The 243,070-nt window shown below is 32.3% G+C and overlaps 18 protein-coding genes across 23 annotated transcripts; 8 read left to right on the top strand and 10 right to left on the bottom strand.

Moving 5' to 3' along the window:
- Positions 1 to 14,020: 14,020 nt before the first annotated feature.
- nAChRalpha4 (nicotinic acetylcholine receptor alpha4) lies at positions 14,021 to 110,905 on the top strand. The gene is made up of 20 exons (XM_070635049.1): positions 14,021 to 14,491; positions 36,935 to 37,417; positions 38,844 to 38,876; positions 40,704 to 40,825; positions 47,726 to 47,840; positions 48,920 to 48,955; positions 49,052 to 49,081; positions 96,336 to 96,451; positions 96,539 to 96,566; positions 96,674 to 96,685; positions 97,336 to 97,342; positions 99,225 to 99,266; positions 100,618 to 100,697; positions 101,705 to 101,781; positions 101,925 to 101,984; positions 102,066 to 102,212; positions 105,296 to 105,403; positions 108,929 to 109,286; positions 109,366 to 109,439; positions 110,328 to 110,905. The coding sequence occupies exons 2-20, from the start codon at positions 37,205 to 37,207 to the stop codon at positions 110,338 to 110,340; spliced, it is 1,671 nt and encodes a 556-aa protein (XP_070491150.1). The 5' UTR covers positions 14,021 to 14,491; positions 36,935 to 37,204; the 3' UTR covers positions 110,341 to 110,905.
- Positions 110,906 to 116,908: 6,003 nt separating this feature from the next.
- Vha14-1 (V-type proton ATPase subunit Vha14-1) lies at positions 116,909 to 117,826 on the bottom strand. The gene is made up of 4 exons (XM_070634403.1): positions 117,667 to 117,826; positions 117,490 to 117,571; positions 117,271 to 117,429; positions 116,909 to 117,209 (listed from the first exon to the last, which is right to left on the bottom strand). The coding sequence occupies exons 1-4, from the start codon at positions 117,718 to 117,720 to the stop codon at positions 117,115 to 117,117; spliced, it is 390 nt and encodes a 129-aa protein (XP_070490504.1). The 5' UTR covers positions 117,721 to 117,826; the 3' UTR covers positions 116,909 to 117,114.
- Positions 117,827 to 118,111: 285 nt separating this feature from the next.
- pll (serine/threonine-protein kinase pelle) lies at positions 118,112 to 120,792 on the top strand. Its single transcript, XM_070634853.1, has 4 exons — positions 118,112 to 118,382; positions 118,446 to 119,182; positions 119,823 to 119,947; positions 120,002 to 120,792. The coding sequence occupies exons 1-4, from the start codon at positions 118,242 to 118,244 to the stop codon at positions 120,412 to 120,414; spliced, it is 1,416 nt and encodes a 471-aa protein (XP_070490954.1). The 5' UTR covers positions 118,112 to 118,241; the 3' UTR covers positions 120,415 to 120,792.
- LOC139086405 (uncharacterized) lies at positions 119,186 to 120,423 on the bottom strand. The gene is made up of 2 exons (XM_070634854.1): positions 119,622 to 120,423; positions 119,186 to 119,540 (listed from the first exon to the last, which is right to left on the bottom strand). Exons 1-2 carry the CDS (start codon positions 119,719 to 119,721, stop codon positions 119,203 to 119,205), a joined length of 438 nt encoding a protein of 145 aa, XP_070490955.1. The 5' UTR covers positions 119,722 to 120,423; the 3' UTR covers positions 119,186 to 119,202.
- Positions 120,793 to 121,727: 935 nt separating the features above from the next.
- On the bottom strand, positions 121,728 to 180,165 carry gukh (NHS actin remodeling regulator GUK-holder). The gene is made up of 6 exons (XM_070634852.1): positions 179,575 to 180,165; positions 148,014 to 148,288; positions 142,267 to 142,547; positions 141,960 to 142,196; positions 136,788 to 139,408; positions 121,728 to 125,309 (listed from the first exon to the last, which is right to left on the bottom strand). The coding sequence occupies exons 1-6, from the start codon at positions 179,879 to 179,881 to the stop codon at positions 123,898 to 123,900; spliced, it is 5,133 nt and encodes a 1,710-aa protein (XP_070490953.1). The 5' UTR covers positions 179,882 to 180,165; the 3' UTR covers positions 121,728 to 123,897.
- A 507-nt stretch (positions 180,166 to 180,672) lies between these two features.
- On the top strand, positions 180,673 to 183,249 carry LOC139085935 (thiamine pyrophosphokinase 1-like). Of its 2 annotated transcripts, none has more exons than XM_070634155.1 (2): positions 180,673 to 180,742; positions 181,713 to 183,249. In XM_070634155.1, the coding sequence occupies exons 1-2, from the start codon at positions 180,736 to 180,738 to the stop codon at positions 182,351 to 182,353; spliced, it is 648 nt and encodes a 215-aa protein (XP_070490256.1). In that variant the 5' UTR covers positions 180,673 to 180,735; the 3' UTR covers positions 182,354 to 183,249. The 2 variants fall into 2 exon arrangements, with proteins under 2 accessions (XP_070490256.1, XP_070490255.1); XM_070634154.1 differs by having other exon boundaries at positions 180,679 to 181,205.
- Positions 183,097 to 187,132, bottom strand: LOC139085931 (dipeptidyl peptidase 9). The gene is made up of 10 exons (XM_070634151.1): positions 187,029 to 187,132; positions 186,402 to 186,971; positions 185,962 to 186,163; positions 184,722 to 185,876; positions 184,212 to 184,616; positions 184,028 to 184,145; positions 183,876 to 183,970; positions 183,690 to 183,799; positions 183,519 to 183,615; positions 183,097 to 183,461 (listed from the first exon to the last, which is right to left on the bottom strand). Coding segments are annotated over exons 1-10 (2,862 nt in total). The 5' UTR covers positions 187,031 to 187,132; the 3' UTR covers positions 183,097 to 183,353.
- Positions 187,133 to 187,758: 626 nt separating this feature from the next.
- LOC139085933 (required for meiotic nuclear division protein 1 homolog) lies at positions 187,759 to 190,460 on the bottom strand. Its single transcript, XM_070634153.1, has 2 exons — positions 188,603 to 190,460; positions 187,759 to 188,547 (listed from the first exon to the last, which is right to left on the bottom strand). Exons 1-2 carry the CDS (start codon positions 189,203 to 189,205, stop codon positions 187,951 to 187,953), a joined length of 1,200 nt encoding a protein of 399 aa, XP_070490254.1. The 5' UTR covers positions 189,206 to 190,460; the 3' UTR covers positions 187,759 to 187,950.
- Positions 190,422 to 192,440, top strand: Ccz1 (vacuolar fusion protein CCZ1). Its single transcript, XM_070634152.1, has 3 exons — positions 190,422 to 190,785; positions 190,846 to 191,710; positions 191,910 to 192,440. The coding sequence occupies exons 1-3, from the start codon at positions 190,714 to 190,716 to the stop codon at positions 192,407 to 192,409; spliced, it is 1,437 nt and encodes a 478-aa protein (XP_070490253.1). The 5' UTR covers positions 190,422 to 190,713; the 3' UTR covers positions 192,410 to 192,440.
- A 58-nt stretch (positions 192,441 to 192,498) lies between these two features.
- On the top strand, positions 192,499 to 195,534 carry LOC139085941 (ATP-binding cassette sub-family F member 2). Of its 2 annotated transcripts, none has more exons than XM_070634164.1 (8): positions 192,499 to 192,621; positions 192,683 to 193,290; positions 193,348 to 193,549; positions 193,607 to 193,714; positions 193,773 to 194,075; positions 194,140 to 194,340; positions 194,398 to 194,740; positions 194,904 to 195,534. In XM_070634164.1, exons 2-8 carry the CDS (start codon positions 192,744 to 192,746, stop codon positions 195,012 to 195,014), a joined length of 1,815 nt encoding a protein of 604 aa, XP_070490265.1. In that variant the 5' UTR covers positions 192,499 to 192,621; positions 192,683 to 192,743; the 3' UTR covers positions 195,015 to 195,534. The 2 variants fall into 2 exon arrangements, with proteins under 2 accessions (XP_070490265.1, XP_070490266.1); XM_070634165.1 differs by having other exon boundaries at positions 192,534 to 192,551.
- A 591-nt stretch (positions 195,535 to 196,125) lies between these two features.
- LOC139085942 (lysosomal proton-coupled steroid conjugate and bile acid symporter SLC46A3-like) lies at positions 196,126 to 207,670 on the top strand. Of its 2 annotated transcripts, none has more exons than XM_070634167.1 (10): positions 196,126 to 196,263; positions 203,281 to 203,626; positions 203,686 to 203,718; positions 204,487 to 204,521; positions 204,592 to 204,684; positions 205,012 to 205,159; positions 205,315 to 205,688; positions 205,747 to 205,967; positions 206,425 to 206,582; positions 207,109 to 207,670. In XM_070634167.1, the coding sequence occupies exons 2-10, from the start codon at positions 203,286 to 203,288 to the stop codon at positions 207,389 to 207,391; spliced, it is 1,686 nt and encodes a 561-aa protein (XP_070490268.1). In that variant the 5' UTR covers positions 196,126 to 196,263; positions 203,281 to 203,285; the 3' UTR covers positions 207,392 to 207,670. The 2 variants fall into 2 exon arrangements, with proteins under 2 accessions (XP_070490268.1, XP_070490269.1); XM_070634168.1 differs by lacking the exon at positions 196,126 to 196,263 and adding an exon at positions 196,361 to 196,473.
- Positions 207,671 to 208,270: 600 nt separating this feature from the next.
- LOC139085943 (phenoloxidase-activating factor 3-like) lies at positions 208,271 to 211,244 on the bottom strand. Of its 2 annotated transcripts, XM_070634169.1 has the most exons (10): positions 211,101 to 211,244; positions 210,820 to 210,974; positions 209,905 to 210,115; positions 209,666 to 209,778; positions 209,499 to 209,518; positions 209,165 to 209,442; positions 209,095 to 209,109; positions 208,791 to 208,940; positions 208,612 to 208,620; positions 208,271 to 208,556 (listed from the first exon to the last, which is right to left on the bottom strand). In XM_070634169.1, exons 1-10 carry the CDS (start codon positions 211,180 to 211,182, stop codon positions 208,393 to 208,395), a joined length of 1,197 nt encoding a protein of 398 aa, XP_070490270.1. In that variant the 5' UTR covers positions 211,183 to 211,244; the 3' UTR covers positions 208,271 to 208,392. The 2 variants fall into 2 exon arrangements, with proteins under 2 accessions (XP_070490270.1, XP_070490271.1); XM_070634170.1 differs by lacking the exons at positions 208,271 to 208,556; positions 208,612 to 208,620 and adding an exon at positions 208,629 to 208,681.
- A 1,940-nt stretch (positions 211,245 to 213,184) lies between these two features.
- LOC139086534 (serine protease 7-like) lies at positions 213,185 to 220,988 on the bottom strand. The gene is made up of 12 exons (XM_070634999.1): positions 220,901 to 220,988; positions 220,707 to 220,823; positions 220,547 to 220,653; positions 220,467 to 220,486; positions 220,122 to 220,411; positions 219,868 to 220,032; positions 214,267 to 214,418; positions 214,042 to 214,204; positions 213,875 to 213,987; positions 213,791 to 213,810; positions 213,445 to 213,734; positions 213,185 to 213,357 (listed from the first exon to the last, which is right to left on the bottom strand). Exons 1-12 carry the CDS (start codon positions 220,986 to 220,988, stop codon positions 213,185 to 213,187), a joined length of 1,698 nt encoding a protein of 565 aa, XP_070491100.1.
- LOC139086346 (venom protease-like) lies at positions 216,082 to 218,594 on the bottom strand. 2 transcript variants are annotated; one of them, XM_070634770.1, is made up of 9 exons: positions 218,440 to 218,594; positions 217,785 to 217,936; positions 217,548 to 217,716; positions 217,380 to 217,492; positions 217,295 to 217,314; positions 216,950 to 217,239; positions 216,708 to 216,872; positions 216,619 to 216,627; positions 216,082 to 216,556 (listed from the first exon to the last, which is right to left on the bottom strand). In XM_070634770.1, the coding sequence occupies exons 2-9, from the start codon at positions 217,893 to 217,895 to the stop codon at positions 216,390 to 216,392; spliced, it is 1,044 nt and encodes a 347-aa protein (XP_070490871.1). In that variant the 5' UTR covers positions 217,896 to 217,936; positions 218,440 to 218,594; the 3' UTR covers positions 216,082 to 216,389. The 2 variants fall into 2 exon arrangements, with proteins under 2 accessions (XP_070490871.1, XP_070490870.1); XM_070634769.1 differs by lacking the exon at positions 218,440 to 218,594 and adding an exon at positions 218,275 to 218,370.
- Positions 220,989 to 222,214: 1,226 nt separating the features above from the next.
- Positions 222,215 to 224,725, bottom strand: su(Hw) (suppressor of Hairy wing). The gene is made up of 5 exons (XM_070634400.1): positions 223,937 to 224,725; positions 223,711 to 223,875; positions 223,404 to 223,482; positions 223,013 to 223,342; positions 222,215 to 222,954 (listed from the first exon to the last, which is right to left on the bottom strand). Exons 1-5 carry the CDS (start codon positions 224,544 to 224,546, stop codon positions 222,288 to 222,290), a joined length of 1,851 nt encoding a protein of 616 aa, XP_070490501.1. The 5' UTR covers positions 224,547 to 224,725; the 3' UTR covers positions 222,215 to 222,287.
- Positions 224,726 to 225,953: 1,228 nt separating this feature from the next.
- IFT54 (intraflagellar transport 54) lies at positions 225,954 to 229,952 on the top strand. The gene is made up of 5 exons (XM_070635000.1): positions 225,954 to 226,163; positions 227,363 to 227,474; positions 227,554 to 228,902; positions 229,535 to 229,737; positions 229,805 to 229,952. The coding sequence occupies exons 1-5, from the start codon at positions 226,029 to 226,031 to the stop codon at positions 229,950 to 229,952; spliced, it is 1,947 nt and encodes a 648-aa protein (XP_070491101.1). The 5' UTR covers positions 225,954 to 226,028.
- A 178-nt stretch (positions 229,953 to 230,130) lies between these two features.
- On the top strand, positions 230,131 to 235,495 carry red (LysM peptidoglycan-binding domain-containing protein red). The gene is made up of 2 exons (XM_070634296.1): positions 230,131 to 230,445; positions 230,591 to 235,495. The coding sequence occupies exons 1-2, from the start codon at positions 230,272 to 230,274 to the stop codon at positions 231,188 to 231,190; spliced, it is 774 nt and encodes a 257-aa protein (XP_070490397.1). The 5' UTR covers positions 230,131 to 230,271; the 3' UTR covers positions 231,191 to 235,495.
- A 1,393-nt stretch (positions 235,496 to 236,888) lies between these two features.
- LOC139086023 (atlastin-1-like) lies at positions 236,889 to 239,103 on the bottom strand. The gene is made up of 2 exons (XM_070634295.1): positions 238,842 to 239,103; positions 236,889 to 238,546 (listed from the first exon to the last, which is right to left on the bottom strand). The coding sequence occupies exons 1-2, from the start codon at positions 239,049 to 239,051 to the stop codon at positions 237,065 to 237,067; spliced, it is 1,692 nt and encodes a 563-aa protein (XP_070490396.1). The 5' UTR covers positions 239,052 to 239,103; the 3' UTR covers positions 236,889 to 237,064.
- Between the last annotated feature and the right edge of the window lie 3,967 nt (positions 239,104 to 243,070).

Here is a 243,070-nt window from a genome sequence, read left to right on the forward strand (position 1 = left end):
CACCATTCATGTGTGCGAGATAACGTAAAGAAACCTTCGAGGAGATATCCTGCAATTCCCCCATTTAAAAATCAATGATCCCATTAAAAATCAACAATCAACACACAAGTGACCTCATTATAATATAAAGCACATCAAAAGAATATTCATCATCAACCATAACCTCAATCCCTTTAGTAATAGTTCCACATGAACTAAATTCTCGATGTTGATGAATAAAATGATGAATTTGCAATTACATCTTTTGAATTGAATATCCTTACATGCATCATGTATGCTGAATAGTAACAATTTTGAACTTGAACGCATATCAAGCATGTATATCATACTTCGTTATTCGAATTGCAGTGACATTTTCTCTTCCTTATAGCATTTTTTGAATTTTAAAAGATTTTTTCTAAATTCTGCATTTAAATTGCAACAATGTAGGGGAAAAAAGTTGTAAGAATGCTGTTGCCATTCTTATATTAAAGGATTTTCTTATTTTTTGATGATTTTCCTGATGTTACTAGATTGAAGAATCTGCTTGATGGAGTATGAATGGAAAGAGATGATTTGTGGCGATATTTTATTAAAAAGGATGTGGATTTCGGGAAGCAAAAAGGATACTCATTGAGTGGGAACCCGGATTTTTATAATTACATTTTAAAACGGTGAGATTCGAACTCATGATTTGAGAATATCAAATCAAATTTTTGGAATTTCTTAACTATCTTGAATTTTATGTTGGCAATTTGACTTACAATAACCAAATCAGAATATTTAAAAGCTAGTGTTATCAATACGGTGCCCTTATGGACCGCTACAGCTAGACATTGCTGTGGATCAAGTAGTATTCTCACTTTTGTTGATCAACATTCTTCAATTCAGAGTTGGCAGGACTTCCAATAAAGTAGGATACAGTTACAGCTAGACATGACTCTGGATCACATAGTTTTTTTTTCACTTTTGTTGAAAAATATTCTTCAATTTTTGTGACAATTATTCCTAAATTATGTACATTTTTGTGTCTTATTCAGTCCTTAATATACTTGAATGTAATTGGAGTTAGCTGTGATTAGTTGACCAAATGGCTAGTTCTCGGAAGCGTAGAAGGAGGAGGAGGATGAGCTTTACACGACTACTTCAGGCCAACCACAGAAGTCGAATGATCGTAGACTGTTCCACTTCTGGTAGTAATTCCATAGAACATAAAAGCTTTGCTCTATTCTAGGACTTAGATGAGGGAGGAGAAGTTTTCTTGATCATAGAATTTAGTGTGTACTGCCCATTTAACTGCTATGCCTTCAAGGTGACAGAGTAGCAGAACACTTATAAACAAGTGGCAGTCTCTTGGCAACTTGACTATCGTCGACATGGCGGCAACATTTCAACACGTGCAACATTTCGAGGATGTAGAACAACATTTCAACATGCCTTAATCACCTTCAGCACAACAAAACCTTTCCCACCTTTCCATCTCATCACCACCTCAGATAAACCCTGTTGCATAGGAGTGAAATTTATATACACAGCATAAAGAGAGCAACAATGAAGAAAAATTTCATTCGAAGCGCAACAAAGTCCCATAAATAATTCAAGACATCCAAAAGGAGAAAAAAAAAATTCATTTAAGCATGAAAAAATAATTATAATGAATGAATATAAACTCATTATGCTGTGCCACAGTGGAAGTCAATGTATGTAAAAATCCCAGCAAGCAAGGCATCAAGCGAGGAATAAAGTTTAAATTGTGTAATTTCCAATAAAATTTCTGTATGAATAATAAAAAGGTATAAAAGAGGTGCTTTCTGAAATCACTGCATTAATAATTCAATAATTTATTGTGTATTTAACATGTAAGCTGATCGGAAGTGGATTCCTTTTTTTTGCTGTATATTCATTTCAACTCCTATTGAGTACACACAGTCGATAGAAAATTTTTCAATACCTACACGCTTTTATTGTTATCTCACATTCCATTGCATGTAGTTGGGTATCATGTATGGATGTAGTTGGCATTATTAAAAACAATGTGTTCATTTTATTTCCTCTTTATTGTCAGAGGTATGGCTTCATGCTATACCCTTTATTCAGCTTTACATTCCGTGAAACCTTTTAACATTCTTTTTTACATTTTCCGGGCAGCACAATGTTGTTGCTAGGGCGCTGTGTTATCGTGTCAATGGCAAGATGAAAGTTTATCTCAGTGTCGGTCAGAGCCACTCAATGTCGTCCTATCAGAGTCTATAAGTTTCCGTCAAGGTCTCTCAAAGTTTATCATGGTCTCTTAGTGTTCGTCAGAGTCCCTCAGAGTCAATCAGTGTCCGTCCGGGTCTCTCAGTACCCGTCAGGCTCATTTAGTGTCTGTCAGGGTCTCTCAGTGCCCGTCAGAGTCCCTCAATGTCTGTCATTGTCCATCAGAGTTTCTCAATGCCCGTCAGACTCTTTTAGTGTCCGTCAGGGTCTCTTACTGTTTGTCAGGGTCTCTCAGTGTCTGCCAAGGTCCTTCAGAGTCTTTTAATGTCCTTCAGAGTCTTTAAGTGTCCGTCAGAGTCTATCAGTGCTCGTCAGGGTCCCTCAGAGTCCGTCAGAGTCCATCAGAATTTCGGCATATTGAAAGCTGATTAAGACCCATTTATCCGGAGAACAGAGCTATTACCTAACAGCCACAGAGAGTGCTTTTAGGCTCCGCAGTTGTTTTTCTGTACCTCGAAAGCATGGTTAGGGTATCGTGCTGCTCGGGCACATTTATGATTCAAATATTGAAAACTGAACTGAATTGTAGATAAATTGAGTGAACAATTGATAGATATGTAAATGTGTCGGATGGAGCGCTTGTTGCCTGGCAGCTAATTTTTAACATGCAGTAGTTTTTATTAAAAATTTATTAATTTTCTGTTCTGATTTTACAATAAAGAGAAGGGTTGCTAAGTGAATGTTGGATGTTTTTATTGAATTATAAAGTGTTTGTTTAACTAGGTTTGATTATTTAAAGCAATTTTGAATGGAAATGATGCTGTTTGAGGTTCAGTTTGGCTGGGTTTGGTTTAATTGTCGGTGTTAGTTAGTAGTAAGGCCTATTTTTGGCATAGCCCTATATTAACGAATGAGAGTTTACTAGACCACTGCACTTGGTTGACCTATAGTTTATAGTGGAATCAGAACCACTCTTTTGTTGTCGCTTACTTATTTACTCATCACAAAGCTTTTACAAGTTCTCTGTTTTGATATCTGTCTAATTGACATACCTGGTCTATGTTGCTGTTGAAGCACCAGGGCGCTTTGATGACGCTATTAACAGCTTATTGTCTTTAGCCTACAAAGTAAGGCTGCAAAGCCGAATTTCAACTGCTTATAATTCTAAAAAGGACAAGAATTTCGAACCTGTCTAGTCTCGAACCCATGACCACTTGGTCGATATCCCAATAATTAGGTGCCAAACTACGATACCATTCCACCCTAGAGCCACATCAACTCATCGACTTAAAATTGACAACATTTTGATAACTTTTAAAGTTTCGCAAGCAAATCCTTAGGTAATTGGAACATAACAAACTATTTTGGCTATTTGCTAACTAATTGAGATTTTTTGGAAACTTTTTAGTATAAAATGGACAGCAATTATCATCAAAGTAACATTATTCATTCAATTGTGAACAAGAACTGTTAAGCATCAAAGTTAATTCAATTATTTAATCAATTTCAACATAAAATTATTTAAAATTGAGATATTTTCAAATAAGAAGTTATCAGTTATTGGAAAATTGACTACAGGATCATATAAATCAGCAATATCATCAGTAATAACCATCAATATCATCATCAACAATAATCATCGAAAATGGGCGACGTCGAATGTCAAATTTGCAATAGAAATAACTCGTACTGCCTTAGGATTCGTAATATAGACACTACAAATCAAAGAATTACATCATTCACGACTCTTGATGCCTTAGACGATCCAAGAAAATTCAGTAAAGTTAGTCAAGTGATGATATACCGTTCAGAAGTGCCAACATTTCCACGTGAATTGGCTAACTTTTTTCCTAATTTGGAGTCTGTAAAAATGTATTACTGCAACCTGAAGTCAATTTCCAGCGAGGATTTAAGAGGTTTTCCTAAATTGAAAACTTTAGAACTTAATAACAATCACATTGAACACCTGAGTAAAGATTTATTCAAATTTACACCAAAAATCTCAAGCATCAGTTTCGGCGAAAACAACATTTCAAGAATTGATCCTGAACTCTTCGAAAGGCTTCCAAGAATAAAATATTTTGATTTACATCAAAATCAGGGAATCAGTTTTACGTTTAATATTTATGAACCACTCTTTAATAACGTGACAGGTGTTTTGGAACAGAAATATGATAAAGACATAAGTTTACATTATCTGACAAAAATATATGCAAATCATACCAGGAATCCTAAAAGTTATGATAAAATTTGGGAACGCGTGCAATTAGTTAAGAGTGCCTTTTATAGTCGTAAATCAAATTATCATCATCAACAGTGATGAATGAACTGTTTTGGATATGGATATGAATATGAATATGGATAAGGACATGGATAAGGACATGGATAAGGACATGGATAATGATAAGGATAAGGATAATGATAAGGATAAGGATATAGATATGTATAAGCATAAGGATATGGCCAGAGATATGAATCTGGATTTCTTTTGAACTGGATTGTGGATATCAACACTGGATTATGCAAAAGTTTAAGATTGAAAAATAAAGAAAAAACAAAAACAAATTTTATTATTTTTTATTTTTTTAAATTTTCTTACAGAATACTAGGCAGAGTTGCAAATCAGGTGCCTGTTACAGGCGAAAACCGTACAAATTCTTGATAATTTATATGGTTTGTTCCTACAAAACCATCAAATTATCCCGAATTGTGTTATCCTGTCACAGGCACCTGTTTTGCAATTCTCAAGTCGACTTCGATCTTTTGCTGGTCGTGTACATCATGCAACACACAATTTGCACAACACTGCTATCAAGCATGGAAAAATTCTTAAATCTCATAAATCTCTTCTGTTTCCCCATCATTGTCACATTTTTTCCTCTAATATTAATCCTTACAAAATATTTTTCACAGCACAAGAATCCTTACACAAGAGAGAAAAAATTTCATTAAAGTCATCTGCAACAGCACGAAAAAATTCATCATCAACATCGCAGCTATTCAGCATCTGGTGCAGGCATTTCTATGTCAAACGAATAAAAAAAAAGAAATTCAAAGCATGGCAATAAGAACCTTGTATGAAAAGCTTTAAAAAAGGGTTTACAACAGGGATTCTCGGAGTCTCGGTTTCCGGGACTAAGACCGAGACTGAGACCAAAGACTTGGATATAGAAACTGAAGACTAGAGATGACTAAATACGACTAAAGACGACCAGAGCCGGCTAGAGACGACCAGAGCCGACTAGAGACGACTAGAGACGACTAGAGACGACTAGAGACGATTAGAGACGATTAGAGACGATTAAAGATGATTAAAGACGACTACAGACGATTAGGGACGACTAAGGACGATTAGAGACGACTAGAGACTTGATACCGAGACTGCAATTCTTAATTCTCAATTGTAAGCTTATATCCACTGAATTTTTTCATTTTATTCTCACATTTCCTGTTAATTTTTCTTCTCAATAGCTTTTCAGGATGAACAGCAATTTTTCTTCAGCTTTTCGCATTTCTCTCTGTTCATGCCATGCACAAAATGTGAGAACAAAAATTAAAGCAATATGCAAAAAAAATAAAAATTAAAGCCTTTTATGCTGCCTTAAAGGTTCATGAGAAAAAAATTTTTTATGTTCATGCCATAAACAGACATGCAAATGAGCAATTTTTATAGTTTTTTTTTTTCTCATCCATTTTATTACACTTTTTTTTACACATAAAATGAACATTTTTACTTTGAAGGAAGTTTGTGCTGTGAACATAAATGGAATGTAAAATTGTAAAGCGAATTTATGTCACATTGATGCAATTTCTCAATTGAAAATCGTCATTAACTCTTGAGAAAACTTTTTTTTCTCCTTTTTCATTTTAAAAAGGAAGTTTTCATCTTCAAAGTTGCATGAATTTTTTTGTGGGGAGAATTTGGAAGTGACATCTATAGACGAAATGAGAAATTTTTGAGCTCTAGATCATGATAGATTCGTTCATAAATTGTGTTCAACTAAGTCATTCCTGACTAGAAACTGCAAAAAACACTCGAATCAGACTAGACTTTACCTAGTATCGTGCTCAGGTTGCTAAAGTCGGTTGTCCGACACTCTAAAAACGGCTGCTTTTTCGCTGCCTCCATTCACATAAAAACCAACATCCGAACTTAGTAATTACTCTATACCCGAAAAATCAGCTCAATATTGAAATTCCCTTTAAGATCGTTCATCAATCCATTGACATCACAGCTGCACAACTCCCTTCCCTTTGCTCCTTCTCAATAAGTTTGTTTTGTAACAATGAATAATCACTTCTGATCAACGATATAGCAAATGTTCTACAATAAAAATAAAAATGAATCTTTGATACAATTTATTTTACTTGGAGCGCTTTTTGAACAATAATAAGCACAAAGAACGAGGTTTTCATTGAGTAGCAAAAAATATATACAGTCGATAGAAGTAGAAGAATTGAAGAAAGTGAGAGAAGACGAAACTTTACATCATAAAATTTCATCATTATAAAATTTGCTGTAGATATCTTATTGCTATATATTTTTTTGTGTATTCTGGTTGGAAAATTGTGGTCTGTTTTTGTGGAATGTGTGGGAAATGTAGGTCGGTTTTTCCGAAGCTTTTCTTGGCTGAAAATGACAAAATAATTGCTTATGAAGAAGAACTTAGTCGGAATCAGAGTTGCAAAACAGGCACCTGTGACAAGCAACAACCATACACATTTTTGATAATTTGTATGGTTTTTTTACAAAACCTTATTAATTATCACCAAATTGTACGGTTTTTGCCTGTCATAGATGCCTGTATTGCAAGTCTGGTCGGAATTGGTAAGAATCTCATAATAAAAGAATGATGGGAACCTCATTGGAACGCTTGTCTACTTCGGTGACTGCACAGATCAATTGTGATCCATTAGGTATTTTAGGTAATGCTTCAAGCTGGCTGTTAGACTTTCTCCTGCTTGTCGATTGCCGAAACAAATGACAATACTAGAGTTAGTATCAACAGTGGATCTACAGCTTGTTTTCATGAGTTATTCGGCCACCAAAGTCAATCCTTACCTCTGAGGCAATTAAGCAGGAGAACGGAGTTGGGGCTTGGAGTTCAAACCCCTCTTTCTCAAAAAATGACCAGCTACACCCCTGTTCATGTTCCTTACACTCTGTATGTTTATCTGTAGCCGTCTTAGGACTTAAAATGACTCAGAATCACTAGTGTGTCGCGGCTTACAGATTGCCCATCATTATACTAGAGTATCATACACCATAGTGTGCGAACTACTGCTTCAAACCCCTTTACTTGCGTATCATACACCATCAATCCAAAAATTATTCCAATACCCAAAAAAGAAAAAAATACATCAATCTATTGCCCTAATATTCTCAATTCCATGACTAAATTAAACCCATCATTCAACAAAAGAAATAACAATTCACAATAAAAGAATGCCTAGCAGTTTAAATCCTATGTAAACAAAATTCAATTCCAATACAGTCCCATATCAAAACAATGAAAATTGGAAATCCTTAGATGAATTCACAACGGGTGGGATGCATGAGAAAATTTCTTCAATTCCTACACAAATGTCAATCAAATTTTTTTTCATCCATTTTGCATTCACTTCAGGCAGAATCGATCAAGTAAAATTGAAATTTGTTGAACCCAAAAAGTGACTTTCTTACTATTTTCAAGGAACATTCAGCATCGATGCAAAAAAAGTTTCGTATTTCTCTTACAGCGATACACAACACAACAGCAGTAATAGATCGTTTTTTCGAGAGAATGGTATGATTTTGTGTATGTTGAACTTCTTAAAAGCTTTCAATGTTGAAGTCAAATAAATTTCAAGTATTTAACTTTTTAAATAAACAATTCAAGTCCTTTTTTCCATTCTTTTTTATCTTACAACAAATTTCTCTTTCAATGAACATTCTTTTTTGTTGTTGTGTGAATGTCATGACGACAAGGTTGTTGTGGTGTGGTGTGTTGTCTAAACAGAGTGGACTTTGGGGTATCGGACTATATGTAGGCGAATATGTCAAAGCGAGGGATAGGCTACTGTAGTCAAATGTTTAGTGAACAGTCCGGAACTCTGAATCACTCTCTTTGGGAGTATGTGGATTCGATTCCAACCATGAATCGACCTATTTCTCAATCATTCTTTATGAGTGCTGTTGATATGCCAAAGATTCCCTCAGTTGCTTTAAACATACTGTGACGGCTGGTTTTGACCCGAATAAAGCTCCGGGATTCTTGTACTCAAGTCAGCCAAGACCTCTAATAATGCTCTAACATCTAGACTCCCAGAATCAGGTTTCAATAAAGTCTCTGGATTAATTTTGCTCCTAAAACGATCGTATTCTCAAAATAATATATAGAACAAGTGTGTAAAATTGATGAAAATACGATTGAACTGATACGTATACTTGGTCTTAAGTGGCTTAAGCCTACAACCTCTGCCCAAGCAAGATTTAATTAAACCACAAAATTATTCGAAAAGCATAAAATCTGAGAAAATGCATCTTAATTTCAATAACTCCACTCTGGCCTAGTAATTTGGATTAACAACACTGTGTTAGGATGTTAGTATGTACATACATGAGTAAATAAGCCCCTCACATTGATGAAATGATGAAAAAAGTTTTTCTTACTCTCTTTTCTGCCTCCTCTTTCTTCATATTCTTTAATTCATTCTTCATATCAAGTTGTTCTTAAATGATGTATGTCTATGTAAAATTGTAGGGAGTTTTGAGTATCCTGGTGCTGTTTTGTCGGTGTATACCTCCTAATGCATACATCTACGCTTACTCTATGCCAACCCTACACATCCTTTAAGCCTACTATATTCCTATTCTATGCCTACCCTACGCCCACCTTACGCCTACCCTTCGCCCACCTTACGCCTACCCTACACTTACCCTATACCTAACCTACGACTAACTTACGCATATCTTATGCTTACACTGTGCCTAACCTGGCCTCAACTGAAAGTAGGAGTAGGAATTCACAAAATTCTAATGTAAAACTGATAAGCAGCTCTAAAACCCAACATGAGACATCACTTACGAACAACTCCCTCATGTAATACAAGGATTATGAGTAAAATTCTTTCATACGTAACTGAAATTTGATGATAAATTTTTATTTTTATTTATTTCTTATGAAGAGAATACCAATCGAGGCTGGAATGTTTTATTGATTTTTTATTTTTGCTACAAACTCGTGAGACTGTGCTCTTAATGTAGTCAGATTTCTTCACACAACACAAAACACAAAAAAAAAATAAAACTAGAAGCACACACGTACCGACTATATTCATATGAACAATCTCATACGAAATGTAAGTAAAGGAAATGGAAAATAAAAGGAAAATTCTTTTGTAAATCAATGGAAAAAGAAGTAAAAAATTCAAATCTCAATTTTTCATGAAATTTTCTTCTTGTACATCTTGATAGATAACAACAAATAAGATGGAAATAAATCATCTTAAGTGAGAAGAAAGTTCAACATTGGATGGGGGTTCTTGAGGAAGCTTTGTGGCTTTTTTAATGGATAGAAATGTTTTTTGGGTGGGCTGCGATTCATGTGTTTTGTTGAAATATTGATTTAATGGCTATTTGGAGAGAAATTCAAGAGTTAAGATTAAGGTTTGAGTCTGTACTTTGAATAATTGCAATATTTTGATTTTTTTGCTATTTTGCATCCATTTTTGCTTATTTTAACAATTTTGTTTAATATTTTGCATCATTTTTAAAGAGTTTTTCATCAATTCAAAAAATTTTGCATCATTTTTGATAGTTTTGCATCAATTCAAAGACCTTTGCATCATTTTTGACAATTTTGCTTCAATTTTAGAAATTTTGCATCATTTTTGAGAATTTTGCATCAATTTTAAGAACCTTGCATCATTTTTGACAATTTTGCATCAATTCTAAGAACTTTGCATCTTTTTTTTGAGTTTTGCATCAATACAAAGAACTTTGCATCATTTTTGATAATTTTGCATCAACTCAAAGAATTCTGCATCATTTTTACAATTTTTTGCATCTTTATTTAGATAATAACTTATTTATTTGCCTAATTTTACACAAAATCATCAATATGATCAGAATCTAAGCATGCAGGCTTCTCATCAAGCCTAATTCTATCCCATTCCAAAACACAACAATCTCTTAACTTCTCTCATCTCATCTCACATACAACATCAATGATTTATTCGATAATAACAATTTCACTTTAATCTTGAACCCCTATCCATTTTACCCATTTTGCAGACGAAAAGGGGATAAAAGAAGGAAACAAAAAAAGAAGAAAAAAGCACACAAAAAATAAATAAAAAAATAGGAGGAAAAAGTAGGACAGTGAATGAATCTCAGCAAGGACGTTCATGAAAGTTGAACGACGAAAGAGGAACAGCAAAGATGACAATGAATAAACAGATGAAAATAAGGAGAAATAACGCAATTTCATGTTATTCATCAACATGTTTGCAGAAATATTTGCCCCAAAACATTTTTTTATATGTAATTAATCTTTATGATAAATGAGTACGAGAATGATTGATACACATACATATTCACATTCATACTAGAACTTCTGATCGTATGCTATAAGATGATTTGTGCATGTGACACGTCTTTTGAAAAGCTTGATGTTTCTCTTTACTAATCTTATTTCTCTCATCATTGCAATCATCAGAAACGTTTTATGAAAAGGACAACAGTCTGTGTATTTACTTCGATAAATGCAAATGCTGAAGATATCAATGAATGTGGAATGGATGATTGCTGGAAAGTTCAATTTGAGGTTGATTATTGAGGTTAGGAACGCATTTGATCCTTAATTTTGTTTCACTTTTGATTTTAGGGCTTTTTAAAATTCAACGGATTTTTGAAATTCAAATTTTTAAAATGGCTGAAAATCTCCACTTCGAAAAGTAATTTAATAATAAGACTAGCTTAGAATTAACAAATTTACTATCTGATGATGCCAATCTACTCAAAAAAGTGGCAAAAACAAACAAGCCACACTTCAAACCTCGAATTTTTCGATTTTCTCTTCTTTTTAGAACTATTCAAATTTTAACGGTTTTTCAAAATTCAAATTTTTGAATTTACAGTTAACCTTCACTTCGAAAAGTAATTCATCAATTTGAATAGCTTAGAATCAGCAAATTTACTATCTAATAATGCCAATCTACCCAAAAAAGTGGCAAAAATGATCCAACAACACTCCAATCCTCAACTTTCTCGAAATTCCATCAAAACTCATACAACAATCAAACCAGTCATCTGGTCAAAAATGAATCAATCAACCCCAATGTCCACAACAATCACAATTGTATGGGTTAAAGAAGAGCAAAAACATTTGTATGACATGAATAGAGGATGAAATCAATCGCTTTGAAAATGTGCTTATGACATCACAAATTCAAATCGTTTCCAATTTTCTATAACAAACAACAGTCTCCTTACAATCTAAAATGTGCTATAGTGTGTGTAGACTGTAAACAGTTGCCCTGCAGTTTTGTGTATTCACAACACAAGGAAAAGTGCTGTATGAATGATGGGTTATTGAGCTTAACAAGAATGTAGAATTCTTATTATCGACCGATAAGGATTGTTTGTTGGGTTTATAAGGAAGAATTATTTGTTAATAAAATATTAAAGCATTCATTAAAGCAATAAGATGCTTGTGGAAGCATATGTCGGTCATTAAATCATCGAAACTAATTGCATCGTAATTTTGTTTCTTTCAGCTTTAAGTGTTCGTCTATAATTGGTCTGAGTAGGACAGTATTGTAGTCTGGATGAAGATACAATGTTGTTCTTAGAGCAAGGCATGAGTTGAGCCTCTTAGTAAGCATCATGAAGATAGTATACCCGATTTAGTCAACAAAGCATACTGGCGAGGATACTTCTTGGATTGACTGTACTTAATGCATAAATTGGTCAGTCTTGCGGAGGCAGAAGCATAACATGGATGAGGAAATGATATCATTACCCCGGGGCGCTTTGAGTTACCCCGATTTAACTAATAAATACTCGATTTAGCTAATAAATCTTTGATTAAGCTAATTAATCTATGATTTTTGGTACATGTGTACCCAAAATTTATTATAGGAGCAACAAAGAAGACAGCTTTTCAAATATTTACCCCGGGGCGCCCAGAGGGGTCCTCACATCTCTCATGCTTCACTGAGGTCTTAGAAGCAATTCAATATAAAGCTCAACAATGATTGACAATACCTTAATGATGCAGTTATGGACAGCAAATAACCAAAATCAACCCCAAAATGCTTCCCATAACCTCAATTTCCATTAGAAATTGACTCAAAGTCACACAAATATTTACATATAAACACTATAAAATTATTCAAATGAATGGCGACATAATTTTTGCACAACTGTATGTTTTCAGCATTAAACGATTAATACCAAAAGGTGAGTGTGATAACCTCGAAGGCATAAAAAAGAAAATTTGTAAACAACATGAGCAGCTGGAAAAGTGAGACAGAGTGAGAGACATTCAGACCGAGAGAAAACATAAGGCACCAATATATAGCTTCAATACATTTAACTATTTATAGTGCAAATTAACAGCAGCAGTAGCAGGAACAAAAAAAAAATGTTTTCATTAAAGCTACACTGAAGGAATTTTTTTTTGGGAGAGACATGAGGAAATTGTGAGAAATTGAGAGAAATGCAGAAAGTTGTGGGGGAGTTTTTTGGGAGAGGGTGAACGCATGCTTAGTGCTATCAATACCATGTGTTTTATCACGCTATGTACTCTCAAATGTCGTGCAGGGGTGGACTTTTGTGGAAATTCATTGATGAAATATTGAGTGAGAATTTTGAATGGAAATTTGTATTTGCATTGATTAGAGTGAGCATTGAGATTGAAAATTGGCTTCGTTTTGATTAGAGTTTGCATTAAACTTGGCAATTTGCTGTAATTTAATCAAAATTAAGCATCAAATTTGACAATATTTGCTTCATTTTGACCAGAATTTGCATTTAATTTGATATAATTTGCTTTATTTTGATCAAAACAATGCTTTGAATTTGAAAATATTTGTTCATTTTGACTAAAGTAAGCTTTGAACTTGACAATTTACCCAAAACAGTTGGTTAAAAATTCGATTTAAGTGCCTAACTCAGTAAAAGATTCTATTTAAATCAACAAATGATACAAAACAGTTGATTTTCAAATCTAACGTACTTTGTAAATTTGAAAATGTTCTAAAATCTATTGCAAAGTTTTAAAAAGACAAAATTTGACAATTGTGAGGTTTTGTGAATAAATAAACATTGAAAAGTGAAGTTTTAAGTGAAAATTAGTGAAAAATCAAGTTAAACTGCAGAATAGACTTGAAAATCGTAAGTAAAACACTAAAATAAGTGATATTTTATAAATTTACTGTGAATTTGAGAGGATTTAATTCCTTATCGTCCAAGAATTCCCATAAATACCAAATTTGCAATCACAAATTTCCAAATTCCAAAATTCAATCCCACCACAACTCCCATTCGTCAACCAAACAATACAGCATTGAGAGAGAGCTTTTATTCCTTCATTTTCCTCTCTGTTTATGTCTCTCATGCAGCATCTCATTGGAGCCATCGAACATCGTTGGTATGAGTAGATGTTGGAATTTTCCATTTATGAGTTTGGGGTGTCGGGTGGACTGTGCTGAGAGAAAAACAGCACACCATGTGAGGCATCGACACAAAAAAATTCTCACAGCCTGCATTATTCCTTATAACATTTAGTGAGCATCTTTAGTCGCAGCCGTTAAGACACGAAAGATTTAGTGCTCTAAAAAAAATCCGTGAGAAAAAAAGAAAAGGAAAAAATTTTATTTTTTTATGTGTGTGCTTAAAAAGAAGGAACACATCAGACAGAATAAGTTTCATTATATTTTTTGTGTGAGAATTGTTCTCCTTTTTGGATATACATAAAAGGAATTTTTTCATTCTTAATAAATGTTATGTGAGCATCAACGCGAAGTTAAGTGATGTGGAAAGAAATAAAATAATAAAAAATAATCAAGTTATTGTATGCAGAACAAGTAGGAAATATTTTGGTGTGTCTCTCACAATTTTTTTGTCTGTTCCTACTTATATCTTGTATATTTACACACAAAAATATAGGAAAGAAAAAAGTCAGTGAACATATATTTCGATTGAGATAATAATGAAAAATCGTTACGTAATGAAACTTTTCATACATTCTGTGTTGTGATGGTGTTGTTTGTGTTGTGTAAATGTGGAACGGAAAAACTAGAATTCACAGAGAGAAATAAACTTTAGGTATCAATGAAATTTTTTTTTTCTTTTTTTTATGTCGCACAGAGTAAAAAAAAATATAAGGAAAATTATCAAATCGTGGAGGATTATGTAATCGCATCGCATTCTCTTCTCGTACTTTCCTTCCTCTTTTTTATTATATTTTCATCCTTAAATGTTGTGTGTCTCTTTTATACAGTATATTGATGCTCCTACAGTTACTGTGTGATTCAGAGTTGTGAAACAGGCAATTATGAAATTATTAAGAAATTGTACGGTTTTTGTCTATAACAGGTGCCTTATTAAACCATACAAATTATCAAGAAATTGTATAGTTTTTATAAATAACAGGTGTCTAACTAAACCATACAAATTATCAAAAAAAAAAAATTGTACGGTTATGGTCTATGACCGGTGTCTTACAAAACCATACAAGTTATCAAGAAATTGTACAGTTTTTGTCTACGACAAGTGCCTTACAAAACCATACAATTTATCAAGAAATTGTACGGTTTTTACCTATGACAGGTGCCTTCCAAATTATCAACTGTACGGTTTTTGTCTATAACATGTGGCTTACAAAACCATATAAATTATTAAGAATTTGTATGTTTTTTGCCTATGTCTGATGCTTGTTTGGCAACTCTGGTGTGATTTTATATATATAATTTTTTACTTTATATACATTCTGATAGTGTGCTTTTTTTCCTTTCCTGTGAGCGCTATGATAATGGAAAGAAATGAGGTGAAGTGTGAAATGTGAAATGCTAGAAGAAAAAAATATATATATATTTTCATTGTTGGATATAAAAATTAAAGGGAAGTCTTTTTTTTTTCCTCTTCATTGTTCTTCACGGTGTTTTTTTTTGTCGATTTTTTTTTTTACATTTTATTTTTCACTTCTTTATGTAATCCTTTAGGGGGAATATTGTCAGGATTCTGTTGTGAATGGGATTATTATTATTAATATTTTATTTTGAGGAATATTCTTTTATTATTATTATTAAATTATGATGAAATTTTGTGATTTTTGTGAATGTTTGTGATGGTTTGAAGGAGTTGTGATGTTTTGGAATCAAAGAATTGTTATTCGAACTACTTTACAGCACTTGAACATTGAGAATTTAGTAAATTTTATTATAAGAATCATTAAGTTATTTGAAGATTGCATTTAGAGCTTAAAGTCGATTCAGATTTTGTATGGAAAAGTCGACTCAAGTCGGTTCGACTCCATCTGATCTCATTAAAGTATCAATTTTTGGGATGATTCTTAGGATGGTGTCTTATAGTGAATAATAGAGATAACAAATGGATCTAAATTGCTGCACAAGTTGAATTTATTAAGATCTAACAACCCAGAAGGCACTTGACGTAGGTATGCCCATAAACCAGGCCCCAGATCAACGAGACTCTGGTTTAAGATTAGATTCAATGATTTCTGGCCTCAAACCAGAGTCAAGTCAACCTGTGACTGAATTTTCCTCAATTCTACACTGTGTGCTTTCCGGATAACAGTCATATCTATGAATAAGGCTTCTAATGGTAACTTTCTTTCTCAGTAGCTCGACTTATGTATAAATTGCTATAATTTTAATATATTTTGCACTCATTCTTCACAATTCAATGATTCAATATTAAGAATCATCCAGAAACAACTCAACTATCAGCTATTGACCTTAATTTGTTTAACATTTCACAATATATACTTTTATTTAAAATCTGCCATAAATTTCTTAAGAGAAGCTCCATCTCATCTTATGAGAAATAAAAAAATCCTCTTTGAGATTCACTTAAACCTTTCAATTTAATTTCTTCATTCTCTTATCTTTGCATTTTCTTTTTCAATGGAAATTCACAAAAAAGAAGAAAAATTTACATCCACATAATTATAAATAAATTTAATTTTAAATTAAGACATAAAGAGGAAAATCCCGCACATGTATAAGAATAAGAATAGAGTAATAAGTGACAAAAAGGGAAAATTTTGAGATTTTGTGTTTGTTTTTATTCATAGAAAAGTTCAACGAAAGTTTCACGTGTACTGAATATCTTGAACAGAATATTAAGATATTTTTTGAGGATGTTGGAAGGAATTTTGATTACAAGAACGTTTGCGACATTATGTGTTAGTTGACAGTTATATTGAGATTCATTAATTTAATGAGTGGGGAATTTCGGGTTGATTTTAACGAGCAATTGCCTTAAAAGAAACAAGTTGGGTAATCGATCCAAAATCCGGGATCAGGCTGGTATGACTAACAGGATGCCGGATTTAAGCATAATCCGGCTCGTTAGGTCACCACTTTGGCGTAAGGTTCTAGAGAAATTGTTCACTTACCCATGACATAACCCAATTAAGACTCGAACCCATTGTCTTCTTTATTACATGCAAAATGTTCTTAGTTGAGCTACTGGGTCAGTGCTGTTCTTGTTGATTTCGGTAATGATCAGTTGTTTACCCTACTATCCCTAGCCTGATTGTGAAATTGTCATCCTTCAGACAAGGTGATTTGTAGACGCTTTTACAGACATATAGCTCACTCGCCAGTGGTATTCTTGACATTTGGTCTACTTTGGAATCAAACTTCGGCATTCCCAATCCTCCATTACATCGATGTACTGAAGGCAAAGCTTTAAAATGACGTAAAATATTCTGACAGCATCTTGACGTCTGGTTTTGGTCCTTTTTATTAGAATTTTACATTTAAAAAAAATGAAATTTACTGCATCGTGCCCATTTTGTCTTTTTGCTTTCCATTCTAGATTTCTTCAACTTCCATTCCCCAATTGTCAACCCTTATTACTAGATAAAAATAGAGCAATATAAAAAGAATCCATTAAAAATTATGTCTAAAAAAATGTTAACCTAATTCTTGAAAGTATCCATCAATTTTTTATGTCCACCCATCATGATGAAAAAAGAAAAAAATCACACAAAAAAGTCTCTCTTTCCAGCTGCTGCAGCCTCAAAAAAAAAAGTCTATGAATGAATTTTCCACTCTTACTCAAATCAATTATTCGCTAATAAAAGCATCCATTTCAAACAAAAGAAGACGAAATATTTACAAATACTAGAGCCAATTTCGATGAGGGGAAATTAAGAAGCAGAAAACGGAAATTAAGAATCATTGTGTGCTTCAACATTGACTGAAATAGAATTTTTTTTTTGTGTTACTTTTTTTTGATTATTTATCTCGGGGAAAAAAATCTATGTACATTCAATTTATCGATCATGCTGATGATTATTCTTCCTCTTTTTTTATCAATCAATAATCGTTATTGCCCTGATAAATGTACGCAAAATACATTTCAGCATATATTATGAGTATTTTGTAGGTTATTGAGATGAATGTGTTGGGAATTGAAAAAGTTTGGGAGTTTGGGCAGAATAGACGCATTTTTGATGTAAATTTGAAGGGAATTGAAGGGAGATGTGCTTAGAATAGATACTTAGAATAGGTATTAAATGTGGACATATTAGTCGAAATGCTACACTGGCAAAACATATCAATTGAGATCAATAACCTACTTTAAATGTCACTTGAGGATGGTTCTTTCTCTGGGTAATCTAATAAATAAGAGGAATTTTTAATTATTTACTGGATACACAGTTTCTAACCCTAGTAACCAAAATCTTCCTTATGTATTTCATGGGATGGTAACGCTTCGTTGACACAATGAGGACAAGACATAAAAGTTCCCTGATGGCTACATGTCGGCTGATTTATTTTGCATGAACAGTGAAAGTTCTAGTATCGTTTAGTTCGGGTAAACTTGAGTTCAAAGGACAGGTGTGCATGTTTCTATTTAATGTGACTCGAACTTTAATGTTCGATTAAAGTTGAGATTCCGTCCAAGACGATAAGGCTCTTTGTTCTTCGATCTGAGGCTGGTTTCTTAATATACCAAGAATATTATATCTTATTCTACTCGAGTTGGCTGGGGTATCCTAGGTTATTCCACACTACACTATTCTAGGTACTCGTGAGCTGAAGATGAAGTACTGTACGCTTAAATAGCTCTACTCATCCATGAAGAGTAGGATATTCCGGGTTCATTCCGTTCTTCCAATAGAATTTTATGTTAATCCACAAAAATCAATCAGAACCGAACTTAAAATTGCAATTAACATTTCACATACGCCGAAAAAAATCCAAAATCCCAAAGAAAACGAAAAACATCCGAAATCTCATTTATCAATCCCAACCACAACCGCCGAAACCAGTCAGTCAAACTAATTTTTACCCATCCACCACTTTTCTCCAATAAGTCAACGTAAATGTGCTTTAAGGAACGCCTTACACATTCGCGTTATTGCGGATTGTAAATTTTTTTTCATGCTTTTCTTTCTTCTTTATCAAAAAAGAATCCAGCAAAAGGAAAGAATAATAAGAAGGGATGTGAAAGAATAAAATTCATGAAATGGAAACAAGATTTATATTTTTAAGACGCATTCATGCCACCCATGCTCGATTCCATTTTAACTCACTCTCATCCATTCAGTCTCATAACTGTCGTCTCAACTTTCCTTTTATCTTTCACGCCAGCACGTTTCAAATTGAAATAATAAAAAAGTATAAAATATATTAGATATGGTGTTGGGGTCGAAGACTGTAAAGGAGTAAAATGAAAGCTTGATTGTAGATTTTCGGTTCCACTTTATGTCTCTATGATGAAAAAATATTGTCAGTGATTTATGAAATATTTAACTGACTGGACAATTTTCATCTTCAATTTTATCACATATGACTTGATTCCCCTAAAAATTATATATAAGTTTGTGTGATGTGCTGTGCTGCCAACAACAATAAAATGAGGAATAAGATTTGTGAACATGACAATATTCTCACGTAATCTTTATGAATCCGTCTGCTATTTTATGTTATGCAAAAAGATTTACAAAATAAAACTTCGTGACTAGGTGCTGCCGTCTGTGAATTTTTTGTGTCTTCTTCTTCTTATTGCTTGTTTCCAACTTAATAAAAAACTTTGTTTTGTAATTATTCTTTTCTGAAGATTTTATGGCCAAGGAACTTACTTTTGAAGTGTGCTTTTGGCTAATTTTCAAAAAAAAATTATTTTGTGGACTAAAAGGTTAATGCTGGGTTATAAATAGACCATCACGTAATTATAGCTTGTATAACTCATAAAATGAAAATTGTGGAACTTAATTAAATGTGGTTAAGTCAATTATGTTATCTAAATGGTGTCTACCTTGGTATTTATGCATAAATCATGCGGAAATGGGATGGGAAATGAGTTGGAAGGTCGATTAGAAGTGAGTTGTAAGGTTGATATGAAATAAGTTGTAAAATTGAAAGCTCAACGTGTTCTCTTGGACATCACTATGACGCTGTTTTAATATAAAGACGTGTGGTTGCCCTTTCTTGATTTCGATCCATAATTATAGCAAAAAGCGCGGTTTGCTGAAATATACCGCTCGGGTTTGGTGGTCTCGAGTAAGACAAAGGCTTTCATACATTTCTATTACACTTGTTTGTGTGAAAGGTACGAAAGAAGCTTCTCGGTGAATACTTAGCTGCTTCAAGGAGAGAAGTGAGTCAGGGATTCAATTTGGCTATGAAGAACTTATGAATTTTGATAAAAAGCCTTTCGATTGGGTACAAGAGACATAAATACACTATATTTAGCATTACTTTGTTTCCGAGCGTAATTCTAGCATTAGCGTAACAAATGAAAGCATAGTTGATCGTTTACCCCGAGGCGCCACAACTTCAAAGGGTTGCAATAAATTCAAAAGAAATTATTTGGGAAGAAAATTTACTGTGTGACGAATAATTAAGTATTTAATCTTGCAAAGCTAGAGAGGAGAGAAGGAGGTGAATTTTAAAATTTACCCTGGAACGCCAATTGGTCTATCTACACTCTTTTTGACAGGAAGGAGGAAGTAGGGGAAATTTTAAAAATTCCCTCGGGGCGCTAAGAGGCCTAGCTACACCCTTTTTTGCCAAAAAGGTAGGAATTAAGAGCACTTTTAAAATGTTCTTGGACGGGCCAAGAGGCCTAGCTTCAACCTTAGGCCCAGTTATGAGTACATTGCTATTACCTTTGTGCCTATCAAGAATGCTGATAGCAATTCTTCTATCAAGAAATAAAGCTCAACCAAAAGCTACTCCAGAAGCATTTCATCAACGTTTAAAAATGAGATAAAAATATTTTGTTGACAACTTCTTTTTCATATTTTTCACTCTCATCCACTTCTCTCCGGAAATTATCCCTAACGATATTATTACCAGACTAAAAGTTGCCTAACAACACACAACACGAAAATATTTTTTAAATAATTTTTTATCCTTAACTACAGCACAAAAAAAATGCTTTTGAATAATTTATTCGATAAATTTTCTTAATTTGCATACCTTTGAGAAAATTTTTATTTTTTTTTGTGCTGTATACATAAAGTTGTATTTTTATTTTGAAGTACTTATCCATGAGATTTTTATATTTTTTTTATCTTCATCTTTTCGTTTCGTTACATTTTCATGTTTTTCGCTCTGTTGTGTTTTTTAACTGATATATTTTCATGAAAAAGTGTCTTTTGGAAAAATATTTTTAAGAACGCCTGAAACAACCACAAATAAATCACGTAAAGAGATAAGAACGATATGGAAATTAGCAATAAAGAAAACTTTGTTGTCTTATTCATAAAAAATAAAAACACGAGTTATGGTAAAGAAATGAGGAATGGGAGGAAAATCGATGGAAAATTGAGAAATTTTGGGGAAATTTGGGAATTTTTATTGAATAAAATGTTCATTTTGTGAGGCAACTGGAAGCGTTCAGTCAATTTTTAAGGATGCGAAGGGATGGAGGTCTTTGTTGACTCTTAAACCCCTCTAATTGCACTCTTCACGCTTCTGATTGTAGCCAGGTTCAAGCTACCTTTTCAACGGATCCTAAACTTCCTTTAAAACACTCCATACCTTTCCATATCCAATAGAATTAACTAACTTAATCAAAAGATTAAACAGTCCACAAAAATCTCATTCAACATTTAAAGCAGAGTGTGGCCGTCCAAATTCGAATTCTTCGACATTTGATTGTCGAAGAAATCCGAATTTTCGAACTAAACTTATTTTGAAATAAAAATTTACGTTACGAAGAAAAGTATAAGTAACGGTCAAAAAGAAATTGAATTTTAGTGAAAAAAATATTTTTTTTGAAAAAAAAAAACTGTCGTTTTTGAGAAAGCTACACTTTGATTTAAAGCTTTCCATTTTTCATGATTTCCAAATCAAAAAAATTAGATGACATTTAAAAGGTCACGTTATTTACTCTAAAAGCTAAAGCATGTTGATGATGTTGTCATAAAATATTTTTGCTTTTGGCTATTTTCTTATTTGACTTTCGATCAGGTAAATTCTCCTCGTTTGCTGGAGATTTTTATCTTCAGCTTATAAAACTAATATCTTTTTGATCTTGGAGCTAAATTTAAGGTTGATTTTGGATGAGAGAAAAAATAGTCATTAAAATAAATGGATGGGCTTTATGGGACAAAGATTCAACAAGATATTTTGGCAAAAAATGAGATTTTGGACTTGAAATGATGTTTAATTAGGGATTAGACGCTTGATATTTGTGGAAGCTTTAGAATGTCATGCAAAAAAGGTATGAATTATTTCAGATATATCGAATAAATTAAGAATAGGAATTGAGATTCGAACTCAAGTTGTATGATGTATTTTAAGAATCATACCAAATTTAGTAATTTTCCATGATTTGTAAGTCAGTAGAATGACAAACTTTAATAACTAATACTCTAAAACTCTATAGCTTAAATGTAAGCTTTCAACAGTAAAAATGTGTTCTAATATCTCAAAACATTCCCATATCGTCCTTCATTCTAAATTCAATTTCAATTTATTTTGTCAATTTTTTTATCATTTTTATTACGAAACGTGGAGACTACAGTATGATGAATAGTGTATACAGAGGCGTAGTTAGAGCTTTTTACTAGGGGGAGGTGGTGGCATCAAGTTCCCTCCTCCTCCTGAAGGAGTCCAAATACTCCTAATACTCCTCCTTATCCTCTTTATACTGTCCCTACCCCAGGCAAAGTGGCTCCTAACAAGCTCTTGAGAGTTTGTCCACCTTAAAAATACTAGCTTAGCAAGCGTTGCTCTCAGATTACTCTGCTCTTGCTCTACTCCATTCCGCCTCTGCATCACTATCTTCCAACAGACAATCAAACGTACGGAACCATATCAAACGAAACCATATCCATATTTTATCCGATAAAAGTTTTCTTTTTTTGGTTGGTCTAAGCACTGAATACTTAAAATAAACAGAAGTCCCATAAACATAACAACACAACGATAACAATAATGATAGTAATTTCAAAATCATAAAAGAAGGAAGCTGAAAGCCACTACATTCGTAAAAATTTCGATTGTAAGTTGTAAAAAATAAGTCTCTGATTCTGGGTATTTTTTGCAAAATAATAGTAAAAACTATCGAGTTTCTGTCTGTCATAAGTGGCTTCCTAATGCTGAGTATTGACAATGGTTGTAGACAGAAGTGTATTGAGGAGGATTTGATGGTCAGATTCGGTTTGGCTTATTGTTGAACTTTAAGTACTCCTTAGTTGATCTATTCCAGTGGTGCGCAACCTTTTCTTACTGCAGCACAGGTTAGTCGTAAGCCTAGATCAAAACGGTACAAGGTGTACGGTTCAAAGAATCTTGTCGACACACTGGTGTGCCACAGCACACAGGTTGCCCACCCCTGATCCATTATATCGGATTTCTTACATCTATTTCAATATATAAAATACAAAGTAAGCTCAAATCCAAAATTAGACGAAGATAAACTTTCAATTCTGCTCCGAGTATCAACAACTCCCACTAAACCCCCATAACCACACCCACAAACCATCCACTCCTTACTCGAGTATAAAAATAAAGTTAATTGTTATGCTGCATGAGTTTCCACTTTAAAATCATTTAATTCAATTCAATAGAAGCCAATTTGAGAATACTGATAAGATGGAATGAGAGAGAAAATTCAGTTTCTATTGTCATGCCTTGACTTTAATTTTCAGTCTATAGAATTTCTTTTTATTTTCTTCTCTTGCTGAGCTCACTCAATGAGCTATTCCGTTTTATTATTGATAATTTTGATCCTCATTTATTGACGCTGTTGTTTTTGGATGCTTTTGTTTAAGCTTTTTTTTTGGAGAATTAAGAAGAATTTTAATTTAATTTAATTACGGATTTTTTTTGTTTAGTTTGTAAAGTGAGAATGGTTGGGGTAGGTGTGGAGTTGGGCTAGTGTATGATGGAGGATTGGGGTTGAACGTTGGTGTTAGATCAGTGGAGGACAACCAGTGTGCTGCGGTATACTAGAGAGTCGCCAAAAATGATTGGAATTACCATGAACCGTATAGCGTGTAGGGTTTTGGTCGACGCATACCCTCAAGGTGTGATGAGACTGTGGTTATCCATCAGTGAATTAGATTCAGAGATGCGAAACAGGAACCTGTGACAGGCAAAAATCCTTACGAATTCCTAATAATTTAGATGGTTTTCCTTACAAATCCATACAAATTATCAAGAATTTGTACGGTTTTTGCCTGTCTTAATTGCCTGCTTTGCAATTCTGATTATATTGTCCAATATTTAGTCAAAAGTTCAATTCTCAATTTTCTTAATTCACTCCAAAAATAGAATTTATCGATTTTCTCTTAAAAAACTAATTTCGCATCATCAAAAACTTCATTTTTCCTCATTAAAAAAAATCTCGTCGATTTAATTATTGTACTCGACTTTTTTGAACAATTCAATTCAATTCCACTCCAACACAAGCCTTTTGATTCTGATTTCAATTCAATTCATCCCTCAAAAAGCTCTCGAATTTTTTTAATTTTAAAACTTTTTTATCCAGCAGCACTGAAAATTAATTATTACGTTAATTAATGAAAAAAATAAAAATAAAAACTTAATTCATTAAGGAAATAATTCCAGAATTTTCAGAAACTTTACGCGTTCATTTACTTAATTGTGTGTTTTTGTGTTTTTTAGTGCTGGTAAAATTAAGATTAAATTGGAAAAAGTTACTATTTTTTTTTTAATTTAATAACTTGTTCCTCGTGAAAATAATTTGTTGAGTCTGTGGATGAATTTCTGTTGGAAATTGCTTTTTGAGATGAATAAATAGAACTGAAGATTTGTAATTTAGGTTTGTGACACTTGGTGTAATTTGCTAATTAAAGGAACAGACAATTTATTGATGTAGCGGAATTTGTAATGTACACGATTTGGTTGACTGGAGGTTTAGGGAGTGAAATTATAGGGTTTTTTGGTATTTTTGTCTTAAAATGATCTAAATCGAGCGTTTTATGTTCGAACAGCACAAGTCTCTTAATTGGCACCAGGCTTGCTTGACTTTGGAATGTTCCCGATTTTAAAGTGAATCCAGCACCAAAACATAACCAGACTTGAACCAAATTTTAATCGATTAAATCGACTTGTGCTATTAGGGATGCATGGGTTAGTGACTAATGTCAGTTTAACGAGTAAGGCTTCATCAAACTAATGCATTTAAGCCATGACCTATAGTTTAAAGTAGGATTCGAACCACACCTATATTGACATTGCTGCCTGTGGCTTACAAAACGAGGCTGTAAGAAATGACCAAAAATCCGTTCAAAGACAGACTTGTCTCTTGTTTGTGACCGGATTTCATATAATTTTGTCTGAGTCTAGAGTCAAGATGGGCTGATGCTATATTTTCGACCATACATGTGCTTTCTAGTTATATCACTAAATAACTAGATTGCATCCGATTAAGCAGTTTTTAGAGGAATTAAAGCCCCAATCCCTTAAAATTAAGAACAACAAAATTTCACAATTTGACAAAAAAATGCTTATAGTTCTTCATACTACTTCCTGAGCTTAACAATGAATATTCAGAAATAAAAGATCTATTGCAGCAAGTAAACTTTATATTATATACTTCATAATTTCCATCATAATATTATAATTTAAATATTTTCTACCATCTACTACTGTAATATTAATGAAAATAATAATCATCATCACTGAAGTAAGCATGACATTGTTTGAGTTCATTTAAATTTTCACCATTTGTTCCTCAGTCTTTCTTTCAATTCCATTAATATCCTCCGTCTCTTGAACAAATTCATTCGTTTTTTTTCCTACTCGATGAATTTCATTTCAGTTCCATTTTTTTGCTGCTCAACATTTTAATGGTTCTAGCATTTGTTTGTGTAATCATTTTGTACGGATGAATAGTTTGTTGGATAGAAATGTGAGCTAGGATTTTGAAAGAATTGAGCTTAAAATAGATATGGGGGACACTTTTTGTGCTATGTGCTATTTTTTGTGGATAGTTTCTTTTTTGCTAGAAGAATAATCAATAATGTCCTTGTAAGTTGTGAATTTATTCATGGAAATGATTTTTAAAGTTTTTTCGTTTGGACGATTAATCAATTGGAAGTAATATGGCGGATGTTTCACAACGATTCGCCGATAATGATTGTTTAACGAGTGAGGGTGTGACAGACAGTGGTATTAATAGACCTACAGTTTATAGTGAAATCCGAACCATTTCTTTGTAGTCGCAATTGAACTTATTGTCTCTAGCCTGCTGAGTCTCGAACCCATGACTGCTTGGTCGGTGGTGCAATAGACCAAAACCTGACTCACAAAAATTTTAACCAGTTTAACCAGTTTGACTTCATGTTCTGCTTTATGGAAGCTCAACAACTAACAAATTTGAGTTTAGTAGAGTCAGCAATCTGGTTCATTGAATGCCGGGTTGAATCCCACTCCTGGTTCCTTCAATTTGACTCGGTTTGGTGCTTAAGGTCAATATCTAAGGATCAAATAACTGCAAAACTGAACTTTGCCTCATTTCTTAGTCAAAAAAGGCTAAAATGGAAAAATCTCCAAAAAAAATCTAAAAATTCTGTTAAATTCTCCCAACGATACCACACCATGCGCTCAATGCCCACAAACCACCCATTCCAATCCCCTAACTATCCATTTCCTTCTTCATCAAGACGAGATAGTAAATTTGATGAAATTTTTCTTTTATTTTATTTTTTTATTTTTTATTTTATTTTATTTCATTTCTTCTTTCTCGTCCATGAAGAGCAACATTTATTCATCATATCCTATCCATTCTATAGATGAGAGATGTCATCGTGATGATGTTCTTTAAATGACAATAGAAAATGAGGAAAATTTCTTATTTTTTTTATCCTGATTGCTGAACAGAACGACACTCAAATTAAATTTGACCTTAATTTTAAGTAGTTCAGAAATGATGAAAAATTAAAGGAAATGAGAAGAGATATATTTTGTTGAGATGGTTGGGTGGGGGTGGGAGAAACTGAGGAGGAACTTTAATGAGATTTGATAATTCTGAGTGTTTATACAGGGGTGGAGGCAGAGATAGAGGTTCAGCCTGGCTTAGGGGTGTAGATAGAAGTGAAAATGATAGACTAGCGGTAGTGGTGGGTAACCTGTGTACTGCAGCAAACTACTAGCTTCTTAACAGCACCTCCTCCAACCCTAAACACCCCCCTGAGTAGCCTACGTCTCTTTAAGTATCATAACCCCCCAAAAAACTCTCTTTTCACCCCCAAAAACTACAAAAAAATTTCCATAATTTTCACATTCTTTGCTCTAGTTTTTTCTAGATTCTAACGCCACATTTTTTATCCCCCAAAATGAGTTTTATTTCACATTTATAAATATTCAACATGCTTGAAAATTCCTGTTTTTAAATTCCAAAAAAATAAAAATTCCGCGCTTCCTTAATTATCACCTAAATAATTAAACATTTGACAATGTAATGTGGCACTGACATTAACATTTTCACCATAATTTTTTTTGCTTAAAAATGAAATGAAAAAAGAAATCTTGCAGCTTCGGTGTAATTATGTGAATTGTTTCTACTGCTGTTGTATCTTCATTCATTATTCATTAATTAATTATTATTCCAAAAAGAGAATAAATGCGTAAAAGAATGTTTAGGGAGAGGTCGTTTGGTGAGCGATGTTTGAATATTGAGTGACGGTGTTGGTCCATTTATGGTCCAAATCAGTCAATTTGTAAGGTCAATATGGATGGAGTAATGTGAAGCTTCATATTTTAGGCAAGGACCGAGATTTTGTTGATCTTGACAAATTCTAGAGACTGGATCTGATGGGAGACAATCTATAACGGTGCATCGGGCAATCCTGGGATATACTGGCAGTCCTGGTCCTCATGGAGCCCTGCAAACTCTAATTTAGGGTATTAGAAGCACTTTAGTATTATCACGAAGTGTCTGCACTCAATACTCTGAGTAACTAGCTTATATTTGAGTAGCGTAATGACGAGAAGCTCGAGATGTGTATACGCTTGAGTAAACGCTGTTTGCCACACTCTTAGTTCCAATTACCCGATATATAACAGGATGAACCCTAAACTCCACCAATATGTCGACCTTAAGACACTTTATACTACAACCATGTAACAATCAAGCAATCAACCTTAATGAACTGCAATAAATCCCAATTTATTTTTACATCACTTCCTAATAACCCCCATAAAACACCATTTTTTTAGGGATGAAAACTTTTTCGCCAGAAAACGGAAATTAAAGATAAACGAAAAAGGAAACATGACCCAAAATAATTAAGAATTAGACGATTTACGTGTTTATTAAAGCGTGAATATGTGAGCTTTTTCACTTCCTAACATTGCACACACAAAAAAATAGGATGTTAATTACTTTTGTAATGCCTTTCATCGTTAACTTTACGTATAAAAGTCATCAACATAAGCACTAGTGTCTGAGTGAGAAAGAAAAAGTTTATTTATGATATAAGATCAAGTGGAATGGGAAGACAGTCACAGATAAAGGCTTTTAAATTAACCTCACTCATGTAGTCTATACACCGACAAGTTTTAAAATTTATACTACATACTTTTTGTCATATAAAGTTTTTTGTCTGCAGGCAAAAATATTTTTTGTCCCGGGACGTGCATTCAATGATTTAGGGATTTCTATGGGTTAGCGGCATGGCTCAGTTTTGTGAGCTCGAGACACTGCAATTAATTATCTATTGCATCACACCATTTAGATGTACAGTTTGCAATGGGATCCGAAACAATTGCAAGCTCTAGACATTCCAAGGGCACGAGTACGTTATTAGACCTGATGTACCCTTCAATGTACCTAGTTGAAATTCATGTGAGCAAGAGTTCGCAAATAAAATCATCCAGATACTAGTATATTCTTGTAAACCTAGCAATGGAAACACATTATGTCCTAAATACTTCAAAATTGCATCTAACACATGAATTGAGCTTCGTAATTTGAACAATGAAATGAAAAAGGAGCTTCGAAAATTAGACATGATCTGGGATTAAACCCAGGACTTTTGGCACGTAAGGCCAACGCTCTACCATTTAGACCACTGATGCTATTTCAGTGCAATCTTACTATTAGCCTGTTCACTGTTTACACAAAGCAGAGAATCAACTTTTAGTCTCTGTTATGAATGGATACTGAAACCATGCTCCGACTTAGAGCCTAGGTTATTACAAATGACTTTCCATCTGACTATATTGCCGAACATATCCCAAAGCTTGTACAAATTCTCTATTTTCCCATCTAATTGACATGCTTGCCTTACTGTTCTACGTCATGTTGGTGCTTGAGCTACTGCTGTCCACTAAGCAATTGTACTATAGCATGCCTTTTTGCTCGGTCATGTCCTGATTATTATTTTGAAAATATAAATCAAATATTTAGTTTTATTTTTGTTGAACTAGAAATAAAAAAAAAAAACTTCTCATTAAACTTTGATAGCAACTTTAAAAAGCAGAAACAAAACAAAAACAAACCGATAAACTTTTACTTGAACTCTCAAATAAACATACATTCATAAATATGTAAAAGTTGAATGTATGAATATGTAAAAGAGGAGGCAAAAAAATTGTTAAGGGTGAAAAGGTGAAAGCAGACGAGAAGAAAAAGGCAATAAAAAGAACAGAAAATAATCTAAAAGGAACAATCGATGGGAATCTAGCTTATAAACTTTCTCAAGCTCCAACTGCAATGAATTTTATGTTTTTATTTCGTCTGCTCGACTGAATAATTTGTTATTTCATGCTTGCTATATAAAGCAATCATTAAATCCATAAAGTCCAAAGGATAAAAGTTCCCAATGACATTGGATGTCGCGATAATCAATGACGTTATGCAGCTCACATAATCTCTCTCTTTTCGACATGTTCCATTAATTTTAAACGATTGTCTGTCGTTGGAGACGTTAAGATGTATTGACTTTATGTGACAGTTATTCATATGGCCGTGATTTGACCTTTTTGTTAATGAAATAAATGCAAAGGACGATAGTTGAGATTGATGGAAAGTGATGGGAGGGAAAGGAGTGTTTTGGGGATCTTCTTAGAGTGTGAGGAGGCAGGGGTTACCACCCTCGACTTACAGTTGTTTTCAATGAGAAAGGGTCAAGATACTTCACGGGAGTATTTAATGATCAGGGGAGATGTAGGCCATACCCTGCTCTTCCTACCGACCACACACCCACACTACCCCAACCCCTCCCTCCAGTCTTACAGCTGGAAGTTTCTGAAGAAAGCTAAAACACAGTACTTAATATACAAATTGTAGCTTTACTCCACTATGCAGATGCACAAAATTCAATTCCATCTCATCCTTCACTCCCAACCTCTTCCACCATCCTCCTGCAATAAATCAACATCTCCTCAAAAAATCCTTTTAATCTTGAAAAATGACTATTCTTATAACGTTCTCAAAACTTTCTCAGTCTCTCAGTGAATAAATTCATCTAAAGCCATTCCTGAGACAGAAAATGACTTTAATGCTTAAAATAATATTTAATCTCTAATCTTCAACCATGCGCCATCACTTCCATCCATATTACAAATGACTTTTATCACTTGCACTCCATCCCCTCCTCTAATGCGTTCAACTATAAAAGGCGAAAAAAGAATAAAACTTTCTCTTCGTCTCATTTTAACCTTTTCACAAACGCCTGATATTTCTAATTCGATAAAAAAAAGTGATTTTATTGCTTCGAACTAGAAGAATGTCGAAAAGTTGTTAAAGCTGATTGCCATCGGAGAAGAATTCTTTAAGAATAAAGAAAAGGGGATGATAAGAATTATTTGTAAATACTTTATGAGGCAAAATGAGAGGAAATTTTTTAGTTTTTTTTTAGGGGGAATGTTTGTAAATGATGGGTGGTGAAAACTGCTGACAGTTGCTTGATGTTCCACTAGGGATGCTTGATTTACTTAATAAGGATTTACCCCAGGTTTTCTTTAGATTTACCCCAGGGCTAACTCAAGATTTACCCCAGGGCTAACTCATGATTCACCCCAGGGCTAACTCAAGATTTACCCCAGGGCTAACTCAAGATTTACCCCAGGGCTAACTCAAGATTTACCCCAGGGCTAACTCATGATTTACCCCAGGGCTACCTCTTGATTTACCCCAGGACTAACTCAAGATTTACCCCAGGGCTAATTCAAGATTTACCACAGGCTGACTTTAGATTTACCCCAGGGCTAACTCAAGATTTACCCCAGGGCTTACTCATGATTTACCCCAGGGCTAACTCAAAATTTACCCCAGGGCTAACTCATGATTTACCCCAGAGATAACTCATGATTTACCCCAGGCTAAATTTAGAATTACCACAGGCAAGCTTAAGTTATACCACATGCTAATTTTGGATTCACCCCAGGTTAGCTTTAGGTTTACCCAATGCAAACTTTAAATATTACCCCAAAAAAAACCTGAACATCATTTTCAAAACACCATTATTTCTATTTCCACTTTCACTTTTTTTTTCTTTATCTGACACGCAACGATGGCAAAAAGGTGAAAAACGTCTGTTAAGATCATGTTATATTATGTTCATGTCATGTAGCTCGGGAAAAAATTTAGATAAAATTTAATATATTTAAGCTGAAGAAAAGGAAGAAAATTTAACAATTTCGGTAATTGAAAGAGTTGTTACTGTTGAAACTTTTGCCTAAAGCAAAGATGTAACATCTTCATACGTAAATACCGTTAAAATGTCATAAGTATGAAGAAATTATCTTGAGAGCTTTTTTCTTCGTTAAAATGAACTTTTTAAAGAGTAAGTCGTAATTTTTAACGGTGTAAGTGACTTTATCTCTCAATTGTATGGATGAAATTCTTCAATTTTCATTGTCAAATGTTGATTAAAAATCGTTGAAGTTGAAAATTTTTTTTTTATTTTATTATGCTTTTTTTGGTATATGTGAGCTTTTAGAGAGTGAATGGGATGATATTGGATGTAATGCGAGATTTTTAGATAGATTTGAGTGTATTGAACTTATTGAAATGAGATGTAGAGAGTTATGAAGTCAAATCTGGATTAATTGCTATAATTTTTCTATAAAATTTAAAATTCTAACGAACGTTATAATTTTGAATTTTCAAAAGATTAACCGTCTCATTTTTTATAATTTCGCTATTGAATTTAAAATAAAAATGAACGTTACAGCTTTGAACATAAAAAAGCTGTTAATATTAATTATTTTTCCACTTGCTATAGTTTTGTTATAAAATATCATGGACGTTACAATTTTGAATTTTTGAAAGTTATTAATATAGATTGTTCCTTCCAAATACTATAATTTTGCTATAAAAATTTAAATTTCAATGAACGTTATGAGTCTGAATTTTAAAAAGTTTTTAGTATAGTCCGTCTTATTTGCTATAATTTTTCTATAAAATTTGAAATGCAAATAAAAGTTACGATTTTGAATTTTTAACAGATGTTAATATGGATTAATCTTCTCACTTGCTATAATTTTGCAATAATAATTTGAAATATCATTGAATTTAGCAATTTTAAATTCTTTAAAGCTGTTTATGAAGATTAGTCCTCTTACTTGTCATAATTTTGCCATTAAATTCAAAATTCTGTCGACTGTCAACATTTCAAATTGCAGATAACCTTCAATTATTGCAATTATTCATGATTATATGATGAATTTCAGCATTATATTGAATAAAACTGAATCAAATCTAAGAAATCCTAATTTTTCTTTTGAATTCATTCAAAGTCTACATTCACAGCTCCAAAACAACCTCAAATAAACAGATCTAATTGACTTTAATTCATCAAAAGTAACAAAAAACAACAAGAAGTTCCAAACGAAAAATGTAGCAAAAAAAAGTTCGTTTAATTACCTCCCATTCATGACTTAATTATTTGCTATTGTTCAACTACATGTGTAGAGAATTAATTTGAACTTGTATAAAAGCAGAAAAGAAAGAAAAGAAGCTCGATAAGAATTTCACTTCTTTCCACATTCGTCTCAAGTTCTGCAAAACTTTTCATCTTGAATCTGACAAATTTTACTTCTTTTTTTGCTACTTCTTGTCGTTATTATTTTCAGTCTTCTTTTCTTAACAGTTTGAAATGCGAAATTGGACAACTTTGTGTTCATTTTGAGTTTTTTTGTGTTGAGACAGTCTAAAACATTTCACATTTCATTTATTTTTCCTTCATCCAATTTCACCAATCATTTGAGTTTTCAATTTTAATCTACAATGTCCTTTTTCAACATTGGAAACTTTTCTTTTCGACTGTTTCACATTGGGGCCAAAAGTGGAAAAGATGGCAATAATTCATCTGATATGCCTATATTATAGACACTAGTGAGTACTATATAGGAAAAATAAAATTTCTTCCTATGAGTGCACTATGCGCGAAATATGGTGTAAAATGTTTTTTGGGTAGAGGGGACTTTCAAATCGCTCTAACTCCTCACTGCCTTAGCAGAATTTTTTAAAAGTTTTTTTATTTAGTAGGTATTAGTAAGGCCTTTCAGAAAAATATTCATATGTTACACTATAGGTCAATTTGGGTGTAGAAATTTCAATGAAAGTTCGAAAAAATGCATTTTTTAGTATTTTTCACTTCCTGTGGCTGCATACTGAGCTATAACTGTTGACAAGTTACTGCATATGAAAGATCTTATTTATATCTACAATACCTACATACATCATAAAACAAAAAAATTCTGTACAGATAGTCAAAATTAACTTTGAAGTTAAAAACACGTGGTTCTTCTGCCTTCTAGGGTCAATATGACCCCCCAAACATGACCAGCGGTTTTTTGAACCTAGTTATATTTTTACCTAACACACTTATCTATCTAATAAAAACAAAAAAATATCAATTTTTCTGCCAGCGCGATATCGAAAAATTGACTTGAAGGGGGTCTAGGGGGGGTACCTCAAATTTCAAAAATTTCTAGTAATTACCAAACTTGATGAAAAATTTTGAAACTTACAGATCTTATTCAAATACTACTATTCTTTATATTCATATCAATAAAAATTGTTACGCAGTGTAATTTTGCCAAAAATATTGAAAAAACTGGTTTTTGTGTTTTTGAATCCACTAAATGACCTTTGAACGTAGTATAACCAAATAATTTTCATATATCTCATTATGTTATGCAACGTGCATTAAAATACCTTTCCAATGATATATAATATGTTACATAATCTGCTTCTTGTATCGAAAAAACTAAAAAGTTGTCAAAATTTTTCAAATCTGAAAATCTATAAGTTGCTATTTTGCTCATAATTATTGTAAATTTCAACAATATTTGACAAATTTGGTATTGTTGGAAAGCTAAAAGCAGTATCTATGAGATCATAAAAAAATTATAGCTTGAGAAGTACCCAGTGCACAGATAGGCTAAGTCCAAAATGTCGTATTTTGGCGATCCATCCTAGGTGCAACGACTATCCAAATTTTATTTTTGAAAATGATTTTCATATTTTTACTCTAAAACTGTCTAAAAACAGGAAATAATCCCATTTTACACCATCAAAAGTTGTAAATAAGTAAACGGAAAAATCTTGAAATTCGAAAATTTTCGAAAAATTTGATTGAATCATTTTCTGTCATTTACAGTTTTTGATGATGAAAAATAGGATTATTTCCTGTTTTTAGACAGTTTTAGAGTAAAAATATGAAAATCATTTTCAAAAATAAAATTTGGATAGTCGTTGCACCTAGGATGTATCGCCAAAATACGACATTTTGGACTTAGCCTATCTGTGCACTGGATACTTCTCAAGCTATAATTTTTTTATGATCTCATAGATACTGCTTTTAGCTTTCCAACAATACCAAATTTGTCAAATATTGTTGAAATTTACAATAATTATGAGCAAAATAGCAACTTATAGATTTTCAGATTTGAAAAATTTTGACAACTTTTTAGTTTTTTCGATACAAGAAGCAGATTATGTAACATATTATATATCATTGGAAAGGTATTTTAATGCACGTTGCATAACATAATGAGATATATGAAAATTATTTGGTTATACTACGTTCAAAGGTCATTTAGTGGATTCAAAAACACAAAAACCAGTTTTTTCAATATTTTTGGCAAAATTACACTGCGTAACAATTTTTATTGATATGAATATAAAGAATATTAGTATTTAAATAAGATCTGTAAGTTTCAAAAATTTTCATCAAGTTTGGTAATTACTAGAAATTTTTGAATTTTGGGGTACCCCCCCTAGACCCCCTTCAAGTCAATTTTTCGATATCGCGCTGGCAGAAAAATTGATATTTTTTTATTTTTATTAGATAGATAAGTGTGTTAGGTAAAAATATAACTAGGTTCAAAAAACCGCTGGTCATGTTTGGGGGGTCATATTGACCCTAGAAGGCAGAAGAACCACGTGTTTTTAACTTCAAAGTTAATTTTGACTATCTGTACAGAATTTTTTTGTTTTATGATGTATGTAGGTATTGTAGATATAAATAAGATCTTTCATATGCAGTAACTTGTCAACAGTTATAGCTCAGTATGCAGCCACAGGAAGTGAAAAATACTAAAAAAATGCATTTTTTGGAACTTTTTTTGAAATTTCTACACCCAAATTGACCCATAGTGTAACATAGGAATATTTTCCTAAAAGGCCTTACTAATACCTACTAAATAAAAAAAACTTCAAAAAATTCTGCTAAGGCAGTGAGAAGTTAGAGCGATTTGAAAGTCCCCTCTACCCAAAAAACATTTTACACCATATTTCGCGCATAGTGCACTCATAGGAAGAAATTTTATTTTTCCTATATAGTACTCACTAGTGTCTATAATATAGGCATATCAGATGAATTATTGCCATCTTTTCCACTTTTGGCCCCAATGTGTGTTTCTTTAGTTCTGCTTCTTTTATTTTGGTCGTTCTGTTTTTTGGTCCATTTTCTCGATTAAATTCTATTACATTTGAAGAATAATAGAGTAATAGTGAATGAGATTGCTGAATTTTTACTGTTTATGGGATGATGAACATTGTAAGAGCATTTTAGGAATGAATTGGGGGAGTAACCATGGTGTATGGTCTTCTGCTGATAATTTGTAGGTTTAGTTCCCTAGTTTGAAACTAGTGACTTTGGAAATCAAAGGAAGAAGTCGATATTTTGCATTTTAAGGGGATTGCAACTACGTAAAATTCATATTAGCTCCAAATTTTATAAATTTTGACCAAATCAATTGAAAATATGTATGCGGGCTCTGTAATTGCTTCCTAGTTGCTTCTGTATATAGAACTAATGTCATCATGTATTTTGAGGGGCATGGAACTAAACTAAATTCATATTAGCCCTAACTCTTTGATAAATTTTAACCAGATCAAGTCATATTTTGTATGTATATTGTAGGGATGTTTCTGATTATGGAATCAATATCATGATGTATTTCGAGGGGCATGCAACTACCCCAAAATAATATTAGCTCTAACTTGGAATAAGTAGGATATTATTTGATCATATCGAGTGAAATTTTGTATGTGGGCTCAGGAGTGATTGCTCCAAAATATGGAACTAATGCCATGATATGTTTCGGGGGGTATGCAACTACGTAAAATTCTTATTAGCTTTAAGTTTGTTATATTTTGACCAAATCAATTATAATCTTGCATTTAAATTGGGTCTGAATATGGAATCCATGTTATAATATAATTCGAGGGGCATGCAACTATTTTTCAATATCATTATTGGAAAAATCCTTAAATTCCTCTACATAAACTTGACGTGAATTTCACCTCATCCTCATTTATAGCGCTCCAGAGAAGAAAACTGTAATTCATCAATTCTGACCCTTCTAAATCCTCCCATAACTAAAAGATAAAAAAGCAAAACTTTTTTTCCTCCTTTTTTTCTCAAGGCACAAAGGCCGTAAATTAATCAATTCAATTAAAAGGGTTTAAAAAGTTATTTCAACTAATTACGACTGTATTGCTTCCAATCGATTTCATCCTCATTGCGTCAAAATAATTTTCCTTTTTTCCAAAATAAGAAATAAATTTTTTGTTTCATTAAATTTGTATTTTAATGTTCAATTCTCGATGTCTTTTTTCTCATTCTAGGGCAATATCGTCAGCCATTCATGACGGCAAAAACACAATAAAGAGCAATAAAAAGTTAAGAAAAAGAGGAAATTTGTGGTGAAAAAAAAAATTATGAGCAATAAAGTGCTATTGATAAACATGCTTCATCTTCGATTTGCTGTGAATAAAAGCATAAATCCATGGCAATAAATTAAAGCAGAAAAAAAAAATTAATAATTTTGTAGAGGAAATTTAAAGTTTTTTAAATAGTAAAAAAGTTCAGGCTAGATTAAAGCCTGTTTAGTTCAAATGTGCATCATAGTCAAAAAATGGAACCACCATTGGCTCTTATGGTTCTTATCAGCACTCGTTGTAAATTCAGCCGTTGCCGGAAATCCCGACGCAAAACGTCTATACGATGATTTATTAAGCAATTACAACAAACTTGTACGTCCAGTAGTAAATACATCAGATGTTCTTCGCGTTTGTATTAAATTGAAATTATCACAGCTCATCGATGTGGTAAGTTGATTTAATTAAGATTTATATATTTTCCCGCCAAAAAAAATCTTCTCGGATTGGAGATAATTTAACTAATTGGTCTCATCAGCACGACAACGACGAGTAAAATTGTCTGCTTATGAATAATTTAATATATCATGAAAAATTAATTTACAGCAAGAAAAATCGACGTCTATTTGAGTATATTAGGCAATATTCATTTTCAGATTGTACAAATACGTGTAAATATTCATAATTTTGTTGGGTATTAGTTGTTAATTAAGTGATTAAATCGGTGAATGATCTGCTTAGGAATTGTGTTTTTTGAGAGGATTTCGAAGGAGTTTTTCAAGGAAATCAACTCTTTGGGGTGTTTGTAGGATTTTGAGATTTTATTGGGTGGGAAATGAAAGGGGAGAGCTTAGCATTGATGTGGTGTTGTAAGAAATGCGGTAGTTTGTACTACATCGACAACAGTTTATGGATAATTGAGATGTAAGCCTTGTTTGTAATTCACATCATGTTTTCAAAACAATTTTATTGATTTTTGATCCATTTTGATCAGTTTTGAACATTTTTGACTAATTTTGAACAATTTGTTCAATTTTGAACAATTTTTGAACAGTTTTGATCAAATTTGAACATTTTTGATCAATTTTGAACAATTTTGAATAATTTTGAACAACTTTTGAACATTTTTGATCAAATTTGAACAATTTTGATTAAATTTTAACAATTTTGTACAATTTTGAACATCTTTTGAATAGTTTTGATTAAGTTTGAACATTTTGTGATCAAATTTGAGCAATTTTAATTAATTTTGATCAAATTTTGAACAGTTTTGATTAAATTTGATCATATTTGAATAATTTTGATCAAATTTGATAAATTTTTGAACAATTTTGAACATTTTTGATCAAAATTGAACAGTTTTGATCAAATTTGACCAATTTTGACCATTAACAAATTCAAATTTTGCATCAATTTCCTTCTAGATGCTTATTTCAGTCAATTCTTCAAACCATATTCTCCCTAAAGACTCTCAATTGTTATCCTAACTCAAATCCCGACAACTTGTCTTTATTCTCAATTCCCACAATTCCAAATCAGCTTCCAGACTTTAAAAACAAAATTATAAAATGGAAGCAATTCCCCCACTGAGAATAACAACCAAAACTGTCAAATCAACACCAAATTATACTTACATCAACATGCTCTCTCCATACACAACGTTTTTAAAAATCCTTCTATCCTCAAAAACATATTTTCATGACGGTTTTACAGTGTCAAAAACACCGATCACGAAGGCATTAAGCCAAAACGACCAGCTTTTTTTTTTTGTTCTCATTACGAGATGATATATATATTTTTATGAATTATACAGAAGAATGGAAAGGAATCCAATGTTTTTTTTTCTTCTTCTTTTCTCTCTTTTTTCTCTTTACAGAATCTCAAAAACCAGATTATGACCACAAATCTGGTAATCTCAATTTTCTTCATTTTTTTGAATTATTTTTTTCATTCTTATTGTTTTTATTATATTTTTTTTTTTGAGCTTCTTCTTATTACTTTTTATACTTTTCTGACTTTATTTTTATTTTTTTCGGGTGACGATGAGGTTTCCATTTCACTGAGGCCATAAATTTCAGTTTGCTGCTCACCAAAGGAGAAATAAATAAAGATGAGAGAAGAAAAAGGCACTTCATTGAGATGGATTGCCTCATTGCGACGTCATCCGTTTTGTTCATCTCTATATTAGTCTATGAGGGGGCCAGCTTTACAGGATGATTTTCGTTTGATGGATTTTTTATTGTGTTTTAATACTAGGATTGTGGGTTGGTTGATTGTGACGGTCATTTGTAATGGTTTAAATGTGCATTTTGGAGTTATTTTATTTTCTCAAAAGCATTGTCTTGACGTCAGCTAATCCTAGAAATCGAGATGATCCCAGAAGCGTCCTGAACTCGATTCTACTCGAAATACCTTACTCGACATAAGAATTAGTATGAAAAATTATAGAGAAATGCATAAAAGTCAACAATAGTTTGACTTTTCCTTCATTTCTCTTCAAGGTTGCGTAATACCGAAGCTCATTCCGTACAATGCAATGTGGCTGCTATCTTGAAATAGCTGACTGTCTAGTTGCTAGGACGAGGGATGACTAATTGCATTCGAATGCGAATGCCAAGTCAAATCATAGTAGAATGTCTTATCAAATTGCAATTAGATACCATTAATCATCCCTATTATGAAGCATTAACTAGACCAAACATGTGAGATTCCATTCGAATCTGAATATCCCCATGTATTCCCTAAATAACTACTAAACATCCAAATAACAACAAAATGCATAAAAAAGACTAAAATCGAAAGTATCAAAACACATTTAACCCCCCCAAAATATTAAAAAACTTTATCAATTAATTTTCATGTTATTCTTAAAATAACACGTGTTTATTCATTATTTGAGGTTATACTTGATGAAGTTTTTAAATACCCAACCATGTGTGCTTTAAAAAAGTTATTGAAAATTGATTAAATTTGAAAAGTTTGAAGAAGAAATCTTTTTTGATATTTTGAGGTTATGTTGAAGTTTAAGAAGATTTCTTGGTTTTTGGAGTGAAATTTTAATTAAGTAATTAAGAAAATTTGTGGAAAATTGTTTAGCTAAGGGAAATTATATGTAAATTAAGTGGATTTAAGAGCTTTCTTAAGGTTAATATGAAGAATTTTTAGGTTATTCAATTTTGGATAACCACGTGAGAATTAGATGAAATTTTGATTAAGCAACTTAGTTCCTTCATATTTAATCTAAAATTTGGTTTAAAACAGAAGTAGAAAGCTTAAATCTCATTTTTCAAGCAAAAACACGTGTTTTTATCATTTTTACGGTTATGTTCCTAAAAAGTCAACCCTAGCAGCTCATTTTAGTTGCTAAGGCTTCGCTACGTTGTTAACTCGGGAAAATCTTTTAAGAGTGTCCTTACAGCAACATAATGGCTGATTTAACAAGCAATCAACCTAAAACCTTCGATTTTATGCATTATAACCTCAAATAGTCACAATAAAATCCATCAAACAAGCCATCAAACTCATCATGTAGACTTTTCCCATCATAAAATTAACTAAATAACATAACTTTCTTATTTATTTATATCTTAACAATTCTCATTGTCCTTAAATGACAATTAATTCTGACTAAACTTTTTCCTTCGTTCACATCATCACCCTGAATAAATTAACGGGGTTGAATTAAACCGCAAATCACATAATCTACACATGTGTATTTGCTCTAAAAACTCTAAAGTGGGTAGAACAAAGTTGGTACGACTACAAGCTTAGATGGAATCCAACAGAATATGGTAATGTGCAAATGTTGCATGTGCCAAGCGATCACATATGGCGTCCCGATATTGTATTATATAATAAGTGAGTATATCCATTCAACTACACAAAACTACTCTTTTTATTCTCTCACCATGACAGTATAAAATTCTGAATTTTTCGATGATCCAATAAATGACGCATTTCACAACATCCATCATGTCAGTAAAAATAAGAAATGTGCGAAATAAATTCGTGAATTACATAAGAAAGTGAAAAAAGAAAATGTCGAAAATTTTTAGGTTATGTGAAGTCGTCAAACCTAAACAGATAACATTGACAGTGATGGAAATAATGTTAAGACTATATAAAGGAACAATGAAATTCATTAAATAAATGAAAATCTTAATTCACGATACTAAGATATTGTTCTTACATGTCTAATACGTTTTGTAGTTTCATACAATGAATGGCGATGGGTTGGTGGAAATGATTTATGGATGCTTTTGCGATTAGGGTGAAGATGTTATTGATTATATTGAATGTTGGATTTGAATTTTATGGAATTTATCAAAGTCATTTTAGTTGGGGGAAGGCATATCCAATAGCACAAGTTGGTTAATCGATCGAAAATTCGGTCCTTAACTGGCTTGACTTTGGCATGGTGCTGGATCTGAATCATATCTGGCATTAAACCTGGCTCCAGGATGGTGTTGGGTTTTCGATCGATGAATTATCTTGAGCTATTTGGGTATGCAATTGTTTATTTTTGAGAAATTTCAGTTGAATTCTAGAAATTTATTACTCAGAAGACACATAACTTAGAAATGAAGCATGATTCAACTCTAGACTATGACTTTCCTTGAGCTTGATCATGAATTTTGTGAAATCTTGGTCCTTGGTCCTTGTTTTCTAGTCAAATCCAATGATAAGAAGTGTACAATGGACACTTTATAGAGAATAAAGGTTTAAATATGCATTTAGTCATATTTCCAATCAACCCTTGGTAGCTCAGTAGGTAAAGCGCTTGAGCTCTTGACATTTAACACAAAGGACATGAGTTCGAATCCTTAATCAGACTATGCTGTAGGAAAACGCATTTTTCTAACAGAAGATTATTAGCAGAGCTTGATGAGTTGAACTCTAATGTTGTATGAAAAGTTCAACTCAATTCCATAGTCGACTTCGAGCTTTGAATAATAGAGTTGTAACTTATCGAACAAAAAAGTTGAACAATATCAAATTTAGCTATTAATAGAGTTTAATAGAGAAGGACTGTTAGCTATACTTCTGTATAAATTGACTTTTTCTCGATAAATAGTAAAGATATATTCAAATTTTCACTGAATAAAGAATGACCTGCTTAGAGTAACATCAAATTCAAGAATAAAAGCAATGAAACCTTGAATATTCCGACTTTATTGATCCATTCTACTTTCAAATCGATACTAAGTTTCCTCCGAGAACTTACTAAGCACTTTTAAAACACAAAAATCCACCTCCTGCATCTTCAAAAATTCAAATTAAATTCTACTTCACATGACATCTTAAATCTTCCAAAAAACTTTTGCAAAAGTGTCTACAAATCTTATTTCCCACCCACTCCATCCATCCCAACCACACACACACGTATCAAACGTATTATGACTGTATGTATGATGAACATCTTAGCATCCATGACTTAACTATAAATCAATTAATTGCGGCACATAGAGATGATTACAAAAGTAATTTAAAAAATATTTTTTATATCTAGATCAACATGCTGCATAACTATGAATGATAGTAAAAAAAAGAATATTTTAATGTATATTTTGTAATATAATCTAATGAGATTTTATGAGAGGAAATTACATAAGACTCAAAAAATAAGAAAAAGCAGCGATATTGAGTGAAATAGGAAGACGTCGACGACGAGACGATTTATAGAGATTTAATAGAATCGAATCGTAGTGAAATTAAATTGAAATTTATTTTTTTATTTTCTCTGTTTTTCATTTTGTGCGCTTGAAAAAAGCTTTCAGAGACATCCATTTGTACATTTTTATATTATTTCATAGACTTTATGCCTTTCTTACATGATGCAAGAGAGAAAAAAAATATCGAGTTTACTTTTCTTATGCTGATAAAAATGAGATGACAACTTTATAAGGATTTATTATGTTTTTCCCTTCTTATTTAAGGGGGGGACATTCAGGGTGTGGCGTTGAAATATGTGTAATGCAAGATATTTTCTTTCTTTTTTTTGCAACATTTGCAGACAGAAATTTTCCATTTAATAAAGAGTTTTATGGCAATCTTATGGCTTTTATTTGGTTTAAAAGCAATATTTCTTTGTCATGTGAATTGTGAAAATTTTGTCAGACTTAAAAAGGTTGAATGTCGTGTTGAACTACAATCTAATGTGGTTCTAAAAGTTCCTATGATAGATACTTTAATGAATGCATGATGTAATCATTCTGATACTAATCCACTTTAGCTACCTTCCTTGAAAGAACAAGCCGTAGAAACGGCAGAAGATCCGGCCCTAATCCAACTTGACTCTAGTCTGAGACCGAATTTAATCGAATCAGGGCTGAGAGTAGAATCACGATTATTTAGAGTCAGAATTACGCTGTGTCTTGATCAGAATCACGCTAGCCTGAGCTGGATTTTTGATTTTTTTTGGTCTTATGCCTCCTGTTCTTACTGAATATGACAAACAAACCACTTGACGAAAACTAAATTTAACTAAATATTTTGGTGCGGTCATTTAGATACTAGGACTCAAGTCAGATTAATACTTAGACAGTGGTGAGCAACCTTTTTTTTTGCCACGGCACACCTCAGCCCTAGAATGGATTTAGTGGTACACCTTATTAAAAAATATGTTTAATATGGGAAGCCAATATAGTTACCCACAAATGCTTTAAAGTTTGGAAATAATTTGGTCAAAATGATTAAAATCGGGCAATTTTTGGTCTCAATTTTAGTTGACAAAAGCCGGATTTGGTAGTATATCAGTCAACCTAGTGGAAGTTATCATCTCTCGTCGATAGCTCCTTCTGCGGGCTTTCGTCTTCTGCTAATAACCGTTGAGAGGCTTTCGCCGATATTTGCAAATTTTTAAATAATCAGACCTATTTTACTGGATCTTATAGAATGAAAAAACAAGTTAGCACCAAATTTTCAACTATAATATTCTTAAAAATTCAATTTAAAAATATCAAATCATTTTATATTCAACCAAAAAACCAAAAAAAAAAACTTTCATCTTTTATGTTAATCTGACAAAATATTTCCAACACATTAACAATAACAAAAGAAATTTTTCCATCTGACAACCAAAAATTTTCCCCCCTTTTTCTTAACATTTCAAGAAAATTTTTGACATTTTAAGTAAAAACATCCAAAAAAAAAGTCAAATAAAAAACTTTTTCATAATTATCGTGCACGATAAGAAAACTTACATGCTTGATTTCAGTGTGTGCATATGAATGAAGCATAAAGGAGAAAGGAAAAAAATAAAACCATAAAGATGTCAAAAGACGATTGCGTGAAAGCTTTGCTGACAATTCATTTTTTGACTCATTTTAATGACGCCGAGTGTGGAATGTTTTAAGAATGGCTTGAAAAATTATTTCAAATAGCAGATGCGGTTGAAATGACAAAGTTTGCAAAAAGCATCATTTTTAAAGACCGCAGAGAATTTAAAGCATTTAAAGATTGTTCTGCTTAATTAAAATATTTGCAAGAAAATTGAAGAAAATTTCACTTTTTCCCGCCACATCTCTGAATTGATGATAGTCTTAATTGCTTGGGGATATTTGCATATTGAAGTTGAATCATCGTAAATCTTGAGATTCCCACCGCTAATAACTCGATAATTATTTAATGACTTTTAGATTTTCTTCAATTTTTTATGAATTTTTATCATTTTTTTATATTTTATTCACAATTAATTTTTATCGACGAATATAAAGGAATCGAAAACATTTTAAGGATCAATTGTGTTTCAGCAGTGTCCAAATTGTTGGCTATTAAGTTCATTTTATGAGCAATTAGGAACTTTTATAATGAAAGGAAAATGGAAATTGCAGATGGCGATAAAAAAGTTTTATTTTTAATGGAAAATTGTTAATGGAAGTTCAATTTGTCGATTAAATTGACAATTATAGGAAATTGTGAATGTAAATTTTTAATCCCATTTTAAACTGAGTAATTTAAAGTGGAATTTTATGAATTTTGAGTGAATTGTCGATTACAAAGTTGGAGGTTAAATTGGTATTTTGTAAATTGGCCATGCAAGTCAATTATGATCCATAATCATCCATACATGTCGTCTGGTGCAAGCTGTATCACTAAGAGCTGTTTGTTAGCTCCAAATTAAAATTGTTTTTAACTGTTTTTTACACCATTTTAATTATATGAGCTCTGATATAGCTTAAAGTTGATTGAAATCTATTTGAATGAATATAAAACCAGAGTTTAAAGTTAACTCAAATTTCATATCGAGTCGAGTCAATTTAAGTCGACTTTAACATGCAAAATCCGAGTCGACTTCGAGCTCTGCTCAATATTTTTGAGTCTACTGTTCTAAATCACAAGTTCTGAAACTTCGATTCGACTGAAAGTTGGTTCGAGTCTCTTTGTCAAACAAACAATTGAAATTATTTGAGAAAATTGAACTGACTCAATTTTATACTCAATTTTAATGTTTAATTTAGTTGAATTTGAATTCGGCTTTATTTCGTATTAAGTCGAGTAGATTTAACTAATTAACTAGAATTCATGTTGGTCGATAGACTTGCTATAAGAAGATCAACAAAGCTAATTCAAATCCTTCTGTTTGGTCTGAATTTTAAGGTTTCTGTCATTAAGGATATTTAATCTATTTAATTTCAAATATATATTTCCATTCCTTCCAAAAGTCCTATTTTCCCACCATAATCTCAGTCTTCTTAAAACTAATCTACTCAAATAAGTTTATTTTCCCAATAATCTTGAGAAAGAAATCTTCCAAAACAATTTTATTTGATGAATTTGATACTCAACAATGCTCAACATTAATGATAATAAAAGAACTTTTTGGACACTGCTGTAATTGCCTAAGGGGTCGTTCATTTATTGTGTAACGTGAAATAAATTGGTTTTTTTTTCTTTTGAAGAATTGTTTCCAAAATTTGAAGGGAGTTGACCTTCTAATCCTGACGGAGACCTGTATATGTTCCTAACTTGAGCCTTGACTGGTTTTTCCTCTACTCTTAAGGACATTACGTAATAAGCGAACGACCCCCCTCAAAAAACAACAAAATAGTAAATTTGATCCACAAACATCTTTGAATCAGCTTAAGAAAACAAATAACAACGACATCAATAGCCATACTCTTATAGAGGCATAAATTTTCCAATGAAAAAAGGAAGAAAAATAAAGAAATTTTCTCAAATTACATAAAAGATTTTCACATAATTTTTCCTCCTTTTTCAATCACAACATTAATCTCAATCCATTCATAATAATTTGTCTTCTTATTTTTCATGTGAAAAACTTTCTTATTTTTATCATTTTTGTTATTTTGCCTCGTATCAACGACTTATGTGTGTGCATATGAAATATATCATAAAATTCTTATTATGAATAAATGAACGGAGAGAAAATAATAAATGAAAATAGAAAATCCTCATTAAGTAATGTGTTGTAAGCACTTTTTTTTTGTGTCGGTTAATATGCTGCTGTCATAAAAATGAAAATTTTTCATGTTTTGTACATACATCTATGATGAATCATCAATCTATGTAAACCACAAACACATTTATCTGTGCAGGTTCTCTGGATGGGGGTTATTGTTTGAAAATTTGTTAAAATTAATTGGCTGAAGTCGGATTTAATGATGTTAAAAAAGATTAGAGGAATTTTCTTCTACATTTCTGAAATGGAAATTTCAAATTTAAAAAAAAATAAATTTCAAGTTTTTAAAAAAAATTATTTCCGATTTAAAAAGTTTAAAATTTGAATCTTATTTAAATTTTAATCTTTTGAATTTTAAATTGAAAATTAAAGAATTTCTAAATTTAAATTTAAGTTTTAAAATTTAAATTCAAAGTGAAATTTAAGATTAAAAATTTAAATTTAAATTGAAATTTAAGTTTGTAGATTGAAATTTGAAATTATGTCCAAAATTTAAATTTAAATTTTAAATTAAAATTGAAATTGAAATTAAGTTTAAAATTGAAATTTAAAACTAAATTTTAAATTTACTTAATTTAAAAATAAATTAAGATTTTTGAAATTCTTTAATTTTGAATAAAAGAAATCTTAAATTTATGGTTTTTTAAATTGAAAACTTAAAACTAAGTAATTAATTAAACTCAAATTTTAGTTTCTTTTTAATTTGAAATTAAAAATTTGAGATTTGCTATTCAAAAATGTAGAAAATAATTTTACTTTAACAAAATCTTTTTTAATTCATTAAAACAAATTTAAAGAATTAATAAATTAGAAATTTAAAACTTCTAAAATAAAGTAACATTTAAAAAAAAATTTAAATTCTTCATCAACTCGGAAAATTTGTAAATAATTTAAAAATTTATTTAAAGTGAAAAATTGAATTAATTCTAGTAGAAAATATTAAATTTATTACTTATTTAATTAAAAATATCAAAAAACCCATAAAAATTTAATATCAAAAAATTTTAAACCTTTATCCGCAAAATCAATATTCCCTCAAAAAATGCTAATTATCCCTTCACATCCAGAAAGCCTGCTTTACACATTAAATATATTAAAGTAACATAAGTAAAAAAAAAGTGTTATTATTAGTATATATACCACATGTAAAAAACATTTTTATATAACCCATAAAATTGTAAATAATTTTTTACTTTCATCAATATTCAAATATTGAATTTTATCTTCCTTACATCCTTCCCCCAAAATTTTTTTTTTTTATTAAACAACCTCATCACATTCTTTGTCACTGTTGTTGTCATCGTTCTTATATAAATATAAAATATATATATCTACAGTGCTGATGGAAATTTTGAAGTAACACTCGCAACAAAAGCCACAATATACTCGGGTGGGCTTGTTGAATGGAAGCCACCCGCAATTTATAAAAGCTCATGTGAAATTGACGTAGAAGTAAGTTTTTTCATATAAAGATGAAATGTCTATACTATGACAAAATAAAGGAATAAACCAAGGGTGAAAATTCCTTGCGGCATTCTTTTGGGAGCAGAGTTGGGAAGAGATTTTTGAAAATTAAAGTTTTTTTGAGTTTTACAAATTTAAGTTTTATTTTTTTTTAAATTTTTTCATTTAAGTTTGGTTGTTTTAAAATTTATAAGTTTCAATTTGATTTTTTTTGAAATTTAAAAAACTTAAATTTGATGTTTTTAAAATTTAAGAATTTTAAATTTTTCTTTTTAATTTACAAATTTGAAAAATTTTATTATTTTGAAAAGCAAAAATCTTCTTTTTTGAAAATTAAACACTTTAATTTAGTTTATTTTTTAAATTAAAAAGAATATAAAATTTAAATTTCAATTTTGAAATTTTTAAAATCTTTATTTGCTTTTTTTTGTAATAGCATATTAGGAATTTAAAATTTAACTTTTTGTTTTTTTAAATTTTAATTTTACTTTTTTTAGACTTTTTTAATCTAGAATATTGAAATTTTAATTTCATGAAACTTATATGTTGAAATTCTAATTTTTAAAAATTTAAAAATTCAAATATATTTTAAAAAATTAATATTTCAAATTTATTTTAAAAATTCAATTTTTATTAAATGTAAAAACTCAAATTTTTTTAAATTTTGATTTAAATTTTTTTTTGAAAAACAAAAGTTTTTAATTTTTAAATTGAAAAATTAATTTTTTGAAATTTAAATTGAAAAATTAATTTTTTGAAATTTAAACTTCAATTTTTAAAAAAGTTTCTCAACTCTGCAATTTAGCCTCTCATGCGAAAAATATTCCCCAACAAAAATATTTTTCTCTCGAGTCTGATGCCTGTAATCCGCAAGTGTCTTTACTCCTTGGATGAAATATGTCAGAAATATAATCAAAAAATACTCAAAAGAAGGAATTTAATTTACCAACTTTTTTTACTTCACTTAATATTTATCTTCTATTTTTTCTCACTCAAATTGAATGAATTGAAAATTGACAAAAAAAAAAAAATTCTTTCATGACGCACACGAAATAAAAAAAAAAAAGTATTTTCCGTTCGATGAGCAAACGTGCGTGTTAAAGGTGCGTGTAATGTTTCCAATATTTTATCTGATTTTTTGATAAAAAAAAAACTATGACAAACAGATGTTAATAATATTATTTCAATCGTTATATCAGTTCGGATCGTGGACGTATGATGGCTTTAAGGTGAGGTGACTTCCAAGATGTCACAAAAATATGAGACTTTATATTAATTATGGGACGACTACATTTTATAAATATATATGTTGGGATGGTGGCTTTATGGTTGTGGTTTGGGTGGGTTGGGGATGGTCAGGAACATTGGATGCATTCAGTTACAAAGTCTGTAATAATGAGAATATGAGGATTAAAATTGAAAATTTTAAATAATTTAATTTATGAAAATTAATTTAAAAAAATTTTATTTTTAAAATTTAATATTAAATTTGTACCTTTATTTGACTTTTTTAGTGAAAAAGTTAAGAATTCAAATTTAAATTAAATTAAAAAATTAAAAAAACATAAAATTTTAAAAAATTTGATTTGAAAAATTAAAGAATTTAATAAATTTTAACAAAATAATTTTGCTATTTTGAGCAAATTTTTAAAAAAAATGTGAAAACAATTTAAATTTCATATTAATAGAAAACATAATTTTTAAGTTTTAAAGTTTGAAAAACATACCTTATAAATTTTAAATTTTTAAAAAACAAAATTTTAAATTTTTTATAATTTAAAACTAAAATTTAAAATTTTTGAAACACAAAATTTTAAATTTTTGACAAACACAATTTGAAATCTTAAATTTTTAATTTCAAAATTTAAAATACTAAATTTTTAATTTTGAAATTTTAAATTCCAAATTTTTAACTTCGAAATTTTAGATTCTAAATTTTTGAAAACAAAATTTTAAATTAAAAATTTTGAATTTAACTTTAAACTTTTTAAAACCTATTTTAGTTTAAAATTGCAAATTAAAAAAAATGATTCAAAAATTCTAAAAAGTTAAATTAAAATTTAAAAAAGTTCTCGACCACTTTACAACTCATCCAAACCACAGCCAAAACGTCCCTCATCTCAACAACTATTTTCTTGCAAATGTTAACAATTCATTTATATTTATTTTAATTCGATAAATTTCGAAGTGAATAGAAGCATTGCATCGATAGAAATTGGAATGAAATTTAAATAAAATAAAACAAAATTTAAAAATAAAAAATTAGTTCACTTAAAAATTTAAAATTTAAAAATTCTATTAAACCCTAAGTAGATGTAGTTTTAAAATAAAACCTTTAATAATAGAAACAAATTGATTGCCAATTTCAAATCGCATGGAATGATTCGCATTCACTTCAATGTCATTCCTTTTGTAAATAGTTTCACCAGTTAATGAGCAATATGTTAACCAAATATATAATCAATATTATTCAATATATACCTATATATTATATATAACCCTCAATGTTTGCAAATAAATTTCATATTTTTGATATATAACATATATTTATTAATCGTCTAAAACAATATCTAATCCATTTTTTTTAAAGTTATTGACTTTGTTGATTTTTGTTAAAAAATTTTTGATTTTCAATATTTTGAAAAATCGAGAGAATTAAAAATGCTTTGAAGCGGTTTGGTAGACTTTTATAATTTATGTTATTCTTGATTTTTTAAAAATTAATTCAAAAAAATTGACTGGAAAAGTTCATTTGAATTTTAAACTTTTTTTTTGAATTCTCTTAATACTTACAAAATTAGATTTATTCTTTAAATTCAATTTTTTTTTAATTTGATAAAAAATTGTTTTAATATTTTTTAATTTTAGAAAACTTTTTTAAATTCTAGTTTATTCATATAATTTTAAAATTTTAGTTTTAAAGCTTTTTAATTTTTAATTTGAGCAATTATAATTTAACATTTTTATTTAAATTTTAAAGTTTTTTTTTAATTCAAAATAATTTAATTTTATTTGATTTTTAAATTTTCTTGAATTTAAAAATTTAAATTTTTGTTAGATTTTCTTATTAGGTTTTAAATTTAAATTTTGTTAGTGAAATTTCAAAATATTCAAGTTTTAAATTCCTTTACGTTTAAAAAATTAAATTTTTATGAAAATTTCAAAATTTTTCTTTTCATTATTAAATTAAATTTGAATTATTGTTTGCTGTCCTTTCAAACTTCCAACTTATCAATTCCAATTCAAAGCCTTAAAACATCTGCAAATTCAGAATCTTAAAAAGCTCTACCAAACCACCTTCAAAAGGACGTTCCACTCCATTACTTATTCCTTTTTCTTCTTCATTTACTTTATTTATTATCCAAGGCATATTACGTAATGGTCAAGATTATTATACACAATAAAAGATTCTTACAACGTCATTATGAACAGACATAATGAAATTACTTATTTATGGCTTATCAGTAGTACGGTCACATTGTGGCTTTATACCGAAGATGACATGAGAAATTCAATTAGAATTATTGCGGACATCTTGATGACAATTTTTGATTATTTCGAGAATATTTGATGATGATGATATGTGTGGAGATGGTTTATTAAGTTTGAGCTGTAGATATGAGAATTTTATGGGATCTGGGGAGTATTCCTTGTAATATTTTAGATATTTTGGTAATTAAAAATCAATTATGGATGGGGATGACAAGTTTTAGTTTTGAGAAATTTAATGAATATTTTAGGGGTGTCCAGTTTTGAATGTTATGGAATTTTAAGGTAGAATTCTAATGAATTGACTCAAATTACTTCCAGAGGTTGAACTAGACTAGTCAACTCGACTATAATAAGGACTGTAGCAATCTCGACTAGTGTCAATTCGACTATAATCAGCTCGACTCCAGTCAATTCCCCTTCAAATCAATTTCGACCCCAATTCCCCAATCAAATCTGTCATCTTTTATCATCTTCATTATGCATCAACATCTCCAAACCTCAACACATACCAAATTACATCCGTTTTTAAATTATTTTCAACAAAAATTCCCTCTAAGAAATAGAACAAGATTCAAACATCAAAAACTGACAAGAAGAAGAAAATTGCCATAAAAGTTTCATCGCTTAAAGCCAAAATAAATTTATATATCATATAATTGCGAAATAACGAGATTTGTTTATCATGTTGAGTCTTATTCATGAAAAATTCACAAAAGAAGTATTTTTTTCTTCCGTAAATCATGTTGGAAACTTCCGTTTGCATAATAAAGTTTATTATTCTATTTTACAATAGACATGGAACATTCAAGTGTCATATTTTCTGATTTTGTAATTTGTATTTAACCTGATACAATTTTGTGAAGATGCTTCATAAACAGGATGATAGGCATGGTAATGGAATTGTTAAGGTTTAGTGTATCATTTTGAGGGTGGCTTTTGTGAAAATTTTGGGTCAATTTTTGTGGTAGATGTGGGAAGAATTGAAGGATTTTGGCATTTGAACGGTGTCTATTGATTTATTGAATTTAAGGAAGTATTGTTAGGTGTTGGCAGAGGTTGAATTACATTTTAAGGATGTTATAGCTTGAAGATGAGGGATTGTGACTGAGATTCTCGACATAAAGAGACCGACACAGTTGAAAATTGGTACTTATTGCATCTTATGCACCGGATAAGGCTGCAATCGTAAATTCAATATCTTAACTCCATTAGGATTCGAACCTATGAACTCATTGAAGAGTTTATGGTGTCTTAAATGATAATCACCAATCAGCTAATTCCATGATCGTCTAAATTTAGCAGAAAAGCTTATAAATGAACAGCAATACCTACTTCCACGTGGAAGTTAGAAACTTAATCCAAAAATTGAGAATTTCTAAGAATTTTGCTTTAAGTTTTCATAATTTCTGACTTAAATTTATTAAGATCCAATCTTTGCATCCCTATTGACCCTCTAAATTTGCAGCCACAAAAACTTTCCAATTCCCATACTCAGAACCAAACCAAAGTCAAAATCAAAAAGTCATTACCACAACAATCTCTTCCTAAACAAGCATAAGTGATGCCAAAGAAAACCACAACAAAATTTTCCTAGAAATTTTCCATTGTGAATTCATAAAGACTTAATGATAATCTAATGTATGTACTAATCTTGCTCCATTAAATGCCTGAATAACTTTACAGCATATTAATATTACTTTTGTTCCTTCAATTTCATTTTCGAATGAGAAAATTCTTTATTATTTAAAGAAAAATTAAAGTTTATTTAATTTTTATATTGAAGATCATCAGATATGTATATTTAACCCTTCATGCTCAAACCCTTTTTCTTGCTTATATGCTACATTCACCCACCCAACTAATCCAACCTATCTCTATCTTTATCTATCTCCTATCACCTCTCATTCCAAAATAATATTTATTTATAAATAAAAAATTGCAGACAGACATAGAAAAAAATAAACAATAAGAATAAGAAGAAGTAAAAAAAAATGATAATCTGATGTAATTTTTCTTATTTTTATGCAATATTGATAACTTAAGGATCAATTCCATTGTGTCTGTCTTATTTAATCCTCCCTTCATTTTATGACCCGAGTGGCACATGATGAAAATGGGGTTTTCAATGGCTGTTATATTTGAAACTTTATATATGTGATACGTCACTCAATTGACACACGCAACATGTCGCTTGACTGCAGAATGGCAGTCACTTGCGTCATGATACTTGAATGTTGCATGACATTCAAACAAAGCAGATCACTTGAAATTATTGTACAATAATCGTATGTGACAATTCACTTGAATGTCACATTAGACATGTCTCTTAAATGTCACTAGAATGTTATATAAGATTTTGATGTCACATGAGACACGTCTACTTGCATTTCACAAAATAACTTGATATGACGTGTTTTTCAACTGTGACATGTGAATAATTTGCAATATAATGTGAATGTCAAATTTTATACATCACTTGAATTTTACAGATCAATCAAGTGTGATACAACATTTACAAGAATACTGTGATTATTGAGTTTTTAGATTGTCGCTACGACATGACACTTTACTTTAGTTTTAATTTTTGACGTAAAGCTGAATTTAACATGACAGTAAATATGATGCTTGAATGTTGTAGATAGTTACAAGAGACACGTCATTTGTATGTCACGCCACAGTTATATGAGACACGTTACTTGATGGTCGAGTGACAGTCTCATGGAATACGTCAGTTGAATGTCACGCAACAATTACGTGAAATACGTCAGTTTAATGTCACGCAACAATGACTTGAAACACGTCAGTTTAATGTTACGCAACTGTTGAATGTCACGCAACAGTCACATGGGACACAATTGAATTTAATTTCAATTTTGTAGTTCATATATAATTATAAATCCACTTGACAGTCACATGAGACAGATTAGAATAAATCAGGCATAAGACAGCCATTACCATCATGCACCGCTCGGGTTTCTTTAGCAAAATAAACTCCCCCCATATCTATGTTATATATTATATTATATATTTTTACTTAATTCCAATTTCACATATTTGTATATATATAAAATGCCACAACATAGCCAAAATGAAAGCTTGTGTTCCATTCACCATATTCACCCTTACCCCTCCACCCAGTTAATAGTTTTGTAATTGTGAAGTTTATATAACATATATATAAGAACATTTTGTTTCTAAACAACTGTTTTTCTTTTTTTAAAAAATAATAATAATAATACATAGAGCCAAAATAACATATTATTGTGTGCTTTGTATCCCATCATCATATTGTGAATGTTTTCTTTCGCCTTGAAGCACAACAGTAAGATGAACAGAACAAATAAAAAAAATATTTGAAAAGAAAACCCAAAAAAAACAAAGAAAAAAAGTAATAAGCAAAATGAGAGAACATATCTATTTGAAGTAAAAAGGAATAAAGATTATAATAAGACAGTTTAGTATTAAAAGCGCTTAAATAGGCTATAAAAAATGTTGTACAATAGTTCGCAGGGTTGGGGATGTGATGTGTCAAGAGGCATGCTTCTGTTGTCAATTCAGACTGATTTAAATTTTTCACAATGTTAAATGTATCAAAATAAGGTGAAGAATTTTATCGACTACAGCATGTAATCCCATGGTAAATTGACTCGACGCACGTAAATTTTTGATGTTAAATTTTTTTTTTTTTTATGGAAGCTTTTTGTCACTTTTGTGTTTTTAAGAGATTCAGAATATGAAATGAAATGAATTTTTACACGTTTGGATTTACATAAAGGGACAATGGATTTAGTCATGCAGATTTATTTTACTTTAGTGTTTTTATAGATCTTGTTGAAGGTTGGGGGGTTGTTGACTTGTTATGTAGCACAAATCGATTTTATGACCTCCCTTCGGCTTATTTCTCAATTTCATTTCTCTTTCCTCTCACCCCTCCCTCTCTTTCCCATTCCTTTACTCTCTCTCCTCCCTCTCTCTCCTCTCTTTCCTCTCTTCTCTTTCCTCTCTCCCGTCTCTCCTCTCTTCTCTCTTCTCTCTCCTCTCTTCCCTTCCCTCTCTCTCTCTCCTCTCTTCCCTTCCCTTCCCTCTCTCTCTCTCCTCTCTCCCCTACCTCCCATCTTTTCTCTCGTTCTCCTCTCACCCCTTCCTCCCATCTGTTCTCTCTTCTCTCTCCCACTCTCTCCCCTCTCTCCTAGTCCTCCCTTCTCTTAATTCTCTCACCTCCCCCTTTTCTCTCACCCCTTCCTTCCTTCTCTTCCCTCTCTTCCCAATCTCCCGTTCCTCCACTCTCTCTTCTCTCCGAGGATTCCAATGAAAGCCACCTTTTTGGAGTCCGAACTCCATTGAAAACACCTCCATAATGGAGTCCTACCAACTTTTCATTGATCCCCCCTAACTCCATGTCTGAGGTCAAGATCCATGACAACTGACATCCTCAACAACATCAAAAATCCCCAACCCTGCGACATAAATTGTGCAATAAATATTTTAACAACAATAAAGTCTTTTGTGTTCACATATATAGTTATGGAAATCCATATTTACACATCATTAAATCATTATTATGCTTAGTATTGTACAATAATTGTAGACATAATTTTATCATCATCAATATTTGTAGACACATTTACCCAATATAATATATTTTAAAAAAAGAGATAAACACTAACAAATTATTGTGAATTATTATGTAAAAGAATCATCATTGCTTGTATATTTGTGCCAAAAAACAGCAACAACAACAACAACGATATATTCATACACATTTCCTAATATTGTTTGATAATTATGATAAATGTGTATTTAAGAGATGAGTAAATTTCATTAAGATTAATTAATGTTATTTGAGACTAAACATTTAAAAATAAAAGATCACAAAAAAATAGGAATTTTTTTAATAAAGTGCTTTGAAGCATAGTAATTATTAAATGGATAAAAAAGTCATGAATGATTAACAAAAGAAGATAATGAGAAATTAGGTTATCCCGAGCAGCACAATGTAAAAGATTGAGGATAATTGGTTAGGTAGATTCTAGAGTGGGTTATGTTTATACTCTCTGGTAGTAATGTACTAGAATTAGTAAACTAGAGATTATTATGCTTGAATTAGTATACTAGGAAGAGTATACTAGAGTTAGTATACTAAGATGAGTATACTTGAATTAGTATACTAGAATAAGTATACTAGAATTAGTATACCAGAATGAGTATACTAGAATGAGTATACTAGAATGAGTATACTAGATTGAGTATACTAAAATTAGTATATTAAAATTAGTATACTAGAATTAGTATACTAAAATTAGTATACTGAAACGAGTATACTTGCAATAGTGTTCTATTAGTATACTAGTTACCATACTCTTTAACAAAGCTAGTATGAGACCACTGGAGAGTATAGCTAGAGTATAATCAAGAATATACCCAGATAACCAGCTTCACAAGCATCAAACTACGACATACTATCCTCAAATTCACACAAAATCGTCAGAGTACCTTAACGACTCTCTGACAAACACTACAACGATATTTACCGAAATGTGCTGCTCGGTCACGATAAATATGAAAGCAAAAATACACAATAATTAAGTTAACATTAAAGGAAATTCCTTTTTTAATAAGGAAATATATAATGAATACGAAAAAAAGTTTAATAATCACATTGGAATCATCAAGATGAAAAAAAAGAGTTAAAAGGTTTCTTTTTCTACTTCAATGCTTTAACGACGATGGTATTGAAAAATTATGAATATTTCATTTTTTTGGAACAAGTTCCGTACTTTTTAATCTCTTCAATCTCCTACCCTAAAGCAATTAATGCTTTTTGGTTTATTTTGAGGGTGGATACTATGGAATTTTGGAGTTGTAGATAGTAAGTCATACAATTAGATAGACTTTGAGGTTAGGTTGCCATACTAAAATAACTCGACATTGACAATCCAACCCTTAAAGGCTTTTAGACATTTAACTAGCAAAATTCTCGAAATTTCTATGTCAATTCCAACTCAAAATGATGATAATTTACCAAGAACTCAGTCATACCTATCTGCTTCGTTGATTTCATACTCTGTCAGTTCTGCCAAATTTTTCTCATATTTTCATCACATTTCCAAGTAAAATTTACAAAACATTTATTCATTTTTGAACATCAAGCAACAAGATTAACTTCAAAACAAAAAAAAATCAATGAAATTTAATAAAATTTAAATTTAAATTCAGCTTGATTGTATTTTGCTTATCAAATTTCACAGATACGGCACAACAATAACAAGATTTAGTGTAAAACTCGCGCGGATGAAATAAGAACTAATTCGCGATTTAGAGGATTTGCTATGGATAGAAAAATAGTCGAATGGCGCGGAAATAAATTGAAAAATCTGGAAGAAAGTTTGAGAAATATGGGAATAGATTTTAGCGACTGGAATTGGGTCTTTAGGTAGTAAGAGCTGAAAAATTGTCAATATTAAGTGTCAAGAATATAGGCAGATTGGGAAGAGGGATATGGACTGGGTTTGATTAAAAGGAGTCAATCCTATTCCCCTATCTCCTCCTGTTTTCTATGATTATGCCCTTGACACTTGATATTGGAGGATTAAGTCGCTAGATTCCTCCTCTGAACTCTGATCTGAAAACTCCCTCTATCAATAGAGAACATCGCACTTCTCCTAATTTTTCCTAATTTTATGAGCTTGACAATTGATATTGGACACCCCACTGCATATGCTCCTGTCAAGTGTAATACTACTTCTATCAACAATATCCTTTCATGAGTTCAATTTTAAATTATTCTCAAATGACACAAGTAAGGTTCCTACAAATTCTCGAGACCAAGCTAAATTGGGATGTCTCGTTCTCGGTCTCGACATCGGGAACTCTTGGACACAAGTCGATTAATCGATCCAAAATCCGAAACTAAGTCGGCGTGACTTTGACATGATACCAGATTTGAACCAAATCCAGTATCAAGTCAGTGTCTCTTCCACCTGGAGATGGGTTTTGGATCAATTAACCACCTTGTGTCATCCGAGTTAGTTCCAGCCAAGCTCTCGGTGTTTTTCGGAAGTGTCAATAACAATTCAACTCCCCCAAATTTCAAGAAACTCTAATAAAGACCATCGACAATTTTACGCAAATTTGCTTCTCGTCTCGATTCTACAACTTTCTATTTCAATAGAAAACAAAAATTGAAACTTTTTCTTCATCTTCATTCATGCAACAACAAGTAAAGCTTTTCTTATTCCGTCCATAGAGCAAGCATCAATAGCTCTAAAGCTTTTAAATATTATGTAAATTATTTCTCACTTTCTTCTTGTTGTTGCCTCCTTGATAAAAAAATATTATCATAACAAATTGCGATATTAGATAACGATAATTTATTGATGCTACACAAATTAACATTATCTAGTCATGAAGGAGTTATTTTTAAGGTGGAAGAAACCCTTTTCGCATCTTCAGCGAAATATTGCATTAAAATAAACACAATAATGATAGAAATTGCTTGATTATGTTCGTTAGCTTCACTCCAATGAGGAAACTTGAGTGTGGAAAAATATGACGAAGATGATGTGGAAGAAGAATGAAGGAACTTAATTGGCAAAGTTTTTTTTTGCTCTCTTTTCTTTATCATCTCAAGTTTCCTTTAAGAATTTTGCTTTTTTCGCTTCTTCTTCATCAAATGTTGTTCTTTCATCCATTAAGCGTTCAATGTACATATTTAGGCTATTCATTGGGGGTCATGCGGTTATTTCGTGACTATTTTACTAAGATTTGTCTCTTCTTGCTTTCGAAAAGCTATAAAATTGAGATAGTGATGCTGATGGCTTTAGCACTCATGACTGCATTTTCAAAATTTTTGGGTAATGTCGTTGATATGCTATGAAGCTTTTGAAGCTGAATGTGTTGCATATGTAGTTTGGTTGCACAGTGAGATAGCAAAATTATTTGTCAAATTAAAGCATCGACTTAATGATTCTGGGTTCAAAACTCAGTAGCATAAGATATTTTTGCAACAATGTTTCGAAGAACGTGTGACCATGTGACCATGTGACATGTGTCACTTGTCCATGTGATCTTGTGACATAATCCAAGTGTTATGCATCACGATTTATGTGAAGCTTTTTATGTGACACGGTTCATGTGCCATAATATTTATGTGATCTTAAGACACGATATATTTAATCGTGTGACAAATTTCACGTGAGCGTGACAATGTGACATGTTCTTTACGACTTTTTAACACGGTCAACATGATTTATGTGATCTTACAAAACGATTCACGTGCTGATGTGACACAATTCAAATGACAATTTGACATGATTCACGTGCAACCATACGACACAATTCATATGACATAATTGATGTCACCATCTAACAATTCATGTCACCATTTGACTCAATTCTAATGTCTTTATGACACAATTGATATTCCGTGACCAACGTAACCATATGACATAGCTTAAATGACCATGCGACATTTTCAAAATGGCAATGCAACTAATTTCAAAGTCTTGAGCTTAATAACATTGAAATCCTACTGCTGCACTCGACAGAACAACTTTTTCATCATCATTGCTAATCGTTAATCACATAACACCTGTCGTTACTTAATCACCAAATAAATCCCTTCAAAAAACTGCTAAATATTTCTATATATCTTCTATTTACTCACTTTTGCTGCGTGGGTCGATAATTTTTCTTCTCTTCCATTCTTTTCTGCTGCATGCTCCGGCTTCTTTCCGGTAAATGAAGCACTTTAGATGAAAAGTATTTATTCTTGTTATAAAAGATGGATATCTTTAGTGGGAAAAATATATATTTTTTTGGAATAAAGGACTTCTCCTATCGAATTGCCTTGTTCCTTTTGTATTTGAATATGTTTATTGCCCCGAAAGCATTTAACATCTTTTACTTTAATCTAACATTTCCATCATTTACTTTTTTTGAAATTTTTCCTTTGTTCGGGATTGTACTGGATTTTTATGAGGAAATGCTGAAGCGCTGAAAGTTTTTTGTCAGTCTGTATCTGATTAATTGCTCTTTTGGGAACTTTTTTATTCAATTTTATTTAATTTTTATTTTTTCGAGGGGATTTTATGTATGTTAAATATTTAAGTGATTGTCTGTATTTTATCATGAATTGTTGTTAAAGTTTTATGATGCGAAATGAGTCATTTTGTGGATAAGGCTGAGTTCTCTGGAAATATGGTTGAGTTCTCTGTAATTTTGTTTAAGTTTCTTAGTTTTTCTAGAATTTTAATTGAGTTCGCTGTAAATAAGGTTAGGTTCTCTGTAAATTGTGTTGAGTTCGCTGTAAGTAAGGTTGGGTTCTCTGTAAATAAGGTCAAGTTCTCTGAAAGTTGAGTTGGGTTCGCTGTAAATAAGGTTGGGTTCTCTGTAAATAGGATTGAGTTCGCTGTAAGTAAGGTTTGGTTCTCTGTAAATAAGGTCAAGTTCTCTGAAAGTTGAGTTGGGTTCTCGGTAAGTTGAGTTGAGTTCAATGTAAACTAGATAGCGTTCTCTGTAAATTAGGTTAAGTTCTGTGTAATTAAGATTGAGTTCCCTGTAAATTAGGTTGGGTTCCTTGTAAATTAAATTGCGTTTTTGTACAATTGATTGAATTATTAGTAAATTGTGTTGAATTATCTGAAAGTTAAGCCGAGTTCTATGTAAATAAGGTTAGATTCAGTGTAAATAAGGTTAGATTCAGTGTAAATAAGTTTGAGTTATCAGTAAGCGGGTTGAGTTCTTTGTAAGTGGGTTTAATTCTCTGTAAATTAGGTAGGATTCCCTTTAAGTGAGTAGAGTTCACTGTAAGTGGGTTGAATTCTGTGTAAATTAGGTTAGGTTCTCTGGGAATAAGGTTGAGTTCTCTGTAAATAAGGTTGATTCCTGCAGACCTGTTTTCTTAAAATTCCGACACAATTTCAAGATAAATGTTATGTATGTCAGCCTCTGTTAGTCATCCAACCATAAAATATTCGTCATAAGCCTCTCTACATCAAATATCCACTTCCTCATGCCTGGATAAACTTTTTCATAACAATCCATAGAAATTTTATTCAAAAAAATTGTTCTTTACATTGTAAAGTCCTTTGCCAAAATACTGCCAAATCTCTTTTATAAATGACGACTTTATGATACTTTACATTTCTTACTGTAAAACGTGTAAGTAAAATAAAAGAGAAAAAATCTTTATTTCAAAGTACTTGCCAATCTTACCGAATATTTCGTAAAATAAGAAAGCAAAAAAAAAAAATCATTCATGAATACAAATGAATAAAAAAAAGCTGTAAAGAAGAAAAGGTTCAAGGCAGCTCGCAAAAGGCCTCGAGGTTTTACAACGAATAAATAGAATAAACTCTCCTTATATCCATAAAACATTTCTTTCTTCTTTTTTTGAAGATTTATGGGAATTTTTACTCTTCATGGAGCAACTCAGAAAGCTAAATTAAAGAAGAAAACTAAAGTTAATGGTTTGGGAGGGTGGGGGTGAATTGGATGTTAAGGAGGAGTAGGGAGGGGTTGGGATGAGGTCTGACCGTTGTCTAAAGGTAGTTTAGACTACTTTGGACGAGATCGAGTCAGTTTCAGACAAGATTTCGATATAAACAGCATCATACTCACTAATCCAACCGACACTACCCCTTAAAGCCCCCTAGTTCACTCTTTGTCAGTCAAATGCATGACTATACATCACAAAACATCCAAACAACCCCCCAACATACAATAAATAAACAACTTTAAGGGTAGAATACGAGAAGAATAAGAAAAAGTAATACAAGTTTTCTTCATTGCTATTTGCTGTTTGGATAAAAGTTCTTCTTTTAATCTCAGCTTTTACTGTTTATCCAAGTCGTCAGATGAGTAGAAAAGAAGATGATAGAAGAAGTTTCAAATGCACTTTTTTGTAAGAATGTCTCACTCTTTATATCTTCACTTGAGATGACTAAAATCCTTTCAAGAATATTGTCAAATGTAAAGGATTAAGACACGACGTGTAATGTAGTAAAATCCTTAAAGCAAACGAAATAAGGAGTAAATGCTTAAATGAAATTTAGTGCTACTCGAACGCTAAAATGAAAAATAGCTACATGAAGTTAATGCGATGTTGCTCATCCCTACTTTATCCATGTTGTGCTATATTTCCTTCATTCAATCTACAAACTCTTCAAATGTCAATTTACTTCTGTATCCATCCTTCAGTCTTTCGCAAAAAAAAACTTTCCTTATTCTGATGTGTACATAGACATAGATCCTCTTCGCAACCCGGAGAAGAAAATTAAATTGTCAAGGAGTTTTTACTGTTGGGAGCTGGTGGGTATAAGGCGCATATTTAGTGAATATTGGAGAATTTATCAAGATTTAAAGTTTGATTAAGCTGTATCTGTGAAATTGTGTAAAAAATCAAATTTAACGACGTTTTAAAATTTAAAAACAAAATGGCGGATTTTTTTCTCACTTCGAGTTTTATTTTTGAGATTTCTCGCCTATACTTCCAATTTAGAATCCGTAAAATGTCTCAATTTATCAAAAAAGATGGCAGTAACCTAATAAAATCAATCTCAAATTAAATAACATCTTCCTAATCAATATATCGACAAAATTTCCTAAAACCACGTGGCAACAGAATAAACAACTCACAATATCAGACAGATTGACTGACAAATCCTAATACCTTCCAAGAAATCTCGTTCATAACGAGAGAAAAAGTACGAAAATAATCCTAAGTAACTTGTTATAAACAAGAGATATAAAAAAAAAGTATGGAACTTGATGATGAAAAATGGAATATTTATTAAGATGATAGGAAGAATATGAAAATAAAATTGCTTGGAAAATATTCAAGCAGCAAAAAGTTTATAATAAGAAAAAATAAATTGTGAAAAGTCCGGTGTTGATATAAATATCTACTTAATGCTCATCAATTTTATTGCAGCGCTGATGGAAATTACGAAGTAACACTTATTACAAAAGCCAACGTTTATCATAATGGTCTTGTTAATTGGGTACCACCCGCCGTGTATAAATCAAGTTGTTCAATAGATGTCGAGGTACAGAAATTGATTTTATCATTCAAAAATCATAAAATATTTATTTTTTTACTTGTATAATATGTAACTTTGAGATTTATTTCGTAAATCATGTTGATTGGAACTTTTAACGATGCAAACACGATCAAACCACAGCCCCAGAGTCGAATTTCATTAAAAAAGTTTTGTTTCTACACGAACGAAATCAATTAAAGCCTTGCAAATTAAGTTTCTGAACATCTACAGTTTCTGTTTAATTAGTGCAAATCAAGAAAGAGTGTATCGAGGGAATAAGAGGAATTCGGAGCTCTAATTACTTTATGGTGTGTTAAAATTTATGTGGATTATTGAGAGGTATGTGCTTGAAAATTATTGAAGAAAAAGATGAATTTTATAGAAATAAAGCAAGGAGTCGTGGAGCGGCAAGTTTTGAGGCTCGTAAATACTTGCTGAGACTAACTAAGGCTAGTAAACACTAACTAGAACTAGTTAGGATTAGATAAGACCAGCTAGGACTAACCAGAACTAGATAAGACTAGCTAGGACTAGATAAGACTAGCTAGGACTAGATAAGGCTAGCTAGGACTAGATATGACTAGCTAGGACTAGATAAGACTATCTAGGACTAGATTAGACTAGCTAAAGACTAACTCTACCATCAGATAACATCAATTCGCTACTCGGTTTCCAATAACTCGTCAACCCACAACATCAAATTCCACAATCATTCATGACATTCTTGCATAAATAAATTTTCCGAGAACTTCCGCAACAATTCCCCATACAGATTTTTGAAAATCATTCAATAAATTCATCAATACATCCACATAAATATCTATACCTCCAGTTTATTATCATCGCTCCAATTATTTTCGATTATTTATGTGCATAGTGATGATAACTGTCATTTGACAAATTAATGAGGTTATTGATTTAGCAAATTTGATGCTGATAAAAAAAATGAGTTGTATTTTAATCACAACACATATTTTGAATATCTCATTAAAATACTTTAAACAATATTGTTAGTAAGCTGTCTTGATGATGGAAGGGGGTTGATTATAAATGGCGGGGGGATTGAGATGCTGAATATTGAAGTTAAGTTACGGTTCTTCTGACTAGAAATCTTGATAATTTGCTATGAATTTCAATTATTCTTGACTCAGGTGGCATAAAATCCAAGATGAGACGCCCAGGGGAGTTTAGGGTTACCCCGTCCCCACTCTCATTCTCTGTTTCGGAATACCCCGCCCCCAACCTAACCTTCAGTTCAGGTATTCTCACTTCCACTCGCATTTTGGAGTTAACCCGCCCTCACTCCCACCTCAAATTTGTGGTTAAGTCGCCCCGACTCTTACCCTCAGTATGGGATTATACCGCCCCGACTCTCACCTCAAGTTGGTAATTAAGCCGCCCTGACTCCCACTCATCAGTTTGGAGCTACACCGTCCCCAATCTCACTCTCAGTTTGGGGTAGTTTAGGGTTCCCAGGAGTGGAGTCTCCTCATTCTCCCTCATTCAACAAAACATTGAAAACTTGACAAACCTCCGTCTAGAATAATCTCCAGACCCGCCCGGGGTAAATAAAATCATAAACATCATATTTGAACCAACCCCTCGCTATTATTGTTTTAAATCATTTCAAGTGAACGCGTCGATAGATTAAATTATTATAAAATCATTGAATAATAATTAATTTGAATAACTTTAATGATAATTTTCATATTCATGAGTTAATGATGCTCTAATCAATTCAATTATGTTCTAAAAAAATAAAATTTAATAATTGATTCATTGCCGTTCCTAATTTTTGCATCGACTAAAGTCCAATTAACATGCTAGAAATAAGTTAATCATTGAATACTAATAGAATAATGAGAAATAATGATGAAAAAAAATTTTTGGTTGTAATTAAATGTTATGTCCTATTGACTATTTCAACAGTTTTTCCCATACGATATTCAAACATGTGTGCTAAAATTGGGAAGCTGGACCTACGATGGCTTTAAAGTGGGTTTTCTTATAATACTTAATTTTATACCAAAGACAATTCATTGTATATCTATTTCTATATATTTTTACCCTTCTCTATACTCTCTCATACATAAAATTCTTTATTATTTTTTAAAAAATAATTCATTTTTAGTGAAAAAAATAACTTTTTGAGTTTAATTGGAAATTTAACGGTTTTTGTGAATTTGAAATGACTTTTTTTCAAGGATGAGATTTCAGAGGGGTGAGTAACTTTCAAAATTTGAACATTTTATTATAAATCTGATTGTAAATTTGAATAATAATTTGATGTTTTCTCTCATATTTGCGAATTTAAATTGAATTTATTAAAAAATCAAGGATGAAAGAAAATTTAACAATTTTTAACAATCCCATCTTTTAGTTCATAACCCCTCTGAGTCAGTTCAAATTTTTTAAAAAAAAACCGTTAAACTTCCAAAAATATCTGAAAAATTCTTTATAATTTGTCGACTTTATATGTTGAACAATCGGTATGAAAGGAATATTTCCTATGATTTTACTTCCGTTAACACCCAAAAAATCAGATATTCAATATCAAAAAAAAACCTTTTTTTGTTGCTCAATGTTTTATCATAAAATCAAAAAGAATTACAAAATTGTGAATTAGAATAGGTCAAATTTATGCATTAGTTTTGTCCCATCTCAGTCCTTTATCCTTTATAGTTTTTCAGTCCTTCTTGTCACTTCCTTTTCTTTGACTTTTTTTGATTTTTTTGTTCCTTTTTGGGTTCCTCATGACATCTTCAGCCTCAATTCTTTGGGTGACTTCGTAAATGACTCTATGGGGAAATTACTTTACAATTCACGAACGTGTCTTTGTGTCTTATTGTATGTGAGTGTGTGAAGGGTATTATCATGCATATATTAGATTTTATACATTTCCATGGGTCAGGGACGATTTGTCGACTGATAAGATGCCTCTTAAACAATTATTTTTTATGTGTATCTTTTGTATTTATCTTGTGTGCCTTTTGATGGGGATGTTTGGAGATGATGTTGGGTATTAATTGGATTTTTAGGTTGCTATGTGACACTATGAGAGTGAAATATGCGAGAGCAACGCAACGTGGTTGCTAAGGTACTACTGAAGTATCGCAAAGGCCCCTGGCTTATGACTTGACAGGATGATGAGCTCAAGGCACTGTGAAGTGGCGTTAACTTATTGCATAGCCCCAAACATTCACTTTTTAAACCACCCAACCCCTTCTTTGCAACAAAATCTACCTGCACCCTCCTAATAGCACTGTGACGGCTCATCACGACACCAAGACACATCGAAACGTTGCTCAAATTTAAGCTTCTGATTGAGCTTTTCCAATTTCTCGGTTTAGACAATTCTAAGCCACTGTTTAACATTCCTACCATCTAAATAAATGGTGGGCAAACTGTGTGTCGTGCAACAGTGTCTTTCATTTTTTTTTTGGAAATGTCATGAAACAAATGCCTTGTACGGTTTTGGTGGAGACTTAGAACGTACGTGAGCTACAGCCAAGCTTCAGCACATAGCATGTCCACCACTGCCCTAAATCCTGACCATCATTCTTAACCGACCCTTAAAAAATCCTCCCAAGCATTCCTTTTTTGTGTATTTAACTTCTTCTTTTTTTTTGAAAATTTCATTTACCTAAGAAAATATCATAAAATTTGATTTAATTTACCTACCGTACCTTCAGACGATGCAAATTCATCCTACCGTGAAATATTTCTTCTCATTCTCGTTTATTTGACGAAGCAAATTTTTGAGACAGACGAAAAAAGGCACAAAAAAGAAGAAAAAAAAAGTATTTTGGAATAGAAAATTAAATTTAAAAAGTTTTTGAAGGATGGGAATTTACTTTCAATTGGAAACTTTTTTTTATATGTTTTGTTTAAAATGAATTCCTTTTCAACCTTAAAGAATTTAACCTTTCGGCCTGAATTCGAGTACCTTTTGAAGTATGTATTCATGTATTTTTTCCCTTTGTTCAATAGTTGAGGAGGTTGGAAAAGGTATGAAGTCATACTTTAAAATGATTTTTAAGTGGATTTTAGTAGATATGATGGGAAATTTTAAAGGGAATTGAAGTTTGGGAGGATTTGGATGATGCGTATGGATTGTGGATTTAAATGTGAATTTTACTGGCAAATTCAAGCAATTTTAAAATGGAAATTCTCAAAGAATTTTGTAGCTTAAATGGAAATATAGGTTCAGACTTGGAGGCTTGCAGAACAGATCAATTGTGATCCTTGACTTTCCCCAGATGGCACTTAAAGCTCGTTCTATCATGGATAGTAGTTGCCAATACCAAACTCTACACTGTCTTCACCAACAGTCTACTTCCAAGAATTCCTTAGCCGCCCTCGCGCTCTTTTCCCATCTACAAATTCCCCATAAAATCATATAATCCAAAAATTCCAGCTCAGAAGCCTCACAAAAAAATATCCATTAATCAAAATTCATACCTCAATCGTTACACCCACGAGCAAAATCGTCAATATTTTTTCATTATAATACCTTTTCAAGCGAAAAATTCATTGAATAAAATAAATTTAAAGAGAATTTCCATTCAGAATATTTTACCAAAGGGACTAATCACCAATAAAATAACAAGATGAAAACGACCGTAAAACATTCCACATTTTGTGCTGTACACATTTTTTTACGATGAAATCTGAAACAATTCGAATGGTAAATTTTTGTGAATAAGGAAAAAGAATCCTAATCAAATTTACTGGTATGGATACTTGGTTAGGGATGGATTTAGGGGGAAGGTCTCATTAGAGCTTCTGGAGCCTCTTTTGGGCTTCTAGAGTCTCTTTAGGGCTTATGGAGTCTCTTTAGGGCTTCTGGAGTCTCTTTAAGGCTTCTGGAGTCTCTTCAGAGCTTCTGGAGTCTCTTTAGGGCTTCTGGAGTCTCTTTAAGGCTTCTGGAGTCTCTTTAGGGCTTCTGGAGTCTCTTTAGGGCTTCTGGAGTCTCTTTAGGGCTTCTGGAGTCTCTTTAGGGCTTCTGAAGTCTCTTTAGGGCTTCTGAAGTCTCTTTAGGGCTTCTGAAGTCTCTTTAGGGCTTCTGGAGTCTTTTTAGAGCTTCTAGAGTCTCTTTAAGGCTTCTGAATTCTCTTTAGGTGCTCTGGAGTCTCTTTCGTGCTTCTGGAGTCTCTTTATGGCTTCTGGAGTCTCTTTAGAGCTTCTGAAGTCTTTTTAGAGCCACCAATGCGTCACAGTGCTATCTCTAACACCAAGTAACCCTTACTATACCCCCGTCAACACCTCTCTAACTTCTCAAAGCAAGTGTTCATCGACTGTGCATCAATAATTCATCTCAAACGCGCGATACACAAAGAAAATTGTATAAAAGGCATCAAGTTCGTCGATAAATCTCTCACATTGATCCTTATTGTCTTTCACTTACAACCCTTTTACACATTTATCATAAACTGTAAGACGAGAAGGAAAAAAGCTCACTTCTTATTCTATACCAAAGACTGTTATCGACTGTGTTTGTTTTCTTATCCTCTTATCATCATGAATGGAAGGGGATTCATATACTATTTCTGAACCTTATTCAACCTCGCGTTTCATATTACTATTACTTTACGTTTCTAATACCCACGTCTAATGTAACGAATGTTGTTTCTGTTCCTAGTTGATGTATTTCAGTGTCATTGATCGACGATTTAACGCTCAAAAAAAAAAGTAAAGTAAAATTTATTACAAAACATAAAAAATGGAAACATGTTGGGATAAATTATTGTGTAACTTACTATCATAGACTTCTTCACGTCTTGTAGACATGAGAAGCTAGCAATATTTGCTAAAAAAAGAGCCAACTTGGAAAGGTATAAAATAGAAATGCTCACATTTTTTATCTAACATACACGAATGTGGAATGCGTGCCGTTGGGAAATTTTATAAATGCACTTCTTATTTGAGGGACTTTTTTTTTTCATTACTTTTCATTTGTTTTACGGATAGAAAATTCTAAGTGCCATGAACACGTGTGTGAAGCTTATGAACATATATGTATGAATATGCGAGAATCTTGACATTAAAATTATGCTCATAAATTATTATTTTTTCTATTTATTCTGTCGTCTTGAAGACAGTCAGCTTCTTTTGTTTTGGGTTTGTGTGGGGATGGGAGAAAGTTTGAGTTACAGCGCATTTTTAATGGGATGCTGGTGGAATTTGTGGTGATTTTTTGGTACTTTTTGATGGATTTGAAGTTTTTTTAACTGGTTTTGCTGCAGGTTCACTTAATTACTTATTTCGCCTGCTTTACAGCTCAATTGTGATCCATGGCATCCCTCAGATGCCGACTAATCGCTGGCTTCTGCCTGATTATCTTCAATGGGCCATATGAGGCCATAAGGACGTCAAACGGACTCGGCTTCAATTTGGTACTAATAAAAGTGGTTTGGTGGAGCCTAAAAAGCTCCGTGGTGAAGCCTTTTCCATTTGTGTCACTCTGGAGAGTCAGTAAGAAGTCAAATTTGATGCATTTGACTCAATAAACCTAATTCTACAATTTAAAGCTTAATAAAGACCTTTTTGAATTAAAAGGTTCTTCAATATGTTTGATTCTCCTCTTAAAATGGCTGTAATTTTAGAATTTGGCATCTTCAAGCCTTCAAAACAAGCCTACTTACTTACTTCGCTGGTAGGATTGATCAGTAAGGATCCATGGCTTTCCATAATTCGCGGATAAAGCTGATTCTATCTCTAGAAACCGCCAGCCAATTACTGATGCCAATTGCATCACTATCTCTTTCGACAGCATCTATCCATGAATTCAAAACACGCAATTCCTTACAAAACCTACACCTCCCACCTCAATTTTAAAATTGCTTTTCCAGAAAATAAGCTCAAATCTCTTCAGCTTAACTCAAAAATCCACCCATCCACACAATGAAATTCCATCCCCTCCTTACTTCCGTCATATTAGGCAAATGCCATCGTCTTTACAACGTAAATCCCTTACAGTCTGATTCTCTCATTTCACATTGTTACAATTTTTTGAGGTTTCTCGTCAAAAAAAATTCCAAAAAATGCGCACCCACATTGTGAAATTTTTTAAATTTTTTCTTATCCCCGACTTTATGTCTGTATTTATTTAGAATATAAATATGCATAAAGTACGGAGGAAAATATCACATCAACTTTGCCTCAAGCAAAATTTCCCAACGGATCATGAAATAGAAAAAAAAAAAAATTTAACTTTCTACAAAATAAGATTTAAATATTCATTTCTACTTGCTTTAATGTGAATGGATGCTGATGTTCAGCACATATACATGCATACATATTTATGCAAGTTTTATCTTCTTTAATTTAATTAAAATTTTAAACACAAAAATGAGTAAAATGAAATAAATAATTAAGAAAATACATAATAAATTGAATTAAATTAAATTGAATTTTACAAATTTGAAATTCAAACCAAACCCGAGTGACACAAATTAAGAAGGCTCTATGTCACCTCCTTTATTAACATCAAACGGTGTCCGTCTATGGTTAAATTGAGTCTCCTATAACTGCATTGGGTCGACTATGGCAGCAATGGGTCGTCTATGGCCGAATTAGATCCTCAATGGTCGCATTGGGTCACTTATGGCCACATTGGGTCGACTTTAACCAAATATGGCCGCATTGGGTCGTCTATGGCTGTATTGGATCTTCTATGGCTGCATTGGATCGCTTTTGGCTGTATTGTGTCATTTAGGACCGCATTGGGTCGCTTGTGACCTTATCAAGTCGCTTTTGGCCGCATTGGTTCGCTTATGGCAACTTTGGGTCGACTATGGCCGCATTGTGTCGCCTATGCCCGCATTGGGTCGCCTTTGACAGCCATAAGGACGCCAAACGGATGCAGCTACCATTTGGTGTTAAGAAAGAAAGTTTACGGATCCTCCTTACTTTATGTCGTTCGGGCAATAAAATATGTCATTTAAAAAGACTTTAAAGGCAAAGACTTTCCCAAGATAAACAATGATGAATGCTTAAAAATACATTTTAAAAGTTAGGATTGGCAGTCGATGGAGTTTGATGACATTTTCCATGTGGTTGGTAGACCGGAGGCGAAAGAATCGATTTACAGAACGTTGACCAGAATAGAATATGCTTGACCATTCAATGTAATGATGGTCTGCTGACCACAAAATGACAATTTGACGTCAATAAATGACTGAATTTAAATTTCAACTTTTGCATTCCTTTTTTTGGGGAATGAAATGAGACAGAATTTTCTTTTTTTGGGTTGCATCAATTCTTTTGTTGTTGATTCTGGCTGGATATTGATCTTTAAATTGATGGTGAAAGCTGGTGGGATTTATATTGAAAAATATGGAGATTATTAGCATTTTCGTCAATTTGACTGGATATTTTAATGAAATTTCTGCATTGGGTGGAGATGAATTTCTTTAATAATATAGATTTTGTGGCTGCTTGCTGACAAAACTACGTCTACTTTAAGATGGACAAGGGTAAAATGACATCAGCGGCTTAAATGGTTGGCTTTCCTTCTTAACTTGTAAGTACTGGTTCTGTTCGGGGTGTTTTGAGATTTATGGCACATAATGTGTCTTGTAATTGGGTGCATTGCGGCTGAGGTTGGGCTAGGGCGCCGCTTTGTCAATGTGTTAACGACATGACGTAAGGCTGTCCTGACGGTTGATGTTCCCGCATATTCACAATGAAAAATTAAATTTGCCACATCGTGCTATTTCGGATGTCTTCGGTCCTCACTAGATCTGCCAATCCTAATATAAATACTAACTAACTTTTCACAAACCAATAAACATCAATTTTGACTACAAAATTGACTACAAAGTTGCTTAAAATACTAAAAAAACCAATTTAAAAGCAGTAAAACTAAATAAAAATCAACCAATTTAAATATTAAAGAACGCGTGTCAATAACGACAACATCCAATACAATAATCGATTACAATTCAATTGGTTTTGAATTTAAATTACATTTTTTTTTATCTTTTTCTCTATTCAGTTGATTAATTTTTATTCATAAGACATTGTTCTATTCTTTATATATTTTTTCCATCATTCTTTTGCTTTTACTTTGATAACTTATGCAGAAATAAGCCCTCATTTTACGATAGACATTGCAATGAACAGAAGAAAGAAAAAATATTAAATAAGAGAATTTATTCACTGATAAGGAGAAAGTCTTGCAGACCTTTTTTTAACTTAATATTTTCTCGACTCTCTCTTTTTTGTGTTTTCTTTTCCTTTAAGACGGAGAATTTAACATTTTTTTTTTTTTTCAAAAAGAGATTTTCATCTTAATTAAAAGTGGAATTATTTTTTTTTATGAAAACCCACGTTGAAAAAATGATTTAGCGTATTTTTGTGTGTGCTGATGTAAGCTTTGTTGTGGTAAGGGTTGTTGTGCTTTTGGATATAATTTGTCTGGATGGCTACTTTTAAGGATGTTTGAGATGAAGACAACGTGAATTTGAAAAAAAGTTGATTTAAATACTAAAAAAGCTCAATGCAACGAAATAGCAGCGGTGGTGTAGTAGTTAGAGTATCTGCCTATCGACCTTCACGACTTGAGTTCGATCCCAGAAAAGTCTAGTTAGATTCGGATGTTTTTTCGTTGTTTCTAGTCACATTAACTTGATTTGTGTATTTGCGACGAACAAAACTCTCAAGTAGAACTAGTCGAACTTCCCAGCAGCACAATGTACTTGCCGAATCAACAACGAAACATTAGAACGTCCTGGCGGCTACTTGACGACTCTAGTTCTTTCGAGAATTCTTCAATTCTAGAATGAGCAACCCGAACAGCATAACATGTTCGCCAAGATACTGTCAAGTAGCCGCATTAACGGTAAAACATGAAGTTGGCTCAGACGGTATCACGACAGATGATATCGAACCAGCTTTATGGCGTACAATGCTATTTACCGCATTGAGCTACTCGGGGGAATTTAATATCAAGATTCACGGATGTAAAATTGATAATTACTCACTTTATCCCAGAGTTGCCAATCAGGCAGCTGTGAAAGACAAAAACCGTACAAATTCTTGATAATTTTTATGGTTTTTCTTACAAATTCATAAAAAATCAAGAATTTGTACGATTTTTGCCTGTCACAGGTGCCTGATTCGCAACTTTATCCAGCATTTTTACAATCAATTATCTACTCAAATCCTCATTTAACTCCCATTCTTCTATCCAAACAGTCAAATTTTTCTCAAAATAATCCCATTTCTAGGTCAATCATGTCCCCCATCACAAACAATAAACCAAATAAATAATTCTGATTGACAAGTGCAATTTACAATTGGACAATCATGTGGACATCCATTAGGTATATTTACACAACAACTTTATTGCGTATTGATGGAAGTTAATTTGTAATGAATTATTCAAAATCAATTGTTGTTTGATTTAGTTATATCCGACAGTTTAGATGGAAATCCATGTGATTTATCTACTTGAGTTAAAATGCTTGTTATGGTCAGCAAAAGCTCCACAGATCTTCATCCTTAAGTTGTTTACAGATGCTTAATAGGAACGTAAACATTCTCACAATATAATTCAATATCTCCTTTTATGATCAATTAACCTGTCAATTGACCTGAAATATTAAGAAGACTTTCAATGAATAAGATTATAATATGTTTCATCATACATGCAAACACGCTTGAGGTCATTTGATGCCTCTCGAAGAAATAATATTTTGATTTTGAATAGAAAAGAACAGACTTTTATTCATAGTTAGATGAAGCATTTGTGAAAGCTCAATGAATTGATTTTATTTTATGTGTCAACAGATGATTGAGTTTATTGATACCATTCATGTTTTGAAAGTAAATTGTTAGAGCTATAAATCCGATTAAGGGAAATTGTAATTAATATTTTGATATAAATTTTGTAAATGGAAATTTGAATTTTTGTGAGAATGGATTGAATGGGAGTTATGGGAATATTTAATTTCGGAATTTTTAAGGAATTTTGAATTTCAATTTAAATCTATTTTGAGTCCGAGAATCATTCTGGTGCTCCAGATTGGGGTTCAGCACTCTGTCTTCTCTGTTAGCTTATGGATCTTATCTGGGATCATCAGCTAAGCTTCATAGCTTGGATCTTTTACTGAATTTAGGGGTCCATATTCCATCGGAATGTCCTAGTCTTGGGATATGTCAGGTCGTAGCATCTGAAATCCATAAATGTGAGGAAGATTTTTGAAATTTCATCAGATATTTCCCCAAAAAAGGGGCGTAGCCTCCTAAATTAACCCTCGTTTCCATTAAATATGCTTCAGCGTAAAATCCGGAATATTTTATATCGATTTGGAGTTTTCCAGGCATTGCTTCAGGTTTTACTGTTGAGCATTTCCTTAAGGTTTAGTTTGCACGCAACTAAGGATGACCCAGAGCATTATAACCTGGCAAATAAGATGTGAGCATCTTGATTTTGAGGCAAATTGAACAATTTGGCCCTAGACTGTAAATAGCGACGGTACTTTTGATGACCATAACCATTCCTCTGTCTTTGCCTCTACACTCTTCAATATAGACAGCTTCCTCCTGTACCATTTGGTCCAAATTCATAACTCTCCCAAACTTTAATATCCATCCAATTATAAATAGCCATATCCATCATCAGCTTAGCTAATAAGCAATTTTTAAGATTAATATTCCCTCAACAAATCTAGACAATTTATACAACCGCCTCTCTACTATCCAAAAATGGAATTATGTTCACCAATCAAATTCTATGCTGCAACACCCATCCAAACAAAGCTTAACATTCATACCAAAAGCGCCACAACAACTCACTGACAGCTAAACATTTGTTTACTTCTTTTTTGCTCCTTTTTTTTCGCATTTATTAAATTTTTGTTCCTCATTGTTTTCTGCTCAACTCATTGTTCTCACAGCCAGCATTAATACCGTCCTTTCAACAAAATTTCTTGTTCGGTTTTTCCCCGTCGACTTAACATGAAGACAACAACAGCGAAAATGGCATAAAATAATGAAAAGACGGAATTTAATTTCAGTTCCGATTTTCTCATGCTGTGCGTGAAGCTAATAGCCATAGCTATAAAGTCCATAAGTCAAAAAATTTGTTCCGCTTACATCATTTCAGCTTATTGTCATATCCAGGTCACGATTAGTTTTTATTCACAAAGGACTGTAAACTGGAAGTGCAAACTTCACATACTTGACAAGCGTAAACAAAATCCTCGGGGGCTACTTGTAGATGAGTGGGAAAGGACTGTAGTAAATATAAACACAATGAAATATGAAAAAAAGCCTTTTTCTTGAGATATGGATGTGGCATCTTTAGACACACAACTTGCTTTTATTTTTAAATGGAATGAAAACAAGTCAAAAGGAAGAAGAAATGTTCTCATCGTTATTTATTTCCCTAGACAATTTACATCATTCGTATTTTGTCACTTGATGGGAGTTGGCAATAAGTTTGTGTTGGATATTGTGTCTTTTATTGGTTTTGTTGATTTGTGGATATTTGGAGATAATTTAAGTTTTGATAGTTCAAATTAAACTTTTTTGATTGAGGAACTGGATGCTGTGGAGATATTCTTGATGATTAACACACAAGAGATCTTCAACTTCTGAAATAGGCAGTTCTATACTTTAAGGAGTCTCCCTGGACCAGAGTAGAGCAACCTAAGTTAAATATGCCTGATGCGCGACACTCAAGTTGCCCATCCTTACTCTATGCTAGGAATGTGGGTCTTTAGGGGACAGTGCCTGTGGTTACTATTTGGACTGAAGCCTGTTCAATTCAACAAATTCCATAATTCATCCAGTTTTCAAGTTCTAACTCAATCTAGAATCATGGATCATAGAAACTAGTTCAAAGAACTGTAAATCCCGTAACATACAATATTTCGGCACAAAGATGCCTTCCACAAGCTCCATGAACTTTGCTACAATGTTTAATATTATGCATATCCACAAAAATCCACTTCCTCCTTACCAAATCAACATTGAACTTGGAAATTTTCAGCACACACACACACACACCGAATATTCTTAATTAACATTCATCCTTTAATCTTCATATATCTAATCTTCACAGCAAATAGTTCCTTAACTTCAATCATTCTCAGGAGTTTGTTCGGTTAGTACGTAACGTGGAATCAACTCCATGTTCCCTTATGTATTGAATTTTTCATTTCATTGATCGAGGCGCTACAAAATTCTTGACCTTAAGGGTTTCTGAGGCCGAAAACGAGACTTCCTATGTATTCTCGATTCCGGCCTCGTTCTCGGTTCCGGTTTTGTTCTCGGTCTCGATCTCAATCTCGGTCCTGGTCTCGTTTTCGGTCCCGGTCTCGTTTTCGTTCCAGATCTCGTTTTTGGTCCCGATCCCGGAATTGTTCTCGGTCCAGGTCTCGGGAATTTTAGGAGACCAAAACTTTGGAAAACCTTACTCAACCTCAGCAGCTCCTTTTCCCTTAATAACGCTCCGTATTATGTAAACGACCCCCAAATTACTTCCTTCATACTTGCTGAATTTTCTGCAACCAACAGCATTTCTGTGCTAACTCATATTGAGACTGTTTTTTTTTCTATTTATTTAATACTTACAGAGGCTTTTGATGCCTTTTTTTTCCGTAGAAACGCGCATTAAGCTTCCAATTTATTTTTTTATACATGTTTACATATACACAAGCAAAAAAATAAATAAGATGAGAAGAACGAGAACATCCTCTTAATGAACCGCAAATTCCTTTATGCTACTGCTGCTCCTAAAACATATTCTTGATGCTCCTCATTCCATAAATTTTGGATGCCTATAGTAATACACCACTGTAATATTTACATCACTTGTCGTTATCCAAAACACATCTGCTCGCATGTATAAAAAAAAGGCAGAAAAAGACAGAAAAAATCTAATTTATTATATTCATCAAGGCGGGGGAGTGGGTATAAGAGGAAAATGTCATGTGACAAACTTAAATGGTTATATCGTCTGACTCTCGTTTAATGTTTAAGGAGCATAGACACGCACATAGTATTCACTAGTAAATTCATAAAAAAAAAGTTTCGTTTCTATAATTCTTTTATTATTGCAATAAGTGGAGCCATAAATGTCATCACAAATTTCGTTTTCTTTTCTTCTTATTTTTTCGTGACTCTATAAATGTCAATTTATGTGGTGGATATGCACTTGAGTATAAATAGAATAAAATGTCTTATGTCAGCAGATAAAAAATATTTCGATGATTATGTCCAGTTGAAATATTATGTCATTTATTATAGAAATGTTGAAAGGGAAGCATTTCATTGATTTTGAGGTGGATGTGCATTGAATTTTGGGATGTGCATTGAATTTTGTGGATGTTCATTGATTTTTGTGGATGAGATTGGGTGTTTTGAAGAAAATGAAGGTTATATTTATTGAGGGAAAACTTAGAAAGCATTTGAAAAGTTCTTACGGATTTTCAAGATTTGAACTTTTTGTCCGCTATTTTTTCCTCACTTCGAAAAGTTTTTTGAAGATTTTGCTTAATTTACGATGTTTTTTGATGCAACAAGGATGTCAATCCATTAAAAAAGATGGCAAAAGTCAACTAAAAAAGATTTGAAAGTGCTAAGTCCAAAATTCATCAAAATATTCACAAAACAATTTTTTACTCTAACCTATAAGCACATTTTCTTGATTAACAATAAAAAATATAGAAAAATTCACAATTTCCCACTAAAAAGTCACATCAAAAGTCAACGAACCACTCAAATTAACCCAAATTCCCGAGCATATCCACAAAAATGTTACAAAAAATATTTTCATAGTATCCACATGTTCACCCTCATTTATGCAAAGGAATTTAATCTATTTTGTTACCTTTTCTTTCAACAAATTCAAACACCAAAAAATTCCACCCCCAAACCTGCTTCTCATTTACTAAACCTCTCATCATGTCCACAATTTGACGTTATATTGAGCGAGAAGTAATCAACAAAATCCTAAACAAACATTCATTGCTGAACAGCGAATCGAGTGTAGGTGAAGAAAAAAAATCGAAATTTCATGACACATCCATTTCATGTTTCCCTCGAGCTTCATCTTACTTATACTCTATTCTCCTATCAATTCAGGAAGAGGAGCAAAAAACAGATAGGAAAAAATTCATTTTTTTGTTGCTGACTTGATGTTCATCGTCTTCATATTATCTTCATCTCATCTTATTTCACTTACTTAAGGTTATGTGGCTACAGAGAATTCTCAAACAAGTCCAAGGAAGTAATTTTTTTGTGCGAGATTATTGAGGAACATTGGGAGTTATGAGGATATGCGGTTTGGGCTGAGTAAATGGGGGCTTTTTGAGGATTGAGGATGATTAAGGATGCTGGAGATAATGAAAAATATTTTGAGGTTATGTTAAGGAAATTTTGATTAAAATGAGTAAGCTTTAACATTGAGGTTAAAAGTCGATTTTGTTTACTGGCTCTTATGTGACTTGCGTTTGACCTAAATATGCTTCATCCGAACAGCTAGAAGCTTCAATGTTGTTTTATTAAGGACAAGTATATGTATGGAATTGCAGGGTTTTATAAAAAGAAATTGAAGACTAACGTGAAGATGCACATGTCTCTCATGTTATTTTGATATGCGCATTCAGGTGCGCAGTCTTGCGCCAATTTTATATTTTTACTAAGCGCATATCTGCGCATTCAACTATTATTCGATTCTTTCAAATTTGACAGTTTTTTGATATTTTAGAATCTAGGACTGAAAAATTACACATCTTAAGCTACAATCTAACTCATCTCAAAATATCCCAATATCTCTTCAACTACATCAACATCAAACACCCTAACTACATCAAATCAATCAAAAACTGCGCTCACAAGCTCAATCAATTCACGTACAACTTACGTCATTCACTTCCACCTTCGTGATGTTGTCAAAATTCACATGGGAATATGTGGAACTGGACTAGAAAAACAGAAGTGTTTGTGTACATTTCTAGACATTTCCGTCCCTTTATATTATACACAAGAACTGAACATTTTTTCAAGAGCCTGTTTTCATTACTGCTGTGAGAATACTTGAGATACATCCTTGACTTTCTTCTTCTGTTTCTATATTCCCTCAATAGGACTAATGCCTGCATAAAATAATAGAAAAAATATTCCAAATCTAATCAAATCGACTGATGACAATCGTGTTTGTCATATTCAAGCATTTTATTTATTGATTCATTGTTTTGCTTTCATTTACTTTATCATTCACATGTCATATGGCAGTTCCATCACTTGAGTTTTTTTCATCATTATGATTTTATTGGCATCATATGTTTTCCTTTATTGTAATATTATATTCTATTATGATTTTATGAAGATGATAACAAACAATTAAGCTCAATGAGGGAGTGCCCTAAAAGCCTCTCGTTGTGTCTATGTCTATACATGCTTGTATCTCTCTGGAGAGAAACTTATGGATAATGGGGAATCTATGGAAGCATCGTGAGAATTTTATACCTTTCCAAAAATACTTTTTTTACTTCCAAAACTTACCGAAAATGGGAAAATTTTGTCAGAATAGGTTTGAAGTTCTTGAAAATTTAATCAGATCTGATAGAGATTTTGTGTAAAGTTTTAATGAAAGCGAGTAAATTGCTTCATGTAAAATTTAATTAGGAATATAAGAGATATTGTGAAGTTCATGAATATGATATTCGTATGTAGAATTTTCAATCAGTTTTATATTGATTTGATAAATTGAATGGATGTGACAGGAACTAATGGTGCATACACATTTAAATGATGTAAATTTAGAACATTGTAATAACAAAATTTGATCATTTTTTGCAACTGTCAGTTAATTATAGCACATTCAATGATGTTAAGCATTAAATGTATACGCAATTGGTCATTATAAAGCTCTAAATGCATCATTTAAATATTTTAAGCCTGAATTGGTTTTCAATTGAGAGTTTGGTTCAATTTACATCAACTTCCGGAGGCATACGATATAGAAAAGGGATAATTTCCGGCTTCAAGCCAGCTTGACTCTAGACTGAAGCAATATTTGATGAAATCCGGTCTTAGACAAGACTTACGTTGGCTTGAGTTGGATTTTTTGCTTTTTCTACTCCATGTGCTATCCGTATGCTGCGTATCCTGCATTTGCTATTCAAATGGTAAACAATTGATTAATTTTTGACAAATCTTCAAGATTTACACCAGTAATTTTCATAAAAAATTTACTGTACATTATCGTTTTATCAGTTCTACGTAAAGTCACACTGATGGCATCGTGACGGCTGATTTCGACCCATGGTTCGTCACATTGTGCTGCTCAGAAAGCTTATGAAACTGCTTAATTCATAAATATGAGCTTAAAACCAGCATTAATGCAGCTAATAACATTTTCGCTTTAAAAATTGATTGAAATTAGTTATCTTGTTGACAGCAGTCCAACTTTGTGATTAACCGTTATTACCGTTATTACGGCAATGTGTCGGTAGCCTAACGTTGTGCTGCTCAGGAAAGCTCATGAATGGCAGATATGTGAGGAGATGTCACACAGAGGCGACGTCGTCCAGTTGAAAAAAGAGCCTAAACGGAGCCTTAAAAGCTTCATATCAGTACCATCTTCATTTGTATCGGTAGGGATTGAATCCTCAAAACATTTTAAACCTTAAAAAATTCTGACAAAATTCCCCATAAGGTCTTCACACCTTATTTTTAAACGCAATATATTTAAATATTAACTTTAATCGAAGTCCAAAAGAATTTTTTGTTTCCGAAAACTCTACGAAATGGAAAAACAAAAAGAAAATTGAAATTTTTTTGTCTATGGGAGGAACTTTTACACATTTTTCCTTATTTTTGTCATTATAATTTCCATTGTCCTGTACCACCTCTCAGCCGTTGTGTTCATTTCAGTTAAATAATTTATTGACGGGGACAATGGCATTAAGCACAAGAGCGTATAGCCATTGTCGAGTCAGAGGAAAATTTTGTGTAATTTGATTTGCAATTTTTACGTTTACTGCCCCATAAATTTGATTATCCTGTCTACATTGTCCTACCTTACTTCCTCCCCATCCATATTTTTGCATTGATTCTTTCATATTGATTGTCAAATTGTGTATATATAAAGTTAGGATAGATTAAAATTAGAGAATATCTCAATCAATTAAGTTAATTGAAATGAAAATAAAAAGAAAATATTCAAAAAAAAAAAAAAAATTAAAATAATTTTCAAACATTTTTCTTCTTTTTTTCATGCCGTCCATTTTTGCATGACCTATATATAATATATATATATATACATATAAATATATTTCTAGATGGTTGTGAGATGTGATACATTTCTGGTCAATTAGAGACATTTGATTTAGAGACGCAGATGCAGATTGCATGGACTGTGAGAATTTTTATTAAAAAATAAACAAAAAAACTTAAAACAAAATGAAAAAAACAAAAAAAATTAAAAGAAACCAAAAATTAAAAAAAGAAAAATGAATTAAAAAAAATATTTTAAAATAAACAAAATTTAAACAAAAAAAATTTAAAAAAATCAAATTAAAATAAAAAATCACTTAAAAAATCCATTATTTTTATATATTTAGTTATAAATCATCTGACTCCGAGAAGCACACGAATGTAAATTGTCAATCTTCTAATTTTATGGCCATATAACTTAAAAAGGTAGAAATTAACACTAAAATAAAAGTTTAGTGTCCTGGAAAATTGTAATTATCTAACTTTCCATTAACCATGGCAACAAATGGCAACTTCATGTTAATTTTTGTCGTTCCTTCGTCAAATGAATGACATTGGCAACAGGATTCGTTCAATGATTTTTTGCTTGCTGAGCTTTGCTTTTATTTAAAAAAGGTTTTTTTGAAGGGAATTTTTCTGCCTTTTTGCTACTCATCAAGTGTTTTCAATTAGCTTTAGGTTGATACTAAGTTTGGGGAAAGTTAGGAAATTATCAAGAAATTATTGCTTTTTTTCATTAAGATCCGTGAAGTTATGAATGGGGTTTGCTTGTTACTAGGCATAAATTAGACTTAGCCCGACTAGGCAAGTTAATTGGCACATGCAAGAGATGTTTGTGATGCTGTAGATTAGGGATTCTTGTTACTAATGGATATTTAGTACTGATTTAAGTTTTGTGAATTTGCAGTTCATGAATATGCTCACAAAATTGAGCATTCTCAATTATATTGATTGAGTATAATTTAGGGTCTGTTAGGAATTAAATCAGTCGTAGGGGTTAGTAACCCCCACTGAGAAGTTTCTTCATAAATCGACAAGTTCCACTAGGTCTACCAGCCAAAGTCAACAGAGACCTACGATCGACTAATGACATATTCTCTGGAATGCTCCATAATTTACTGAAAATCATGCAAAGCTTAACCTAGCATTGTTGTGTCAAAGATCAAGGCATGAAAATCTGCGTTGTAGAGAAGGGATTCTTGATACTGACGAATATTTAATACCGATACCGGTAATCGACCAAAATACAAACCATTAATCTGGTTTTCATTCAAAACTGCAGGCTTCAGCCTGTGATGAACCAACCTGTTAAATTTTGACTAGATTCTAGGAAAAATTCTATTTGATCAGAGCTTAAAGTCGACTCAAATTTTGTATAAATTAGAATTGAAAATCAAATTTACAATTTACAATTTTAGTCTACTTAAAGCTTTGAAGTCTAGGCTATGCACGCAAGCAAATGCATCTTCATATCCATTGCAATTTCATCAGATCAGCTTCTTATATTGATTTTTAATACAGACCGTGTGTGTCAGATCATCTGATTTCATCCATCTGTTCAGTGTTATTTCAAATTTCATGTTTTAATCATATTCTAAATTATTCAATTGCTAGAGTTAGGAATTTTTAAAAGGAATCAGAAATCCGTGAGTTTTACTTTACTGATTACAAGTTCTTCTTGTTAAGATTCGAACCTAAAGCATTTAATTGAAGTCTAATCATTTAAATATCATGCATCAATCTGCAAAGTGCAAGATTTTTTCAGTCTACGAACATTAAGTTAACATCCAGCCAAATTTAAATATCAATATAAATAAATTGCTCCTACTTAAAGTCAGTTCCAAATACATAAGCAATGAAGAGCTATGAAAAAACAATATCAATAGCAATAATGCCCAAAAAAAAGTTAAATATATCTCCTTTAAATGTCCCAATAAAAGTCCCCAAAAATACCAACATCCTGTCACTAGGGATGGCAATTCCATTCATTTTTTATCAATAAATTCAAAACCTTTTATTACATTCACGTCTAAAATAAGAAAAAGAAATCCATTTGAACGAGGCCATACTTCACCTGCTATTTTTGAAACAATTTATCACGCCGCCTACAATCGACATCCATTTTACATTCTCGTGCTGCTCGGATAAGGCACATTTATTCATCATTTTTTTTTTATTCCTTAATTTTCGTCTCACATAAAAGTGCTTTTCACTTTAAATTATTGTTTATGTAGCGTTTCTTATTGCCTTATTTATGTTTTACCCACACCCACTTCATTTGTCTTGTTGATTTACTGCTATTTGCAATACATCCTGTCCTCTTTCCAATCTTCACAAAAAATTTTGTTTTTTTTTATCCTAGCTATTTCATCGTCAAGGGGTTTGAAACTTTATTGTTAAGAATTACTTACTCTTCGGTTCCTTTCAGCGCAAAGTTTCACTTAAGAGATTTATGTAGCGTCTCACATTATATCCAGTGGTGGGCAACCTATGTGATGCGGCACTCTTTAAATTTTGTGAAAATGTCTTGAACCGTATGTCGTGTACAACTTTGGTCAAAGCTCACCATCAAGCTGTACCCCGAAAAAATAAAGGTTGTCCGCCCCTGCTTTATATGCTGCAAAAACCAAGTCTTATTGAAAGAAATTATTGCTGTTATTTAATGGCTCGTTTATATGGTCTTGTGCATTAACACACATAATTTAGTAAATTCAAAATATATTTATTGAGCTTTTAAATTTTCACACGCAGTCGAATGAAAAAGTTGTTAAATCATCAATTGCCGCGGGGCTTATTTTGTGTTGGGTTTGGGAATTTTCGGATAAAGTAATAAATGAAGCTGTAGCTATGTCTTGGGGGAATGTGAGAACTTTAACTTTTTTTTGTCTTACATTGATGTAGCTACATGAAGTATTTGAAAAGTTTGGAAAATAAGCTTGATAGATGAAGTTTAAGCTTTTCAAATTTGAATTTTTAGGAATTATTTTAAAATTTTCTGATGTAAGTTAGTAAGTCGAGTCAGTGAAGAAAGGGGAGCTGATAATGAATTAAGAGGGCTTTATAGATACGTTTAGTTGTCTTTACTGGCAATTGCATCTCTAGATTAGGCTACGAGGCGACAAGGGAGTAGCCAGAAAGAGAAGGCTTTTGGATGCACTGGACTTGAAGCCGATTCAAAATTATTTATTTTCGTGCTTGCCAGAGTACTAACAAGGCTACAAGCTTGTAGTTTGCATTGGGTCTTTGTTGTTACTCCAGCACTGCTCACCTTATGCTGCTTTCTTCATACAAGTTGACTTCGGAAATTGTCGGTTGTGAAGCTTACCATCTTAGGTGTCAAACTTTGGCCTCATTAATCCCCCAAAGATTGCAAGCTTAAACTCATTTTAATATTGCAATGCTAGAAAGAGACAATGAGTTGAGAGTCCTTAGAATGCCTAAAACGAGCTACGACCCAATAACATCTAGTTTTTTGATAACTTCAGCTTTATCTTGCCTGTCTTGTACAGAATATAATCGAAATTCTCTAAAAATTTCTACATAATCGTTCAAAAAATCCAAACATTAATTAAGGCACAGCTTAACCACTAAAACAAAGCCTATATGAGCAATAATTATGCAATCTCCCAAATATTTAGTGGAATTAACAATTTTAAATTCCCATTTTCATAATTAAAAGTATCAAATTAATAATTCTGACTTCAAATATTCCCCGAAATAAATAATTTTTAACGCTTGATAGTGTTTCACATAATCGCAGCCCACAAATTAATTAATCACAGCTACAGTGTAAATAAATTTTTGTAATTTACTAAACTCTATAATTATGACTGATAATCATATTATTATGAAATTTACGTTATTAACTATAATTAAATATCAGCTCAGTTACAAGAACTATGAGAAATTTCTCCTTAAAGTCATTAATTATGCATCAAAACTTTCTAGCAATTTTTCATCAGCACACTAATTATGACTATGGAAAGAACTGCTAAGTTGTGTCTAAAACAGTCTTGGGCAACTTGTGTGCTGCGACACACAAGTGTTTGACATAGGGAAATGCCATGAGACGTGTGCCCTGTGTTGCTTCAACTGAGGCTAGACCATGGCATGCCGTGAAAAATCAAAGGTTTGCCCATCACTGCCTAGAACTAAATCATTAAAATTTACACAGAAAACATAAATTTACGCTTCCCCGTAGTCGCCATGACTGTAAATGTGATGAAAGCTGTTAAACTTTTTTTTCATTCATTCAAGTCTGAATTTATTCATAAAAAAATGAATTTTTTTCATCCTGTACGTGGATGAAATGTACAATAATGTTAGGGGTATGGATATATGCGCATATATTAGAAAAGTTCTTAACAATTCTTAACGCTTATTACCCTTTATGATCATATATCATCTGCATTTGATGATTTAATGCCTCGGATGTGTGAAAATTTATTTGTGTCAACTTTATGGTTGTTTTTTATGCAGGGCTTCGTGGGAAAAGTCAGGGGTGTAGTGAGGTGGATGATTTTCGGAGTTTTGGAGATAATGCACCATCACCCTAGCGCTTATAGCTTAGCTGACCAGGCTAAAGCTTAGGCCATATTTTAAAAATTTTAAGCCATGCTTAAGGAGCATTGTGTATATTGAGGATTTTACTAATGACTTGATTCGACTTAAACCAGGTCGACTTAAAGCTCTGCTAGTGAGGAAGTTCTTCGTTACAGTTTTTGTGACTTTAAGATACAAAGTTGCGTATTATACGTGTCACACGACCTTGTCACATGGCTAGAGACAGTTTGATGAGTGAAAATTCCTCAATCCACTACTTTCAAAGCTGAATTAGAGTTTGAAAATGATCAAATCCGAGTCTCGAACCTTTTAACATATCCAACGAGTTGGTGTGTAATAGATAAGTCCAGATCAAAGCCACCATGCAACCAAGCCACTTAGATTCACTTCAAGCAACTGTTGCTTTGACAAATATTCAACATGGAGGGTTACTGGACATTCTTAGCCATAATTCAAAATGCATCTTTCGTGCAGCCTGAGTTGTCATTAGAAAATCCTTAAAATTTAACCCAAAACCATTGATCGAAGTGTTAATTTTGCCATAAACAAGCCCTAAATTATATTCTGTTCTATTTTGGCTAAAACTCCAAATCCCTGACTACGCACCTTACCACCAGCTCTACACTGTTGACAACAATAAGCCCAAACATTTCAAACCTTTACACACCCCGCTAATGTGCTCATATAATTCATAATATTAAGTACTTAAGCTGTATTCTCATAAATATGAGACCATGTGTGAATAATTTTATTTAATTTAAAGGTGAATCTCATGTCATTATTAATGTGATTAAGTATAATGACAAACACACAAAAAAAAGGAGCAACATTGAGTGTTGAAAATTATTTATACAGCGACTAATTATGTAGATTTATTCTTATTCTGGCTGATTTTGGTTCCTTTTTTATTTCGCTTTCCTTTTCATCTTGTATCTAATTATTGCCAACATCATCCACAGAATTTCTAAATGAAATTGTAAGAAAATTTATGTAGGCAAGGTCTATTGAATGATATTTTGGAAAAGTTGTTAACAATCTTCATATTATATAATTTTTATGGCCTTAGCAATAATTTCTCGATGGGTATTGAGGAGGTTGGCTATGTGTGTTGATTTTTGGAGGACTGTACAGTTGTGTTTAAGTGGTTAAGACTGTCTGGAGGTAATTTAAGTACTGTAATACCTGAAATCGTGTCTTCAAACAGTTGTTTGTCACGCACAACAGTTGCATATCGCACATCCCAGGTGTATGTCGTGTACAAGTCGTGCATCATAGTTGTATGTTGTGCAACACAGTTGTCTGTTATGCAACACAGTTGTAAGTCAAGTAACAAGGTTTTCAGTCACGCAACATGGTTGCCAGTCACGCAACATGGTTGTCAGTCACGCAACATGGTTGTCAGTCACGCAACACAGTTGCAGTAACTTAGCATAAGTCAGATAATCGACAATAACCATCAAGCTCGGCATTTGCTTGCCACTTGATCCTTGATGCTTCCGTCTCGACAACATGGTAGCAACATTTGAATGCTACATAGCTGATCAGGCTTGTAAGAACAGCTATCCATTTACAGTCCTCTACATAACTAAACAACATAGCCACCCAAAACCCATGAAATAAGAAGCTTTCATCGTCTATAATTAACAGCGTTCAAGGAACTGAATGTGTAATGTGAGGAAAAAGAATTTATTAATCATGAAACCAAGAGAGGCTTTCTATGGAGAATGGGAGAAAAATCTTTATAAAAAATATTGAGTGATTTTTATTGCCGCTCTGACCGAGATGAACTTATAATATGTATGGCTATTAAGATTGGCTATTTTGGGATTATTGGTATGTGATGAGCTTTAAGAATGTTTTGCGGTTGTTTGAGGATGATTTTGATATTTAAATATGTCAAAATTCAAAATTTTAAGAATAACGACTTTCAGAAATTTGAAAATTTTGAAAAGTTTGATAAAATTTGAATTTTAAGGAACAATGGCTTTCAAAAATTTGAATATTTTGAGAAATTCAATGCAAAATTCAAAATTTCAAACCGTTAGATTTCTAAATGTTCAATTTCAAATATTCAAAGTCCGTTAAACTCCATAAAATTTCAAATATTGAATCTGAAACTGAATTTTGACCTAAATTGATCAATAAAATTCATATTCTTACAATAAAAGTCATATTTTAAGACTTTATGACCAAAAGCTCTCATAGTTCAATGAAGCTCTTCACACAGCCCCCCATAAACTACACTCAAGTGTCATCATACTCGGTTCATAAAGGCAAAAGTCTTAACTCAAAATATATAGCTTAACTCTCTGCATAATTTTTATCTTATTCTGACTTCTTACATGCTTGTTCCTTCTTTTATCATCTTAATTTATCCTTTAGTTCTCTTACTTTTATGCTATGTCACCCATTTCGTTTCTCAAAATTTAACATTTCAAGTCATTAAACATTTAAAATTAAGAAACTTTATTTTTTTTGTTTCTTTCTACTCCTTCCTCTCCCTTGTCTTTTGTAATTCCATTCATTATGAGCTTCATTTTTTATTTCTTAATTTTTTTTAGGAGGGAGTTATTGTATATGGAGGCAGTCTGGCATTCTTTAAAGAAAATTATGTCAGACATTTAAATTGCTGGAAAAAATCAAGTTTAGGCGGAAATGAAATGTCAATTTTAGGGGATGGAATATATTTAAGGTTGCTATGGCAATGATTGATAATTGGGGAACTCCTGAATATTTAATTTTAATTCAATAAATTTTGAAGTTCAAAGTTAAAAAAAAAGTTTGAAATTTAACTTTTTTTAGAGAATTTAATTTGAAAAGGTAAATATAAAAATTGACAAAATTGAGTTATTGAATGACAATTTTGTAACAAATTTCCGGACCGCTTAAGGCTCTTTATGACAGCTTTTTGTAAGGCACATGAATCTCAAAGTGATTTTTGTATGAATTCTAAATTGTTACATTTGTTCCCAAGTAGAACAAACGAAGAAGGCTCTGCCACAGAGCATTGAAGAATATAAGGCTTCAAGACTTGCTTGGGGATGTATTTATGTCGTTGGGGATTTTATATCGAAGTTTTGATTGAATCAGAACGAATTTCAAATAAATTTGTAAAGTTTTAGAACTTTTCAGTCCATGAGAACGCGAAAGCTAGGGTTTTATGGATCAAACACAGTATTAACATAATGTAGAGTCGTTGGTTGTCAAAATTAAAGAAAAACTTATTCCAAACATTACTATTTACTTCACCAAACCCTTGAACCCCTGAAGAGGTATACACCTCTTGAAACCTAACTGCAGCTATGCAATCAGGGGTGCATTAAAGGCAAGAGGAGTATTTTGGTAGTTTGATAAACATATTCATCGCCTCTTCATCTTAAATACGCCAATGATAAGCAGTTAATATAGGGAGTCATGATGATAAGGGAGTCAATCACCCCACCTCTTTTTTTGAAGATAATGTTAATGTTTCACTTTACTGGGGTATTTTGAGGCTAATATTCAAACGTTCATCCATAAATTTTGCGTTCGATTTAAAAAATAGTTCATTCAAACTAACCCCTTCCCTCCCCTTTTTTGTAAAGAATTTTGAATTAAATAAATGTTTTCCCTTAAACTTGATTATTTTCATAAATTTATATTACAACCTCTATTCCTCAATTCCTTTATATTTCAAAAAAAATCATTTATTTTTTCTTTATTTTTTTTAAATTCAAAATTTTTTCAATCATATTTTTAAAAATTCAAAATTTTTGTTCATCATTTTTTAAAAACTTTTTTTGATTCACAAAATTAAACAAAAAAATCAAAAATCTTAAAAAGAAAAAAGTTAAAATGACAAACCAATTAAAAATGACAAAAACTTAAAATAAGAAAAATTAAAAAAACCCAAAAAGTAAGTCATAAAAAAATTAAACAAAAAAACCAAAAAAAAAGAGAATTTATTTTTCTTAAAATTAAAATTGTAAAAAAAAACCAAAATCAAAATAAAAAAATATTAAAAATGCTTAATAGTTGATATGTAAAATATGAAATGATAAAAGAAATATTTTGTTAAGGTTTTACTGCTTGAAATTAATAATAATAAATAACTTATATTGTTAACAAAAAAAAATAATATAAAGTTGGAATATTGTACATTGTATTATATAATTTTTATATCTATACTTAATATCATTAATAACAATGAAAATAATTTGCTGGAACAAGAAACAGAAAAGAAGCTTTTTTATGGCTGTGGAAGATGAAAAAAAAATGGAAAGAACTTAAATAAAAATTGGTATAATTTTTTTTCGGTGAATGTTGCTGCTATTGCTGCATGCTTCTGTTGTTGAACAAAAAAAATTCTTCTTCTTGAGAACCCCTCAAAGCATCATATTTCCTTCACAAATGAAATGAAAACGAGGAAAAATATTGAGGAAAATTTATGAAGGAAAATGCAGCAATGAAAAATATTTTTTCGCTTAATTTATTAACGACCTTCTGTGTTTTATCCAGGGGTAGGAATTTGTCTGATTTTTATGGGGACTGCTGGTAGTTATTTTCAAGAATTCTTCAACTTCTATGCTAGTAAACTGTTGCAAAAGCTTCTCTAAACGTACTTATTTCTATAATTTCACAATTCTTAATATTTAGTATTTTTAACGATGCATTTTCAAGACATCCAACAATTATTATTCAATATTTAAGAGTGCATTCCGAGGCATTTGGTTTTAGATCCTTTGAATTTCTTCTTTTGCAAAAAAAAAACAGCGTTCTATCCAAAATATTTTTCATTGACTGACCAAAACTGGTTGCATTGAATAGCCTCCTTAATCTTTACAATTGTTTTAGAAAGGCTTATCGCAATAATACGTCAGAATATAGCGTCTCCAGGTTAACATGACTTTAACTTTGAGTCGCATTCGATAAAATCTGGTTCCACGCTAGATTTACGCTGACATGACCATTTTCATATTTGTTTACGCTCTTTCTGGATATTTATTGGCATGACAGCCTTCAAAAATACATAAGTAAATTTGTAAATGATCATTTAATTATAACAAGGATCAGATACTTCATGAACATTGTAAAACATGTAACTTGTTTTTACAATTTTTCCAGTTTTCACGATTTTCATGACAGTATCTTAATAACTTACTTATTTCGCTGGTCATACAGATCAATTGTGAATCTTGGCCTAAATTAATTTGCGTCTAAAACTGGCTCTGTCGCTGGCAACTGGTTGTCAATTGTCAACGCCAAGTGCATTGCCTTCTGATAGTGTCTTATCCTTATACTCTACTAAATCAAAATATTATTTCATTGCAAGATGTGTCTTTCAACTCTTAATTGGTAGTTAACTGGTAGTAAAGTCTGCATACTACAAATGCAAGCTTGGTCATTCAATTAGAGTTGAGTTGATTAGATGAATTTTCAGAAAATAGTCATCTTTTAGCTGTAGCTTTTGCAACAAACTAGCTGGAAAGTTATGAATTATTTACAACATTATGCTATCGTCTAGCTCCAAAGTTTTACTAGTTCTAAGAACTATTAATGTTGATTTTTTGACTCTTTGAACCCTCTTCTTACTAACTTACTTACTTTGCTGGTCGTACAGATCAAGCCTTTCTTCAACATGATTAATTAGTCCTCTACCTAAACGTCCTTTCAGTTCTAAATGAGGGTTTTAGCACTTCTCAATACTACACATGCTTTCTGTCAATCTACAGAAAAATCAATTATACCACAATCAAGATTCAACCGACTTCTTCAAGTAGAAAGTTGAGAAAATTTCTTGAACTTATTTTCATTGTTTTTGAAATTTTTTAGAAACTTTTTCGTAGATTTAAAAATCTAGAACAATTTTTATTAATTCTATTGCTAAACTTTTTTAAATTCTCGCTTTTAGACAATTTTTCATTATGGCAAATGCTGTAGACTTTGTGAATCCGCTAACGAAAATATAATAAGTTCCTACCCCTGGCTCAATGACTTTTTCTCATTTCCATAATTTTGTTCCTTCATACTTATAAATTTATTGGTCCATTAATCGCAACGAGAATCTGAATATAAAAAAAGCATAAATTGCATACGAAAGCTTCTCAAATATTTTTTTTAATTTCCATTCCTTTAATTGCTTATTTTTGTATCGAAAATGTTGAAAATAAACCTAAAACTAATACTTAAGATTATCAAGAACGAGATTAAAGAAAGTACGGAAAAATCTCAAAGATTTTATATGAAAATAATTTAAATTACTTTAATTACACTATTAAAGGACATAAAAAGCTTTCCATTTCAAATTCTCTTCATTTCACCAAACAGAACAAATATTTTTCATGAGCAAATTCACAAATTTTTTTATTTAACTTTTACATAATGTCACAATTTTCAGAAAATTTTTTGTCACATTTACACTTCCTTCATGTTCGTCTCTCACCCTACCCCCAACCCCTAACTCAATCTTACAAAACTTTTTCTGTGTATGTCAAAAACCTTTTTTTTTTGCTCAACAAACAATCGAGAGAAAACGAAGAAATTTTTCTTGTTCAGTATCATTATAACATCCATCCGGCAAATACAAATTTACACACCAAAAAAATGTATATATAACGACATTAGGAGGCACATTGAAAGGCTTGTTCTTTCGCTTTTGTTGTTGTGTAACACTCAGGGGAAGAATTTTGAAATTGGAAATACTTTTTTTAAACGGTTTTCTTTTATTTATGAAAATTTGAATTTAGGAATTTTTATTGAACAGCTTGACTTCTTGTTTGAAATTGTCTGATTTACAATAAGTATGATATTTTCTTAAATTGTAACATTTTAGACAAAATTATCAAGTTTCTTTCAAAAAAGTTTTCAAGTTTTCGTCAAAAAGTTCGAAAATTATGACTGAAACTAAATAGACTTTTCTCAAAAAGCTCAAGTTTCTGTCAAAAAGCTCACAATTTGTTAAAAAATTCAAGTTTTTGTCAAAAAGCTCACGTTTCTGTCAAAAAGCTCACATTTGAGAAAAAAATGTTTCTATCAAAAAGCTTAGATTTCTGTCAAAAAGCTTAGACTTCTGTCAAGAAGCTTAAGGTTTTGGCAAAAAATTTTTCGTCAAAAAACTCACATTTCTGCCAGAAAGCTCAAAAACAAGCTTTGTGAATAACTTTTCTGTCAAAAACTTGAAATTTGTACAAAATGCCTTCATTACTGTCAAAAAGCTTAACTTTTTGGTCAAAAGGTTCAAATTTCCATCAAGAAACTCAACTTTTTTGATTAAAAAGCACAAAATTCAGTCAAAAAATTACATTTTTGTTAAGAAGTTCTAGTTTTCTGTCAAACAATGCTAAGTTTCACTCAATAAGCTCAAATTTTTGTAAATCACTGTCATTTTTTGGACAAATAGTGTAAAGTTTTTCCAAAAAACACAAGTTTTGGTAATAATACTCAAATTTAAATTTAAAAGCTCAACTTTTGATCAAGAAGCTTAAGGTTTGGACAGAAAAAGCTAAAAATTTGTCAAAAAACTCACATTTCTGACAAAAGATTCAAGCTTTTTGTCAAAAAGCTCACCTTTTAGCAAAAAAGCTTCAATATCTGAACTAAAGCTCATATTTTTGTCAAAAAGTTCAATAAAATTGCAAATTCTTCAAATTCCTTTTAAATCTTCAAACACTTCTTCTTGACCTTGAAAAAAATCCTTCCAACATCAAAAAAGCTTTTCCTTTTGAGTGTCAACAACACAAAGGAAGACTCGCTCCATTCAAAAACTTTAGCAATTTATCGAGTGCCTCTTTTTTTTCCTCATCGACACTTCTTTGTTCACATGTTGTTTTCTGTTCCTTAAAAAAAGTATATTTTCCCATGCCTTACACAAAAAAAATATTTCCTCTTTTTTTGCAATCATGCATAATTAAATATCGCTTAAATGTCATTATTCCTGCTTAATTTCGCTTGCCACAGCTGATATTAAAAAAAAAATTATTACATCCTCCATCATCCATGGTAATCTTTATGTTAACAGCATAACAGTAAGAGAGACAAGAATATTGAATATAATAAATCAGTGCTCTCACATGACACATACGGTATGTGTGTGGTATGGTTGTACATTTCACAAGATAAAGCTCTTAATCGACAAATCTAATGTACCCCACAGCACATCCCATGTATACAGTCATTTACATTTGATTCATAATACATTCAGCTATCACTATCATCTTGTACTTTTTTTGTTTGTAATAACCAGATATAAAGAAATATAAAGAATCCCTGTCACAGACTTTGAGAAGCGCTTGACACTGCTTTCTCTGCCACTTGTTCTCTGCATTCGATTTTTATTGTTGATTGGCTTTTTTTTTTCTTTTTGGAATGAATAAATGATGAATGTGAATGCTTTTGAATTTTTATTATAATGCTTCAGCACCTGCTTACTACTTATGCATCTATATATAATTTAGTTACTGCATGTTAGAATTAAGTCTATATATTTATAATCATGTTTCATTTAAATAGGATAGACTGTAAACATGAGAAACATAAATAATTTAATTGTTCAATATCCGAAAATCGGGGAAGCATAGACAGTTGTGTATATAAACTTGTATTAAGGTCACGGATTGACTGTATATTCTATTATATTAAAATGGAAATAATGGCAATAAATGACCAAAGTTTGCATAATTTTTGGGTGTTATATTGTGTTGTCTCATTGAAAATCAGTGGCTGTGATGTGTTTTGAACAGATTGATATTGACAAATATGGATGTATTGAGTGGTTTGAAGTGAGGTTTTTCGACTGGATGACTGGGTCATTTGGCTGGAAAATTTAATTTTTTAATATAATTTTCAATATTTATTGGAGATTTTTGGGATGAATTTGGCTTTGTCTTTCTAGTTATTCAGACAATGCAAAGTGGCTTTTGAACTTGCTTTGAACAGCACTGAAATCACTCAGATTGTTTAGATCATTTGTGATTCATGACTTTCTATGATCAAATCCCAAAGGCAAATGACATGAAAATGACAAAAAAATAGTGTCCTTAGCCCAATATGACTTCAGATCAAACCGAATGATGGCAATTCCGACTTGAAATTAGAGTCATACTGGCCTTGAGACATCATTTTCCGATTTGTTCAAGTCATGTGCCTATTGTGATATATTATTATTATTATTATTATTTATTTTATTATATATTTAATCAAAAATTAGTACTTACAGTCAAGTTAAGACTATTTCATTCGGATCTGAGTACAGTGGAATCTAGCCCAAATAACACAAATCAGTTAGTCATACAAAAATAGAACTTCAGACCGCCGTGACTGTTAATTGATGGCGAATTCGGTTGGTGTAGGCATGCCAGTCTGATGTCGGTTATCCGATCGACAACCTTGACTTGATTCCAAATTCAGTTAGTGCAGAATCACGCTAGCGTGGTGCCGGATCTCGGATCGATTTACTGACTTGTGTTTTTCGAGGTAGGGTATCCAACTGCATATGTGTAGACAAATCTACCAAATTGAGAGTAACTTTCCTGTGGTCGATTTGTTAGCCATCAAACCGATTATTTACAGATACTCATACTTTTTGTGAATATGTGGGTTCGGTTCCCACCAGAATCCATTCGTCTCAATGATTATATAGAGTAATGTGGATATGACAAGGATCCGCTCAATATTCAGACATACATTTTACTTAAAATCCCAAAATGTCAATTATTAAGAAACAAAAAAAGGTCAACCCAAGATCAAAGAAAAAGTTCATCAAACCACCACACACATTACCCAAAGCCAAATTTATCGTAAAAATGTAAAGCCACTTACCTAATACTAAATTCCATATACATATTTGTCATCATCAACATAATCCATTTTTATGGATGCGGTCACATCAAAGCCCCTAAATATTCATGATATTTCCATGAATGAGAATCTATTGGACAACATAAATGCACAATAAATAGAACTTCCATTGACAAATACGAGCAATTTAATTATTTATTTTCCTCAAATTTCCATAAAAATCCATTAAAATTAAAGCCCATAAATTTCTATTTGTCGAATAATTTTTTTTTTTATATTTTTCTACGCTATAAAATATATTTCTCGCATGAAACTTATATCTTGTCTATTTTATCGTCATGGACCATCATCATTATCGTCAATACGCCGCACACTAAAGGTCGACCTAAGGCATATGGATGAGAAATTTGGCAGTAATGTTGTCGATGTTGGTGTTGATCTCTCGGAATTCTACATGAGCGTTGAATGGGATATTTTGGAAGTACCTGCAGTGCGGTAATTAAGCGAATGCTTTTATTTCTATATATTTCACGTTCCTATTGATCTGTCTATCTCATCATCCATTGTATCTATTTTTTATAGGAATGAGAAGTTCTATACGTGCTGTGATGTAAATATTATATTCTTTTTTTTAACATTTTGATGTTTCACACTAATGAATTTTCTTTCTCTTTTCTTTCTTTGTACCATCATCCTCAATCATCGTCATTACTACAGGAACCATATCTCGTGAGTTGAAAATGAAAATGTTGGATGAATGATGAATTTTTGTAGATGGGAAGGGGAAAAAATCAAGTTTGGAGTGAAAATTTGTAATCTAATATTGATTATTGTGTATGATTTTGGAATTGTTTGCTGTTATATTGTGAAATTGTAAAGTAATGGCGAGTTTGCATCACTTTATAGCAATTTATGGCAAATTTGCAACTTTGTTGACAATTTTGCGTCATCTTATGGCAAATTTGCGTCTTTTATGGCAACTTTGTGTCATTTTATGGCAAATTTGCAACACTTATGGCAAATATGAGTCATTTTATGGCAAATTTGCATCATTTATGGCAAATATGAGTCAATTTATGGCAAATTTGCATCTTTTATGGCAAATTTGTGTCATTTAATGGCAAATTTGTGTCATTTTTAGCAATTCTTGTATCTTTTGATTGCAATTTTGCATCTTTTATAGCAAATTCTGTAACTTTTCGGTAACTTAATGATTTCAAATTTATAGAACAATTCAAAACAACCAAATCATTAAATTTCACTCCAAACTATTTCCCCTTGAAAATTTAAACAACAAAAAATCTTTAAACAAAATTTTCTTTCTTCAATTTTATCTCGTTTTTCATTCACAACATGAACATTGTTCAAACATTCATCAGGATATAAGTGAGTATTGCTTTTTTTCATTTATTGGAAAAATTGTTTTTTCATTTCTTCGTAGAATATTTTTGTGTGTTTCATTATTGTCTGTAAGAATTGACAGACATTTTGATTAATGACTTCCAAGTTTCTGTTGTTTTTTTTCTCTCATTATTTATTTACTTGAACAATATAAAAGTCACAACAGTACATGGTCTATATACAAAGTCAGCGATGACTACTCAGCTACAAAATCATCGTTATAAATAATTTTAATTAGTTTTATGGCTAATTGAGATGCTAATTGGAAACATATTGGTTATTAGCCTGATGACTGATTCGCATTTGGTTGAGGATAGATGGATGGAGCCATATTAATAATGAATTGACCTAATATTTCTAATTTTAGATGAATTTCTCATTACAAAATCAATTCTAGTGAGAAATATTGTTTTTATAGCCCAAAAAACCTCAAAATCACAATCAAGCACAATTTAATAGTGGTTATAACACAAATCCTTCAACTCTTAAGAGCAACAACCCACATAAATTAAAATAAATAGCAAACAAAACCTTAAAAGCAATTAAGAAAATATCGAAATCAATTTACTAACAATATTACTAATTCGAAGAAGTTTTGGAGCGTTTGAGCGGGAATTTGTAAATATTTACAAACAATTTACATCAATTAATTTAATTATTTTAGAAAATGTAAATTGAGATTGTTTTGGAAAAGGAATTTCTGATTATTGAGTTAAAAAAAATGCGCTAAAAAAGATTTAGCTTGAAAAAAAAGTCCGTCCATACTTTGAAAAAATTTTGAGAATTGTTTTCGGGAGTTGAACCCTTTAACCTTCTTAATGGCTACTCTAAATGATTTTACCAAAAGGCTTTTACCATTTGGGCAGCAAAACATTGCTTAAGGCTTGGCTATTTGTACTGTATAAATAATAAATTTGATTTTCAATCCTCAATCTTGGATTAAGATTTATTGATAATAATTTGATTGATAAGGCTTTCAGTACCGAAACATAAACCTCTAGTGACAAGCGTAAGAATGTGAATCTCAAAGAATTCCTCTTTCAGTAACCTTCTCCCGAATGATAAGAATAAGGAAGGCTCTGTCACGAAACTTCGCATACCCTCTTATATTAACACCAAATTGAAGCCGTTTAAATTTTGCAGCCTTACGGACGAAGGCGACTTCTAATCCGTTTGGCGTTCATATGGCTGCCAAATTTAGGAGGGTTCTATTTGATATTAATAAAAGAGGTTTAATCGAGCCTTAAAAGCTCCGTGGAAGAGCATTCTTCACTTGTGCCTGAGAATATGACTCTATCCTCAACCACATCATTACAACTTATATCTAAATCAATAAAATGCCAAACTGTGTCAAACATCAAACTCCTTCTTTAAAAATTTCAAAACTTTCCAACCATCTGCAATAATATCCACCGTATCCAATAATTGTCAAGTACATAAGCTTTGATTCGTTGTACGCTTTGATTAGGGTTGTAAGCAGATGTTGTAGATTTATGTCTTTAACATACGGAAATCTGCCATTAAAATTCACATATGTTAGTGGATGTGAATGTAAAAAGGAACTGTAAATTCCCATAGAATGTAAACTAGTTCTATTACACGAACTAACATGTGCTTGATAGAATTGAAACTCGTGGAAAGACTAAAGCTGAGCTCTTTAAAGTAGAATTCTTCAAGAAGCTTTTCTAATTAAGCAAGAAAGCTTCTTTAAACTTTGACGAATCCATTTTTCATGCATAGCGACAAAAAAGAAGTTTTTAGGGCTTTTGTAAAGTACTTTTGTGACTCTTTTGTGTTAAAAGCAGACTGTCATCATCTAATTTTCTTCTTTTTTTCCTTTTTATCTTCCACTTACAAATTAATACAGCTTTCAACATTACTATGCGAAGAAAAACTTTGTTCTACACGGGTGAGTTAATTTATTTTTTATGTATCGACTTCTTCTTTTTGTGTCTCTTATATTTTGGTGCTATTCCAATCGCATCGCTTTGTATGTTATGGAATTTAACCATATCAGACCAATCAACCATTTCATACCCAACTCAATCGTCGTTTGATGTTCATTCAATTTTCGCTTAAGATCATATGTGTATGGGTGATGATGAGGTGCAGATTGAATGGATTAGATCAGTATAGTTTAAACTGTTTTGTGCCATTTGACATCTAGGTGGTATGTCACGACCGAAACTGGACATACAGGTCATGACCATGACATTTACAAAAAGGTTTGGTTGCACTCTAAGAGCACAGAGTATGGACGCGGCTTGGATTATACTGGATTAGATTCAACATCTTTGGGTCTGAAATCGATAGAGACAAAATTGCTTTTGGTATTGATAATTGGCAGACAGAACCCAGCTATAGAGTCAGCTCCAGATGCAAACCAGGGGAGATCATGACAGTACAAATCAATTTTGATCTATGACTTTCCCTGGTTTACGTCTGAGGCTAACTCTATTGGTGGCAACAGCTTGCCAATTGCCGATGTCAATTAAATTTTCATCTCTATCGACAGCGCCTTGGCAAGACGTATACTAATATTGGAACGTATACGTAAATCTCTATCAGCAGCGTCTTTACATGAGTTCTTAGGACGCCTGCTATAAAATCAGACTTTAAGACTTAATTCCTCGTTAAACTCCCAATAGCCATGAAACGCATATAAACGCGCAGCTATGGACCTTAAGGTCTGCAAAGCTAATGTTTATTTTTTTTTTTTTTAATTAATTGGAATTTCAAGAAGGCTCCTAACAACATGTCCAGCCTGACGGAGCCGGTTGACCTTGATTTTCATACAATATCCACTTCTCTGTAAAGCTCATGTAACTCTGCCTAGCTCCTGCTTTTGAATGAATCACCATCCTTCCTTAGGCTACATTTGAGCATTTAAGTGCTGTGCATCATCAACGCTTATTAAAAAATTCCCAATAATAAATTTCCAATCCTTAATTCAATATTAAAGCACAGACAAGAAAAACTTTCAATCCAATCCGTTCAATCTGTCACCACTGCCAATTTGCTAAATGCAAAGTTTTTCGCTAAAAGAGAAATAGAAAAAAAAAACTTTTTTTTTTGCAAAGTGTCGACGATTGTGGATGTAATGAAATGGAATTCATGTATGTGTACGGAATAACTATATGTATATCTTGAACTAAAGTGTCTAAAAATGGATTATTAATATTTACTTCTTTTTTTTCCTTTTCATTTAATTTTCGTTCTCGCTTTTAATCCTGTTTCTGTTCTACGCTTTACGTCGACAGTCAACATTATAATCCCATGCATGGGAATTTCATTTCTAACAGTATTAACATTCTATTTGCCCTCGGATAGTGGAGAGAAAGTAAGTTGGAGGACTGATTAATATTCTAGCGTTCGTTTAGGTGTTTGTGAGCTGGAAATGAGTAAGGTGGATGTGAGTTTGGAGGCACTTTGGGATGATTTGTGTGATATTGCAGGATACACGGATGATACTGGATGATGTTAGCTAAAATAGAGATTTTAAGACTTCAAAATCATGTTTTTCAGTCTTAAGGTTCAACTAGGTATCCCTAGCAAGCATAAAGCATGCTCCAAAGAGCAGAGTAAGCTGTAACCAACGCTCACGAGTATGCTTATCTAGTATATTTAGGGCAGTGTCGTCCAATATAGTGCATCTGTTCAGTAAGCTTCGATTGAATCCGCTCACCATGATTCATGGCACTTCCGACACTGTTGTGACGTGCAACACTGTTTGGACAGCATTGATTTAAAGTGAGTTATTTCGAGAGAGCATGATTAGCCTGTTGAGGGTTTTTTCGGAAGAATTGACATGTTAGCAGATGCAGTCACCAAAAACCCAACAAATGTCACCTATATGCTGAGGGCAACACAAGATTTGACTGAAATATGGTCGACAGAACCATTTATGTTACGGTCTTCGTCTGCAAAGCATCAAAATCAACCAAATTTAAATCAAATCCTTCAAAAAATCTTTGTGTTTCTTAGCGTTTGGTTTAATGATGGCGACTTGTTAAGCCAACGCACCCTGTATTAACCAGAGCCTCTCTTGACTCCGCCCTACTATGAAGCTTTGATTGACGGGCTAAGTGCAGTACGTGACTGCATATGTTCCGCATTCGCACACCTTACGGAGACCTTCAAAATATCACCAAAAAATCCAAAATTTTCATCAATCCTCTCCAATATGCGCTTCAAACTCCATCCAATCACAACCACCAACTTAACTCATTCCATTCCACTTACGCTCCGAGATTATTAATTTAATTAAACGTCCACACTCGTGAGCATTCAAACAAAATCTTAATTCATCAATTTTTTTTCTTCTCTTTTTACTCTACATCCATTCAGGTAACGTTATCAATTTCAATTTTAATTAGTCTTCACGTTTTCTTTTTGCTAGTTGTTGAGATTATTCCACCGACGAGGTGAGCTGTTAATTTTTTTGAATATATCCAAAATTATTTATGACTGATTGGTTTTTTCTTTCGCTTCCATATCCATTGCTATTTTGTGCATATCGCAATTGGGACTTTTTTTATGTATATTTATTTTAATGGATGTATGGCAGTTTGGTTGTGCCATTGCTAGGCAAATATCTTATATTTGCTATGATACTTGTGTCTATAAGGTAATATAAATAACATTTTATGAGCCATATTGTGTCATGTAATAAATATTATTTTTTTTCTATCCTCTATCCTCCATTTAGTATATGCGTTACCGTTATGGTGCTGAACGTTCACTTCCGATCACCTCAAACACATACAATGAATCCATGGATAAAGTCATTCTTTATAGAATTTCTACCAAAGTTTCTGTTCATGAAACGACCAAAATATGTATTACAAACCAACAGGTAATTGAGCGTTACGTCGCTTTGTCATCATCGATTATGATATTTTATGCTGAAAAAATAGATAAGAAAAATATGATAAATAAAGTTTTTTTTTATACGAATAATATATTTTTTTTGAAGGGGAACTGTTGTTAAATGTCGAATGTATTTATGCGAAATGAAAATTTTCTGTCATCTCGTTGATGGATAATAATGATGATGCCGAGCTGTGCAATGGAAATGGAGGAGTATTGTTATGTCAACGTGATGGCTGTAATTAAATTGAAGGGAACACGACAAAATTTCATGGAAAAGTGTGTTGATGGCACGTAAGGGTTCTTTAAATTGATTCAAATGCTGATTCCGTTTCTGATTCAGATTCCAATTCAAAAGCAGGTTCAGGTTCCAATTGAAATTCCGATTCAAATTCAGATTTGAGTTCTGATTCCTATTCCGATTCTAATTCAGATTCAGACTCCGATTATGGTTCTGATTCAGGTTCTGATTCAGGTTCCGATTCAGGTTTCGATTCAGGTTCCGATTCAGGTTCTGACTCAAGTTCCAATTGAAATTCCGATTCAGGTTCCAATTCAAGTTCCGATTCAGCTTCCGATTCAAATTTAGATTCAGGTTCGGATTCCGGCTCTGATTCCGGTTCCGATTCATGTTCCGATTCAAATTCAGATTTAGGTTCTGATTCAGGTTCAGATTCCGGTTCAGATTCAGGTTCCGATTCATGTTCCGATTCAAATTCAGATTTAGGTTCTGATTCTGGTTCTGATTCAGGTTCCGATTCAAATTCAGATTCAGATTCTGCTTCATGTTCTGATTTAAATTCTTATTCAAGTTCTGATTCAGGTTCCGATCCAAATTCAGATTCAGATTCCGATTCGATTTTCGATTCAGCTCCTTAAAATTGTTGGAAGTTAAGACATCAAGAATTTGATACCGAAAATCAAAATTCACTTCAATGTGCCACTCGGAACCACTGCTGACGATTATAGCACAAGCACAAAAAAAAGTTGTATGAAATGAAAATTTCACATTCTGCTGTACTGTAAAAATGATTAATTACTGGATGAATTTTATATAAATTTTGTTCACATGAAAAAATATTTTAATTTTTTGTCATTTTGAATGATAAATATTTGATCCTAATTGTGGGCTGTGTCGCTGAATTTCACATAAATTTTAAGCGAATATCGAGGATAATTTAAAGCATGTCGTCGTGATAAATTGTCTAGCAATTTGTGAGAATATTAATGTACTAGCTGATAACTTTTGATCTGCTAGGAATAATTTGGTTCTTTGTGGGTAGATTAAGAGCTGAATGGTGTTAGGCAGTAATAGACATTAATAAAACGTTGCAGTTTGGGATGACTTGTCCCCGCAAAAATGCCATTAAAAAGTTTTTTAACCACAGTAATATTAAAAATTCATCCTTTTTATATCCGAAAAGTTCAGCCGAGGCATATCCGCAACAAAAAAATTTAATAATGGTCATTGTCCTTCTTCTGTCCAACAAATATAAAGTTCGACGGCAGTCAACATCTATGCATATGCTATGTGTGAGCTAATGGCTTATACATAAATATTTCATGCCGTTAATGGCACCTGTTTAGAAAAGAAACGAGAGGGTCGACTCGGCCATTGCGGATAGAACTGATCTAATCTGATATAAAAGGCATAATTTGTATCTAAATTGTTTAAATCCAAATGTACATTTGTTGAAAATGTATTTTAGGCAATGCTTATTGATTGGAGTTTATGGGATGTGCGGACTTTACTAGAAAATCCGATTTTATAGTGAATGCGTTTGGAATTGGAAGAATTTTGAAAAGCTTTTAAATTCTTGTCTCGTTTGCCAGAGCAATAAATTATTCTCGTTGATGACCTCAAGGTTGAGTGCTCAGTTTAGTGTTATGTAATGTAAAGGAGAGGGTATGAAGAGGGCAAGCAGGAGGTTTAGTGTATTAGAGACAGGATTTTTGAGGTTAATTCAGAGAAAATTGAGAGAATTAAAAATAATGCGGCTTTTTATTACGTTTGGTATTTGTTAATTTATAGTTTTTAATGGCAAGTCTAAGTTTAGGGTGCAATTGCTTGATGAAAGCCCACTGGTCAAGCTGCTAGTAGTCTTGGGACACATATAGCCTGCAGCTATGGATCTGTCTAGAATCTGCTCATTTTGAGCGTTGCTTAATAAGTGCAGTTACTTGTTTTGACAGTCGTAGGACAGGTCAACTGTAATTCATTAATTTCCATAGCGGAGACGAAGCCTGTCAATAGGGAGGGACTGGGGTATTGAAACTTTTTGAATGAATCGCTAAAATTTAGTGACTTTTTGGGATTTTTATCTTATCCTTAGGACTCGCCTGCTTCTTAGAAGAAACCTATTGCTGGCTACTGATTGCCATTAAATGCAATACAGTGCATCACATTCAATAGCCTCTCTAATTCTCCTTCAGTCTTAAGTTCTGAAGTCATTTACCTACGTGATTATATAAAGCATTACATAACCCTCAAGTACCCCTCCCCCATCCACAATATCCACAAGAAAATGGCTTTCATCATCAATAATTCATCCACCTACATCAGACAGATTTAACCATTAAGCGAATTACTTTTGAAATTCCAACGAAGGCATCCGCACAACTCCCGCCTTACTAAACTTTCCATGTCATTGAAAAAAAAGCGGAAAATATTACAGCTAATCTGGACATTAAGACACGCTCATTTCCTTTCCATTTTCGCATCATCAACATCAATTGCGATGAGTTTTTACTTTTTTTCTTCCATCTTCTGGTGCTGTCCGCATTTTTACACTCGACATTTTACAGCATTTCCTGTCATTTCACGAAAAAAAAAGAAAAAAAACACTGAAATTAATTTTTTTTCTCTACCTTTTTTTTCTTCTTTCACCACTTTTTTGTATGACGGGGCACGTACTAAAAAAATTTGTTTTTGAAATATCAATTTTTATTCTATTTTTGAAACTAAATTAAATGAAAAAAATAAATTAAAATGAAAAAATCTTAAACAAAAAAAAAATGAAAAAAAATCATCAAAAAAATTTCGCATCATCATTAAATAAATCCTCCCAGAAAACTGCTATCAAGTTTCTATCCATTCTATACGAACTCGTCATCAAATCTTAATCATGTATCACACTATAGTAGAACACCATCGAAAGAAGATATGTCACCGATCAGGTATTGCATTAAAAAATCCTTTTCCTAATTGACGTAAATGTGTGTGTAATAATAATTATTAAGATATAATGAACATAATTGCCATGATGAGCATTGTGCATATGATGTGATGCAAGATTTTCTGTTGTTTACAAATTCCCTCAGTTATTCCCCCATGACCCATCTTTGTTCATATTCTCATTTTTTTTATAACTTTGATGTTTAAAAAAAAGTTTTTTTGTCGTCGTGTGTTCATTGGGAATCTTTTTTTAATGCTTTGGATGTTTGTATTATGCTTTATGTTGCATATTTGATGTTAAATATTAGCTAAAATTTAGCAGCTAAAGATGTTCAGTTTTACAGTGATTAATTACTGAATTAGTCCAATTTAGAGTCTGTTATCATCATAAGCAAATGGATATAATAACTGGAACTAAGCTGTATTAGTTGCTATCAAGTAGCTGTCACATGAGTATCACAGACAAACGATTGCTGCTAGGCTAGTTGACTATTCAGTTATTAGACCCTGGTTTGAGTGTTATTGTCAGTAACCCCTGCTGATGTTAACCTAATTCTACTTGATTTAGTTCAAACTGAATCAATAGAATTCATTCATATTGATTTCGGGGAGGATTTTGATTCCCACTTTCCTCTCCTGAATTCACTTTTGGTTCTTGATCCTATATCACACTGATAATGTTAGATTATCTAGACTTCATCACAAATAGAACAAATCCAGCTTGAGATCATTGTATTGGCAGTAAATGGCAATACGCTGGTTCTTGCGTCTTGGGTCCTTAATGTTTTCAATACTAAATGACAGGTTACACTGGTTTTCTTGGTATTGCAGATCATGAGCATTTTATTGGCCGTTCATAAAAATTATGAACAATAAACACCATTAGATGGTGCCTGAAACTAGCTTTTACGCTTGTTACCGCTTGTCAATTCCCAAATCTCAGAATTTATGTAAGTCTAGACCAGAGTTGTCAGGATGTTGACATTCCGGTTTCTAAAAGTCCAAAAATATGCTTCCATTAGGTCCTGATAACTCTGATTAGGATTTATAGCTCTTTAAGTATTTGAAACCGTCTATTTCTCATTTCCTTGTAGCTTCAATTCTTTGAGATTTGAACAACTAAAGCATTTGTTCCTATATATTAGATGTTTTATTCAGCATAATTCAACATCCAAACAACAAAATTTAAGAAATTTTTCCCAAACGAACCAACATTTCTAATTCCAATTCCAATCTCAATGTCTCTTTGCATAAATGTTCGTTCCCAAATACAAACATAAAATATACAATCTGTGTAGTTCATAAGTCACATAAACTCATACATAATGAATAAATGTCAAATTAAAAATATTAACAAAAAAAACCAATTAGAAATATTTTTGTCGTTGTTTTGCTGTTTGTTGTGTTTAGTTCCATTAAACATATTATTTTGAATTAGGATTTGGATTTGATTTTATTTTGGTTCCTTTTTTTATGATTTCGATTTGGTTCTTGTGATAAAAAAAAATCTTTTGTTTTGGTTTCTTCAGTAATAAAAAGAAGGAATTACTTTTTTTTTTATATTCAACATCCCCACCATAGTGCTTTTGTGTAGATAAGAAGAACTGGAATTTTGTGAAAGAATTTTGAGATAATTCATTGTCTTGAAGATGAGATGAAAAGGAATTTAGCTTTTGGATGATGATGGAATTTTGAAGTTGATTGAAATTTATTTAAATGTGAATTGCAATTGTTGGCGTCGTGCTGGAAATGGCGATGATTTTGTGATGATTGGAGAGGTTTTTGAGCTTTTGGAATTAGTTTGTGGCCTGATTTTGTAGCTGAAGACTGTAATTTCATGTGTAACCTCTTTGAACAGTACAGCTTGTTCATAAGGGCATCTGTAGCCGTAATGTTGCTCTAGTGTCACTGTATTAACTATTATACGTGAAGTTGACTTGACGGCTATCGTGTCAGCTGATGTCGACTCATTTTTATGAGGTAAAATATGGTTTGGCTCATTATCTGAGTATAAAGTCTCACTTTTTTGAAGTCAAATTGGTGAAATACACCTTTAAGGTGCAACCTTGTGCTTATGATATTTTAGCACCAACAGGACGAGTTGTGGATGACTTAATGACCACATTATGATGCAATTCCTGACTTTCTTATGTCCTTGGTCAATCCTTAGATTAAATCAGGACTGGAGAGTGCAAGTAGACCAATACTATTGATCTACAAATTAAACTAAATGCAAGAACATTGCTAATACAAAATATGAAGGTCCAGTCAACATCAAATCTCTCCTTTAGTTACTTCTTTCTTCATTAAAACCATCAACAGCACACTAAAAGCCAGCCATATCCAAAAATCAATCACAAAATGTTCAATACTCAACAATTTTCCATATTAATCAAGTTATGCAGCACCAAACAGCTTCAACACTTTTCGAAAATTCATAAAGCTATTTCAATATTTTTGCCAATACAGCACACAGCACAAAAAAATATTTAAAGCAACATGCCAAAAAACAGCTTTAAATTTCATGTCTAAATCTGTGTCACAGCACTTTGCAAATATTTCAATCAACTTTAAAGCCCATAGGAAATTAATATGATATAAGTCACGTGGTGTATCATTAGTCATTATCATGATTTATGTGCTACCCTAAAAAATGGAAATCACACAAAAAAAATATGAAAACTGATAATGAGGAATTTATTCCCTTGAATAAGCGTTATTAAGGGGTGTAGTCAGTGATGTAGAAAAATAATTAGGGGAAGCGATGAAATTGCAATAATTGGTTCATGTTGAATGAGATTTGAGGCTGTTTAGATGATTTGGTAATGGATTTACGTGATGCAGGCAACCCTGGATGAAGCTTCATGAATGACAAGGCGCGAAGTTTATGCCTGACAAAGCCATTATGGCTGAATTTGATCCTTTTTATGGCGAAAGATGCAGATCTTCACCTTATGTCACTCTTGTAGGATCCTTGAATGCCGAGTCGTCCAATTTACTAAATTCTCGGACTGTACAGATCAATTAAGGTCCATGAACTTCTATAGAAGTCGCATCAAACTGGGTATACCCTTCGCAATCGCTTCCTAATCCCCGACTATTGATACCAAGTTCAGTATTTGCTCTAGCTGCACTTAACCCCTGACTACCACCCTCTGCGTTTCATGTAATATAAATTGTGCGTATACAGTATGTGTGATATATTATTTGTATTATACAAAAACGTGACGATGTCATGTTAAATTCCATCACATTCGTATAAATTCGTATGCAAATATCGTCATGATAATGCCTTAATATTAAAACAATAAAATAATGCAATGAATTATCTCACATAAATCATTTTGGTTTCTTGATAATGTTCTATGTTCCTTATGCATATCAATGTTATATCAATGTTGACGTTCTGCATCGTTTTTTTGTGATTTGACTCTTTTTCCTTTTTTTGTCACTTTGTATCCCCAATGTCACTTAATGAGTCACCCAAAAAACAACCATAATTCATAATTCAATAATTCCTATTGCAGTCTAACGACATCGGGACCATTTGGAGGTAGTTGTCAAATTCACGGGCCAATTTCAATGGAATCCGAGGAAGTGACGATGTCAATGTCAACATTAGATGTTGATCCACCACCCGTAACACAGCAGGATCGAGTGAAGAGTCCAATTATGAAAAATCCAGGTTATTCACATCTTCACTGTCCGACTGAGTTGCATCGTTCATGTTTTTGTGTTCGTTTTATTGCTGAACATACGAGAATGCTCGAGGACTCAGTGAAGGTTAAAGAGGATTGGAAGTATGTTGCAATGGTATTGGATCGATTATTCTTATGGATATTTACACTTGCCGTATTGGCAGGCACAGCTGGAATTATTTTACAAGTTTGTATTCTCAATTGCACAAATTTTTATGAATCCCGTCGGTGAACTTTTTTCATTTCAAACTTTTTCTTGTTTACAGGCTCCAACCCTTTATGACGATCGTATTCCAATAGACAAAAAGTTTGCTGATTATGCAACATCGACTGTAGTAAGGTATGATACCAGTGGATTAAAATTATGCCAGAGATGCAGGAAAATATAAAGCACAACTGAGAAAAATAAGAATAAATAAAATTAAAATGAATGCTTTTACAAATTTCATTATGAAAGCTTTCCACCTAAAAACTCCCAATGCTCGGATGAGTGTAGCACACAAAATAAGGGAGTGAGATGGAAATAATTGATTTTTAGCGTGGTTTTCATGGAAATTTTTTGATTTTGATTTGGAAATATACTTACAAATGCTTAAAAATAGCAGAAACTGGGCTGAAGATGAAAGCTAATTGTTAATTTTATAGCTGAACAGCTTATAATTGATTGTACAAGCTTCAAATCACTCAAATTAATTAATCTACTCTTAAATAACATTTTTTCACTTCTATTTTGATTGAAATGTTTACACTTTTATGAAGTTCAAATTTTGAACTTGAGTATGAACCTAAATTTTTTCGAGAAATTTTCAAAATTTAGCGGGTTTTTGAAGATTTTCTTAGCGTTTTCTATAATATCTACGTGTAGTTTTTCCTTTTTTTAGATTTTTTATGTTGTTTGTGTTATTTCTAATGATCTGTTACTGTGTATGAGCTACACAAAGCAGGAATTGAAGTCTATATGGATTCAAAATGGACTCCAAACTCCTTGTGATTTCCAAATTCATTCCAACTCGAGCTTTGTGTCTCTCGGAATGACAAAACATAAATTCTTGTAGATTTGGTTCAATTCCCATTCAATCTACAAGAATCCTTCCTTTCAATTCTAACCTCAAAATCACTAAATTTCCCAATCCATGAAAAACGCGCTTCGCAACATCGCAAATATTCCCTAACAAATAACTTTAGACTGTTTAATAACATATCATTTCCATTTATGTACTACGTTTAGGTGTCCACAATAACAATTTGAGTTAACAGGAACAACAAGAAGCAACAACAGCATCATGAACATTTTATTATTAACGGTTTTATGTGCAATTTTATTGATGAGTGCCTCTTGCGTTATAATAACAAAAATACACAGTATCATTTAAGTAAATAAAAAAAAAAAATGTTGAAAAAAATTAATAATTTTTTGTGCTCCTCATCTGTCTCGGTCTAAGCCAGTGCAAAAGGTTCGAAAGTTCATTTTTTTGTGGAATAAGATTTTTTTTCTTCCTGTATCATTGAAAAAATGTTTAAATTTATTTCAATTTCATTTCCCATAAGACACATCCTCTCATGCTTTTTGTCAAATGACTTTTTCTCGTATACTGTGAATTTAATACATTACATATGAATGTAGAAGTTTGTTAATATAAAATAAAATTTTATACAACTAATTAAGGCAATGGCACACCATCGTTGTTCGCAATTCTCTCTTTATACTTTGTTATTATTGTTATGGTATTTGTGATCATTCTAGTGATTATTATATATCTTTTAGTGGATCTAATGTGGTGGAATTGACAGTTGATGGACATAAAATGTTAGGATTTTAAATTGTTACTTTTTTGAAGATTAAGTGAATTTCAAAATTTTTAAAAATATTATTATAACTTAATTTAAATTAAGTTTTGAATTTAAGTTTAAAAATTAAATTTAAAATTTTGAAAATTAAATTTTAGTTTGAAATTGAAACTTTAATTTGAAAAATGAAATTTCGAATTTAAATCTTAAAACTTTAATTTAAAATGACAAATTTCAACTTAAATTTAAAATTTGAAAATTAAAACTTTAATATAAAATGTCAAATTTGAACTTTAATTTGAAATTTAAAGATCAAAACTTAAATTCATATTTTTAAATTTTAAACTTCAATTTAGATTTCAAATTTGAAACTAATTTAAAATTTTAAATTTTAACTTTTAATTTAATATTTTAAATTTTAACTTTTAATTCAAAATTTTGAATTTAAAACTTTAATTTCAAATTCAAAGTTTTAATTTTAAATTTGAAATTTTGCTTCAAAATTTGAAATCAGAAATTTAATTTTGAAATTTCAAATTTGTCTATTTTATAACAATTTATGAAATTTGTATTCCAAAATCAATTTAATAAAAGTTAATTCCCCACCATTAGATCCACACAAAACACTTCCAAAGATTAAATTTGAAAAAAAAGAGTCAATAAATTACGTTCAAAAATGAGAAAAATTTAATGTAAAATGTTCAATTTTATTATCATTACCTTTTGTATATCTCTGTAAAATTTTCCAATATCCTTATAAAAAGAAGACATAATAAAAATAAAAAAATTCGCGACAGAAACTGCCATAAATGAAATTTTTAAAAAGATTTTCAAGTGATGACGATGAATTTTAAAAAGAAGAAATTTTCTACGCATTATCCTCTCTGTTTTTTTGTACCATTAAATTAAAGGATATGTTATGTTATCATTAATTCATATAAAGCAGTCGAGAATGATCTCAATTTATGGTCATCATTCTCTTTTAGAGATAACATTAAGGGAAAAGTGAGAGGAAAATTGATAAAAATTTATATGGGATGTTGCTCGTGAGGAAATGAGGATGATGGCTGAAGAGTTGGCTGGTCTGTTTGGTATATTGCGCATTTTTTGAGACTAGATTGTTGAATAAATACAAAAATTTCAAAGAATTTAGACAAAAATTGTTTCGAATTCGAAAAGATTTGGAATTTAAAATTAACGGACATTTTAAATTCAAAAATATTGGCAAAATCAGTCACAATGAACTCATTTGAATTTTATAAATCCGTTAAATTTTCAAAATTTACAAAAAAGTTCAAAACTCTTAACTTAAAGATTGCTGAAGTTCAAAATTGAGTCAGTTGAAATTCAAAATACAAAAATTCATTAAAATTCAATATCTAATGATAAAATAAAATTCAAAATTTAGAAGTTCATTGAATTTTAAACTATTAAAGTTCGTTAAAGTTCAAAATTTAAATTTTAAATTTTAAAAATCGATTAAAATCTGAAAATCTTTTGAAATTCAAAATTTTTAAATCAGTTCAAATTCAAAATAGAAAAATCCATTAAATTTCAAAATTTAAAATTCCGTTGAAAATCAAAATTCAAAAGTTCGTTAAATGTCAAAGTTCAAAATCTAAAAATCAGTTTAATTTCAAAATGCAAAAGTCTGTTAAATTTCAAATTCAAAAAGTTCGTTAATAATTTACAAAATCACTAAAAACTCAAATTTTCTCAACTGATTCACATCAGAAAGTGTCAAAAGTAATTAAATTACCAATTCCTCCTCCAAAACATCTTCTTCCATCAGTCAAACGTTCAAAAGAATCAATTTTTCCCACCATTCAATCTCAAAATTTCGTCACAAACATCAATTCATTATGACACTAAAACAAACTCAATTTAATTTTCAGCATGACTTATGCGAAACTTTTATCAACACAAAAATTGTTCAAAGATTTACTATAAAAACAGAAAAAGACAAATACGAAGCAAAGGACCTTCCCTAAATTGAATTGAATTTTATTTAACTTTCAATTTAATTTTATTGACATTCTCGCAAAATTTCAATATTGTCACTAGAAGAAGGCACGACAGAAGAACTTTTGTATTTATTTAACGATTAAACAGTGCAAATAGAAAACTTTAAAGTTTACAGCCCAAACCCAAACCCACGCAAAATTCTAAAAATAAAACGACGCAAAATGCTGTAAATAAATTGCAAGGTGTCATGAAGAAATTTGCTCGCTGTGCTCAACAAGACTAGAAAGGAAAGGATGAAATCATGATTAATTATCGTTGAGATTTCTCATCGTGATATCGTGTCCGCTCTTCTGCTGTTGTCATTGCCTCACGAGCTGCAAAGAAGAAATGAGAAATTGTAGAAAAAAATTTTTATCCTCGGTTTAAGATTAAAAGCTCATGCTGCAGAAAAAAATGAAGAATATATAAAAATATAAAACCCTGAGCGAAGCTTTATGTCTGTGAAAATGGTGTGAGGTGCTTTAAGAGACCTGAAAAGTGTTAAAGTTTTGAAAAACTGTGTGATTCAATCAAATTGAGCTATTTTAACTAAATTGTTGGCATTAAATTGCCATTAAAGTTTTAACTGATTTAAAATATTCAAATTCTATCAAAATTTTCCCGCTTTTTGAATTTTTCTCCACTAAACGTTTTATTTTTGCTATATTGAGCTCAATTTGAATGTAAACTGTAATTTAACAACTCAAATCGATAGAAAAAAGCGGCAAGCATCAATAAAAACAATGGAAAGCTCAAAATTCAAAGCTTTTATTCATTTTTTAACAAAAAATCTCAATTCCACGTGTTTTTGTTTACGTTTTTTGATTCAAAGCTAAATTTTTTCTCTAAATTGAATCTTTTTCCGGTTATTTAAGTCAAATTAAGAGCTCAACCTTGCATATTTCAACCTTCAAGTCAGTTTTGCATACAGATCCCAAGTCAAATCCTCAAAAGCTTACTAAATCACATCCTCAATTAATTTAATCAGATTTCACATGTAAAAGTTATCTTCAAAAGCACCACACACCGTCCACATCAAACGGATGTAATCTAGTTCGGACATCTAAAAAAAATTGTTATAAAAGAAAAAAATATGAAAAGTTAACATTTATAACGATGAGCATAAAGCTCATTGGTGTAAAAATGATAATTATGGTATAATGTTATTAAAAGAGAGATAATTTGATGCGCAAAAGGAGGAGATCTAGCTGATGAAATATTTATACACATAGAGAGAAACAAACCGAAAAAAAAACCAATTAAAATGTATGTATGTGAGTTGAGATGAAGAATGGAATGCAATTAATTTACCAAAAATGTTGAAGAAATGTCGTAAGAGGAAAGGAATGGAGATTTAGAGCTTTTTAGCAGATTTTTAAGGAAATCAAGGAGGCTTTGCAATACATTTTGGGTAAATTTAACCTAAAATTAGGTTTAAGTTCAAAAAACTATCAAATTTTGAACTTAATATGAATCAAAATTTGAAAAAGTTCAAATTTAAATTCCAAAAAGTCGTTTAAATTTGAATTTTAAAAAGTCGTTAAAATTGAAATTTTTAAAAGTCGTTAAAATTTGAATTCCAAAAAGACGTTGAAATTTTGAATTTTGAAAATTCGTTAAAATTTGAATCGCTAAAATTCAATTAAATTTGAAAACCAAAAAGTTCAAAATTTGAATTTCAAAAAGTCGTTAAAATTTGAATTCCAAAAGGACGGTAAAATTTTTATTCAAATTTTCAAACCTCTAAAACTGCGCTCAAGTTCCCTACAGAACCAACATGACGTGGACTTTATTAAATTCTTCAACATATATGCATACATAAAGCTGCATGAGCTCGTTTTAATTTATCATCACATTTGTAAAAGCTCAAAACCTCATTCCTGCATTTCCTCCTCAACGTCATCCCTTCCACTTTTTTTGGTACGAGACGGAATATGATTTATTTTCAAAAAACATTAGAAAAAAGGTTTTTTAATTAAAAAATTTTCAAACTCAAAGCAAATTTTTTAATTTTTTTTGCCCTCACTTCTGTTACTACGTTTATTACTTCCATAAATTATGATTGAGGATGCAAATAAAGATATTGAGAAAGTTTTTTTGTGCAGATAAAATTTGCATTTTGATTGAAATCGGAAACTTCCTGTGGATGAACTTTTTCATCTTATCATCTTTTTTTTTTTTTTGATGATTTGAGATGAAGGCTTCTGTTGCTAATGGCAAAAATGAGTTACATAAATCATTCAAATTGAATTTATTTAAAAAATGCAGTTTGTTGGTGAATAAATTTCAATTTTTTTTGCTATTTTCGTTCATTAAAAGTTGTGCTGATGCTCATTTTTATTGATTTAATGAGAGCTTTTTCGTCATAGTTGACGATTGAGTAAAAATAAATTGGTTTTATAATTAAAGAAATATTTTTAAAAATTAACGGAATTTTCAGATTTGAATTTTTAAGTTGATCAAAATTTGAATTCAAAATCTGACAAACAGGCTCAAATTTTGAACTTGAAATTTTGAAGTCAACTTCAGGATTCGAAAAAATTGTAAATTTGAATTTTAAAAGCCCGTTAAATTTTTAAAATTCTTTTTTGTTCAATTTTCTCATTTTCTTTTAATTTTGTTAACAAAATAAAATTATTCTTAATAAGAAGCTATCTCAGCAACAGAACATGAAGTGCTGTTGAGTGCAAAATGTTAGAAAATAAATTAAACTCACTCAAAGTGCAAATTTAACTGCAACTTTTTCCTTATCATTTTCCAATTTTCCAAAACAAAATTCAGCACAAAATAAAACTTTTCCCACATCCATTCAAAATTCATGAATCATGAGCAAATCAAACATTTTAATTTAGTAAATTCACAACGAAGTTTTAATCTCGAAATGAACTCTGAAAATCATTTTAGAAAAAAAGAAAAAGATTTTATTTCCTTAAAATGAAGGATTTTAGTAAGTTTTCTATTGAAATAGAATTAAATTAAATTAAATGAAGACGTTAACATGATGAAAATAAAACTAAAAATGGATAAAAAAAACGATTTATAAAGAAAAAAAAATTAATTAAATTATAATCCATTGTTGATGAAAATAAATAATAAAAAATGATGTAGTTAAAGCACAAGAAAAGTAATAATCTTATAATGAAAATATACAATAAGAAATGATGAATAAAAAAAGGAAATGTTCTTTGTCTAACAAATAAATAAATAAATTATCGACATAAATTGAGTATAAAAATGAAAGAAAACCGAATGAAAAAAAAAAAAAAAAATAAAGTTCATGTAAATAGCATTAAGTTACTCAGCATCCAAAAGTAGATTGTGAAGAATTTTACATGGAAAAATAGCAAAACAGAATTTATCAAATGAAATAAAAAAAAGAATGTTGATTAAAATGAAATTAAAGCTTCTTTTCTTTTTTAGGTAGTTCTAAACATTCCATTTTCAGGAGATTTCAATTGAATTTACAGCAATTTTCAATTTAATTTATATTAAACTTACAGTACTTTACATTAACTTGGTTATAAATGAATTAAATTAAAGGAATAACGCCTTTTTAAAATTCAAATCCGAACAGAAGATACTGAAGTTCAAAATTTGATAGATAACGGCTTTTGGAGTTCAAAATTTAAAAGTTAGCGGTTGTTGAAGTTCAAATTTTGAATAACGGTTTTTGAGAATCAAATTGTGAAAGTTGTTGATTATTGAAGTTCAAAATTTGATTTTAAAACATTTGTATGGTTTTGTTTTCAGAACTGAATGTTGTGAGGTTTTGAAGATAACAGCTGTTGAATGGTTTTGAAATTTGAATTCAAAACAACCGTTAGAATTGACCTTGATATTGAGTTTAGCTCTTTAAAACCTAATTGAAAGTTCTTGCATGATCCAATCTAATCTTAATTTTTCTTGCTCCAGCTTACAATAATTTCATCCATAACATGCCCTAAATCCTGAATTATCTGCAATTAACCAAATTTTCTTATCCACTTCCAGCAATTATTATCCACAAAAACATTTTTTTAATACTTTTTTATATTTTCTTCATTTCAACATGTTATCGTTTACACACACACTTCACATTTAAGATAAATTTGAAATAAGACTTTTAACTAATCCAAAAGACATCTAATGTAGGTTTTATACAATCGGAATGAAGACAGTTATAGATGATTTCGAACAATAATAATATAATAGCACAATATATTTATAAGTAAGCACCAAATGCCTTAACCGCGATTAGCTCCAACCATCATGTCTTCAGCTGAGAACATTCCCTTGGCTCTTCGCAAAATTGAGTCCTTGGATGGATCATATGGATGATCTAAAAATGAACAACATTATTAAATATCTCTGAAAGTTATAGCTATGACAAGAATGTCTACCTTTCGATGGAATTTCAAGAATTGCAGGAACTGGTGATGTATGAGCATCAATGACATGACGAATCAATTCAGCACAGTTTTGATTGATGAGAATAATGTCAATATCATCACGCTTAACGAATCTCTTGAAGCAGTCTTCGATTTCACTTACAGCTGTATCTGTGGATTAAGAAAATATTTTATTGATCCAGTAGATAAAGAAATTATTAATTAATTTACTTTTATCAACAACCATGAAATTTGGATGACGATTTTTGTTTATTTCACCAACTCCACCGAGTAAGAAACCGACGCAAGTGTCCTGAAATGCAACAAATCATTGAGGATTAATAATTTTAAAATTTTCTTTTGCAAATTTCATGATTTTGCAATTTTTTACATCTTCTACATCCTTACCTCATCACCAATGACTGACAAGAGTTTTCCCTTGATTGCTGAGTGTAATGCCATGTTGAATCAATTAAATTACTTTGGATTTAGTTAAATAATTTAATTTTTCTTCTATCAAGTCAATTTGTTGTTGATCCCGTGACTTGAATAGCTGCGTGACCCCCGAAGTTCAGGGGTATGAAAGTTTGGAAAATTATTTGAATTTTGAACGTGGATAACGGTTTTTTGGGATTTTGTTATTTCCGTTTTAATATTAATTACAGGATGTTTAGGGCTTGAATCAGCAGATATGAATGGTATGTGGTATTTTTCAACTTCCTGGATATTTAGAATTTCTTTAAAACTTTAAAAATCATAAAATAATGAATTCAAGTTCCAACGGTCAAGAATTCAAATTTTACGTACGTATTTTTGGATCTGTTCAGTAATTTGTTTACAAGTTTTTATCAGTTTTGTTAGATTTTTTGTTGTTTTAATGTTCTTTTAATAAATTTAGTGCTTTAAACCAGTTATTAACAAGTTTTATGTGATTCATAAGTTTTTATACCATTCTATCAACAACATACATTCCGAATAATACGATGACTTCCAGTACAATAGATCATTTAGACCTTACAAAGTTACCAGTAAATGAAAAGACAAAATTATGTGCAATTCTCGATCAGAATGACTCATGGATGGAACTTGCAAAGCTTATGATGTTTCCGGAGTTTGAAATATTTGTAAGCATGACTTCATAATATTCTATAAATAGCTTAATTGATAAAATTCTCAAAAACTTCCAGGACATGAAAACAGAAGCAGACAGAAAAAGAAAATCCACATCAGAAGTCTTACTGGCTAAATGGTCACGTCATGGACATAATGTGACAGAGTTATTCAAACTATTAGCACTCATGCAAGATTATCAAGCAATGGAAACAATTAAGAAATGCGTGGATGTTCGCTATCATGTTTGGATTAAGCCGATTCCACCTCATTTGTCTAGATTGATAAATAAGGAAGCATCAATTAAAATCAACAACGCAAATGAAAACGCACAGCAAAGTCAAATATTCGCAACGCAAAAGAATAATAATGAACAAAACAATCAAGTTCAAAATTCTGATTTTAGAGACAATTTAAGAGACTTGAATATACCAGAAATTCCAGTTGAAGAACTTGCACAAGCCACAGACAATTGGTCAGATAAGAATATATTAGGAAAAGGTGGATTTGGTACAGTCTATAAAGGCGACTGGCTATCAACAAAAGTTGCAGTCAAAAAGCTTGAATATCGTGAAAGTAGATCAGGAACGTCCCGTGACTACTTAATGCAAAGTTTGAATGAATTAAGACATTTGAATCACTGCAGACATGACAACATATTACCAATTTATGGATATGCTATTAAGGATGATACATGTCTAGTTGTGTATCAATATTTAGCAGGTGGAAGTTTGGAAGAAAGATTATCAAGGAAGAACTACAGAGAACCACTGACATGGCTTCAACGATGGAACATCTCAAAAGGAACTGCGAGGTATGTACTTCAAAATAATTTTATTTATTAGCTGGACGTGACACAATGGCAATGTAAGCAAATGCACCGCACTTTGGAATTGGCTGCGATACCAAAAATGCACCATGATCAGGAGAATTTTGCATGACCAAAGGGAGCTTCAAGTCGTCCGGGAATATGTCCTCTTTGCTCATGTCTGGTATTGGACCGACTTTGTCTAGTGACGAGAAATTTGGTGGAACATTGAATGGTGCTGTTAGTTTGCCTGTTGTACTTTGAAAGACTAGATACATGATGATGTTGTTCCTTGATTCCAAATCTGACATTTTTGTTGAGAAACTGCTGAGCTTGTCGACCCATTTGATTGCTAGGATTTTGTCTGGAAGATGGGAAAATGAGATAAAGTCATTGTTTACTGGATCTTTTAATCACTGGATCTTCTAAAAATCCCAAAACTCACCATTTTCCGCCAAATTTGACAAGTTCTCTTGCATTTTACTTCGAAACATCTGAAAGCGTGCATTTAGCGACTGTGCTGAAACTTTTGCTGCTGTTGCCATAATTTTAAGTCAATATTGATGTACTTTCACGAAACAAATGAAATTTAATTAAAATTTTCAATATTTCAATGGTTACTGAGATCAATTTTTGTCATATTTAGGGGTCTTCAGTATCTTCATCGATTCAGTGTGAAGCCATTGATCCACGGAGACATTAAACCTGCAAATTTGTTGCTCGACACATGCTGTGAGGTGAAAATTGGAGATTTTGGATTGACTCGAGAAGGTAAGTGATTAATTGACCTTGAAAATCCAGTAATTCAATTAAAAATCCACTCAGGTCACAAACAAGATGACTACCAAGAATTATCCCGAGTCTTTGGCACACGTCCGTACTTACCACACGAATTCCTCAACTCCCATCTATTCTCAACAAAAATTGACGTCTTTAGCTTCGGTGTTGTGCTGTTTGAACTAGCAACAGGTCTTAAAGCACATGATAAAACCAGAAAAAGTCCATTCCTTTATGATCATATGTCAAAAATTGATGAATCATCTATTGACAATATAAAAAGGATAATTGACATGTCAACACCTAATGATGATGCATGCTTAAATTTGTGTCAATTGATGGTTTATTTGGGAAAGAAGTGCTGTGACTTTAACCCCAATTTTAGGCCTGATATGTTTAGTGTTCTTAAGGCATTGGAAGCATTTAACCCTGTCATTAATGTACCTGAAAGGGAAGCTTAGGATTGGAATGTGAGACTTATTTGATGGTGCTGATATTAAGTTAAGCTCAAGTATCGAATAATCATGATTGATGGATATTTCCATAGAAGCAATGCATATTTTACAGAGGTTGAAGACAAATTGAATTCGCCAAAATCGATTGAAATTTGTATGAAATGTTATACTTCACAAGTGAAAGCAGAAAAAAAATACATTCAAATTTTAATCGGTTTTTGTTAACCGGAGTGAATTCAAGTCGACTTCGACATCTGATATTTGAAATTTTTATTCATATTCAATATGAAATCTATGTTACAATTATTGTTATGTATCGAAGATTGTTTTATAGAATTTTTACCCAGTTTTACAATATATATTAAAGAGATTTTATTACAAGAATTAGATCTATTTTATTCATTTTGGCGTACAGTTCCGACGTTTTTTGGTATTTAGGGTTGCATGACTTCAATATCAACAAATCAGGAGTTGAGATAAATTCATAGTCAGGTGTCATCGATTTAACCAATTTTGTAGAATTTGTTATGAGGATATCTAGGAAATATTGAGGTTTTGTAGCTTACCAGTCCACCTTCTAGATGTAGTTTCTTCTGCAGATTCCTGTCTTCCGTGGATGACCCCTTCCGCAGGTTAGCACCGTTCGTCAATTGCCCTTGGAAACCCATTTACTACTAAACTTAGTCGAGAATCTAAATTTAGTCATAAAATCTCATTCGACTCAGATCAAGGATGTCTGTCAAGGTGTGCCGCGGAAAATATAGGGTTGCCCACCTCTGGTTTGAAGTTTATTATTAATACATAGCACAAGCTGCAAAATAGAAAGTTGTAAATCAAGAACTCTTGGCCTTTCCAAGATCGCAATGACAACAACTGATGCGTCATAACTTTATTGCGTCGCTCTCAATTCAAAATTCCTTGTTATAACCTCATCTTCAGTAAAATTCATACCAAAAAACCCCAGAAAGCAACATCAAAACCTGAAAAATAAATCAACAGCATATCGAATTCGATTGATTTTCACCAAAAATACCTCAAGGCAGCCTGAAAGAAAAGCGGAAATGTTTACACACAAAAAAACGTTCATTTTTTTTTAATAATTTTCATTTTTTATTGTTATTTTCATTTCTTCTTTTCATCATCGTTCATTTAACATATATTTCATATCTCTTCTTCCTGATTCCTTCAATCGATTAAACTTTCTTTTACGCTAGAAACAAGAAAAAAATTTTCCTTATGAAATGTGTAAAAACTTTCCTTTTCAAGACACTCTCAATATTTATTTATTCTTTGCTTATTGGTCATGAAACGAATGTGGCTTGATTCACAACTTTTATTCCTTTCAAATTCAACGGTTCCTATAATTTACAGCTTTTACTTCTCTTACCATTAAATTGACGATATTTTGAATAATTTATACAAGGAAGTATGCGAAAAAAGGATGAGTTGATTGGTTGTGATGTCTTTTGGGTAATTGGGAGGTTCTTGGACTTAAATGCTTCTTATGTCGTCTTTAGATTGTCAAGAAGCTTCGGAACTCATGTAGATTGCTGCTAGAGTTAACTAACTAGAACTCGATATAAATTAAATTCTGGTCACTAACTATAAACATACCATAACATAAATTAGCTATCCGGCTATTTCTGACATCCAATTTCTAAAAATACAAATTGATCGTCCCTGACTATCCACGACAAAGTAGGAAACTGACTCCTAAAAACCTATCAATTTCCCAATAGACATCACTTACATCCAACCCCTAAACAGGACATGATTATTTTTTGTACGAATAAATATGACACAAATCATAATAAAAACAAACAAGAATTCTTCCACATTTGGAAGCTTAAAAAAATATTTAAATTAAAAAAAAAACAAACAACCAAAATAATAAATTAGGTGAAAAATAAAATAAAGTTTTGAACATTATTGTCCTAAAACTATGTCTAAGTGACTATACATTAAATAAAAATTGACTAAAAATCAGTTTTTTGATATAAAAAGAAGCCTAAAATTTTTGTTTTTTTATTCGTTTAGCACTTAATAGTATGTATTATAATAAAATGTTGTAAAAGCCTTCATATGCAATAGTTCTGTATGTAAAAATGTCAATTCTTATGCATGATAACATTTTTAGCGCTTTTTATTTTGCCTCATAAAATTGTATGGTTATTTAGCTGTCGATAGTTATTGTTTTTTTATAGCTGACTATATAATGTAATAGAGGTCATATTAAAGTACCTTTTTAGTCGACTTTAAATGGCTATTAAGAGCTTTTTGGGAGTACGTTAAATCTTATTTCAATTTCTTGGGGAATTTCTTCATTAAAAACTCATTTTATGGACATTTGGAAAGTCTTGCCTTTATTTAATGATGACAGACATTCGTGGAATTTAAGGATGAATTATTCAGTTTCGTTGAGTTTAATAAGAATTCTTAAAATTCATTAAGGCGGAAGCAATTATCAAATTCTTATTTGTAGCTTCGTTTAATCAAGAAATTGCTCGACTTTTATAATTTTTCATTAACTGAATGTGATTAGTAACCATAGAAAGACTAGATTCCCGATGCGACGTAAAATAGAATGTGGTTCAAATAATACAATTCGGCTAATCAATCCAAAATCCCGACTTCAGAGTGAGGTGATTCTTCCTTGTTGACTTAATCGGAATCACCAATATGACACCATGTCAGAGTCACGTCGGTCTGGTGTCGAACTTTGGATCTAATAACCAACTTGTGGTATTTGGAGGAGTCCATGCTTTGAACTTCACGTGACTGTCTAATATTGGCAGCGCATAGGCTGCCCACTGTCCTAGAGTAGCTTCATATTTCAAGCTCATCTCATTACTAGAATCCTTCTATGATCATCATTTGTATACCCCTTGATGGGCTTTTTAGGCTTCGAAATGACAATTTTCACCCTAATTTGACCATTTAGTCGATTACAAAATCAAAATCTCAATACACAAACTGACACAGACATCCATTCTATTAGGCCGTCCAAAAATTAATTCTTCTGATGAAGGAATGTCTGCATCCTCTGTCAAATCCTAATAAAACTCCCTTAATAAATGCGCTATAGTCATCAAATATTTCAATTCGTATATTTAATAATTCTTTCTCATAAAAAGTGTATCCCTATAAATTGCCAAATTGCCTATAGCGTAGGCCATAACAACACCAAAATTAATTTCTCAAAAAAACAAGAATATTGAAAAATTGTTGCCCCTAAAGTGTATGCAATATGTAGTATAAATACCTTTAAATTTTTGGGTTGAAAATTCCGTTATTAATAATTATCACGATATATAGAGAAAGAATGTATATATATGGATATAATGGATGTATATTGAGCACAAAATTGTTGGTATTATCAATATTGATCGTTGGGCTATTGTTGCTGATGTACAGTATTCAATTTAGTACTTCTGTTCCATTATTTGTATATTGCGCTTGTAAATAATCTATAAAATTATTATACTCATATCAAAGTGCTGTTTCCAATGAGGCTGCAATGTTGTTGCTATTTGGCTTCAATGTTGAATCCTTGCTATTGATATTATTTTGTGTAACAATTCCTGTATAATGACCGCCATTCTTAAAAACTGCTGTCTTATTGTTATTATTATTGATATTGTTTGGTATTGCAACAGATGACGTTGTACTTGTATTTATGCCAAATAAAAATTGTGCACGTTGTTGTTGGATATTATAATGTGGCGCCGATTTTTTATGTTCACGAATTTCATTCTCAGTGAAATTATTTTCTTCTTGTTTAATGAATAAATTCTCTTTTAGACTTCCAACTTTTTCTTCATCAACATCACGTTCCACTTCCGGTGCGTTGTCTATAACAATTTCAGGTGACTTAATAATCTCAATTGGCTTACGTTGTTGACTAGTATTCGGTGAACTTTCTTGCTCCTCATCGTTTGCTGCTTCTGGTATTGCCGTTGATATTACATCGGTTCTTGTGATGTTTTGTATTCTCCATCCGTGCTTCTGTTTACCGCCAGGTTTCGTGGGTGAATTTGAGATGCCTGAACCAAATTGACCTTGTCGTATCATGCGACGTGTTGCAAATGTTTTAGGTGAACCGCTCAAATCGAGAATGTTCATGCTACTGTTCATGTTATTACCGGGAGCTGTTGGCGTTGGCGATGTTGACTTTTGTACATTACTTTTTGATAATTTAAGCTGCTCGACGGCTGAGATTTTTCCAGCACGAGCTGTCGTCTTATTTAGTAGTAATTTCTTGAAATCCATTAAGCTTGTCTTTGGTGTTCCTAATCGATCAGAGCATGTTGATGACGGAACTTCGACATTATTTGATGACCAACTATGTCTCGATCTTCCTGTCTGTTGTGGCTCAAATATCGTTTTTGGTGTCGAACGACCGGAATTAATTGGCGAATTTCCATGTGACCTTATTCCCGAACTAATTCTAAGTCGTGTACGTAAATCTTCAGTCAGTGACGTTTTCATTGGCGACATTTGTATGGCAGACATTGGCTTTTGTGGTGTGGATGTAGAAAATTTACCCGAATTTCTTGGATCAATTGGTGACATAATTTTAATATCATCATCGTCATATTCTTCCTCAACAATTCGTTCGTTTAGTTTCGTTACCGGTACAGGCGAGAAAAATTCAAAGCCCAACGGTGTTGTCTTTAAATTATTCCTATTCTTATTTGGTGTCGAGTATAGACTCTCAATATTTTGCATATTGTCATCTCTCGTTTGATATGCATTATCAGGTTGATAACGTTGTGATGCAGCTTTTTGTCTTGGCTGCAATGTCCAATACATATTTGAATTCCTTTGGAATGGAATCTCTTCATATCCATCGTAATTTAATGATGTTGTCATGTGGTTGTCATGGTATAAATGTTGATAGTCTAAAATACGGAAATGGGAATCATTTCAGTGCTATTTTTTTGGGGGTATTTATTGTGCTTTTTTGAATTGAACTATGTGCATGTTTTTGAGACAATGTTTGATGAATTTTGTGGGGTTGCTCAGCTGTGATGTGTGATTTTGATGAGGGGAGGGATTGGGAGAGGTCTGAAGTTGGGCATGATGCTGGGTGGCATGAAATACTCTTCTAATGGTATGACTCTTGAGGATTTAGGGAAAGGATACATAGGTTTGCAATTAAGCAGGGCCAAGTCACTATAGAAGCGATCCATGGGGAAATTGGACTAGGAATAAGACAATAGAGAATATTAACACATTTAAATAGGAATTAGGATGTGTCTGGTTGCATTTAAGCAGGATCAAGTTACTTTGGATGCAATCAATGGTGAATTAAAACCAGGAATAGGGAAAATAGGGGATATGGATGCATTTAAGTAGGAACTAGGATGTTCCGGGTTGCATTTAGGTAGGATTAAGTCAATATGGATACAATCCATGATAAATTAAGACCAAGAATAAGGATATAGAGGATAAGGAGACATTCAAATAGGTGGTAAAGGTTCAATATCTATAGATACATCCTTAAAAACTCAGAAACTCTGACTACAAGCTTCAAATAAGGACATCACACGCGAACAACCCCAAATGGATTTACAATCAATTTTTCATCTCAAAAATCTCCTTTCACAACAACCAATTTTGGTCCAAAAAATAAAAACGTCAATCCATAGCAACTGTCATTAAAAACAATAATCAAATCATGACAAATTAAACACACTCATTCCGCAAGCAAATATTAAACAACTGAAACCACTTGAATAATTAGCAAACATGAACAATAATAATAAAAACACCATAAAACGAGTATAATTAAGTGAATTATTTTAATCGTAAGTGAGAAGCTCTTTGCAAAGCATCCAAATCCAAAAAATGTGTAATGTGATTTTAAACGGCTTGTGTGTTGTGCAAAAAGAAAAAGTAATAATAATGATCAGGTTTTACAATCCTGCAAGGCATATTTCGCTGTCGAGGAATTCCTACATAACTTCTTATTCGTTGCTCTTTTTTTCATGAGAATGAACTTGGAATAAGCATTAGAAAAAAGACTGACTCGTGGCTTCTTGAAATTTAAGAATTTTTAACAAGAAAAAAATTCATGAATTTAAATTTTCTGACGTGGGTGAGGTTACATCTCCGCCTGTGTATTCGTTGCTTATGCGTCCTATAATGCGATTCACAAGACTTATTGTTTATTGATTTTCTAAGAATTATTTAATATTTAGAAGGCGGAGGTGTTATTGATAGAAATGACCATCGAATTGTGAATGGAAAATGGAGATGATTAATTAATGAGGCTTTGGGGTATTGAAAATGATAGCTGTTATGAATGAGAATGGTCAATTGAAAATGCATTGAAGCTTAGCATTAAGTCTGAGAGGTATTTTGATTAATTGCAGACACTCCCGAGTGGATTTTATATTAATAGACAAGTTGTGTGTCTAGTTTTGAAGATGACAAGTTGTGTCCAGAGTTGGGAGGACTTAAGGAGTCTGGACTCCAAAAAGCCATCTCCAGTCGAGTCTGAAGGTGTTTCTACTGAAATAATGCGACTGATGAAGACAGCGTCGAATAGAACAGACTGAAACTAGTCGACCGTATATTAAAGTACAAACTTGACATTTCATGGCAAGTAGCACAATTATTAAGTCTACAACTAATCATACGGTCAATAAATCGTAATTTGTTACACTCTGGAATACTGCACTGAGCATTAATAAATGGCAATTGATAGCCATCCCACAACAGGCATCAAATACTAAAGTCTATGAAAAATTTCAAATTCTCTCATCATAAACAGCCTTTTGCCAACCTCAAAACGCGTTTAAGACATAAACATCATTTGTCACGGCACAACACGTCAGAATCATAAATCTGTCACTAATTAACCCCATACTCTCCTCATTAGAGCTGTTCAAGACACAGCATCGTTTTGCTTTTATACCTCAAAACTTCTTTATCACATTCGTCATTAACTCACATGACATCAGCGTATATGCCTTGCATAAGTGCAAATAATTGTGCAATGCTTATTATTTCCCATTTATTTTTCATTTAACGTTTATTTCTTTTTTGCAAGCATGTTTATTATTAGTTATAAAAGAGTAGGAATCATAAAACCAACATATAAATGCATGAAACAAAAAAACAGCAGCAAACAAGTTAATTAAAAATCAGTGGAAGAAGAAAAAAAAAATAATTAAAACACTCAAAGTTCTCCTTTTTTTTGTTTTTGTTTTATGTACAGCACAGAAAATAATTATAAATATTATTTATGTATTATTTACAAGAATATAATTATGATGCTTTATTAAGTATGTGTATATTTTGTGTTATATTGAATTCAGTTCATAAAAAAAAATTAATAATATTAATAATTAAAATAAAATAAATAAGTTACATGGGTGATGTGGGGTGTGTAGGTGAGGTAGATAGTCAGAAATATGTATGAAAGTGATAGATTTCTTAACAGACATTGAGCACACTCACGTGACCACGTGATACGACCATGAGACACTCAAATATCCATGTGATACGACCATGTCACATGAGACAGTCACATATGACCATTAGACAATCACATAAAAATGTGATATGACCATGTCACATGTGGCAGTCACATATGACCATTAAACAGTCACATAACAATGTTATTTGTCCAACATGTGATATGACCATGTCACATGAGATAGTCACCAATGTGATCTGTCCAACGTATTCACGTGTCATGTGATACGGCTACGATACAATCACATACCTATGTGATATGGTCACGAAACAATCACATAACCATGTGATGTGACCATACCACCATCATGTCCACATGCATTCACGTGAGTCTGCTCATTGTCCGTTACAGAATTGCAAGAATTCAACATTAAAAATCGATTGCGGTATTTAAATGATGAAGGACTAAAATTAACTTTAATTTTCCACGAAATAGCTTCGAGAGAAAATCTCTTCTTATGTGCCCTTAATTGGCAAAATAGCTGACAAGAGTCTGTGGTTGATGAACAAAATTAAAAGTTGTGTATATATATAAATTTTTTTTTGCGAATTTCAATTATTCACGTTACGATGGATATGACGGGAAAAATAAAAGTTAAAATTAATGGAATTTTTTTTTTATTCGTCGACTGGGTGATCATGACGTTCATAATCAGCTTCGCTAGCTTTTGCCCTTTTCATTAAAGAAGTTTTTTATGAATAATTTTTACATTTCAATGCAAATTGAGATCAACAAGTTATTTGACTGAACCTTTTTGACTGATGATTGAGATGTTTTTGTTGAGTTTTTGGGGATTTATTTGAAGTTTTTTTAGGTTGTCTTCTTGATGTATGGAGTTGATGCAATGAAGAGTAAAATGTCGAATGGATGCAGTTTGTGAAGAAGTTTTGAAATTGTTGATGAATTTTTAAGGGAGTTCCAACAATATATGATATTTGCTATTAATTAACAAATGGCATCTTGATGACATTAGTCAGTCTTAGAGTTAGACATGGAACTAGTCAAATAAAAGACTTTCAAGATTATTCCAAAGCTCAGAGTTGACTTGAAAATTAAGACGAATCTGAGCAGCAAAAGGTGTTTGCTAATGCATCGCTATGTCACCATATCAATGTCAAGGTTCTGACCACCCCATGACTGCTGATTTCGACCCATTTCTACAGCGAAACATGCGATTCTCAACATGATACACAACTCAGTTGAATTGAGAGCTTCCTTATAGATTACTGAATGATTCTCGGCGGCAGAAGCATTTCACCGAATTCAGCCTTAACCTATCATTACTCCGAATTATTTATCATCATGTCGCAATCTGCACAGCATGCCAATTTCGATTCCCTTGACCCAGAAAATCTGACCTATTTATATAAACTCATTCTTTTTCTATCAATCACAAGTCTTAACTTCATGAAACTCTACCCAAAACCCAACTTCACATCCATTATATCAATATCAACCAGCTACTACAAAAATTTTGTCATTCCATTCAATTTAATAAAATATCTATCATTTAAATATTCGAAACATTCTCCTTTAACTACAGCAATTGCTACATAAAAACTCAATATGCTAACAAGAAAATCTTCATCGTTTTCTGTGTAACAGAAGCAAAAAGTCAACTCTAATTGAATATTCAATTACGTAGTCGTCAATTTCAATTCAATTTGAATATAATTAAACTCCGATGCCGAATGAGGAAATTTTCTTAGAAAATGTTTAATTTATGATATTAATATGTATCTGTTTGCTCATCATGATGAGGCTAATGAAATTTATAAATAACCCTCGGCAACTGCTCTAAAAATATATAAAAATTTTCAGATCTATTATCAATTATTAAATTTTCTTGAATGATAGGAAGGATGAATGCTTCTATGAGTTTGCATAGAAAATGACAATGATATCGAATTGCCTTCTGGCTGTTGATGTTGTTGGTATATTTAGATCAAAAAGAAAGGTAGAGTTAATATGAAGGTAGTTGAGGAATTTTTCACATGAAATTAAGCTTCGGAGAAGATATCCTTATCAGTCAATTGATCTCTGATTGTGGAGCCTTGAGGTATTACTAGATACACATGTGTATATGAATGTTGGTTGTGAAATTTGGATTGTTGGTTGGATGATGTTCTATAAAAGTGTGTTGGGATAAGGATTGACTTTGTTGTCATGTGAATGGATATGTTGCAGGGTCGCATTCAGGAGAAGGGCTTGGAGGCCATCAAGGCCAGTCATCCAGGTCAGCGTTACTCTAATTTGGTACTGAGTTCGGTTTAAAATTTAACACCAAGCTGGCATGACTCTTGCATAGTGCCAGATCAATTAACCGACTTGAGCTTTTTGGATAAGGTTTCTGAAACATGATGACTGAATTTAAAGTCCCGGAAAACTCAAATGGAAAAAATTTAGCAAAAAATCTGTTTTACGTCGGTAAAAAGCTAGACAGGGCATAGAATTGACACTTAGTCAGCATGACTCTGTCCCCTATGATTCTTGATATCTCTAATCTAATAAAGAATCTTTAGATCGAGACTTAGAATTCTTGGAAGGAAGCTGTTGACAGAGACAGTATGGCATTTGTATTGGTAATTGGCAGACGCAAACTAGCAATAGAATCAGGATTAGAAGCCATCTGAGGTATGTCATGAATCTCAATTGATCTGTGCAGTCAGCGAAGTAAGCAAGCAAGATCCGGACAATCTCATAGAATCTCAATCCCGTCTCGCCATCCGAATACAACAGTCCTAATCAGAATTACAGTCAATAAGACCTGCTATCTATTTCACTCCGTAACGCTTCATAATTCCATGCAAACAAGTTGATTGTCATAAATGCTTTCAATAATTTATTCAAAAAATCAAAGACGGAACCTAAAAGTAACAGCTATTACCGGCTATTACCATAAGCTGATAATCAAAACTTCCGACATTTCCCATTACAATGCGACACAAATAAAAAAACTTTTTTTTTTATTCAATCATCCATTCTCATTTATATATTTATAGAACAAAAGACACAGAACATCATTAATGGCATTCAAAATAAACTAAAACTTGATTTGGAAATGGATAGAAAGCAAAAAGAATTTAAATAACAAATTGAAAGCACCTCATCAACAACAATGACATGTGACCGCTCCCCTTTTCACAGCTATTTCTATCATTGTTGCATACAAATACAGTCACGAATGTGGAATTAAATTTCATTTATAATTGAATATTTTTTTTGTTCATTTCTCAGCTTCCATCAAGTGTCTTTCATCATTCAAAATACAATCGATCAACAATAGCTGAATATAATCTCGAGATGTGACCCGTTCTACATACTTTCATACATATTTATGTGTGTGTATATCATAAATTTTATAAATTAATTGATTCCATTACATATTAAGTATTATGTTGTATAATGAAGAATCAAGTGTGATGATTATTCGTGATTAAGAGTGCCATATTTTAATGTGTGATGATGATAATGTTCATATAATATTTAATATATATGTGCGGTGATAATTTATGTCGATGATAATGAATGAATTTAATGAGATCTTGTGAACTCTTTTGTAGTTAATACCTCATTTATACTTGTACTTGTTTGATACTTCAGGGGTTGATTGCTCGGAATGGTGTGACTAACTCTATTGTTTAGCTGAGTACAGTCTAGGATGTAGTCTAGAATGTGATTTAGTGCTTGAGAATGCTTAAGAATTGTTGCCAAGTTCATGGCTGATGAGGAATTGTATAGAATGTGCATTCTAAGTCTTATATAGAGATTGATACTTTATTCACACTTGATACTCGAGTTACTTAACAACAGAGCTTTAAGATGACTGAAATAATCCATAGAAAGATTGATTCTAGTCGATTTGAGATCATGTGAAACTTTAGTCAACTTCCCTAACAAGCAAAGAGACAGATTTTTGGTATCTTAGTTATCTTTCTGTCTCACAAAAGCATGCTTTTTACCTTTTAGAACTTAAAGCTCTAATATCAAGTTTTCACAAAATATACTCAATGATCCAGAACGTGAATATCGAACAAATATCAATCTCTGAGTATCACACATCTTGCACAAGTTCATAAGATATGTCTAGGTCATATTCAATCATATTGAGTCTAGAGCTCCTTGTCGACTTGAATTTCATAGGAAATTGAATCAAATTTTCCAAACAAAATCCGAATCGACTTCAAGCTCGAATGTGCACTAGCTCACAATTATAGACTTCAAACTCTATGTAAATCATATCCTAGAAACAATCCATTCTAGATTGCATTTAAAGTATTTCAAAGTAATTCATCAAGAGCAATCCGAGCAGCCAACCCTCAGACTTAATACTTTTCAATTACTTCAATCATTGTACTGACCAAACTTTTTTCTGACTTTTTCTGTATCCTAGGCATAAAAATTATTGTTTATTGTTGCTACACAAATTAAATTAATTGGATTTGTTTCATAGTCAGTCATTTGTAATGATAGCTAGCATTAAGTACTTATCCTTAATATAAATTCACGTAAATCAATCAGTGTTGCAATGGAAGATGTCTGCCGAAGACAAAGACAGCAGATTCTTCCGCAGAATTTGTCTTTCAAAAGATTTTATCTGCGGAAGAAAGTTGTCTTTTTGCAGATAAATAAAATTGTCTTTTGGAAGATTGTGTCTTCCGGTAGATTTAATCTTCCGCAGAAAACTGTCTTCCAGTAGACAAAAAAAAAGTGTCTACAGGAAGACAGAATCTGCATGTAGATTTATTCTGCCGCAGAAAAATCTACCAAAAATTTCATTTTTTTACAAAATCCCTAATTTAACAGTATATTACCTATTAATTATGTACTATCTATGTTGATAAACATCAATATTAATGTATCAATGCTTTTAAAATATTGTAGATCATTTAAAACACATGTAAATCGAGAAAAACAACTTTTGAAATTCAAACTGTCGTTATTTATTGTTTACATTTGTTTTCGCAAAATTTTGCATGAAAATTCCATGTAAATTGATTTTAAAAGCTTTGAAACATAATTATTAATGTTTTGGAACATAAATACTACATAATTAATAGGTAACATATTGTTAAATTAGGGATTTTGCAAAAAAATGAAATTTTTGGTAGATTTTTCTGCGGCAGAATAAATCTACATGCAGATTCTGTCTTCCTGTAGACACTTTTTTTTGTCTACTGGAAGACAGTTTTCTGCGGAAGATTAAATCTACCGGAAGACACAATCTTCCGAAAGACAATCTTATTTATCTGCAAAAAGACAACTTTCTTCCGCAGATAAAATCTTTATAAAGAAAGTGTCTTTTGCAGAAAAACTGGCAGATTGCAACACTGAAATCAATTTACCAAATAACATGGTGACAATATTGATGGTTCAATGGACAATTTTTGGATTAATTTGTCAAAGGGAAATTAAGTAACACGCCACAGAGTTTGTTACTCTCACTTTTATGACTTTTTGGGGTTGAATGAATTTTTAAAGGAGATGAGTATGAAATTCTTATGATTTATTGATGTGGGTTTTTGGTAAATTTGAGGATGACCTAGTTTTGAGCTATTTATGTAATATTAACCCAAATTCAAAGAATAAACCACACATCTTTAAGATAAACTAGATCTAACAAATCATAAGATGCTCCTCATAGCACTAAAATTTATGATCCCCAAGTTCACCGAAAAAGATGCTAAAATTAATTGCTCCTGAAGCTCAAAATTAAATTAATTTAATTGTTCATTTCAATAAACTCATCATCAATTAGGTCAAATTATTTATCGTCTATGCCAACAAAAAAATATTTTTGTTCTAAAAAAAAGCCTGGACACCACAATGTCAATGAAGATGAAATTTAATTTATTAGTTGAGATTTGCCCGAGGTTGTAGATGATTGGGAATGGATTTGAGGTGGTTGTTGTGTTGAAAAGTATTCTGAAATATTCTACACTCTACAAGTAATCGGAGGAGCCATTCCTGCTCGACCAGATCAACGCAAATACCACAAATCGGTTAATTAGACAAATATCTGGACTCAAGTCGGCGCAACTCAGACTTGATGACAAATTCGGTTTGAATCCGACATTATGTAAGATTTACGCCTTTTGGTGCATGATTATGGATTTATAAACCGGCTTGTGCTATTTGAGCTTGACTTGTTTGGTATTGCAAGCTGGATCGTAATTTTTCAGTTAACCCAAAGCTAAATGAGCATGTTCCTGAGCATACTCAATCAATATAATTGGATATGCTCAATTTTGTGATCATACTCATGGTTATCCTTCTTGTCTGTTAGGGTTACATGTCTAACTTGAGCATCTTTCACTGCAAATTAGTTGACAGCGACACACAGATTGCTCATCACTGATCTTAGGTATATTAACGGCAATCAGATCTCGAAATTGACTAAAATTATATATGGATTCATGTCAACTTTTTTACACAAAATCCTAGTCAACCTCGAGTCTTAATGGCAACCAAATCACATCCATTCCCATACACATACCCCCCGGGCATTGTCATTGAAAACGACATTCATAAATGAGATCTCTTAAGTTATTTAATAATTAAAAAAATCCACATAAAACACAGCATTGACCTTCAAGTGAGACAAATAAAAATAGGAGGGAATTCATGACTTAGTCTATATTACAATAAAAATTTTGTCTATCAATAATAATAATATAATAATTTTTTTTCTATCAATAACAATCGTCTCACTCGATGGTATTTAATATTAATGTTAGTAAATTAAACATAAAGCCACAAAAAAAAATCATAAATAAATAATAAACTAATGGACATTCACAAAAACATTGTTTTTTAGGTAGTTCCAACAACTACGACATATAAATGCTGAAAAATTATTCCTAATTGTCCATAAAGAGGGCATATCACGCTATTGTTGGAACTATTAAATAAACTTATACGTCTCCATTTCTTTTGTTGTGTATGTATGCACATAATATAAATCCATGAACAGGAAAATTGTCGATTTTTATTCCCTCCGAAAATGAGAAAGGAAAAACTTTTTAGTGCTGAATGATGGTTTTTTTGAAGTTTCCAAAAATGGAAACGTTTGGAATGTTTATGAGTATGGAGGAGGATAGAGTGCATTAATACTGTGTAGGATATTATGATGAGGTATAATGAGCATTTTAGGAGACCTTAGCAGACAAAGAGCATGTTCTTAAGAGCAGAGTAAGCTAAGAGCGACGCGCACAAACATGCTCTTGGTCTTTTAGGGAACGTAAAGGATCTTAAGAGCTTTGTCAACTGGTATTTACATTCTGTACTATCCTAGCGACGGAATGCTTCATTTGGAATGCATTGGCAAGCCACACAGATTTCAAAATCCTTATGGACTCAATATAGGCTCATGCATCTAATTTATGTCGCTCGAACTAGCATTTAGGGCCTATTTGGAGAGTTTGAAGGAGTGGCGTTCATGAAAAGTTGTTTTTAATGATCTAAGCCCTACCTTCCATGACTTCAACCCTTTAAAGAGTCATTAAAATAGCTAAAATCCCAAAAATCGCATCCTTCCAAATGACATCACTTAAAATCAATCTTCCAACTTCAAACAATATTAAATCACATTTATCTACAATTTAGTCACTTGAAATACTCAAAATAAATTAATATATCGATCAGAACTGACAAATTCTTTCATATTTTTGCAAGCTTGTGCTATATCCACTCATATTAATAAGAACAATTTTTTTTCCATGAGATTGCATAAATCAATCATAAATTGAGATGTGCTTATGCTGTATGCGACAATAAAATTTTATTAGTCAGACAAAATGCTGACATCCATATGAAGGAACACCGGTAACATAAAAAAAAATTCTATTTTCATCCTTTTTACGATTTTGAACAAAGTATGCGAAGACGGTGGAAAAAAAATGAATGTTGAAGGCATTGAACCCTAAGAAGAAGTAAGAAAAATATTAGTTGGAGGGTGGCAGTCTCTATTCCTATATTCCTGTCTCACTCTCACTCCCCTTCAACAAAATGTAAATATGTGTAAAGTCACAAGAGATGTAAGTGTGTAATACGTAGTAGAAGATAGGGACGAGAGGTAGGCTATAAAAGAACTGAGACTTTACGTTCTTATAATCATCATCAAAAAAAAAAAAATTGTCAGTTCGCTCGTGCTCAACAAACAGTTTCTCATACACATTTTTGTTCAGCACTTAGAAATGATGACAAGTACGAAATAAACAACGTCGGAAGACATGCACTTGACATGTGTTATTATTATATATATTTTTATCCTACTTCCTTTACCAAATTTCAGTATCAAAATTTGTCAAGACTCTTGCCTTATGACATTGACTATCCGATGGTAATGTGACCTTACTCGGTGATGGAATGTGTAATGGCATTGTTGAGGGTGGTAAATTATCGATGATATCATCAAATGATGAGTCAGTCATATAGTCGTTTAAGTCTATAGGCTTTGGTGGATCAAGTGAATAACGATTTAAGTATTTAATGTCATTTGATTTTAGTGACTCATTAAGCATCAAATCGGTGGAAATGATTGCGGATGTTGATTTTGAAAATTCTTCAATTAATTTTTCAAATGAACGCGTGACTGTCTTACTGATATTAAGGTACGGCTCATCATCACTATCAGCATAACTTTTTCTAACATTACTATTCAAATTTATGTCTAATGATTCTTTAGATTTACTCAAGTCATTTGGATCAGCATAGATTGCTGCCATACGATAACTATTGCTACGCTTTACGTGAGCTCTCATCATATTTGGGTCAATGTTTTCACTTGACTTTTTCTCATCATCCTCGACTGCCTTTATATTAATAGTTTTCGCGCTCATTTTCGGTGTAAAATCGACAATTTTTGGTGCAAATTTTTTGTTATTATTCTTACCTTCATCCAGTGCTGGTGGTTGTGGCTGTGGAGCAAAAATTGTTGCAGCACGTGATGGCGATGGTGGCGAATAAACTGGCGGACCATTACGCAATGGTGCAGCATCTTGGATATTTACGTAGGCACCACGTATTGTACCCGATGCAAGGATTTTCGATGATACGGAATTTAAATTTAATTGTAGTGCGCCATTTGGACGCATCAGGTTGTTTGAACCGTTCGATGTGGTCATTTGCACTGGTTCAGTCTTTTCGTTCTCTTCCGTTCTATTATCTGACACAGATTTCGTCACCAATTTTTGTGTATTATTATTATTATTATTATTATTCTCAATCACAATATCACTATTTTCAATTTTAGGACGATGTGATACAATTGGTCTTATCGTATTGACCGTTCTACGATATACTGATGCACTAGATGTTGTTAATTGTGTTTCTGTTGAGGTTGTAGGCTGTTTTCTGTTATGATTTTCAAGATTCAATGATGATGAACTGTTTGCATTTGACGTTGTTGTTATTGTAATGGCATCGGTTGTATCTTTCACACATGGTCCAGGGGAAAAAGTTGTAACTGCGCCTTTCTTTCGTTTCAAACTGTTACTATCATAAATTGGATTGCCTTGCGCATCCATTCTAACAATTTCACCCCTATTCACATCCCCACTTTTTTTCATATCGATTTTTTCGTCACTGTTGTTTTCGCTAATGGCCAATAGATTACTCTCGGATCGCACATTGCATGGTAGTTCATTTAACGAAACATATTCAGTCTCTTCGTTTATATTGCCGGAAAGAACTGTCGCTAAATTTCTTTTAAGAACATCACTCGAATAATATATTCCATTTGGCATACGTTTTGGTGTTTGAATTTCAGATATTGTGACATATTCATCGTTATTGGAATCAGCTTTTGTGGATGTCAATTCTTTGTTTGGTGATTTTTTTAATGGATGTAAAACGCCACGAATTTTATCGAGCATATTATTTAATGGCAATAATGGTGATGTTTTGCGACTTATTTTAATTTCATTCTGATTATTGTCATTTCCGACAATAAATGCATAGCCAGTATCCTTATTTACATTCAGTAGATTGTCTTTAATTTTTATCTCTTGCTCATTCTTATTTGTTGTCTTTTTAATGACAGACTCGTCGTCACTTGGTGTTGGAGTGATTGCAACAATTGATGGAATTCGGCTTGTGTTGATTGTCGTCTTTACTCGAATTCTTTCAGTTCTCTCGACACATTCTAAATCTGATGACTCAGAGCATTCAAATTCAGAATAAAGGCGTGCATTTTGATTTGTTGGTGATGAATTTGAGTCGACGGGCGATGAACTTGTGTTATTGCCACTATCAGGAGATTCAATGCGAGCTATTGTCGTTTCTTGTTGATGTTGATGAACGAGAGCAGCAACTTCTTTTTGTAAAAGAACTCCATTACGTTTTATCGTTCCACTCTTCTCTAAAGTACTTCCAACTGTACTTGTTGAGTAGCTACGTTCGAGTGTTCCAGAACTAGTTGAACTTCCACTGCGATTAAGCTTACATAGTGAGCTCTTTCGTTCGGGAACCATTGGACCATTTCTATCATTATCATACATTGATAGAACTGCTGTACATACGGTACCAGCTGAGCTGCTCGTCGTTGTCGATCCTTTACCAAACAATTCATATTCATTTTCGGGTGATATGACGGTTTGGTTGCCTGAACTTTCAAATGAGTTTGTACTCGACAAAGCCATTGAAGATTGCATTGGAGTTAGTGATTCTTCCTCTTTGAGTGTCTTTAGACCAGAATCAACATGGAAAGATGTATAATATCCTTCAGTATCGCATGAATAAACGGAACTAGTTTCGCCTTCGTCGACATGAAATGCATCAAACATTTGCAATTCTGGTGTTGCAGTTCCCTCACTTGTGATGCTGCTTGAAGCAGATGTGTTGAGGAAACGACGTCGACTAATAATAGAACTCGGTGGACCAGACGATGAGTGATGTGTATGGTGACTGAGAGATGTGCTTGATGCACTGGATTTTGGATGTGTTGTTGTCGTTGTAATTTCACTTCCTATTGATGTCCTGCCAGATTCAGAACTTGCACTCCAATTTCCGCTTGACGAATGCGGTTCATCCTTATTTGATACTGCACCATTGCGTCGTTGTCGTCGTATGACGGCTGTCTGCTCCCTCATTTTAACTGCGACATTTGTGGACGGAATTGGAACTTGTACTGTCGTTGTTCCAGTCGTTGTATTATTTAAACTTCTTTCGGACGATGAATATGATGGCTTTCGTTCGTGCGAAAGTCGTCTATCCTTTTCATTAATCTTCTTCTGTCTCTTATTTATTGCTTCCAAGACATTGAAATCATCAATGTCATTGGAATTTTGCTTTGCTCTAAAACTATTACGACTTGTGTCGTCGCTCGTTCCACTCAATCTATTTATCATTCGTAAGCGGTTCTTTCCCCATTGCTTCAATGAATTAAAATGAGATGATGATCGTTTAACTTCTGTCGATAATAAATCTCTTTTTAGAACATCACTCGATTTGCTGCGTGGAACAATCGTTGTTTCATTGTCACGGAATGTTGACATTTCATGTTCGCTTGCATCGCTGAAAGACAATTTATTTCTGGTTAGTTGCATGGCATTAACTCCAGTATTAAAATTTTCTTTTTTTATAAATATATATAAGCATGGGGGGCGTGTGATTGTTGTGTCTTAAGCAAGTCTTAAGTTTCAAAGGGGAGACATGTGGGTTGTGTCTAGTGTAATGTCTCGGGTAAGAGGTTTGCTTAGAGCTGGTTGCTTGGTGTACCTTGAGGTATATGGTAGTATTCTAAGTTTCTTTCTTGGACCTGCTAGCAAGTCTGTTAATACTGATTGCAGAAGCTATCTTAGGATATTAATTATAGTATACTGAAGAGTAGTAGAAGGGTAAAAATTGAAGAATACTGTCCAAAGTAGGAGCTCTGTGGTTATATGCCTGCTATAGAGTATTCTACGTACTGAGCTAAGCTCAGCTAAATGCTTCTCAAACTATGATCCACGACACACTAGTGAACCTTCAGGTATGTCCCTTAAAATATGGGGAAACATCAAGTTTATACTAAACATTTGGTTTACTGAGTAAAAATTGAAAAATCTTGAGAAACACTGGCATAGTCATATCAATTCATGTGACTAGAATTACCTGAGGCTATGACCTATAATTGAATGTTCCCTGGGGTATGACCCAATGTTGGTAAACAGAGATACATTCAAGAATTCGAAGAACAAGAACAATTTGCAACATTGGTGTATGGTCTATGATACAGACTAGTTTATACCAAGCAGCTGAAGGAGCTGATAAGCAGCCATAAGGCTGGACTAAAACTACACTTTAGTTTGGAAACTGACAATTCAACTGTGAATTCAACATGAAGAAGGTCCAGACATGACTAAATATCCCAGACACACATCATTCTTGAATGATCCCTACAGTGGAATGCATACATCTCTCACTGTGAATGTGAATATGTGAATAAGAATGCAGTAATTTTTATATTTTTCTATATAAAAACAAAAAATGAAATTCAACAAATCAACGAAGAATAAAATAAGTTTAAATGTATGCATATTTTATGTGTCGATGGAAATGCAAAATGGGTAAGAAAGAACAGTATAAACAAAATAATGACTATAAAAATCTATACTTAATGAAAATGACTTAAATCCCCCTTTCACGAGACATAGATGTGATATCTATGTAATAAAAACTTTTTTTGAGACATGGATATAAGAAAAAAAGAAACAAACATTAATTTTAATACACATTTGTGACATTTCTGTTAATTAATACTGGAGTTTGTTGTTGTTGTGTTTTAAATGAATATTCAAATTTCATTTGCAAGATGCATGTTAACAGTTGTTATTAGGATATCAATACAACATATCAATGGTAAAAAAAAGCGATGAGAAATGAAGCAAAATGAATAATGAGATATAAAAATAAATATCCGCTACTTTCATTCAAGTCGGACAAAAGCCGGCAATTAAAAACACATCAGTGCAAGCCTTTACATGCAATGCAGAATATACATACACAAAATGTGTTCGCTTAATTTAAGTTTCAGACGCATTTTTGCTCGGTTAAACGTGATCAGTTTGGATTTGTTTTGATAACGGTCGGCTTGGAGAGCATGACTCTTGCATGTTTTAGAAATTATGGGGCATGAACATTGCTCATGTACTGTTAAATGCTTTGATTTTATTTAAATTTGAAGAAACTGGGACAAAACCGTTAAAAATTTAAATTTGAATTTTGAATTTTTAAAAGTCGTTAAGATTTGAATTTTAAAAAGCCGTTAATTTTCATTTCAAAATTTACAATATTAATGCTAATTCAATCTATTTGTCATTGCATGACATTCATCAAAAATGCGCCTGATTGCTTCATGCACCAATGGCTCTACAGCTAGCCTCTTTAATTCCTACTATCTCGTATGATATATGAGACTGCTGCATTAAATTCTTTATAGTAATTGATACAATTGCTTTTAATTGCGAATTCATTGAATTAAATAGCAATTTATTCTGATTTAATGTCTCGTAAAACAAATTAACGGTAATTTACATTTTAAAATGATTGAATTTTTAATGTGTAACGGAAACACAAGTTGCCAATTTTAATCCATCAAATTAGCACAGAAAATTCATTTTCATTAATTTAGCCACAATAAAGAAGAGCTGGTAACTTAATATAGACAGTAAGAAAATTAATTCTGATTAAATTTCCATAGAAAACCTATCAAATTTCTTACTAATTAATCTATTGTGTGTATTTCAATAATCTTTGTTCCTTTTTTCCACTTCCTTCTAATGACTTTTGAGTCTCATTTCAAAGTCTATTACATACTAAAGACACAACTCGACACGCCATGCTCAAATTAAATCGATATAATGCAAAGGAATGCAAACAGGAGACTTAGTCAGGGTGTGGAGAGGGTCAGTGACTTGAAAAGTCGTCCAAAAGTTAGGAATCAGAAGAATCTGGTTCAAAACCTAAAACAACATGTCCCAGACATCTTCAAACCCACTCCACATCCAAAATTGATGTTCTTGACTATTCCCCTGATTGTAAGCATGAAAAAATGCAAATAATAATAAAAAAAGTAAAAACGAACCCATTCACAGCAATCTCTTCAATTTCCGTCTGATCAATTCCAGCTATAGTATTTCGTCTATTGCCTCTCGGCTTCCTCGAGCGTGAACGTCTCTTTACCGAGTCCGTATTGCTACTGTCATTTGCATCTTCGATTGCATGCAATCCAGTTTGTACATGCAGTAGTGACTTTCGTGCTGCCGATTGACGATCGAAACGCTTTCCACTAGTGTCGACTCGTATAAGCTGTGCGGGATATCTGTGGACGCAAAATCATATTTTATGAAAAAAATACTAATAAATATATTAATGTCATGAGATGCACATACTTTGATGCTAATATCAAGCACTGTTCCTCAGGCGACGGTAATCGGTGATCAATCGGGGCGTCTTTATCATCCACTGATCTCCTGCTGCTATTATTATGTGTACTTATCATTATTATACTATCCGTACAGTCATGTGATGTTGATGTTTGTTGCATTGATAAAATTGTTTGATCAGCAACGGATGTATTGTGTGCAACACGAACAAGACAATTAGGTGCAACTGTTTCATCCCCAATAGCTTCCTTTGATGTCCATTTTCTTAGTTCATCTAAACCAGCCGGCTAATGGGAAAATCAATGTGAAAATAAAAGGCATAAAGTCATTAAATCAAATTCAACATTAGGTTAAATAAAAATATAAACTGAAGGCAGTGGTGGGCAACTTGTGTGACGCAGCACAGCTTTGTGGTAAACAGCATGACACATGACACACGGTTCATGGCATTTTCAAACATTTTTGGCGTCACACTAATGTGTCGCGCAAGTGTCGCGTCACACTAATGTGTCGTGCAAGTGTCGCGTTACACTATAGTATCGCGTTACAATAGTGTACCGCGCAACACATGTTGCTCACCACTGATTCTGATCTAAAGGCATTCATCATCGTCTCACTCTTTACTGTATTTTCACTGTTAAGGCGTGACAACGACGAAAACAAAAAAGGTCAATAAAAGTTTTAGACACTATGCTATAGTGCGATAATCCCAAACGACACATTAAATAGTAAAAAAAATCTCTTTTTTTATTTCATTTTCAATTGCTATGAAAAATGTTTTATTTTAATTTGAACTGCCGCATATAAAAAAATAAAACGAATAAAGTCAGTAGAAATGTTTATGTGGCTTATGGTTTTGGTTAGAGGAATGTAACGCTTTTCTTGGTTGATATTGAAATGGGAATTTTATGTAAAGGAATGGAATGTATTTTTGTGAGATAAATTCTTGGTATTTTATGTGATGTCTTTTTAATGGAATATTGTTAAATTTTTAACGATCTTTTAAAATTTGAATTGACATATATTTAGGAGGCTGGAAAGTCGTTCATAAATGATGTCACAGAAGGATGTTTGAATGAAATCGCATATGACATTCGTTTCATGTGGCAAACAAGTGTGACAAGGCACACAGTTTGGACAACACTGCAACAGTGACCTTATGATCATCTCTAGACAGTGTAATTACGTCCAATTCCATGAACTGAGCTGCAAATCTCTTTCTACCTTAATTTCTCCTTCCAACCTTACTCATAAACAATCCCTAACCTGATTATCTCAAAAATTAATGGCTTATTTATGTCTACAAATTATATACCTGTTAAATATACATGGCTATGTCTCTATGCATAAAGATGCATAATAACATAAGCCGAATGAGAAGCTCAAATTCCCAATAATCTTATCAAAGTCAAACTGTCTATAATTTACATACTTAATAGAAAATCATGCATCGAAGTAAAAAAAAGTCATCAACATTGAAACACTGGACAATATCAATGACCGCATAAACAAACATCATGAAAGTGTTAAAGTCAAAAAAGCTAATAAAAACCGACCGGTCGGTCTGTTCGCGTCTCTGTATCATAAATCTGTTAGATATATATAAAAAATATATAAATAATCACAGAGGAAAGATAATTAATGTGGGAGTAAACTGTTATGCTGTTAACTACAAACATTTGTTACATGCTGTTACTGCTGTTGATTGTTAGACTCTGTAGAGACATTATTACACCAACAAGTAACGTGTAGAGAAAGTTTTAGATCTCAAACTACTGAAAAAATGTGTATTATTGGAGACGAAAGGTCTAATTGAATAAATGGTCAGTCAAAAATTGAACAGTAATTTTTCCCACAATAAGTCAGGGTTGGTCAAACTGTTTTGTGGCAGATGATATCTTGGTGGTGCACATTGTGGATGGTAAGAGGAAAATTCAAAGAATTGCTGGAATGGATGTGAAGAAAATGACTGTAAAGTCCTTAAAACTCCAAACTGGCATAAGTTCTCGAAGGATAGCCGGCTTTAGACGTCGGCCATGGACTCAAGTGCGTCACAGTCAAGGAAGTAAATAGTAAATACATCTTGATGGAAAGCCACCAACAAAAACCCACAAGACATGCATTTCATGTCATTTTCAAATCAATTCCAACAACACATCAATGTGCCACGTCACACAACTTGTCCAACACTGCAACATGTCATCAAGTTCAAAAGCCTTTGATTTTTTGGAACTAAGTGTTGATCAATGGGAAAATAATTGATAGACTTTTTTGGGTTAATTGGCTTTTTTTTATATTCAATTTTCAATGTATGTTTGTTACATGATACGATTTTTTTTTTATGATTTACTGAAGCATGCAAGCTTACTCATACTCATGGCAGTTATCAAGAAAATATTGAAATAAAGATGATTGAATTTCAAACTATTTTAAGTGTTTCCGAATGAAATTACATTTACTTATATGTAGGCTCTATTTACGTATTCTTTGGAAATGTGGAGTATGTTGCGGCTGTTTGAGTTTTTAAGGAGAATTTTTGGAGCTGAGTTGGAAGGTGATGAATATGACACGTTTGTGTGTTACATGGTAATTGATATTGTTGGTGATTTTTGACATGATTTTGGGCTATGGGGAGCAGTGAGTATGGGTATTTTGGAGCCCTGATGATAAGCAAATTTCCCAAGAATTCCAAGTTCAAATCCCAACATCCAGAAGGTACATAACGTGTTCGCTAGGGCCGTTAAGTCACCATCATAGCAAAGTTGCCTTGTCAGCCTCTTGACTGCTGATTTCGACCCATTTTAACTGCCAAAATGGAGTTTACCACATTATGTCGTTCGGGACGTTGACCATAAATGTCGCTGTAACGCACATCCAGAGACATCACTAACGAATGACTCCCCACGACAATATCCCCATCCATTTAAGACATTCTGACAAAAGCCTCCATTAAAAACCATAATACCAAGTTTCAATCCCACAAATGTACATATCAGTCCATTAAATAATTACCCAAAATTACTATTAAACCACAAGATTCACCGGTACATCGAGCGTGCCTATAAACTCACGCAACATTTCGGGTAAACAATCAAAATAAATGTTTGCCGACCTATTTATTGTCTACATAATAGCTTTTACATTAGATTCATACAGGAAAAACGAAGAGTAGTATTAGACATAAGATTGGATTAATGTCAAATTGATGCCATTTGTGAAAATACGCAGAAAATATGCGATTTGTCTCGTCACGGACTTGAAGAAGAAATGTCAAAATTGTCTAGAATTAAATTTTGATTTGGGTGGGAACAGAACTGACTGCAGACCTTAATTTAATTTAAAATATTGTGTAATATTTTCAGATTTTATTAATTAACAAAATTCTAGATTTTAAAGCCAATTAACGTCATATCAAATAGAGCACATCATGTAAATCGTTCTGTCGACACTATTTTCATGTAGCTACAAGTAATTAAAATATTATATCCAATACTAACGTGTTAATTATTCAGTAGAATTTAAAACAGATGAAGTGAAAATTACATGCGAATTTGCATGCATTTACATGCGAATGACTTAGAGCATGCAACGCATATGAATGTTTACTATAACTTTTAAGTGTCGCTATGAAAAATGATTATGCATTTTGCTGTTTATACATACGTATTGAATTTATGTCTCTATTAATTGTAATTTATTAGTATCTAGTTGCATCTTTTCATGAAGGCTATCCGCGACAAATGACTTGAATGGCCGGTTTTACTTCAAAAAGTAACCGGTAAGCGAAGTAAAGATAATGTGTGCTTAATCTGTTTTTGTTGTATAGGCGGATTTCGACATGGGCTTGGTCATAAAGTCGTAAATACAGTCAATGATCATTTAAGTTAGCAGGGATGGAGATTTGGATAATGATTGGAAATGTAAGCACGGGTATGCACTTATAGACAATGACTGATCAATATATACTACCTGAGCAGCAATAATCAAGTCATCAATGCTGTAGAATAATGCTAAATCAATGACTTAACATTACTGAAGAGTATGGATCGCATTTGAGTACTTAAGCGATTCTGTGACGACAGTAACTGATGTTTAGCGTAGTATACTAATTCTAGCACTTCCAAAATCCATAAATCAAGATCAATGGACATTTAGAGCTTGTATTTATCAATATGCAACAGCTAGCAAATGGAACTAAACCAATATCAACTTAAATTGACAATTTGGTCAATTGGCAAGTGAACTGAAGCTCATTTATGTATCTACATGCAACTCTGTCTATAATCACTTCCATATTCAATTGAGACAAATCACAAAGACCCTTAATTACCCAACAAATACCTTAATATTCACGCAATCATACCTTAACACAATATCTATGCCTTGATATGCTTAGATACTTATCAAATCGACATTTCATGCCCCTAAAAATTTTATTCATTAATTTTCAATTTATTTGTAAATTTTCGGCAACATAAAGGCATCCGACATCAAACAAATGCTCCCAATTCCTATGCATATTCATAAGGCATTATGAAACCTTACTGAACATTTTCTAATTCCACATAAATGAGGTAATCTATACACATTTAATAATATTCATTCTTAAATAGCTAATTCCAATCAAATTTGGCAAACAGATTGAACATTATAATTTTTTATAGCTTCTATGTATACCCTTGAACAAGCTAATAATTTTCAGCTTTTAAGTCTATTTTTATGGAATTTCGAAAGTTTCAATTTCACAAAAATATGCGTGCATTTTCGTATTTTTAATAGATCTTTATCATCATCGTGGAAAAGATGTTAAATAATTATGTTAAAGTATGTATGGTTCAGTAAATATCCAGCATATCTTTTCGGGTCATCGAAAATAAGTACATCATACAATATGCCTCATAATTGCTCTTAAAAATGTCAAAAAAAGTACGCATTCAAGCTTTCAAGATACATTCAATTTTCAGCACGAAGGTTATGCAATAGTTAGTGCAGTGGTGGACAACCTGTGAGCTGCGGCACACTCTAAAGTTAAACGACTATAGAATTGTGACTGTTCATGACATTTCCAAGAACTTTTAGGTTGCTAGTGTGTCGCGTCACACAAGTTGCGCACCACGTATGCTTCGTGTATCGTAAGAAGCATAAATCAATTATAATTTAGCATTTTTCTGCTAATAGACGGCTTATTTGAGTGAAACCATACAAAATTATACTCATTTATGAAGCTCATCTGGTTTTTACAAGTGAAAAAAACTATGAAATAATAGGAATTAGTAATATGTATATGCTTTGCGGCTAGGCAAATAGAAATAAAAAGAAAAATAAATCTGGGTTATCGTCAAGAGCATATGAATCTTTAATTAACTCAATTTTTTTCTATAAACAGACATGAAGTGAATTGAGATGAAAATAAAAAATAAAACAAAGGGCGGCATCGGCACAAGATGAACTTCTATGTCCGCAACATGTATCGTTAAATTAAATATTTACATTAATTTGTGTAAAAACTAATGAAAGACATTTGAAAAACAAAAGAAAATCTCATCGCATGGGATGTATGAATCATGTGCCGCAGTACGCCGGTTGGGATGAAAATTTTATGTGAATTTTTGTTTGCGGATTTTTTTGGTGAATTTTTTATGACTTTTTAAAACCTTTCTTTGTGTCATTTGGGATTTACCCATCTGTAATACTCAATAGACCACCCAAAAAATAAGATTGAGCACCTCTGCTCCAACAAATGTTTCACTTACCATTCCTCTTTCAATTTCAATGTCAATGCCTTTCAATCGACGTCTTGTTCTTTCAAGAATGGGCGTACATATGAAAGCATCAGAACTTCTACGACCTCGAATGCCAAGTAACTCATCCATTTCAGCCATCGTATGAATTGGTGTTTTTGCCGCATTTTCATACATTTTTGATAGACTCTCCGTTCTTGTATCGACCGTAAAAAGGTTCGTTTGAATTGCATATTCAGTCTTGAAGTGATTTTTAATCTGTACAAATGTCACTAAGTCGCTTTCAGCTGTAAATAGAGGAGAATAAGGAATAAAATTAATTTAAATAATTGTATTCATTAACCAAAAACAATACAATAACTACTGCTCATCATCATCATCAATGTCCATGTCTTTTTTGTGTAGCAAATTGTTAATTGCAAAGAATTGCTCAACTTCCGCTCATAAATTAAACTTTTTTTTTGGATGAGAATAATTAATTTAAATGGAAATGATTAACAGCTTGGAAAATGGACTCTCTTTGGAGCTCGTTAAGCCTTGAATTACGATTTTTGACGCATTTTGTACTGTAAATCAATTTTAACGTTTTTTTCAATTTTGAAAAAATGCTTACTAAGATTCAAAATCTTCTTTCACTTCAAAAAGTTATTTCCAATTTTCTCAGTAATTAGACAACTTAAAATCAATATCTGAATATTAATCATTTCTACCAAATGGCACCAACCTTTCCATTTCAACATAACTCAATTCTAATGAATTATTAACAACAAATATCTATCCATCAATTTAGTCAAAATCGCAAGTTTCACTTTTAAACTCCCAAAGCCATTAATGGTCACGTATTGTGTGGCCAAAAACGTCTATTTAACAACAATTGTCACGAAATATTAGTGACACACTTGGATTATGTATGCAAAAAAAGTATATATTCTACTCCTATTGACTTTTTGTGTTTCCTCTTATCATTCAATCGTCTATATTGTGTGTGAATCATTTATACTGTCTGCTATTGTTTGTTCCTAGTCACATTTTTTGCAAGGCATGAGCGCTTGAGGATGAAGATAATGCTTTGTTTTCGTAAAAACATCCAATTAATGTCAATGGACGTTAAAGCACCATACACTTGTCATATTTTTTCACTAATATAAAGCATCTAAGCCTAAAATTATTATTTATTGCAAAAAATAATTCTTAAACATGCCGCACAGTTTACAATGATGAAATTGCCTTCAGTCGCCTTTATCTACATTGTGTTAATTTTCATCATTCCATTTCACATATTATTTCGTTGCTCGTTAGAGGTTCTAAAAGGCGTTGAGTGAATGTTACTTCGACAAGTAATTGAAGGAACAAGTAAAAGTTGTCGATCGATCGCACTTTAAAGTTATCTTAAGACAGGCCGGTGTCATTAACAGGTTGAAATTGTGAGAATTGTTGTGTGCATTAGTGTTAAGTCACTATCTTTATGCTGTATATGTAATAAATTTTTATGACACAGTTTTTGGAATAATTATTTGAGTCTGCCTTAATTTACATTCATTGTAGTGTTAAATTCACGATCTTATCGCAATAATTGTGAATATTTCAGGTAGCAGTTCTAAATTCCCACACAAAAGCAATGCCATAACCCAAAATACATCCATTTGGAACCTCTATTAAACGTCAAGTAATTCCTCTCATCCTCCATTCAATTATTAATTCTAATATGCTTAATAAAGATTGACAAATGCTGCTTTTGTACGACAATAACAATAAAATTCTTCGTTCAAGCATGCTTGAAGTTGAAAGATCATGAATGAAAGTAAATTAAATGAATAGGTCAATGAGTTGAGTTTCACTTCTTCTTCTTCTTCCTTCTTTTATCGTCTTCTCTATTGCTTTGCAAAAAAATATATAAATGTGTAATTGAATTAAGCCTTTTTGTCACAATCGAGTGGATTAATGTCTCAAATTGATTCATCCGTGAAGGAAAGGAGGGCTTATTCAGTAATGATGTCTAATGATTAGTTAGGAATTAATTGAAGTATAGGCTTAGAAAGCCATTTATGTTGATCGTAATCTTGTATATTAGAAGGGATCGGGTTGCTAATGCTTTTACTGTGATGTTGTGAGTGACAATATCAACCAACACTGAATGTAATGATTGAGATCGACTTCCGATGGGAATCGAATTTACTTCCTAATTACAGTCTTAATATTTTGATAAACAAATTGGCTTAATACGCTTTCTTGCCTAATTGACAATTTAATCAATTTATAGCCTGATTTTTCAGAATGTTCAGAATTACACTTGCAACTAGAATTAGTTGCTTTTCCCCTTTCATAGTTGATTTCCCCTTTCATACAAACATTTAGTCTATTTTTGGACTCCAAAGAATAAACATCATTAAATAACATCTTTTAAACTTACGATTGAGTATATTTGGAAGTGTTAATGCAATTAAACTCATTAATGCAGTTCCATTCCTTCTAGAATTGACAAGAATCATAATTTGAAGAAATTGAACCCAAAAACACTTTGGAATTCAAATTCATTGATTCCTTTAAATTCCGCTCAATTCTTTGGATTGTTATGATCCTTAGATCAATAAATTAAACATTAAACAACTAGACATTAGACATAACATCCACTAAATCCCCACTAAAAGTAATGCAATCATTTACTTTCACAATATTCTTTAAATACAATGTCTATCCATCTGGAAATCATGTTACATGATCATATTTATATATATTTTTTTATGAGTTGGCGACAGGAAAAAGAAGTTCAATGATCATTGCCACATTATGCCACAATTCTTCTTCTCTCACTCATCGCGTAGTTGTTGTTATTACCTTTATTGGCTTTTCCAAACCAAACCCAAAATGAAAATAATGCAAGCAATAATAAAAAAAATGCAATCGACGACAAGAGAGTCGAGATTTTAAGAAAGCAAGAAAAAAAGAGAATTGACGACAACATGGAAAAATGTAAAATTTATAAGCAAGAAGAAGCCAGTCAGTCGATTGAAAGTTGAAAACCACAATTTAATGGTTCGCTTAAATCGCTTTCAAATGCTCCACAAATTAAGTATTGAGATGTAAGATACAGAAGTAGAAGAAAAATAAAAATAGAGTCATTTAATTGAGATTTGAATGCTGAATGAGGGAAGTAACAAAAAGGCTTAATCTCATTACCACATAAACATAAATTAATTTAATGAAACTAATCCTCTTTTCAGGCCGTAATATTTCATGGATGATAACAATAATTGTTATAGACAAACTGACTTAAGTCTCTAGCTTTCTCTAGCTAAGGCCATTGCATTGCTCATAATGTGATTTGTGTGTTTTCTATAAGACCCATAAAATGAAGTGTTAATCTTCTTAAAATAGGCGTTTTGCACAAACAATTGCTTCATATCGTTCTACATTCATGCACTGTGTATGAACATTTTTTTCCTGTCGCTATTTCTTGTCCCATGTACTTGCTTACTTATTTTTTTCATATTTCTGTAAATAAGTATGCTATGTGTCTATAGAGCAGAATCAAGATTAATACTTCGGAATGTCGATATCAGACATTACAAGACTTGAACAATAATGATCTTTGTTTGCTAAACATAGATACTGCCTTTTTGTTGCCTGTCTTATTGATGATTATTACAATTATTATTATTATGGAATGTTGATCATGAAAATCATAAAGGGGTTGATCACAGCGTGAATGGTGATCTTAAAGGTTGAATGTTGATGTAAAATTTGCAATTATTGAAATTATTTGAGGCATATCCATTGGGTTCTTGTGATATGTTTATGGCGGCATTTATGTTTATTGGATGGCTTGTGGCTAAGGTGAATTGATTTTAAGGCTTTAATGGATGTATATTGATGTTGTTTGACCGGCTTTATGAACTTTAAATGATTTATCTGGGTTTCCTGATGTGCGGCATTATTCGATAAAGGTTGGATGTGAATGAGTAAGGAGTTGTGGTTTTGTAGCTGTTTGGGATCTTGTGGAAATTTAGATGTGGTCTGCAAAATTCCAAATTGAATATTTTAGTCTGAAATGTCAAGAAGTAAGACTGTTGGAAATGCGGTTTTCTGTCATTTGTTAGCAGATCTAGATTAGGACTTGGGTTCGATTCCTTAAAAATGAACTAATTCTATAAATAGAGAATTCTAAGCAGAATGACTGGATTCGAATACAGAACTGACTATTTTGGCACAAAGACGGTTCCAGATTCTGCGCCATTCGAGTTATAGATTGACCCTTTGGACTAGCCTGAGCTTTTCACCTTCTTAAAGCTTCTCTTAGTTATAGGCTAGCCTTATCCCTGAGCTGATTCAAATGCACAAACCCAAGAAACTCATTCAATCCAAATTTCAATTCCTGATAACAACTCCACAACTTCCTCATTCATCAAAATAGGAAAAACGTGTAAGACTTCTCAAAAAACCAGCAATACCAAAATGTAATTTACGCAAGAAATAAAAAGTGAAATTTAATCCGAACCGCAAAAAGTTTTCAGAACTGAGCATACAAAAAATCACATTTCATTCAATCTCTCCCCTTTGAGGAGGCAAAAGAAACAGAAGAAATATTAATGCATAATGCAGAAAAGACTTTTCCAGCTCCATTCTTCAATTGACCGATTCCCAACAGCCATTTCAACGCAACAATCAGAAAAGGCAAAGGCAAGTTTTGTTGTAGACATTCAATTCCTCTCACTCAGCCAGTCGAGTTGTTGTTACTGTATCTTAAAATGTCGAATGCATTGAATTTCTCCTTAAATGCACCTTTTTTTAAGCATTAAAAGGAAAGCAAAAAAAAAATGCATGCTTTTTGTACTTTGGCTGTGGAAACCTTATGAAACATATTTATGGCTTCATTCATATGTATCAATTGAGATGAAATATCGAGAACAATTCATCATTGAATGAAATAAATTTTAATTAAAGACAGACATTGCATTTTTATTATTGTGTACAATGGCTGCTTGTGCATTACAGTTGAAGGTCAATTGACTTTTATGACTTTCACACATAAATGTGACACACATGTGCACAGCATTAAATATTTGATATAATAAATGTCATCTTTTTTTGACAGCATTTAATTGATTTCATACATGAATGTACAGTTCCATTAATAGAAATTGTGCATCTGCTTCGTGACTTAAACAATAGGAATCGAATCTCGATGAAAATATGCATCAATTCCTATGTGTGTGAGAACAATGAGGCCGCATACTCATGAGATTCACGGATGCATAAAAGGATTTCTTTTCAGCACTTACACAACAATATGTCGATCTTGGTGCTTGTGAATGAATGAATGCATGAATGAAAAGAATCTTCTTGATTAAAAAATTTGAGAGTTTTTTGGTGCTGAACAAAAATATTTTGTGATTCTTTGTTTACTATGGATGCTTGGCTGGAACTGAGTATTTTAATAAATTATCATATATTTATAGAGCTTGGTTGCAACGAATGTCTTGGTATGGCTTTGGTTCATGAGATTTATTTGTTTAGGAAATTTATTGCATTAATTTGAATATTTTAATTAAAATCAGAAAGACTTGCAAAAAGAATATTGTTTGTTGCTTGTTTTTTGAGGGGATCTGGAGGTATTGGAGATAAAGATTTGGGACAGTTGATGATAAACAATTTGAGGGACAATTGAGAATGTGGTCCATAAAGTGTAATGAGGTAGATTGTCTTCATATTTTGTATGCATAGAAGTAGATTGTCAATTAATTAGAACTGGCAGTCTTACATGACTTTCTGGACACATGTTTAGATTAGGACCAAATATAACAGCACAAGTCGATCAATCGGTTCAAAATTTGCTAAAAATACAGGCCTGACATTGGCCAAGATTGACAAAGATTCAACTCGAATTCAGCATCAAGTCAGACTTTAATGGACATTCCTCATCAACAAAACCCACAAAATTCATCAGAATTTTAAGCAAATCGACAAATTTCCATATTTTCAAATTCACAATAAATAATCTACATAACCTCAAAAAAAATGCGCATTAATCACCCAAAAAACAGTACATTCCCAACCAAATCCATCAAAAACAAAAGCATGTAATCAAACCTTCTCTTCATTGCTCTTTCATGGAGCCAAAAAACACTTAGTTCCATTGTATATATCCGTTTCACATCACTTGAATTTGAATAGAACATCATACATGCACCAAACATCTGTATATGTGTGCATTACATGACAGGGAAAAAGTAATGTATGAAATCATTACAGGATTAGGAAACACACACCAGGGTATGACGCTACCATAAATACTTCCCGGAAGGATATGACAAAATAAAACTATAACGCACCATCGAAATAAAGAAGAAGAACCGACGAGACAGAATATTTACTATTTATATGCACCAAGCATGTATGCATGACGTGCCTTAAAAATTTTTTTCGTATTGCGACTTAAAAATTCTTTTTTTTTGTCGTCAACACGAAAAAACAGAGTTCAAGAAGAAGATCATACATGCAGGAAGAGAAATGAAAGGGGTTCTGTGTGGTTGTTTGGGAACCCTTAATGATTATCGCATAAACATATTTTATTGCCAAACGTTCATTAAGGGAAACATTAAAAAAAAATTTTATCGATCACCAAAGCGAAACATAACAAGCAGGAAACTCGAGAGCTGATCTTGTGAATCCAATCGTACATAACATAAAGTTCATTATTCTTTTCCAATTTCTTAATTGTGTTGCAGCAACATAAAGTTTTTGAGTGTGTATTGCAGCATAACAAGGAACATAAAAAAATACAGAATTTACGTAAAAGAATTTGGAAAGTGCATGTTGAAACCTCACGAAAAAATAACAAAAAAAATTTTGTGTGCAGCATAAAAAGAGAGAGAGAGGAACGAATGATGAGATGAGGCATTCCATTGCCTCTTTACAATCACTTCACTTGATGGTTGAAAGGCATTTAAGTGTGTGTTTATTTAACAATTCTTTTATACCTGGCCATCATCATTCTCACGATTTATGCCCTTCTTATTTCTTTTTACTTCTCGTTCATGCTCTCTTCTAAGACGTTTAACATAAATGAGCAAACATATTTACATACATCTACATAAATAGTTATGAAATAAAATATTTCTTTCAAAAAAGTTTTTTTTTTATATTCTCGTATTTTATTATTTTTTATACTTTATGTACAGATTTCAGGGTTGGAGGTATAGATTCTTATTTGGGATGTAAGTACATAAGGATCAATATGGTGTTAAAATTTAAATTTAGTTTGATCATTTATTAAGGTATTTAAGTCATGAATTTGCAAAATAACGAATTTTAATATTGCTATTAAGACAATGAAAGCTAATGTTCAAATCCTTAAAATTACATAATTCTTCGACCCGGAGTCAATAATGCACCAACTTTTTTTTTCCTAAAATTTGTTTGAAAAAACATTTTGCAAGTTCAAGTCCTTAAAACAATCATTTTATGATGTCACTTGAACATGATGTACCACGATTCATTCACAGTTCTTGGGCCATCAAGTAAACCCGGGTCTTCAAAGAGAAAATTTTCATAATTCATCCAAAATTTCTAAACTACTTGAAAAATCAGGACATTTTGAGGCTTTTTTAGGGCACAGCAGCAAAGGAAAAAAATACAGGAGCGTACTGACTAAAATACAGCGTATGGCCGCCCTACTTAAAGTACACATTTGTTAGCACTCTATCAATACATTTATTTAATTCTAAAATTAAATCTGTAAAATTTGCAAAAATTCAGAAGTTCGAATCTTAATAAAAATATCAATTTTATAAGCTCTAGCACTAACGCTGACATTTTTTTTTTAAATTTTTTTCAGCATCAATCCCCAAAAGTCCACCAACAACTCTGACCTCAAAATTTCCTCGTTCATCTTTCTGGATGCGGATAATTTTCAGATTTATAGAGATTTATATGGATAGTCATAACTATAAGCCATAAAAATAAAGAAAGACTTACTACTTATGTATTGAATTGTTAAACGTTTTGCAGTTTAGAAATGAAGCATAAAAAAAATAATGTTTGAAGACGAAAGAGGATTTAAATAAATTAAAACATTAGATAGACAGCAATTGGTATGAATGAATGAAAATAGACATGTTAAAATGTTAACATGCTTATGTGAAGGAATATTCTATATCCATAAAAGCCGATAAGGGATAAAAATTACGGCTTTTGATGCTAAGCCGTATGATGCCTTCTTTTTTAAGATTTAAGCCACATCGTCTTATTGGAATTATTCATCCACACAATTTATCTCTTTGTCTATGTCCAATATTCATGCTCAATCTGTTCATTACATATGAACTTATGTATTGAGATTTTTATCACATCCAAAAAAAGCCAATTTGCTATTTTTTTTTTTTTGACTTTCTTGGCAGAACTTATTGCTGTCCTCGGGGGTTGAATTTTTTATTGAAAATTATTTGACACAAATGTTGTTAAATGGGGTCAGTTTGGAAGTGATGTCTCATATTATACATTGGAGAATGCTCCGAACAGTCCAACTTGGTCAGTAAAGCACTGCTACGTAGCTGTATTTGCGGGTAGTCGAATAGTTGACTTGATGGCACTTGGATGGTTGATTGTCGACATTCTGCATTGTTCTGCTCAAGATTGGAATTGCTTAAAGCTTTGTGAAATCATTTACAACTAGACATGACCCTCCACATCCACAAAACCCCATCCTCAAGGCATCATTGATGATCAATTCCTCAGCAATGTTCCCATAAATCGAATCAACATTATCCATGCCTTATTTGTATAAAAAAGAGTCAAAAAGATCATCACAAGACCGCCCAAAGATTGTCGATGAACAATATAACAAGAACAGCCATCTCCGTCTGAGAATAACAATCTCTTTGGATATGAAAAAAAATACAAATTATCAATTATTGGAAACGATATAAATTTTATGTCTTGACTTGAGGAATGGAAACAAGATATCGAGGAAATTGACTCATAAAAGTAAATTAACTGAAAATTGATGCCTATAATACAAAAAATACTTGGAAATAATAATAAAATGTATATCTCCGGTTCTACAGAGACTTTCTAATCCTTATCAATAGCAAATGATTATTGCCGTCTCTTATCGCATTCGAAAATATCAAAAAAAAATTTATGATTTACGTTTGTTGTTGTCATAATTTAAATACACTTCATGTCATCTCTCACACATCATTGACTTAAATATTTATTTGTTATTACATTTGTTGGGGGGAGTGTTTGGAAGTGATGTCAAGCAACAAAAACTTTTGATTTTTTGAATATTTTTAGATTTTTGTCTAGTTTGTCAATGATTTTGACTTTATGGAATAGATTTTTGAAATGGATACTGGTCTGGATGTCAAATGAGACCTTAAAAGGCCAAGGACATGACATGGGTATCGGTTCATTGCAGATTCCAGCTCTTTAAGTGCCTAGTACCTAATATCTTTCAGTAGGTTTGTCCTTTTCAAGCAGGACGGGCAAGTATGTGCTTTATGCAGTATTGCACTTGGTACGGAAATCTGCAGATAGTATCCAACAAAAGAACCAGCCGTAGGCATCATCTAAATCATCCTACGACTCACAGTTGAACTCTGCAGTCAAAAAATTAAGTAAATAACTAAACTCCCTATTATTAAGCCTCATTTAATCCTAATTTCCTTCACCATCCCCAAAATTCCCATCAACATGCTTCACATCATCCATCCACAACCCCACATTTGTCATTTTACTCGCTTCAATTTCTTTCTTTTTCTTCAATTTCATTTGTTGATAGAAAGTTATGTCTTATTGGTTTTTTATCGAGCCTGAATTGTCTGTCTGCCTGTCTGATTTTGTCATAAAACTAATTCCTATTAAAATGTCTTATCATTCTGTTTAAGAGTTTGTCTTGTTGTAGGTAGAGAGAGACACAAGAAACAGACAGTTACAATTTGACATATGAGTTGCATATAATTTCTGTGAATGTAATGCAACATGCAGGCTTAGCTGATGCAGTTTGGAAATGACTATTTTATGGAATGTTTGTTTGCTGGATGTTTGGAGATTTATTGGATAGGAGCTGATAGTGATTGGAGAATTTTAGATTTTGACAGGTTATTGACTTGACTTGACCTTGTGGAATTCATGGAGTGATTAGATATTGTTGGATATAGCCCTACTGTTTAATTTAAGGTCATCATCAATTCAATGTTAACTTCTCAGTTAGAACCGAAAATTGGCTCTTTTGATCCATAATGATCCACAGATCTTCACTAAAGTGCGGTTCATGCATGAATAGCAACAGTGCTGCATGCTAGGTTAGTTACTAATGTACAATTTCAATTGCAAATGTTCATGGGAAGATGTTAGCTGTATTTTCGATATGAATGTCGCTATGAACTGTACGTTTTAGGATGGTTTGATCAAAGTTAAATTATTAGCACCAAATTCGATCCGCACATGCTAACTGCTATTCAAGTTGCCACTTGGCTGTCATGTGACTGAAAATTGGAAAAACTTGTGTTTATCACGAAATTAACAAGTGAAATAGTAAAGCAACTGATAATATGGCAATAGGAAGTAGAAAGTCACGAGAGGAAGCTGTGTATAATTCGACCAAAATCCTTGAATACTCTAAATAATTTCACAGAAGCCAACAATTGTTCCCAAGTCTTTCAGCATCTCCAACATCAATCTCACATTCTGTATTTTTCCCTAAAATTCCCAAAAAAAAAGTCCCAAGATCATGTAGAAAGATAAGTGTCTGTAGTTTACACTTAGAACATCTCAATTTTTATTTTCTACAGAAATTTATGTCCTCTCCTCATATTTCACTAGAACTACGTCTTTAGATTTGTTATCTACGCATATACAGCACAAAAAAATAATGAAATTTTTCCCGTCAGACGTTTCGCATGACTCAAGAAATGCGCCACTCGACAGCACTCGACTGATCAACAAAAATTTCCTCCTCAACTTCTCGATATCTGCTGTGTAATGACTTTTTCTGATGTTCTCATCGGAAATTCATTTTCAATATGATTGTTGAAGAATCTTTCATTTCTCTATGTACAATTTCCATATATGAAAGAAAATAAATTTTATTTATGATATATGAGAATGAGCATCTCGCCTTTATTTTTTTTTGAATCGCATTCACAGTTGGACATTAACGAGATGAGATTGCCTTTTTGCCTCTTTAATGATGTTAAGAGAGCTTATAAAAATTTTAATTTTTGTGTATATACATATCTGAAGTAGAAAAAGGAGAAGTTAATTGTGCGAGATTATGCTTGCAGCCCAAGAATGAAATGTCAGTGTCGGATGTGTCAAAAAATTAATCGCCTAATCAACGCGAATCATATAGCGAGTAGCGTTGAAAATATGTTTACAGATTAGTGTCTATACGCCTCGAAATACATTTTTTTTTTCAGTGCTCGTGGGCATAAACATACGAAAAGATTTTAGATTGGAATATCACTCGATTAATTTTCGGTTTTAGAATCACGCGTTTTAACGAGATGTAATTATTTTTAACTGCTTAATGCTTATGAATATGGAAATGTTTCGTGAAGTGTTTTATAAAAATTAATTTAGACACATTTTGTGGCAGAGTGGATGGAAAATGTTTATCATTTCTAATGAACTGTTCATAATGAAGTTATGTTGATGTTACTGATTTGCCACTTTGTCTGTATGCTTTTCTAACAGTATCACGGTAACCTTTGAAATTTCTCATTATCTGTTTTAAGTTTATCACAAATTACTCCTTTAGTTTGAATTTCTTGGAAATAATACATGATTAACAAGCGTGTGCTATGTCAAAGATTATAGTTCCCAAATATTATTAAGATTGGATGCTTCTGCTGCTTGATAATGCAAAAAAACTTTTTGAAGTGGACTACGTAATATTTTTGTTACGTAAAAATATGTACGTAAAACTACGTAACGTAGAACTTTACGTTAAGTACATTTTGATTCTTAAACTGGATTAGGCTTCATTTTGCAGTCATTTAAAGGCTCATCTGAAGTTTATATAAATTCTGTTGTCTATTTTGCGTATGATCCAGTAAGTATGAAAGCCATAGAAGAATAGAATAAGTCATAGAACTCAAAAGATCAGTCAAAAAGAAGGAAACTCAATTAATACAGCACAAAATGCGTTTCCACCAATCTCCAACATCCAATCTTCAAGTCCATACCATCTTTTTACATTTGGACAGACCTAATTTATGATATCAGATATTAATTTAATGCGATCGAGGGAAATAGGCTAGAAAGTCTTGCATCTAATATTATTATTGTTATAGCACAGTCGTTTGTGCCATTGATATTCAATTTCAATTGATGTCAGATTATGAGAAATATTGCAGTCATTCTTTCCTTATTTAAGAAATAATAAAAAAATAGTAAAAATGGCCATTGGTGAAGTTGTGTATATAACAATTTATGACTATTAACGTTACTTAAAAAGAAAACACTGTCTATGGATTAAGAATTGAAAATAATAAAAAGATAATGAAATGAAAAATTCCACAGCATCATTGTCGATTCCGATTGAAATTACCGCATTTTTTTCGATCGCCCCGAAACAATCGAGTCTGTAGGAAGAAAGGAGAGAAGATGAGAAAGAACACCAACGAGGAAAGGAATTTTGGGATATTTTTTTTTGTGTCTGTTGTCTATCCAATTATCAAGATTCATTCCTTCATATTAGCTTCGACTTGATGAAATTTGTTTATTAACATGAAGTGCAATTAGAAAGGAAAATATTTATTGAAAGACCGGATGTCATTACCACAGCTAATCCCGCTATAGTATCTGTTTACTATCACTATTAGCCGACTTATGGCTAATAGTATTTTTTTTTGTGCATTGTTGCTATTAACTTTTATCACGATTTCCATAAATTTTTCCCTCTCGTCCCTCTACTTCTTATGCTTATTCCGACAAAATCATTAAATTATGCCTTGCAGCATATTGTAAATTTCATTTTCTGATGAAAGATATTCTTTTATATTATTTTTAGCAATATATTCTTTATTGGGGGATAGTTTTGTGTGAATTGTCTATTTGATATTGAGATGATTTAGATTTGTGGGCAGGAAATGCTGAGCTGTAAACAGTTTGGATTTTGTCATTTCTCATTTTTTGTGTGATGGAATTGTGTTTGGAAGAGGTAGGAACTTGTCTGTTTAGTTAAGTGAAGGATATGTGCTGATGGTTGAATGTTTTGATGCTCGGCTGTCTTTTGGATTGCTTATACTTCATATTTCTGGTAGCTACACTAGATTTGATCATGATTTTAGTAATAATTAGAATTTTAAGTGCTGTTGCTGAGTGTTAAAATTAGAATTGATTATTATAGACAATTCGGATCAGAACCACAGACTGTAGATTGTCTATAGGTGGTCTACCAGACAGTAAACTTAGATTATACACAAAACATTCAAGATAAACTAAATTCTACTAGATTATTACGGATAGACTGAAAATTCTACTGAATGCAACCACAAATCCACTTCATACCCAAATAATCTCAAATCATAAACCCCATTTCATCAGCAAACATTAAAAATTCAATAAATCCCACCCAAAAATAAACAACAATTCACCTCAAAAAGCATCAAAACCTCTCAGTTTATTTAGGTATGAAAATCCAAACAACAATTAATTAGCTGTGGCAACATTTTCACCAGCACAAGATGCTCAAACATCAAAGTAAAGTAAATATTTTCTATTCTCGCTGACCTTCTTTTGTTTTTAATGTAAATTGGGTTATTTTTCTTAGCACATCAAAGCAGCACTAAAGCTCAGTGTTTGTTTACTTATAAGCAATTACATTAATGGTCAGTAATTCAATAGAAAACATAGTAATCGATAGATTTAAATGGTAATTGGTTGTATTAGTTGCATGACTAGCTTGACCCTGGAAATGCCGGTGTCTGATTCATTCTGAACACCCATCTGGTATGTCAAAACATTGCGAAATGCGAGTCTAAATTGCCGACACATCCGAATATTCAGTTAGACAACCAGCTGCTTCATATTGCGAGATATTGTCATCATTTTTTAAGCTTGACTGAAAATGTTCTTTCAAAAATGTCACAGATCTGTTTTTAAAAATATCTCATGATGCATATTTAGGGAGGTTCCAATAACCATAAATCATAGATTTACTACAGATACTCTATCTCATTTGGTTATCATTTGCAGCAATATGTGTCGAAGATGCGCTCAACTCTTTTTAGTTCCCATCTCATTTAAAGACTAAATAATGCCAGACACTTAAGTAGGAGATGGATTGATATGCCATTTCCATAGATGAACGGAAAGAAAATAAATAAAATTAAATTTCTCAATAAATACACAGCAAGTCAGCGCGAGAAGTATGATGGATGTGCGTGAAAAATTGCACAATTTTGTGGTTCTACAGATCCAACTGACTGTTTAGCCATTTATCTTTACACGACGGAATGAAATGCTATGTGAGTATAAATAACTATGTCTATACATGCATCTCGAGCTAAATTAGAAAAAATAATGTTTTGTGGTTATAAAAAAAAAGTATATACCGCAATATCATAACATGAATAATGTTAAATATAATATAATTATTAAATTCATTTTTTCTGACTTGCTGTATGTGTTTTACTTAGTGAAAATTTGTGTACAGTTTCCTACATTTCAAAATTAATAGAAATAAGCAGCAACACACAAAAAAATAAATATAAAAACGACAGAAGAAAAGTGCGACTGAAGCGAGAAGGAATGAAGAAATTCTTTTTTTTTTCGTGGTGCAGAATTATAATGAAACTGGTGATGAATGTTGTCTGTGTGGATGCATGTAAGGTGAAGGCGCAGTTTTTGGTGTTTATTAGCAATTTTGGAGTTCATCTAGCTTTCTTCGTTCTTTAATGTTTAATTTTGTATCTTCTATTGAACCCTTGCTGGATGTAAAGAATAATAATGCCTCTTAGGTCTCAATAACACGAGAAAGGCCTAAATATGACCTTTCATATATATCACCCAAAACCAGCTCAAATGGTAGCTACCGCTTACCAATGCCCGATTCCAAGTGCTATGAGATATCATAAGAACCATGAAATACCACTACAGAATCTAAATCTGTGCCTGTTGGGAAAAATCTATTCTAATTCCGATTCCGAATCAAACTCAAATTAGGTTCTTAGAACCGAAACTGAACCATATCCAGCTTAAGTGCTGAACACTAAACCTTCATCCATTTCAATACCAAGACATAAGACTTCAGTCTAATTTAAATGAAAATTTGTCTTACGAAGTTCGATACCTTTCCTAACTCCCTCAATTCCATATTTAGTCACAGTAGAGAAACGTGTGTACTTAATTTCAATTTACTTGGATTAACCATGTCAAAGTCAAAGCAATAAATATTCAGTTTTTAATTAAATTCATGCATTGTAGTCACTTAATGTGACTATTAATCGGGAAGTAAACGATTAGCTCCAAAGTCCTTTGTTTGGTGTGATTTTTAGGTATGATATCAATTGACAGTCTAAAACAGAACTATATTGCAATTAAATGGGGATTTATTGCAGTCTTATCAAGTTACTATGAATAAGGAAGTAAGTTACTAGCTCTTAAGACGATTGTTTGCTATGGTCTTGGATATAGTATCCAGTAGTGCTCGAAAAATGCAGAGCTCGAATTTTACTGGAATTGTGTATCGAGTCAAGTCGAATCGAGTCAACTTCTTGCTCGAATTCCACAGGGAATTTTTGTAGCATCATGTCGACCTAAATCGACTTTTCTATACAATATTCGAGTCAACTTCAAGCGCTGTAAAAGTATTCATTTGAAATCATGTCTGTTAAATTGTCAAAATAAGAAGAGACAGCAGAACAGTCAAAATATCAACAACTGCACATCTCTAACAATGTCTAGGAAATTTGCTAAAAAGAAAACATTTGAAATAACCCGACAAGTGCAATAAACTCCTTTTATTTACTTTAATATGTACTTTACACCATATAATGCTATACATACAAAAATATCCATCCACAAACTAGAAATAAAAAGTAATTTTTTTAACGGAGGAATGAATAAGAAAAAGTTTTTTCTTTTTTTTTTGCGGAGAGATGAAACACGAAAATATTCTTTCTGCAATATATAACATTAAGGCATTGACTAGAGGTAAAAGTATAAAAAAATTATCATGGTTACAAATTTTAGTCTTTAGCCTGTAATCATAGAGCATAGTTTAATGTTAAACTGTAGTTTAGGAAGCGATTTGATCGTAAATTATGTAGTCATGATGATATGGAGTAAATACTTAAAAGCTCATGATGCTAAAACAGCAAATTTAGCATTATTTTTAAAATTACAGATTAATACTTATACTGTAATTATTGATGGATTTTTCATTACGCATTTTCGCATTTTTTTACGAGAGAATTGTAAAAGATCAAAGAGAGATAAAGCTGCTGAGCCATGAAATGCTGCTTAGCAAATGTTTTTTCTTAATTAATATGTGGAAATTAAGAGTTACGGTCATTAACTTGCGGTTAACTGATTGTTATTTGCAGATTATGAGCAATTAAATGTTGAGAAAATTGAAAAATGCAAGCTTACTGAACCTTGCAATTGCTGGTTGTTGGTAATTGTAAGTTAGCAATTTAGATGATAGTCAAGAAGATTGAATTCTTAAATGGGTTTGGCCATGAACTGCAGGATTGAATTTTCAGCATTTTAGATGCACTGGTCGACAGTTTTCGACTTTATCTTAATGTTTGCTCAAGATTGCAAGACAGGACGAACCCAGATTCCTTGTTGTGTCGAAATCGATTAGAATCCGGTATTCTGGTAAGGTTTCGCACAGTATCTATGACAATGCAGAAATTACAGCGCAAATTCGAAGACTGCATGCAATGTGCCTTAAGAAACTCTTCCATATCAATGCTAAATATTTACATAAAAATTCGCAAACAGCGCAGCAATTCATTTTTTCGAAGAATTCAGAAAATGTAATCAAAGTAAGCAATTCCAAAAACTCCCCAAATGCTCCAATTTGATTCTCATTAAGATAATCAGATACACATGAAGCCAATAAACACTATCAAATTGGCCAACACATTGTTTAGAAGATCATGCAGCTTTATTAGTGATAATTTAAACAAACTAAGTTGAAGGTTACACTTAATATTCCACAAACTCACATAAAAAATGTACAAGTCATCCTCTACATTTCAAGCCAAGGATATATCAGAATCAGAGGTCAACAGTCAGACCACAATATTTTTAACTTATAATAATGGCTGAGAAACATGATTGAGTGGCAAAACATATTCGCGATTAATGCAAAATTTCATGTCTTGTCAGTTCCTTTACAAAAAGTTAAAATCTTGCTAATTCATCATTTTGACTTTTTAATCTTGAACTGTGAATCTATTCAGGTAATCCAATCAAAATTCTTATAGTAAATTAAACAGTTAAAGCAGTCCAAAATCAGAAGAAAAATCCTCGTCGATGATAAGCATAAAAATGTTTTTTTTTATGGAACAAGTAACAAGTTCTATAGAATCAAGAAGAAATTGTACATCTACAAGATGTTTAACATCGAGACCACTAATGGCGAATAAATTCCAAAATACATCCATCAATCAATACAAAATAAATGTTCTAAGTACCGATCGAATTTTAACCGTTTGTGGCTAGAACTAGATGTCTATAAAATTGTTTCAAGTGGCTTTTTGATTAACTGGAAAATCGATATAGAGCATAAAGAGGGAAGTGAGTAATTTAGAGCATTGGAAATGCATATAGCATGTTAATTTGGTATTGAAGCTTCATAAATTAACGTCAATTAATGGTGAATATGTAGGGGAGTATGAGGTCGTGTGGTTATACTTCCTGAATGATATTTTAAGGATTCTTCATGTACGAAATGTTGAGTGGATTATTGTCAAAAATGAAAAGTGAAGATTCTCTTGAGGTTGTTCAGAAGAGAAGTCTTTTTATGATAAATGGGATTTAAACTTTCGAATTCAATCAGACTTTTGGCTTCGGGTAGATACATTAAAGTCTTTTCACCTCTGCTCTACTCTCTGTCATGCTGTTTTGATACAAAAGATTCTGTTTTTCTTCTTAAACTTGGATATCTATTGTGAATGGCAATCAGTGCGTTTTAAGGTTAGATCTTAAATGTAAATGTGGGAATGTCTGGAACTGTATGTGATTATGTCTAATGGTACACGTTAGAATACTGTCTATATGGTAGTAAAATAGATATTACAGCTAGAACCAAGAGGTTGTCACTGGACTGTCAATTCAATGAGCACAACAAAGCGTTCGATACGCATAATCTAAAGCCGTTGTACACTTGGTCGTATCGCAGCAAAGCGGACACTGCAGTTAAAACCAAGTGGGTAACAAGTGACTACCATATTTGCATGAGAATTACGTATCACTAGTTTATATGCCTAACCAGCACTTTTTGTGGAGTTTTCCGCATCGGACTTAAACGGAAAGTAAAATTAGAACCAACCCGTGTCAGTTAGGAAGTGATGATCATTTGGCAGGCATATCAGTTTGAAAGTGACAGTCACTTGATTGTCACCTGCTTCTAATTACACCATCCGTTTGTTTGCCCTTCGAAAGACATTTCAAAGTATGCTGATCGGCCATATCGACTCTATATCTACGCGACTCCCATTTCATCACAATCCCACTGCAGATCCATCTCATAACTTCGAAGATAAATCTCTCTAAACTTACTGCACCTTACAAAACATAAATCCCCAAAGCAGCACATTACATTCCCATTAGACATTAACTAAAAACTCAATTCTTTCCGTCTCAGCTGGTTGCTAAATGAAAGACAAAGAGAATAAATTGTGAAAAAAAAAGTTCGTAAAAAAACTTTTTTGTTATTTTAAAATTGAAAATATTCTTCCTCTGCATGACATCGCACAGTTCTATTTATGTATTATGTATGCAGTACTTTTTTTACGACTCGGACGACAGAAGGTTTCTCATTGCACTTTTTTTTTTGTGAATAAGATAAATGCAAAAAATAATAAAAGTAAATGTTTATTTCTAGAAACGAAAATTGGACGGTTCTGTTTCCTCAAAGCATTTAATGAATGACACCTAGATGTGGAAATTAACCTGCTAGTTGAGAAGTAAAAAAGGAATTTTAATGTATAATTCCCAGAAGAGACGGAAACATGTCAACTTTCTGCTTTTTCTTCTATATCTCTTTCTTAAATGTGCATCATGTGAAGTCTGTCATTTGTTTCATGCAGCACACATATTTTTTCAGGTTTCTTGTTATTTTTACAAATTAAATACACTTAAATTGAGAAACAACAGTTCTTTATCAGGAGATTCAAGGTGTTTCTTTCTTATTATTCAGTTTTTTTGCCCTTATCTTGAGTTTTTTTTACACATTTCATAAATGGCACGTATGTAAAACTTTTAATAGCCATTTGTAATGCCGGTGTGAAGAAATATACAGTAAAAAACTATAAAATGTGCTCGTTAATTTGTAACTCTTACTTAATTACTAATTTATTCACAAATTATTCTAATTAAGCACTTCAAAGTGCGTACATATGAATCAATTGTTTATGAATTCTCATTAAGCACCACCATAATTAATGATTGACAAACAAATAAACAGTGAAAATTCATATCTTAGTCTCTTTTTTTTGTGGGATTTACTGCCCATTTTATGGCTGTTGTAAAAAAAATTTATTACAATAACAATGATCAAGATAAAAAGTAGTTGGAAAGTTTAGGATATTTGATGTTTTGACAGGTTTGGCAAGCGCATATGCTACCTGAAAAACAATAGATTTCAATAGAAAATGGAAGGTTGAGCAATGAATGATTTAACGTATTTTGAAAATTCAAATTCCACGTGCTACAAAACTATAAATTTTTCTTCATATTTAAGAATTTTTATCAATAAATCAAGCCTTAACGACCAAATTAACAGGAACTTCAAGTTAATTGTGAATTTACATGATGGCAAAGATCATATTTTATTAAATTTGTAACTTTAATTAGCGTATTTCACAGTTTATTTAACATTTACATTTTCGCCTATCAAAAAAAAGAGAAATTTATGAAATTTATTTAAACAGCCGTAAAAAGTCTGCAAAATTTAATAAAAACCACAAGATATTTTTGGCCATAAATGAAATCATGGAAGCAGCATTTAGAGAAGTTTACCATTTACAACTTTATAAATCCAAAACGAGCAGCAAGCAACATTTATCACATATTAAAACATGCTTGATAGGAAGGTAAATTGCATACAGCAAGGAAAACTTGAAAAAAAACAAATCCCTTGAATATAAATGAGAACCTGAAAACTACTGCAATCATACATTTTTTATATTCATAGTTTTTATTCTACTTCCAGATGTTTCGTATGCTCTAGAAACAAAATATAAAATCCGCAGCTGATTTCTCTCTTCTTTTTTTGTTGTATTAACTACTTAATACAGGAACTTTACTATGAATTATATTCGGGGTCTCTTTAATCGTACATAAAAACGATTCATCTGTCTTGTTCTATGTGTGCAACATATGTCCACAGGAAGTAGTATATGTGTTATGTTTGCAGTTGTGTTTCTCTTTTACATTCCGTACATGATGAATTTACACATAATAGATTTTTAAAAATGCTTAAAAAAATTAATTAAATTAACCTGAAAAATATGGTGCAATTGAACACACCCCATTGATTATGACACAGTTCGACCACATGATGAATTCGTTACGTTCTTCCTCTGTTGTATATACAGACAATAGTAATTTTGGTTCCAGGAAAACCCTTCAATATTATTATTAGAATTCTATCAAAATACATTCGATTAAACATGAAAGATATGTCTGTTCACAATGTTGTTATGTATAGATCTATATACTTATTATGTATACACATTACACAATACGTGAATGTATTTTAAATAACCAGCTTAGTGGATTTGAAAGGTTTAATAAACTGAATCGTAATTTATTACAAATCCGCAATTTAAAACAGAACAAAAGAATAGTTCTGATCTAGTTTATCGAATTTTTTTATGTCTATTCTATGTATTAATGTGCGTGGTAGCATTAGGGATTGTACATGAGTGGTGTTTATTAATGTAAGGCACAGTTTGAAATTGAGTATTTGAATCCTGAATTGAATTGAAGTTTAAATGGAAGTTAGTCGAAGTAGAGCTAAAGGAATGATTTTCCTGGTACTGGAATGGATCTAGACACAGACATGGATGACTACACTGACCTACTACATCAATAAAGGCATAAAAATGGATCACAACTCCATTTGAGTGGAAATACCAAAATTAGATTTGAATCTACTTGAAATTCTCAGAAAATTGCAATTTCAATCCCTAAACAGTCTATCCAGTTCCAAATTTCACACTTAATTTGCAATCTATTCATCCAGTCCCTCTATTTCAATTGCTTGCAGACTTCCGAACCAATCAACCCCAATTTCATTCTCTACTGAATAATACATATTATAGGAAATCTGCGTATTATAAATAAATATGAAATTCCCAAAAACTACGCAATTATAAAACTATTGAATTGTTGTCGGAATTAGAATTTTACAGTCAAAAAAATCCATCAACTAAATCAACCTCACTCATCACATTTACAATATAAATTATCATCAATTTTTTTTACTTAATTTACAAACAAAAAATAAGCACATCTTAAAGTTGTCAGTCTCGTGTTTCGTTGAGGATTAAACTTGTAATTGTATTAAGTCTGTATGTTTGAAGGTCAAAACATTTAAACAAGCGATCAAGTAATTCGCGAGTATATGCTGTATGAATTATGTGAAGTACTTAATTTAACATGCAATTATAGTTATGGCTGTAATAATTTTTACGATGAAAATTATGAATCCACAAATTGTGTGCAATAAACGACTGTTTGCAAGTAGTATTGTAATTGATAGCCACTGGCCCGGGAGGCACATGACGTAGAGATAGCTACAAGTCCTGCATCATGCCGGCCTGACTCTGATCCTCCCAAATTCCATGAATTCTGATCTAAGGCTATAATCAAGTAGACCTCAATCTAGACTCAAGTCGACCTGTAACCTGATTTATAGTCAATCCAACACCATGTGCTTTTCGGGATGAAATTCGTGAACTGACAATAAATAGCGAATTGATAATAAATCAAAAAAGTACAAAGTCAGCTTATCAGCAACACGAATGATTATGAAAAACATAAATGATAAGCACGTTTCGCCGGTAGTTGTTTGCGAGCATGTTATCAACATACATAGTATGTTACAGAATTGGTGCAATGTACGATTAGATAACAGAAAATTGGCAAGTGTCTATTGAATTGGCAATAATATGTGTCAATAAATGTTTGTTGTGTATTGGATTGAAAATTGCAAGTTTTTTGTGGTTGTTTTGGTTTTGCAATTTGGGTTCTGGAATTGACAATAATGTTTGTTTTTGGAATGGTTGTTGCTGTTTTTGCTGGGTTTAATGTTTCTGGATGTTTTGGATGTCGGGAAGAGTTGGAATGTATGTTTGCCTATGAACAGGGGTTGATTAGATGTTAGTTAAGTCATTGCTATGCTTTGGAAGTTAGGTATAGCTTCTTAGTCACTAAATTAGCAATTATCTGTTACTGAATAATATCCAAGTCATCAAATTCCTTCAAAACATTCTAATTCTACTCGCAGATGGTTCTTCTAATTTTACATAAGATTCCTTTCCAATTTTAAATCATTTGTTTACTCTAAGCAACAAAACGTTCCTTCAACATTCACAATATCTCAATCAAAATATTCCAAGAACCAAACTCGATGGCAATTGAACAAGATACACTTCAAAACAGTATTTTTTGCAACCAAACTTGACTTTATATTTTGCCAGCATTTAAGAGTTGAGCAAGAGGATCGATATCAATTTAATACCCACTCATATCTACTCACACATCTAACATAATCCCACTCCGTCCTACACACAAAAATCCAGTCAAGTTGCTCAAAAAATCGCGAACTGTGCGAAATGCACAATCATTGTCAATTTTTTTTTTTGTTAGAAATTACGTAAAAAATTTCTATGAAAAATGAGCGGTCGTGTACGGTTCACAATTAGACCTGAATTCCAAAAAGTCTCACGATTAAAATGCTTTAATTAAATTTAAATTTTTTCGAAACTCCAAAAAGGAATTTTTAATGCCTTTACACACAAAAAAATCGTGATATGAGCATGGTTTTTGTCATTTCCATGACTATCTACGTTTTCTTAAAATATTTCAAACAGAAGCTGAACAAGACTATAAAGTTTCACAAAACGATCTGCATTCCTGGAAATACTATAATTTATTTTGATACTTCTACATCGTTACAGCTCAGATCTTGTGTCCTAAGAGACTTGAAAATTATTTTTTAATCTCAAATTTCATTTTTTTGTTGTTTAATTTGATTTAGTTAAGTGTATTGCGAGCTCAGCGAGGCACAAAATTTTTATTAAAATTCACACAGACATTAAGAGGATGTGTGGCTGTGGAATCTAGAGTTGTGGGGTCATTTGGAAGTGATGTTGGTCGAAGAATGCAGCATTTTGGAGTTTATCATCCGTAGGCTTAAGATAGACCCAAACAAGCATGGCTCATTGTTATTTAGTGATATCTTGGATTGACAGTCGATTGCCAGCGATAGCGCCAGCTTTAGGCGTCATCTGCGGGAAGCCAAGGATCACAGTTGATCTGTATGGTCAGCGAAGTAAGCAAGTGAGTGGTATCTTGATTTAGATTTATGAATGAATCACTTTCAGTCGAGTACCGAGAGTGATAGTCATCCATTGATTCTGCACCTGTCTCATATACGTAGTTATCTCTCATGACTCATCCTACCCCTCCCATTCCCATCCACAACAACATCAGATTCCCTAAACTTCTCAGAATGTTCTCACTATAGAACATCATAATCACATGATCCCATAGACAACAATGTACTTGTTCATACAATATTATTAATGTTTCCACATTCCTCATTTCAATTTAAGAGGAAATCCAGAGGAGTAAGAAGAAGGAGTTTAATACATTCAGCAATTACATTAATGAGAACATTATTATTCCGTACTTAACACTCGTGATCACGCAACAAATCATCATTGCTGTGTTTCACAGTCCAGATATGCATGAATTAAAAGTGATTGAATATTCATGAAAAGTGAAAAATTCGCAATTGAAATGCATGATCGTCTGTGTGCTGATACAGTCTGCTTTAATACTCAATTATTTTCACATTTCGAAATTCTTTTCAACATCAGAAAAATAAAAAAAAAATGTTTGTTGAATTAAAAGCCTGCCAAGCATAACGATTCCTTTATTTCCGTTAATTCATTTGTGTATTTCACAACGTCTTTGACAGTGTTGAGTGCTTGAAATTAACGAACATTTGTAACTGAAACAGATCTTAAGTAAGCATTTCTTTTTCATAAATTAAAAATCATCAGAGTCTGTTTACTCCATAAAAGACATGATGCAGCAACAACACAAAAAAATTTATATGATTCGTGAATACCGTGCTGAATGATTGGAAACAAAAGAGAAATGAAAATAAATTTTTGCGCGATTGAAGCCAACCTGCCAACCTTAAACTCAATTTTTATATTTTATTAATTTTTTCCAGTCATTTACTTCTTCTTTGCAAATATTAATGTATGGACTGAATCATTGAAGTCGACTTTTTTTGTGCCTTTTGTTTTCGCTCGGCAAATCATTGTAGCATGAAGTGATTTTTGAGGAGCGAGTGAATTATCGACGTAAGTAACTGAAATTTGATATTGTAATGTATTGAAGGATTATTTTTCGAAGCATATCATGTTACCGTCTCTTTGAACTGTCAAAGACAAAAGTCTTTAGTTGTTTTTCTTGTGTTTTTGCTGTATAATGATGAATTTTAATCTGTTTGGGAGTCGGATGAATGAAAAATTTGAATAAATGAATTTTTTACTGAATTTTGAGCAATTAGTTGACAGATTTGTGTTCTGAACTAGCTTTGCCATCCTGTAGATCACAAATAATCAACTATTGTATCCAAAATATCATTAATTATTGAAAAATCCATAAATTAAACTTAAATATGAAGCGGATAATTGAACAAATAAACAAAAATGCATCAAAAAACTTTCAAATTTCTTAAAACCGTTACAATTTTATTGATGAAAAATGTAATGATAACCACAAAACATTATTAACTGATCATCATAAAAATGCGTATTAGTCATTTCCCTTAATGTTCATTCATGTACAAAAAAGTATTTTTATTACAATTTTTTTTTCTTTTGAAGTTTTGACTTTTTCAATTTTCTTCATTTACATGTTTCCCAGTCTGATTGTAAATGAAGTTTTATGTGTAGGTTCATGAAAATGATCTGTTCAGTTATTTTATGATGAATGTAACAACTGTAGATTGATAGTTATAAATCAGCACTTCATTTCCTCCATCACTCAAGTGCATAACATAACCTCGAAGTCACAATAGTGATCTACCTTTCCCTGCAGTGTGCGCGCTCGACAGAGACAATTGACAAATGTTTCGAAGCATAATGAAGCATATCATGACAATTATTGTTGTATATACGTTAAACAATTTTTTTCATTATTTACATTTTTTGCGTGGGAACTTTTCCTCGTAGACTGGCAAAAAAGAGGTAAAAATAATGATAATTGCAGTTCTTGTAACATTTTTTTCTTGTGCTTAATGTTGCTGATAGTTTGCGTGAGTTTCCTTTTAATTCACAGAGTAAGAAAGAGAAAAGAAGGCATGAAAGAACTTCAATGGCCGGGTACGAAAAATGTGTGTATAAAAGGAGGATAAAAACTCGTCAAACAGGTTTTCTCTTCGATTCCCTTCTACTACCTCTCATTCTACACTCTCTCGTGATCATTTCTTTTTTTTTACTTTTGTTGCACAGGCACAAATGATTTCAGCATAAATTTCTGATGAAAATTTGAGCCACAGCATTCCTATTCCCGCCAAATTCCTTTGTTATTCTTTCCTTCCTCAATGCTTTTTTTTTCGACTCAACCGCAAATCTTTTTATGATCTTTTCTTCTCCTTTAAAACAAAAAGAGACTTTTGTTGAACAGAGAAGGTAAATTTAATAAATCACTGACTGTAGGAGGATCAGCGTTGCGCTTATTTGCTCATATCTGATTGAAATTTATGAGAGAAATCTGAATTTTGGGGCTTAAATTGGCTTTTTTAATCATTTTTAATTCAATAAAAGATTAACGGATTTTAAAAATTCAAAACTATAAATCTTTTACGGATTTCCAAAATGGCTTCATATTTAGATTTAATTTTCAAAATTCTCTCAAATTACCAAGCATTTCCAACTCCAAACCATACTAATTGAATCAAAAAAGTAGCAACAACAAGGTGCCAACACACCGACTCTTTGTTCCGATCTAGTTTTTGAATTATAGCGTAAATATTCATTGAGTAAACAACAAAAGAGCACAATACTCATTTGTTTTCGCCAAAAAAAGCTGTTAAAAAGTTTCTTTTATTCATCATCATCAAAAGTGAGAGAAATGAGTGTGTTGGATACACCGTGATCATGTTTATATTACTCCAATCTTCTTCTTCCTGGGTAAATTTCAATTTGTATATGTAGCTACACAAAAATTAAAAAATTCTTCATAAATGTGCAAAAAAAAAAGCCGGCGTTTTATCGACAGACACAATAATTAAGTGATGTGAAAAAGAGGGTAATGAAGAGAAAAAAATTTATGGATGGATGGATTGTAGATGATTCATTCGCAGACATGGCAAAGTGTCATATCTACATATGATGTAAACACTTACATGCTGACTGATCATCATCAAATGACTTATGAAACATAAGAGAAATGTCAGTAATTAGAAATGAACTGATGTGTAGAAAGATGTTACGATTAATTCTAATTTTAACAATTATATACAGCATATGAAGCTGCTGTGAGTATATTGAGAGAACATGCCAGGAAAGGTCAGAGAAATCATAAATTATAACATTCACACATACGAGACTACAATCTTTGGGGATTGTTTAGAAATTATGACTAGATTTTAGTTTTGTTGAGTTGGTTCAGCAGCTGCTTGATGGATTTTGTGATTGAATGGGACAGGAGGGTAGGTATGGAGTTCAATGATGTACTTTGGATCTTAAGAGGATTAAGGGATAGTTTGTGAGGTCTAAGAGAATCTGATGTGAATCTAGAAAGATCCAGACAAGTTATCACATTGTCAGGCAAGGACCTGTGTCACAGCACATTTTGGTGGTATGTCTCGACCAAAACCGTACATTTTATACGGTTCACGGCATTTTCAATATGCCGCGGCACACAGCTTGTCCACTACTGAGTTAACAATTGCAATTTTAAAGACAATTTAGTACAAAGATCCATTCCCAATAGACATCACTTTGAAAATCCACATCCAATAGACATCACTTCCAAACACATCCTCCATCTAAACACTATAGAAATATAAAAATATTGTCTCGCTGTCGGTATTGAACTATATGTCAGTTAAAAAGTTATTCATTTATTGTACACGAGAGAACAAAAATAACAAAAAATTATAACATGAACAACAAGCATATTCATGGATTGTTAATTTCATCGTTGAGGTGTGTAGAAGTATGTGTGTAAATAATAAAAATTCACTTTGTGTAAATACAACAATAGCAAAAAAAAAAGAACTAAAAAATAAAAATGTACATATGAAGTAAACGAATGAATGAGAAGGAAGGGAAGTAAGGAAGATAATAAGAATAATAAGAAGTTGATGATGATGGTTCAGGCAAAAGGTAAGTTGATCGTTATTTTTCACTTAAAGAATTTATTTTTTTTTCTTTCTCTGCCTTTTTGGAAGTGACGATAAAATGCAATAACAACATCTTCCTGTATCTTCTTCTCTATTTTTAATACTTAAACACTTATGTCTGGAATTCCTCATCTAAATTAAATGATCGTATAGGCATAGTTCTTCGGCAATCAACCCCCATTTCCATATGCATTTGACTCATCTCTCTCGCTTAATTCTATTAGATTAAATTTGTTTAAAAACTATTTTTAGAGAATATATGGAAGTGAAGAAGAAGATAGAAAAAAAGCCGGGCGACAACAAAAATTTACGATGAATTTTCTCATTTACTGGTCGATGACTAACGAAATATTCCCTTTTTAAAAACAAAAGTCGACACTTATGCCTTTTAAATTGTGAATAATTAATGTTGAGGATAGGGAATAAGAGATAGGAAGTGATTGATTGATGATGGATGAAATTTCAATTTAAAGCGCATTTCTGGTGAATTTGTGGATTTATTTTAGGAGTTCTGTAGAATTAATTTGGTTTGGTTTCTAAATAAATTTTCGGTTTTAATGCTTATTTAGTTTTTGGGTTTATGGTTGATTTCTAGGTATAGATTCAGATGTAGTTCAACAGAAGATTTGGTAACTGAGTGACTGTCTTATTAGCAACTGAGAGGTTCTAGTAGAGCGAGAAGTCGACTCGAATTTTGGAAGGAAAAGTAGACTCGAGTCGACTTCGAGTTCTGGATTCTAGACTCAAGTTCCAGATCTCACTTAGATGCCATCAATCGTCCATAGAACTAGACATTCATCTAATCAAATGAAAATCTGTATAATTGACATTAAAAGGCTTATTTCAGTTAAACCTTCCGGAAACTTTCCCAAAATAAAATCATTGAATTTCTAAAAGAATGATCATCAGACATTCAACTTTACAAATATGGGTGCAGCAAGATTAAACAAGATTTGGTCGATTTTACCATTTTGACAGTATTGTATCTAGAGCAAAATCTTAAAAGCATGCTCTATGTCTGTTAGGGGATCTCATGAAATTGTCTAACTGGGTTTTGAACTAATACATCACTTTAAAGACATTTCAGTTCCAAAACATTAAGGCAATGGTATCACAGGGTGCACTATGTTACCTAGCTTATGATTTAACGAAAATAAGTATATATTTTATGAGTAATTCCTTAATAAATCAAAAGAAATTAGAGCATTGTATGACAGCAAATCCCTAAAGTAAGTCTCAAGGTATCGTTTTTTCCAAAGTAGACCTAAATATGGATTAATTCACTTAAGTCAACTTGACATCATATAACATTCAGATCAAATATTGTGTAACATACACAAGTCAATGAATATAGATAAAGAAATTTAGGAAATGAACTAGTTACCCTACCCATAAACCTGCTATATAACATCGATCACTCATAAAACACCAAAACAAAAATTTACTTTTCTATAATATTTAAACAAATAGCGATCACATAAAGTTTATGATCATGCAACAACATAAAGCAACATAATTTTCCGAATATATTTATTCAGCCGTTAAATCAACAAGGTAAGGTAGAAAAAAAGTTTGAAAATTAAAATTTCTAAAAGTAAACAGAAGAAAATTTATTAATTGTGTTGACAAATGGACAAACTGATTTATAGCTCAAGTCAATTCCCATAAGGGGACTTAAATGCTAAACCAAAAAAAATAATAAATTAGACAAATAAAGAATCTCAAATGATATGTGAAATAACAGTGTGTGAAATATTGTTTCTTTTATTTTTCAACAATTGAATAAACTTGCTTCCATGAAATCGATATACCAGCAGAGCCATGATGTGAGAGAATCACCTACTATGTGCTGTTAAGTCAGTCAAATGTAAATATATTGCCTCTAGAGACACAATAAACTCTTTTCAATGTACCAACAACAAACAAAACATAACTGAAATCCAATAAGGTTCGCCCACTCAACATCAAAAATCCCCCTCATTGTCCCCGGTGTGCCTTATTTTCTCTGTGCTTTTTTAAAGTCAAGTAATGTAATAAGAAAATTAGTGTTTCATCTAAAATAAACGCAATATTTTCTCTTTTTATGGTCGATTCTTTTTAACGTCGTTTTTGGTTAAAGAAAAGATTCCTAATTTATCTATCTCCATACAGTTCTTTTTGGTGCTGATTCTTGGAGTGGAATGTTGGTATTGTCTGTCTTTTGACCATGTGTCTTCTCAACAGAGCATAACGTGATCGCTACCAACGGTACCTTTAAGTTTTCTTTTTAACGGAAACACGGGAAGTTGTCGTGATGGGACCATGCCGACACTGTGTGCCGGCGACCGGATGGTTTAGTTCAATATTTATGGCGAATATGTGGTTCGTTGGAATAATTGGTAAGCGGAACTCAGCTATAGAGAGGGTTATGCGCTATTTAAGGGAAGCCTTGGATCACAATTGATCTATACGGCCAGCGAAGTAAAAATGTAGTTCTTCGCGTAGAGCCGCCAGGGTTCTAATAACTTAAATATAAAGTTGATCATGACTAGTTAATCATGAATGAAAGCAAGTTTCTTAAGAATTCTAATGAAATTGAAAGCAGCTAGAGCTACCGACTCGGGAACTAACTTGTTTCTTTAAGAATCTGACTATATCACCTCGAAAAGTGCTGTCTAACCTCTAATTAACAGCTACTTAACCCAGACATTCCCAAAAAAATGCGCCATCAACTCAAACATTCCCGATCCTCATCACTGACTTCCCCCTTGTTGCTTAACTTTAAAGAAATCTCTTTTATATGCTTCCCGAAGCATTAATGTACATACATATCGCGTCTTTTATGTTCAAACCTTTTTAAGTGTCTTGAACGCAATGTAAAGAAAAGAAAGAAAATTGTTTCAAAAAAAAAAGTCAGAGATTTCTTTACAAGATTAAGAATGGATTTCTGCTTTTGGTTGGTGAGAGGAGCGGATCGAGGAGAAGAGATAGATAATCTAAGTAGCAGTACATTAAGTTTTTTTTTGCAATTGAATGCATACGCCCCATTTTTCTCTCCTATAATTTTTCTATGCTTTGTTTCATGAAGTTCAAGAATTTCAATTAAAAAGTCTTGCTTTAAAATTCCGTTGAGCATCTGTTCATCTATGCCTTTTGTTGTTAATTCACACTTGCTCTCTTCATAGACAATGATTGATTGATGTGATTTAAGATAAAATAACTATTTTTTTGCAGCAGCAGCAGCTGAAGTCAGTGTTGTTACATAACTGTTAACTAGATTTGGGCATGATCTAACTTAGATTGGAACTAGGATTTACCATAATTGGATATAAGTTATATTATAATCGGCTATACTGAAGACGGAGTAGAGCATATCATAGCTAAGACTAGGCTATGTCAAAGTCAGAGCTAAGCTATACTAATTGATTGAATTAGCTGTAAACTAGTCAAAGCTTAGCTATATTTTGATCGGAACAAGACTATAACTGACTATAACTTAGTCGAACCTACTCCAAATCTTGGTCGAAATCAGACAATCTTAGCTAGAAATAGCTATTCTCTAAGTACAATCTATTCCATGTCCAAAACGTCAGCACTAGTTTAACACAGACTAATCAACACCTAGACACATTTAATTTAAGAATGTTCTTCATGTCTATGATCCAGATCATACCTTAACATACAACATAACAACACTGACATCAGTTCTTTTCTAGGAATTTTTTGTTTCTTAAAAATAAATTATACACTTACGGACTACAACAAGCTTTGCATCATACGATTCATCCTCAACTTTATTATTTATTATTATAAGACGTTGCTTTATTCGTGACGATCGTTCACTGACTATCTCCAATTCTCGATTTAATTCCGAAAATATTTCCTTCGATAATGCCAGTAATGATGCCAATTGTCGCATTGCATTACTTAGGGTTACATTTGTAATTTCTTCCAATTCATTATCCCTTAACGGTGCGGACGATCCTTGTGCATATTTCTTACTTGCAGCTGATCGTCTCGCTATGAATTTTGGTTCTATTTGCCGTTGAATAAATGGCATTTTTAAATAACAATTTTTAACACTTTTGATTCACTTTTAAGGCATTTATCACTATAAATTATCATCAAATTATTCTCATTTAAATGCACACTCAAGGCCGGAATTAACAACAAATTAATAATCGCACCACAGAAAAACAGATATTTATTTTTTATTCCTTTATTTTCTTCTCATATATATTTTATTTTTATTATTTTTTTTTTTTGTCAACACTCACATGTACACGACACGAAAGAATTCAGGCACGTCTGTACTCTCCCGAAACGATTCTTTGAATGAAATGAGCGAGTCATTGTAAGTAGAGAAATGTGTAATATTTTTGGTCTGTTGGAGAAGTGAGTATGCATGTCTCACCAATACATAGATATGGGGTGACTGGATGTTTGCCCAATGTAGTTGCTCAAAGCCGGTATCCTGCTGTTTTATTGGATATTTTTATGTTTTTAGGTAATTTTACAGAAGTTTTATTAAATTTTATGATCTAGAAGACTTGAACTTGTCCTTATATCTGTAAATTGACAGATTGACTTCTGGGTCTTATGTTTATTCAGTCTGGATGTTAATATTCATATTAGGAATGATTCTAAGCCTAGTTTAAGCTATATCACAAGCTTCTACCTGAGTTCCTCATCCACCAATCTCAATTCAATCAAAATTCCTCAATCCACATCCAGTAAACAACAATTTTGGGCAGATTTCGTTACCCATTCAAATTATCTGCATCTGTATTGGTTTGACCAGCAATTTCCTAGATCTTACAGCAGATGTCGCTTCCATCTTTATGAGTGCAGTGAAGCCTTTCAATTAATAATGAAAATACAATTTTTGGGGTGCATTTTTGGACAAAATATTGAATGACTTGTAAGAAAATCTGGAAAATTTCAAAGAAAATTGCAATTACAAAAAGGTGCAATATGATCCGGTCTTAAGGGATTCTTCCTTTTATTCATTTTTGGCTATTTAATTACGTCGTTGTATTAAATGAATCCTTGTTGATAAAAAAACATACACAATATGAATGGAAATGTTAATTTTAATGCAAATAATGAAAATTGTTGGTATGAACAGCATATGCAAATGTAATTGCTGAGAATTTGCTAATTAAACCTTTGTGCAAAACTATCTCCGACTCTTAAGAGAACAAAAAACTCAGTTTCTCTTCAGTACGGCTTGTAAACAATAACTTTTTGGACGATGAAATTTCATCCGGAAAATATTTTTAATATTTCTGACATAAAGAAGAGTGTTCTTAAATATGGATTAGTGGTACTTAACAGACCAATTCTTGTAGATAAAGAACTTGTTGAAGTATTGTGGAATCATTGTGAGTATATCCATTAATTTAATAATTTTTCTATTTCTGCGGCGAATTTGATACAATTTCACTTGGGATTAGCACAGAATCCAATATTTATGTGTTATGTATTAAACTGGATGTACTGTTTTGTCAATTGAGAGACAAAAGATACAGAAATTATTGGTTTTTCCGATGACAACACTAATTTATTGTTTATAACTAATTTCATAACAAATTCTTCGTTTATTGCACTAAGAATGCGCTTTTCTGCATTTCCTTTTATGCTGACAATATGTAATAAGATTCTTATATATCTCACGTGAGGTAGCTGCTGAAATGTGGCCGATTTTTCCATTTGTTTACTATGATTTCTTTTGTTTACTAAAAAATATTGAATTAAAATCAGTACTTTTCAAAAATTTCATGGCCGTTATTAATTTAAAAACATTTTAGCACTTAATCTTCAATGCCAAAAGTGCGTTTTAGTCAGCCACAATAGACCACAATCTAACTCATTCTTCTTCTTACCCACAGCATCAATTAATATTACCGTTGATGGAGGAGCCAATCGTTGGCGTTCTTGGCTCGTTGAAAATAAATTGGAAGGAAAGTTGAAGCCACCGTGTCTGATAACAGGGGACTTAGACTCTTGCCATGCAGATACTTTAAAATACTTCAATAAGACACAAGTTGTCAGCACGCCTGATCAAGATGCCACAGATTTCACAAAAGCACTTAAAGTCCTAGATTCCTTCGTCAATGACCTCGACTTGTCACATATCATCGTCATCTGCGAGACATCCGGACGATTTGACCAAATCATTGCCAATATCAATACACTGTTCGAAAATAATCAAAAACCTAAAGAAATTGCTCGTCCTGTTTACATTTTAACGTCCAATAGTGTCACATGGCTTATTCCTCCCACATCCATCAATTCCATGCATGAAATTCACATTCCTATTAATGTTAAGAAACAATGGTGCTCTCTTATTCCTATTGCCAATTCAGCTATCGTGACAACGACCGGATTAAAATGGAATTTAGATAACAATAAAATGGAATTTGGTGGAATTGTAAGCACAAGTAATAGGTACGATGAAAAATTGGATGTTGTCAAAATAGCTACTGACTCGCCGTTGATTTGGTCGATGGGAGTTGAGAATGAAGACTAATGCTGACTTAGGAATTGATAGAGTTACTCTTGAGCTTAATTTTTGGAATCTTGGATGATCATTGTGGTTCGATTTATAAAGAGGATCTTAATCTGTGGATGTTAGTGTAGCTGTTCATTATGATGAATTATGAGGATGTTCTTTCTTGATTGAGTATGCATTAGGTTAATCGTCCTAGGAAACAGCAGATATAACAAATTCTTAATGAGAATTATCAAAGATTAATCCAAGATTAAATACATACTTAGATTCCTATCAGAAACGAAAACTGGTGTTGGCAAAATCAAAATAATAATAGTGACGATGAATATAGTTGGAGTAGGTCAGGAAAGATTTCTCAAGTAGACTTAAATGTTGAATAGTAATGATATAAATTGTGAAAGATGAGTTTAATTAATGTGAAGAAAAGTGAACAGGAACTTGGACAACGTTTCCGCATCCGTTAAAGAAACTCAGGAATTTTTAAATTTTAAAGTTCAATTTTTGAACTTAGTTTTAAATTTGAAGTTCAAAGTTTCAACACGATTTGAATTTTTTTTGGCCGTTAATTTAGAATTCAGTTCGAATTTTTTGTGTCCGTTAAAATTTGAACTCAATTTGAATATTTTCGACCGTTAATTTAAAATTTCAAAGCCGTTAGACATTCAAACACGTGCTGAAATTTTGGAAAATTGTAAACCGTTGACTGTGCCGTTCGAAGCCCTACAAAATTCACATTTAGTCAAATTAAAACTCATATCATATATTTTTTGATCATATAATTTATATATTTTTATTATCATGAACTATTTTTTCGCTTTTTATAATTGGAAATTTATTAAAAAATAAAGATAATTGGATTAGATAGCAAAAAGAGAAAAAAATAAGAATCTCGACTAATAAAAAACAACTCGAGAGTGCAATTTTATTATGTTTTTTTTTTCCTCCTTGTTATTTCCGTTCATTTTTTAACTAGATTAGCACATTAAACATAAAAATAATTATTTATTAAGTCTGAAATTCACAAATTGTCTTGAAGAAATTGCAACAAATATGTTTCATAATGCTTTGATGATTCTAAACTGCGCAGGGAGTGACGTTCTTCGGGATATATCTGAAGTGTGTATGGCTGCAATTAAATAAAGACATTAATAAGAATCACATGTTCAATTTTCAAAATTTATACCTTATTTGCTCTTATCAAGTGTTTTATTAATTCTGATGTGTGATAAAAGTGAACATTCTCATCAATGAGACCATGAATAAGAAGTAGACGATTTGCTCTGTGGAAAGTAAATATTAAGTTTTTTGGCATTATAGTTTGTTTACCAAATTTAATAAGTAAATATAAACTTACTCGTCTGGGAATTTATGTACATAACTAAGCACCGAACCGGCAACGTAGCCATCATAATTGTTTTCGGGTAAATCCATATATCGTTCTGTATACCCTGTATCGTATAAGTCCTGTGGAACAGAAGGTTAATGATTGGCATTAGACTCAGTTTATTAAGTTTAAAATTGAATTTAATGATATAATTACCCATGAAGTCACAGGTGCGCCAGCTATGGCAACTTTAAATAAATCAGGATATTGCACTAAACCCATCAAGCTTAAGTATCCGCCGTATGACCAGCCTACAACAAACAAACCAATTATCAGCATAAATTTCCCATTAAAAAAAGATAATTTACCATGAATAGCAACACGATTCAAGTCAATGAAGCCCAATTGTTTAGAAAGTATCCGAAGTACTTCGACTTGATCGGCTAGTTCAACTGTGCCTAATCGTCGTCTTATGTGACTTTCAAACTGTAATTAAAAATAGAAAAAATTGAAATGTTAATCAATACTTAATTAATGAATCAATCAATCTACCTGAACGCCTCGATGACGTGAACCGCGTGAATCAATACAAATGACACAATAACCTTGAGATGCAAGCATATGCATTCTTAACTGTCTCATTCCCTTGAAACTATTTGAAACAGTTTGAACTTCCGGTCCACCGTAGACGTTCAATATTGTCGGATAAATCATGCCGGGCTTAAAATTATGTGGCTTAAAAACTAGTGCATAAATAGTCTCTCCTGATGATATTGTTGGATTACATATTATAGGCGTATATTCCGAATTATCGAAATTTCCAATTGTTAAATATCCTAAATTAATTAACTCTATTCCGTCTACACTATTTTTCTCACAATTATTTTGAACACGTAAAACTTCTGACGATGGTAACTGATTCGTATTTGAATGCGTTCGGACCATAACTGTGCAGTCCTGAAATGAGAAGAAATGGAGTTTAGATTAAAAAGTTGTTGGATTAAAATTAAATCCGTCGGATTAAAAATTAATCCTGTGATTAAATCGAAGCTGACTACGTACCTCGTTAAATTCAATAGAATTAGTGGATCCGGGTGTCGTAAGAAGTCTTTTCTTATCAGGTTGCAATAAACTAAAAACATAGAGGTGCTTTTCAAGTGGCGAATGTGCAAGTCCCATGAAATAAATTAAATTTCGCTTCTTATCAGCCCAAATATTCTTGCCGAGCACTTCCCATTCGCCCATTGTCAATTGAACTTTCTTAACTATACGAGCTTTTAAATTATTATCAGTAAAATGATCATCTTCGCCAAATGCTGAATGTGTCCGAATTCCATTTTGAACAGGTGTTTTAATATCTAATGACGATGTAATTAAATATAAATGTCTATATCCAGACTCTTCTGATGACCATATAAATTGAACGTAGTTATCACCAATATCTATAAAATAGAGAAGGTCATGGATGTTTATCCAATGATTTGAGCGTTCTGTATAAATGACTTGAATAGGTTTTTCAGGCTTATTCATAATACATTTCCATAAATGCTTATCATTTGAGCTGTCTGGTGACGATGGATTGCTGTTGTATGGTTCACAACAGAAATTCTCGATGGGTATGAGAATTAACTCGAGATATTGTTGTTGTCGATTTAATAATTGTACCCAAACGTAATTTGAGCACGGCGTCCATCCAACTCTAGCAATATATTCTAAATATGGAAATAAGAAATTAAGTGGAGTTTGTAATTCCTTAATGCTAACATCTGTGATTCTTAATGTCTCCGACAATCTAAATTCGACCATTTTTAAGGTACTTTTTGCATTGTCGCATCCAGCACGTGGAAATCGATATTCATCGCCTCCATAACAATTTGTGGTCGGAAAGGTAAATGTCTTTACATCACTTTCATCAACTTCCTCATAACAGATTCTGTAGATTCCATCATTCGATGATGTCTGCCACCAAAATCCTTGATATCGATTAAATTCCTCTTGCATTACATATGAAGGAACGCCAGCACTTATTGGATCATTCCTCTTGCCACTATGTGAGAATGTCAATCGTTGATCATGTCCACTAATTGAATGTGTCACATAAATATCATTACCGCATACGTATGCGACTAAATCTGAATTTGATGGACAAATTTTTGGGTCTATTGGTGACCATTGAGATTGTGATGTCCGAAGTTCTGTGGGAAATAATGCTTGTGTCTAAAATAACAATAAAAAATGACAAAGAAAGGTTGATGAGTAACCAGTTGTTATAAATGTATGTATATGTATGTGAAGTGCTTACATTGAAACCTGTATCTAGACACATATACAACGAGTTGCATGCTTGAAAGATTATTTTTCCACTTTTTTGATGAAATTCATATGAATTGATACCGAGTGCCGGCAATCGCTTCCTCTCAAGTAACAACTGTAGTTCTCGTGATGCTTTCATGGATGTCAAGTTTGTTCCAATGCTACCGTCCAAAACTGGCTTCCATTGAAGTCTATAAAAAATTCATACATAATATTAATAGATTGCAAAATTGAATAGACAATAATTCACTCGCTGTGCCTTGCCTGCCTGCGCTAACTTGTAAACATTTTTATGTGACCTCATTTTTAATCTTTTTTTTTTTTATGAATGCGAATTTTTACTTTTATTTCGATAATTTTCGACAGACCTAATTATGAAGGACTGACTTTCACTTTTCATTTTTTTTTTCGTGGCTTCATAATACTTACAGCTGTGGTTCGCTGGATGATGACGAATTTACATCAACATATAACAATGTATCATATTTTGACTGTGCACATAGAAAATAAATTCGTAGGCGTCCATCAGCTAACTCCCGAATTTGGATATTTGTTGGAATTGCACATGAAAGTGATGAAAATTTCTTTCTTATATCGTTTACAACTGTTTTTAATTCGTCCCATGACTTTTTATTACTAAAATTAATTATTTCCATCACTTGAGCGACAAACGTGTAGAAATTGCTTATAGTCGAGTTTATTTGTGTTGTTAAACTCACAGAATTGATATTGATGCTAAAAAAACTGATTGTTTGGAATATTAATATTAAGTTTTGAAGGCTTCTCAATAAATATTCATAAACTTCAAGTTTCTTTAACGAATTAAGTGAGATGTTGACTTCCGGGACTCGTGGCAATGTCGGCAGTGACGGAAGCGCTGGAAGTTGCGGTAATCCAGGTAAACTATCTGATAAAGATTTTAAATGATTTTTCACGTCAATATTAAAATCAAAATAATTAAAGTCAAATTCAATCTTTGGAACTTCTAGCAAATTTTTCCTGCAATGATATAAATGACTTTTAGCTTATTAATCACAGTACAGTACGTTTACTCACATTTTAATATCTCATTTTCTGAGGAATTACGACTTTTTTTGCACTCTAAATTTTTTTTCTTTCCTTTGCAATGATTTTGTAAATGAAATATCTGTGAAAAATTTTTCAAAATTTTTTAATCCGTTAATTTTCTCTAATCTATAAATAACAAAAATATCACAATAACAAGATTATCTGAATAAATTAATGAATATTCCGTATTATTGTTTTCTTTTTAATGAGTAAACATTCCCATTCAGACTGAATATCAGTCAAAAAATGAATTTTTCGTAAAGCAACAAAGTACGCGATAGTCATGGACTAATAATTTGAATATGTATGACATTACTGATCATGTGCGTCATATATTTCGTAAATGAACTCTATATTCCGTAAGAAACCTTTGGAATTTCCGTTATTGGATGTGATTGGGTATCACTTTTAATACTATTACAAACAATTAACATGCCAACATGGTATCGTGACCGCATCACAGTGTCACATTGTATCGTGATAGTATCACAGTGTGACATGGCATCATGATCGTATCAGTGTTACATGGTATAGTGATCATATCGCACTGTCACACACTATCGTGATCATATCGCATTGTCACACGGTATCGTGATCACATCACAGAGTCATGTTAGTATGTTGATCGTCACTTAGAATTAGAATTGCTTATTGGCGCTTCCGTAAAGTGTAAATTGTCCACCGTATATACTCTTTCAAACTAAAATAAAACGTTAAATTATAATTATTTACATCATTTTATTATTATTGTTAAACTTTAATTGGAACAGCTTTGACTGTTCACTTGCTCCTCACACAGGTCAAAGCCAAATTGACCAACGTATGAATTGATATACTTCACAAATATAAGTTTTACATATCCACAAAATTTCTAATCACAAAAAAATCTAAGGCCATCAAGCAAACCAGCTTATGCTCCAAAATATCTTTCAGCATAATGTATGAATTCAAAAAGTACTTCAATCATGATAAGATAAATGATAATTTTCTCTAAACGGACATGATGGATATCATTAAGATTTGATGTCACTAAATCAGCAAGTTCTACACAGTGATTTAGCTTTTCATTCATAACTCTGGTTCTTTTGGAAATGTTGAAATGGTTGTACGTCTGTGAATACAAATTCTCAAGCTGCTCTCGGTCCCAATAGAAATCTGGCGTATCCAACAAGTCTGAACTTAAATTAATTAAATGCCGAAGTGCAAATAATTCACCAGTTTTTCTGAGCATTTCAGCGTGTGTGATTCTGATCTTTTTGCCTTGTTTCAAGTCTTCAGTTATGTATGCCATTGAGTCTATGTATCTGTCAAGTGTCGCTTCCCAGATACCTAATTTGACAGATAATGACAATGCATTTGAGTACGTATATTTTTCGAGGGAATTGTTATCTTCTGTCCTTGATACATAAAAGTTTCCATTCTTTAGTACTGCTGGCTGGTTCTCATTTGCATAATTGTAATACATGATTTCCATCTCATCTAATGCAATATTCTCATCGTAGCTATCCTGAAATGAATAATTTGTTACTGCTGTAGCTATTAAGCCACTAGATGTTACTTACTTGTTCGTAATTTTTAATAAATGCTAGAATGTTTGAGCTTTCCATGTCAGAGAAGTTCCACATGACGACAGTTCCTTCACGGAAGAAGAATATTTCTCTAGGTTCCTTTCCGACTTGATATTTAGCTGTAGCATACAAAACATCCGGCTCATTTATAGCTGAATCATCGGAATTGAAGAATCGTTGTGGCTCATATAAATCCTGTGTTTTGAGCGCAATCAATAATTTCTCTAGGTCATACTCTTCGGCAGTGGCAAATGCTGTGATATTAAAATATCCACTTTCAGATAATCGATCATGATGTTCACTTCGACGTTTACGGAATCCAATTCTTTTCTTTGGAGTTGATAATGCTTCATGGGATATTCCTTTAACTAACTGAGTTGATGACACTGACTTTGGCAATATATTTTGATACTTTTTCATAAACTCTGATGATGAATTACGATAATTCGGTCTAAATTTCAGCATATCTTTTTGAATCAGATTTTGTGGCGTTCTCACGACTGACATTCGTTTATATCCAGCATTCTTGATTGGATTTGTTGCTTGATTAATGTATCCACTAAGCAGAGACAGTCGTCTCCTTACAAAGTTATTCATACTTAAATTAATTTGTTTCTTTCGGTTTCGGTAAGCACGTTATGTTTTGGTTCGGTATTGAGAGGTTCTAGTACATCAATTTTATAATAATTTTTATAGTCTGTTTGTCACTGTTTTTTTAATATGATTCTTCCTGCTTTTCTGGCTCATCTTATAATTATAGTTTATTATTATATAATAAAAAGTGGTGGCTTTCATTTCCTCATGAGAATTAATAGCTTAATATTGAGTATGACTCGAATGGACTTTCAATAAAAATCTAGTCTTTTTATGCTTAAAGGGCCAAAATTCTAGTAAAAAATATAAAATCAAAAATAATCTCTAATCTCCAAAATTTCAGGCTGTACTACTGATTAATAATCCTTGGAACACCTTAGTAGATAAGGAAGTGGAGCAATAGAATTGACTAGTTCTGGTTTTGAAACCGTTACTCATAAAATTTGAATTTTACAAAAGCCGTTATTTTAAGAGCTTAAATCCTACAAAAACCGTTAATTTTGAAATATGAATTTTACAAAAACCGTTGTTTTGACATTTTATTTTTAATTGAACTTTAATCACTAAAAACAGTCAACCTTTTAATATTCGATCGTGCCACAACAATCAATTAATTCCATTAATTGCTTTTCTATAATTCAAAACAACTAAAATACCGTAAATGGCAAATTTCATTTTTTGTCCTAAAATGGGCCATCTATTTAATCACTAGATAAGTACACAAGGAAGCTTCTTTATCAAAAAAGCTTGCACAAATCATGGATCAAAATTCCACGCTTGCACGAATCATGGATCAAAATTCCACCCAAATCAGGCTACCAATAAGATTTAGGACACTTCAAAACCGAATTTCGATAAGATAAGTTGAAAGTCAATGACTCATAACATTATTAGCACTTTACAATCTATTTTTTTAAGTGATAAGGTATGAAAATAATAAATATTAGTCATGCGGTCAATTTTAATAAACAAACACAGAACTTCATTGTTTGCACTTTTAATTTCCTATTATGAGAACTGATTGTAGATTATGTCACTGTCAAGGCACTAGTATCATGATTTCAAACTTTTTTACACATATTTTTAATTTTATTAAAATTTTACTAATTAACGGAATTTTCAGATTTGAATTTTTATGAACTAAACTGAGATGAAATGATTTACTGAACGGCTTTGTGCAATTTTCTTCATTTCAGTTTATTTTGAACATTTTCAATGTTTACTCACATGATATTTTGATTTTGCCTTCAATAACAAAACATACAGCTTATTCAGTGTACTTGTAATTTACTATTAAAACAGCAAGTCTAATAAGAATCTCAAAAGTTGCAAAAATCCCGCGCAAAAGTTAAACAACAATAACGGTCAAAATGAATTTAAAAACCAAGTAACTTCTGCACACAACAAGTTTCCCATGTTGCTTTGATGTGTTGTAGCATGTAACAAGCAACATTGATTATTTTGAAAAATAAAAATAGATCATTTGAATGTTAATTTATTATAATTAAAGAATGTCGAAGACACAGATAAGTTTAGAGAATTTTTTCATATTTAACTCAACATTTGGGCCAAATGAAGGCGAGGTAAGATGACATAAAATTTAACAAACATCCAGAAGCTTAATTAAATCAAAAAATTTGTAGGAGGAAAATAAAATTTTACTATTTCATCCGGAAATCGAGAAGAACGAGAAATTAAAGAATATAGGATATATTGAGGCATTAGTAAAGTTCACTGGATCATTTACACTAGAGCCGACATCAAATCGAGATGTAATGACAATGAAAACAAAAAAGTTTACAAAATTCTTTTTTGAGCCTGAAAAAGACTTCTGGATTGTAATGACTGTAAAAAATCCGAAAGAACAAAAGACTAAAGATAACAGAGAGTACACAGAATATTATACAGATGATGTACATACGGATGTATTTTCGAAGATACTTCAACGATGTTATCTCAATTTTCGTTTGTTTTGTAATACGTTTGAGCATAACATGATTGGAACTGATCATGAATCTAAAGTTGATCATTTAAGGATGAAGCTTGACAATTTCTATATGAAATATTTAGTGACATTGAATCTAAAGAATTGTGACATTCTTGACCTGATCCAGTGCATTCAGTATAAGGCTGTTAGTCATCTGATATTCTTCAAAATAGTCAATCTTATCAATATGCTTATATCCATTAAAAACCTGAAGATTAAGAAGTGTATTTTCCTCTACAATCAAGAAGTTGTATATAGTTCAATTAGCCCAGACGACTTATTTATTATCAATGAATACATGATGGAATCACTATTTCCAAAATACTTTCGATTGAAGAGCAATCAAGGACTGGACAGTGACCGAAGTGTAGGCGGATTTGTGACTGAAAATGAAACTGAAACACCACAAAATGCTCCAAAAGTGTATCTTTATGGCGATGGCAAGGGTAGATTTGAGTGCGAGACGTTCCGGATGGCCATATACAATATTATGGATATATCTTTAGTTATGCTCGTTGAAGGTATGTTAATTATCATGAGATTTGTGTGCAATTTAGGTCAATGATTGAATTAACTCCATTGGATTAAATTAAATCGTACGATTTAATTAATTCTACGGATTAAAATTTGGCTTAAAACTTTCACAAACTTTAATTATCACCGCTCTAATTAATTTCTTTTTACCTACTATTACTGTACTTTCTTTTCATTTATTTTTAGATGACGACGATGCTCTAAATGACGAGTTCTGCAACGAAATTAAATACTCAATTGGTCCACAACTAGGGCTGATTTCGAAGGAAATTTCAGATGGCATTACTCAGATCCAGCAGAATCTAACAAAGAGTCAAATTGAGGACAGTATTCAAAAGAACTTTATCTATTGTAATCATCGAAATTATCGCTTTCATGCCTGCTTTAATGAAAATAGCAATGAGAATACTTTAAGTAATCGTGAAGGAAAGAAAAGTTCTCACTTGTCATTGTCGATAATGAACCTGCTGAGTGATCTTTATAGTAAGGAATTGACTGAAGAGCTAATAGACAGTGAGCGTGAGACAATCATTAAGACATTTAATGATTATTGGATTGTAAAAAAATATTTTAATTATCGTTCCTTGTATTTAATTATTCATAAGAACTCGACGCTGATTGATGTAGCTGAAGAGTCATCGAGGCTGCTATCAGAAATTGTTAAAAATGTGTATTTTACTAATTAAACGTGAATTAAACAATAAAAACTTTCATATAATAAGCAAAATTTTGCTAACGGTTTTTTAAATTTTGAATTATTCCTGACCATTCACAATTTTTTTCTCATCAAAAATTATTGTGAATTTTAGAAAATTATTTAATTAAATTGTAAGGAAATTTCTGAGGGCTTTAAAACCTATCATTATCAATTCATACGCTTTAGATTTATCGTATTTTTGTAATAGTCAATTAATTAGCATTGCGAAAAAACATTTTTGACAAATTTTCTTTATTTGCAGAAATTTTCACATAACCTAAATTCATTAATTCGTGAAAAAGGTAGAATAAAGGAAGCAAGACATGCCATCCGATTCCAAAAAACGTGAACAACAACGTAAAAAGGATGCTAGAAATAAGAAAGTTGATACTGCAAAAAAGGATGAGAAGCAAGCTAATGGAAATGGAGTTAAAGTAGAACTTACACAAGAGGAACTTCTTTGTCAACAATTAGAGGAAGAAGCTAGATTGTCAGCAAATGCACGTTCAGCAACAGGAAATCAAGCAAATCATCGGTTGTCGCGAGATGTTAAAATAGAAAACTTTTCAATTACCTTTTATGGCCACGAAATTCTGCTAGACACGAATCTTGAGTTGAATTGTGGTCGACGTTATGGCTTGTTGGGTAGCAATGGATGTGGAAAGAGTACTATGTTGAATGTTTTAGGAGCTCGTGAAGTGCCTATTCAAGATTTTATTGATATTTTCTTGTTGTCGCGTGAAGTTGCTGCTAGTTCCAAAACAGCTTTGGAAATGGTCATGGAAGTTGATCAGGAACGTATTGCATTGGAAAAATTGGCTGAGGAACTTAGTTTAAATGATGACGAGGAATCTCAGGAACAGTTGATGGGTAAGTTATTTTAATATTTGTTTATGTGTCATTTATAAAGATTTAATCTCTATTCAGACATTTACGATCGTTTGGATGACATGCAATCTGACTTGGCTGAGGTACGAGCATCTCGTATTCTCTATGGTTTAGGATTCGATAAGGCAATGCAACAAAAAGCTGTTAAAGACTTTTCTGGAGGTTGGCGTATGAGAATCGCATTAGCTAGAGCTCTCTATGTTAAGCCTCATTTACTGCTTTTGGATGATCCAACTAATCAGTAAGTTTGTCTATTCTGCATTTTATTTTATGCCATTTCATCATGTTTTCATTACAGTCTTGACTTGGACGCTTGTGTATGGTTGGAAGAGGAACTTAAGAATTACAAAAGAATTTTAGTGCTCGTTTCCCATTCTCAAGATTTCTTGAATGGTGTTTGTACAAAGTAAGTTGACTATTTACAAATATCAACTTCATGTTTATTAATTATATGTCATTTCCAGCATTATTCACATGACAAAGAAGCGTTTACAATACTACACTGGTAATTACGATTCATTTGTTAAAACTAGACTGGAACTTCTTACAAATCAAATGAAGCAATACAATTGGGAACAGGATCAAATTGCACATATGAAGCAGTATATTGCGCGGTTCGGTAAAGGTTCGAATGCTAAACAAGCACAATCTAAGGAAAAAGTTTTAGCAAAGATGGTTGCATCAGGATTGACTGAGCGGGCTGTAGACGAAAAAATACTCAACTTTTATTTCCCATCATGTCAAAAGCTTCCACCTCCAATTATTATGTAAGATATTTTTAATATTGATTATTTTTTTGCGCAATATTCTTATTAAGGCATTCAATTGCAGGGTGCAAAATGTTGCATTTCGATACAATGACAAGACACCATACATCTACAAGGATTTAGAATTCGGTATTGATCTAGAAACACGTTTAGCGTTGGTAGGTCCAAATGGTGCTGGAAAATCAACATTATTGAAACTTTTATGCCAAGAAATTGTTCCAACATCTGGTATGATTAGATGCAATGCTCATTTAAAGATTGCTAAGTAAGTTAGACTATAATCCCGTCCTTAATATATTCCTAACGGCTCTTAATATTCTAGATACAACCAGCATCTTCATGAATTACTTGATATGGAAGTAAGTCCTTTAGATTATATGTTAAAGAGTTTCCCAGAAGTTAAAGAACGAGAAGAAATGAGAAAAATTATCGGACGTTATGGACTATCGGGAAGACAACAAGTCTGTCCAATTAGGCAGCTTTCAGACGGTCAACGATGCCGTTTAGTATTTGCATATTTAGCTTTCCAATCACCACATTTACTGTTATTTGACGAACCTTCCAACGGTTTAGATATGGAAACTATTGATGCTCTAGCTGAAGCTATTAATGAATTTGAGGGTGGAATGGTTTTAGTTTCTCACGATTTCCGTCTTATTAACCAGGTATGAACACTTAACGACTTTTTGATATTTGAAATTTAACGGTTAACAAAAATTTGAATTAAAAACTGTTGTATGGTTTTGTGATTTGAATTTTTAAAATCCGTTAAGTTTTCAAATTTAATGATATTGAATTTCAAATAAATAAACTAAAAATCATCAACAGGTGGTCAATGAAATTTGGATATGCGAGAAGCAAACAGTTACAAAATGGAACGGATCAATTATGGACTATAAAGAACATTTAAAGAAGAATATGTCAAAAGAAGCTCGATAAATTTATAAAATGGATGAACTTTGTTAAATTCTGCTCTGAAATATAATTTTTTTCATACTTTCCCTTAAAAAGCTGATTTTTGTTTTGAATGTAAGATGTCACATATAAAGATCTAATAGCTGAAATATCATAGAAATAGCCAATGCACCACTAAATGAACTACTTCTTATATAAATTATAGCATAAAAGTCTTATGTTCAAGAGAAAAAAACAACAATTATCTTTAACATTACAAAACTTCACATTCAACCGCATAAATGTGATGAAAAAATATTTTTAAGTAAATAACGAATACAGCATTACATTAATTTAAAAATATGTAATTAATATATCTAAAGTTATTTAAATTATATTTTTAATTTTTCTGTCACATTTTTTTTTCTAAAGAATTTTTTTTATTATGAACATCAAGTAATATTTAGCCCAAAAGAATTTCCTTACATCCTTTACTAATTGTAACTAATTCCAGTTAAAATCTGAAATAAAGAAAATTTATGTTTCTTTTATTGCAGATTGCAAATTTTGTTTGTTTTATTACTTGAACGTGATTTTCAGGAATAGCAAATTGAATGAGATTCTGAAGCTTGGACTTTAATACCGTTAATTTGAAAATTCAAATAGAGCAGCTTGAAGTCAAATAAAAATTTGAATTTTTGAAAACCGTTAAATTTTGAATTTTTTGAAAACCGTTAAACATTTGAATTTTTGAAAGGCGTTAAAATTTCGAATTTTTTAAAACCGTTAAAAATTTAAATTTTTTGAAAAGTTGAAATTGGAGAACTGTATCACTCAACATAAATTCGAACCATTTTATTATAGCTCAATAATTATTTCAAACAATTCAAAGCTTTTCAAAAGCAACAAATTAAAGCTTTTCATCTCTGAAGCTTTCTTACCCTTTCACAAAGCAATTAAAGAGCTTCGAATTTTTAATTTCCAATCAAAATTTCTCAGAGTGACAAAAAGAGACAATTTAAATTTCTCATAAATCCACGATGATAGCTTCATATCACAGCGGATTACGCTCATCAAAAAAATGAAAAGAAAAAAAAAAGCATTTAAATATAAATAAACAGCGAACATTTCTCTCCAGAGTATGCGACCAGGTCTCGTGAGATATATTTTGTCATGCTTTTGCATTTTGAGTAGCATGAGCTTAAAACTTTATTTCAGTTTTATTTTGAAGTCAATGTGATAAAGACATAAAAATAAAAAAATCGGAACTAAAAATAGTTTAAAATCGTTCCAGGTATTTAAGAAATTAGAATTTTTTTTTCATTATTATTGCTGTGCCTGATTATAGAAAATTTTAACGGTGTATTTAAGTGCAAAAATTTCACAATAAGCTGAGAATATATATTAAACTGGATACACAAGTGGAAGTAGTTAATAAAGAATTTTTTTGTGAATTTAATTGATGAATCTTGAAAAAGAAGTTGCTTTAATTGAAAGATTTAAGGTAATTTCCTTTAATTATTTCGTGACCATGCAAAGTGGAAATTTGTAATCAGCAAAACAAAAAAATTCATAAAAGTCAAGCAATGCAGTTACAATGTAATAAATCTAAACGTAGTTTGTGATATATAAATTGATAAAGGACGTTAGGAAGGTCAAAGTGTATTCTCATTGTTATACTAATTTATAAAGCATCAAGCATAATCGCCGCTGCAGCCTAGCTTTCACAAATTGACACTACAATACAATTGATAAAGATGTCGTTTATGATTAAAGAGGACGCATTTTTTTACGGAATTAAATTATAGTGATTGATAAATAGTCAAGAATAATGGACAAAGCAAAAAAAGTCAAATAAAATTTAAATAGTAACGGTCAAAAAATATTTGAATTATTAACAGCCAAAAATTATTTGAAAATAAATCGTCGAAAAATATTTGAATTATTCGAAAATTCCTTAAAAAATAACGGTTAAAAATTATTTGAATTAATAACTGTCAAAAATTATTTGAATTTTTAACTGTCAACAATTATTTGAAAATAAAGCGACGAAAAATATTTAAATTATTCAAAATTTATTTCAAAAATAACGGTTAAAAATTATTTGAATTATTAACTGTCAACAATTATTTTTTTTTTAACTGTCAACAGTTATTTGAAAATAAAGCGATGAAAAATATTTGAATTATTCAAAAATATTTTAGAAAATTAACGGTCGAAAATTATTTGAAAATTAACGGTCAAATATTATTTAAAAAATAACTCATTTGAAATTAGAAAAATTTGAATAATAACGGTCATCAGGCAATTTGTAGACAAAAATCATAATTCTGCCCCACAATAATGCACTCAAAAACACGCGTAGCTTAATTTTATTATTATCGATATACCCGACATACATTCCACTCGAAAAATTGGACGAGACGAGATTTTATTAGACAATCATGTTCGAGTACTAAATTGCAAAAAATTTATGTGCCACTAGTGTGTAGTGTAGAATAATTTACTCATTGTGATGTAACAAAATTTTGATTGTACTATGACTTTACATATTAGACATGCCAACCATAATTGTTCTTAAATATCAAAGTGAATGCTGGTAAACACCCAAAAATTATCGCATATTACCTTGAAGATATTTTTTTGCACATCAGCGGCTGTAAATTGCTTATTTTAAATTCTATTACACAAGACAGCATGCTTTGTTGAACTTTAAATTTTTGGATTGTTTTGTAAATTTAAATTAAAATTCTTGTTGTGAGACACCTTAGATCACGTTTTGTGCATTTTTGTCAGGTTTGGCAATTTGTAACGGTTTTTAGGAATTTAAATTGAATTATTGCAATGTTTACTAAACTTGATGATATGAGAATTTGTTGAATTAAAGGTTTAAATGGATTTTAATTATGGTATGGAGTTGATTAAGTGATAGTTGTTAAGCTGTGGTCGATGACAAGGAAGTCAGATTACAAAAAATAGCTGCAAAAGCCTCAAAATTCGAATAAATCAATTTGAAGAAGATTTGCTGTACTAGATTATCAAAATTCACCAAATGAATACTAGATTTTTAGAATAATTTTCAAAAATTAAAAAACCGTTAAAAAAGAATCTCAAGTTTTCAACCAATTGAGTACTAGATTTTTACAATCATTTTCAAAAGTAAAAGATCGTTAGAACAAATTCTCAATTTTCAACCAAATGAATACTAGATTTTTACAATACTTTTCAAAATTTAAACGACCGTTTGAAAAAATTCTCAACTTTCAACCAAATGAGTACTAGATTTTTACAATAATTTTCAAAAACCATACGATCGTTAATAACAATTCTCAATTTATTACAAAATTAGTACAAGATTTTCACAATAATTTTCAAAAATTAAACTGCAGTTAAAAAAGATTCTCAATTTTTCAACTTAAAGCCTCAAAAATATCACAACATTCCCAACAACAATGCTCTCTTATGCAACACTATTCATTCTCTACGGTGCTATACGTTGATTGCCAATGTCAATGAAAAAAAAAAAGATTCAATTTACCATTATTGTACATCAACAATCAACATGCATACATTTGAATTAAATATCAAATAGCTCTTGTGTCAAACAAATAAACCGACGACGATTTTTATCGTATAGAAAATTTTGTTTGCAACTCCCCGTTATTAAATATCAAAACAGGCTGAAATAAATGCACAAAAAAAAAGAATAATATAAAGAAATTAAAATGACAATCACACGTACGAATAGTTAAAATATTCTCACGATATTTGCGGTTTTGAAGCGTGATTTAACAAAAGGCTCGTGTATTTTTTCTAGCATCAACTAATCTTCTAATGAGCATCAAAAGAACTTTTTTATTTATATTTTAATTTACTTTCTATCACATCAACATGATGTTCGTGGTTTGATCTTTATTGTGCTTTTTAGCGGAACTAACAAACGTTGAATGATGACGATAAAAAAAAACTAGCTTTTTTGTCATTTTGTCAACAAAATTATAAAGCAGTCGTTACTGCATTATTGAAATTGAAATAAAGTTTTGGGAATTGAATGGATAAAGCGCAGTTTTTGAATGGGACAATTGAGGTGTGATGCTGTGGATTTGCAACAAAAAGTATTGTTTTAAGAGATCGCATGTGGGATTTATGGACATACCCAATTTTAATTTGGCCACAAAATATTCAAACTGCAATGATCTTCAAAAGGTTTGTCACGGCCTTCGAAAAAAGCAAATTTCATCACCGCTAATGACATTCACATTATGAAAAAATAATAAACTTTGACTGTTCAGAGCTTAACATTCACAGATGCACGTTATGTGCTTTTCAGGTCAATAAGAGTTTAGAAATGTATGGAGAAGAAGCTATGATTAGTCAACCGTTTGTCTATAGTTGTCAACTAGCTCTAAAGTCCCGGCTTTGAAATTTTAGAAAATATAGTTCTTAGACTGACGTGACTCTGGCTTGGACCGGCGTGACTCTGGTTTTGACTTGGGTGACTTTGGCTTGGACCGGTGAGACTCTGGATTCAGCCTAATTCGCTTCACACGAGACGGCAGTCAACCCGAACAGTATACTGTGTTCGATAAGTCCCCGCTACGTCACAGTATTACCTTAATGACGAAAAATTGCCCTGACGGCATCTTGACGCTTTAACAAGTCGGTTATTGAAAAGTGGGTGCCACTTGGCTATAAGCACCTTGTCGCCGTTTTGGCAACAGTGTTCAATATATGCCGATATGGGTTGACCTTTCGGATGATAATATTAGCTACAAGTAAGAATAAATTACATAGTACGATTAAGCGCATTTGGAATCGGAAATTGGCAAGCGGTAGCTAGCGAAAGAGCTGGTTTTAGGCGAAATCTTAGGAAGGTCATGGATCACAATTGATCTGTAAGACCAGCGAAGTAAGTACGATTGTAGCCTGTTCCACTCGGGCTTATTGATCAGCCACCATCATTATGACAACTCACATGCATCACTACGAATGTGTCAAAAAAATGTTACACAATGAAAGCGAAACTTTTTTGTTGCTGTTTGCTGAAAAAGCTCACATAAATAAATAATTTATGAGCAGTATTATGAACAGCTTTATTTTATTAGTCATAACTCATCGTGATGTATTGACACTTTTGTTAATTTTCATCTGAAAGGACCAGTTCCATAAGTAAATTTGCATATTACGAATTGTTGTTATTGTAAACAATATTGTTGATGAACAGATGGAATCAGTGTTGATAAATAGGTGATGGATTGATGAATATGTTAATTATGTTAATTAATTTGAAGTTGCAAACTTAGACATTTAGGTTTATTCCAGTGGTGAGCAAGCTGTGAGCCGCAGCATTCTAGTGCCGGCCAGAACCAAGTGTGGTTTTGTCTACCAAGGTGTGCCCCAAAATTATAAGGTGGCCCACCTTTAGTCTATTCTGGTCATATCTTCAATTTGTTAGAATTTATCGAGTCAAGTCCCTAAATAGCAACACTGTCTTAAAAACCACAAATTCAAAGGATAGCTTCAAGGGGAAAACATCGATATGCATGTGAATTACTGAAATATTTTTTTATATAACTTGAGGTTCGGAAGAGCGAGTTAATATGGGTGATTAAGATAAGAGCTATTGACTACATTAACCGAATCATTGACTTCAAAGTTGTTTTAAAAAAAATGAGGAAACAAATTCAAATTATGCGAAATTGCTTTGAAAAGCATTTTGTATCCAGTAAGTAAGCTTTGAAAACAAGGATTTAGAATTGTAGAATAACTTGGCATCGACCCGATTAACATAGAGATGGTCAACTTATGTGTCGCGGCACACTAGTGTGCTCTCAAAAAGATTTGGAAATACCATGAACTTTACGCAGTGTGCGGTTTTGATTGTAGCTTACTCCCGAGGTGTGTCACAAAAAATAAAACTTTGCTCAGCACTGGAACAACACAACGTGTCCGCTACGTTGCTATATTAATGGTAAGATGCGAAGTTGGACTAAAGACACCGTACAGTTTGGTATCGACCCATTTATGGTGAACAGCTGAATGGACGTTGACCTGGCACCAAATAAGCAACCCTAGCAGACAAAGAGCGTGATCTTAAGACCAATGTTAGCTTAGAGTAACGCTCGCGAGCATGCTTAACTAGTATGTATATTGAGCTATCAAGAGCATGCTCTTTGACTGTTAGGGCAAGACATTATCGAATGGTCCGATGTGTATGCTATTGGTGCCGAGTGTCAAAAAATCTTGAACGATTCACGTGTCCGAGCAGTGCTTGCATTTGCATGATGCGGCAAACTGAGTAAATTTGAGTCGAAATCAGCTGACGCAACGTCATGGTCATGATCTCATCACTCCGACGTTGCAGTGTCCTAGCGACCACGCTTTACTGTTCGGAATGATGTCCTAAATCATTTTTTCAATTAACAGTTTGATGAAGATGTTGGCACATTTAGTGGTTCAAGGTTGTTTCAAGTTGATTCATAAAGTCATTTATATTCAATAAAAAAAGCTTGCTTATTTTAGCCATCAATCAATCAATTCCTTTTTTTGCCATATAAGTACTCATTCTTATCGAGAACAAGTTTCAAAAATTCGCTAAAATAATCCACAAGTAGTCGAATAGTCAAATACCATTGAACTTTCTAACCCAATCTACTCAATTCATTACACGCATAATTGAAATTACAATTAGCCATCATAAGAAGGCTATTTGTCAAATTTTTACCTCAATTATTGTCAACAAAAAGATAAACAGAAAACAATCAGTACGCTCTATGGCGTGGAACACTTCAATTAAGCTTGAAATTAAGGTTAGATGAACTTTTTTTTTGTTGACAAGAAATTTACTGCTTTTTGCTTTACTTAATAATGGGTTTCTATTTACTTTATAGTTGATGTTTTAAGTAATTTTTGGGTTAAAATAATTTGATGAGTGATTTTTGATTGGATATAGGGGATTTACATTGTAACATGCGTCAATATGATAGCTGGTTGTTCTTGGAAAGGTACAGAGGAGAAGATGATGATTTCTTAGTATTTGAACAGCAACCCGAGCGGCACAAGGCGGAGAATTGCATTTTTCGCCGTAAAAAAAGCTAATCTTCCGTTAAATTGCCATTAGAGCAACTTCATAGCTTGCCGGTAATACGACGAAGTAGCGATGCACTAGCGAACACGGAATGTTGCTCGGGCAACAGCTGGAAATTCTTAGAAATATTGAACATCTATTTTAATAACTTATCATTAGTTACGTAATTATTCACAGCTTAGATGTGGATAGTGATTAATTATTGTTATTGAGTATCCAAAAATAGCTTCTTCAAATCCTTTTTAAATGTTATATAATCGAAATCTCAAAGTCCATATAGAGTTAGAGCAGAATGCTAATTGAGGAATCGAGCTATAAGTAGTTCAATTTGTCATTAGAATGGGAAGATTTTTATAGTTTATTGGCTATGCACCTGACCTATGCATACTTACTTACTTCCTTGGCGAAAGCGCACGAGGGCCCATTGTCGCATTTAGAATTCGTCGAAAGCTGGATCTGACTTTTGATAACTTTTGCCAGTTTCCAATTCTCTACTTTTTAGTAAGAACTAGGGTTCTATTCCTATTTTTTTTTAGATCTCTTATTTTCTATTTATTATTCTTATAAATTGCTACAAAGTTCTAGCAACAATGTCTCAATTGAACCTTGGCGTGCATTTCAAACAAACAAGAACTACTTTTGGTTTTCTAAAGGTAGTGAACGCGTAATACATGCTGCTCTTATCCATGGATCACAGTTGATCTGAACGGCAATCGAAGTAAGTTCGCTCTTAGCTTATGTCTACTACGTACCAACCTCAGGTTTTTAGAATAAAGGCTGCCAATTCAAGCCACACAGTGGGTTGGAGTCAAACGAAGCTCTGATTAATACCAGGTTGCGTTGGTCAAAGAAGTAATCTGGTACCTTTATACATGCCGGCACCAACATTCCAAACCACATATTTAATTAAAATGTCAGAAATTTTAAACTAATTCTCAATTTACAACCAGCATTAATCTCTTTCAAGCTTCATTAGCAATAGGTTATATTTACATAGCTTAACTCAATATATAAAGCACTGCTAGCTATTAAGCGAATGTCAACTAAAAACAAACACAAGACAATGACAATCAAGTTCAACATGAAGGTTCTTCCTCATGTGCAAAACTAAAAAAAAATTCTCATTAAATATTGGCGGAATTTTTGCACTAAAAGTTAATGTCATATCAAATTAGCATGGTTACTATAAAATTACAGCCGGGAAACAATTTATTTATTTTATAGACAAAATGTCAATAAGCACAGGCAAAGATGAGAAGCAGAAATTATGGAAAGAAATGAATTTCAAAGAGAAATGCAAGCACATAAGGAACAGCATAACGATAGAGCCAATGCTGGCTTGTTACATCATGCCGAGCGTCCTTGCCGGCTTAGCTACACAGAATCTCAATTTGGAGAAAGCATGTCGTGTGAATTTGAATTATAGTGATGAGATCTGTGATGCCTTATCAGCTAGACAAACGGCTAATTATACAGAGGAAGAGAGAGAAGTTCAGACACTTGTTGCCGGCATGCAGGGATGGAAGACTGTGTTGCAGAGTTTAATGCCTTGTTTGTTGATTTTGTTTTGGTGAGTTTTGTGGCTGATTATTGGAATTTTTATGACTTATTGATTTAATTTATTAACAGGGGAAGCTGGAGTGATCGACATGGAAGAAGAAAGTAAGTAGATTGTAGAATTTTACTGCGCGTTATAAGAGTAAACTTTTTTTGTTGCGCATTGTGGTTGAAAAATTATTTGCTGTGAATCAGCTACTTAAACGATTTTTTTAAACGCGATACGCATTTGAAAAATTCATGTTGCGCATTATCTATACACCATCAATTCATATTACACACAAAACAATTTGCTGAGCGTAATACAAGTGAATTTATTGCACACGTATTATACACATTAAATTTGCTGCGCATTATATTTGTGAATAAAATATGTAGATTTGATTAAATGATTGACAATTTTTGAACATTAATTTAATGCGTCTTATACACATGAAATTAATTCTCAGCGCATAATACGAGTAAGCTCACTACTTGTAATTTAATTTCATATCAACCGGTTTTATTATCTCCGCAATGATTGCATACTTAACTAAATTCACATAATTCAAACCTCACGCGACACATTAAGTCAATAACATGATTAACGATCTAACGAATGATTGTTTTAAAGTGCATCGTCACTTCTTCTATAAAACTAATGGACAGTAAAATTGGGTCAGAAAATTAAATAGTTCTGATGCAGTGGCTGGGTTATCACAAATTTGTTCCGGTTGCTTTCAATCTCAATCGATGTAAAGCAATAAAAGCTGTGGCTTTTCTCATAAATAATTATCATAGCTCGTCATCAAATTACGATGCATTTCTCACATAAAAATGATGAATTGACATGAAATTGTTAATAAATAATAATTAAAATTTCTTTATTGACAGGCCATGCATGATTATTCCTATTATTGGTGAACTAGGTATGATTTTGTTTATTTTTAAATGCTTGACATCCATGTGATATTTCGTCTTTTGAATATTCTCATACAGCATCAGCATTAGGACTGATTTTGAATACATATTTTACTAATTGGCCAATGGAGGTGGCTGGAGTGACGGAGGCGCTGTTTCCTGGACTTGCAGGCAAGATTGACATTGGTATTTGGGGATTGTTCGTAAGTATTGGCCAGGGATTAGTTGAATAGAGTGTCAAGTTGTTAAGGATAGACCAAAATGGACTGAGAGTTTAGAATAGTGGTGGGCAACCTGTGTGACTCGGCACAGGTTGAGGATTACCACCAAAGGTTGCTCTTTAATGGTCAAACATAAATTGAGGTATCCAGACATTGAGCTCAGACCATCAGCTATTAGTCATCACTTACGAACATCCCCATTAGTCCCTAACTTAATATTCAAGTCCATCAATCACTAATTTGACAAATTACATGCTGATTCACATTTAATTCCTAGGTGGCTGGTTCACAATGCTTATGGGCGTATTTAGCTACATTGCGGACATAACTACGGAAGAAGAACGAACATTGAGAATCGGAATCGTTAACCTTTGCTTCTCCTTAGGCGTTCCAATTGGTATGGCTTTTAGTGGCATATTGCTAAAGTAAGTAATGCTTGCGTGTGCATTGTGAATACATAATTATCTGCGGCACGTATGATTAGCAATGCTACGTGTTGATAGACAATGCTTTCAATTCAATTCAAATTTGCTGTAGCTGTAAATTAAAATAAATGAAAAAAAATTAATTTAAATTTCAGGCAAATTGGATTTTATGGCATATTCTCAATATCTGCATCATTTTACGTCCTTGCTCTTATTTATGGCATCTTTTTTGTTGAGGAACCAAATATGAAAATAAATGAAAAAGATAAGCTGAAAGCAAAAGAGAAGGGATTAATAGCTGATTTCTTTGATAAGGAGCACGTGATACAGACATTTAGAGTTGCATTTAAGAAAGGCGAGAATCAGCGACGATTAAGAGTGACAATGATATTAATTGTCGTTATGGTCGTTATCGGGCCAATGCACGGCGAAATGTCGGTCATTTATTTATTCACAAGATATAAATTTAATTGGTCTGAGGTGGAATTTAGCTTCTTTTCGACCTACGCGATGTTGACATCGCTTATTGGTAAGTTCATGGAGATTTTTGAAAGTGCTGTTAAGTTAACACCTTTTGTCCTTTACAGGAACCCTCTTCTCAGTCGGTGTCTTCTCACATCTCCTACAAATTGACGATGCAATCATCGGCGTTCTGTCTTCAATGTCAAAAATTATTTCTAGTTTCGTGTATGCATTTGCATCAACAACATGGCAACTTTATTTGGCACCTATTGCTGAGATTCTGAATGGAACGTCATTCATTGCTATGAGATCAATTGCTTCAAAGCTTGTGCAGAGTGATGAATTGGTAAGTGATTGTTTCTGGGGCTAGGTGTGTGGCTTTGTGCTCTAGGCAATCTTAGGAGTATGCTTATTTAGGATTCAACAAATAAGACAGTTGAATTTGTGTAACTTATGGAATCTGTGGACCTAGCAGAATCCTTAACATTTATGGATTCATTTAGAGATGCACACGAGTGGGAATGAGGGCACACGGTGTAGGAATGACAGAAAATTCAACCCAGCCCAGCATAACCCTGACACCTGTTTTAATTTTATGAAATCCAGTCTCAGACTACAATCAAGCTGGTCAAGGGCCTGATTCTCGGCCATATTAACACCATGTGCTTTCTGGATCTAGTTTCCTATTGCTTAGTGAAGCACAGCATCCAAAACACCCTCAAAACCCAATGTTACACCTCTGTTCCTTCACCACATTAACATCTTATTTAAATTCATTTATTAATCCTCACTTCCATTTACAGGGAAAGGTCAATTCATTATTTGGAGTTGGTGAAGCATTAACACCATTACTTTATGCGCCAATGTACACTCAAGTTTATCGTGCGACAATCGATGTACTGCCTGGAGCCTTCTTCTTACTCGGAGGCGCATTAACATTTCCTGCTGTTTTGATTTTCTTGTAAGTTGTTATTGACTTTTACTTAATATTTTTGTTTTTATTGGAACTTGAATAATTTGGCATTTAACTTGAATTTACCGGTATTAATGGACTGTTGATGTTTTTCCTGTTCTGATGTGAATGTTGATGTGTTTTTGCATTGTTTACGAAATTTTGGAACAGGATCTAGCATTTTTTTCATGAAAACGCTTTAAAATATAGCTACTGTAATTCAGTTTACTCAAAATCATGTAGTTGAGTACATTGATGACTCGATGGTACTGTGAGGACCATCTAAAGTATCCTGATAGCATACTGAGTATCCTGGTGTAATACTGTGTATCCTGATGGTTTGCTGTATATCCTGATGGGATATTGAGTAACCTGATGGTATACTCTATATCCTTATACCCAAAAATACAAAAATCATACGCATCACACTGAAAATACTCACTAAATGCATTATTCACAATGTCCAGTTCTTTACCTACTAAACATAAGTCCATACTCATAACAGCAGATAATAAATCATCCCTAACTCTTTCAGATGGATGTACAAAAAACACAAAGAAGATGATAGACGAAGACAGCTTCTCAATCGACCAGAAAACTTCAACAATATTGATGATCCCGAAAGTAATAAGGAACAAGAAGCTCATGTAATATCCAACAGATTTGGATCAACAAGAAGGAACTCAACATTCAAGTCACGACATAGTATGGGAATTATCAACAATAGTTTCGTTGCAGATGATGATAAAGTCATTCAAGAAGCTGTGGATATAATTGGAGATCTTCCTGCACTACACCTGGAGCACTGTAAGCTGTGATACATTCAGACATGAATGAGATAGTTAGGATTTAAGAAATAAAAGTTTAATTTTGTTATGGATGCAAATTTTATTGTGTTACTTCATACCTTTTTATTTTGCAAGGGATGGGACAAATTTTATATTTATGGTATCAGTAGGAATTGATAGAATAATTTTATATTTAAAAGTTATCATCCCTTGTCTTCCGAAATCAATGATATTAAAAATGCACAAGTGTGTGTTTATGCATAATATGATACATAAAAAATAAAGCTCGAGTGTATCATGACTCATTAATGGAAATTATTATTGTGTATTTACTTCTCTTGCTCTTTTTTGAGATGCTTTTCGAACATATGATCAGTTGTGGCTACTCTCTCACGATTATTCTCACCTTTATGCCGGTTTATTATGTATTTTAATAGTATTGTTTGTTGATGTTTATTTGGGTACCGATGTTTTGGAAAATTCTAATTTTGAGGGGTCAATTGAGTATTAAGTGACACGAAAAGAGGTTGGATGGGATGGAAGGTTGTATAAAGTACATAGTTAGCTTGTGAATACAGAAGATAAACACATAACGGGAATTATTTGATTTATTCGAAAATTGCAGACCTGGAAGTGGACTTGAATCAATTAAGACACTGACCCAAACGCCTTAATGCCTCATTTTGTCGAAAAAGGTACAAAAGGTTAATCTCTGTGCCGATAGACCGGGAAATTTCATGTTTTATCAGTAAAACGTTGATTTAGCAGTGTCCTAGCAATCGAATTGTGTTGTACGGGATGAATGGACAAACATTTTTTACCGAACAGCACATCATGTTCGTTAAGACACCGCTAAGAAGTCGTATCAACGGTAAGTCACGTGAGAGTTGTGTACGATACTCCTTAATCTTTGAATTTAAAATTTACAATTTTATTCATCAAATTCAAGCTTATAATTCAAATAAAATCCAGCAATAGCCTAATAAATAATAAAGTCACTCAATCAACACGTATGATGAGGACGTCAACTCTCATGACATGTTGTCTAATATCCAATCTAAATAATATTTGATATTCGTGTAGATACCTGGAAATATAAACTTTGGATCTTCACATCTGATTCCTCCAGAAACGACTCCGTAGAGAAAAATCTTTGCTTTTCCGCCAGATGCTACGTATCCAGAGATTCCGCCACCTGTAATGAGGATGATTTTAGTTAATTGAATCATTTAAAGTTATTTGACACTAACCTGAGTCACCTAGAGTAGATTTAAAAAGGATTTTAGTTAATTTCAATAAAAAATTGTATTAGGGTCGTAACTAGAAATGTTTTGAGGATGGGTTGGGATTCGAAAGGCACAAAGAGGCGAGATTTAGATCGCAACCCTTCCTCTAATCAGTACACGTTCCTAAAATGCATAAATGTTACCTTTGCATGTATCCGTCTTGTTATGTCCACCAGCGCATAGATATGTAGGGAAAATATCAATCTTCTCACGTGCAAATGTTCTGGCACAATCGCTATTTTCTACGTAAGGAACATAAGCTTTTTGAAGAACGTCAGCTTGATTTCCACTTCCTGTTTTATGAAATTAGATCTATTCAGTTCCAATTGTGATTTTATGCAAGATTATTTGATTTGGTATTGAAAAATTGAATTGGAAGGTCTCAATTGTTATCATAATTCCACAGAGTATTGCCAAATAAGTTCCATAAGCTAATTATTTACTCACCGACTTTGCCCCATCCTGAAAAATTCAGATCAAATATTACTCAATCAATCCAGCATTCAGAACAACTTACCTGTAATAATAAGAGTCGTTTTCTTTGACTTTACAGTTTCAATATCTGTTGCTTCAGTCGTTGGCAGGCAGATTGTCTTTACATTATTTTTCGTTGTGTCAGCTGGCGAAACTAACTTTAATATAGCAATGTCGTTCTTTGGAGCACTAGCTCTCTTGTAGCTAGGATGTTTGATCTTTTTCTCAATGGCAATATCTTGAACTGGATCAGCACATGCTCCTAATTCATCACAATCAGTTTCTTTTGATATTGTGTGCTCTCCAAGACGAACTGATGTACTGAATAAAAATAGAATTGATTCGGATAGAATATATGATAGTTAAGGCATACTTACAGGTCATTTGTAATACAGTGCTAAGTTAGGAAAGAAATTTAAGAATTAATAAAGTAAATCAGTAGCAACAAGAGCACTTTGATGGCAGTAAACGTCAAAATAACGTTAAGAATCCTTGACAGCATTGTTATTGGACATATTTTAAAGAACAATTCAAAATTACTTACAGCAGCTGTCAAAACAAATCGACTGCTTATTAAACTTCCACCACATCCCCATGAAAATGAATCAAGTAGTTGATATCCAAGTAAGACAGCCCAAGGAAACTCTTTAAGATCAGCTATAAATGAAATTTATTGTTCAAGTTGATTATTCAAGTTCCAGCAAATTTAAGTACTGAAAATGTACTAAATCCCAAAATAAAACCTGGAACTACGTGCAACTCAAAACCCAATTTAATACTCACCATCAATACCTCCAACAATCCTGTACGTTGTGGATACACCACAACTCTTTTCATTTATCAAATTAAAGTTCCGATGACTTCTGACAGCGTTCAAGTCCGAAGGACTTCTTGGCAAATTTGCAGCCTTTTCTGGTGCAATTACTATAGGAGGAGCAGCCGTTGTTGTCGTTGTGACTGGTGCCGATCTTGCATTGTCTGGACAGCATACATACTGTATTAATGGAATAGTAGAATTATGGTAAGTTTATAGTCATTGGGAATGGTAATAAGGGTCAATATTTGGAGGGAATGTGGGTTAAGGTTGATGATCCTTGCATGTCGTGTTCGGTTAAGGTCATGACGAACAATCAAGGGTACACTGATTTAAGGAAGTGCCAGAAAATTAAAGAATTTTGTTTAAAAAAGAAGGGTCCGGAGCGGGGAGTTGACCCCCCGACCTCCTGAAATCGTTCCTGATCATCAGTTTTTTGATCATTATCCATACAATACAAACAAAGGTTTTGGTGTCTGACTACTTGTATGACCAGTTTTAAAGACGATTAAAGTCTAATTAGTTCTACTGTCTAAAACTAGACTTTACATAGTATTATCATACATATTACTAATTATCTTTAGCCATAACATTTGATTTGAATCCAACAAGGTTAATACCAAGCTACAGATTTCACATTATGCTTATTTTGTGTTTTGAGTCCACAAAATGTAGTAAAATCTTTGCATTCAAAACTTATCAATGATTGGCACTAAAAAATCAAAAAGCCGGCAAGTATGACCTTGAATCTACATTTTTATGAGCAACGGCATCAAAACAAACATCGTAAAAACTTAACAAGCATTTAAACTGCAGATGTCTTTTTAAAATACTTCATAATCCTATCCACACCTCACTAAAAACATGACTTAATGACAACTTACACCACCGCCAGCACAAACATGAGAATTTATATTTCTCACAACATCCTGTGGCGGTTTAGAATTGTATTGTTTTATAAGATTTTGGAAGGAGTCACAGTAATGCAATCTTATACACGTTGATATCTGCTTTCCATCCGGCAGTGTACAGGAATTTTCTAAAAATATCAACAAAGTATTACAAAAATGACTAATTACGTCTGATTTATCAAAATAAGGCAGACAAAACTTGTTTTTATTGTTACTTGTAGACATCTATAAATAAATTTTAGTCAAAAACTTACGCTGAATTGTCAAAATAAATTTTAAAAGTACAATAAGTGCGATCAGCAAATTTTTAATTGAACCTCTGCACTGATAAGCCATTATCAATCTAAAATAAATCAAATGAACAAAAAAAATTAAGCACGTCTCTCTGGTCAAGAGATTTGTTTTAGACTGAGTATATGTCATTTATTTCATTTGTATATGTCTCTGTTTATAGAAGTTGCAAAGCCGGTTTTTTAAAGGCAAGACTGATTGAGAAATTGAGAGAATTTACGCCTTCGTAAGGTTAGTGGGAATTCCCGACAAGGTCGTTCATTCATTCTAAGTTTGAGTCGTTGGAGAAATTGAGGGAAGTTGCTTGACATTTGATAATTCTTGTAGGATATTGGCAATTATTGTTACTGTATCAATTTATATTGGAATTAGTGATTCTGATAATATTAATGAACTTAATTAGTGACTATAAAATTGCAGCAATTAATCAAAGACAGTAGATTCCCAAAATTCTCTTAAAGTTCTCTCATATTCTCTGTTTATGCCGGTTCATGTTAATTTTTCGAGTTATTTGCCTTTGAGTCATTTGTGTTTTCATTTCAAGGGGCCGTTCACTAATTACGTAACTGCCTTAAACTCCCCTTGAGTTATGCTTTCTCCTAATCTCGGTTCCGATAGCAAGGAGTTAGCTTCGCTTCTTGTATTGAGATTTTGTTATGGATAATGGAAGGAAACTCGCGGTAGGCCAAATAGCTCATGGAAAGAAGCTGTCGATAGAGATAGAAAAAAAAAAAATAAACATTAGCTTTGCAGACCTTAAGGTCCATAGCTGCGCGTTTATATGCGTTGCGATAGAGATAGAATGGAATAAAATGTTGGATTTGCTTATAGCAACGGCACTGCGATAGAGATAGTGTAACACTTGGAATTAGTAATTGGCAAGCGGTAGCCATCGATAGAGCCAATTTCAGGAGCCGACTGAGGGAGGCCATGGATCACACTTGATCTGTACGGCCAGCGAAATAAGTAAGTGAGTAAATAATGGAAGGCAAGGTTCAAAAGAAGTCTTAATTTTGCGGTACGTAATCAATGAACGACCCTCCAACAGCTATCTTATTTTAATTAAATCTGTAAATAAATATAAGATGTGATTCTGAATGACTATGACAGATAAAGACAAATTATAATTTTAAATGTGCTAATTTATATTTATTGACAAACTTTTGAATACAATAATGATCAATTAGATATTAAATAACGCTGAAAACTGACAATATGTGTAAAAAAATTCAAAATTCAATTAGAATTTAAGGGATTCTATTTTTTAAATAATCTAGTCATTAAAAAGTGAAGTGACTTATTTATCTAGTAATTTATATTCCTTTTAAACTCTGAAGGTCTGAAGCTCTGTCTGTCATTCCGCTCTAAGCTTCATACCCTTTTTATAATATCCCTTAAGAACTCATCTGCAACCCTGTTACCTGTTGTATTGGCATTACTACTAAACTGAATAGCACACATCAGTTAATCGATCAACAATCCGGCTAAGAGTTCCCGATGTCGAGACTGATACTCCTGGATAGACTTTCCTGGTCTTCTCGGGTCGAAACCGAGCCTCCCGGGTAGATTTCCTTGAGACTCGGCCTCGGTCGCAAAAATTTATCGAGGAATTTAGAATCACGATTGTTTAGTGCTTGATATTAAATCAATTAACCGACTTAAGCTATTCAGATAAGTTCATAATGAGTTGAAAAAGGTTACATAATCAAGTGCTCTGTTTTTAACAATTATTCAGATATGTTATCCAAAATCCAAGTCAGAAAGTGTTTTACATCCATGTATATTCCAGGATACATCACATATGGATCTTCACACTTTATTCCTGCTGAGACTACACCATAAAGCATAACCTTGGCCTTTTCATCATATACGGAGTAACCTACTAGTCCACCGCCTAAATATTAAAACTTTTGACTTGAAAATGTTAAAAAATAAGGTTTAAAGTCATTTAGGTACCTGAATCACCTGCAATAAATTCAAAATAATTTAGTTAATAATGTTTTTGAGTAAATTTCCATACATTTATAACTTGAAAACATAAGAATGATTACATACCTTTGCAAGAATCCGTTTTTTTGTTAGCTGAACCCTTGGCATATCCAGCGCAGAGTTGACCAGGATGGATATCAAAACCTTCAGGATTGAATATTGCATTGCATGCTTCTGAGTCAATATATGGTACATATGCTTTCTGTAGAATGTCTGACTTTGTTCCGCCGTCTAAAATTTAAGAAAATTGCAATAGTATACTGAATTATCAATAGTAAGGTCCACATTCCGTCCACATTAGTGTCATTTACAACTCACCAGTTTTACCCCATCCAGTAAGAATAAGCAGCATATTTGGCTTATCATATTCCTCAACATTGTTTTGCGGAGTTATTGGAAGACAGATCGTCTTCACATTGTTTTTAGTTATGTCTGCAGGTTTCATAAGCTTTAATAATGCTAAATCATTTTGTTTTGCTCTCCTATCGAATTGTGGATGCTTTAATTTTGAATCAATCATAATATCCTGAACTGGATCTGCACATTGATCTGTGTCATCGCAATCTGTTTGTTTTGATATTGTGTGCTCACCAAGACGTACTAGGTATCTGTAATTGTCATCAATGGTTCAATGATCGACGCAATTTAAGCTATTTATACTCACAAATCCTTTTCGACGCAATGCTAGAATGATAGGAATTGTGTTAATTAAAGGACTGCATTACTTAATAATTCAAATAAATCTTACAGCAGCTGTCAATACAAATCGCTGGGAAATCAAAGTTCCACCACATTGCCAATCCGTTTGTTTGGCTGATCGATATCCAAGTAGTGCAACCCATGGGAATTCTTTTATGTCAGCTAAAAAAGAAGTCGATTAACAACCAAATGCTTAACTTAATTCTAAGAATTTACCGTTGAATCCACCGATGACCCTGTTTGTTGCTACTACACCACAACTTTTCTGATTAATTAAGTGGATATTTCGATGATTTCTTATGGAAGTAAGAATTGGATTTTGGATTTTTAAATCTTGAGGTGGAGGTGGAGGTCCTGCATTATCAGGGCAGCATACATTCTATTTTCAAATATTAAGAAGTAGATTGTCTCGGAACATAATTAGCATTAAAGTCTACTTACACTACTTCCTGGGCATTGATGTAATCTAATGTCATCAACAACATTTTGAGGTGGTCTTCCTCCATATCTTCTTAATATATTTTGAAAATAATCACAGCGATGAATTTTCTCACATGTTGACTCTTGATGACTACCGGGAAGAGTACAAGATTCTACGAACAAAAAAGAAAAGATAATTTTTTTTATTATCAAAAACTAGTTGACATTTGCTGAAAAGCGAGCAAATGCCATTTCTTATGATTCCACGAATATTATAGTCCAGTGGTGGACAACCTTTTATTTTTCGCGGGATAAATTTGTGTAAAGCCTCGACCGAAGCCATACACGACAGACGTACTATACATGACATTGAAAAAAAAGACACACTAATGTGCCGCGGCACACAGGTTGCCCAGCACTGTTATAGTTTTTACTTCTTTGATTTGATTCAGAAACAGGAAAATTGATAAAAAAATTTATGCTTCCCGAGCAACGTTTATGACAGCTTTGCCACGAAATTTTTTAGATCCGCCAAGCTTCTTTTATTAACACCAAATGGAAGCGCCTCCTTTTGACGTCCATATGGCGGTCTAAAATATCCACCATATAGCCGAATTTCATTTGGTGTTAAAAAGAGTTTTAGAGGCCTTAATAACTTCGTGGCGAAGCCTTCTTTATTTGTGTTGCTCGGGTTTTATTGCTAAAAAGTCGTCAAAATTCTTTTTGAATTTTTCACTAAGATCCACAAAGAACTAAGCCTGAGGCACTGTCTGACACTGATATATTCTCAATAATATCCAATATACATCAACATCTCTCTATTGGCTAGACACAACACAGTTACTTACGTTGAAACGTCACACTTGAATTTAAAAGCACCAGAAAAGCTACAATTAATAATTGCAACGATGAATTTAAGCTCCGATTTGCGATCATGCTAGCTTGAGACTTGAACAATGACTAAAAATTTATGCGTATTTATTCTTGAAATGAATGAAAATGTTGGGATTTTTCAGAGTTGAGAATCAAGTGTTTATTTGAGTACAAAATTGATAAAGTGCTTCCTAGTAAGCCTTAAGTACTTTTCAAATGTAAATGAGTCATTTAAACTGACGATTATCAACTCTGAGGTAATTTAAGTTAAATATTTTTAATTCCAACTATGTATGGAAAGCTGCTAAGCTGGTTTTTGGAAGAGATAAATTAGAATTGTATACAAAATACACCAAAATCACATGACAAATTTTTAATCTTCTTCATGGACATTGATGCATATATATGTATACAAAATAAAGTATATACTTAAAAACAATAAAATCGTGTGAAAATAATCTTTTAAAGATCAATGAAGCTGATCTGAGAATTTTAGTGATTCATTAATTTAATTAATTCCATTTAGTAAGGGTTGTTGACATCAAGTTGGAATTCTAGACATCAAGTATTCAATTCGGCACAGCGTAGTCATTCAGGCACCACTATACCAATCATCAAAATGTCATTAAGAAGCCTCAATAGAACCACGATTGTGGTACTTAAACTAACTTGCTAAACTCATGATGTATATCCTTAGATGATTTTCTACGAAAGACTTAAATGCTGGAATAGAAATCTTAATTTGATAGAGTAGACAAAGTAGACATAGATAAATGTTGTCTGCGCCTGCCATTCGACAACAAATAGTTCATCTCTGTTTATAGAAGTTACAAAGCCGACAAATTCCTGGATAAATTATAATTATCAATGTGTTAATTTATATTTATTGTCTTGATTAATATATGTTTCATTTAGATATTAAGTTACGCTGAAAACTGGCGATATGATCAGGAACACTCAGAATTAAATTAAAATTTTAAGGTTTTTATTTTTTAAAAATTCTACAAAAATGTTTTTTAAAGTAAAAGAATTACTTATTTAACTACTAATTTATATTCTTTATATTATAATTTATACTCCATCACATTTTTATATCACACCACTATGATCCTGTTGTCTATTATATTGGCATTAATACTTCAGTTTAAATCTGACACCAATGCAGAATCACATTGGACTGGTGCCGGATATTAAATCAATTAACCAACGTATACTATTCGGGTAAGTGGATATTAAGTTGAAAAGGTTATATAGTGCTCTATTTTTAACAATTATTCAGACATGTTGTCCAAAATCCAATTCAAATAGGATTTAACATCCATGTATATTCCTGGATAAATTACAGTCGGATCTTCACAAGCAATTCCTCCTGAAACAACACCATAAAGCATAATCTTCTGTTTTTCATCATATTTGGAGTAACCCACGAGTCCACCGCCTAAATGTGAAAACTTTTGGCTTGAAAATGTTTAAAAATTAGATTTAAAATCATTTATGTACCTGAATCACCTGAAATAAATTCAAAATAATTTAGTTAATAAGGTTTTTGAGTAATTTAATGCGTTGAAAATATAAGAAAACTTTAATACCTTTACAAGAGTCCGTTTTTTTGTTCAATGAATCTTTGCTAAATCCAGCGCAGAATTGACCGGTATAAATTTGAATATTCAAAGGATTGAATATTGCATTGCATGTTTTTGAGTCAATATATGGTATGGATGCTTTCTGTAGAATGTCTGATGATTTTCCATGTTCTAAAAATTTAAGAAAATTTCAATTGTATTCTGAATTATCGATAGCAAGGCCCACATTAGTGTCAATTACAACTCACCAGTTAAACCCCATCCAGTAAGCATAAGAAGCATAATTGGCTTATAATATTCCTCAACATTGTTTTGCGGAGTAATTGGAAGACAGATCGTCTTCACATTGTTTTTAGTTAAGTCTGCAGGTTTCATCAGCTTTAATAATGCCAAATCATTTTGTTTTGTTTTCCTATTGAAATCTGGGTGCTTTATGTTTGAATCAATCATAATATCCTGAACTGGATCAGCACATTGATCTAAGTCAATGCAATCTTTTTGTTTTGATATTGTGTGCTCACCAAGACGTACCAGGTATCTGAAATGGTCGTCAATGGTTCAATGATCATACAAATTCAACTATTTATACTCACAATTCTTTTTTGATGCAATGCTAGAATGATAAAAATTGTGCTTAGTTACAGGATTGAATTCCTCAATAATTCAAATAAATCTTACAAAAGCTGTCAAAACAAAGCGCTGAGAAATTAAAGTTCCTCCACATTTCCAATCCACTTGCCTGGCCGATCGATATCCAAGTAATGCAGCCCATGGATATTCTTTTATGTTAGCTAAAATGGAAATCTCTCAACAATAAAATAATTGATTAAATTTAAAAAAAATTACCATCTACACCATTAACGACCCTGTTTTTTGTTCCTACACCACATCCTTTTTGATTGATTAAGTTGATGTTTCGATGATTTCTTATGGATGCAAGAATTGGATTTTGAGTCAATACATCTTGACGAGACGAAAAAAGTATATCTTTTGCATTATCAGGACAGCATACAGTCTATTATTAAATATTAAGAAATTTCAGTAGATTGTCACTGAACATAATTGGCATTAAAGTCTACTTACATCGCTTCCTGGACATTGATGTAATCTAATTTCATCAATCTCCTTTTGCGGTGGTCTTCCACCATATTTTTTTAATGTATTTTGAAAAATATCACAGTGATGAAGTCTCATACATGTTGACTGCTTCTTACCGCCGGGAAGGGTACAAGATTCTTCAAAAAAATAAATAATGAATGTCAAAACGTCAGTTGACCTTTGCTAAAAATTTATAAATTATTTTAAATAGCTAGCAAGTAATATGAATGAATAATGTACTCGATCGAAGCCGTTCACGCTTGACAGTTTATGGAATTTCCAAAAAAACTGACGACACATTAGTATTAAGCCTCCGTCTGCTGCTTACCGAAACAAAGTAGAACAACAGTTTTAAATTCTAATTTGATCGGTGGACTAGTCACAGATTGATCCACTAAAATCTATACTTGAGGCATTGAAAAATATCCAGTGTACATTAGGATCTTTATTTTTAAGACAAAAAACTGTCACTTACGTTGATAAGTCACAATTGAATTTAAAAGCACTAAAAAAGCTACAATTAATAATTGCATCGTTGAATTTAAGTTCTGATTTGTGGACTTGATAGTTTGAGACTGCAAGATTGACTGAAAATTTGTGCGTATTTATTCTTTGAATGAATGAAAATGTAAGGATTTACCAGAGTTGTGAATCACGTGTTAGTTTTAGTACAAATTTGATTATTCTTGATTTTAATAGAAGATCTTGATTCCTAGTAAGCCTTAAGTATTTTCAAACTTAATTGAGTAAGAATTAGTCATTTCAACTGACGATTATCAACTCTAAGATAACTTAAGATTCATATTTTTGAATCCAACTATGTGTAAGAAAGCTGACAAGCTGGTTTTTGGAAGTGATAAATTAGAACTGAATACAAAATTCTTGGAGAATCACATGACAATTTTTTAATCTTCTTCCTTTATGGAAGTAAATAAGTATAGTATATATAAGCAATAAATCTTGTCAAGATATTTTGTTGAAGATCAATGAAGCTGATCTGAAAATTTTTGTGATTCATAGTTTTATTTAGCAATTAATAGGGGTTGTTGACATCAAAGTTGCATTGTTGACATTAAGTTTGTATTTTAAACATCAAGAATTCAATTCGAATACTACCCCAACACATCAGAATGGCATCAAGAAGCCTTAATGATTGCGGTTCTTGAACTAACTTTCTAAAATCACGTTTTTTATCCTTTAATGTTTAGATGATTATTTACGAAAAACTTAAATGCTGGAATAGAAATCTAAATTTGATAAAGTAGCTCCAAGGTAGACATAGATAATGTTGTCAACATAACTACTGCGGCTGTCATTCGACAGCAAAAAGTTCATCTCTGTTTTTAGAAGTTGCAAAGCCGACAAATTCCTGGATAAATTATAATTATCAATGTGTTAATTTATATTTATTGTCTTGATTAAAATATGTTTCATTTAAATATTAGGTTACGCTGAAAACAGATGATATGTGCAGGAACACTCAGAATTAAGTTGAAATTTGAAGGTTTTTATTTTAAAAAAATGTACAAAAATGTATTAAAAGTAAATAAAATGCTTATTTTAGTAGTAATTTATATTCCTATTGAAACTCTGCCTGTCATTCCGCTCTTAGCTCCATCACATTTTTATAATCACCACTATGATTCTGTTGTCTAATGTTTTGACATTACTTATAAAAAGGTTATATCAGCAAGTGCTCTGTTTTTAACAATTATTCAGATATATTATCCAAAATCCAAGTAAGAAAATGTTTGACATCAATGTATACTCCAGGAAAAATCACAGTGGGATCTCTACACAATAATCCACCAGACACTACACCATAAAGGATGACCTTAGGCTTGCCATCATATTTGGAGTATCCCACTAGTCCACCGCCTAAATATGAAAACTTTTTGTTTCAAATGGTTTAAAAATAAGGTTTAAAATCATTTAGGTACCTGAATCACCTGGAATAAATTCAAAATAATTTAGTTAATGAGATTGTTGGGTGAATTTTCATAGATTTATAAAATTATTAAGATTTTTTGAGATATTAATGCTTAAAATCAAAAGAAAGTTTTCATACCTCTGCAAGATTCTGTTTTTTTGTGTAATGAATCCTTGCCATACCCAGCGCAGAGTTGACCATTATAAATTTGAATATTCAAAGGATTGAATATTGCATTGCATGCTTTTGAGTCAATATATGGAATAAGTGCTTTCTGTAGAATGTCTGGTGCTGTTCCGCGCTCTAAAAATTGAAGATTATATTAAATAACATTTTATCGGTTATTTATCCTATGTTTATCCTATATACAAGTTTAATCATTTGCAACTCACCAGTTAAACCCCATCCAGTAAGAAAAAGAAATGCTTCTGGCTTATTAAATTCTTCAATATCGTTTTGCGGAGTAATTGGAAGACAAATCGTCCTTACATTATCTTTAGTTAAGTCTGCATTATGCGCAAGCTTTAATAATCCCAAATCATTTTGTTTTGTTTTCCTGTTGAAATCAGGGTGCTTTATTTTTGAATCAATCTTAATATCCTGAACTGGATCAGCACATTGATCTATGTCAATGCAATCTCTTTGTTTTGATATTGTGTGCTCACCAAGACGTACTATATTCCTGGAATATTTTTTTAAATACAATTACTTGGCAGAATCTTACTATTTATACTTACAATTCTTTGTTGATGCAATGCTAGAATGATAGAAATATTATAGTGCTAGGATTATATTACATAAATCTAATAAATCTTACAGCAGCTGTCAAAACAAAGCGCTTGGAAATCAAAGTTCCACCACATTTCCACTTTTCCGTTGATTGATATCCAAGTAATGCAATCCATGGGAATTCTCTTAAGCGAGCTAAAAATGAAATCAGTTAGCAATAATATATATAATTAAATTTAAAAATTTACCGTTGACTCCACCTATCACCCTGTCTGTCGATATAGGACCACAACCTTTTTGATTAATTAAGTTTAGATTTCGATGATTTCTAATGGATGCAAGAATTGGAATTTGGATTCTTACGTCTAGAGGTAGAGGAAATGACATAAAGCTAGTTATAAATTTTACATCTCTACTGGTTAAGTAAAAACCTGTCACTTACGTTGATACGTCACACTTGAATTTAAAAGCACTAGAAAAGCTATAATTAATAATTGCATCGTTGAATTTAAGTTCTGATTTGCGATCATGTTAACTTGAGACTGAAAGAATGACTAAAAATTGGTTCGTTTTTATTCTTAGAATGAATGAAAATGTTAGGATTTTTCAGAGTTGTAAATCAAGTGTTTATTTGAGTACAAATTTGATTATTTTCAATATTAATTATTTAAGATTCCTTCGTAGTAAGCCTTAAGTGTTTTAGAACTTAATTGAGTAAGAATGAATCATTTAAACAGACAATTGTCAAGTCTGAGTTAACTTAAGTTTAATATTCTCGAATCCAACTATGTGTAGAAAGCAGATAAGCTGGTTTTTGGAAGTAATAAATTAGAACTGAATACAAAATTCTTGGAGAATCACATGACATTTTTTTAATCTTCTTCCTTTATGGAAGTAAATAACTATAGTATATATAAACAATAAATCTTGTCAAGATATTTCCTTTTAATCCTACACAATTTGATTAATCTCTTAATTCATATTCATAAATATAATTTCTTAACTTACTCGTTCTTATTCATCAATTAATTTTTACTAAATTCACTTAATTAATTAATTTCACGTTTAAATATTTCTTTTCATCACTTTTTCCTTTCAATTCTCTGTCTCATTTTTTCTTATAGCATACATTTTAGATTTTTATAGCAACTTTTGAATAAAATTCTACCGTTAATATTTGAATTTAAAAAATACGTTAATTTTCCTTGAATTTCAATTGAATTATTAAAATATAACAAAAAACAATGTAAATTGTTTTACAGAAGCCTTAATGAAACCGAGAGTGTTTTATTAAACTAACATGCTTAACTCGTGCTTTTTATCCTTTAAATATTTAAATGGATTTTTACAAAAGACTTAAATGCTGGAATAGGAATCTAAATTGAATTCAAAAAATACTAGTGTGACATCAATGTGAATTGATTTAGAGCTCTGTTTAGCGTGTGCTCCGGGACTTAGGTGCTGGGTTATCTACATATTACGAAACGTTATTTGTGCAGAGCTCGAAGTTAACTCGAGTTTTATATGGAAAAGAGCCAACTTGAATTGACTCTTTTAAACAATATCCGAGTCGACTTAGAGCTCTAGGTTTGGGGAAGGTGCGACAGGTTGATCAAAAAGTCGATCTTTTGCTTTAAATTGGCTTTAAATGAATGGACTCTTAGCATATTTAATTTTAAACAATTAGTTATTTTTATTAAAAATAGACTTTAATTTCACATTTAAAAATTTAGAATCTTATAAACATTTAGGTTGTTATCCTTAATCCTTAACAATAAATGTCAATATAAAAATAAAATTTTTGCTATAATTTCAATTTTTTATCATCTCTATTTAGCCATTTTAAGGACAATTGTGATGACTTCATCGACTGTATAATTATTTAAAAGTGATTTAATGTGCTCTTCATCCAGCACCATTGAGAACAATTGCTTTGTATTTTCACGCATTCTTGTCGAATCGTCTTGAACTCCATCACCTTTCCTTAATGGCGTGTGACTACACTGTTCGAGAACGGAGCAAAGAACTTCATCAATTGGCTTCTTGCCAAATCCAAGTTCCTTCAATAAACTTTCTTCAATGACAATTTGAAGCAGTTCCTGAATTCTTTTCTTGAGCAAATCATCGTCCAAAAATATTGGCGCGCATTCGTCATCATCATCGTCATTTGTAATTGGAACAACTTCTCGTTCCTTCTTGACAGGTGATTTTTTAGTTTTTGTTGCTTTCGGTTTCTCATCAACAGCATCCGTAACATCCATAACTTCATAGACAGTCTCCTGAGAGTCATCATTATATACAATAATCTCAAGTTCCTCAGTATCCGTAATTTTATTTTGTTGCGCGGATATAATTCGATTTGTCTCAGCTTCGACAATAATTTGTTGCAGCATATCTCGATGCTTTGAGCGTACATGACGAACGAGACAATCCATACGAAGAAAATCTTTATTACAATAGCTGCAACGTGCTGGATCTTCAACTTGATGTATGCGCCTGAAAGTTAGACAATGAAATAAGAATCTGATTTGTGGATTTATGGCTGTAAACTTACATATGAATTCTGGCAGCAGCTTTGGTTACAAATTTCCTATCACAAATTGAACACATGTGCTTTCGTTCACCAATGTGTGACTCAATATGCCGCCCTAAATCCTCCCGTCTCATGAATGTCTTCTCACACATATTACACGTCGGCATCTTCTTCTCCAGATGGATATACTCAATATGTTCACGCATTCTTGTCTTCCGATTAAATTGCTTCCCACAAATGTCACAATTGTAAGCATTTTCACCTGTATGATGAAACAAGTGAGCGCGCAGTTGTGTGTTCTGGATGAAACTCTTTCCACAGATGCGACATACGTGATCTTTTTTACCCGTGCTGTAAAGATGGATAACATCTGTTATGATTGAGGGTATATTTGGGTTTATGCTTTACTTACTGAGTTTTTGTGTGACGATTTAATGTTTCTTTAGCTGCAAACTTGTTACCACAGACGTTGCAAGTGTATGGCTTCTCACCTGGAAGACGAGAGGAAGTTATTGAGTATTTGGGGCTTGATATGAGAGATTCATAATAGAAAACACTTTAGGGGTATTAATAACCCTAATGATCCTAATGATCTATTGGATCAACAGCATGTCTATCCCTAAGAACGACAAACTGGATCACGAGGAACTGAAGCACTTAGATATGACACTTGGGTACTTTGGTGAATACCCTTGAATATCCTTAATTATTCTACAAACCTGTATGAGTTCTCCGATGCTTAGTCAACGCTCCAGATGATGGAAATCCTTTACCGCAATCCTCCCATTCGCAAAGATAAGGCTTTTCTTTGGTATGTGAGCGTATATGTATATTGAGCAATGAGGATCCATAAAATGCCTTTTCACAGTATGGACATTGAAAATCTATAAAATAGCCAGCATTAAGCAACAAGAATGACACATAACATAAAATATACAAAAGTACCTCTAGATCTAGATTTTTCGCCTAAATGAGCTCTTAAATGCATTCGAAGGTTATCGATACGCGAAAACACTTTGTTGCATACTTCACAGTTGAATTCTTCTTTCTTAAATGTACCCGGATTACATTGCGTATGAGTTAGATGTCTCTCTAAGTGATACTTTCGGGTAAAAACTTTACCGCATGTTGGACATGCTATTGGATCTTTTGGTTCATCCGAGGATGACTTTTCTCTCTTTTTGTATGGCTTACGTGGTTTCTTAAATTTTTCATTTACTGTTTCTGGATCTTGTGCTGTTTCTGTAATATTATTTGTCTCATCTTGTTCCTCATTTGAAATTTTCGACTTTTTAGGCGACTTTTTTGGTGATTTTTTCTTTTTTTCATCTGTCTCAGCTGATTGCTCCTCAATAATGGCAAAAACTTGAGCTGGACATTGATGATTTTGGTATGATTCCGTACTATCAAAATTTCCCGAGCATCGTCTACATACAAAAATCATCAAAGGTGCTTCCATGACAGGAACAGCCACAGACTTGACATCATCCTTTGGCAGTGTTGCCTTTTTAGCTTTTGATGGCTCCTTATTTACGCTACCTTTCGGTCGACCCATATTTAGTGAATTAATTGAAATTTAATGTTAAATTATGATGTAACGGTCAACATATAACAGTAAGGCACTTAATACTTGATATAATTAACAATGTTGAATTGAGCTAAAATCAAGTTTAAATCATAAAATCAAAGAAAAATTAAAATTTAACGCTATTGGAAACTTAAAAACAAAACAAAGCGTATGAAAAGTTTGAGGGTGTGGGAAAAATTTGAATTTTTTGGAGCCGTTAGGGAATTGTTGGATACATCATTCATCCAGTTGGTGGGGTTTTTAATTATTTATTAATTTGCAAATGTTTTGGATAGTTATTGTCTATTAGGGTCAATACGTCAGTGACATCCACTGATTAAAAGGTAGAAGAACGTGGCTAAGGATCTCGAACAGACATGGAGCATGGTCATGAGGATGATCAAAAAAATGGAGCATGCTCGTTTATATTGACTGAATATACCCATAAGCACGATCATTTAAGTGAGTATGCTCATTGTCTGTTAGGAAATATGGTTAGAGCTAGTGACACGGTGCTAATCCGTTTGACAAAAGCTTGATTATTGTGCCATAATGGCACCAAAATGGCACCAAAATGGCAGTAAACCTTACGTTAAGTTACGATCAATCATCGAAAACAACCAAAATTGCTAATTATCCGTCACATGGCTATAAGTAACTGTCCTAGTGCTATGAGAACAAAATTTGAATATGTGCTGTTCGGATGACTTATATTCCGCATCGTAAGATGACGATCAATCTAAGACAGTGGTGGGGAACCCAGTGTGTCGCCAAAAATGTTTGAAAATGCCATAAATCATTTGTCGTGTGCGGTTTCAGTCGAGGCTAAGAAACAAGGTGAGCCGCCCTAATAGACGTCATTTTCAAACGACTCATAGGTCCACTCAGTCAAAAATCTGTTGCATGCATGGTAGCATGCTTTAAAATCTCACCCATACTACCTAAAGATTCAATATCCAATAAAAATCCTCTCAAATTGACAATAATCCTTACATTCAAACAAACAACAGACAGCGTGCTTCGTTAACAACTTTTTTGTGTGAACTGATTAGTCCGCTTACGTGATTTCCACCTGTTCCACAAAAGGAAAAATCCTCTCCTATGTAAACAAAATAAAGGAATCGTCATGTATATTTTTTTTGTGATTCTCTTTTACAATGGAGTAACTGTGGCAACATGAAAAGCATAAACATTACGAACGCCTGTCAACCTCTCGTATTCATTGAATGAATTTTCAGTCTAGTTTTAACTTTTTAACGATTATTACCTAGTAAAATCATTGTCCATTTGATTCCTTCATGTGATTAATGAATTTAAAATAAAGGTCACTAGTTCAAATTCTACAACATCGATCGCATGTTGTTGTAAGTTCCGATAAAAGTGAAACGTGGAAGATTAAAAATTAATTTTTTTTACATATCAAGCTTTAATAAGTGAAAGTACCGCAAAAAAGTAGAGGATTTATAAATTATGACTGAAAATATCGATGCAGAAGTTATAAAGCGGACACAGGATGCACTCGGAAAATATGTTAAGAAACCTCCATTGACGGATAAATTGTTGAGAAAGCCACCATTTAAATTTATTTTGGATATTGTAAAAGCTGTGAGTTTGTTTGCTTTTTTTTGGATTTTAATTTCTTGTTTAATACACAACAACAATAATTTTGTATTGTATGCATCAATAAATGTTATCGATCTAACCAAAAAAATTTCCACCCTTTTATGCTGACGAAGTGGTATGGAAATTTTTTGTGACTTTTTTGGGGGTTTATAAAGCGCATTTTTGGATGGGTTTTGTTTGGTGATGTTGTGAAATTACAGATGAAGATAGTGGATTATTGTGCATAAGTGCGATGTCTGATCATTATCGTCTATGTGGGTTCCATATGGATTTAATGGAACCTTTAATGTTCTGTAAGCCTTCTTCATTTGTATCGTTTGGGATTGCGAATAATATCGGCAATTTTTTGGTAGAAATCGAACCCAAATACTTGCAAAGAGTGGCTTAGATATTCGATCTGTTGCTTAAGGCAATCAACAACAGAGGCCTTACTCTCGCACTGACAAATAAAGGCAATAATGCCATCAGAGAATCGGTTCAAATCCCACTTTAAACTCCTAAGTCTAGGTTTGAGTGCGGTGGTTTGACTAATACTCACTAATTGAACTTCGATTTGTTCTGAGAAGTGAAAATCGCGAAGCTATGAATATTTTAGATCTGAATATTAGTAATATTAGTAGTTTATGTTTCTCATACTCTACAGCTATACAGCTGTTTTCTATTAGTACACATCGAATTATGTACAGTGCTGTTTTCTATTAGTACACATCGAATTATGTACAAAATTCGTTAAACTAGGCTCAATCTATTAAGTCCAAGACCCGAGCAGCACATTATAGTCCCTTTTGCGACCATTTACTCCCCCTTGTTAGTGATAGAACGTCATGAATGGCATGTTAAGTGTCCTTATGGCATCATTAAGTCTACTGTTTACGATTTCGACTACAAAAAATGAGATGTGCTGCTCGGGCAGCATCATATCACTATTCAACATCATAGTCCTCAATCACACATAACCCAATCTAAAGTTATTCCATCGCAAATAACAACGTGCTTATTTCAACTCATGCAACATACGACACGACAACCTAGAAACAATAACCCACCACCATTGTCAGCATACAAACTACAAATTACAGAAAAATTAATCGATAACTTTTATTTTTTAAAAAATAAATAACAATAATATTACCCAAAAGAAGGGAATTTTCATTTTCATTGGATATACAAATATTTTACAGGTGATTCGAGACACTCATTTCCTTGAAGACCTATATACTGATGACGAATTAAATGCCGAGAAGGATCGTGACGGGAAAATGAAATTTCTTCAAAAATTAATAGACGTTATAAGTAAGTTAAATATTGAAAACTTTATGGATAAACGGTAAAATTGATAATTTATTAATTCTTTTAATGCTGGGAACAATAGAAATTGTGACACAACAAGACCTTCAAATTAAAACTTCAAAAGTCGTAGCCGGTCTCGAGGCTGAAAAGACAAATGAATTATTTCAGGCATTAGCGTATGCTTTAGACAATAAATTGGATAGCAAAGAAGCTGTTAGTGCTGTAAAGAATGGAGCAATAATTCAAATGAAAGGAAAGCCGACAAAAGGCGATCAGAAAGTCACACGACAAACTGCACAGAAAATAAGCAATAAAACGAAAGAGACGCCGCCATCGCGCGACCGAACACCAGCAAAACCCGAGCAAAAGAAGACAATTGCGTCACAGAGGTCAATCGACAAGAAAACGACGACAAATTTGAGGGAAAAAGAAAAAGCTTCGACAAAAGAAAAAGTTTCGTCCAAAACAAAGGCGATTAATGATAAAAATGAGGCAAAGAAGCTGAAAAAAGTGCCGTCGAAGGAACTAGAAGTTCAGAAAGTCGATGAAAAAATTCTTACAAATGGAAGTTTAGATAGCCACAAAGAAAATTCAATAACACCGCCAAGACAGAACTCGCTAGAGAAAAATGAGGAACCAAGCTTAGTGATTACTGAAAATCATCAGCCAGAACCGGCAGAGGAGGAAAAGAAGGAAGAAGAAGAACCAAAAGTGAATGGCGACATCATCCACAATGGCGAAAATCACCTGGTAAACAACAGTCATGCATTTGAGATCGAAAAGGAACCAGAAAATGTCAAGCCACAAGATGAACTTGCTGCGATTATCGACGAAGAAGCTGAATATCGACGGAAAGAGAAAACATCAAAGCGACTCTCATCAAGGCATCGGCAAAAGTCTGTCGAGAATGAAAGTCAAGACAACAAAGTGGACGCGCCACAGCCGCAGCCACTGCAGGAAGTAAATCATCAGAAACCTCAGTCGCTAGCACCGCAAGCTGAAAAAATTGAAAGATTTCAATCAAATTACAAACGAGAGTCATTGGATAGACCGAGAACATCACTAAGGCCACCGTCAGTACGGCCAGCAAGCAGTCGACCAGCAGCACCAAGAAGACGTGACAAAAACATCGAAATTGTGTTACAACCAGAAGAAAATGTTCAGCTAGGAAATATTCAAGTAAAAATGGAAAATTTTTCAAAGGAACTGGAAGATGATGGCGAGAATCTTGTGATAATTGAGGATCCAAGTGCTTCAAATGACGACACAAACTTTATCAATGAGAGAATGACAAAAAATATCAGCATTGACTCTAGTGATACAGTTCAAAATGATCATGGACATTTAGTACAACAGATACTTGAGACGGAGAAGAATTTTGAGGGTGCATTGGGAATGGATGGAAGTGAGCAGGGAAAGAAAACTGAGATAGTAAGTTTTGATGATTTGTTGGTTGATTTTGAGTGTTGGAATTGAGTTTTAGGGATGAGAATCAAATGATATTATGGCCAAATGGTTAATAGGACGAAATCGGGCCAGCATGGCGCAGACTTGGCATCTAATCAATGTTTAGGAATCTTGTCAATACAGTGACGTATGACATGTTCTCAGGTGTCACATAGAGCAGACCACATATTGACTTAATGATCTAGTGCTTTACTTACCCAATGAATCTAAGTTCGAGACTGAACAAGGCTTGGGCAAGTTAAATGTCATGTTCAGTGCTATATTCACCAGAATTAAGCTCTTAGCTTTCCATTGTGAGCATTCTTCGCTTTATAGATCCATTATTACCAAAAAGTAAGCTATTAGCCTTCAATTGCCAGACTAGTTCGCTTTACAGATCAATTGTGATCTAAGTCATCACATAGATGACATCTGAAGCTGTCTTTATTGCTACCTACGTCAATTATCCATGTCAATTCCCAATCCTGTCTCTAAAACCAACACCTACCTTCTTCCCTCAGACTGAACTCTAAATACATAAATTCCATCACTCAAACACTCGATTCCAACACTATTTTCCCGCCAAAAAAATTAACACCTCCTTTTCTAATCTACAGGAATTCGACGAGTCACGCAATCAATCAAACCTCAAACAAATTGAAAATCTTAAAGATCTCATACAAAAGCTCGTTAGATCCCTCAATCCGTTAGGTAAATTAATGGACTATGTTCAAGAGGATATCGATTCAATGCAACGAGAGTACGGTAAATGGAATGAAATATACAAACAAGCAGCGGTGGACTTAAAACGTGAGCAAAGGTAAAATTGATAGATTAAGGAATGAATTTGTTATGGCTGGATTTAATATTTAATGCCAATTTTTTAGTGAAACGCAAGCAGCAATTGAACCATTGAGATTTCAATTAAATCAGCTGGAAAAATCAATTGTCGAACATCATCAGTTAATTGATCAATTGCGTGGGAATCTAATGATGAGTGAGAATAAAATAAATAAAATTTTTACCGATGTGTAATTAGACATGGACGTAATAAAGAAGACATAAATTTTTTTGTTTAATAATTGATCAACTCTATCATTGAAATTGAATTTCTTTCCATATTTTCTTACTTTCGAAACAGCGCGGAAGTCAAAATTTCTGTAACGGTTTTTTAAAATTCAAAAAAATTTCAGTCACTGAACGTACTCGAAATAAAAAGAAGAGAATTAAACTAGAAAAAAACTTAAAAAATCTCTTATTATTCATGCAATCGTCATAAAGTATTGACCATAGTGCAAAAAAGTTTGTGTATTAACAATTTATGCATTGCATAAAAGTTAATTTTATGTAAATTATGGAACAAGAAACGTTCTTTAGTGAAAAATCAAATTTTTTTAAGAAACAGAAAAAATATGGAACTACAAATCACAATAATTTAAAGAGAAATCATACGACTGAAGTATTAATTCGTCATGATTTAACAAAAACAGATACATTACAAGGAATTGCCATCCAATATGGTTGTTCGGTAATTATAATTAAAAAATATTTGATAAGATATAATTTAATGTTGCTAAATGAAGTCATATGACTGTCACTTTCGATTGCACTTAGCGCCTTTCCAATCTATTTCCGTTCAATTATCAATTTTCTCTTACAATTTACTTTTTTAGATGGAACAAATTCGACGAGCAAATAGACTGTTTGCGAACGATAGCTTATTTCTTCGAGAACATTTAATGATACCTGTAAATAAAGATTCACCGTTTTATCCGAGAGATGTTGAACAGCCAATGTATAATAATAATAATGTACTGTTAAGACGGGCTAATACAATTGGTGAACCATCCTCATCATCATCATTGTCCAAAGAATATTCAGACTCAATTGACTCATTAACAAGTCCGGATGAGGAACATCGGAAATTTATGGATGAATTTTTAGAAAAAATAGACAGTTCAATTGCGTCGTCAAAGAAACTTGTGCAGCAACAACAAAGAAACAGTGATTATATTTCATCGAGTCAAAGTGAGGATTCATTATTTAGTTCGAGTGGAAATAGCTTTATAAATCATAATTATGAGTTAGCTCATAATCCTGAAACATCAGCATCATATCAACAATATTATCAATCACTAAGTAGTCACCAACAAGCCCGTCATAGTTTAGGTATGAACGATACGACACAACTTGTTGTTAAGACAAATGGACGACATATTAAGAATTCCTTACAACGACTTGAAAAGCAGCAAGATGAAATATTTGAATTGTAGCAGTTAGCAGAAGCACAGCTTTATCGATCGATCGATGATCGAAGTTATATGGTGCGTTTATCAACGATAAGGGAACGAATATCTCGAATATTATTCCATAGAAACAGTCGTAGACTTCGACCACGAGCACAATAGATACATGAAATATATATTTAAATATTATCACAAATATACATACACAAACTCAGTTATGATGACTATACATTTCAACATAAATCCTTCCGTAATGTAAACATTGTCGATAGTACTTCTGATCTATGGATTTTGTTGCTGATAACAAAAAAAAAATCCAGTGAATGATGAATGCTAAAACAGTAACTAAACAATATTGTATATGATATCGATCGATCGAGCTGTGCATGAGATTATTATAGGAGACGTAAAAAAAACAGATTTAGGCCTTAAAAGTGAAGTGAAGTTAAATAAGTGTCGCTAATTTTTATTGAAAACAATCAAATACAGCTAGGTGGGGGTTTGTGCGGTAATGATGTCTATTGGGTTTGGTGAGGATTCTGAATTGAGTAGCTAGATCTGAAAATTAATGGCAGAGCTTGGTATTGCCATCTGGTGACATTTAACAGGGGCGTACCCAAAGTATGAGGGGATTGGTAGTCAAAAGCCCTGTGATGTTGCTGTCTGGTAACATTCGACAGGGGCGTATCCAGGGTATGAGGGGATTTTTGGTCAAAAAATTGTCGATACAAATCTCCCTCTGGTTACGCCCCTTCCACGTCATGTTGACGTATTGCTGATTTCCATGGAATTGAAATGTTGCTCTAATGTGTCTGTGTTGTGTCACTAGTGTTCCCTATGTGGTGCCACACAAGAACCACTCAATAAACTACTGAGCTACTGTCCCAATAACCAACAATTCTCCAATAGACATCATATAAGAACATATCCCCAAATATCTACATATGCCCTTTATTTTAAGTCATTACAATTTGCTAGTTCTTGATATGTCACATGAATTATTCATAAAGGATTCCAAAGTGATGTTTTTTTTTTTATTATTTCAAATTATATAGCTGGATCTATTAATTTATTTAACTTATTTATAATAAGTTAACAGCTATGAGCTGATTGATTATAAACTTCATATTTATTACTATTTTTGTGAAAGTTTAAATTGCTTTAAAAATTCGGTTTCGTTTCATCATTGACTGAATGAAAGAAAGTGTGACACAGTTTTAAAAAAAAATAAGTGCAAAATTGACAAAAATGATGAATCACTCTATAAATAAACCTTGGATGTACTTTAGAAGTTCTCGTAATTGAAATATTATATACTTGTTTCATAACACATGTACACATCACAATAATAATAATATTTTACTATAAAAATCAACTTATGAATGAATTAATCTCTAATAACAATTTTTTCCCAACCTCGTGAATGCATGACTGCATGTGGATTAAATTGAGGACTTTTTTTGGATGATGAAAATTTGGGTCATGTGGACTTAAAATGTGATTAACGGATAAGATAATGCATTGTCATGTGAGAGTTTAGTGCTATAAAAGAGTTACGAAAATTATCGGAAGTGATGTATCATTATAAAGTCACATTAAGTCATAGCTAGTTGAATTGTCTCATTAATGACAGCTTTTGTTAAAATTAGTTTAGAATATTAAAAATTATTGCGAAACCAGATGGCAATATGATACTTATTTCAATGCTTTAAAAGTCATTGACTAGTGACGTTGGGTATTGAGATTATTATACAAGTCTTCTAGCCCGAACAGCACATTGTGTTCGGTAGGGCATTGCTAAATTTATGCATTAATGGCTAGACGCTAACTTGCCCTGACTCTTGTACAAGTTTCCATTCCCGAGCAGTACAAAATGGACGCAAGGATACCGCTTAGTTGCTGTATTAACGGCAAGATACTTAGTTGACTTTACGGCCGATTTCAATCAACTTTGCTCACATCGCTGGTCGTACAGATCAATTGTGATCCATAGCCTCCTTAAGTTTACGTCTGAAGCTAGCTCTATCGCTGGCAATCGTTTTGCCAATTACTGTGCATCACTATCTCCATCGACAGCGTCTTTCTATGAGTTCTTGTGACGCACGTGTGATCGCATGCTTTCAATCAATTTTTACGTCAATAAATGCAGTTCGTCGCAAAAATAGCAGTGTGTCATTCGGCATGCATACCTACATAGCACCAAACATCCTTACATAAGCAAATACACCCTAGCCACCTCCAGACTGTTGTATCATCTGTTCAAAAAGGAAGAAGAACACATAATGACGTCGACATACGCAAAAAGTTCAAAGGTGAAAAGGCACATAATGAGCAGAACATATTTTGATAATGAAAATATACAGTCTTATTGCTTCAATGCTCAGACACATGAATCAATATTACTTTGACATTTGGAAGCGAGAAAATGTTGATATTTTGTGTTATATGTTAATCAAAGTCAAAATTTGTGTTAGAATTGGATGTCTATTTATAAAATTCAGACCAATATGAAGCCTCTGTAGACTTGTTAATCATGTAGCATGTGATGATGTAAATATCTTCTTTATGTCAATTAATAGATATCGGAAATTCCCTTTGATTTTCTCTCTATCCGCAGTTAGCTTTGATACTTAGTCACTTAGAAACCAGACAATAAAATTAAATTGAACTTTATGTGGTTGAATGAGTCACATATCGACGTTAATTAGCAGATGCAATATAATTTTATTGATATTGTTTTTCATTGTTAGTTGATGTCATCAAATTATATCATATTAAGGTGCTAATTCGATGTTTGTACAATAATTAGGGAATTGAGTCTGGATCGAGGCTAGGTGGTGATTTTGGGTGCTAGAAGTCTGTTTATAGATCTATATTCCCTAGTAGGCACAGGTGCGTAGGCCTGCAATTTTTTGCATCTCTGCATCTATGTGCATCTAAGTGCATCTAATTTTGGCAAACCCTACATATTACAGAAAGTCCACTATGGTACCTAAAAGCGGTCTCTTTGCTTGTTAGGGACTCATGATTGAGGTAGATACTGTAGATAAAATTAAGTTAGAACTGAAATGAGTAACTTTTATGCCGGGACAAAGATGTTCAGTCAAGAATGCTCAGACATTGCACGAATTTTTTGCTGTAGAACAACAAGAGATTAAACTAGGTTAGAGACGGTTCAATTATTGCGTTCAGGATAAAAAGCAGAGGATGGGGGAGTGGGTGGACCTTTAAACAAGGGATGTTCCGAGAATACCATTTTTAATTATGCATCACCTGAAAATTAAGTGATTGACCTAAAAAACCCTGAATCCAACCTCAAACTAAATTGTACTATAATTTCTTGAACATTATGCGCATCCTTGTCGTATCGACAGCACTTTATATGATGATCAATTGTGTTAATTCGGTCGATAGTGAAATCGATCGATACCGAAATCGGTTGCTAGTGGGAATCGAACCCAAGTACTCACAAAACTGTGAAAAAAATATCCGGTCTGTTGCGTAATCATTCGTCCATAGAGGCCTTACTCTCGCATAGACAGATGCGCCTATGTATAGCTCGACACCCCAAATTTGACTCTGTTCAGTCTCCACAACCCTTACAGGCAAATATACCACTTTCAGGTACCACAGTGATCATTCTGTAGTATGAAAGCATCCTCTTTGTCTGTAAGGGCAAATAAAAACCTCAAGCTAGCTAGGTATTCATAATATCCCAACAAATTCCTCACCAAATAATCCAATTTATCCAAAATTGCAAAAGAATTACACAGAAGTCATGCATTACGTCCACATTCAGCAGTCATGCTATTCACAAGGTGCCATTATGATTACCTACTGATGTCACTGATTGTATTTATATATTTACCTCTTTTTAAAAAACATTATTATATTATATATCCATATACCTATAACGATGACAAAACAAAAAAATGTTTGAAAAATCCGCAGAGAAAAAACTGAAAAAACCGTTGTAATGTAACCATTGTACTCTAATAATCATTATGATTACTAAAATCTACATGTGAAAAATTTGTAGACACAAAAAAAAAACTACAAGTTGTACAGCTTATTTTAGTGCAGCAGATAAATATTTGTAAAGTAACACAGTTATTGAATTAATTATATAGATATATACATATACATTGACTATATATTATATTTAAAATTGCAATATTATTATATAATAATATCAATCTTGTGTACACAACAACTGTAATAATGAAAAAATCAATTTTATCGATCAAATTCCTTTATTTGTCCCTTACTCGTTTTAAAATATATAATTTAAATAAATAATAATAATAATGTGAAGTTAATTAATAATTGATTATTATTATGAATGAACTTGCCTCTCATTTTTAACACGAGTTTATGAGATAATAAAATTGATTCAATAAAATCTGTTTGTGAAAAAAAAAATAAATTTAAATTATCACAAAAATAAGAAGAAATTTCATTTTTTTTTTCATATTGTGCGTTTCTTAATTAAATTTTTATTTTAATTACGCTCGAAATTGCGTTAATCAGCTTTATATAGGTGAACTGAGGTTATTTGAGCTTCTTAATAGCATTATCGCAGCTTAGTGAACTAGAATTGTATTGTTGCTAGTCTAAATTAAATTAGATGACTAACACTAGTCATAGATTTTGGAATACTTTTACTGATAGATTAGGTGAGGTGTCAAGTTTCTATAATATTGATCAGGGGTATATTCAGGAGTGATGAAGGGTGTGGGTGATTGTATAGAATGGTAATTGGGTATGGAAAATTCACAAACTGAGCTGGTGTGACTAGAAACCAGAGGTTTAAGTCGGATCATTTTTGGCTGGCTTTAGTCGACTTAAGTACTCTTTAGTCAACTTTAGTCGAATAAGACAGACTTCGATCCCTGCTAGAAATAGCAAAAAACACCCGAATCCGACTAAATTTTCTCTGGGATCAAACTCGGGTCGATAGGGTAAGTAGAACGACACTATAACCACTACACCACTGCTGCCTTTTCGCTGTCTATTAGGTGAGGTGTCAAGTTTATATTATAGTAATCAAGAATGTATTCAGGAGTGAAGGAAGATGGTAAAGGTGGTTTATTAGAGGGTAGGATGGTTGGTTGATTCTCCAACCATCTCTTCTCTTTTTTGGAAGAAATTCTTCAAATTGTCAGCAGTTTTCATGAACAAAATCTCAAAATCTACTCAAAATCCTTCCTGATTGGTACACTTTGAAATGTTGCCTCTATGGTGACGAGACGACAGTATATTTCAAACCAAGTGGCAGCCAATTGATAATTTTAACTATTTTTGTATAGCGATTGCCACCTTTTTCTCCATATATGGAGTCGTTTCGCCCAACAATGAAGTCACTCCAATGAAGTCCGGATACTACTGGAGGTGTCTCCCCATTGTAGTCCGGCCAACTTTGGTTCTAAGTATACTTCAACCTTAACCTACATTTTTGCGACCCAAACAATAAATTCAAACCCCCAAATAACCCCTCCTCTCCAACAATTCCTAACTTCCCCCCTGACAATCATCCCCATGTGCTTTAACACATCACTCTCTCATGAGAATGCTTTTCTATTTTCTAAAAGGGTTGTATTTTAATTGTCATTTTGAAATAATAATGCACTACTGTAGGCAGTATATTATGCTTTTTGTGGATGCATGTGATGTTTATTATGATAGGTGCCACTCCTTTACACATAGTAATTACTATGCAATTAGCTACTTTATTCATATTTTGTACTTTATTCAATTTAAAAAGAGGGGAGACAAATTGCATGGTAATGACTTGATGCTGACACTTTTGAATTGCATAAATTGGGTAATCAGAGCAAGTTAGAGCTACGTGAGTCTGGGGATGGATTTTGGATTGATTAACACATTTGTGCATGGATTGACTTATCGAAGCATTGAGATAACAGCTCCTAAAGGTGTCCAAGCTGTAGAAACTTCCAATGCATCAATTGCAGCTGAAACAACTTCATCAATTACAATATCAATGGCTTCATCGGTAAGATTTTCCACAAACAAATCTGTTTTTGACTCTTCTGCCTTCTCTCTATTTTGATCGTATTGTTCTAGACGTTCCTGTGGAGCTATTCGTCCTTCCTTGACTCTAGCTTCTTGTCTTTTTCGTTCTGCTTTGATTGCCTTTTCTTTTTCTTTTTGTTCCTTTTTTCTTTGCTTAATTTCAGCTTTTTCATTTCGTTTTCGTTCCTTTTCATCAATGAAACGTTTTTGCAGAGCTTGTTTCTCTCTACCCTGTTGCGCTTGATAATTTATCCACTTCTGTTCATCATATTTTTTACGTTCTTCAGCTTCTCGTCTTTCTCGCTCTATTGTTGCTTGCAATACTTTGAGTTCAGCTTTTAATTGCTCTAGGTCGCGTTCAGTTTGTTCCTTTTGTCTTCTTTCTGCTTCTAATTTAGCTTGGAATTCTGATTCCTTTTGACGGAGTTCATTGAATCTTCGTTCAATTTGGTGTAGTTTGGACTCATAATCATAAGCCTTCATGGCATTCAAGGTAGTGCCATTATTAATTCCTGAATAATATTGAATATTCATTAAGGTCGAATTCCTTTCAGTCATAGATTGATAAAGTGTCTCTGAAATGTCTCCTGACTGGAATAACTTAAGACAATTTTCAATGTGAACTTTCATATCCTTTACAGTCATTTTTTGGGAATCGACTTTCTTTAATTCCAAGTTTTCTGGATGCAGAAGATGCTCAATAACACTTTTCAGCTCATCTTTGAAATTACTTTCCATCTCCAACCAGTTTCCGTCGTATGATTGACGGCCAATAATTTTCAGACCTGGATGTGGCAACAAACAACAATCAACTTTCTCAAACGACTGTTCAATGAACTTATACTTATTTTTAATGATATTTTGTAAATACTTTGTCCCGCCATCACTTCCGAATGGATAGTCTTCATAATTTTCCCAGTCTCTTATCAGAAATGTTAAGCTTTTAAAGGGTTTTTCATCGAATTTTTCATTAATTTTTGAATTGAGGTATGCGCATTTAATTGCAGATTCTAAAAATTGTAACTGATCCCCTTGAATTTGCTTGTTAATATTGAAAACCTGAATTGATGAAATTAAAGCTCCAAATGCAAACATTCTTAAATTATCAGATACATTCGAGTCACAATCAGACAATCCCGGTGTGTCCATCACAAAAATTGCAATTTTTTCACCATTCAGCGTATACAAGAAGATATCACTCCAAAAGTCAATTGCAGCAGTTTCACGTTGAGTGCCAATGCGCCATGAGAATCCATTAAGTGGTTCATTTGAGCTTCCCATCCAGGTTTCATTCTTTATGAAGTTAGATTCAAGAGATGGAGATTTATTTTGGTTGTTGATTGATGGGAACTACAATAAAATAAAGCATAATTATTTAACACTGCCATTTAATGGATTGTGGGGGGCTACAGCTGTCATTGTCATTTCCACAGCCATGGGAACTAGATTTTCCGGATTGTATCGGTATCATATAATCCAGATCGTGGAATGTTAATCATCTCATCGAAACTGAGTCTTTTCGTACATAGCTGTATGTCTGAATGCTTTATAAATCAGCTGATCTTTGTACTTATCAATGATTTTAAACTAATTTGATTTCGTTGTAAATATTTGAAATTTGATTATCAAAAATTCGATTACTTACATGAGCATAAAGAAACCTCAAGCAATAATCCAGGAAGAAACTTTTCCCACCTCTCAATGCTCCAATTATTGACAAAACTACAACTTTTCGTTCGTGAATTTCTGGATGACTAAAGATTTTTTCAAGTTCCTTAATGTCCACAATTACTTCCTTTGATTCAGAGAATCTTAAGATATTTATTGGCTTTCCATATGGATGAGTATTATCCATCTTTAAGCAACAGTGGAGCTGAGGTATTTATTGTGAAATCCAATAAAATGGAATAAAGAATTCTAAATATCTTAAAATTATGAAATTACTTAAAATGAATGAAATCCATATCTATGAAGTTTGATAAAACAAAGATAACTAGACGGTCGATAGATATAAATTCAAAAGGTAAACAATTTTTAACATATCAGTCTGCTTGTCATCAGCTGCTTGCAATCCCGAGCGACACAAAATTAAGAAGACACCCTCACGGATCCTTCAAGGCTTGAAGAGTCGAAGACGGATGCGACTTCCATTTCCTTACTTACTTACATCACTGGCCGTACCGATAAATTATTATCCATGCCTTCTCTCTATCCAGGTTAGTAGGACATATGTCTAAACACGTCACATTCAATGTAAGTCAATCACATTGACCTTTACAGTTCCAATTAATTGATTTTCTGGTAATAAAAATCATCATTGACCCAACAAATCAGCTTTGACTACTAAACTACAGATTACTTCTGTTTTCTAGTTCAAACAGAATTTACAATGCTTGTTATCACTTCCAATTTGCCAGAACATTGATAAGCTTTAAAAATCAATTAATCTAGCACAAACAGCATATCATGTACTTTATTGAGTTAGAATATGAAAATCAAATAGTCGAGTCTTATTCTGTTAACGATGAGCTTCCTTTGTTTGGATATACAATCCTTTCTATTACATCCATGAAACGAAGTTATTAGTTTAAGTGCTGAGAGGAAAATTTCGCTGCAAATGTGAGATTGTGTAAATGGAGATACATTGGACGTGTGGGAGCAATTTAAAGTTTATGTGGAATTTACTATAGCTGGTTTAATTTTGGGATTTAGTGGTTTGAGGAATATTCAGCTTTAAAGTTTAGGTTTGTGTATTTTTAGAAGCTGCTACAAAAGTTTAGGATTTATTAAAGGTTAGTTTTAGTCTCGAGCGACTCAAATGACGGAGATTTTATTACGACTGTTATGAGGCTCCATCGTGGACAGAGTTACTACTTGAGCAATCCAAAGAAGGAGGGGAATTGAGGAAGTTGACGTTTGACTCCAAAGCTGACCAACTACCAAGTGTATACCGTCTCGTGGAATTCCCTGATATCACTAAATACACGGATGGTGACCGATGAATGTGCCAAGATAAGTAAATCAAAAGATAGAGTAAAATTCATGTCTTTCAAGTAGAAAACGACTGCAAACATTAAAGTCACAACTCATATTGAAAGAACCAAAGAGCAACAGAAGTAAAAACTCAAATCCCAAAAGTCAATTTCCCTAGAACTCATTCACTCAGCACAAGTAAAATTATTACTTCAAAAAGTTAATCCTCACCTCTTTAATAATTCACATAAATCTTCATTAATAATTCCTAAGATAAAGGTAATTAATATTCATAAAAATGAGACCCTGAAATGCTATTTTTTTATAGGAAGTAACAACACAAATCTCTTTAATTTTTTTTTATTTCTTCATCATTTTTCTCTTTATTTTTATTAAATCATTCTGTTTTACATAAAAAGCATATAATATTGAACAAAAGAATCATTTTTTTTTGTCATAAGTTTTTCATCATTTTTTATGTTTTTTAAAAATTGGACTGCAATATAAGATGATAAATTAAATGTCATATATTAGATATAAAACTCATTGTTTACAAAAACAAATAAGATACTTTTTTTTTTTTGCTTCATAACTGCCTTACATTTCTGACTACATTCTTTCAAAGCTGTATAATATTAGAGGTGATTTAAGTGGTAGGGATGGTATGGGGTTCATTGGGGTTAGATGTATGGGCCATTTTATGTCTTATCTTTGACAAGTTTTAGAGACAATTTAGAGAGACAATTCTGAGATGTATCTTTAGTTTGACAATATCTTGAGATTCTAGAACTGTGTTATCCCAAGACACACCATCAAGAGTGCGCATATCACCTGCGGCATGAGGTTCATTGCATTCTCTAACTCCCCTCACTGCATTGACCATCAAAATAGTGCATTTTTATGGTATTCTACATGATTTTGCATCACTTTTGATCTATTTTGGTGCAATATATTGACATTTTATGATAAAATTTGAAAATTTAAGTTACAAAATGATTCTATTCATTTTCGGTCAAAGTAGTCTCTTGCCTGAGCGACACAGATCAAGAAGGGTCCATTAAGAATCTGCTCAAGGTCTTTTGTTAACATCAAATGGAAACCGCCTAAATATGACAGTCATATGGATGCCAAAGAGCTTTAGGAGAGCTTGAAAGCTCCGAATACTTGCTGACTCAACAAAATTAACTCAAATTGCCAATTTACATCCCCTCAAATCACTCCAATGAACCCCCAATCCATCTCACCATTAAATCGTTAGCTTAAACATTGTGACTTGACTCGCTTATTATTTTTCCAACATACAATTTTTATTCTCCATAAACAAAAAAGGAAAATTAAATAAAAAATATCCTCATTAATTAAGTTTTTTTTATTAAGGTTTAATAATTTTTTTTTTGTTTTTTTCATTTTTCGGTACGTTGCGGATTTCTTTAAGCTCATTCGTGCATGATTTATGCGCAGTTTTAAATTTTATTCGATATTTCCTCATGAATTACATAATTTTTTTATGATTTCTTTGTTCAATCCGTAAAGTAGAACTATTTTACATTTTTTATTGATTTTTCATTTCCTTTAATACTTTTCAATACAAATTTGTGGATGCTTAACTTCCTTAAATATCATTATTATTCTGATGATGAGTTTCAACTTCTTTTATTATGAACAAAATTAATTAAACATTTTTTTTTGAACCCCGCCCGAAAAAATGATGAAATTTTAAATTTTTTTATACTTTTTATGTCCAATGGTCTTATAAAACTTTTCATTACAAAAACACATTCGTTCATCGCACCGGAATCAGGACAAAATTTCTTATTTTTTTTTTCATTTTACTTAATTTAATTTACTATTTTTTAAATAACATTTTACGCACATTTTTTGACTTTCATAAATTTTTAAATTTCCTAATTTTTTACTTATTTTTTTTTTTTTTGTCATTTTGAAAAAGGCAATAAGTGTTCTTAATGTCATCTTAATTTAAGGTATTAAAATATATTTATATGTTGTTTTTTTCACATTTTTCATGCTCATTTCTTTCATCTTTTTTGTTTTTGGATTCATCCCCTTAACAAAAGCAAGGACTTTTGCTTACTGTGACTTTAAATGAAAGTTTTTTGGTGTCTACTTGATGTTTTGCTTACCCGAGGAATACAAGTCGGACAAAGGATCAGTAGGACATGCTTTCTTGTCCTTTCTGTACCACAACGGTAGCTTAAAGTGGTTTCTATGCTTGTTTTGGAACACAAATTGGTTAATCGATCCAGAATCCGGCACTTGGCCGAAATGACTCTTTTATGTTGGATTTAAGCCAGAGCTCGAAGTCGACACGATTTTTACATGGAGTCGAGTCGACTTAAGTCAATTTTTCAATACAAAAGCCGAGTCGACTTCGAGCTCTGATTTCAATTGAATCCGTCTTCAAGTCATAGTCAATCCATCCAGGAACCGCATTTTCAATCAATTCCCAACATATCCTACTCGGCCCCATGTCAACTCAAAGACATCATAAAGAAGATTCTCAAAAAATTGCAAAGTCGTGACAGAAAGTCAAATCATCTGATTTACTCGTTGTCTCTATTGAATAACCCAAAGCTGTAGAAAATATCAAAAAAAGAAGTCAATGGTTATCGCTTGACAGCTTTTCTTTTTTTTTCATCTTCATTAATATTTTCGGCGACATCTTCAAATTAATGATTTTCATTTGGGGAATTTTTTGGTGGGAGATTGTTGCTGATGTAGCTTGTAAATATGGAAGTGGTCTTTTCTTTGAATTAGGAAACTAAGTTGACGATTTCTGGATAGATTTGGTGGCAAATAAAGGTCAATTTATGCTCATTCCCTTCTTTGACATGACAATGTCCAAAACATTTCAATTTCAAGCGACACAACACTTAAATGTGA

The sequence above is a fragment of the Chironomus tepperi genome, unplaced genomic scaffold (genome assembly GCF_022539635.2).
Source record: "Chironomus tepperi strain 1889 unplaced genomic scaffold, CSIRO-AGI_Ctep_v1 contig_85, whole genome shotgun sequence".
NCBI lineage: Eukaryota > Metazoa > Arthropoda > Insecta > Diptera > Chironomidae > Chironomus > Chironomus tepperi.

Coding starts and splice junctions, on each gene's coding strand:
- pll (XM_070634853.1), top strand. CDS start 118,242: ATGACTTCCAGTACAATAGATCATTTAGACCTTACAAAGTTACCAGTA. Junction 118,383..118,445: donor TTCCGGAGTTTGAAATATTT/GTAAGCATGACT, acceptor AAAAACTTCCAG/GACATGAAAACAGAAGCAGA. Junction 119,183..119,822: donor ATCTCAAAAGGAACTGCGAG/GTATGTACTTCA, acceptor TGTCATATTTAG/GGGTCTTCAGTATCTTCATC.
- IFT54 (XM_070635000.1), top strand. CDS start 226,029: ATGACTGAAAATATCGATGCAGAAGTTATAAAGCGGACACAGGATGCA. Junction 227,475..227,553: donor AAAATTAATAGACGTTATAA/GTAAGTTAAATA, acceptor TGGGAACAATAG/AAATTGTGACACAACAAGAC. Junction 228,903..229,534: donor AGGGAAAGAAAACTGAGATA/GTAAGTTTTGAT, acceptor TCTAATCTACAG/GAATTCGACGAGTCACGCAA.
- LOC139085942 (XM_070634167.1), top strand. CDS start 203,286: ATGTCAATAAGCACAGGCAAAGATGAGAAGCAGAAATTATGGAAAGAA. Junction 204,685..205,011: donor GCTGTTTCCTGGACTTGCAG/GCAAGATTGACA, acceptor TTTAATTCCTAG/GTGGCTGGTTCACAATGCTT. Junction 205,968..206,424: donor TTGTGCAGAGTGATGAATTG/GTAAGTGATTGT, acceptor TTCCATTTACAG/GGAAAGGTCAATTCATTATT.
- LOC139085943 (XM_070634169.1), bottom strand. CDS start 211,182: ATGGCTTATCAGTGCAGAGGTTCAATTAAAAATTTGCTGATCGCACTT. Junction 210,975..211,100: donor ATTTATTTTGACAATTCAGC/GTAAGTTTTTGA, acceptor TGATATTTTTAG/AAAATTCCTGTACACTGCCG. Junction 210,116..210,819: donor ATGTTTGTGCTGGCGGTGGT/GTAAGTTGTCAT, acceptor CCATTAATACAG/TATGTATGCTGTCCAGACAA.
- LOC139086405 (XM_070634854.1), bottom strand. CDS start 119,721: ATGGCAACAGCAGCAAAAGTTTCAGCACAGTCGCTAAATGCACGCTTT. Junction 119,541..119,621: donor GTCAAATTTGGCGGAAAATG/GTGAGTTTTGGG, acceptor CCCATCTTCCAG/ACAAAATCCTAGCAATCAAA.
- LOC139086346 (XM_070634769.1), bottom strand. CDS start 218,332: ATGCAATTATTAATTGTAGCTTTTTTAGTGCTTTTAAATTCAATTGTG. Junction 217,493..217,547: donor GGTCGTTAATGGTGTAGATG/GTAATTTTTTTT, acceptor TTTCCATTTTAG/CTAACATAAAAGAATATCCA. Junction 217,315..217,379: donor GCTTTGTTTTGACAGCTTTT/GTAAGATTTATT, acceptor TTATCATTCTAG/CATTGCATCAAAAAAGAATT.
- Vha14-1 (XM_070634403.1), bottom strand. CDS start 117,720: ATGGCATTACACTCAGCAATCAAGGGAAAACTCTTGTCAGTCATTGGT. Junction 117,572..117,666: donor TGTCAGTCATTGGTGATGAG/GTAAGGATGTAG, acceptor GTTGCATTTCAG/GACACTTGCGTCGGTTTCTT. Junction 117,210..117,270: donor TCTTGAAATTCCATCGAAAG/GTAGACATTCTT, acceptor GTTCATTTTTAG/ATCATCCATATGATCCATCC.
- LOC139085933 (XM_070634153.1), bottom strand. CDS start 189,205: ATGAATAACTTTGTAAGGAGACGACTGTCTCTGCTTAGTGGATACATT. Junction 188,548..188,602: donor TTATTAAAAATTACGAACAA/GTAAGTAACATC, acceptor TATTCATTTCAG/GATAGCTACGATGAGAATAT.
- LOC139086023 (XM_070634295.1), bottom strand. CDS start 239,051: ATGGATAATACTCATCCATATGGAAAGCCAATAAATATCTTAAGATTC. Junction 238,547..238,841: donor TGAGGTTTCTTTATGCTCAT/GTAAGTAATCGA, acceptor ATTTTATTGTAG/TTCCCATCAATCAACAACCA.
- nAChRalpha4 (XM_070635049.1), top strand. CDS start 37,205: ATGTGCATCATAGTCAAAAAATGGAACCACCATTGGCTCTTATGGTTC. Junction 38,877..40,703: donor AGATTATGACCACAAATCTG/GTAATCTCAATT, acceptor AAAACTCTAAAG/TGGGTAGAACAAAGTTGGTA. Junction 99,267..100,617: donor AAAAACTTTGTTCTACACGG/GTGAGTTAATTT, acceptor TTACGTCGACAG/TCAACATTATAATCCCATGC.
- LOC139086534 (XM_070634999.1), bottom strand. CDS start 220,988: ATGATCGCAAATCAGAACTTAAATTCAACGATGCAATTATTAATTATA. Junction 220,654..220,706: donor GGTGATAGGTGGAGTCAACG/GTAAATTTTTAA, acceptor TTTCATTTTTAG/CTCGCTTAAGAGAATTCCCA. Junction 220,487..220,546: donor GCTTTGTTTTGACAGCTGCT/GTAAGATTTATT, acceptor CTATCATTCTAG/CATTGCATCAACAAAGAATT.
- red (XM_070634296.1), top strand. CDS start 230,272: ATGGAACAAGAAACGTTCTTTAGTGAAAAATCAAATTTTTTTAAGAAA. Junction 230,446..230,590: donor CCATCCAATATGGTTGTTCG/GTAATTATAATT, acceptor TTACTTTTTTAG/ATGGAACAAATTCGACGAGC.
- LOC139085931 (XM_070634151.1), bottom strand. Junction 186,164..186,401: donor TCATCCAGCGAACCACAGCT/GTAAGTATTATG, acceptor AATTTTTTATAG/ACTTCAATGGAAGCCAGTTT. Junction 183,462..183,518: donor ACTTGATAAGAGCAAATAAG/GTATAAATTTTG, acceptor ATTTAATTGCAG/CCATACACACTTCAGATATA.
- LOC139085935 (XM_070634154.1), top strand. CDS start 181,076: ATGAAATTTCATCCGGAAAATATTTTTAATATTTCTGACATAAAGAAG. Junction 181,206..181,712: donor TGAAGTATTGTGGAATCATT/GTGAGTATATCC, acceptor TCTTACCCACAG/CATCAATTAATATTACCGTT.
- LOC139085941 (XM_070634164.1), top strand. CDS start 192,744: ATGCCATCCGATTCCAAAAAACGTGAACAACAACGTAAAAAGGATGCT. Junction 193,291..193,347: donor ATCTCAGGAACAGTTGATGG/GTAAGTTATTTT, acceptor ATCTCTATTCAG/ACATTTACGATCGTTTGGAT. Junction 193,550..193,606: donor TTGGATGATCCAACTAATCA/GTAAGTTTGTCT, acceptor TTTTCATTACAG/TCTTGACTTGGACGCTTGTG.
- Ccz1 (XM_070634152.1), top strand. CDS start 190,714: ATGTCGAAGACACAGATAAGTTTAGAGAATTTTTTCATATTTAACTCA. Junction 190,786..190,845: donor TTGGGCCAAATGAAGGCGAG/GTAAGATGACAT, acceptor AAAAATTTGTAG/GAGGAAAATAAAATTTTACT. Junction 191,711..191,909: donor TTTAGTTATGCTCGTTGAAG/GTATGTTAATTA, acceptor ATTTATTTTTAG/ATGACGACGATGCTCTAAAT.
- gukh (XM_070634852.1), bottom strand. CDS start 179,881: ATGCCATTTATTCAACGGCAAATAGAACCAAAATTCATAGCGAGACGA. Junction 148,289..179,574: donor TGCAAAGCTTGTTGTAGTCC/GTAAGTGTATAA, acceptor CTCTATTTACAG/CTGAAAGCGACTTAGTGACA. Junction 142,197..142,266: donor TGCTTGATATTAGCATCAAA/GTATGTGCATCT, acceptor TTGCGTCCACAG/ATATCCCGCACAGCTTATAC.